The sequence below is a fragment of the Thunnus albacares genome, chromosome 2, assembly GCF_914725855.1.
Source record: "Thunnus albacares chromosome 2, fThuAlb1.1, whole genome shotgun sequence".
Taxonomy (NCBI): domain Eukaryota; kingdom Metazoa; phylum Chordata; class Actinopteri; order Scombriformes; family Scombridae; genus Thunnus; species Thunnus albacares.
The window spans coordinates 16,537,048-16,782,751 of NC_058107.1; the positions used below are offsets into that span (position 1 = coordinate 16,537,048).

At 41.1% G+C, this 245,704-nt stretch overlaps 8 protein-coding genes across 21 annotated transcripts; 5 read left to right on the top strand and 3 right to left on the bottom strand.

The window, feature by feature from the left end:
* The first annotated feature begins 6,009 nt into the window (after positions 1 to 6,009).
* lzts1 (leucine zipper, putative tumor suppressor 1) lies at positions 6,010 to 23,529 on the top strand. 3 transcript variants are annotated; one of them, XM_044368941.1, is made up of 9 exons: positions 6,010 to 6,255; positions 15,055 to 15,387; positions 15,487 to 15,624; positions 16,974 to 17,130; positions 17,234 to 17,625; positions 17,748 to 17,921; positions 18,110 to 18,241; positions 19,432 to 19,626; positions 19,892 to 23,529. In XM_044368941.1, the coding sequence occupies exons 2-9, from the start codon at positions 15,157 to 15,159 to the stop codon at positions 20,438 to 20,440; spliced, it is 1,968 nt and encodes a 655-aa protein (XP_044224876.1). In that variant the 5' UTR covers positions 6,010 to 6,255; positions 15,055 to 15,156; the 3' UTR covers positions 20,441 to 23,529. The 3 variants fall into 3 exon arrangements, with proteins under 3 accessions (XP_044224876.1, XP_044224892.1, XP_044224884.1); XM_044368957.1 differs by lacking the exon at positions 6,010 to 6,255 and adding an exon at positions 13,188 to 13,525; XM_044368949.1 differs by lacking the exon at positions 6,010 to 6,255 and having other exon boundaries at positions 13,538 to 15,387.
* Positions 23,530 to 24,724: 1,195 nt separating this feature from the next.
* Positions 24,725 to 27,444, bottom strand: hspb11 (heat shock protein family B (small) member 11). Its single transcript, XM_044368978.1, has 5 exons — positions 27,168 to 27,444; positions 26,709 to 26,815; positions 25,518 to 25,586; positions 25,386 to 25,429; positions 24,725 to 25,293 (listed from the first exon to the last, which is right to left on the bottom strand). The coding sequence occupies exons 1-5, from the start codon at positions 27,263 to 27,265 to the stop codon at positions 25,201 to 25,203; spliced, it is 411 nt and encodes a 136-aa protein (XP_044224913.1). The 5' UTR covers positions 27,266 to 27,444; the 3' UTR covers positions 24,725 to 25,200.
* Positions 27,403 to 33,251, top strand: smn1 (survival of motor neuron 1, telomeric). Its single transcript, XM_044368970.1, has 8 exons — positions 27,403 to 27,554; positions 28,072 to 28,143; positions 28,242 to 28,361; positions 28,495 to 28,686; positions 29,391 to 29,570; positions 32,323 to 32,397; positions 32,602 to 32,709; positions 32,979 to 33,251. The coding sequence occupies exons 1-8, from the start codon at positions 27,507 to 27,509 to the stop codon at positions 33,033 to 33,035; spliced, it is 852 nt and encodes a 283-aa protein (XP_044224905.1). The 5' UTR covers positions 27,403 to 27,506; the 3' UTR covers positions 33,036 to 33,251.
* A 3,776-nt stretch (positions 33,252 to 37,027) lies between these two features.
* Positions 37,028 to 95,114, top strand: rtkna (rhotekin a). 11 transcript variants are annotated; one of them, XM_044369069.1, is made up of 12 exons: positions 37,040 to 37,544; positions 85,300 to 85,561; positions 86,263 to 86,316; positions 88,089 to 88,206; positions 88,309 to 88,533; positions 88,708 to 88,802; positions 89,416 to 89,522; positions 89,723 to 89,851; positions 90,911 to 91,076; positions 91,241 to 91,345; positions 92,029 to 92,125; positions 92,823 to 92,932. In XM_044369069.1, the coding sequence occupies exons 1-12, from the start codon at positions 37,434 to 37,436 to the stop codon at positions 92,827 to 92,829; spliced, it is 1,476 nt and encodes a 491-aa protein (XP_044225004.1). In that variant the 5' UTR covers positions 37,040 to 37,433; the 3' UTR covers positions 92,830 to 92,932. The 11 variants fall into 11 exon arrangements, with proteins under 11 accessions (XP_044224995.1, XP_044224936.1, XP_044225004.1 ...); XM_044369052.1 differs by having other exon boundaries at positions 37,043 to 37,544; positions 89,720 to 89,851; XM_044369022.1 differs by lacking the exons at positions 37,040 to 37,544; positions 92,029 to 92,125 and adding exons at positions 52,921 to 53,312; positions 54,012 to 54,684 and having other exon boundaries at positions 89,720 to 89,851; positions 92,823 to 95,114.
* A 782-nt stretch (positions 95,115 to 95,896) lies between these two features.
* mblac2 (metallo-beta-lactamase domain containing 2) lies at positions 95,897 to 99,351 on the bottom strand. The gene is made up of 3 exons (XM_044369095.1): positions 98,766 to 99,351; positions 97,155 to 97,369; positions 95,897 to 96,634 (listed from the first exon to the last, which is right to left on the bottom strand). Exons 1-3 carry the CDS (start codon positions 99,205 to 99,207, stop codon positions 96,461 to 96,463), a joined length of 831 nt encoding a protein of 276 aa, XP_044225030.1. The 5' UTR covers positions 99,208 to 99,351; the 3' UTR covers positions 95,897 to 96,460.
* Positions 99,352 to 99,460: 109 nt separating this feature from the next.
* On the top strand, positions 99,461 to 104,502 carry polr3g (polymerase (RNA) III (DNA directed) polypeptide G). Its single transcript, XM_044369107.1, has 8 exons — positions 99,461 to 99,754; positions 99,925 to 100,056; positions 101,828 to 101,957; positions 102,637 to 102,702; positions 102,786 to 102,845; positions 102,928 to 102,992; positions 103,128 to 103,256; positions 103,370 to 104,502. Exons 2-8 carry the CDS (start codon positions 99,946 to 99,948, stop codon positions 103,457 to 103,459), a joined length of 651 nt encoding a protein of 216 aa, XP_044225042.1. The 5' UTR covers positions 99,461 to 99,754; positions 99,925 to 99,945; the 3' UTR covers positions 103,460 to 104,502.
* Positions 103,647 to 107,824, bottom strand: lysmd3 (LysM, putative peptidoglycan-binding, domain containing 3). The gene is made up of 3 exons (XM_044369083.1): positions 107,680 to 107,824; positions 106,156 to 106,431; positions 103,647 to 105,253 (listed from the first exon to the last, which is right to left on the bottom strand). Exons 2-3 carry the CDS (start codon positions 106,420 to 106,422, stop codon positions 104,549 to 104,551), a joined length of 972 nt encoding a protein of 323 aa, XP_044225018.1. The 5' UTR covers positions 106,423 to 106,431; positions 107,680 to 107,824; the 3' UTR covers positions 103,647 to 104,548.
* Positions 107,825 to 108,148: 324 nt separating this feature from the next.
* On the top strand, positions 108,149 to 221,325 carry adgrv1 (adhesion G protein-coupled receptor V1). 2 transcript variants are annotated; one of them, XM_044369112.1, is made up of 96 exons: positions 108,149 to 109,071; positions 120,759 to 120,946; positions 121,717 to 121,866; positions 124,354 to 124,449; positions 125,491 to 125,595; positions 125,849 to 125,962; positions 126,427 to 126,657; positions 126,912 to 127,249; positions 127,354 to 127,624; positions 129,051 to 129,377; positions 129,965 to 130,141; positions 131,347 to 131,570; positions 131,884 to 131,916; positions 132,710 to 132,836; positions 133,016 to 133,201; positions 133,536 to 133,716; positions 134,161 to 134,324; positions 134,413 to 134,536; positions 134,659 to 134,919; positions 136,008 to 136,134; positions 136,357 to 136,580; positions 137,313 to 138,047; positions 139,913 to 140,286; positions 141,025 to 141,204; positions 141,697 to 141,877; positions 142,092 to 142,285; positions 142,432 to 142,561; positions 142,877 to 142,957; positions 144,046 to 144,185; positions 144,301 to 144,666; positions 144,910 to 145,153; positions 145,260 to 145,475; positions 145,567 to 145,782; positions 145,902 to 146,146; positions 146,249 to 146,430; positions 146,554 to 147,052; positions 147,183 to 147,492; positions 147,763 to 147,972; positions 148,497 to 148,627; positions 148,856 to 148,955; positions 149,111 to 149,290; positions 149,455 to 149,618; positions 150,054 to 150,141; positions 151,122 to 151,200; positions 151,299 to 151,437; positions 151,559 to 151,700; positions 152,483 to 152,748; positions 153,039 to 153,214; positions 153,360 to 153,487; positions 153,624 to 153,805; positions 153,941 to 154,087; positions 154,207 to 154,287; positions 154,446 to 154,710; positions 155,416 to 155,538; positions 155,672 to 155,894; positions 156,025 to 156,229; positions 156,393 to 156,539; positions 156,712 to 156,967; positions 157,438 to 157,640; positions 158,459 to 158,635; positions 158,839 to 159,021; positions 159,170 to 159,349; positions 159,596 to 159,760; positions 159,966 to 160,086; positions 160,189 to 160,312; positions 160,439 to 160,577; positions 160,722 to 160,907; positions 160,999 to 161,234; positions 161,448 to 161,596; positions 161,766 to 161,964; positions 162,140 to 162,359; positions 162,462 to 162,701; positions 162,819 to 162,968; positions 163,167 to 163,387; positions 163,488 to 163,767; positions 163,911 to 164,054; positions 164,876 to 165,047; positions 165,175 to 165,316; positions 165,524 to 166,092; positions 166,211 to 166,474; positions 166,929 to 167,046; positions 167,154 to 167,325; positions 167,585 to 167,827; positions 169,292 to 169,699; positions 170,540 to 170,712; positions 170,936 to 171,182; positions 171,377 to 171,516; positions 172,512 to 172,672; positions 172,848 to 172,948; positions 189,840 to 189,956; positions 194,777 to 194,955; positions 200,980 to 201,137; positions 208,027 to 208,148; positions 213,462 to 213,647; positions 216,213 to 216,390; positions 220,822 to 221,325. In XM_044369112.1, the coding sequence occupies exons 2-96, from the start codon at positions 120,761 to 120,763 to the stop codon at positions 220,938 to 220,940; spliced, it is 18,657 nt and encodes a 6,218-aa protein (XP_044225047.1). In that variant the 5' UTR covers positions 108,149 to 109,071; positions 120,759 to 120,760; the 3' UTR covers positions 220,941 to 221,325. The 2 variants fall into 2 exon arrangements, with proteins under 2 accessions (XP_044225047.1, XP_044225055.1); XM_044369120.1 differs by lacking the exon at positions 131,884 to 131,916.
* The last annotated feature ends 24,379 nt before the right edge of the window (positions 221,326 to 245,704 follow it).

Genomic DNA, 245,704 nt, shown 5'->3' on the forward strand with positions numbered 1-245,704 from the left:
TGATATCATCTAGGAGGAAGACAAAATGAAAAATTATGTATGAGGTGACCTGGGCTTATGAAGTGAATGGCAACAGTGCCCCCTTGTGAAGCTGATAAGCAACTTCTCTGCATTCTTTAACGCCACTGCTGAAGATTTGCAATGGCTCCAAAATTTGTCTTTTCTTTCACACATTAAAGAGCTGATTTGTGCGGTTCAGCCTCATACTGTCAATACACCTTGGTTTAGCTATGCTAAAAAAGATAAAGTGATCAGGAAAGATCAGGACTGACAAAATGGCTGAGGAAAATAGGTTGTGTGAAGTGGGGTTATTTTAAGGCACCAGCTCATGAGCAGTTTGTAGCAGAGAATAAAAGACGGATAAAATAACAGTATGAATAAAGTGCAATCACAAGCTGGTATTATGTCTACAGCAGGATTTTTATAAGTGCATTAGTGCAGCAGGGCCTCAGTTTTAATTAGTATGGCAAGTATTAACACATTTGTTTGCTAGTGTTCACAGAGGCTTAATTATATGATAGTGAAGGCCATTTTTCACCAGCCTGCCCTGTTTGTAAAGTAATAACCACTGGCTTACAGACTGCCATATTCATGATTCAACTGAGACACTTGTTGAGCTGGCATGAGGCCCAAAAGTCAGCTATAGGTTAGCCATTATCGTAATTTACATATAGCACACCATCAATCTTTAGAAGGAACTAAAGAAACCAATAAGATTGTCTCATCTCTTGCTAACATCACTAGAGTGTGTTCAGTGGAGCAAACAGATTTTGGAAGGAAGAGGTGTTTGGGGTATTCTACTATTCTGTTCACGCTACCTGACCATGCACCTCTCTGCACTTTATAGCTCAGTTACACTCCATATAATCCCTATTAGCAGATGCTTAAGACTCCTCAAAGCAGTTATCTGTTGTTAGCCTCTGAAGTGTTAACCACAGGGAGAGATGAATGACTTTATTTGTGAAATTTATATCACGCACATAACACCTGGGGGGCAAAACAGCTAGATCAGGGTGACTTTGGCAGTGATCCATCTGCACTGCATATGGGCACAGTCACCCTCTGCCTCTACGCCCCTGCATCAAAAATTTAAATCATCAGCAACAGTTCCTCTATTAACCTCAAGACTTAATAGGATTATGTGCAAATCTAGTCTGAAAGGTAAAATGAGGGTGAAACAGCAGCTGGAAGCTCTCAACAAAGATTCAGTGAGCGCCAGAGGCAACACTGTCCTACCAGTAACCTCCCAGGTATACACATTTTTAAGGGGTCAAGGTGTATATTGATTAGCAAATCTGTACGTGTTTAGCCTTATACTTTTATCTGAAGTCAGTTAATCCTTCTTCATCTATGGAGACAATGATTGTCCTGGTTCTGTGCCCAACACCTTCAACACAGAGAGTGTGTTGATGAATTAAAGCCTCATCACACTGTGGCTTGGCAGAGCTGAGCAAGGTGCATTAAATCAATACTAATAACCCTTGTATGTGTTTGTGTGCGTACGTTAATGACAGCATCAGCATCTAGGTGTGTAATGCCTACTATCCTCTCAAATTGTACCACTCATCAGGTGTTCGGGACAGACGGACAAATTCATTGTCCTCATCTAACCTGACAGGCTGTTACTGTGTGCTCTGACCGCTTGTTGCCAGGCTTATTTATATGCTGCCGGTGAGAGAGATCTTGGGGAGAGCAAATTGCCTTTGCACAGAGAGAGACAGCTATCACTGCTTTGAAGTGTGAGCATCTGTGTGTGTATACGTATGTGTGCAGAGCCTCACTTCATCTCTTGCAATGGGCAGGACAAGTTGTACTACATATTGATGCCGGGGGAAAATGAAAATCTGTGTATGGATTTTACTTATTAATGATGAGTTTATGTCGTTTGTTGTCTGGCAGCCTGTGCTGGAGATTTATCAAGTTCAGCGAGAAGCCGTGTTCTTACAGGTCAGCAAGCAGGTGAATGTCTCTCTTGCTCTCTCTCTGGTTCACACCAGCTCTCAGTGGAGTTGTGATGTACAGGGCTCGGAGGGCTGCCCTGCCCCTGCTGTACAAGCAGTGTAACAGAAGGTCCCTGTAGTGCCTGACTCCCTGACTTGTGTCCCTCTCTGCAGCGGCAGAGGATGAAGCAGCCATACATCATAGGCCAACTGTGTCCTCTGAGGCAGTGACAGACAAAGCCAACAGAATCAATAAAGCCTTAGCTCAAGCCTTACTTCTGTGCACTCAGACCTCGCCTCGGCCTCTTTACCTTCTTTTCTTACTCACAGTCTTTGTCTGTTTTTTCCCCCTCCTCATCCATTTTTTCCTCTCCACTTCTGTCTTTTCCAGGGTGACATCATTTATCTGTGTCTGGCTACAACTTCTGTCAATATTATCTCTATCTGCCCTTCTACTCGGCCCCAGGTGAACATGCTGATACACAGTGGAGCTGTCAGCCTTGACAGAAGATGAAAAAAAAGAAAAGCACTTCAGAAAGAAAGAAAAGACCAAGGCCTGAGGATTACCGAAGGCCATTCAGCTTGTTAGTGCAGCGGCACCTACATCAGACAAATGCATACATAATTTTTTCAGAGGGGTTGAGTGATTCAAGCTCTGGAGGGGTGAATGTTCCCCAAATAGACAGTTTAAATGATGAAGGGCCTTGTGTAGTACCCACAAACCATTTCAGACAGCAGTGGAAATGCTATTAGAGAGATAGAAGGAGCACTGGGGAGTAGTTCACGGTAATTAAACTGGAGCGTCAATGTCACTGCTACCTGTTTACGACCCAGAAGAGTAGAAGTTTCCCGTGGTGAAGAGGTTTGGCTTTCATTTATTACTGTCGATTACCATTATGAAGTTCTCCCATAAATGACTTGGATCTTATTTGCGGGAAATGGAACTTTAATTTCTAATGAAAATATTTCTCCACAAAAATGATTCTTCAGAGATAATAATTATGTTGAAGTTGTAAACTATAGAGGGTTGAAATATAAAATCCTTTTGGAATAATTTTGCTAATTAATATTTTAAAACCACCACTTATTTTGTCTGTGAAATCAAAAATAGAAATTGTGTGTAAGCATGCAAGACGAGTTTAATAGCATGGAGCATTGCTTTGATTTCCGCTGATCATTTTGTAAGAGTAAGCATGTTGTACTCTTTTTTTATCTTATTTGATATGAGATGAAGAAACCCAAACTGATTTTAAAAACTGTGTTACTCTGCTAAATTGTAAAACAACAACTTTAATTTCATGTTTCTGTCCAATAGAGTCTTCATTAGACATTTTCATTTTGGAATGAAACTTCAAATGAGGGTTGTAAATCACACAGTTATTGTCTGTTTGCTCCATATGTGATACTTTTGTGACTTGATATTGTCTATTAAGTCTCCAGTGTAATATTGATTCATATTGGTTTCACGTTCAGCTGCCTACATCCACCAGTGTGCCAAAGAACGCATATGTGCAAACATGGAGCAGGCTTACATAACAAATTGGATTTTGAGATTGGCGGTTTGTGAAAAAGTGTGTGTGTGTGGTTTTCCATATGTGTTAAGGCACTGGTTCAATAAAATCCAGAGGGTCTGAATGTGTGTACATATGTGATAATGTGAATTTAAGGTTATGTGTATATACATGTGTATTTATATATATATATGTTATCTATATATGTGCTTGTAGTGTGTGTGTGTGTGTGTGTGTGTGTGTGTGTGTGTGTGTCTGTGCAGTGCAACCCAGCTGTGTCCAGCCTCTATGTCACCCGGCATTGACAAGGGTGAGTTTCTCAGGCCAGCTGGGTCAACAACATTATGCCTGATCTTTTTATTCAACGAGGTATTGATCTTCCTCCATGTGTTATTTGAGTGTGTGGGTGTATGTGGGGTGGGGGGGGGGGTGGGTGGGGGTGAGGGGATGAGTGAAGATAAGCAGGGAGATGGGGCCAGGCCAAGAAAAGGAGGCACGTTCTGGATGAGCAAATTTGACATAAAATCCAATCACTTGCTGCAGCCCCTTCCCAGTCTGACAGCCTGAGCCGCTCCTACAAGTACGGAAAACACCAAACACAAAACTCACATGAGTAATCACGCTGGTTCATTCTCTTTAGCAGAAAACACAAACATCTTTTAATTGTTTTCCTGTAATGCGATCTTTAGAGACCTGCTAGAAGATTTATATGACGGTGAGTTTGAATATGCAAAGACCAATACACACACACACACACATATACACACACACACACACATACACACACACTCCTGCGCTCACACTCCGACGCTCTCATACACAAATTCACAAAGGGGGCTGAGGTACATGAATAATCAATAACTATTTTTAACAACCCTGCACACCATTATTTATACCTTTAGACTGATGTACGAAAACAGACACTTTCAAAGCACACAGGCTTTTAGATAACCATGAATTACATACACATACACACACACACAATCCCAAATGCACAGTCCTGCCCACACATTGACTCATGCTTATTGAGAGGGTGAGCAGGATACTGGTCAGATTTAGGGCCTTTGAAGATTGAGCACACACTGACACACACTGACTGCTGTACTCTGTCATGACAACACAGTTGTTTTGTCATTTTCACACATACTTACACACACACACACACACAGTCATGCATGCAGGAATAATCTGGGTGTGTTCAGCAGTATGAAAAAGGGGAAAATGATACTGTGAAGTATATCAAATTTAGATCATTCAAATACACCTTGGTGGCAACTAAGATTACAGACTTGAATCAAGCATCCAAACACACAGACATACACATCTTTGGCACCCACTGTGTGAAAAGGCGATGCTCCTGACTGTGTTCCTGGCCGCTGATTACATATCATTATCCAGACTAAAGGGGGAATATCATTTCGAGACAAATTGGCACACCGGGAACACAGAAGGAAGTCTGCAACAGTCATTATATCTCTACCAAACATGCCCAGACAGCAAAGGAATATTGTACTTTCTGCTCCCCGCCAGAAAATTCTTCAAGTAACTCAAAACTTTATTTTATTATATTAATTGTGAGAGAGACAGGAAGTTTTGATACTCCTAATTGTGATGCAGCAGTCATAGAGAGTTTTAGGGGCGAAAGATTAAGAATGAGAAAGGAGGGGAAAACTGCAAAAGAGGAAAGTGAGTAGAAAGAGGAAGATAACAAAAACAAGAGACATGCAGACAGGCAAATGATGGACACAGAGAGACAAAACAGGAGCGGAGAGCTGAGAGATGGGAGAATGCGCTCGCATGTCAAACACATATTCTGCCAAGACTGTGCAGTGGGGTTACAACTTGTGCACTGCCATCCTGATCATTTATTCAACTCATCTGTTACATAAATAAACCAAAACACAACAGATCTGCCCATGGCTTCCTATGAGTGAGAGAGCTACTGGAGTCGTTTGGACCAGTGAAGCAGGTTAAATCTACAGCAGCAAAGTATTATGGGTAACAGCACGGATGAGTCATCAACCCAGCAGCCACTTACTGATTTATGTGCAGGTGCACACATATAGGCTGCACAGTTTCACATGGACATAGTCACACAAATGGACACACTTAATAAAACTAAATAACTGCAAATGTTTTATAACTGACACTTTTTAAGCTGCACACTGAAACCCGGAGATATTTAGACCACTTACATACTGTGTGGCTGAGAAGAGTGGGCAGGGATAATGTTCTGTATGTAGGCATACAGAGGCAGTGAATTGACTTAAGATGAATAGCAGAGCCGTAGGGCATAATGCCAGGAAAAGAGAAGAGTGGGAAAGACTGGTGAAAAGTAAGAAGAGACAGGTAGAGAGAAATGGATGCAGAGAACAAATGATGAAAGAGAGAAGTAAAGAGAAATGTATTTAAGAGATGGACGAGGCAAGCGGCGGAGGGAGGGAGGGAGTGCTGGATGTTCAGAGTAAAGGAGAGAGTGGGAGGGAGTTTAGGAGGGAGGCAACAAGGATACACTGTAAAGAGAGGGAGGGGGAGAGAGAGAGAAAGAGCATGTTTATGGAGGAATGTGACAGTGTTCAGTATATGGGAGATGGGACGGACTGATTGCACCATACGAGGTGGTGAAGAGGGGTGAGAGGGGGACCAGGAAAGAACATCAGCAACAAAAGCAGATATTTCTCTCTGTCCACACCAGCAATGCTAGCTAGTATCAAGCTGAAAGTGGTTTGTCCACAGTGATCCCCACAGCTTTTGGAAGCAGCGGCAGTGACTGTGACAGTGGTGTCAAGCTGACTATAATGGAGGTAAGTCACCTCCAGCCGGACTTGAAGGAAGGTTATGGCTGTTTGATTGGATGTGGCGGGGGCAAATGATGGCACAGAGTCAGTGAGTCGGATTTGTTAAGTGGAGCTGTCTTGATATAGCTTATTTCATGTAGTTTGTTAGCAATGTTTGTACACATAAGAGTGGATTCGTTTTAGTAGCACACAGAAAGTTTGCTTGTCTATGCACATAGTTAAACATTCTATCCGAACTGAAGTTGCTCAGCATGGGAGCCGTCCAAGTAGTCTTTTACTACTTTTAATATGCAGGCTGAATCTCAAAGTAAAATCATCTCTGTGTTTGAGGGCATGCCAACTCCAGATGAAATGTCTGCTTTCAACTTTTTTTTTTTTCTCTAGTTCTTTGCCAATCATGTTCTGTACTTTCAGCACAGCCATTACTGGACAAACTATTGTTTTTAAACAGGTGAAATGATAGGGAGCAGCATGGGGATTTATTTAAATGTCGCACCATACACAGCAATTTCAGGAAATAAATAGCATTGGACACGGAGCCGGTTGTTAAAGGTGTTTTAAGCATGAATTAAGTGGGTCCATCTATATATGTCCCACCCAGTGATTCTATAAAGTAATTGGCCCAACTGTTCTTGAATATCCTCATAATTTTGTCATATAATTAATGGGAACACGAGGAAGAGACCGGCCTGGGGAATAATTCGCCCTTTGCACAACATTGCAGTTCCAGCACTGTCACACCTGTACAGTAATGCATGTGTTGAGACCTGTGGGGGATCATGAATTACATTGTGCTGGTGACAAGGTGAATGGGTAAGTAAAGGGGCACCTGTTCAGGCATGTTCAGCATTGCTCTGTGCTGAAATGTATTGTACAGAGAAAAACACAGGGGTGAAACAAAATCACAAGGACAGGGAGTACAGGATGAGAGTAGCAAAGACAGGTTCCTTGTCTTTTGGAGGCATAGCTGAGTTATTTGTTTTTCTTACTCGCAATACAGAATTCCTTTTGTTGTTGTAAACAGCTCTTTATACTTTTCATATTTTGCATTTTGTTGTGGGAATTAATGCAGCTCAGTTCCATATCTGTAGTGTGTGACAAACCAATGGAGCTGTCATGACCTGCTAAAGAAGACGCTTCTTAAAATAACTGTCCCAGATACCCAAATACAGCATCCTTTCTTGAGTGAAGGCTCTGTATCAGTGGAGTGCAGCATCTCAACAGCTTTGTGAGTTTCATCCCACGACAATCTTACAGACTTTTCAACTTTTCAGTTATGATTTCTGTGTACTGCACCTCTTTAAAAGAATATTACATTCACATGTTACAGGAATAAGCTGAGCATCTGTGCACAGCACGTGAATATCAGCCATGACTCTTGTTAGTTATGACCCCTCAGACTGTCCCTACAATGAACAATTTAGCATTACAAGGTCAGAGGGTTTTTATTTTGGAGCTGAGCACAGGTATCGCCTGCAGCACATATTTCCAGCTGCTTTCAGAATGATACAGACCCCTGAAAGTGAGCTCATTGTATCTTCTCTTACTCCCACATTACACCATCCACACACACAGCCACAGCAGATTAGGAGGATGGGAGGATGGTTATGCTCCAGAATGACAACCTTATCAGTGAGTCTTCAGCTTGCAGGGTCAGTGGGCCCCCGTGCCAGGAAAGGCCTCATTCTTTTCCACCTACCTATGCATGTCATTCCACTGTGATACCGTATCAAACAATAATGTATATGACAGACTTTTGAGAAATGGTGCGCCGACTGTGTGTGTGACATGTCGATTTTATGTAAAGCTCATAATTCACTGTCATTCACTTTAAAAACAACGTCTTTATCTCAAATTTGTGGTTGGGATACAATTTTATGGTCCAGTCTTTATAATGGCTTAAAAAGTGGTAAATATTTTTGACAAACCTGACAAAACAGAGAGTTACAAAACTAAACTGTGTTACTAGTGTACCCTCTACATTTAGACAACAAGCATGCCTTCCTCACTGGAAACTCAATTATCATTTAAGTAATAATCTGACACCACAACAAAGCTTTTATGACAATCCATCAAATTTACATTTCATATTTATAAGGCTGTCATATCATGCATAAATGACACAGCCTGCTAAAAACATGTGATGGGTAATGGAAAAGGTAAATTATTGGTGGGTAATGGATGGGTGATAATTCAAACTGTCTAAAAATACATTCACATGTTACAGTACATTTTCTCTTGCTGTTTTTAGAGTGGGATAAAAGCCTTACAAGTAAATATTTTATGACTATGGAGCGGGCCGGTGATCTAACAGAAGACACATACAACACTTTAAAACCATTTTTGGACAGATTCCAGGGTGCTGCATAAGTTTGAAGCATTACAGAAAAGTGCAGACACATATTGTAGGGTAATATTCAATCTGGTATGGGTGGATGCAGTTCAATAAAGCAATAGAAAAAGGAAAATTCAGATATTTAATTTTAAGACTCCTTAAATTCATGAGCATCAATTCCCCTCCTCATCGCTTCGCGAAAGGTTCCCATTTAGACTCCATTAAAAATACATTTTCCTCTATATTCCAGCTGCCAAGGTTATGCAAATGTCTGTACTATAGGAACAGTGGTTGGCCAGCCATACAAACCCAGTGAGTAGTGCAGACAACCTCCTTATCTATTAATACCCAAGGAGGTGGATTGTTTGGATGACCTAATGTCTCATTTGAATGCACATAATAGCATCTGAATGCAATCTAATTTCAATAGGGGGTCCATCACTAAAAGCTGGTCTCCTGTCAAAGACAAGGCCAAATGACTGCCAATAGAAGACTCCGAAATGGAATTAATGAGCACTAAATGTTTTACTCATATGATTGAAGTGAAAATGCCATTTTAAAAGCTTTCTCTGTATCCAAACCCCTCCAGCCTTGAACAGAGGAGACACTGTTTGACTGCTGGGCAATACAACATTCATCAGTGTATAATGCAATGTTAGCCCCTCAGAATATAAATCTCGCTCACATATACACTCTGTCTTTCCACGTCTGTTTCTTTCTCTTTTGGCCTGTGCCTCTCTCTCCGTGCCTGGTATTCCATCTCCTTACTTTGGGGCGATAATGAGTGTCTGGTATTCTGCTCTTCAGCATTGAAGCCCTATTCATGCTCAATCTCCTTTACAATGCACTAAAAGGATTACCCAATTAGATGCTATTGGATGCCATTGTGTGTGCATGCGTGATGTGTGTGTGTGTGTGTGTGTGTGTGTGTGTGTGTGTGTGTGCGTGTGTGCTTGGTCAGTAGATGGATGTGTTAGCAGAGAAAGTGAAAGATAGATGGCACTCTGTACCCCACATTTCATTCCCAGTTGATGTTCTGCTGGAGGCCACATTACTCATTCCCACAACTCAGCCACAGTGAGTAAGACACAAGACGAGGAAGTAAAAGTGTGTGTGTGTGTTTGTGTTTGTGTGTGTGTGACTGGGTCCCTGACAGGCCACATAGGATGACAGAAAAAGAAACAGAGCATTACTTCTCAATAATTCAACCTATCAGCCTATCGTTCTCTGGAAATGTACTCTCCGCTGCCATATGTGAGCTGTTTCTTCATCCCCTTGCTTTAATTTGTGAGTTCAATTTCCACTGTGTCATGACTGGGATAATGGGGAAATGCCTGCTCTATTACATGTGAGTCATCAGTTACTTTGCAGATCGATTCCAGTTATCTAACGTGTTACATCACACTGGGAGCAATATGTTCCGCGTTTTGCATTTAGGGGATCGAACAGCATAATAAGGATTGATTTAGATTGATGCCTCCTACAGAGTTAAAAGTATAATCTGGGATTCTTTCAGCGTGTAAACTTTGGTTACAGTTCTGTTTTTCTCCTGATTCTCTGGAGAATGCACTGAAACAGCATTTATAACATGCATGTGGGTAGACTCTGGGACACGCTACTGACTTACTAGGATAAGGCTGGTATTATTTTAGCTCATTAATATTAACAACAATTCCCCTAAAAGACTAAAACCAGTGATGATTTTCTACTACTATATTTTTTTCCTGTGTAGCCACAGTCTGATATATCTTGTACAGTATGCCTCAGACCTCTCCTATCATCCAATCTACCTGATCTACCAGGCTGCCACAGCTATTTGGATATTAAAAAATCACAGAGGAGTATTGTTGTGCAAAAACTATTAAAAACATATTGCAATACATAACATAACATTTAGTGATAAATCCTTACATTTTTATCAACACGAGGATGAGCCAACATGGATGATGTGGAAATGATAATGTCAGTTTGATGGTAGTGTGTTGCCTCTCTAAAAATAATATTGTCCTTTCATCCACAGTACATTATCTCACAATGATGAGAATGAACCAAACTTTGACAAAGCAGACCTAGTAAAGTAAGTTTAAGCTTCTTCAAGGTGTTGCACTCACATAAGTCAAAAGTCATGGCTGTCTGTAAAATATGAGAAACAAAGGAAACTGATTTGAAATATCAAGATCAGTTTAGTCATCATGGGGAATATACAGTATGTGGCCTGTGTAAACAGTTATGTAATGACTTATAGAGGGAGCTTCCTATAATATAATATATATATAAGCCTGTTGTCATCAGGGTAGTTTGGACTTTGAGAATTTTTTACAGAAATCCTGTGTTGGAAACTGGGGGCATGGAGATTAAAAGATATTGGCATTTACTGGGTTTAAAGAAAATATGCTTTATATTGAGTTGTATTATGGGAAATGTAGGATCCAGTTTTTATGCAGTTTGACCCATAAAAGGCTCTGCTGCCTTGGTTTTCACCAATGACAAGCTTCCCTCAAAGTTCTCTCTCAACTTTATGTTTAGTTTGCAGAAATTTTGAATCTTAAAATTCAAACTTTATTGTAAGCAACAGATAAAACATGAATGGTCTCTTAGTTTAACTGTTTTATGAAAGGGTTTTTTATTGAAGATTCCACAAAATAAACTTAACAGTTAAACTTTGTGATGATCGTGATGATAAGAGATAAATTGCATAAACCATAACCAGACACACAGTGTTTCCACAGGTTCAAATAAAAAGATACTGTATATAAAATTCCATGTGCACTCTAGACTCTAGACAAAGAACAATAAGCTGTCCAAGACTGACCTAAAAAAACAGACACACTGAACTAGATAGATTATGCATCTGTTAGAAATTAACATATAGACAGTGAGAATTAAAGTGATGCCATCTGGCACCATGGCAGTGCAGAGGTACAGTGAAAACAGAGCAGAGTTTCATGGTTATTGTGAGACAGGTATAAATCCTGGACCTTTATAGCACACTGCTGCCTTCCACTGGCTGTGGTAATGGATTGGCTATGCTCTGCGAGTGTGTGTCTCTGTGTGAGTGTGTCTGTGTTTGGGGGGGTGTACTGTCAGCTGGTCTTGTGCGGGCAGGGCTTTGTGTCAGGCAGGTCAGCTGGGGCTCGAAAGCTAAGACGGCACCCCGCCCATACACACCACCTCCTGCTTACACACAAAGATGACAAATAAGTGCACACACTCTTTTGTGCAGACACTGAAAAACATGCAGCCAATCAAATATCAGATTAGATGCATGCACACCCCCATCCCATCTCACCAAAGGTCTTAAATCACACTGTCTACTCAAAAGCCATGAGGTCAGACTATTTGTACTGCTTATTAAAATTTGCAATGATGGAGGGAGGAATAGAAAGATTTTCAAATGACGTGAACTGATATTGACTAGTTCTCTCTAACAAGTGAAAGGGAACATAAAAGTGAAGCGGTAGGGCCATTGCTCAGACAAACAGTCTTAAGGGGCTGGATGGGACTAACTGAGGAACAATGGAAGTCAACTGAAAGGATAAGTGAGAAGTGCTGCTGAGAAAGATTATCTAAAGAGATACTGTATATTATTTCATAAGTGGGTCAAAATACTTTGAAAACACCCCATGTTTAAAAAGTTAGTTTCAGATAGTATAATGATGTAATATGATGTAAACTTTAGTGCAGTTCTGTCTGCAGATGTTGAAAGATCACATTAGGTCATGCTGCTTCTTGCTGTTTGTTATTAGTTCAATCTTAAAAATATCTGATTTCTTGTATTTTGTGTGATAATATCAATGAATCAGTAGTTTGCTATCTGTAGATACGGTATGTGGTAAAGCTGTCTGTTTTCCTCACGTTAGGAGAAAGCATACATTCACTTGTGACAAAAACGGGATGTAAGATTTACACGTGTTTTGTCAGCAGCAGGGCTTAGGGGCCATATCTTTTCTGTTGTTGTTGTTTGATCTTTTGGTACACAGTACCTTGTGTATTGTCCTGTCACGGTGTGTGATTGTATTTCATCCACAAGGTGTTTTGTCAACAGTGTGTACTCTGTCGGGTGCTGAACACTCAGCTGCCTCAGAGAGACTTGTACACTACCAATGAGACTGTGAAAAGTGTGCATTGTTTGTGTGGCTGTGTAAAGGTGTGTGAGAGAGAGCGAGTCTGTGTGTTATGTCTGAACAAACAGAATAACGGCAGCAGGATGGTGGTAAATCACTATAAAACTGAGGCTCTCCAGCCCTCTCATTGTGGGGACTAGTCATTTATTTAACACTCAAATATGGTCCTGGGCTGTTTGGGGAGAATACATCAACCGGCACACAAGAGTCCACACAAAGAGCGGCACACTTCAACAGACAAAGAGGGAAAAGATAGAGGGCAAGCGCCTTTTTTTCTCCTTCAGATGAAGTGTTGTTTGTTCAGGGTGGGTGCAGGGCACCGAGTGGGACGGATGGATAGAGGGAGGGACTGATAGAAGGAGGGAGGGAGGGAAGGATGAATGGTTATTACACATTTAGTCGATGCAGAAACGGGGGGTGTCTGGGTGATAGTGGGGAATGGAAGGGGGTACGGGGGGGGGTTGTAAAAGATCTTTTGTGAAGGCTGGGAGTTAATCACTTGAGCGGCACACGCCAGTTCTATGGGAGCACATGTTGTACACTGGCCCCCCTGGGGGGGAGCGGGAGGTCCCAAAGCACACACACACACACCCACACAAAGTTGAATTTACATGTCAGTTATAATGCAAAGCTGGAAGACCCACCCCCTCCACGGAGCAGTTAGCAGACGTCCTGGCTGTGGTGATAGTGTGAGGATTGTATTTGCTGCTGGTTCATTCAAGGGCATACACACACAGACGTACACATGTATGCCTGTTCACTTTCTCCAGGACTGGATAGATGACTCTGCAGAGGCCTTGCTAGAGATTGATGCTTAGTAAGTAAAATCTATTGTTTCATTATTTCAGTCCCATGTCAGTGGTGGATGCTAATATCTGAGAGTGATAGTGAAGGCTGGGGTTTAGATTTAGCAGCAGACATCCAGGCACAGCAGAATAGAGGCAGTCACAGATGTGTCAGGGACTGTTTACATCAATGGGAGAGGGGACTGCTTTGTATTTGTGCAGGTACAGATTTAACATCATATACCATTACTCAACAGTTTCAGCTGTTTACTTTGTAGAATATATTTTGAATTATATCCCAAAGGAACAAGAAAATCAAAATTGAAGCCACGCTGGAAGACTTCCAACTAGATGTACAATTTGTTAATGATTAGAAGGCTTCATGCAATTTAGGATTATCTTTCCTTTCCCATTCTCACCTTAAAGGCTGTACCTGTCAGCTTTTTATTTCCTTCTACCGTGAGCCTCTTCCTTCTGTATGCATGCTGCTCTGTCTCACTTGCTGTCTGTCTCTGATGCATCCCATTATCCTCCTCATCATGAAACATCTATTTTGCACATGTCTCATCTTGCTTATAATTGTTTCCTGGGCTATGAAAAGTGACAGGCTTGATCAGTGCTCCCTCCTTCATTCTTGGTTTTTCTCTTCCAACATGCTTATCAAATATCTCAGGAAGAATGACACTGACAGCTATGTGTATCTTACAAATACCACTGTGCAACCAATGATTATGGATTAGCCTCAAGCCAAATGCAATGTACACTAATATGTGACTTATGGTAGGACATTAGTCACATGCTTTTGTTGCTGTGGCTATTATAAACTGCTTAAAGGCTGAGGACCTGGTGTTTAGGGGAGCCCACCGGCCTGATCAGCCAGCATGGAGTAACTAGTGGGAGGAGTTTTCCCCTGAGGGTAAGAGATCATGACTAGTAACATCTGGGGTCTAGTTGCCTTTTAAAGGGAGATTTGGACAATGAATAGAGAGCATCACTAGTACCTCTGTGAATAAACTTCTTTGCTGATTACAAGTAAGAATGTTAACAACAGAAATTCAGCCATGTTTTTGTGCTTCATCCAATCAATCATAATTCCAGCTACTTACATTATTAAAACTTGTATTTCTGTATTGACTGTCTAAATACTTTTCTCAAGTATAATAGTAAATACAAAATGATTGCACAGTGTTATTCAGATGGCACCACCAGCCAAGTGTTGAGTAGGCAGTAAGTAGCCTAATTGCCAGTTTGTTTAGAGGAAGGGAATCCAAAGGGTTATTTGTCAAATTCAATGGCCGAGCCATAAATCTAGACACACAAAGCCAGGCAGAGTGCCAGAGTGCCAAGATGGATTTTTTTTCAGTCTGTTTGTTTTGCAAATGTGAACACACCTGCTTCAACAGTGCATGTCTGGACTGGGCAGGAAACAATGAAGTTAAATAAACAACACTAAAAATTAATTATTTGCATTAGAGAAAACTATGACATGGCTTAGTCCTTTCATGAAAAACACATTTAAACTATATTCTCTGTATTTATTGTCTGTCATCTTGTTTTGCAGATTAGGTTACTGACTATACTTCTCTGGGGTCATGAGTCGAGTCTTCGCTTCACTATTGTGTGACTTGACCACCTGGACTTCCTCACCGATGCCTGCAGGACCATGGGTAGTGTCAGCAGCCTCATCAGCGGCAACAGCCTCGACAGCAAACACTGCAAGGCATCTGAGTTTAGGTTAAAAAGGGGAACAAACCACAATAGAAAGTCTGGAGGCTGCAGCCTTGATGGGTTACTGAAGTGCAGCTTTACTCAGGGCTCCTCTTCATCCACTCATCTCTCTAAAGGCCTGTCACACTCCCGGTCAGGACGAAGTGAAGATTTTTTTTACATCAAGGTCAGCTAACATGCTTTCAAATAACATGTACATAATGTAAGGATATAACAACGTAGACTATTGCACTGCTTTTGGATAAAATGTCCTGTTCCATACAAGGTGGGCCATAAACCGAGGTCGGTGTATCACAGAGGAGGATCAATGGAAGAACATACAGGTCGAAGGAACAGAGATGGAGAATCAGATGGGCATCTACAACCAAAACTGCTGCTCATGTCAGGGAAAATGACTGAGAGGGTTAGCAATTTACCTATTATTACCTTCTATTTCTAACTGGCTGCTGGTAGTAGCTTCATGTTTAGTGTACAGACGTAAAAGTGGTATCAATCAATCTCATCATAACTCTCACAAGAAAGCAAATATCCATATTTCCCGAAGTAAGAATATTAGATTTAGATATTAATGATATTCTGTTTTTCTGTGTTTTAAAACATGGTATACAAACTATTATTATCATCATTATTAATAGCTATTGTCATAGCCTCATAAAATGTACCTTTGCTTGACTGGAACTTTTGCTTAAAACTATTAACAAGTTATAGCCTACTGCATAACTGCTACAGACAGAAAACCTCACAGTGAAGTTCAGGATAAAACATGCACAGCAGGTAGTTTAATAGGTAGCCGCCATTCCTCATAACCTGTGTTGAACCTTCCCAGCTTATTAATCACCCCCTCCCAGATTAGTGACCTAAGAATGCCTTGATCTTCTCAGAGAAGTCATTTCTGTGCCAAGAATACATAGGCAAACTGAGTCTCTTCTTCAATAGTTCTTTATTCTTCAGGGGCAAAAGGGTGGGGGGTAGAGGAATAGGAAGCAGCTTTAAATGAGACAGAGTAGAGAATAAGAGAGAAATAAGAGAGAGATAGAGAGTGAAAGAGAGAGAGAGAGAGAGAGAGAGAGAGAGAGAGGGGCGGGATATCAGGGATAGAAAGAGAGAAAAAAACCAGGGAAAGGCATCCCATATCCCAGTCATGAAGTCAGTGAGAAGGAATGCTGAGTTCACAAGCTTTACCTCTTACACTTCAGCAGTAGCTCATATTATTAATATCACAGAAAAGGGCTATTCATCTTCACTCAGACAGCACATGGGGGAGAGATGTGGGATGCAGAGGGGAGGCGAGGAGGACAGAAAGGAGGGAAGGTATGATACAGCTTGTGACGTTCTTGGACAGCACAGATGGGGCATGTGGAGTATAAGTTCATCTTTGAAATGAGTTTTCTCTCTTATGACAGTGAATTTTACTTGCAACTACTGCTGTGTGGCTTTTAATACTGCCAGCTTGTAGTGAGGCAATTCTACACGCTTCACTGGTTCTATTTCTAATATGAAAAGACATGATTGGAAAAAAAATCTATCCCTTTCATTTGTACAGACTTCCAGCACGTGACAATATTTATCTCCGCCAAAGCCAGTCATGATTTTCAAGTTTTAGAATGTGACTCATCCTCAGCTCTTTGTACTCTCTGTAACAGTACAAGAGGACTTGCTTTTTGCCGGGCTGTCTACTAAGAGGAGCCACTGAATATAAAAACCAAAAATAAGGAATCGCATCCCTGACTGTGTGTCATTTCACTCTTCTAGACCACTGCTGAGAAGTCACTGGTCCGGTCCACTGCCTTCAAGCCTGTGTTTCCCAGGAGTACGACCTCCACAGGGCACAACAGCCTGGACCACATCCTCGGCCCACTGGAGAAAGCAAGGAGTCCAGATAATAGAAATAAGCAAGATACCTTCTCAGGTCTTCATCTATACCATATTGATACACTGTTGCCTTAAAATTGAATTATTTGGGTTGAATGACAAATTACACTTGAGTAATACGTCATCTCTTTTCCTTTCAGGGACTCTCTCTGACTCTGGACGTAACTCTATGTCAAGCCTTCCCACCCACAGCACCAGCGGCAGCCTAAGTGCTTCAGCAGGCCCTGTCAGTCACAGTGATGGCGGCTCGGCTCCCGCAAGCAGCCTCAGCAAGGGACCACAACCCAATTTCCCTCCATGGGTCAGCGGAAATAGTGCTAACCTTGACTGTAGCTACAGGGCTGGTTTAAACAGCGGAGGGTTGGCATCAAAGGCTAATGGAGAGGCTGGCTCCTCACTTTCTGCAGATGAGCCAAGCCCTCTGTCTGAAACTGCAGGTGGGATTCGGTCCCCTATTACTACAGATGAGTCACTGATTGAAAATTTGGAACAAAGACTGCTGGAAAGAGAGACTGAACTGCAGGAGCTACAGGTACCATGCTGTCATATAACTAAAAAAACAGCATGTGCTCTTAATCAACGTTTACTTATCAGTTGTAAGACTGTACATTACTGTTTGAGTATATTTACAGAGATGTCTTCACTTTATAACAGGTGAGTTTTGAGGAAAAGGAAGCAGACACTTGTCAGCTATTTGAGGAGAGGCAAAGGTATTGTGCTGAGGAGATGGAAGGGCTGAAGCAGCGATGCTCCACCAAGTTACGACAAGTGTCTCAGATGGCTGCAAAAACCCAGCAAGCACTGCAGCTGCAGGTCAGCCAGCTCCAGGTCAGCCCACTTCCTTTTTTCCATCATTCCGCCAAGCCTTCTCCTCTTAAAATGAGTCAATTGATGAATCAAATTAAATTCAGCATTTTACCTTAATTTCATTTCAAAACATCAGCAGGTGTATAGATTTACCACACCTTGCAAAATTGCATGAATTAGTGAAATGACACAATGAAACTTTTATACAGGCAGAGAAGGACAGGCTTCAGGAGGACGTCTTGAAGCTAACCCGAGAGAAGGACCTTGTTGAGCTCAGGTTGAGGTCTTACGAGACAGAGAGCACACGACTCGCTCCGACACTCGAGGAAACGCAGTGGGAGGTGAGTTATGAGTCATATGTGTGATACCAGCTTGATTTGAAACACCGTAGTACACAACATAATCTGGCACAACCTTGAAGACTGCTGCTGAGTTGTAGGAACATAATGTTCATCCATCACTGAAGGAAAAACTCACCATTTTTGTTAAAAAAACAAAGAGAAATCTGTCATAAAAGAGTCAGAAATACCAACTTCTCCACTGACATCTGCCTCAGTAGTCTACAGTGTTGCCTTTTTTATGTCAAATCTACGGGTTTTTCTGTCACTGTAACTCTCTCCAAGTACCCACATTTATATTTTGTAGCCAGACCATTTGTTCTAAAGAATTTTATTTTTTTACATTAGCAATGGATCAAATGACAATGTGTAATGTGTGACTGAATGAATGTGTGACAAGGGCCATTCATACTGATGAACCCACAGAGAATTATCACCCAACTCTGTCTGCAGTTCCCCTCAGCTCTTTCATGAGAGCGTTTCTGTACCTTTTAGCTCTTTGTTTTGGTTCAGTCTTGTGGCTCTCATTGGACTTGTTGCCAGCCATAGCTGGCAGCAAAAAAGCTCAAGTAAACTACCAACTACCTGCCCAGCTCCAAACAGTGGACAGACAGAGTTAGGTACTAACTGATGACTAGTTGGAGACCACCACTTCCTGAGCTGTGGTGGAGACCTGACCAGATTTAAGAGGAGAATGAATATTGGACTTACATTTGTCAGGTGGCTTTAAATGAATGCTAATGTTGCTCTGTGTCTGCTGGATTATTGAATTACTAGCTTACTTTTGGCATGGAAATGTGAACGAAGTGTTCCCCATCCATTCCTGATAGAGGAATGTAATTTAATAATTCATGTCCATAACATTTGTTCAGCATTTCGGAGTTTGTATTATTTTCACAAACTTTTATGAGACAGTGTGCAAAACAAAATTCAACAGGCTCACATTCCTTTTCTGGGAACTGTCATTAAGGGAAATGCACAAAATCTATAACTGTAAAAATATATATGAGGCAAAATGGAGAGAAATATATCAAAATGAAAATAACTCTTGAAGAACAATGAAAATTAAAATTAGAAGATATGTGACGGTTTCCAAAGGTGGAGTTTTCCTTTAACTGCCCCATTGGGATAGATATATAAAACACACAATATAAAACTGTTTGATCTTCATAATTCTTTCTGTTCAAATGTAGGTGTGCCAGAAGGCTGGGGAGATCTCACTGTTGAAGCAGCAGCTGAGAGATTGCCAGGCGGACGTCAGCCACAAGCTAAATGAGATAGTCAGCCTCAGGGTGTCACTGAAGGAAATCACAGCAAAGACGGAGATGCTTGAGAAACAGAATAAAGACCACGGGGACAAGCTCCACTCTCGCACCAGAGAGGCTGAGGTTAATCTGTTTATGATTGAATGACAATCCATTGCACAATTGAGTTCAAATACAGACATGAATAAAATGCCCACACAGTGCTTGTAAGATGAAAGATAAAAGGATACCTGCACTCAACTGTGACCTTCAGACTGCTTTCAATGTCCATGTTTTAGCAGACTGAGAGCTTATTTGACACTTCACATGACTAGGCCACAGTAATATCAGTCAAAACACTTCTTCTTAATTGATGCCTATGTCTGAATGTTTTCCATTTTTGATTCAGGTTTGCCAAAATGAACTTCAGCGCAAGAAGAATGAGGCTGATTTGCTGAGAGAGAAAGTGGGCAAACTGGAGAAAGACATCCAGGGAATGAAACAAGATCTGGCCATGGCAAAGGAGCAGAGGCTGCAACACAGTTTGCAACTTGAGGCCCATGCCCAGACTCAGGCCTTGGAAGGACTAATCCAAGGATCAGACTCTCCTATCCAGAGCCAGGAGGAGGAGACCAAGGGACACACCTCCACAGAATCCCTCCAGAAAGAAGTGGAGAGACTGAAGCAGCAGCTCAGGGAGGAGAAGGATGCTCAGGAGAGGCTGGCCAACAGCTTTGAGCAGGAGAGGCAGACGTGGAACAAGGAAAAAGACAGGGTCATCAAATACCAGAAGCAGCTCCAGATCAACTACCTGCAGATGCACAAGAAGAACCAGGACCTGGAGAGGATCCTGAAGGAACTGACCGCTGAACTGGAGAGCCGGACAGAGCTAGGCATGGACATTAACTACAGCTCAGGGTTACAGACATATGACGACGTTATCGCCACAGAGATTTGACGGGAAAACTCACTAACATGCTTGCAGTATAGGAAATACTGGCACTAACTTTTTCACCACAGATATTTACATGTTTGCACGGACCAAGAGACATCACACACTAGCCACTGGAGGTCATTTTCAATGCTAATTATCGTTCTAGTAGGGTTATTTAATAGAATGTGCAACTCTTTTTGTGATTACACTATTTGTTCAAAAGTAAATATTAAGTTATTTAATGTTCAAAAGAGAATATTTTTTATATTTTATTTTTACCATACCGTCTAACAAGATCCCTTTTCATTCAAATCATGCAGTTGAAACACCATTTATTAGTTGTTCATTGATACCGGCCAGACAATAGCTGATTTATATGTTTCATGATAAATGTCTGATGGTAACACATGATAAGCATGATAGTGGCTTAACATCTGTCCCTACCAGCATGGACAATGACAGTGATATATCATCTATTGTTAGTCTGGGTTCCTAAACCTTAATTTACTTGGTCTTGTGTATCCACATTACAGTATGGTCCAAAACTGTCCAATCTTCTTATGGGGTTGTGCATGGAAAAAAAGATGGGGGTTTTTTTGTTTTGTTTTGTTTTTTGTTTTTTTTTTACATTTTTTAAGTCTTATGATGTGAATATTTGTTATATCCACACCAATGAAAAACACATTCCACTTCAAAATACATGTTAAGTGTCAACTGTTATGCATTTTCACCCCTAAATTCAATTCAACACTGGACATGTGATGCAAGTCAAACAGACAATAGTGCAGTCAAAAGACTTTATTGCACTGGCTGTATGTTTTTGTCAGTATTGTGTGAAAATTCAAAGTTTGTGTTACAGACAACATTTCAGAGATCAGTAAATGAATCTTGCAAGGAAATGCCACATGCGTCTCTTCAGGTGATATGTAAGAGTCCTGAGATCACTCATTCAATTTGTATAATTCCACTGAACATATTTCTTTATATGAAACAATTTATTTTCTTTAGGAACGGAAACTTCTGAAATGGGTTGACCGTGGCTCAAGTAGATTGCGGCGATGAGGTCTAGTATTTTTGAGTATTTTTGTACTTTAATTACTAACATTAGGGAGAGAGAAATGCAACAAACATCCCCAGGTGGACTCGAACCAGAGATGTTGTGGCCCTTATGGTTCTAATTATCCAGATTAGTTTACTGTGGTTCCCTCTACATACATGAAAGATGAAAGATTACACTTGAGATTAGATTATAATATCACTGTATTCTTTGAGTGTGTATGAATCTGTGTAAAAGCAAACCTTATGTCTGCATCATGCAAATAATTGAACATTTATTCCACTGCCAATACACCATGATAATGCCTGTTACAGAAATTCAGGCAATATATATTTGAGAACACCTCTGATACAAGCCAAGGGCAAATGCAAATTTTGGGATTCGCTTTGTACTCTGTGTGTGTTTGAGAGAGAGAGAGAGATTAAAGGGGTTCGGATAGTGTACAATAAAAGCAAATATTTTAAGAGGAAAACAAAGAAAAAAAATCGTGATCTCCCTACAACGTCTATCTCTCTCCCTACATTGTTCATCAAACTTCGTTAGAGTTCGCTGGCAATGCTCCACTTGGAGACAAACAACCCTTCCGAGCAGCAGCCCCAGCCATTTGGCTCCACTATTTTGGCGTTATTCCACTTCCCACAAGGGCAAAGTAGTTTGTGAAGCAAAAGTTTAACTACTCCACCCACTCAATACTCAGAGGCTAACATAGACTGTCAGGCAGAAATATGCACACAGTGCGCTGGTCAAGAATGTGTGGCAATCTTTATAATGAGACTGCTTGAGATTGCTCAGCTACCCACCATTACATTACATTACCACAGCAGGTCAGGAGAGATTTGCAGGCAGACAGAGTGGAACTCTAGGATGAGGTGCTGAAACCAACGGCACTCACACTCTAGAGACTGATAAGTGTTTTACAGCCCTGACTCAAGGTCTTAGCACAGAAAAGTGGTCAAATAGGGAAGCAGCAAAAGGACGGTTGATACTGTTGATATGGTAGTGGTAAAAACGCTTTGGGTGCAGCAGTTGAGGATTAAATATACAAACACAAACATAGAAAATCTTACACGCTTTGGGGAAAAAAGCCTCAGGGCTAGGGTGCAAACAGCAAATGTTTGTCATTTGTGCATCAGTACTCATTTAATACTTTTGCCCATTTTTAAATTTTTTTTGTGTATTCTGAAATTCTGTTTATCTAAAAAAAAAAAAAAAAGTTAATGTTACATCTATCTCACCAGACAGACTTTACCAAGACTCTTTGTGCCAAAAGAAGAGAGTGAGGAGGTTTATCAATGTTCTAACATAAACAAATACATTATTGGACATATCTGCATTATGTTTGCTTCGAATGATTACCAAAACTCTCCTTTAATACAAAGAATATGGGTGAATACATCTGATTAAGTAAACCACACCATGATAAACAATATGCTGCAGTTATAAATGTATAGGAGGTATTAGATTTTTTTAAATGTTTATTTTATACTTGGTACTATTTATTACACAACTTCACAAATGCTGGATTTAGACTCAGAAATAAATATGAATGCTGTTGATATATACTCAAAGCTGTCTTCAACTGCACTCTTTGTCAATCCCTTATTATAATTCTCCATTCTTCTTGGATGTAAATAATAAGAAGATTGTTTGCCTTGCCTGTCGAATCATCTAATTTCGGCCTTTTGATAGTGTTTCCTTCCTCACACAGCAGCTCTTCCCAGCTCAGCTTCTGTCATAACTAAGCTGATTGGACCAAATCAAAACTGAAATCAAATTAAGGCCCATTGTCAGAGCATGTGGCTCCGTCATTGACATGAAAGGAGGGCCACACAGAAGAGATAACAAGAAATTCAAAGTCGCTGGTTTGACATGAAAGAAAATAACAGAGGTGGATGGAGGGTGGTGGTGGTGGGGAGGATTTCTTGCTCAAAATAACCATCTAAGAATCATCACCTACACTTGTATACAATAAACGTACAATAGATCCTTGCAGCCACAATGTTTTTATGCACTTAATGTAATAAGTATGCAGCTATTACTAATGTTTTTTTAACGGCAGAATAGTTGAAAAAAATGATATAAACTATGACAATTATAAATCAAATTCCAGCTTTCAATATTTATCTTTTTTATGAAGTCTTCCATTTTCAATTATGTCGTGTAGTAGCAGAAAGGCTGTTTGGGAAGGTAATGGGTTATGATATACATCTCTTTGTGTGAACTGCACACACAGAGTTTTGGTCCAGCAGATGTCTCGGTGATTGGACAGCAGTTAGGCAGCCGTCAGAAGACACTGGGCGATAATTTAGCCCTGCCCTGCAGTGACATGATAATAATGCACTCATATCCTGCTGTGATTGTCCTGCTCGGCTGACAGTCAAGCACAAAAGGGCCTGAATTCATTAGTAATGGGGAGGCGCATTTGCAAACCTGTTCATCATACAAAAAAGGGATGTGTGGTTACATATTCACAGCAAACACATGTAATAAATTCACAATTTCAAGTATGGTAGAAAAAAACCTAATTGTACTCCTACAAAATGGGAGTTTGCACTTCATTTCATGGCCCGACGCTAACCTCTAACATTATAATAAATATTCCATACTGGTAAATAATACATGAGTCAATAACATTCTATCAGTTTCTGCCTTGCCCTCATTACTCATTACATTCACATACTCAAATGTGCTATATCCCAGCTATACCCCTAAGCAATTAGTTGCTCTAAAATATCAGGGGGCTAGTTACTCAGGCATGTATTTCATATTTTTATTGGTTTATGCGGAGCCCTGCATGCAGACCAAGCTATAGCAAACACAGCCTCAGCAAATCCCTAAGCTCCTCCGCAGTCAGCAAAGTAATTGGGGAGGGAGTCCCAAAGGGTCCTCGCACACTGCTGAACCCTTTGCTACCGACAAGTTGAAATGGCAGTGGAGGTACATAGGAGTCGGTATCTGTGTTTGTGTGAGTGTGTGTCTGTATGTGTGGAGGATATAAGTACAGGAGGTGGCTTGAGTACTTTGTGTGAATAGGCCTGCAGTCTTTAGAGACTTGCTGGTTGGCTGGGAAACCATCTGGTTACCCAACCCCCCAGCTGCATCGCCCATGGTTCCCCATTTCTATGGGGATGTCAAATTCTGCTCATTGGGGGGTTGTACGGATGCCAATTTAAGCCCCCACTGCTCAAAATTAGTTAATTAACTCTATCTCTCACACAGAAAGAAATTTCCTTTGTAAGTAATACTATTCATCAGAATCCAATGCTTTTATTCTTAAGCTTTGCCACTATCAGGTTGTGAAATAACCAGGAACAGTTGAATATGGGATAAAAAGCCCCATAAGTAAAACCATAACATTAAATATGCACAAACACAGGAAATGGATCGAAGCAAATTTCAGATTTACATGCCAGATTTAAAACATCACCTTAGCTTTCATCCATGTGCTTTGTCTGCAACTGCAGCTTTGCTGATAAGATTATGACGATTAGACTAATTTTGTTTAGACGCACAGTACATTAATTGATTTTACAAATCAATATTCCTCATATATTCATGGAATATGTGTATCAGATTCCCAATCACTGTTACAACAATCTGCCATGATGGAAGATGTCAATGTGTGTATGTGTGTGTCCCTTATCAAAACAGACTGAGCATATAATGAGGCCATATAGTATATACAAAAATACATCCCGGGGGCTTTACTTAGCGATATTCAATTGTGTTAATTCTGTACACTGACTCTGTGCACTGAGACAAAGTGATCATATCCCGAGGTGATGATAAAACGAAGGTGGGTTGCACTGGTTCCATTTAGCTGAAAAAAAAGTAAAGAAAAAAACCGGTAAGCTAACTTTTAATTCAATACATTCAAAGGTTTTACATGAGAATAGCTGTATTTTAACTTACTGAAATAGCATTTGACTGAAGATGTCCCTCTGTATGTTCAAGCTCTGCAAGGAATTAATTAGTTCATCACAATGTTAATTATCTGACATTGAAAGAAATGTGCAAACAGATAGATGAATATATCATTCTTACCTTTCTCCCCAACAAACTCAAAGTGAGAGGCATTTTGTGAAATATTCTTTTCTATCTTTAGATGCTTGACTGCAAAAAAAGGGGAAAAAAATGTAATTAGTCCTGTCCAACGAATCAATGATGTCAATTATAAATGAAAAAGATGAGACCAATACTGAAATGCAATAAACCATGGTTAGCTTAAGAAAAAGATAACATATCATAGCCTGAGAGAAAATATAATGAATTGTTGTGCACCTTTGTCTCCACGCATCATTGACAGAAATGCACACAAATATACTAGAAGAATTTCTTTGTTTCTCAATTGATCATTAAAAAAATAGTCATCTTTACTCGTATAATCAAAAACACCTGACCTGAAGAGACCATTAACTGACTTAAAAACTAGTTTCTTTGTGTAATAAAGGATTTGGCAATTAAAGGACCAATGTGTAAGATTTAGTGACATCTAGCAGTGAGGTTGCAGACTGCATCCAAATGAATATCCCCCCGCCTCCCCCTCCCCATCCAAATGTGTAGGGGAACCTATGGTGACCGCGAAACTCACGAAAAACGCAAAAGGCCCTCTCTAGAGCCGGTGTTTGGTTTGTCTGTTCTGGGCTACTGTAGAACATGGCGGTGCAACATTGTGGCCTCCGTAGAAGAGGACCCACTCCCTATGTAGATACTAAGGGCACATGCCAAGGTAACAAAAACACAACGATTCTAATTTCCAGGTGATTATACAGTAATTAAAACATACTTATGAATATTATATTCCATTTCTACCAAATCCATTCAGCTAGATGCCACCAAATTATAAACACTGCACCTTTAATAGACCTTCGAAGACAGGCTGCATGTAGCTCCATTCTGAGACACAAAACATATCACAGTAAAATGAAAGTAAGCTTTGATAACTGATCATATTTGTCCTTCTGTTTGGGAATGTTTTCATGTGAGAGCATGCTTTAAAAAATACCATTGTGATGTTTGCATCTTCTCAGAGAATTTATTAATAGCTACAGAGGATCTGGATCCTATGTAGTCCAAAACAGTATGATCAATAGAGCTTTCATTAATCCGTTCACTAAACATGACGCAGCCAGTGCTTACACTGCACAACTTGTGTCATAGCAGCTTTCAATACAGAGAGGGCTAAATGATTTGTTTATTTTCTGATTCATTTTGTTGAAAGACACCATCACATACCATTGAAGCTGTCCACTGTCACTGCAGAAATCATCGTGGGTTCAGCAAAGCCAATGATGAACTCTTGAGGAAACATCCCGGTGGACATCCAAAACGTTTTAGTGTCTCTGGGTGAAAAGGGACAAACAGCAGCTGTTGTCTGGTGAATGCACGCCAAAGATAGATTGAAGAGGAGATGACCAGCACGATAAGCTCCAACCAACGTTTCGACCACTCTTGGTGAAGTGTGGTCGAAACGTCGATTCTTACAATAAATTCAGCTTCGTGTACTTAGTTAGTTTCGTGTACTAAGTTCTTTTGAGTGGAAGTGACAAACGGATCAAATGTTATCATTGATCCGGTGAGTTTAGGAGTCAGTAACAGCCAACTTACTGTTAGTGAACAAGCAACATTAACCTTCACTGCGGAGATATAGTAAGTAAAGTAAGTAAAATACATCATTTCAGAGGAAACACTCACCCGTCAATGATGTTTTCTGGTGGGTGATCCTCATCGCTGGATGCAGCGACAACAACTTTTGCACCCAAAGAATTTAGAGACGAATCGATCATCTTCATCGAGTCATACACCACAGACTATGAATAGTATGTATATTTGTGGCTAATAACAGCAGTTTAGACAAAAATTTGTCGAATACGTGGGTCATGTAGGCAGATAAAGTCGATAACTACCGTCGTTGCCAAGCCAACCGCCGTGTCGCACGACATATACGTCAGCCTTTATAAAGTACGTCACCAGTTCCGACGCACGTTGCTCGTTTGTTGTTTAGCACTTAGCAGTTAAATCTAAACATTTCACATGGCGAATGGATGCAAAGACGTGCTGTTTACACGCGGAGCCGGACAAGTGAGTCATGTAGCAGTGTCTAATATTAGATGACAACAAATGTGTACCTTTCTAGGCCATTGTAGACTTGGTTGAGATGGTGAGCTAGCCAGCTAAGCTACAAACCAACATTGAGTTCGGCTAAGTTGAGTATCAAACAAAGAGGAAATGAACAGCAAGAAGCAAACAGAAGTCCAAAATGTACCCAATTTGTTTTATTAGCCACCTTATTTTAGCACGACGTTTTCCAACAAACATCACATGCATGAACTGTAGCTGCACAAACATGTTGCTCTCACTTTCTGTGGTTGTTAGCATCCTTTCCACAGTGTGGGGGATACAGACGTAAACATGTACATGTCAAAAATCAGGTCACCTGCAAAAATCAGAGGATTAAAATATCAAATCAGCTTCAGGGGTCAGCCTTCCTGTTTTTAATGTATTTTGTCGGTCTTGTTTTGCATTCAATCGGAAAGGCTTGTTAGAAAATGAATCCTCCATCAGCAGAAGCTGTAAATCAGTTTTTCTCTTCTTCCAGAGTGACGATTCGGACATATGGGATGACACAGCATTGATAAAGGCTTATGACAAGGCAGTGGCATCATTCAAGGTAAAACTGGTGCTTTGCAGTGTGCGTTTGTGTGCAACTGTTTTTAAACCTTTTTTAGCTTTTTGTTCATTCTCCTCTCCTCTTGTTTTGTGTGCCAGACTGCCCTCAAGGGTGAAGATGAACCACAAACTTCCAAGAAAAACCACCCAGGAAAAAAACGCAAGAACAATAAAAAGAACCAGAGCAGGAAAAGAACTAATGCACCGCCAGATAAAGAGGTTTGGAAGAATTGAAAAAAACCAACAAAGACTTTGGATTTAGAGTGCTAGTGGTTGTTTCATACCAGAAGACAATATACTGTATATATTATGATCACACCTCGACCTTTTTAACATATACTTTCTGTTGCAGTGGCAGGTTGGAGATTATTGCAATGCTTACTGGTCAGAGGATGGCCAGCTGTACTCAGCCACCATCTCCTCCATAGACAACACGAGGGGCACTTGTGTAGTTGTTTATACAGACTATGGTAACGAGGAGGAGCAGAACCTTGAAGACTTGCTTTTAGAGATTTCTGAGGGTGATGAGGAAACAAATACTAAGGTAAAGTAGTGCAATTATTTTGTTTTTCGATAAAAACATTTGATCCGTTAAGTTAATGGTGATATACTTGCATCTCTTGAGTCCATTTTGTTTAGTGGTGTATTTGTATTTTTCTGTCTTGTAAATGGCCATGTAGAAAATGTGATGTCAGGACTCAGAAGATGTTTTCCCAAACAACAGAATTGTGTTAAAATAGTTTTGGCTCTCTGAAATATTACATGGTAAATGACAGTTTTTTGCTTTTTCTGGGTTTCCTCCGTACATTTTCATCATTGAATGCCCCTTTTACACATAAACTTAAATCTGTAGATACTTCAGTAATTGTACATTTTGGCATTAACCAGGAATAAAAGGCAGTTTTCCATGATAATCATTTTAACAATTAGCCAGTGCATGACCTGGTAATATTTCTGCAACATCTACTTGTGAAGAAAAGCAGCACAGCATTCAATTATAATACTCAATATTTATCAAATATTAGATTGTGATAAGCATAACACATTGATATCTCACAGTGCACTTACATCGTATATGCATTATAAGTTAATTTGGCTGTAGCAAAATGCATATCTTCACATTTTGCACATATCCTTTAATTGCCTCCCAAAACAATTTCAAGGAAATTTGAGAAATGTGTAGTCACAAAGTTATAAAATAAAGGAATTTTTAAAAAGAGACTAAAGCAGTATTTGTCTGCAATTCAGGTAAATGAGGTAGAATCTTCAACAGAGGAGAGTGACCAGTCAACTCCACCAAACCAACACAGGCAGCAGCCAAACAGTAAAACCCAAAAGCCCAAGGCCCACAAAGAACCTCCTCCTACGTGGGCTCCTGGCTTCCCTGGGTTTCCTCCAGGCCCGCCTCCAATGCCAGCTTTCAGACAGGTAAGAGGAAAGACTCCTTACCAACAAAATAACTGGTAATGGACTGTTTTTGTACATATTATTACTTGAAATATGTTAAAACTGAGATTCAACTAGTTTTAAACTTTGTCTAATTGCCATAGCAAATGCATGATGAAACTGAAATATAAACAAAGTATTTACAATGTGAACAATGAAAAAATACAAACAACCTCTCAGAGCTGGCATTTATATTGCATAAGTATTGGTTTGCAATACATTTTACTGGCATTTATGTTCATAGATCTACCCTCTGTATTGATGCAACTACAATACCAGTCAAGTTTGGACACACCTACACATTCAAGTGTTTTCTTCTTTATTTTTACTATTTTCTACATTGCAGAACAATACTATGAAATAACACATATGGAAACATGTAGTAAGCAAAAAAAGTGTTAAACAAATCAAAATGTCTCTCATATTTTAGATTCCCCAAAGTAATCACTGTTAAGTTTGATGACAGCTTTGCACACTATTGGCAATATCTTAACCAGCTTCATGTTTTAGTCACCTGGAATGGTTTTCCAACAGTCTTGAAGGAGTTCCCACATATGCTAAGCACTTGTTGGCTGCTTTTCCTTCATTCTGCAGTTCAACTCATCCAAAATCATCTCAATTGGGTTTAGGTTGGGTGATTGTGGAGGCCAGGTCATCTGATGCATCACTCCATCACTCTCCTTCTTGGCCAAATAGCCCTTACATAGCCTGGAGGTGTGTTTTGGGTCATTGTCCTGTTGAAAAACACATGATGGTCCCACAAAGCACAAACCAGATGGGATAGTGTGTTGCTGCAGAATATTGTGGTAGCCATGCTGGTTAGGCGTGCCTTGAATTCTGAATGAAACGCCAACAGTGTCACCAGCAAAGCCCCCCAACACCATCACACTTCCGGTGGGAACCACACATGCAGATACCATCCGTTCACCTTCTCTGCATCTAACAAAGACATGGTGGTTGGAGCCAAAAATCTCAAATTTAGACTCATCAGACCAAAGTACAGATTTCCACTGGTCTAATGTCCACTCCTTGTGTTTCTTGGCCCAAGCAATTCTCTTCCTCTTTTTGGTCTCCCTCAGTAGTGTTTTCTTTGCAGCAATTTGACCATGAAGGTCTGATTCACGCAGTTTCCTCTGAGCAGTTGATGTTGAGATGTGTCTGATACTTGAACTCTGGGAAGCATTGATGTGGGCTCTAATCTGAGGTGCCATTAATTGGCAATTTCTGAGGCTGGTAACTCTAATGAACTTCTCCTCTGCAGCAGAGGTATCTCTGGGTCTTCCTTTCCTGGGGCAATCCTCATGAGAGCCAGTTTCATCATGGTGTTTAATGGTTTTTGCGACTGCACTTGAAGAAAGTTCTTCAGATTTTCCGCATTGACTGACCTTCATGCCTTAAAGTGATGATGGGCTGTCGTTTCTCTTTACTTAGTTGAGCAGCTCTTGCAATAATATGGGTTACTACAGTAGTCGAATAGAGCTATTTGCTGTATTTTCCAACAAAGAAAAAGAATTAGAGTTTAAACCCCTTGAGATGCACCATCTCATTATTGAGGGCACAAAACATAAATCTTACAACATTTAAGCAAGACAAAATATGTTAACAATAATGATGATAAATTAAACAATACAATGACACAAAACAATCAACACAGTAACATCAACAGGGACATGCACATACTCATAAGAGCTCTCACAGAATCCCAAACCCAACTTGCTACATCTGTTACACGTCATCTGTACAAAGAATGAACAAGAGATAAAATAAATGAATAGATGAAATAACATTATGTCAAACTACTGAGTCTAATTACAAACTAAAATGAGGGTAATTACAATCAAAAACAAGAACAAGTAGATTTAAGGTAAACAAGCCAAGAAGTAATTGATCTGAGTGAATTAGGCAAATTATTCCAGTCTGTTGGTGCTTTAAACTTAAAAGCACGTCTCCCAATTTCTTTAAAGATTCTAGGCACAATAAAAAGGTTGTTGAGTGTGTTAAAATGAATATAATGATCTGAATGGAACTAAAAGCTGTTTTAGGTTTAAAGGATAGTTAAAGTAGATGCATTTGAAAACAAAGAGCAACCAATGAAAATGCGTGCAGTTAAAAATATATATATATGCCACCACTACCTCGGCACAACATAACTGATGGTCTTAAAACACATTAAGAAGGCAAGAAATTCCACCAATTAACTTCTGACAAGGCACATCTGTTAATTGAAATTGAAAACCCTTCCAGGTCACTACCTTACGAAGCTGGTTAAGATACTACCAATAGTGTGCAAAGCTGTCATTTAGGCAAACAGTGGCTACTAAATATGAAACACATTTTGGTTTAATACTTTTTTGTTTACTACATAATTCCATATGGGTTATTTCATAGTTTTTGATGTGTTCAGTATTTTTGTACAATGTATAAAATAGTAAAAAAAATAATTGAAAAACCCTGGAATGAGTAGGTGTGTCCAAACTTTTGACTGGTTCTGGATGTATTAAGTCATAAATAGTAAAAACGTGTTTGAAAAGAATATAATTGGAGATTCTGGATAGCCTTCCTGCAGGTTGTACATGAAAGTTGATGACCCCAGACTGCACTTTATTTTATGTTTCACTAGAATTTATTAAAAAGGTTTAGTTTAACCATTAATCTCTCTTTTATACTATTCAGTATTGAGATCCCAGTGTGATGTTTTCAAGCCTCTTTTTGTCTTTTGTTTGGACTCTACCAGGGTGGAAGCAGGAGATCTGGTGCTCATGGACCTGTACCTCCCTCCTGGCCTCCCATGATGCCCTTTGGTCCACCAGTGAGTTGGAATATATATCTTTACACTAATGACAATTATAAATGTAAACACTGCAGCAGAAACTGTTTGTTCATTGGAGCAATAGGGGTCTGCACTTTATGTGTATAAATGCACATGTTGACAGGTCAAGCTGGCGATTTGAGGGACAAATGTAGATAGAGCTTTCTGATCAGACTTTCTTTTTTGTTGATTTCTCTGCCTCAGATGATCCCTCCACCTCCTCCGATGAGCCCAGACATGGTGGATGATGAGGCGTTGGGCAGTGTGCTCATCTCCTGGTACATGAGTGGATATCACACGGGATACTACTTGGTATGTGTACAGAAGCTAACCACCTTATTATGAATTATAGAATGGAATTACAGCTGTTATTTACACATCAAGAGCAGTGGGAGTATGAGGTTATTTGGAGGTTGTTTTTTTTTCTTTTCAGGAATTTGCTTCATTTTTGCTGTTATGCTTTTTAACAAATAAAACCTTTTTATCGAATACCATCAGCTTAATAACAGGTGGGAGTCCTTGATTCTTAAAAGGAGAGGTATTTTAACATCATATGTTTCTTTTTTTTTTTTTTTTTACAGGGGTTGAAACAAGGACGGAAAGAAGCTGCCAATTGGACGAAACTGCACCACAAATGAAATGATCAGCACAAGATCTCATAGTTTGAGTTACACAGGCTGTCACCTGGAGCAGCAACCACCCTCCCTGTTGTGCCTGATGTGTGTCCTTGTTTCTAAAGGAAATGTAAAGGAAATGTACATGGTGTGAACAGATCAGTCATATGAGTTCAAGGAGGAGAGTTTTGTATTCTTTGTAAATAAATTAAATAAAGGCTATCGGAGCACAGTTATTAACTCGGTTAATACTTTATTTTTATTATACTAGCATAGACACACTATCATAAAATGAATGTTTATTGGACATGATAGATGTTTGTGATGATAGCTGGGGGTTTTTTCACTTGTGCAAAATATTTTTTCTCATTTATTTTACCACTTAGCCAAAAAAAAAGCAATTGTTTACTGGAGATTAGTTTTACAAATGTGTATATGACAGACTCAATGATGTGTGGCTGCAATGGCGAGTATTGTCCAGCAGAAGTCAGACTAGTATAATGTAGTCACATTATAGGCAAATGTGGCATGAATACATAATGGGTTGCTGTTTAAACCTCTAAAGAATTACAGCCATGCAGAGGAAGACTCTCCATTTCTAGCATGTCTACTGTGCACTTGTGTCTCTTGACATGCTAAGAATTTGATTACGAGCCAGACTTGAGTCCTGCCTTAGTCCCTGCGGCGCTTTCCACGTAGTTAATTCAGAGTATCATTCCAGTATATGCCTTGCAATCGAGCTCTCCCTTCTCCCTGAGGTGTTCCCTCATCCACCACCCAATATAGGATCGCATCCATCATAATGTTTTTCAGCTCACATTAGATAGGCACAGGTTTCAGAGTGATATTAGGCAAAGTTTTAACTGCAAATAGTACGACACATCGGGCCAACTGTGCAGAGGAAGATCGATTCTTATGTGTTAAGGTATTAAGATCATTCAAAGATATTTTATCTCAACCATTACACTTAACAAACTCAAATTTGCAAACTTAATGTTGATGAAAGGGCCTTTGGAGGTCAGAGAGAGAACATGGAGGTGATTTATTATTAATACAGACAAATACTAATGTTGCATTCTTTTATATGGTATGCTTGTGAAATGAGAGCCTGAGGTTCATTACGTTCTTGGCTGCTGACCTCTTATTATTATCTTCTCCCTGATCACTCATGAAACTGATCCTGGAATGTTTGAGGTTTAATAATGTAAGAACAGTAAAGGAAGTAGGGCAATGGCTGCAGATACTGTATGCGAGTTTATATTTAGAATATAGAAAACCACGTGTAATTACAGTGGGCTGCTACAGCCACAATCGTTCTGCTGGGCCTGTAGCGCTTTCATTCCATGAAAAGGAAACCAAACAGATTTCCTATATTTCCCATATTGGTGATTTGCTGCCTGCTTACACCCACTCCTCTGGTTCTAAACTGGTGGGCAATTGATCATAAAGCACGTGTTTGTGTGTGTGAGTGTGTGTGTGTGTGTGTGAGAGAGAGAGAGAGAGAGAGAAACAGAATAGTGTTTTGTGGTAGGATGTAACACTATGATTGTCTCCTGTTTTTTATACCATGTGATCATCCTCCAGCTGCTCTAAAGCCATTGCTTTCTGAGTGAAGAGCGATCCCTTTGTTTGTGTGCTGACTGGTCGGCATTTTATAGCCCACTGTGACTGTGTCGTTGTGTGTTGACTGCTACTATTTGATTCTCATGTAGCTGTCACTTCTGTTTTTCCCGTTTTGTATGTATGGGCAAAAGAGAGAAAATGGGACAAGAAACAGGAGCGCAAACAGGAGAAAATGTAGTTTGTGGGATTTACAAATAGAATATGCACTATAAACGAGTGGTGATAAACTAGACCTATCTTCTCCTCCCAGATGGGTTTAAAATCTGCCACGGCAGAGCCTGCACATAAGCCCATTGCTTGCCTGACTCTGCAGCAAACTGAGCTGCCCAAAGGGCTCGTTGGAGCCCAGTGAGGAGTTAAAAGGGGGTCAGACCTAGCTTGGGAAAGCACTGCTCCCCTCTGTGACTGTCTACCCCCTACTGACCAGAGCGGTATGAGGCTTGTAAACATAATCTGCATTTCACATAGTCCCTTCTAGGAAACAGACAGACATCCAAGTAAGATCACATTGCCGCATGAGTTACAGCGCCTTCAGCTATTTACTCAAGCTCCCAACATCAACAAACATCCTGCTTTTAAATAAGAGACTTGGGGGGAGATTAGAGCAAAAGGGGGGGTTCACAAGCCCCCTTTCCTTTCTCTGTAGAAACCAAGCCAAAACCACTCATTGCAGAATACAGTCATCATTACATGTTTAAGATTGTGGCGCAAGCACCTTTAACCCCAGCTGAGGAGAATAAGTGTTTCTGAGACAAGATCAATTTGGACTATTATAAATAGAGTTTGGCTCTGTGCTAAATCACCAAGTTAAAGTGTGTTGGACTTTTTTTTAATAGCGTATAGTGCTACAAACTGTACTTTGGGGAATGCAACACTGTTTACGAATGTTCCAGCGAATATAAACAAATGTTTGCAAACAGACCCCAAATTTAGTTTTTATGATTGGCAGACAGACAGCAGATTGCAGTATTAAGGCTGTTTATGATGCAGACGAAACTGAACAAAACATGCTCACCATCAGGACATGAATACTATATGGTGCCAGAAAGTGGATTTTCAGAGTTAATTACGTACCAATTGTTAATCACAGTGAACAGTGGCTCACAATTACCGACACCTTGACTTTATCTTAATGCAATAATTCCCATCCATGCGTCAATAAAGGCTTTTTAATTTATTGATGTCTTCTGGGTACCTCCTCTCCTTTAATCGCTCACATTTTATTTGAAAAGTATCAGGAAGTATCAGGTGATACAGGTCAGTGTTGGGGTTACATAATGTGTCGATATGCAGCAAATAGGTAACTGAAGTTTTGCTGAAGTTTTGCTTTTTGCCACCTATTTGAATATATTTTAGCATTATCAGTGGGTAGTCCAAGGTATCACCAAAAAGAGGGAGCAGGGTTTTGACATTGAAGCATTTCAAGATGTAAATCTTGGAGACTTCAACTTCTGTCAGCTTGGATGTGGCGTCTGCCTCAGTGAGACTGATCCTCGATGACCTTCTGACCTTTCAGAATTCCACTCACAGCGGGTCCGGTAAAGCCCCTGGTGCAGCTCAGGTATTGTGATTCACATTCCTGCTAGATCTTACTGCTCGTAAATAAAATGTTGCACCATGAAGGCAAAGCCCATATCCCCAGCTTTAAAGCCTCGTAAATGGGCTACATTATTGGTATTAAGGAAATGGAATTCTCACCAGTCAAGCAGTAGCGAATAAGCATTACTGATTTTACAAGCTGATCTATTGACAGCTCATGAAATTGTTTTCTCTGGTATCCTCCTATATGTGACGTGCTACTGAGGCCATGTGATATTAACCTCATCAACTCACTGGTGCTTCCATCATTCAAATGCGTATTACTTGGAGAGTTGCTTAAACCAGCAGTATTACTGGTGAAAACCTCAAAGTTTCCAAAGATATAACAGACATAACATGTCAGATTGAACTCTAAATGCAGATTCTTTTTTTTCCGTTTGTCACTAAAGGTATTTTTTATTTGTTTCATGCATAAGTTATTGTTTCTTAAAAGCACAAAGGTACAATGTAAGTGTGATATACATAAACTCATTTAAGTACAGCAAATACTGTCCTGTAGTATGGAGTTAATTTCTCACTTTGAAACTTCTTAAAGGGATATACAGGCGATTTGTATGTGCAAGGGGTTAATGGTATGTTGCAGTTTGTTTTTTTAATGGATAAAACATATATATACTAATAATATTAAAATAGTAAAGCTCATCCATTGTGACTAATTGAAAGTTCTTCATTCATGGTTAAGGAGTTTGTGCCGTGCGCACATGTTGTGCTTCAACCCGCATGGATAACGTGCATAGACAGGCCTACAACACATCAGGTACTTCAATAGTAAATCTCAGCTCTGGGTGTAAGCCATTCATATCGCCGGTAGAGGTCTCCGGATCCAGGACAGGGCGAAGTTAGGTCTCGGCTGCGCCACATGGGGTGTCACCGTGTCACTGTGGACGCACAAGGGGTAGTGTTAGGAAAAGTGAAAAGTCAGCTGTGAGGGAAGACTCCGTAAATCTGTTTTATTTTTTTTTCACCCAGTAGATTTGTTACAGTCTCAGCTTCCACTTTAGAGGAAAGAAACGTCAGTGTTTGATTCGGACTTGGCTCAAATCTCTTGGGAGTTTCGCCGGTGGGGTCGTTTTGTGCCACCTGGATCTGCGTCTGGCTGTTTGGCAGTTTTCGAAGCGGTTCCTCCCTTTGCGCTCACTTTAAGCTCAGCTAATACGGTCTACACAGGTCTTTCTGTGAAGTTGCCAGAAAGCAGAGACGATGTTTTGCCGCAATCAAACAGCGAGAGCCACCGTTGCCCGCGGCTCCGCTCTTGAAATGGAGATACGGCGAGGGAAGTTCAGAAAGAGCGTTTTTCTGGACACATCACAGGTAGACTCTGATTGTCCGCCAGTTATCATCATCACCGTCTCACCACACACACACACACACACACACACACACACACACACACACACACACACACACACACACACACAAACAGCGTGTGGGGATTTACTGTTTACAACTTTGATCTCTCTCCCTCTACGAACTAACTTGTTTGGCACACTTTTAATCTTGTATTGAAGGCGTTTGAGTGTGTACCCTGCTTTGCTTTTGTGCGATATTTTAATTAAATTGCACTGGAGAGCTGTGCTGCTGCGTTCAGGTCCTCAAATTAAAGCTCTTAATTGCAGCATTTCCAAACTACTTTGCATTTTACTCTAAACATAAAAGCAATAATATTCCTACAGAGACTTGAAAGTGTGCCTGTGGTGTTCAATAGTGGGTTGATAGTAACGTAAATGTGTTTTATGTTGTGTTCCATCGCTCATGATGTATTATTACTACATGGTTTAATATTGTACAGTTTTGAGAGGTTATTGCATGACATTTGTCTTTTATAATGGCAATTTTTAAACGTACAATATCCATTATACTTTTGAATTATGTTCTCGAGAGATTTCTGCTTTGTTTAATCTCCAACACTTTCTTTTAATAGCATTGCAAAATTTCAAAACTGCTCTTCTTCACAGCACATGATTTCAATCTTACTTGTGTGTCCTAACTGCTTTGGACAATCATTCTTAGGGGGGAATAGTCAAAAAAGACTGCACCCACCAAAAGTTGAGAAGTCAAGGCTGTAGCATGTGTGTCCCTCTCAGCTGTTTATCACTGGATTTGAACTACTGCTCTTCATGCATGTTTTCCCCTTCCTCTCTGCAAAGCTCCCATGTCACCATCTGCTTCATATTAGCCACTGTTTGTCGGCAGAGCAGACGGGCTCAGAAGCACTTCCAATCCAATCCTCTAATTACTTTTACTCACGGTCCACTTTAATACTGTTTTGATGGAAAGCCCTACCTTTGTCTATCTCGCCCTCCCTTCCTTTCTCACGAACACACACTTGTCTGTAAGTCGTGAGCAATATTACTTTGGTTTCATTTTAGAGTGCTGCTGTTGGTTTATTCAGCCAGGAACTTGTTCTTGCTTCGTGTGTGTGTGTGTGAGACTGTTAATTTAAAACTAAACCCACATTTTAGATGTATGCTGTGTTGTGTTATGCCAGACAGACGTTAGAAAGAAGGATGTGTGTGTGTGTAAGAGAGTGTGAGGGAGAGAGGGGGTAGACTCAATTGTAAGAGGATACTTAAGGAATGTTAATGGTGCAATACAGCAAATGGAAAAGATAGAATAGCTATTGATTCTGTCTCTCTTCTCTTCTCTCTGAATCTCTCATTTTTTCATCCTTTCCCTGTGTGTGTGTATGTGTGTGTGTGTGTGTGTGTGTGTGTGTGTGTGTGTGTGTGTGTGTGTCTGTCTCAGCACACGTGTGCAGGCGTACACATTGTCTGCTTATGTATATTACTAGTTGTTTATGATTCATGTCACAGGAAAACACCACTAACCTCCTGGAAGCCAGACACACTCCATCGTATTAATCTGCAGTCAGAATTACCCAAGTCTGGTGTTTGAGCAGCATGAGTTCATATCTGACACATAAACTCAGACAGGCCAATCACACAAAACATTTCCTGGAGGTGTAGTGCTGTTAATGTGGTTAAGCCTGTATAGTATCTCTGGCTGGAGTGATTGTTTTTCAGATGGTGTGAGTTGATGATTGTGTCCAGAGCGTACAGTGTAAGCAATGTTCCTTAAAGGCTTTGTGATAAGAGAGATGAACAGTGGCACTTGGTCTTTTTTTGGGGGGTGGGGGCAATGCAGACGTTTCATACTCATCTAAGATAATATTTATTTATGTGTCTTTTGCCCGCAGGGGTCGGATAAGGGTTAGATGAGGAGAGAGCAGAAGTGGAAAGAGGAGGACTCTTCTTCACGTATTTCTGGGAGGAAAAAAAAATTAAATCCAATGAGATGACAAAGGGACTGGTCAGAGTTATACTGAACCATCACATACATCCTTTAACGTAGCTTCATGGATATTCCACGAGAGCTGTGGAAATTAGTTGATTAATTGATTAGTTAACCAACAGAAAATTAATCGACAACTATTTTGATAACTGAATAATCATTTTAGTCTTTTTTTTATGGAAAAATTATAAATATGTTAAGCTTTTTTGTGTCATACATAATAGTAAACTGAATATGTTTGGATTTTTGACAAAACACGACATTCAGAGACGTCACCTTGGGCTCTAAATTATTGCAGAAAATACCACCATTTTCTGACATTTTATAGACAGAATGATTAATCGATAATAAAAATAATCGTTAGTTGCTGCCCTATATTCCCTCCCTCACTCATATTGATTGTTTAGTCTCTGTATTAGTTATTTATCAGGTATTTATTTATCAGGGTAAAGACTTTCTTTCTTTTCACAACAACCATCATTGCTTCTTTAACTCTGTAATCTCATCTCCGTTGGCTCTCATTCAAGATTAATTTGTGTCTCTGGCTTTGTTTTCAATGCTAATGATCCTCTTTCAGATACTGGGACTTTCCCTCAGCTCTGTATCTTTTAGGGCTCTCTTAATACCTCCGTGGAACCAGCCTGTGGCATTTCAATGAAGCAGGCTACCTCGGTGTGAAAGCACCCCCTTTTCACTGTGCCAGGGGAGATCACATGTGTGTGAGCGTGCGTGCGTTTGTGCCAACATTTGAGCCTCTTATGTAAATGCGTGTATGTAAAGGTGGTTTGTCTGGAGTTTCTGTTGGTCAATGACATGCTATCAGTGAATGAAACGCACAATGCTCAAACAGCTGATAAAGACAGAAAAACCTCTACTGCTTTGTTGGACTAAACCCAAAGTGACCACTGCCAACTTTGTTTTGCAGGCTCATTTGCATGTATGTGGGCAATGAAAATGTGTATTTGGTAGAGAAAAGATACTGGTTAGGACTCTCCCACATGCCCCAGAATTCAGCAGCTTGTTGTTGACGGGACACATAAAGTATCTATTGAATGGAGTGAACACTAACAGTCAGTGAGTGTGTATGCATTTTGTCTGTGCTATTTCGCCTAGAGGCTGGAGGCAAATGAAGCCAAGAGCATGATTTTGTCAGACTAAATGTCTGCTATTATTAATCTAGAGACTGCAGAACCAGGCTTTGGGGATTTCTGCGGACTGTGTGCCTAATTACTGTAATCAGTTATGTGAATAAAAGATTAAAAAGTTTAAAATATTGCTAGGAATCCAATTTGACGTTTAGACATATTATCATGTCTAAATATAATAGAAGACGAATAAGAAGTTTTGAGTTATTGCTTCCATGTGAGTATAATTCAATATCAAGAGATGTCCTGACAGTCTGTCTGACTGTGTTCTGACTCCACATCCTCTTGAGGTCCGGTGCTGAATCATTCTGCCGTGTGCGTATCAGAAATTGACAGAGTAATATGTTCAGAGAGTCGAAAGAGGGACAAAGAAACCGAGCAAACGATTACATGCTCATACAGCATTTGTCCAGACATCCATTCTGCAGCCGTCCTGTCGATTCTCTGCCTGCTGCTCTCAGCGGGAGCAGAGAAGACATCTGCTTTCTACATCCCTCCTCTCATCCAAAAGGCCACCAGTGTGTCTCTGCACTCTGCTCTTGTCTCCATCCTCGCCTGCTCTGCTGTTTCAGCTGAAGCCACCCAGGCATGCAGTGGGAGCCCGACTGGTACAGTTATTATTACGGAGGTGGGGATGGAATGTCCTATATTTCAATACTCCTCGACTCAACTTTCTGTTATGTTTAACTCAAGGATGGTTCCCGACTCCCCGCTGGTCCACACCACTGTGGCTACCACCAGCTATGTAGGGCCAGGAAGTGGTTAGATGTGTGTTTGTGATGACACACCCATACACCCACACTCTCTCCCAGCTTGTAGGAGTGTATGGCAGGGTCTGGGAGTCTGCCATGTGTGTTGAGTAAAATCTTTAACAACTTTGGGCTGCGGTTTGGTCGGTTTTGGTGCTCTGCCCTTCTCCACCCTGTAGATCCGCACACTCTCACCAGTACTCTTCCAAACTGAAACTACTAGTGGCTTTAGTGAAAATTTGGATACAATGGGTGTTCCCTTTGCTCAGCGTATATTCGCCCACCTTAAAAGGAATGTGTTGGTCACACTAGAAGTGCAGCAACTCCTATTTTGAGATTGAAGTAATACAGTGTTTCTTTTATGCAAAGTCAGATGCTGAAAAAGAAGAAACTTGTATCAGAGCTTGGTTCAGCTAGAGAAATGTGTAGGTCTACATGTTGTTTAATTTGTCAGGGTATAAGGAATATTTTTGTTTTTATCAGTAGAAACTGATGCTACATAGTGTTATTCCTCCCCAGTCTGAGATATTGTCTGCTGATATGTTTTCTCCAGATGCTTAGATTTATGGTTTATAGTTCACAGAGGCAGACGTTGCCCTGTAAGCAGCCTTATGTTCAGCAGTCTCTCAGTGTGGCTTCTGCTAGTGTTTAATGTGGCCTGGCAGAAACTGTGATGAACTAAGCTTGTTTATGAACGCATATGTTTGCCTCCCCACATACGGAGAGGGAGGGAGGTCATATAGATGTTGCCAGGGCAACACTATAGCCAGCAAAGAGGAAGAACCTCAGACCATTGATAAAAGAGTCGCTTTCAAGGAATGCCAGAACTTCTCCCCCGAGTCTCTCAAGGCAGCTCTGTGTACCCAGAGAACAATAGGCCATCACTGCACTGTAGCCCAAAACTAAGCCTTGTTCTGGGGCATGAAATGCCAGGCAGAGGGACTCAGAGGCCCTGGGGTTCTTAGGAGTGGATGCACTCCACCAGATTTCTTGAACAACTACAGTGCCAAGCTTCTTAAAGACTGGCCTACATGCTCTTCCGTGGGAGAGTTATGATATTGGCTTTTTAGCCCAATCTTCCAAATTAGTGTGGGACTGACCAGAAGTGGTTAAATCTGTTTAAACTCCAAAGTGTGTGTGTGTGTGCACCCCAGGGCGTTCTGGCATGTTGAACACAGCAGGGGGACCGGGGAGATGCCAAGGAAAAGTTTACCCCTTACAAGACCCTTCTTCTCAAACAAAGCTCAACTACTGGGGCTGTATGCTTGGAGGCTTTCTCAGTATGCTAAGGGATATTTTAACTAGCAAATGTTTAACTTTTTTTTATTACACAGGCTTTGTATGTACACCGTTGTGGAACACTGTTCCCACTCAGCCTCTGAGTGCTAGCACAAATGAAAAATTGTTTAATCTCAGTTTCTTCAAGCCACAGCCAAAATTCAGCCAATGTCCCACTATTGTTCCCATGGTAATGACTGGACTGTTTGCCTAATAGGTTTGGTGAAAGACAGAACAAAGGTTTATTGTTCAAATAAGGTTTTCAATAAAGATTGTTATTTATTTCACTGTTGAACCCACATACATGCATTCTTTATCGTTTTATGCAACAAGGCAAGGTTATGTTATAGTTTATTATTTAATACAATAGAACTATTGTTTGTCGGGAGATTTCAAACATCAAACTTATGTAATATCCTTGTTGTAATGCAAGCTTATCTCTTTCAGTCGGTGACTTGTTCATTTTCACGGTGAGCTATCAGAGCAACAGCTGACGATCGTTTGGTACGGTAGATTTGTTAACTTGTTGTTGGGCCTCAAAAGCCCTGTAGAGCTGTTCTTTTTATATTTCATAAGACCCACACGCAGAGTTACACTATGTCCTCATGCACTAACCCTTCACTGGTCCTCTCCAGACAGCACTTTCCTTCACAGCTTTATCTTATCTAAGTACTTCTGGCCGGACATGCTGGACAAACCATTCAATGTTTGGCTTAGAGAGATGGTAGCATTGGCATCAATTTATCATCAAAATTATCAATTTGGATGTTAATTTGAATTGATTTCAGGGCTTTTTTTCGCAATTAATGTCTTCTTTTTCTTATTTGCTGCAGTGGTGGAAGATCGTTTATTTAAAGGTACCTTGTGGAGTTTCTGACTCCCAGTAGTGTTATTGAGCATTTCTAATAAGTGGGTTCCATGGATGTGTTGACAATGCAGGATTTAAAATACTTTGGCTTTGCAAATGTTTTATTAGGAAGGAAATGCGTTCAACACTTTTTGTTAGACCTCAAAGATACACACAATGCACTTTGATGAGTAACACTCAATGTAAACATTTGATAATTTATAAAAAAAACTTCACAGGGCACCTTTAAAGAAAAAGCAGCAATTACTCAAGGTAAAATTAATCCACTGCAAGTAAAAGTCCTGCATTCAAAATCTTACTTAAGTAGACATACTAGAAGTATTAGCAGCAAAATATACTTGTATCAAAATTAAAAGGTCCTCATTAGGCTGCAGAATGACTCCTGCCAGTGTGATATTATATCATGTTTGGTACTTCATTCTATGACAATGCATCATATTTTATAAACTGATCATATATTTGGAATGTAAAACCTGATCTTTAATGTAACTAGAGTTTTCAAATAAAATATAGTGGAGTAAAGAGTACAATAGTTCCCTCTGCAGTATGGTGAAGTAATAAATATAGAGTATCTTAAAATGGAAATACTCTGGTGTGTTAAAGTACAGTAATTGAGTAAATATACTTAGTTACATTGTACCTTTTGGGTGTTCTGATCACATTCAATCATCTGTTTGCAGCTCCTCTTTGCTATAAATGAATACAGACTGAATAAAGCTTGTGGCCTGTGTGTGAGGGCCATGCATGTTTTTAGGTGTACAAGTGTTTTGGCCTTGGAATGTGGTTAGTAGCCTGCGTCTCTATGTGGCAACTGGTGTCAGGGTGCAGTTTAGCAGCTGAGGGTCTGTTGCTACTGCTGCATGTGAACCCCACCCAACTGCAGATCTGTATGCGTGTGCACAGAGCTTTACTCTGAACAAGATGTTACTAGAGGGGCCAAAGATAGATAACTGACGTGTATATACACATACAGACACACACAGGAAGTGAGTCACACATGCTGTCATTATCCAGTTCACACATGTCTGCTTTTCCTAGTTTGTCAGCCTCTGTTTCTCACACACACATGCACACACTCCCTCAGACAATGACTAAGCAGCAGTGTATCCTTGAACAAGGTCCCTTAAATTACCTCAGACATAGACAGGCTTTGTTCACCAGTGTCCTGAGCGAGGCTGTCACTGACAGTGACTCAGTTAACAGACAGACGGAGACATAGATGAAGGTGGCATAATCACTGGATACTTTCCCACTTCCCCAGATGGGAAACTTCCTTCATGCATCATCAAACCTGTCTCATTCAGTTACTACCTTGGTTAGTGAAGTGGATAACCCAGAGGTGTTGCTCTCCGTCTTGTCTTTACTGTGTAGTACCGGGGGAAAAAAACATCACAATGGAAGGATTTGGGTTCAGCCCCTCTTGTAAACGTAAGCTCTCCCAGACAAATGGCAATGAGCCGCAATTAAAGAACTATAAAGGAATCAAGAATTGTGCTTAAATGATGTCATACAGAAAAATGAGAAAATGAAGAAAATGTTTGGAATTAAAGAAACACACTGCAGGTAAAGCTCTGTACCTGCTCACTTGCCTCAGAGCTTTCACGTCCTTCCACTGTTTCATTCTTCCCAATCTATCAACCTCAGCGCCTCCCCTCCCCAGGAGAGCCGTGTTATGTGGGCCACTCCGCTTCTTTGAGGCTCAGGTCCCCTGATGTAGCAAGAAAATGGGTCTTTTTTGTCATGTAGTGTAGTGCTAACCCACTTTCCTGATCCAGATTACACCAAGGAAGTCCTCCTTTGTCTTTACCTCTAGACAGCCATAGAAGATTACTGTTTGTTGTATGTCCCTTTATCTCTCAATCTTCTTTCAAGCTTCATCTCTGTATAAACACCACAGCAGAGACCTTAACCTTAACCTATTGAGCCCTGCGCTAACAGACTGTTAAACAGAACTTGACTGTCTCATGCCAATGGTATCTTCTTCCTGTGAACATAAGACCCCTACTGAATACTGTTCGGTTAAACATTAACAAGAAGACACCCACACACACAGATTCCAATGCGTGGTTTAGTTTACAGTCTACGACACTTGTTGTAAGCCCCCTTTGACATGTCATAGGGGGCTCAGAAACAGACGAGGCTCTGTCTCTATGTGGAAGAATGCCATTCTCTGACAAACATATTATGCTGGACAATTTCAGAAATAGTTACAGATGCTTGCATTGCTGTAACTTTGTGCATTAGGGCTTATGAAACTCAGATTTATTTCTGTTTTTTTTTTCTTGTAAAGATTAATGTGAAAATAAAGGAGACTAGTTTGGTTCTTTTTTACATGCTGGTATCACACCGGTTTAAAAAAAGAAGCTCTGTATGGGGTTTTGTTACATCTTGTGTGGACATGCAAACCAAACAAGTCGACTGTGAACTAAAGCTCAAAGTATTGGTAGCAAAGACTCAAATGGGCAGTGAGAGGAAAAATGGAGTAGTCACTTTGCACTCTATGTAAATCCATTACAACATTGTATTCTCTAAGTTTAGCCTGTAACTTCACCAGGGACAAGCCATTAACCTTCAGTTCTACACAGTCATTAAGGTTGAAGAATATGGGGCATGACTATGTCAACCCACTATGTTACATCTTTTCTACTGTTCTTTCTGTTCCAGTCTCTTCTCTGATTTTTTTTTTTTTTTTCGAACAAAAAGCCTTTCATACCTTAGTCCTATACATCACATCACCACCTGACGCATTGTGAAATAAATGGAGTCAGGGCCTCTCTTTCATACAGAGGAACGCAGTCGATACTGAGGAATGTTTCGGTGTATGTGTATGTGTGGGTGGGGGCTAGGTGTGTTGTACATGCCTCTTCCTGCATTGATTTGATCAATTGTTTTCATTTCATTTTAGCAATTACAAAGTGATGAGTTCAAGCTAAGTTACCTACAGTAGATGAACTGTGAGTAATAACCAACAACTGTAGGTGATTGGTTGATGTATGTGGGTATTGTGTTGCTGTTCTGTCCTCACGCTGCAAACAAAACCCCAAATCACTTAGTGCAGCATTGAGCGTAAATTCCAAACCGTAGCTGAAAGGACTTGTTAATGTGGACATTTTTTGCAGCGCAGCTTCGCTGGGAGATCATTGGATGTTTTTTGTGGAGAGGAGAGGGCAAAGGGGCACACCGCCAATGATGTTGCTCTCTGTGTTGATTATGCCGAGCAGGTGTTTGACTTTATGGGAGCAGATGGGTCTATTATGCATGTCTGCCTTCCCTGCATGCCGCATAGTGTACTAGTCCCTGCCAGCGTGTGTTTTAATGTGTGTGTTGACTGGGCCCGGTGGCAGACGGTGTGTTGTCAGATCTCGTTGTATCGTTGTGTTGTTCCTGCTGTCTCAGCAATTATTTTTATTGTGTCTGTCACCGGTCTTCCATTATCGCCTACGTCAAGAATAAGAACAGCGATCGGCTTGTCTAGATGTTCACTCGGGTGGATTCAGATGCTTAATCATCCATAGTGTAGGGGGGAATGATACTGTGGGTACATCTATGAGCATACCATAAAATATGAGGGGCAGACAAAATAAACTACTATGATGAAGGATTTCAACTTTGAGGTGACAGTCACATTACCAAAAACATCCACAGCAGGTGGATCAAGCATCTAGCAACATTTGTCAGCAGTGAAAGAGGTCTGGCAGTCAGCACTTTAAAATGTGAAGACTCTGAAGAGACCAAATCATCAGGGACCAAAATGTAAGTCAAAAAACTAATGTGAAAAATATATTCAACGTGTAATTGGAAATAATCAATAAAATATCATATGACCCACCTTTTGTAGCAGTGTTTGCCGTGGGGATTTAGTTGCTTCAAATGTAGTCCTTTTTTTAAGTGTCAAACTTGTCCTACATATCACACTGACATGTAATCTAACACGCTGATTCAAAATCTTAACCCTCCAAAATTCTTTGTGTAGTTGAGACTCGCTGGGGGATTCCCCAAAGTTGAGACTAGACAACTGAGATGCGATTGTTACTGCAGACAAAATATTCTGTTGATGTCATTTTTACCAAGTAATAAATGAAACTCAAAAATCTGTCTAAGAAAGCAAGAAAACCGACATAACAATTAACATTTTCATTATGAACACCACATCTAGTATTTGTCAAAAGCATGTGCATTGAATACATTAGAAAGGGGTGAATTTCAAATATTTAAACATAATCAAACACCAAAATTACCATCATGTGTGGTAGCTTGTTTAATCAATTGCCTTCCTCCTTGTGAGCAAAAACTCAGGAACCTCTAAAGATGTTATTCTTGTCAGTTTGAGATATGGTCTCCCCAGTGTCTTTCCTACAGATGTTTAGATTCCTATATTATCTTTGCAGATGTTTAGATTAGTGGGATCTGTTTTAGGTTTTACCCAGACAGACCTTTACTACAAACAGAAGCCTCTGGGTGAGAGCTCTACAAAAACATTTGTTATGGTCTGGCAGGAGTGACCTCATGGCAAATAAAAGTGTGGAATTCTGTCTTTTTTTAAGTCCGACTATTTACACATGGAACAATGAGTTTTGCTCTGTCTCTCCTTGTCTTGGTCTCGCTCTTTATTGCTCTCTTTCATGTCCTTGGAGCTCATCTTTCTCATGTCTGGTTTAAAATGGAAACAAATACAAGCGCATAACCTTTTTGAACATTTGTTCTCTGTCTCTTTTCATTTGAATTATTCAAGCGTGAGACTAACAAAATTATGTGTTATTATTATTTAGTGAAGTACTGTGCATCCTCGCTGAGTGTTAAATCGTATCACATGGTGGCACATCTGGTTGTGTTGCTGCTGCTGTTCTGCAGAGGGAGCCATTGCTCCATTTCAGATTCTTCAGAGGCCCCGCGAGCGGCTAAGGCGCCGCTCTCTCTCCTCATTATTCGCCTTTCCTTCACATTCATCACATGACATTCACTTAACATTCACCTTACAGTCACTACTAGTAATTTCAGAAGAGAATGCACATTTGCAAATACTAAATGAATTGCCTTTGTATACTTATCCTCTCAAATCCACACGTAGCGACTCTGATGAAGTGCAGCCTGCACCCTGAGGGTAGAAATCGATGGAGATGAATTGCCTAACGAGTTAATTTCTCTTTCACTGAGCTGCCTGCTTCTTCAGAGTGATGAGATGCTGCAGTCTCTAGTGACTGGCGGAGGTAGCGTTCCTTAAAGTCAGCAATGATTCTGGGAGGCAGCCAGAGTGCTCTGCCTAGTCCTGACATGTTGCTGAACTGTCTCTATAGGTATGTGTGTGTGTGTGTGTCTCTCTCTTTCTCTATGTGTGTGTGTGTTTCCTTCACAGATAACAGCACAAGGGGCCATGTTGAGAAATAAGATGGGCCCTCAAACCAGGTGCAAAAACACTCCCTGTTCTGTTATTGCTGTATCTGCGATTAGGCAGGCTACTCCCCCAGCTCTCCCAAGCTTGCCCACAGATTGTGAAACATACATCCTTTTTTTCATACAGGATAACCTTTTAATTTCCAACATTACTCCAGTTTTGATCATGATCGTCATAACATCCCTTTTATCTAATCTTGAAGTAGAAGTGAAATCACTTAGAATTTACAGACTGAAACTGATACATCTAATAACAAGGTAGAGTGTCGGTGAGATTTACAATGTCATTACACCGTCTCTGTGCCTGAGTTATGACTGTGTAGCTGTCAGCGCAGGTTTTTCATGCTCTGTAACGGCGAACTGACCTCCGGGGGGATTTCTCTATGATACGTCTGGTTTCACAGCTCGTCACACACTACTGTCATCAAGTTGAGCAGATGTGACCCAGTGCCTGCCGTAACACAGCCATGTAATTGAAGTCCTGTAATATTCAAATCTGTTGAGTCTGATTTTTTTTTTTTTCGAGTAGACTGAAACCGTTGCTAGTTTCTGTGTATCCATTTGAACACTGATCAGAACATTTTTCTCTCTGTGACTTTGCGCAGTCACCGAAGGTTTCAACTTATCTGTCGGCTGCACAGTCTGTTTTATGTAGATGTCTCTCTGTCTTTTCTCTGTCCTTGTCCAATCAACTGTCTAACAGTGTAAAAATACACTGAGCAAAAGCTCTGAATAATTCTGTCCTATTATACTTCTTTGCCCTCTGTGTAAAACAACAGGGAGGACAGTTGCTTGGCAGGCCATATTCAGACAGATGAACCTTGATCAGCTGCATTTATTTAATCTTTTGAGTTTTTATTGTGTGTGTGTGTGTGTGTGTGTGTCTGTGTGCGCCCGCTATGTGCACATGGTTCATAGAGTGTTTATTTATGTTTATTCCTGGGTGTGTATGTAAGTGTAGGTTTCTGTCTGTGTACATACAGTATGTCTCAGTCAGTGAGTGGGAGTCGTGGTGCGGGTGGGGTTCAGTTTTCAGATTGGGTCTAGATGATAGTCAGGGTTCTTTGTTGTGGTTTGGGGCCCGGCTGGCCTGGGGCCCTCTTTTGTGTCTCCCTGCCACACTGTGTGTTAGACTGGAGACAGTTTTTAACCTTTAGCATGGATTCTGAAGATAAAAGGTGACGTTGTTATCTGAGGCAATAAGATTTTGCTGATTAGAGGTTGAAAATGACATTTTTTTTATGATAAACATCAGTCTCTTTGCTTTCTTAACTCTCTCTAGAGTATCAGATGGGTCTCCTTAAGTTTATTTATTTTTTCTGTGGTAGACTGCCTGTCTGAACAATGCGCATACTCTTTATTTCGAAGCATTAGGAGTCTGATGATATCAATGGATAATTGCAGTTTATTCCAATGAGGGTTTTATTTTCATACCTTTGACCTTTATTTCTTTAACAATAACATTCAATCCACCAAACTAATTGCTTTGATCTGGAAAAGCACCAACATCTCTTAAAAAGAAGTCTAATAGGGCAGGAAACCTGATCATACAGGTTTTAAACAAACCCCCAGCGTAGACAAACTTATTTGGAAGTGAAAATGAAGGCAAAATTATTACTCAAACTTTCCTTTGTAAATATCCATCACAGTTTACAGACCGACTTCGAGGTTCAGTTTTGACCTTTGTTGCACTTGCCCACATACAGTTTTTCTGTGCAATGAGAGAATCTTACCGACATTTCAGGTGCTCTCACTTTCAGTTTTACTTCCAGATAAAATGGTGTAGAACATCTGGAAAATCTGTCTGGCTGTCAACAACCTGATGACAACCTGTCTGACTGTCTGAATGTTTGTTTTCTTGCCTCATCAGACGTGCTCAATCATGTCTCCAGATCTTAGCGATTACTTTGGTAGCTGATAGAAAATGATGGCCAAAACTATAAAAATAAGACCTAAGTTGTAACAAAGAGGAATTGTCCCTCGACATTTTGAACATTTTCAATGAGGAAAAAATGTTTTGTTTACTCTTTTACTTTAATTTATCATTGACTTTATGCCACAAATTTTCTGGAGTCTATTTGTCTTGACAGCCTTTCCTCCCTTGCTGACTTCAGTGCCCAAAACTGATTTTTTTTAAGAATGAAAGTATAAATCAGTCTTAAAATTAATACCCTTTCTTTACTGCACTGCAAACACTACACATATAACACCTGTCTGTCTGCCTCTTTGGCACACCATCACAAGCTGACAGAGTGACCCTCAACTCTGAGTCCAGCGTGTTTCCTCCAGCTGATTAGGTAAAGGGAAAGGAAGTCTTCCATATTCCTCCACACATCCGTTCAGAAACAAGAAATGCACCGGGTATTGTTTTGAAAGAAGTCCAACCCTTTCGGAACCTCTTATGCAAGGGTCAGCGGGAGGGATTTTTATCCTAATTTTGTAATCTTTTCATGGAACAAGTGATTCTGTCTGTGCTGTGTTTGCTTAATCCCCCCTCTCTTGATCAAACCTCAGAGTTGGTCTTGGATTAACTGATTGTGTAATGTATTGGTTTCTCTCCTCCCACGTGGCAGCCAATTTGTTCATCTGGCCCTGCTACTATCAGACCAAGCTGATAATTCACCACCTGATCAATAGGCAATCACCATTTCACAACGCAAAATCCCAGTCCGGTCTAAATCTGTGGGGCCTCTCCACTAATCTACTGTCTCTGAATACCTGAGTTTGCCTCATCCCTGGTGGCTTCTGGCCAAGAGGCAGCGATGCTCTGTGTTTGAGCTAGTTCCCTGCCTGCCTGCCTGCCACTGTGCCCTGTCATTGAGATAATAGCTGTTTTTTGTGTTGTTTTTGTTCAGCCTTTAGGCTTTTGTCATAAGGTGTCAGTATATGTTTTACTGTAGGGAGATTTACCTGCAGCATGTTTTACTTCAAGGACCTGCTGCTGGTGTAATAGAGAGATTCAAGAAAGAATAAATGGATTAAGTGAGGTTCGAAAAATAAATAGTTCAGCTCCTTGTTCATTCCTTAAGAAACATACACATTCATCTATAAACAAGTGCTGTGCCTCTGGAAAAGAATAACAGAGAAAACGGTATCACTTCATTAGGAGTTAACCCTGTTTTTACACCATTCAGTATGGTGTGCAGAGCAGAATTGTTTGAAGGCTTGTTAAGTGAATATTTTTCCAGTTCAGCAGCATGCCAGATTGCCTTTCAAAGGAGATTGACTGGATATGAATCTGCACACAGCAAATTTTGACTCCAGCGCATGCACACACGCACTCATACATGAGTCCCAGAATGGTTTTGTGAGGACCCATAACTCTCCCTCTGTGCATTCACCTCAACTATTTCTCTTTCCACCTCAGGAACAATAAATCTCTTTTCTTACCATGTGTATGTTGGTGTCTGCGAAAGATTAGCCGGGTGATTTAAACTCTGAGGGTGGAGGCGTTTCTCGGGGAAATGACCTGGCTTGCTACTGGCACCCCTGGTTCCTCTCCTGTGAGGTGAAAGAGCTTTTACAGCTCCTTTGTTTTCATTAGTTTGCCTGTGTTAAAGAGTTTAGAGGACGTGCTTCAGTGTGATGGAGTGCCATATGGACGTGTGTGTGTGTGTGTGGAGAGGGTGGTCACAAATGTCAGGTCAAAGTGAAGATAATGTTTCAAACTTTCCTTTCTTCTAAGGAGTGACCCTTTTCCTCGTGGTGAGCTCTTGACATCAGCCAGTGATCTTCTGAAAGGTCCTGGTCCACTCCCTTTGTGTGTGTGTGTGTGTGTGTGTGTGTGTGTGTGTGTGTGTGAATAGGAGATGGATGTGTGTGTCGGTGCGCAATGTGACGCCGGTTTCCTGTTGAGGGGTCGGCTTGTGGTTTGCGCATGCTTGGTTTCACCCACCTCACAAGGAAGGATACACACATGCACTTTCTCTCTCTCTCTCTCACACACACACACGCAACATCTGTATCAGGTTCAGGATTCAACGCGCTGGAAAAGTGAACTGGATGAACGCTTGGTTCTCTGCGCTCCTACTTCTCGTGTATGTTCTTAAGAGCAAATGCAGATGAGCTATAAACCACTTTTCCCAGAGGACTGAAGCGGAAACTTCAGAGGGCTTTACAGCTGAAAGTCACATGAAGTCAACTTTGGGATGTTCTTGTTTTTGAGGACAGAGGGAACTGTCCACCAAACAGCGCGACTGATGGGAAAGGAGACTGGCCTTGCCCTGGCGTGACGTAGACTGTGGTGTGGAGATATTTCTTCATTTAATAACAACTTTCTGACATTTTTATCTCTAATTTTTACACTTAATGCGAAACCGGCGCGTCATTTGGGGAACCGATGTTTTTGTTGGATATGGTAAGAATTGCCACGAGAGACTTAAATTAATATTTAAAGGGACACGCGATAAAAGATTGAAATCGTCTCTGACACTAGTGTTCTGTGCTATGAAATATGTATTAGATTTGGCCAAATGCTTGTGACCCTGTGACCCACTAAAGTGTTTATTTTCCTGATATTCTCCACATTTCTGTTCTTTCAGTTTATCAGTTCGTAACAGCAGCACACACATCTGGCTGAGTCTTTTCAATTATGTTACAAAAACAAACCTTTTATTTAAAAAATGAAAAAAAATTATTGGGTGCCATAATATCACTGTTTCACTTATTTCATTGTGTTACAACTCCCGGTGGCACAAGCAGGCTGGAAAAACAAATTAACAGACTTAACAAGTGAAATCAAGTCACAGCAGCTGTGTTAATTTTAAAGTAGTACAGTAGTTAAAATGTTGAATATGAATCAAATTCACTGCTCAGAATAAGCATATCTATACCCCACATTGTAAGATTGCATCTCTGAGTGTTCTTTTTCAGTCTTGCCTCCCATCAGCACCCGCTGACACGGTTATAATTTCTCCATTTATTAAAAAGAACAAAGCCCCCCACCCCGCTATGCTTGTGTGGTGGTGCGGTATTTGCTATTTGTTTATTTAAAGGGGCGTGGAAGCTGCTACAGTAATCACTCTCTCCCCTTTCCCTCTTTCTTCTTTTTTTAAAGTTCATTACCATCACCAGAGACGCGTCGTAGGGGTTAAATTAGCGCGGAGTTGGGGCGCGTCAGGGCGCACACAGTGGACTAGTTGTGCCGATCACTCCCGCAGAGGCGATGCCCTTTTGTGGAGAGGTCTCTTGTCACACAGAGGACAGACGGCATTCACAATCGGGACGCAGGGACACAAAGAGAAGAACTGCGTTTTAAAAGAGTCCATTCTTCCCCCGCTGTCGCTGGGTGTTGACTGTGGGTGTTTGAGAGGATCTTTGTTGCCCGGAGAAAAGTAGAGAAGAAGAATACGCGCCGTGAACGAGTTGGGGGGATTTTTATGGACAGGGTTACTACAGCAAAGCTCATGTTGTCATCCACTCCACCTCTGTCTGCTTTCCCGGAGCGACTGGTCTTGTTTTGGACGAGGAGCGGAACTTTTCTGCATTGTTTTGCGCACTGATTGTACTACAAGACGCGAGCGCAAGGAACACTATCATAATGAACTTTCTCTCCCCGGTGCCAGCGAGGTAGCAGTTTGATCTCGATAATTAACTTTTTAAGAAGAGGTAATTTGTGGATATCTCCCTAAAGGATGCCAGTTGATAAATTCGCAATCATGGAGGACAAACTGTGGATATTGGAGGACCTCAATATGATGTACATTCGTCAGATTGCTCTCAGTTTACAGGTAAACGTTTCTTTCCACTTCTTGTTGACCATCACTTCTCTCTAATCTTCTGCACGTTTTGTTGCTCTTGTTTTGGCTGCTGTCACCAGTTTTGGACAGTCTTGAAGTTGTGGGATGTGTCAATGAAGTATCACCCAAGAAATAAGTATGTGTGTCTCAGACTTTTACCTTCTTTCTCTTGATTGATAGACTGTACCTAAGTATAAGCAGGCTCGCTAACAACTGAAATCTATTTCCAGTCATGTTTGTCCTCCCAGAGTATACAGTGCATCACTGTGTTAGCCGGCTGAGACTGCAGCTGCGCCTCGGCGTGCTGTAAAGTTTACAGAGGGGCTGTGTTGAAGAATCTTTCTGTGTGACAAACAAGTCGAGCTGACACTGGTGTGGTCTCTCCCTTTACAGATGGCTAAGCTCTCACCGACAGCAAACAGAAAACAACACTGCATGCCATCCATCTCTCCTTGTCTCTCCCCTTCCAACTGGGGTTCACACACAGTCCACAGCTGCACATATGGGCCTCATAAGTCCCAGTGGGAGTGTGCATGCACATGTGTGTGCAGGCTAGTATTGTGTTCTGAGAGACACAGAGAAACACGACAACACTTTACATTAATCCAACATCCCACCACCTCGGCTGCAAATTTGCACAATCTCTGTTCCTTTAACAGTTATAGAGAAAATAGCTGAAGAGTATCTCAGTCTTAACAGAGCCAAATGGAAGAAGAGACACAAAGCCATTGGAAATGTTACAGGAATTTCCAAGGGGAATTCTACTATATTTGAATTTCTGGCTCCATAATCTGAAGATATATTGGCTGTCTGAGCTGCAGTTGTTTATAGGCGTAAGGAGCTTGCTCATTGGCAACTGAAATCTAGTCCAATAGGCCCTCAGCTGTGTGACAGAGGTGTATCTTACCAGTGCCAAGTGCCACGGAGCCTGCCAAGTGGTGTCTTTGGCTTTTTATCACATAAGAGGAGATTTGTGACTATGAAATGACACACACACACCTACCAACTTAAGTTGGTGTTTAGGTTAGTCTACCCTCATTCCGAGATGTTAGGATCTGTTAATGAAACTCTCACCAAACGTACGAGCCACTTGTGCAACAAGGATAGCATAAAAGTGACTTCTTTGAAGCTTTAATAGCGCCTGTAGTCTGAAATGCACTGTGACAAACCAGCAATCACGAGGTATTTTCTTTACCAACAATTTGATTGTGCACTAATCAACTTATTAGTTCCTGACACAGGACCTCCTTTGATGAATCAACTTGTTTTGCTCGGACATGAAATGGGTACTTTGTCTGAATATTGAATCTAGGGCATTATGTTGGAATGTAGATAACAGCCATTTCTGTTTAAAATCTTTGCAAATTTAAGAAATTTTGTTGTCTCAGTTCCATTTTTGTTTCTGTTAATGCAATTGCAAGGACAAGAATGTGTGGTAGCAAGATGATGAGCTCTTCTTTAGCCCTGTGGGAAGACGCTCTTGTCACTTCTCCTGCGCAGAGAGCTGAGAGTTCGGGGTCAGTTGCAGAGCAGCATTATCCTCCAATAGATAGAGATTTTTGTTGGATATAAAGTTGTGCTCATCTTCAACTCAAATAAGTAATTTTTTTCTGGTTAATACTCACTCAGTCACTCACTTGTTTGCTCACATGCTCATTCTTGCTCCCTCCCCCCATGTCTCCTCTGCCTGGGTGGGTTTATGAGACAGGGATTCTTTGTATGTGCCTGAGCTGCACGGCCCACAGTCTAACTGTAATTTCAGCTAGCTATGGATGTTTTTTTTGCTCCAGGGTCTTTCATAAACGTCCACAACACAACTTGCAGTTATTACAGTGTAAACCTTTTCCTCCTCCTTCTTGTTTTTCCCTGCGGCAACATATATCTGAAAGCCGCTCCTACCCCATGCACACACACATATACCTTTATAACATCCACCAAAGTACACCGTGTTGGTTACTTTTTTTATGTGTGTGTCATCTCAGAAGATATGAACGCCTGTCACCTAAAAAGAAAATGAAAAACTAAGAAAATCATGTGTGTCTTGAGCGCTGAGGTTCCAGCATTTCTCAGGCGTGTATAATTGCTGTGTCAGGAGGAGAGATGGCAGCCATTGTGTTATTTTCAAGCTCAGTAGGATGTAACTTTTCTGCTCTTCAGGTTTTAACAAGCCTGTTATAATAGGAATGACTGCATTCTTGGCTTTGGTGCACTGTTATCTTTCTTCTTCCCTTCCTTTCTTATGAGGCCCAGAGGACAGTCACTGCAGTGCTTCTTCTTCAGTCACGTGCAAAGTGTAAAGCCTTTCGCTCACAGCATGCAGGATTCCCCTCAAAAGGAGAAATGACTGATGGGAAACAGGAAGGAAATTGGTCTTGTGTAATTACTGTTTCCCACCGGGAGTGACAACATGATGTCATTGAACTCACTGCCATTAATAGATGTATACACACCATTTCCTGTCACCACAGACCCGGATACACACATACTTTTTCCTTATTTGCTTATTTACGTCCCCCTGTTTTTCCTGTCCTCCTGTCCTCAACAAACTCTGTCCCCCTTTCCTGTCCCCTTCTCCCCATTAACAGCCCGAGGGCCGTAGATGGACACTTTCTCCCTGGTCTAATTTTAGCTTGTTGACTAGCCTTGAATACATATCATGGCATTGCCAGAGTTAAATGAGGACATGAGCTTTCTGAAGTCATGTATTTTTGCTCTTGTTATAAAAGCGGGATTTGTCTCAAGCATTTCATTCTCTAAGTAAGTCATTGTTTGTCAAAGTACAATACTTTCTCTATGTGTGGGTGTGTTGACCTCACTGGGTCAGAGTAGCCCTGCTATGCCCAGAAGGGGTGCAACCTAGGGCATTTAGCTGCTCCAGCTCCAGATCATAGCAATGTTATCATCTGATGAAAGATTGGAGGCACTCCTGATTCCTTTTCTGGGTTCTGCTGCAGTTGTTGTGTGTATCGAGGTATTAGGAAACAGAACTGACCCATCACTATTTTTTGAACCTGTGTAAAACACAAACTGAGAAGCGGAGACAACTGAAAACATGTTATGGAGCAACTGTGGTTGGAAAGTCTCAAAGTAATCTGCTGAAGAGTAAGACTGAAACACTTTTTCAACCTGTTAGCTGTTTTCCACTAATCTATTTACACAGATTTCAGATAGCATTAACAACCCAAAGCATTTTTAAGTGTTCAGTCCCTTTTTACAACATTTCCTTTAATGCTTTATAGTCCCACCAACATGAAGCTAATCATCAGGCTGATAAATGACAACATTAACTTGACAAGTTCTGTTGAAGTCCTTAAGCAAATAGAGACTGACACATTGATCCTAACATGTTATAGTCACGGTAGCTGATCCTCTGACCCTGCTTGACTATGAGCTCACGTGGGGGTCAGGTGGGAGTTTCTTGCTACCTCACTCAGGGCTCATTTTTGACCTCTCACACGCCCCCAAACCCTAAACTTAGCTGTGGCCATGCCTTGGATAGTTCTGAAGATTCTAGACACCACAGGACTCAAATATCCGTTGGCTGGTATTCATGTAGCGTCTCTTCTTCTGATCTCAGATCACTGGTCAAGCTGCCTTGACCATTTGATTGAGAAGGCAACGTCTGTCCACCCAGATCAATGCATCATCTGGAACCATTTGAAACTTCACTGTGATAAGAGATAAAGTTTGTCACCTTATAAATTGACCGTCTGTTGTCGTATGCATGTATTTGAAGTCATAAGTATGGCTGTTTTACCAGTATCAGCCCTGGTAACTGATATTTCTCAGCTCTAGTCCCTTTAGATGTCCAGAGCTCCAGGCTTTCTAAATGTAGGCAGGTCCTGGAGGGCCAAAGGCCAAATTGACAGCAGTTAATCCCTGTCTGCAGTGGGACAGTAAACCAGGATCTTTGTGTGCAGTCTGGCTAGACTGAATCTCTACCTGATGATGAATTTGTAGTAAGAGCAAAGGTTAATCTTATTCATTCTGGAACAGCAAAACAGTGCATGTAAGGTCTAGCTGCAGTCACCTGCCTCAGACTTTTAGATGCATTTCATTTTTCTTTTTTTCTATTCCTCTAAATTCCCTTCCTCTTGTATCATTGTCACCATTAATTTGTTGATCCTTTTTTGCGATTGCACTTTTTCCTTTCTTTTAATAAATGAATCTTATCAGTAATGAGTTCAACTTCAACATATTTCTTCTTAAAGACAAAGTCAGCAGTTGAAATGTGTGTGTGTGTGCATGCATGTGTGTGTATGTATATAGTATGTTAGTTCAGCTGTGAGGTTGTTTAGGTAGCCTAAGTTACACCAGACCTGCCTGCTTCAGTGGAAGGTGTGCTAAAGCTAACAGTGTGATACAGGATACACAGTCGTGTCTGAGCCAAAACACATTCCTCCACAACGGACCACTTCATAGTACACAGCTCCCTGCTGAGCCTGTCTGTGTGTGCCTGTGTGCTTGTGAGTGTGTGTGTGTGTGTGTGTGTAAATATTTGCAAAGAGTAATAAGTCAATACTATAAGCTACATAATCAAGCAGAGTGCTTTGATTTAATTAGGAACAAGAGGTTTGTCACCCTGGATTTCTCTGTAATTGTAGGTTTTAAATCTTTTTGCATTTGTTTTCATCTGCATGAAGGAGTTTCCTACTTGAGTGCGAAGGCTTGACAGTTTAACTGTGCTGGCGAAATGAATGGAAATCATTAGATTTGCTTGCTCTTGAGTGTTATGTACATATTAGTCTGTTTGCTGTGTGTGTGTGCTTTGTGTGTCTGCAAGTGTATCTTTGGCATCCGTAGCATGGATAGCTACAGTAGGTTCCAGTTCTTCCAACGCTCTATGCCAAAAGCAGGCATGGTGTGTGTGTGTGAGGTAGAGGAGAAAGGGGGCTTTGTATCACATACACACACACCCATCACTCCCTACCAAGGCCCTCCTCCCCACCGTGGAACCACAAATCTAGCTCCTAACCCTCAGCCATCTCTCCTAAGCCTTCCTCCCTCCCCGCCAACCTCAGGTCTACTGACTCCAAAACATCTGGCTCCCCATCTCACGTCTGCACCCCAACATTCCCCCTAACCCCTGGATTTTTACAACAGTGCCGTGACCCCCTTACACCTCGGTCCTCACCCCATCCATCGCCCATGCAGCAGTTAAGAGGAGGCAGCGCAGGTCTGAATAGGCATTCTGTGTGAGCAGGAACCAGTTAGATGGTGCGGCCTGAGCCAGTTTCCTTTTGAAAAACAGCAAGCGTGAGCCAGGAGAGTGAGAAGGAGAAAATACCAAGCCAAACTGTGAGGTGCTGTTATTGGAACATCAACCTGACTCCCTACACTTTCCCAATTTGATTCTTTTTTTGTCATTCGCTTCCCTCTCCGCGCTATCTCTGCCTGAAACTACTTGATAAATTCCCTCTGCTGTTCTCCTGTCTCTCTGCCTCTATCTCCGCTTTCAGCACTTATTTCCACACTCTTTTATCTCAGCCTTCAGCGTCACCTTTTGTTAATCTTCTCCACTCTTTCTACTTTCACCTGCGCACACACAAAGACACTTTGGTTTTAGCAGTTTATGCAGATTTTCTTTTCCTTTTTTTTTTTTTTTTTGCAACTGCAAGGAAAATTGGAGCCACTTAAGCCATTTGAACTGAGACTGCAGGCGTAATTCAAATCAGCCCAGATTGGATTAAAGCTGTGTTTGAGCTGTGGTGTCAACAAGCTCACAAGTCACAGTTTTCAAGTGGAGATATAAATTTTGTATTTCTTTGTAAAACGTAATTAAAAAACATCTGAACGTGTTCTGGAGATGCAGCTGGTAGTGCAGGCTGTTTAATCAGATGGTTGTCTTTGAAACTGTGTGCGAACGCACATTGGGTTGAAACGAGCATTTGGTAATTTGTTTAATTGAGCCCGTAGAAGTTGCTTTTGTGTTTGTCCATATGGATGCAGTTTATGCTCATGTCTTTTTGATCTACTTGTGTGCTCTCCAGCTTGTGAGATAAAGTCTGCACAGTGTACATGACTGTGTGCAAGTTTACGGTTCATGCAGTGACTTTATTGATTTGTGTGTCTTTGATGAGGTCTATATACAGTACGTGTGGGAGATTAATGTGTGCATGAATAAATTCTGTCTATTTCTGTGTGTTTATCTCACTCCCTCTGATTTTCTACATCTCTTTATTATCCCTACCGACACCATGCCAAGCGAGTGCCCTGGAACAGAGAGTAGGTGGAAGTCAGAGAGGCAGAGGACAAGTACGAAGCAAGAGCTGTCTAAACAAACAATTACAGCCATTAAAACATTCCCTAGCGCACATTCCCATGAAGTGGATAGCATCACTAGCATTGCAGTGACCCTGAGGATTATGTCTTTTGGGGCAGTGTTTGCAATGTGCGTGTCAGCAACGCACCAAAGTGTCTTATTGAATCACTGCACGCTGCGGGATCCTTGGCCACTGAGTTCCTGGGTGTATGTGTGTGTGTGTGTGTCACTGGTGAGTGTGTGTTTAGCAGGTGGACTCCGTCAGCATTTGGAGGGCTGCCGTCTGACCATCTTAGGGTCCGTTCTGCTTTCATCAAGGGCAAGAGAGAATCTCACCTCCCTTTGAGACATGATGTAATGACGCTATTATTGTCTCTGTCTCCATGTGTCTGTGAGAGACGCAGTAACATCACAGAATTGATTGTTTTAATGTTGATTCATACGAAACTGATCAAGCTGAACAGGTGGCCTCACACTGTCAGTAGTAGGCTTTGAGTACAGGAAGGCAGGACTAGGACTAAGTTACTTCTGTTGGTGAAGGCTTAGCCTTGAGAAGATGGATGACTGTGCTGTTAAGGAAAGTCTAAATGCCAAAGGCGAACTGTCAAAAGGGGGGAATTCCAGAGTTTGTAGGCAGGTCAGCAGGAGCTGGAGCTTAAGGCTGAGGTAGGTCTGAGGGCCAAGGCTGCTGAAAGGGGCCTCTTGTTGTGGTGCGAGGTGTTGAGAGGCATGACTGAGCTGTTCCATCCCCAAACAACACCCCTTCCTCAAAAAAAAAAACAGACACTGTCTCACCATGATGAGATCAGTGGAACAAACTCTCCAGCTAGATGATGTCATGTTTGGGACTTAGGGGTCAAGAGCTCAGGGTCACATTAGGAGAAGCTGTATGTGTGTCTGTGTGAGAAGCAGTGTGTGCTACACCCTTTTTTGCACACTGAACTTGACTGTTAATGTGCGAATGTATTGTAGTGGTACCATCTTTTGTTCTCTCTGCTGTCTCATTGCACACACACACACACCTTTGACTGTGTTACCCTCTGTATCCTCCTGCCCCCCCCCCCCCCCTTCCATTAGTGAAGCTATTAAAAAAAAGCTTGTAAATCCTCCTCAGGTTGACTACACCTTCTCAGAGTTGACGGGTGTCCATATGTTAGAATGTGTTTCTAATCTTGTCTTCACTAGGAGATGAAAAGGTTAATCCATCTTATCTTTGTTTGGATGGACTAAGGAAACTAGACAGGGATTTCTATTGGTCCCGAGGAGAAGCATGCCTCAATATGATTGGCTGAGACAGATAGCTAACCGGCCTGAAGACCCCCGTTAACCCCTGCTACACCAAGCACCCCTGAAACAGTGTGTCATTGGTCAGTATGTCACAGCATGGACACAGCATGTCTGTTAGTTGTTATGTAACTACACGTGTAAGTTTATTGAGGCACTATTTTAGGACCACATAAAGACACACAAACAGCTCATGCACTCACAGTTGGCGACCACAGCTGTTACTGAGATCCATCGAGATTGACAGTCAGGATATATATAGCTTCGCATATGATTGCTGTTGATTTGACTTGCATAATACTGTGGTATAGGTTGCAATACCTGCATAACACTGGTGACAGCAGTGTCTCATGATTTTGTTCATTAGGTTTTTCATGTTTCAGCCGTTGATATCGTTATTGTGATAGTGAATGAAGATAAGGTATCCTACACACAGTTTTTGTAACTATACTTGCAGGCCAGTTAAGGAGCATGCTTCTACTAAGTATGTAAACCACACTGCCACTCCTAATTCAAGGTGTGTCCCCTTTTATATGTTAAAAGCTTTAATCAGTTTGTGATGCTGATGTCATGTCTGTTTGGTGACAGTCCCTGGCTCACTCACTGCATACTTGTGGTTAGACAATAGTCAGGTCGTTGGCCTTTTGGCAGCACCTCAGGCTGCTTTAGGACACTGGGAGGGAAGCAGGTCATTACATGTCTCTTGCATAAGACAAAAGCGTATAATAACATGGACACAGTCCAGCAATGACAATGAGGAGAGAGAAGTTAATGATCCTGTTTCATTGTGTATGTAGATGTTGCTATGCCCCCTAATGGCCATTAGGGGGTTGAGGGTGTCTCTTTGCAGGATAAGTTCACTATTCCTCAAGTCTTTCTTAAAACAATGATCAAGTTGCTATATCAACATTGAAACAGGTTTTGCCCCCTGTAACCATTCCTCCTGTTCATACTGACTGTTAGATGATCCCCTCCACAAGTAATGAGAGACAAAATCAGTAGTCCTCGTTTTTTCAAAACATGGATTGTGTCTGAGTTAGTCAAATAAATCTTCCGAAGTTAGTCTTTTTAGTAAAAAAAAAAAAAAAAATCCCTCTTTGTCTAGATGGACAGTGTTTTCTTGATCAGCTGCAGTGGATCATAATGCACATTCAAAGTGCATTATGAAGGGATCTCTTAATGGCCATGTATGAACAGGAGGAATGAACCTATCCTTTAATAGTAGTGATTAAAAAGTAAGAAATAAGATAATTAAATAATACATTGACGCACAATATGGCTGCACAATTTAAAAAATGATTGCAGTAAAATCATTGTAGCAGTGGGTGGCCTAAATTGACTTAATATTTAATTCCTATAATTTTCTGTTATTGATACCACTTTCTGGCCTATCAATTAGATGCACACTGTTAATTCAAACAGTGCCAATTTTGACCAACATGTTATTTTTTTATTTTAAAGTGTCTGTACACTTCAGTATATTGCTATTCCCTCATACGGCACTGTTTAGCTAGATAATTTCAGAGTTTGTCAATATCATGCAGCCATAACAGGACGAATGTTCTAAAAATATCATCCAAAAGAGAACAAAGTTATCACACTTTTATTTTTTGACTGTTATTCTCTGCATCTCACAGTAAAGCAGTTTCAGCTTATCCATGTGCTCCAGTGCTTCCTCTGGGTCAGTCCATGTGAAATTGCCCAGGGACCGTTATTAAAACAAAGGGCTGTGGAAAAAAAGTGAGTAAAATATATGAACGAGAGCCTGTCTCTCAACAACTACTGTCAACAAAGGCGCCTAATTCAAATCTGCACAACCAAGAAATGTGAATTTTTGGTAAGCTTATTTACTGCTTAGTTACTCCTCCAGGCCACGCTAGGAGTTAAGATTTCATCCTTATTCTTACAAATTGAACAGAAATGGTACGGAAAGATGTTCTGCGATAAGAAACATGGCTGCAAACAGCGTTTATATCTACAGTAGGAAGGAAGAGGTCTTGAGGATGTGTAGTGTAGCAACAGTAGCAGCAGAAGAGGAAGAGAAATGCCTGTTTAGGAACAGCACTCTTGTCAGTGAGTCAATAGGAAGTGCTCGAGACTCCGAGGGAGAGGGCTGAGTAGGTTAGTCTGACTGGAGGAATGTCCTCTCTTCCTGTGAAATGCAGTGTAATGACACTGAATGATGATATCATTCATTCAGCTGGACCCTCTGACTCATTCATCATGGGAAAACTGAAGCTAATTCTGTGTGTCTTTTTTTTCCCAGATGCCTTAAATATTCATAAAATCAGTATGTTGTTTGGTCATATTCCTATTTAACAGGTAGATTGTTTAATTCAGTGCCGTTTTGCCTGTTTATGCCTCTGTTAGCATTGTCTCTCACATGTGTTGTTCTCTGAAGTGAACTGTGAGTGCAAATGTGTCTCTTGACAGCACTTCTCTGGCCGGCTCCCTGGCGCAGCTACTTGCTGATGAAACCTTAATCTGATTAACTGTAGGATATTTACAGCTCCAAGTCCTGTGTTATCAAGGCTCATCTTGTTTTTGCTGCACACGTCTATTCACCCAGAGAGATGAGCAAAGACAGAGAGATTTGTGTAAGAGGGTTGAAGGCAATTTTTAAATACCCTATGACTTTGCTAACATTCTTGCCGGTGTTTGAAGCGTCCGCCCTCTGCCCCCGCAGCGAAGTGAGTGCCATGATGAAGCTTCCCCTCCCGTGTTCATGCGGCGAGATGCACAGATGTATTAGTGCACCGTTGAAACGGACTGTGTCGCTCTGTTGCTTTTAGCCAAGGCTGCCCACAGACTGACTTTCTCCTCCTCCATCTTGATCCTCCTACATGTCATCTGCTGCCTCTCTGGACTGTATATTCTCAACTCACCCACAAACAACACACAACAAAACAAGTGTTGTTGTTTTTGTCTTCCGTCACTGAGATTCTATCCATTTTGCTCTGCTGACATTTAGGAAAATGCTAAAACATTAAGAAAAAAAAGGGTGGAACATTGTTTAATGTTTTACAGTTATTTCCTGCAGAGGTATATTTTCATAACGTTCTCCTTGTGTTTGAAAAATATGTCCTGGACTGTCCATTATTAGTTTTCCAGTGCGGATTTCCTGGAGCCCAACTCTCAAGACAGCTGATTCCCTCTAACCCCTGTTTATTCACACACTTAATTCTAGCCAGGCTCATCTGTGTTTTCCGTTTCCACCTGCCCACAAATCACTCTCATACATCACCATTTGACAAGGCGACAGGCTCCGCTGCACAACAACTTGCCAGTGCACTCACATGGGCCAAGCAGAGGCAGGCACAGAGGGAGACAAATGAAGATTTATATTTTGCCTTGAATGATAAGTTGTTCTGTTAGTAGAATTACATAAATATGTATCAACTTGAGGCTGCTGGTCAATATTATTTTGTGGTGTCTTGATATTGAAACATATTTTCTCCTCTTTTGAGTATGTTTTACGTAAATTGAGAGTATAATTATGATTATGCAGCTGCAGGTAAATTAACTTTAAGTATGCTGGTGGTATAGTGCCACCATATTGCACTCATTGCCTTTTTCTTTTATAGAATCACTTACTTATCCCTGTGCTAATCTTATAGGGACTTCAAATATGCCACGCATGCAGTAGAGGGTTCATAGAGATCTATAAGTCCTCTGTGGGATCAGTAGGAAGATGTCTCACCATTACTTGCAGCTGCATCTCAACAGCAGGTTTTGCTGCTTCTAAAATTGGCGCACAAAGAACACTTCACACTCTCTGTGTACTCAATAATACTATGCATCTTTTCTATATTTACAAATGCAATGAAATAACGGTTTTCTTAGACATACTGTATTTCAACAGCTTATTTGAATCTTAGCAGCAAATAGAAACATGTGGGGGGGGGGGGAAGGGATGTTTTGCCTGTTACTGCTCAGTGCACAGCAACATATTGACTGGTGGCTTGTGAAAAAAGTTGAGTCATAACTTAAAAAAAGAAAAAAAACATCTTTTTCCACTGTGGGCGGTGTAGGCACAGGCCTCCCATTTTACTGACACACTTGCAGCCCACTTCAAACTGGCCAAACTCTGGGTTGCCAAATGCTTCTTATGCCAATTTCTCCCAAATAGCTTTAGACGGTGCGTCCCCATTTTGTACGTTTTTTTGGAGGGATCTCGGGAACCCATGGGACAGTGAGGCAGTGAATGTGTCTGAGTACTGCAGGGGACTGAGAGAGAAGAAACCACTGAGTAAAACATCATCATCCTTTCATAATATGACAGTAAGATGAGACTCTTCCTAAAATTGCTGCCAACGCCCCTAGGATGCTCTTTAAGGACCCCTGGAGGTCCTTGAACACCGCTTTGAGAGTCACAGTCTTAAATGACAATTCACTCTCCTCTGCTTGTGCGCAGATTAGGCACACACGCATACGCACCCGCCTCCTCAGAAACGGCTCTCGGTTGGTCCATCACTCGGTCAGTCTCTATCCTCCCTTGTGCTGCTGGTGTGCGTGTGTATGTGTGTGTATATGTGTGTGTGAGTCCGGACTGGAGCTCTGGAGCTACTAGGACGACGACAATCACGATGATGATGATAAAGACAACACAGAGAGAGCTTCAAGCACATGATCGCTATCGTCCCCAAATTGCCAAGTGCCGGGTTTGTGTTTTCTGCGCGGACCGCAGAGATCCTTAACAACTTCTGAGGTCAATCACGGCAGATGTTTTCTGTGGATATGTCATTTTACCCATAAATGGAGTCGCCTCAAATGGAAATCTGAGTAAAGGTATATCACGCTGTGTGGGGGACGTTGTGCGGACTCTGGTGTTGCGTAAAGCGCCCGTGCTGCCAGTTTTGGAGAGTTGGGGAGCGGAGTCCTGCTCTGTCAACATGATGAACAACTCAAACAATCAAAGGGTAAGGTTTGTTTTTGTGTCCAAACGATTATTTCCCGAAAGATTTAGAGCACTTTTAAGTTTGAGCCGAAACGGAAAATGTCAGTCAGCTGTAATAGGCTACGCGCCATACTCAAGGTTAATTCGTCACCGTCAAGTCACGTAGACTTCCTACGATCCTCCAATGAGCCACAGTTCAGCAGCTTTGGTGACATGTCCCATTGGGACCGCTATTGACTGAAACGAAGCTTCTCTGATCATGGGTTGTTAACTCTGTTTGGAGACACGCAACGCTAGTATTGTAAAACCTGGCATTTTAAAGTTGCCTTGCTTTAAAATGCCTCTTAAATGCCTGCCTTGCATTCCTGGTGTAACATAATCAGGAGCTATATTGCATCAGTAAGGAAGGCCTATTTATTAGAAGTATCAAATTTTAACTTTTAGAGTTGGTTCGTGCTGCTCTTTACCCCACTATGTTTATTTTTAAGTGGAAGAAGATTGATAGTAGATGAACAAGTTCTAAAAGATTCATTTACCAGAGTAAATTGTTTAATCGGTGTATGAAATGATTTGTCAGATAATTTACCCCATGCCCTGCAAGTTAGTAACTTGTCCTAATAATCACGAAATGTTTAAATTGCTAGATTTTGAGAGGAGTTTGGTTGTAATATATCCCTAATTGTGCTTAATCGATACATTAATTACATTTCTGTAGGCATAACAACCCATTCAATAATAATGGCAACTAATTTATTTTGTTCATCAATAAATAACACTCTTTATGGCTCTCTCTGTGCTGCACATGTGGGTCGCAGAGGTAAACGGTGACATTAATAGGGGGTAGTAACTCTTCAATCTCATGTTGTCTGACAGCACTGTGGCGTATCAGCCAGCCTCTCAGAGTGGGAACAATGTGACAACTGTGGGATATTACTGCAGTAATGACTTACATCTCCCAGTCATCAACCTCTCCCCTCTCTTGTGAATAAATCTTTCCTAAACGCCTTGAGTTGGCAGCACAGGAATAGCCATACTGAATTGAACTCTGGAATATGAAAAAAACATGTCAGAATATTTTGATTTTCATCACTTTTCCCAGAGCAATAAAAAGAAATTAAAACCCCATGGTTTTCACATGAAAGCTGTTTGGCCCTCTGGATAGCAGTCCACAAAACAGAGAAATGTGTAGCATGCATTCATGTGTCTATTTCCGGAAGCAGTTCACCATGCTCTCCACTGAAGCAGCATGGCCAAACCTCATAAAAGTGTTGAAAAGAAAGGACAGCTACCAAAGAATGTTTTCTTCACCATGCTATCCCCCTTAGAGCAGTGGCTGGAGAGCTTGAGCATGTGTGACAGGCAGTCATTCTGGTTTCTTACTTTGAGTACGTTTGACCAACAGACTGGTAGCTCTGACCACCTCCTATAATCAACTTTCCTATGGTTCACTGAAAATCTATCCACGCACAGATTAACCAGACAACTGGCTGCACCTCTGTCTGTTGATTTTCTTTACTCTACTTAATGACAGGCTGCTTCCTGATGCACGACAGAGACTGGGAGTTACAATTCTTGTCTCATGTTGATTTAAAAGGTCACCTGCATCAGCATCGGTCAGGAATTGAAAGAGCAAGACAGATGTGATCTTTCTATTCCTGGAATACAGCCTGTGCATGTGTGTGTGTATGTGTGTGTGTCTGTATCCGTGTGTGTGTGTGTGTATACAGTGCAGAGAAAGCTCAAAGCATGTGGTGTGTGTTCATTTTTTTCCCTACTACTGTTACAACCACAGCCATCTTTGATCATTAGTGGTTAAAAGGTCACTGATGTGCTAGAGCATCCCCTCTGTGTTAACACACAGCATCCAGTCTACAATGACACAGTGCTGCTTGCTGCATACTTTAAGTCCCATTTTGTTCATTGCATGCTGCAGCTAAATGGACTTGCTTGCTGTTAAATGCATTCCTACTGGGGCTTTTCTGTGCGTTTGCAATTCTACAAGCAGGCAAAAAAAAAGTCAGCATCCTGTGTCAGTTCATTGGTCATGGAATCCTCCGGCCCTTGTCTTACAATCAATAACCACTTACTGCAGAGAAGCTGCAGCCAAGTCTCTGTCTGTCCACCCAGCTTTCTGTCTCTCCTCTGCTTGTATCTTTCTCTCTCTTCCCCTTCTCTCTCTTCCTTCCCCAGCCTTCATTCACCTCTGCAGTCACGTGCATGTGTTATTTTTTTTCCCTCTGCCCGTGCTCTGTGCTGCTGAGTGTCTGCAGTAGAGGTCATTCTGCTTCCTCTGCTGATATTGTCCATTGCTTTTTCCCAGAAGGAGGCTGCTGGGACTGAGATAGGTAGGACTTCCTTAGCCAGAGAAACACAGGGGGAAACTGCAACGCATTACTCTACATACTGTATGACATGACAGCAGCTATGCAGGAGGAGGGGGCGGGGGTTGAATTGGACTTTGTTTTGTGTGTCTCCTTGAGCCAGTTGTCTAAGGAAAAGTGTGAAAAATGAGCCACTTATGTACTGCTCCTCCACAATATTGCTTCTCCGCCCACCCAATTATAGATGTTTTAACTGCAACTTATTCATGAACTCTCCTTTTCTCCTTTTCTCTGGGGTTTCTTACTTTCTCATAGTGTCTCTTTCCAGCTCCTCCAAGCTTTGGATTCTGGCCTCATGACTCAAACACATGCTAAACTAAGCCAGTTCAAAAACGTCCCTGACATACTATGGCAGAACTCTCTTAGCAATGTTCTGTCCTTTTCCCCCCTCTCCTTTTAGAAGCAAGTGTTGTGGCAGGCGGAGGGGAAGAGTTCTCAATGGCTTTGTCCTGACGTGAGCACCTCAACATGAAAGGAAGAGAGAGTGAGAGACTGACATGGGGCGATAGGACAGATAGGGTAGATGCAGGAGGACATATCTGTGTATGATGTACAGGATACAGTGATGGTCTGGCTTGATGACGCTGATGAAGTAGATCGGGATCGGAGTGATGGACAGAACAAAGACAGGCGGATAAACAGACAGACAGACAATTAGAGAGGAGTGATGACCTGGTGATGCACAAGGAGATTGCGAAGGGATTGATGGTCATGAAGGAGAGAGCTCAGTCCCACAGACAGATAATCAGACAAGCAGCTAATGCCAAGCTGCTGCCAGCGGATCACAATCAGACCCAGTCCACGTCTAGCTGTCATGTGTATCTGTGGAAGCAGATGCTGAGCTGTCAGAAATTTATACAGGGTTGTTTGACAGGCTGCCTAATACCTGCTACCTGTTGTATATGTGTGTGTGTGCGCATGTGTTTACCTTCATTTTACGCTGCATCTGCGCTGCCAGTCCATGATTAGGTTATGTTTGTTTAGCAGAATTGTTCATATCCAATATAAGCGAAGCTACAAAAATCATGTTCAGACACATACACACACTTGATCTGTGGAAATGTAACATCATGGATAATCCATCTAGGCTACCCTTTATCCTGCTCCCGTGCCCTTCTGATGAAATGCTGGCATGGCCGTATTGAATCGATAATAATGATATCAAAGACACAGCTTTACAATCCCTCAAATACACGCACACATTCTCTGCACACATCATGCTGCTCACATGATACATCGGTGTGGAAGGGGGATAGATTACGAAGACAGAAAGGGTTGTGGGTGTACAGCATGTGTGACAGAGGATACAAAATAGCTTGTGGATTTGCTTGGCAAGAGAATGTTTAAGGGGTGTGGTGCATACTGACTCCTTTGCAATTTGCTGCTGTCACAATGAAACATGTTTACCCACATTTATTTATCTCTTCTGTGTGTGCATGTGTGTCTGTTCATTTGGTGGCTGACTGCAGTAGAGCCTTCATAAATACCACTACAGTGTATAGTCACTGTCCGTGTGACCTTTGTTCTGCATTTGCTTCACAGTGGAAAAACTTGATTGGTATAGGTCAGTTTTGATATTTTTAGACTAACGTGGCTAGTAACAAAAAAATTTTAAAGCATATTTATCCTCTTGAAATTAGAATTTTCAGAGGCAAAAATTATGTTTACTCTGTTGCGCTACCTGTTACATTTCTGGGTGGAAAAGCTCTTTGAAACAGAATTTAAACCCACAAGGGAGAGTGAGCCTCTCTCCTTTCAAAGAGAATAACACTTTTTGCTGCTTTTACTGGCTGTAGTTGTGACCATGGAGGAGCCATCATCACTATTGCGTGCAGATTAGATGACTGCAGGCAAAAACAAGCATTTGATATTTAATAAAAGGCCAGTATTGGTTCAATATATTGATCTCACCTTAATGAAAACATGCTAGAATATTGTCTGTGTAAAGGGTTTATATGTTTGTTGTGTCCCTTGTTTATCTATCTTATGTTTATTGATGCTTTTTACTAATTTCCTCACAATCTGACCATGTGAGACCCAGACTAGCACTGCATGTCTGCCTGCCTATGCTGCGTTTATATGTCTGCAGATAGAGGCTGCGCACTGTCTCTGTTCTGTTGTGGGTAAATAAATATTATGTTGAACTAGTTGTACTTCCATAAAATTTCCTGTTTGCACAGCCGCTCCCAAGTAACAGCAAGTATAATAAACTCCTATCTTAATTTAGGCATCTTCCTCACAGTTTTCAAGACTTAAATGGTAAAACCTCTCATCAAGGAATCCAATCTAGATTACTCAAAGCTAAACAATTACAACCCAATTTCTAATCTACCTTTCCTGAGAAAATTGTTTTTAATCAATTACTTGTTCATCTAGTCAACAGTGGCATTTTAGAAAAGCTCCAATCTGGTTATTTAGCAAACCACAGCACAGAGACAGCCCTACTGAATGTTGTAAATGACCTGAGAATTATTTTGGATGCAAACAATGTGGCTGTCCTTCTCTTAGAACTCAGTGCAGCATTTATACAGTCAACCACGAAATTTTAATTGACAGACTTGATAAATGGGCGGGTCTCTCTGACAGTGTTTTTAGCTTGGTTTCAGTCTTGTTTAACTGACAGTTTTTTGTCACCCTGGGTGCTTATGTATCAGAGACTGATGTATTGAATATGGTATTCCTCAAAGAAGCATTCTCAGCTCAATTTTGTTTTCAGTATGTATGCTCCCACTTGGAAACATTCATAACCATCACCGTGTCAATTACCATTTTTATGCTGATGACACACAATTGTACATCGGTCTCGCCAAATGACCCCAATTCACTGCATGCTCTCATTGCCTGTCGCACTGACATTAATGTATGGATGGGTAAAAACTTTTTAAAACTAAATGAGGAAAAAACTGATATTCTTTTAAAAGGACCCAAAGCAGCAAGAGATAAAATGCACTCAACGCTCGTTGGTCTTAGCAAACAGATTAAAACACATATTACAAACTTGGAAGTGATTTTAGACTCAGATTTAAATTTTAATTCTCATTAAAACATCCTTTTTTCATCTTAGAAATATTGCCAAAGTCAGACCTTTTTTAACTCAGAGAGATGCTGAAATGCTCGTTCATGCTTATATTACTAGCCATTTTGACTATTGTAATTCCCTTTTTACCGGATTACCTAAAAAGTCTATGAGAAAAGTACAGCTAGTTCAGAATGCTGTGTCCACAATCTTAACTAAAACAAAGAATATGGATAATATCACCCCACCGCTTAAGACACTGCACTGGCTACCTGCATCTTTCAGGATTTCAGATTTTAAAGTTCTTTTACTTGCCTATAAAGCTTTAAATAACCCTGCTCCTCCCTGCATTAGAGATCTTCTTTCATTTTATTTTTTGTCTGTATTGTTTTAAGCGTGCTATGTGAAGCACTTCGGGCTGCGTGTTTGTACGAAGGGTGCTAGCTAAGTTGAGTTGTGCAGTATGTGTGTGTGCAGTGTTGTTGTGTAGACAAGCGTTGGAATAAATGAGTGTATGAGTTTGAAGTTTTACCCTAGTTTGCGTGCATTTATGTAAATGCAATGTCGGTTGGATCCCCCAATCTGTTAAAGATGTTCTGGAGGGCAGAGATAAGAACCGTACAAACACACACATACACACACACACGCGCGCGTGCTTATTACGATTAATTATATTCTCTCTCTTGTTCTTCTCGCCTCTCAATCTCAGCTGCCCTTATCCGCCTCCTCGCCTCCCCCAACTCATTTTCTCACTGTCTCTCATTGAACTGACACACATGCTTTTGCACGCACAACAAACACACACAAAGACTCCAAGGGTTAATGTGGGCCATTAGTAACCAGAGCAGGCTGTAAGTGCTGTAAAGTGGCAGAAGGGTGAAACCAAAGTGACAGATTTAGGGACTGTGAGTGGATCTCACCTTACATGTGTTCCCCATGACATTAATATGACCATCATTAATCAAGACAGTGAAACAAAAACTGTTTTTACTATCTTATGATAGCAACATTCCTCACATTAACTCTTGATTCATGGTGATTATTAATTAATAGCATACCGCAGGGCTGTAAAGCTATCCTTCAGAGTAATGCACTGTGCAGTTTTTTCAGTTTGTGGTAAATACAAATATTGTATTTTCTAAAATCTTTTTTTTTTTCTTTTTAAATAGCAAAATAATTGGTTTTCATCAGCATATATAACATGCGCACACACACACACCCTCCAGCAATGCCTCATCTGTCCCTTTCTTTTTCATTTCACCCTGAGGGCAGTGCTGAGGGTCAGTTTAGTGATATTCAGATTTGCTTAAACTCTGCTCTGAAGTCCTGCAGCTTCATGAATATTATAATAAACCGCATTCACTTCAGGGCTCCTGCTGGTCGATAGTGATTCAAGGACACACATACATACACAGACACGCACATCTTCACCACAACATATCTGCTGCACAGGCATTGCCATCTTTCTGTGTTTCTCTGGCTTATAGACCCTCGTGTCAGACAAAAGCCTTACTGCCCCTCCGACAAATCTCACGTGGGGGCACCACATGTGGTTATATATACACATGTAGCCATATAGTCTAAATAAGGCAACAGTAGCAACAGTGATGAATAATAGAGAGTGATAAAAGCAGCTACAACTACAGAGCCCTTGGTTAGAAATGGAGAGAGAGCACACAGAATGAAAGATGGAGACGGACAGAGGAAATGACTACATTTACATGGATCACTATTGATTAGAGGCTGTATACAACATTGTCTGATTACTTTGACATCTAGAAGCCCAAATTGGAATACGCATCGGTGAATTGTGGAGTATCACAACTTCAGTGAAGAGAGAATAGTCAACAAAAACAGCACAGATATATTGTATAATGATGGACCATCTGTGTACTTTTAGGGTATAATACCTTGCTAGTGATGCTGCCAGTCAGATTACTGTTGACATCACTGCAAATTAGATGTTTTTATTCAGTTTAAATAAAAATAAGTTGGATATAGGTGGAAATATATATATGATGAATGATGTATACCTTTTTTTTTAATGTTTAGTCGCCAAAACAACCACAACAATATCTTCCTTTTTCATCCTCTATTCATTTAATGGAAGTTGGGAAAACAACAAAGTGTTTATTTGCCACCACCATCTGGTAAACAGAGTGCTTGGATGTGTAAGATTGTTTATGGAAAGTTTGTCACAGCTCTGTTTGGCCCATCTGTGCAAGACAAGTGTTTAGAGTGTGCTTCTGAATGTGGATAGAGAGCTAAAGCTGAGGAGAAATATGTATTTTCAGATTTATCCGCATTCAAACTGTATGGTGTTTGGATTGAACTGAACCCTCTCTCTGTATCTGTAGTGTAGAGAGGAAAGCTGAGGTGAAATACAACAGGGAGGAGAGTTTGGCAGGCTTAAATGCTAGTTAGGCCGGCTGAGCTAGTTAGCCCCGATTTCCTCATCCTGATTTCAGACAAGGAGGAAAGCCTGGGATTACTGAGAAGAGCACTGTGTGTGTATGTGTTGCAGAAATGGTGTCAGGCTGTTGAAACTGTTAATCAGCAGGGGGGAGTGGGTGCGCTTATTTGCAAAAGTCAACTAATTAGACCTCTATAAATGTGTTACAGTGTGTCGCACAGTATGTGTTCGGATGAGCTTGTGTGAGTGAGATAGCTGGCCACCCCTCACCCCGCTATATACGGCAGAGAAGGAGCTTAATGCTACGGGACTCAGCAGGGATGTCACTCTCTTTCAGGAAAACAGTGACACTGTGACCTCTTGCACTCCACGCCCTCTCTTTGTCGCTTTAGCTATTCCTCATCTGCCATTTGTCCCTATTCTCCCACTCCAGTTACACTACAGTCTATCACACCAGATCCCATAGACCATACATACTTTCTATACATCTTATTGCCTGATTGAAAGGTCATTTAATACCACATTTAAAGAGGAAATCTATTAAAGTGCTTCTTCTGTAGAGGTTCAACCTGATTTTGTTTTTGGTGCAGGGCGATTGTTGATACTGATGCAATATGCTCCACATGAATTTGGCATTTTTGCAAAGAAATGGGTGCTGTGAGCACATGCTAGTGTAGTTATTTCAACTCAGGATCTGTGTATTTTTCATTCATCCATGCTATATCGAGGTGCCTGCAAGTCACACATGGAAAAAACTGAAAACATGCAGTCCAAACACAACACACTACACCAACAAAAACACATGATGTTTTGATACAGGCAAAGATGCGAATAAGATGGAGAATATTTTTTGAAAAATTCGACCTGGCAGCCTGGAGACACTGCAGAGATCGAAGCCAGGGCTTGTCATTGTGTCCTACTTCCCTCGCTGCCTCCCCCCTTGCTGTCCCTGATGTTTACCCGAGGTGTGAGGCAACTTGTCACACTGAGAGCCGTCAGTCACTGTGACATTTCCACACACACTGAGTTTGTTTGGAGAAATTAGATTCTTTTTTTGTTCTTTTTTTTTCTTTTGAGAAAGTTTTTTTTTTTTTAACTTTAGAATGTGTGGTGCCACATATTCCCCTCACAGCCATATCATCTTAAGCGATAAGTGACGCGGCCAACTTCCGTTCACAGCCTAACGCCTCTCTTCAAACAGTAATTTGATGTGTTAGAAAAAGAACATGCTGTAACGACATGAAAAATTCCAGCACAGAGTGGATTACAATGTCACATCAGTACTTTTTAGCCTCATGTGTATCTTTTAATGTGATTAAATCCCCTTCACTTAGGGATGTACTAGCAGAGTGCTCTCATTTAGAGAGATCACAGCAGTGTTTGATCAGTGGCTTAGAAAGACCTGCTTCATACCCGTTCCTTTTCTAAACCTTTCACTCCTTTCTCTGTATGGGCCTCTGGCTTACAGAAAACGCTGGCTAATCAGTTAATAATACAGTATCAACTTGTATAATAGTCAGTAGCTGTTTTCCAGCCTGCAGGGCACAACACTTTCTGTGCCAGTAAAGTTCACTGATGAGGTTGCAGCATTGCTGTGTGTGTGTTTCTTAATTCATGAATTGCCTCTCACAGCCCCCAGACGGTCCGGTCTGCCAATTACTCTCGTTAGGGTTTCTCCATTACCGTTTGATTGGAAGAGGAAGCTGCTTGGCAGCAGGTTTGGTTCTCTGTCAGTCCCTTACATTCTTAGAAGCTGTACAGACTGCTATCTTCACTTTAAAGCTGTGAAACATCCAACGATACAGCAGAACTGCTCAAGGATAGAATTATTACCATCACATTTCTTGCAAATAGGTTTTGTGAGCATTCGGATTTACTACTTCTGTTTACAAGTTTGAAAACTACAATACATTTTGCTTTTACCTTTTTTAGATTCAGCTCTACCACTCCGACAGGATTTATAACCCAGTTTACATCTGAACATAGCATTATTTTGTTCCCCTCTGGTCCTCTTAGATGTGAGATGGAAGAAGAACATGAGGGGGTCCTGCTGTTATTAGTGTTTTTGTGCTGTTGTTACTCATAATAAACTGCCCTGCAGGTTGAACCTATACCTCTTTTCCAGCCCACAGTTATTTATGAGTCTGCTCTGGAACTTGCACCCAGAGTTTCATAAATCTATACTCTGCAGGTCTGGTGTTGCTTAAAATGCTTTGAGACCACACACAGTTATTGATGTATTAACACACACACAGGTAAACTCATACTTCCTGGTATTATTATCTATACATCGCCTTCAAATGAGTCTGCAGTTTGGTTTGCCTGCCTGCTGCTTCTCCCGGCTCCCGCTGTGCTACTATATGATAATGCAGGCATAGTGTATTAGGTTGAGTGTTCACAGCCGTGTAAGAGCCATCAAGCTTTAGTGTGCCTATAAATTGTTGAAGTGATCACTGCTTGGCAGACTCTAAGCTCCCTGTGCTCTCTTGTAGCTCTAAACAAATTTGTTTTATAGTTTGAAATTCACTCCACTGTTGCTCTCCTTAGGGCCAGCAGCCAAAAAATGCACTTGCAAGTATAAGTGCACACACAGAATAAATATGCACTGATTCGCTTGCATGCACTTGTTTGCATACGAGGCATACTCAGTCGCTTCCTGCCTGTACATAAAACATGATTTAGGACACAACACATATGCATATTCTTTCTTTAGCGTTTTCTGCTATGACTCCACCTCCTGTGTGCTGGGCCCCAGCTGCATTGAAACACTCTGCCTTTGTGTGAGAACAGCTGGCTGAAAAGTCATTTGGACGCACACATAAGCACGATGTGGACGAGCACTCGCGCAGATACACACATAGTTTTCCATGCACGCAGAGCTGAAACAGTCTCTATTGTCAGCGAATAATTGAATGCATAAGCTGTCGGGAGAGGGGGAGAGTTCACAGTGTTCCAGCTATAAGAGCAAGCAGGTCCAATGTTGAAAATCTATACCGATCGCGCCAATGATGACGTCAGCACGTTGGCACCTATAGACTGGGGCACACAGGTGCATTTTGCCATGTGAGAGGGCCCTGGGTGTGTGTGTGTGTGTGTGTTTGTGAAGTGTGCGCTGGCACTGAACAGGCTTAGACTGCTATGTGGCCAGCTATGCTGTCGTAAAAGGCAAATGCAAACACTCCACCCAGTTACTGTTTCTCTGCCCCCCACCCTCCTCCCACCCTCCCTGTCTTCCATGACCAGTACCAAACCAGTTCCCTCCACTGTTTTCTGTTCTGTGTCCTGCTGGCATTCCAGCAGCATCTGCAGTCTGAAACACTGAAGGGACGTTGTTGGATGAATTGAATCATTGTTTTTGAGTGGTTTTGGTTTTTTTTTTTGTTGTCTGTTTTTTGTTTTCTCCAAATCTGACTTCAGGCTCTGTCTTCTGTAAATCATTATGCATTTTTGTAACGTGTATACGTGTATTTGTGCATGATGGTGACATGTGTTGTCACTTACAGTCTGTTAAAACGCCTTTTTCTCGGAGATCCTAGCAGTTCAGTCACCCTCCCTTTCATCCATAATCTGCCCACTCTTTCTTTCTCCATCATTCTTCCCTTTCACCCAATATTCTACCTCTATCTTCATTCTCATTTTCCTCTTCTCTCATTCTCCACTCTTCTATCAGCTAATTTGTAATAGATTTTTTTCCCCTTCTTCATTCCTCTCTCACTCTTTTTTGCACTCTCAACTCCTCCCTACTGTACATCTTTAACTGCAAGTGTGCTCTGGGTGGGGGAGAGGAAGAGGGTGAACAAGAGGGAAAGTAGCGGAAGAGGGTGGAGAGGAAGGCGAGGCGCATAGTTGTGGCTAGTTAATTGAAAGCCAGCAGTTTGGCCAGTAAAGTCCCCACGTATGGGAGTGGTCAAGAATTTGCAATTCTTGGTTGCAAATGTGTGTTTGTGAAAAAGAGACAGGGCACATTTGCGTCAATCTTCATGTCTCTAGCCATGAAGATTGACAGATAATGTGTGAGCATGCTTGTGTATTTTTTCTACTTGTCTGCTTTATGTGAACGAGTGAGCAAGACTTTTGCCTTTTTGTCTGAGTGTGTTTCAGTCCTGCTGTCATTATTCTTCACCGTTGTCCTCTCACCTCTTGCTTTTCTACCAGCCTCTTTCACTCTGTATGTCTGACCAACTCTTTTGGTTGTTCAGTCAGTTATGACATCTTGTCGGTTCAAAAAGAAAACCACCCGCAGAGAAGACGAGGTGGGATGTATACTGGATTAGGAGAACCAGCCTTTAACTTGAGAATGCAGGTACTTTGAGGACAATTCTGAATCCTCTCCTGCTGCTCTGCAGATAACTCTGACCTCTGACCTCCTTATGGAGGAGGACCATCAGAAGGACAATTTCTATTGGTATGAATATTAATGTTAGCTGTCTGGTGTGTGTACATGTGTCTGATCGTGCAGGACGTATATAGTTGGACATATATAGTTGAGATTTTTTAAATATAGGGATAATGGTGCACATTTTCAGGCAGTCTCTCCTGTAAAGCATTCATAGTGTTGCACTTAGTTGTTCACATTAGAAGTGACAGAAATAGTTGTGAAAACTGAAAAAACCCTGACTCCTTTCTCACCTCCACACAGCCATCCAATTGCTGCATGAAGTGCGTATGAATGTCGGATTGTTGATTTCAGAAAGTTACATAAAAAAATGGACACAGCTGCTTCCTAACTCCAGTGCTGCAAAGATGTGGGAGACGATTCATTCTCTGGGAACCTGAATGCCTGTACAAAATGTCATGGCAATCCATCCAGTAGTTTTTGAGATATTTCAATGTGGAGCAAAGTGGCTGAAAACCCAAAAACTTGACCTCTGAACTAATTTGAAAATGGTGCAAATATGCCCTCTGTTTCAGCTTTATTAATATAAATAATTTTGTTGAGTAAATTAAACACTAGTATAATAACTGCTGTTTCTCCCCTCTGTGACTTCCATTCCCAATTGTTTTTAATTAATATGGTTCTGCTGTACAAAGCAAATTACAACATGTTATTTCTTGAGGTTTTTAATACTCATTCTGTGTTAAACCTAACCCCGTGGACTAACCCCATGTTATAACCGCAGCCGTCTGGTATGGTCAGGGATAGAGGTCAGAGGTCAAGGGTCAGTGATCTGAACAGGAAAGCCTATTCATGCAGAACAACACATCGTAAACAAACCATTACACACCATCTGCAGCGGCGTCAAATCCCCAACCAGCGCGTGTGTGTTAGTGTCTCTGTGATCACACCCACAGACACACAAGTGAGGATCAACACACACACGGCCAGACGGGACACAGAGGTGACAGAGGAAGTGACCATCTGGCATCTACTGAGGCATCAAATTACCTGCTGAAAGGTTACAGTAGCATTATGCATACGCTGTTTGCGTCATACAGTGAGCCTTTCAAAATATATTGCCAGACGCAAATCTTCATTTATTATTGAAGTGTTTATTGAAACATTTATTTGTAACCTGATGGAATATTTGGACAGAGATCAAACTACCAACCCTGCAATTAATGGCCAAGCTGCTCTACAATCTTTATGATTTAACACAGAAGCTTATGGAGTAACTGTCCTGCAACTGTACAGATGCAAAAGTATTCACTTCATGTAAATTCTGTTACAACTCTCTCAAAGTAAATTGCTGACATACCGTTTTGAAGTTTCCTGTCTTAAGCCATTAGTATAACTGTCAAGTTTTGGAGAGACACACTTGTCTCTATATGCCCTCAGTTTGTTCCCTCCCAGAAAAAAAGACTCTTTCTCTCCCAATTATTTCCATGCCTGCTCATTTACAGAGCGTTATGCTTCATTACCTTGGGAGGAAATTTGCTCATAAAGAACCCTCTGCTGCCTTTCTTCTTTTTGCAGAATCTGTTTCTTCATTGCCTGATTGCCACCTCTCTTTTGCCATCCCTTTTCGTTGTTTTTCATCATACGTCATCATTCCATCATTCATGTCTTTTCTTGCAAGCCTAACACCTCTTCCTCGTCTTCTTCCCCATTCCTCTCTCGCTCCATTTCCCCCCCACTCTGTACTCTCTTTCAGTTCCCTTTTTCTTTTGTTCTCTACAGTTTCCTCTCTCTTTCTCTGCAACTGCTTTGCACGCTCCACCCAGACCTTTTCACCTTTTCAACCCATATCTCCTCCTTTCTTCTCTCTCCCCCCTCCCCCTTCTCCTCTCGTCAAGTCTCCCCCCCCACTTGTTTTCTTTGACAGCACCCCCCTCCCACCCCCTTCTGTGTCTCTGCTTGATACCCTACATGCGCTGCATCACTGTCGCCCATCCACCCTTCCTTCACCCTCTATCTGGCTGCTGTCCACACTGCCACCATCACAGACAGGCAGCCTCTCTGGCACCGCTCACTGGTTTAACACCTGCCACTCCTAAGACACTGTGTGTGTTTTGTGTGTGTGTGTGTGTGTGTGTGTGTGTAGGTTACATTTATCTCTCTTTTATGAAAGATTACAAGAAGAAAATTAGTTAATTGTCCCTAGACATTTTGTCCTGCCTGTTGTTGTCTGTGTGTAAACTGTGTTATTTGATGGGTTTACCTCTTAATTCCCTGACTGCTTATATCAGGTTGTTGTACTCGGTTAGCCTGACATACACCCAGACACATAGATTAGAGTTGGATCTAGGCTGCTTGTCTTCTATTCTGAGATCCCCAGAAGGAGAAGTCTGTTAATTTAGTTGCTATAAATACAGGACCTCCTCCTAGCAGGTCACTCTAAGACCTGCTGTATAGAACTGGACTGTGGTGTCTTTGTATGTGTGTGTGTGTGTGTGTGTGTGTGTAAATATATATATAAACTGTATGTGTGTGCATTCCTTTAAAGCTGGCTTGCCAGCCTCGGACTCAGTGATGCATGGAGCGTGGTTTGTGGTGCCACAATTGACAAGGACATTTGGACACAGCCTGAGCTGGGCTTTCTCTCTTTTCTCTCTACATCTTATGTTCAATTTTTTATCTCCTTTATTTATCTTTATCGCTTACAACTAAGGATTTTGTGCGTATTGAATAATATATAATTTTGTAAAAAAAACTGATTTATTGCTCGATATATAAAATGTCAATAACAATGAAACATTTCAAATTTTAAGCAGAGAGTCCAAATTGGGTTTATTTTTTTTGTCCAAAGTCAATTTACAATGATATAAAAGAGAGAAAAACATCAGATCTTCATACTTGAGGAGCCTTTTTTTTTTTTTTTTTTTACAAATGTAACACAATTAACAACTTTATGAATTGCTTCAACAATTAATCGATGATCAAAGTTGTCATCGATCAAGTAATCAATGTATCAAATAATTGTTTCAGTGCTGAATCTTGTCTGTCTTCCTCAGAGGCACTAAGACTTATGCATTAAAGATGTAGATTCTACAAACAGAGAAACATTTTTATGCCTCTGCACTGGTGGCAGCCGTGGCCAGAGGCATTATGTTTTCAGGTTTTCAGGTCTGTCTGTCCCATTCTGGTGAAAGCGATATCTCAGGAACGCCTTGAGAGAATTTCTTCAAATTTGGCACAAATGTCCAATCGGACTCAAGGATGAACTGATTAAAATTTGATGGTCAAAGGTCAAGGTAACTGTGCATACGCTATGACAAAGTTGTGTTTATACTGTTGCTGTAAATTCCTGTCTTTTGCAGTCAAGAATACTGTAGTTGTTTCTCAGTCAGTCAAAGTGTTTATTCAATGATAAGTTTATTTGTGTAGCTACAGTACATTTTGCCAAACATCCACAGTGAGTGTTGACTCTGCAAGCTCTGATTATTATCTTCATTAATATAAATACACTTAATCATGCTGTGTCTGATAATTATTCACTTGGGCAGAGTTTGTGAGGAGTAATCTGCAAATAATCACCTCTGTCCTTTTATTGTTATAGCCTGTTATTGTAGCTGGTGATACTGTAATGCATGTCAGACAGGGTTTTAATGTTCTAGTGGTTTGGTAGAGGGACTATATTTTGATCTTATGTGTGATTTACAGCTGTTAGTGTAGCTTTCACCACTATGCAGAACCAGTGTGGTTGTATCCTAAGAAGCGAGTTAGTTTTTCCAATACAGCGGTTAATCGAGAACTACATGAAACCACATTTTGTGAAGGGCACTGCATCCAAGCAAGAGTCTGTGTCCAAATGTGGATTTTTGTGTCCAAACCACATTCATTCCTCTCCCACTGAACCGCTGTTGAACATAGTGTGGGGCTCATGCAAAGAGAGAGACAGGTAGAAAGGAGGAAGGGGTGTGAAGAAGAAAGAAAAGCCGATTGAGGACAGTGAAGTGGAACGGAGTGTGAGCAAAGGCGGAAGAAAATGAGCAGTGAAAGTATAAAAGCTTAAATCAAAAGAATAAAAAATTCATAAGAATCAGGCAGAGAGAGAGAGAGAGAGAGAGAAGATAAATGAGAAATATCAGAGTAGGGCAGGGGAAGGTGCATTTATCAGGCAGGGAGCGGGGTGGGGGAAGAAGGGCAAAGGGAGCATTAGAGACTATTTGTGGGTAGAGTATGAGCTCGCTAATGTATCACTGTAGAGGACAAGCAGACACACATGTCCGCAAACACATACACCAGCAGATAGCCAGATGATTTGCACCGTTTGTTTGTTCGTTCATTCATTTCAAACACCAGTGCTTTCCTAATTTGTTTAACCAGTTCTTTAAAGACAACTTTACTGATCATTATTCCTGCGATCAATAAGTAATTGATGTGCAAATGCATGATTCAGAGGTGTTGTAGTTTGAAACAGAGCACTGCCACCAACACTCAAGGTCAGCCCGGCTTTGCTTTTGCTTGATTCCCGGATTCCTTTGAATTTTCTTTCATCCCTCTCAGCTTATATGTTAGTTCCTTCCCCTTTTTGTCTACTGTTTTAAGTTCAGGCATCCAGTATTTCTGTTTTGCTGACAGAGAGAGGTGGGACTTTAGGGATTTGTTTTAATTCTGGACAGCTTCACCTCTCCCACAGGAGGAGCCAGACAGTTTGGGATTCAGGAACCTTTACTGTCTGCGCGTATTTATGTGTATGTATTCATGCATGCATACGTGAGTGTACAGGGTGTTTTTAATCACAGGCAGGATGGCTGTCTTACTGTCTTATTTAGTTTTTCTATTGTCTATTTGTCTGTCTGGTTCAGGTTAGAGCTAGGGATTGCAAATGCATTATGTCAACAAAGGTCCTCATAACTATAACTTTATAGGCTAGTGGGGAAAAAAGGTAAAAACTAATTTGTGATTCTTGACTTGACAAGCTTTATGTTGTTCAAAACCAATTTATACATATCAAATAATATAAAATATTGTATGTTATGTACATTTAATATAAATATTATATATTATTGTGTCCCGATCCAAAGAAATTTTGTGTCAATGTCACAATGTTTAAATACCAGCAAAATGGCTTTGAAAGGTTGTTTTCTTTTTTTTAATGTTTTTTTTTTATTTTTTTTATATGGGATGCAATGGAAATGAGTTCCCATGGCCATAACCACATAATAGATGTATTAAAACAGCAGTGCTTGACAAATAAGTATTCAAGAGTGTGTGTAAAGACTAGCCTCACAAAAAGCAAGTCCCCATGACGTAAATCATTAAATTTTAGGGTGATGACTTGGCTTAAGATTAAGGCAAGGTTAGGGTAATGTTAGGGTAAGGTTTGGGCAAGTTAGGCAAGTAGTAGTATTGTGTGTGTGTGTGTGTGTACAATTGTGTATCTGGGGTTTCTCAGTCAAGCTACAGATGTTCAATGTTTGACAGCTTCATTCTTTATTCTCTCACTTGAGATGTGTTGCTCCCTCTGTGAGTGTGTGTGTGGTGAGTAAGTTTGCACTAAATGATTCAGCATCTACGTGTCTGCTCAGTGGGGGGTGGTCTCAGTGGTGAGAGGGCATAAGGCCATGTGCTTGAATATTGTCTGTGCCAACACTCACACACACACCAATGAACACTTCAGAGTGCTTTCAGAGACACGCCTCACTAATGTATCCACAAGAGAGCTGAAATCTACAGCAGACGTACGCTCTCTCGTTTAATCTCACTTCCATCTTTGCATTTCTTCTCTAAAAGTCTTTTCTATATTTCACCTGTTCTTGCCAAAATTTCCCCTCTTTGTATGACTATCAGAGAAGTCATGCCTATTATCTACCTCACTCTCAATTCCCCCTTTTAATAATGTCTCCCACTATTTGCCAAAAGACAAAATTCTTTCAGATGTTTCATTATCTGTCACTGAAGCTCCTGCCTGATTTCCTGTCTCACGCCCTCTCTTTTTTTCTCTCTCTTTCTCCACCATCCCCTTGCAGGACAGTGACATCCAGAAAAAAATCGACCATGAGATCCGGATGCGCGATGGGGCCTGCAAACTGCTGGCTGCCTGCTCACAGAGAGACCAGGCCTTGGAGGCAGCGAAGAGCCTGCAAACCTGCAGCACCCGTATCATGGCCTATATGTCAGAGCTGCAGAGGATGAAAGAGGCTCAGGTCATGCAGAAGGTCACGCGGAGATCGTCGGATGCAGGGCCGATGGACGACAGACTCCCGTGTAAAGGAAAGGTGGCCATCTCAGGCAAGTAACAAATGACAATATGTATTTACGAAAAGAAGATAAATTGAGGAATTTGTGAAAAGCAAAAGTTCATGTATATCTTATATTTGAAATGTGGTACTCTGGTGAGCAAAAGACTGCAAGAAGGAAGAGAAATGGAGAGAGTCTTTGCCATCCCTTTAGTGTTCTAATTGAATGCAGAGCTTGTCAGGCACAGGCTGAGATCCAGCTTCCTCTCTCTCTCTATTAGAGGATGTTTCATTCTCTGTTTATTGACCGCAGTGAACGTGGTGGCTTGCAGATGCTGCCCATCGCAAAATGACGGAGGGCAGTCAGATTAATGACTATCACGGACACACTACAGAGATAATTCACACCAGGGAGCATGACAATAGGGTGCCCAGTTATTGTTGTCATTTTATTTGGTTTTTCAATGTGATGAGAAAGTAAAGAAAGGAATATTAATGAGTTGTGGGGCTGGGATGGGTGTGTTTGTGGGTTCAGGTTCATGGGGTCATTTTCTGCAAGCCATGGTACCCAGCTGGAGATCACTCAAAACGCACCCATACGCAATCAGTAATTAGCTGTGGATAGTTTAGCCATTGACTGAAAGCAGCATGAGCAAAAGGACACACACACACACTCAGAAAACCACATATCAGTTGGACAGTAACGGTGATTAACATTTTTGTGGTCTAATCTCCTGCCTGTTGTCGTTACAGATCTTCGTATCCCTCTCATGTGGAAAGACACAGAGTACTTCAAGAACAAAGGAGGTGAGGAGCCACCTCTGTATGCGTGTGAAGAATTTCATCAGTGGTTTATTAATGATTTATATCCGTAGTATTTATTAATGAGGTAGTGGTACGTGGTTATCAAATGTGTAATTCAAAGATCTGAATTTGTGTGAAAGCCTTGTATAATCACAGGAATGAGTAAAGGATTCCTCCTGACTACAGAACAGAATCACTTTTTATCATTGGCCGAAGGGTGAAACACAGATGCTAGACTTTTAGTTACATATTTTAAAAATATGCTGACCAAAGAAACTCAGTGAACTCTACAGACAGACCATACAGCATGACATTTTTATACAGGGTCCATAGCACAGTTCCTGGAGCTGATCATTACAATCTGTTGCAGCTTCCCAGATTTCTCCATATTTTACAGGAACTGAATTTTTTTTTAGATGTGAGAAACTCCTGGCAGCACAACCTGACCCACTGCTCAGTCCTTTTGGCTTTGCCTCTTGCCTCTGCAAAGCAGCAGCACACAGGCGCTGAACTGGGTCATTATTAGTAGGACAAAGAATACTGTAAGGGAAAGCAAACGAACTCTGTGCATTTTAAGGAACTCCCCTAGTATTTTCTCTTGTGAACTAGGTCATTTTTAAATATTTTCATGGCATTTCAGAATCCAACAGTGCACTGATTATACAACAGAGTATAATCTTTATATTGACTTTTTGCTGTCCCGCCTCCTCTTGATGGAGTCAATGTGGGTTAACTCCCATGCACTCATTATAACAGTCTCAGGGCTCATTCTCTCCCTTGGCAACTTGAATGGTATTAATCTGCATGACCTGTGCATATAAATGAACTCAGGAGACAGGTAGTAGACTCTTAACAAAGCATAATGAGGCTGTTAGTCAAGGTCATTAAGCACACTGAGACGTAAAACTGAGCCCAAGAGGCATGGAGGAGGTAAAGCATGTTCCTCTCTCTCATGTCCAGTCATATTTTCAAGTGGAGTGTTGAGCCCATACTTGGAATAATAAGTTTGAATATTAAGTGTCAATGCAATGTGAGGTTGATGGGGAAGCGCACAATCAGGAACAGACCTCATCTCTCAGCCTTGTCGGTTGTAACCTTGAATTTTTATGCGAAGTGGCAAAATGATCACCTGAATTTTGTTATCCTTTTCGCTTACAAGAGAAGAAAAAGTAGTCGACCAATAATACCCATGATGCTATTTCATACTTACATTTCTTCCTTATGGATATGATGGTGTTGCCTCTTGACACAAGGATTTGCCAAATTGCTCATATTAATTTAAGAAGAATTCCTCCTAAAGGGTGTTATAGCTTCCATACAATGCATGTTTTTTTACAATACCTATAGGAGCCAAAGGATTGTTATACAGCTCTCATTGGCTGCTGCAACATTAAAGATCATTCTGCTTCAGTTTCAACCACAAAAAAAAGCCAACAATGCTTCAGAGGAATTCTTGGCACGGCTGGCCATTGAGATTCCTGAACTGAAACCAACAACAGTAGAAGTGCTCGTCAGCCAGGTGAAAGAGCTGATTTTCTTTAAACTCTAACTGCTCAAGTCATATGCCCTCTCTAGCCCCTGGCATCAACACTCTGTTATTACAGTCACCTGCAGTATATCATGAAGGATGAACTGCTTTGAAGATGAAAAAGAGTTTCAAAGTAATGTGGCAGAATGAAAGCTGATGTGGTGTTTCACAGATATTGTTTTTCTTTGTCACACTAAATCTCTCCTTTTTTTCCCCTTGTTCCTCTTTTTTTGCCCTGCCTTTGTAGAGTTACATCGATGTGCAGTGTTCTGCCTTCTGCAGCTGGGAGGAGAGATCTTTGACACAGACATGGTGATAGTGGACCGGACACTCACCGATATTTGCTTTGATAACACCATCGTATTGTAAGTCGCCTCTATAACCATACAGCGACATAATCTCTCATTGTCAAAGAAAACACTCACGTGCTTGTGACTGATAGTCATCATTTGTGTATCTTTTCATAGTAGTGAAGCCAGCCCAGGTTTTGAGTTGCGTGTTGAGCTGTACAGCTGCTGCTCAGAGGATGACTACTCAGCAGGGAGCACTCCCAGGAAGCTAGCCAGCAAGCTGAGCTCCTCACTGGGTCGATCAGCTGGGAAGAAACTCCGCGCAGCCATGGAGCCGGGGCCGTGTAGTCCTGTGAGCAATGGAGGGGCTGCTCCTCTCCTGCTGCCAGTTCCCTCTGTACCGTGAGTTTGCTCTGAAATATGAACTAGTTTACATTTTATGCCAGATAGATATTGAACAGAGGGAGAACAGACAGAAAAATACTTTGTTTCAGAGAAAACACAATTTTCACTGTAAACATGCATACTAAAAAAAACATCAAATACATTTCTGTCCATTCTCTTATATGTTTGCAGGGGCCCCAAGTACCACCTCTTAGCTCATACCACCCTGTCACTGTCACACGTCCAGGACAGCTTTCGCACACATGACCTCACCATCTCAGGCAACGGTGAGTGGCAGCCTCCATCAATCTGTCCCCTCACCATCTTTCTCTTTTCTCTGCCAAAACAGCCATCTGTCTGTTTTTTTTTCTTTTTGGCCTTCTCTCACTTATCACTTCTCGTCTTGCTTCTCCTTCCTGCATTCTAATAATTTCCCTTAAACCACCTCCTTACCCCGCCCCTTCCTACTCCTCCTCCTTCGCCTTCCCCTTCCTCTCTTTCCACCCATGTTCTCTGACAGACAGCTATTGTCAAGGTCACAGTAATAAAGGCTGTGCTAGTGAGGTGACTGCTGTGTAAAGCTGTAATGATGTGGGCTAACAAGGGCCCAGACCCTCAGACAGACAGGCCCCTAGTGTTTTATTCATTGACCCTTCAGACTGCTGTAAAGTTTCATTGCTGCACTTCATGACAGTCCCTGCAGCTGCCAGTCTCTTACACCCCAGTGCCTTGTGGTGTGTGTTAAAGGGGGGGTACTGTAATGTTAGGATGAAGTGTGTGTGTGTGTGTGTGTGTATAGATTCATTAGTACACATGTTTGTGTGTGAGTTTTGAATGCTTTATGGGAATATCTTTATTTATTCATGTTGTTTATTTTTGCCCATCCATCTCTCCTTATAGAAGAGTGTTCGTACTGGCTGCCGCTCTATGGCAGTATGTGTTGCCGCCTTGCAGCTCAGCCTCACTGTATGACCCAACAGATGATGAGTGGATGTTTGAAAGTCAAGGTAAGTTGGAGATTTGTGTGTGTATGTAGCAATGATGGGGGACTACTTCTGTCAATATTTCTTTGGCTTTTGTCCTGATTTATTTCTGTGCTTTTCTCCTCCTCCACTTTTCCTTCCCTATTTACGTTGCCAACTCTTTTTGTGTTTTTCTGCATTGTTCTCTCCTTGCTCAACTGATCTCTCATTCTCCCTCACAGCAGCTGGGAGGTGACCCTCAGAGTTGGACAAAAGTGTACGCTGTTCTGAAAGGAACAAGCCTTTTCTGTTACCACGGGCAAGAAGATGTGGAGGCTAACGTTGAGCCAGCTTTCACCATTGCCATCAACAAGGTCAGCAAAGGAGTCATGTGAAAATAGAAACCCTATCTGAAATGAGCTTTGAAGAACCCATACAGTTGTGTATTTTTTGGTAACACCTAAGGCATCCGCAGCCTAGACAGTAAGGAACTGACCTTGTGGATTGCTGCCAGTTTGAATCTTAAGCCAACTAGTAGATTCTGAGCCAAAAGAAGTAAATAAGACATGACTTCTCCTAGTAACTACTATCAGTGTGCCCGTTAGCAAGACACTTTGCCCTCAGTTGCCTTAGTAGAGCTTCTCAGTAGCAAAGACAAGAAAACTGTGATTGTGCTCCTCAGCTTTCAGGTGCAACAGTGTAAATGTTCAGCAAGGCTGAAAAGGAGCATGTATGGATAAAAAGCTTAAAAGATTTAAAAACTGAATCTGTTCAGTATCTTCTCGAGTCTTTGCAAACACAATAAGACACAGCAGTCTGCCCCCCATCCAATCAGGAACCAGATATCTCTCATCCTCCTATTTTTCCAGGCACAAAAGTGAAGTGAAGAGAAGTCAGTCAGCCAGTCAGGTTCTCAATCATCTTATTTCCTGTGTCTGTGTCTGTCAGTTGATGCCTAAGGGGCTTCTCATTCTTTCCGTAGTGACTCATTCAGTCTTTTGTAGCCTCTGACCCTGAGCACACAGCTGATCTAGAGTCATCTAACTCATTCAGATCAGGCCTGTATGACCCTTTGTCAGCTGTCTGGATCTCCCAAAGAGGAAGGAGGAGGGAGAGCAGTGTGATGAATGGAACAACACTGCCATCTAGTGGTTGTGAACAGACTTAGACACATTTGGAGTAGAGCAAGGAGGTGGGAATAGGGAGTCTGCACCTTTTGTTGGATAATTGCTGAAGGGAAATGGTTTGGAAGAGGACTAATTAGTGGCTTTATTAGCGAGGGCTTATTGTCAGTGGGGACTTACAATTACAATTGCTGTAATGATCACTTGTTGCAGCACATAATTTTGTTCATTCAGGAGTATTGGCATTCATCCCTGATTGCAGTCATTTTGTGGCAGATGATTGTATTCTTTGTCGCTCTCGTGTTTCAGGAGACCAGAATACGCGCTGCAGAGAAAGACCCTCACAGTAAAGTTCAGAATATCTGTATCAGTAATCAGTATGGAGGTGAGGAGGTCACACACACGCTGACAACAGACAGTCGTGAGGACACACACCGGTGGATGGAGGCCTTTTGGCAACATTTCTATGACATGAGTAAGTACTTGTTATGCTATATCACAGGAAATTTGTGTGATGTACACCCGCTACATACTCATAAATCATCATAGCTAAGAAAGGGACTCCATCTCAAGGGCATGTAGTACATTGTAGTATATGGCTTGGTTCGTTGAAGATGACAGTTTGTCTCCAACATACAGGCCAGTGGAAGCAGTGCTGTGATGACTTAATGAAAATTGAACTGCCATCGCCAAGGAAACCAGCCCCTGTCACACCAAAACAGGGTTCCCTTTACCATGAAATGGGTAAGACATCTCTCTGATTATACCACTGGATATAATAATGCATACATAATTTTAAAAAGACATTTGAGTTGTGAGGAAAAAATAAAAGCAATGGTCAGGGAAATCAGGGAAAGAAAGCCAAAGACATTTCTTGCATCGCATGTGACTGTTTGCAGCTTTGATTCCTTGGGTCTATGTGCATGACAGATGCTGTCACAATTAAAATTTCCTCTCCAATATTTCAAACTCACACTCTGCTTTACTTCTCTGCACGGTAGATAGAATGGGTCTTATCTCTGACACGCTGACTCACTCTCTGTCTTCTTTCTCCTTTTCAATTTTCCTTGTGTGTCCCAAATCCATCACTCCTTGCCTTTGCCTCTTTTGTCCTTCTTTATTATTTCCTTGTATCCCCTTACATTATTCATGATCATCACTACATTTTTCATCAACTTTCACTTTTAAATTATAATGGGTGAATCATCTTTACCCTTGAATGAGTCTTTTTTGTACTCTCATCATGCCTCAATATTAATTTCCTTAATAAACACCCATACACCCATACACATAAATCCTCAATTCTTATCATGCCCATCAATACATAAAAAAACTGCACTCCACCTGTTGCACACCTCCTATCCACTCCATCTTTCTTGTCTTGCCAACCTCCTTCTTGGTTTTCCTAACTCCCCCGCCTCTGGCAGCCCCCCTTGCCACTCCCTCCTGTGAGGGTCTTCTGCTGCAGGATAACGCTGTGTCTGCTGAGATTCGTGCTCTGCTCTCATCCTATTACAACGACAGGTGAAGTAACAGGAGTAGGGCCTATATATATATATATATATGTTATGTTGTGGTAAATGTTACAGTCCAGGATTTATTGCATGTCCGGGATCAGTCTCATCTGGTTAATAGTGAGTAGAATCAGCAAAACATTATAAGACAGAATCATTTTGTTTCGTCATCGTTCATCATTAATAAATAATCAACATTAAGACACATTCAGATTTGAAGTCTTTAAACACTAAATCTCTTTGACTACTGCATGTTGCAATATGTTGTAAGAAGATGTGCAGGATCAAAACATACTAAATACAGTTTGTATTTTACTCTTATTTATTATTCTGCACAAGTGTGCAATATATTACAATGCTAAAGACAAATTACAAAGCCTCCTTGGAGGGCAACAAAAAATCAGTTCATTTTTTACAGCTTCATTTAATGAGCTGCAAATATCTCTAAATCCATCCAGAATACACACTTGCACTGTAATCAATATATTCCCTAATTACTGTCTTAGTAATTTGAATAACTCATAAGAATTTAAGGTTTAAATTAATTTGAAATCAAAACTGGATTGCCAAATTATATTCAGAATAGTAAGAAAATCATTACCTGTTCTAAAAAACAGGTAGTGATTGAATCCAAACCAATCATTTATAATGGGTTGAAATCCTTTTATCAAAACTGAGCTCAAGCTTTTAATGCCTCTCTCCTGCAGTTATTGAGTCATCAGATGATCTCAGCAGCACTGTATCAGACATCCTGGCTCGGAGGATGCAGGAGCTGGAGCTCCGCAGCCAGCTGGGCACCTCTCCCACCTGGATGTCTGTGTTTGAGGAGAATAACCCCAAAAGCGCTGGTCGCCCTCATCCCTGTACTTCTCGCCTGTCTGGCCACAGTCCCTGCACCCCTCATCGACTGCCCCGGAGCCCTGTGAGCACTCACCGCTGCCCACAGCCGGGTCTGCTGTCCTCAGATGCAAGTCTGACCTCAGACAGCGACAGCCACTGCAGCACCAGTCCCTGCTCTCACCACCACGGCTGGCCCGAGCCCTCTTCAAACTTCTCTCTCTTATCATCTTCCCCCTCCCGCCTACGGCCACGCACTCTGTCGCTGGATGCTAAACTCAGCACCCTTCGAGGGAGGGGTTACGGAGGAGGAGGGACCTACCAGTGCCCCTGCCAGCCTCCTCCCTCCTCGCTGCTCACCCCACTTCCCATCTCCTCTCGTTCACCTCTGTCACAGCGCAGCACGCAGACCACGCTCTCTTGCTCTAGCTCCACCTCCAGCAACAGCTCCAGCACCAGTGAGGGCAGCCACAGCCCCGAGTCCTCTGAGGGGGCTCCCTTCTCAAGGCCCTCCCCGGCTCGACGTAGCCTCAGGAACCTCAGGGCCAGACTTGATCCTCGCAACTGGCTCCAAAGCCAGGTGTGAACTTGTTTTCTGAAAGACAAATTACACCGCCCAACAGTGGCAACAGTGCTCATTAAACCATGGTTTAACTGGCTTAACATAATGTGAACCAACCTCAGGCAATCTGCTAGGCCACATGCACGGCCCTGAGGAGGATAAGATGCCTCTAGCCTGTTGGAGGATGGATCATGGAAGACCCCCTTGGGGCAAACTGGAATGTCTTCTAACATAAAAGACAGGTGACAATCACTGCAGGCTACTCTATTCTTTGCAGGGTTGCCCCGATGTAGAAGACAGTCCAAAACTAAATAGGAGGTACTCAGCTTGCTTTGGGAACTGATGGGTCATGCTGCTTGGGAGACAGTGATGCTAAGAACTATGGACTTGCTCCAATAAACAAACCACACTAGGCCTATTCTCTGTCTTTGGAATCGAATTCTGCAACTGGAAACGTTTTTATTTGTCCTCTGCGTCAGCCATCCTGGCTTTGCAAACATTGTTTCAAGGTCATCTCTATTAATGCACTAGCAGGTTTTTGACTGGATGTATTTTATAAGCAAAGGTTTGCAGTGTTTATGCTATGAAAGCCAGAGAGCATGTGGCCAGACGGACATGCAAGATGTGATGTAATCAGTCAAAAGTATTTTCAAATGTTAAAAACTGTTGAGTGCGGAGGGAAGGGTTGTTGTATTTTGCCTGTACTGTGATATCTATTTCAGTGTACTTATCATCTAATATCCACACGAAATATGATTTTTGTGGTTCTCCTAAAATTACTATGCACCATTTTGTTTATTGTTTGTTTTTTTTTTGTTTTGTTTTTTTGCATGATTTGACTTACAGTTAAGATGTTGAACTACTTGAGATTATTTCAACAATGAATCTGGTGAAAGCTTAACTTAATGCAAGTGCTCATACTTACTGTACTGGTTATTACTGTGATCTCTTCAGGGTAAAAATCTGTGCTCTGGTCTTTATATTTACACGTTTATCTGCACACTATCGACAGGATATCACCACAATTGGGTGGCAAATGCTGACATGCTCAGAACCCTAGAACAAACTGAATCAAACCAAAGCTTGTGTATTACTGAAAGCCCAAGCCATACTTACAGTATGATTCTGCTACACCGCCTCACTGCTTTTGGAAAGTCCAATAAAATGTGAAACATCCATCAATCTAATGTGTGTTATGCAACACAGAAACATTTCATTTTATGGTGGCTGTATTTTAGGCAACTTTCTATGAAATTGAGTTCTACTTTAATCAATCATTAGGTCATGATGGTAAGAGAAAAATGGTTTGTTTACACTGCCACCTGGTTATAATTTGGGAAGTTATTGCCATTTAGACAGCATGTGAAAACAAATCTTACAGGAAAGTCGGTGTTCCTTGTCAGTGCAGTAAAGCCTCCTCTTCTCTGTCTGTTGTTTACTGTGGACTTTACTATGGTAACAGTTTCTCTGTTGGGGCTCAGAACTCGGGCAACCATTTCTACTAAGAATTAAAACTGTCAAATGCTTGAAAACGGCATTTGTTACTGTAATTTAATTTTTATAAGTTAACAAATAAACCTCCTCTCTTTGTCTTTTGTTACATTATTGATTTTGTTATAAATGCAGCTATGATTATTATATTGTTAACAGATGATGTGCAGATCTTTAACTATAGATAACATTGAATGTTATAACCTTGCAAGAGTTTCCCGTGTTAGCAGGCTTTGTGTTCTGCATGTACGCCGTCCCAAAAGGCGAACATAATATGAGAAATATGGAAATCTCATGTTTAAATAATATAACATTAATTATAATAAATGTTTTATCATTTAAAACTGCCTCTGTTTCTACGCACGTCTACATTAGTCTTGTTTACATGAAATACAATCTTCAGAAATCTGCTATAAATAGTTCACACCAGATGGTTTCATTAAAAGGTAGGTCTGTCAATGGCAAGATCTATCAGGTTGAAATCATTTAAAAAGCTCCAAAGTCATTAATTCCAACTGCGTATCTTACATTTTCATGGATATATGAAGACATTCCACTTATATAACACCTTAATGCAAAGTTGTACTGCTTTTGTATTATAATTCTGTATAGTAGACTAGAAAAGTTGGCTCAGGGAAACTCTCTTTCTCCTCCACCATGTACACTTTTGCCTGCAGAGGGAGAGCTTTCTGTCAGATCAGTTGAATAACTTAAAGGGCTCGACACTTGATGGATCATACTGTATTCTATGCAATTCTGTTCTGCTTCTCTTTTTCCTTCCTGCAACAAATCCCATATAGGAGATGTCATCATATGTGAACGACAACAGATACAATTCTACATACAGTGGAAGATGCAGCAGTCTCTGTTATACAAGCACCACCAAAGGCAGGTAGATCAGAGGCTTTATTGTCAATGTTTCGATAGCAAAGCCATAGATTAGTCAATTGTACAAAGCACTGTTACAAACATAGGAGGTAGTGGATGCTGAGTCTTCACTGAGCTGTGTAATATGCATAGAGAAATACTATGGCCATATTGACTCTGTTTCAAATGTCGGAGAACCCAAAGCTCCCTGTTTTCTGTTTGCAGTGCAGAGTTGTACCATTTGTTGTGCTATTGGAACTTCACAACTGCTTAAAGTATAAAAAACATACATCTAATCATATTAAACCCAAGAAATACATATTCATCAGTATATAACAGAATCCACTAATAAATATTTTATATTTTACGCTTCATATGATACTGATTATTGACTCATGTAACCCAATAGGGGCATTTTACAGAAAGTTTGGCAATTATATGATTTCTGTTGGATTACATAAGTAAATGAATAAAGTTACATCGAGATACAGATAAATTAGGGCCTCCTCACCCTTCATCATGTCCTCCATAATCATACAATTTGTTTTTGTGCACTTGTGCTTCCTCCAGCTCCTTGATCCCCTCTCATTAGCAGGCACTCCGTGGATTAGATGCCCGCAACGCAACCCCAGCCAGAGTACTCCAGGCGAATGTAGAGAACTTTGCAGGGCAGGTTCCAGCTCTGCTGATATATGTGGATGCAATCCGATGGAGCCGTTTGGCACCAAAGGTGTTGTAGTGTCCTGGGAGGACTTGATCAACCTGTTGATTTGACAGTTAATCGACTTTTCAAATGATGCACCTATAGTACATGCAACATGCACTTTTCACATTGCATAAAATTATCAATTTTGAGACACTCAAGTAGCATTTCTGTAGATGAATTCAAATCTGCATTGACCTGTAGATGGTATATAGCTCTGATTTAGAGGGTAGAGAGGCTAGCAACAACTGAAAAACAAATTTTCATCTTTCACTTTACACGGTAAATGATGACCCTTATCCATTCTTTTCTTTTTTCTCTATTCATTCTTTTCATTCTTATTTTTCAGAAAAACACTGTCTACTTTTAGTAAACAGTAGAATCCCCCTATCACTGGGGTGATTTATAAAAGTTACTTAACCTAAACTGTACAGTTGACACTTGAAGTTGTATTTACAATCAAATATTTTAGCATTATAGCATCAGATATCTTGTGCCATCAAAGCTCAGTCAATCTGACCAAAGAATGTGGATCTGTTGATGAGTTTAAGGCCTCACTTTGGTGTGTTTTAGTGTTACCTGTTCGCTGTCCACCAGCCCCACCAGACGCTCACAGCTGCTGATGTAGTCACTGACGTGGCTGTATGGCAGCCAGTCGATCATGGCGCCGTCGTACACAACATCTCCACTGAAAAGCATCTTATTGTCACGGTCGTGGAGGCAGATGCTGCCCCGAGAGTGACCGGGCATGTGAAGCACTGTGAGCTGTCTGTCACCCAGGTTAATGACGTCACCTAGACAGGAGGGAGACAGAGATAGTACCACAATTAAATTCACACATACAAAAAAGTTATGTCTTGCACCCCCATTACAAGACATAGATACACATCCTAGATCCTTATTTTCCTTATAATTTGGCAAGCTGGAATCAAGCCAGGGTTATATTTGTGTTTCCCACACGTCACATCAAATCCACGTGAGTTTCAAAGACTTGGACATTCTATTTATAATCAATACTTTGGTCAAGACCAGGTATGAGTCGGACAGTGACAAGGGGGTGAAAGTGACACACCAAGCAATGAGATATTCCAACTGCACTGCAGCAGTAGCCCTGACACAGCAGAACAAGTCTGTGTATTGAGCGACTGTGCAGAAATTACACTCTGCAAGAATACAAAATCTTCTGGAGTTTTGGTCCATTCTCCAGAAGCCAAAGCTGCTCATCCCATACTGACTCTGAGAAAAATGCAACATCATTTGTAACATAAGCTTAGTGTCCTAGTTATCATGAAACGAACAAGAAATGTAATAGTGCCGAATGTGAGTTTAATCTGTTAGTGATTGATAATTGTGTGTGTATCTGCTGACAGCATAAGTGATGGATAAATCAATGCTATGAGGTTATTAATACTCCATGTGATGCTTTCCATAAGTACATAGTCAGTCTCTGTGTTCTCGTCTCTTTTGTTCTTTTGTTTTCTTGAAAGCCACAGAATGCATCAAAGCCATCAGCACACTGGTTTATAGAGCAGCTCTGCATGTACAGATAACAAAAGAGTAAAGCTTCCAACAAGACAAATGATTTCTTACTTTTCACATATTGTTACACAAACTATCAATACAGTGTGTTTAGGGTGGCCCACCCCCCCAACAAATGACCTGTTCCTACAGCGTTAGCATAGCTCTCCTTATGTAGTAAGGCCTTTACACATGTGTAAGCATTAACTCATATCTCACACATGTCAAATATGAGTTAATGTTAATGTTATATCCATATAACATTAACATATAAGCTTTGTGCAAACCCATCATGAAATTGATGATACTACATATTGTGTCATATGTTTGTGTGTGTGTGTGTGTGTGTGTGTGTGTGTGTGCGTGCGTGTGTGTGAGCGTGGGTGTGTATTCATTTAGCAAGTCATTTTTGGTCTTCTGCCAAATTTATTGTGCGGTAAAATCCTCTTGAGGGCACAGAAAGGATTCTGTACGGAGCATAATGTGCAAACTGCAGCTACTGAGTCCAGGCGCATCCATTAAATATCGTCTAATAGCACTGGTATCGACCGTGATGCATATCCATAGTTATATGCATTTAGACCATGATTTAGACCTTACGACCCGGTCTTTGATCACAGACCCACTCCCCCTTGTATAGATCATATCTGCAAAGGCTGCCTCTACACCTACCCTCCTGCAGTATGTGTGTGGGCTGTACAGCCTTGACTTTGTAGTGCCTTGCCCTCCATCCTGGACTGGGAGCCTCGGCTATCTCCCTGTCGCTGAGCCAGGTGACCGTCTCGAAGTTGTCTCCGTTGGCCAGGGCATCGACCTCGGCGCTGTGGACGCCCACCTGTTGGAACTGATGCAGCCCGCCCGAGTGGTCGAAGTGGGCGTGGGTGGCGATGGCCAGCAGCGGGTTCTTCCTCTGCGGATCCTCGCCGAGCAGCCTTTTAGCGTCGATGTAGTCAGGTAAGCTCCTCAAGCCCAGACCCGTGTCTATCACCACGTCCTGGTGTGTGCCGCGTAGCAGCCAGATGTTGGCCCGGTTCTCCGACTGGTAAAATCGCTCCTGGATCCAGAAGAGTCCGTCTCCGAGCGATTTGTGAGCGTACCAGTCGGCTGCAGACATCCCAGTTCATGTACTTATCGACGTCAGCTGATGCGGGTGTCGCGCTGCTGTCAGGCGGTTTTGCGGCGAAGCTGTTAGCTGCAGGTGATATGTTTTCATTGAGGTTAACGCGATGGTGGCCGACGACACACCCTTGTAGGAGGAGAGCGTTGTCATTGGTCGAACCGGTGGATGACGAAAGCCTGAAAGCGTGCTACTATTGGTTGTTTATACGTCATGCCTTCTCCGACGTCACACGGGGCGGGGAGAGTTAAAGCCACATTTACGCATGCTGGGTGGTGTAGTGTGTTCACAGGTCTCCACGCCGGTGTTAGCACAGCTTTCCTAATCTCCATGAGGTTTAGTCGTGAATTTAATGATTTCAGGAGTTTGTTTACGAGCCGAACAGTAGACAGAACTGAGTAGTTGAATGTTAATGACAAGTAAACTCGAAAAGTGACAATATGGAGGCTCAGTAAAGGCTAAATGCTGCTGAGCAGCCCTGAAGTACACAGACTTTTAGGATTTTACGTCTCCACTTTAGGAGCAATTAATCTAAAGTCCCCTAGTGAGTATTATTGTCAGCTTCTTGTATGTGGTGATGTGAATCTGATGTAATATGTCAGGGTCAACCAACGCTGCATAGTAGGCAAAGTCAAACGATCAAAGCTATGGTACATTAACTTGTGTCTACACGTGTTTGACACTGACTGAAGTCGTGTGGACTCTGTGCTGCAGGTGCAGTGGAGGCTTGCAGCCATGGCGGGTAAGGGCCGTGGAGTAGCTGCCTTTACCTTCAACATTGAGGCTCTGGGCATCGGCAGGGGCAGCATGCCAGAAGCCAGGGTGGGGCCCAGTCCGCTGTTTCCAGTAAGTACCGACCACACATACACTGTCTCTCTCTCTGTCTCACACACACACACATACACACACACACATCACATTGCAGTATATTAAACTCGCCCTTAAGCCATGAAAGTGTCAGAGAGAAAGAATTCAGACCTGATAAAGCAGAAAGGCAGATGAAATTTGCATGGAATTTCAAAAGTAGACATGTATTTGTAAACCAAGATATGAAATGTGATGTTGTAGACCTATTTTTATTTTGGCATAAATGAATTAATAAAAAGGTAAAAGTACTTATTATGACCATAATGGTACTTATGGTCATGTGAAAAGCCTGCACTTTTTTTAAAAGCAGGGTCTCGTTGAGTGCCTCTTCCTAGAGCATCCTCTTATAATACACAGTATCATTTGCTGTAGGATGTTTCTATTATTTGTTGTGTGATGCAGTAAATAGAGGAGACCCTGGGGCTAAAATGACACTCAGCCCCCTATTTATTCCACTTTCTCCTATACTCTGTGTATTGTGTATGTGTCCTGTTACCATTGAATGCTCATAATGTTTAATGCACACAGCAGACTACACATGACAGCTTAAGTCCCCCTCCAGTCAAAAAGTTTTTTTCCTTTACCTGGATGTTTGAGCTTCACCGTGCAGAATGATATATGTGCAGAGTTTGACACTTTAAGGTTGTTTTCTCATTCATCTGCTGAAGAGGGAAAGTTTCTCTGTGCTGTCCCAAAATCCCAGTTTAACACATGTACCGACAAGCATGATTAGTGACATCACAACTAGTTTAGAGCCAGTAGTGGTCCAGTAAGTTACAAGTTATTTACAAGTTTGATGTGATGTGATGTGGAAACTTGAAGCCCCCAGTGGACACACACTTAGAACGGACTTTTCAGTGAAGTAGGAGACATCAAATGTTGGGCATTTAAACTTTTGAAAATAAAAACATTTGCATATTCATAGATTCTGGATTTTTCTATGAGGGATGTATAGCAATGTCATTTTAAGAATGTTTTAACTAGTTAACTGAACTTTTTTGTGTAAAAAAAACAAAACAAAACAAAAACCTGACACACAAAGTATTATTCCAAGCATTATTACTTTATGTGTTAAAATATGTCTGGAGGGGATCTTTAAATATATTTTGTGTTAAGCCTTTAAGTATCCTTCACTTGTGCTTGGCTGAGAGTTTGCACGTTGTATGTCCCCCTGATAATGGATGCACCAATTTTTATTACTTTTACATTCACTGATTGAATTTGAATTTTTATTTTATTTGATAAGGACGTTGCAATTTTATATAGTTCCAATACAGTGCATGAAACTGATGTGCTGCAGAATTTATAGCGTTTGCTAATTTTCAACTCTTGTCCCTAGTTGGGCTTTACATGTACAGTGTAATTAAAATATACAGCTTTCATTGTTATAAAACCCAGTATTGTCCAGTACCATGAGCTGTTATTTCTAATTTATACCAAAAGGCTGTGTATTATTATAACTATGTGCACCATTACATGGCAGGCTGGAATCAAGTCTGGGCTGCATTTTAATTGTCCTCATACAATCTCATTCAGTTCAAGTTAAGGGTTAATTTGGTATTGTGTGGTACTATTTTATCACAGCATTTTACTTCAAATTATTTAATTTCACTCATCAATTAAAATGTAAAAAAAACTGGAGCCTTTAGACTGCCTCATTCAAAGCTTTTCAAATCTGCCTTTTGAAAAAGAAACATAACTGTCGTACATAATTGATATCGTTTCCCTTCCATAATCAATCTTCCTCCAGAACACAGACTTTAAGCCAGTTCCGCTGAAAGCTGGGGAGGATGAGGACTACATGCTGGCTTTGAAACAGGAGATGAGGGGAACGATGCAACGTCTACCACACAACATCAAGCCTCTGTCCAAAAAGGCAGGTGAGGCGGAGAGTAGTGCATTAGAAACCTGACGTCTAATAGAAATGCTATGGCAAGACAATTGGCTTCTGTAAGGGAAGATAATACAGCACTTAGGAGCTGAGACATTTAATTAGGGTCCAATCTGGGAAAAGGAGTGAAAGGCAGATTTATGGCAGAATATTGAGTTACAGCTGCTGCTTCATCTGGCAGTTTTAATATGATTACTATAGTCTGGCCTAACAGGCCTTTACAGTTGCCTTAGTCAGCAATGAGCTGAATATGTCCGTAACTAGTGGAAGATCTTATCTTGTCATAAATGTTTTCAGATGTAGTTTAGGTGCTTTGAAATTATAACATAACATATAACATAACTCTCATTACAATAACCTGAGCCTTAATAGACCGTATCCTTTACAATCACTAAGCTTGTTTTGGGATGAACAGGATGGTATGTGTTACTGGTATCTATTATCTATATTTTATATATTGATTGCTCTCGCTATAGTCAAAACCTGTTAGTTGCATTTGTGAGGACACATTGTAGCAAAGAATTAGGAGCAGCATCCAGTGGTTTATGTTCATACTGTATATGTATGGTTCTGATGAATTGCTCGATGTGATGTGAGCGTGAATGGGGACTTGTTTTGAGAGAGAGGAATGTACTGAAACAGGACTTTCTCTTATTTACATGAAACAGAGGTAGAGCGATACACGGAGAGATATCTGAAGCAATGGCAGATGGAGGATGACGAATGGACTCCAGGTACTGGTATAACATACTGTCATGGGATTAGAGCAAATTGAGGGGGGAAAAAAGGAAAATAATGTATATTCTTAATATTTTAGACTGGAGCCTCTTCCCAAAAGAATTGATGCCACAGAAGAAAAAACCTCGTGTTAAAGCAGGTATTTAAAATATATTAAATCCACTTGGAAATAATGAAGTTTAATTATGTAAAAATGAAGATTAAATGATTAAATCCAACAGGCACAAAGAAGAAAACTGTGAAGACAACAAACAAAGACACAAAGGATGTGCTGAGTAAATTAGATGTAAGTGGCTTAATGTGGTTCATGTGATTTATCAAGTCATTGATGAACGTGCCAAGTACACCAAGAACTAAGCATGTCCTTCTGAGCCAGCTAATGTTTCATATAAACAACTTAATGTTAATGTCAATATTTTAGGAACTGGAAAAGAAAGATGATGGGAATCCTGAGAAATCTGACGATGAGAGCAAAAAGAAAACAGGGAACGAGGAAGAGGAGGAGGAGGAAATTGAAGCGGAAGAGTATGACGAAGAGGACATTGAAGAGGTTAGATAACAAATGAACCTCATTTTGAAATGTTTTATCACAAACTTGCTGTGGTCAATGTGTAAGAACCAACATTAATATTCTCCTTTTATCCATGTTTCTTTTCTTTATAGGGCAACGACTACATTGAAAGCTATTTTGACAACGGTGAAGACTTCGCTGCAGACAGTGATGACAATATGGACGGCGAAGCGACATACTGAGACTCTCACCTCAATCATGTACTGTTCAACTGAACAATCATGTGATCGTTACTGTTGGTTAAATATTGTAGATAAGTTTGCTAAGCAGAGTGATAGTTTTGTTTTCCTTGTTTTGTGATCTTGAAAACCAAGATTTCCTTAAAGACTTGTGTAAATAAGAAATGCCAAACTATGTGCACACTGGCAATAATTTATTCAAAATAGATTTATTTATTCTTCAGCCTGTAGCACTTTTCCACAGGTTGAAAGGCACATACTGTCAACAACACGTAATGCTTTTTCATAAAATATCAAGTGAACACAGTGATAAAATAAAAGGGCTATATAACAAAGTCTAAAATTTCACATAATTTACAAGTATGAGTCACTGTGGGAATACTGTGAATTTCCCGATTTTCTCACCATGCTCTTGGGTTAGAAATGAAATGCAGTTCTCTCCAGGCGAGTTAAAAGGAAAATTCACGCAACTTTCAAGGAAATTCAGAATTATAATTCAACTTTTAACCCCCAATACTGATAGTGTAAGTAAAGACTAAAGTATGATAGAAATAAATTAATTTTATATTCAACACAATGGCAGCAATCATACATTTCCAACAGATGGCGTTGAAAAATACACTATTACAAACATGGCAAAAAATTGGACCAATCTCAGTAAAAGCTGCTTTAAAACTAAATCCCCACAATTAATGTTTCTCTTAGGGTGTGGCCAATGACCTGACACTGAGTGTTGCTGAACACCTTGGTTTGTTTTTGAACTCCTTGGACAAAATTTACTCATTTTCTGGGAATGCAGCAGCATGAATGATAACAAAACTATTGCAAAAACAAGATGAGGAAAACTCCTTGTTTTAAAACCAAACAAACCTAAATTTGTCAGTCACAGGAAATTAATGTGGTCACACCCTTGCTCATAGTATCTCAACCCTATAAAAATTACTGTTCCCACTACAAAGTGACTTTCCCTGTCAGACAGATTGCATTGATGTACCAAGTCAATAAAAACTACTAAAAAATGGGAACATCCTCCCAGTTTTATTATGTCTCTGAGTTAGCAACAAAGTTGTATGTAAAGTTTATAATCCCTTGCTATGTTTTCTCATTCGCTCCTTGTTGAACATCTCCTGCTTTATTCGCACCGGAATCCTGCTGCTCTCCATTAGCTCCATTTCCAGCTTGTTGTCCAGGTCCAGCCCCTACATGACTGTCTTCTCTGACAAGATTGCTATTCTGATGTCCAGGAGGCATGTTGCCATTAGCTTGCGTAGGGGCGCCATGATGGCTTACATCAGCTTTCATGAGAACCTCATAGTACAGCAGATAAAACACAGGCGTAACAATGCCAACAACCAGCATGATAGCCACAGCCGTCCACCATCTCATGCCCCAGTCAGCGCCATAATAAGGGTCCTTTCTCTGTACTGGTTTATACTCAACCTCTCCCAGCAGTGGCTGCTGTTGCTGGAGCGTTAAGGAGGACACAACCTCATTCAGGCTGCTCCGAGATGGGCCTGTGGATTTCACCAGCCGCTCGATGTCCTTGTCCTTCTCCTGGAGGAACCCTTCCACACTGTCCGTGGAAGAGGATGAGTCTGTGGAGCACTCTGAGGGAAGGGCGGTAACGGGGGAGATCTGGGGCAAGCGCCTGGATTCTGAAGGGGAGGCAGATTTGAGAGGTCCAGTGCTATGAGTTTCAGTGAGGACACTGAAGCGCTTCACAGGAATCTTGACAGACCGCAGAGCAAAGAAATCCTGCTCTGTCAAGAGGTTGTTAGCACGTTTAATATCAGCCACCTAGGAAACACAGAAGAAATGTGAATTTATTTTACTGCTTAAAAACACAAATTTCTATGTTTTTGAATATCAGTCAACCACTAAACTAGAATGGTTCTTGGAGCAAAAACTAACTGCAGTCAACCCTCTAAAAAAAACACTATGTTGGAAATGATTCAAATGAAAATACAAGAAACAACAAAACCCAAGTCAACATAAATTAAGAGTGTTGTCAGCATGATTATGGTGGGATTATAAAAATGGTTTGGGATGACAGTTCAACAAATTTTTATAAGAAACGTTGCCATGTTATTAAGGAGCTGACCTCTATATGACCTCTCTGACTCAAATCAAATAACTTGAATATGTTCTAAAAGTAAGTGTTTTGTGTCATGCCACTATACCAGTCATAAACAGATTTATTTTAATTAGTACAGAAGTATTATTTGGTGGCCAAAAACAGCCTGATGAGTATGGATTTATTTTACGTTTGATTTGGGAACACTATTAGATATTTGTGCAAATGAATTAACTTTATTTACTACACCCTTTATTTAAATATGCAACATTTTGTGACCTGAAAATAACCACCTTCTCCTTTGTTCTCACTAGAGAATAGTTTAAGCTTATAAAGACCAGGGATCAAAGCATGGGTGAAGACATGAAGATTCTGGTTATTGGACAATACTTGTTACTGATGTAGGGAGGAGGTGGATTCATTTTGAGACAGATCAGATTTGATAAAAATAATTGTTACTTACAGCCCTAACTGTTTTGAGGGCCAAGCATGTTTATGTATGAGTTGTAATGTAAGGAAAGAAAAAAGATAGTCTACTTCAAAATGGAAATGGAAAGAGTTTGAGTGGGTACTCCCCAGAGAGATGAAGAAAGAGAGACACATTGACTGATTGTCTGACACGTACCGAACAATGGTACTGCAGGGAAATACTGTTCAGGGTGTCACCCTCCTGGATATCTCTGGTCAGGTAGACAATATCGTCTAGCCTCTCTCTGGAGGTGCTCCTCCGCAGCCTCTCTCTGCCACGTGGCCGCAACTCGTAGCTCTCACCATCCTCCTCTGACAGGTCATTCTCCGAACCGTTGTTTCCAAACAGGTAGGCATGGCCGCCATTAGCAGGCTGCACCATGGTGGCTGACTGGAAACCATAGTGCTGGCTTCTACTGGACATTTTTTTTCACTGTATTGGAGAGAGCAGAAATAGGCTTGAGTACAAAACTTGTACAGTCTATTCTTTGGCAATATCAACAAGGTACACTTTAAGTGACTGCTGCTTCACTGCTTGGAAAAAATGTGGATGTACATGTAGATGACCATTAAGTAATTGCTTTCACCAGCCTAGTGTCCACCAGTGTTGGATGTGTTCATAACTATATCCTAGTATAATTTCAGCTGTCATTGTAATCCCAAATGTGACCACTGTGTCAGATAGCACTTAAATATAATCTTAAAGTTTTTACATATCAAATGAAATTAGAGTATGAATGGAAGCTGATCTGTGTGAACTTAATGACAGCATACAAGCACACACATGCATATCTTTCTCTGACACCTACAATTAACTGGTGTTTGTAGCGGTGAAGTTCATTTATTACTTTCTTATTACACGTTTCTGGTAACTCGAACGAGCATGTTCAGCATATTGAAAAACAAATCTAAAGTCCATCTCTGGCAGACCTGGCCATGCAAGTTGGAGTACAACCAGATAAGACTCACTAAGATAAGTGACGACAAAGGCAGCAACGTTACATTCAATCACCGAGATAAGAGGGTGCTGTGTTTATGTAACGCTTTCTCAATACACCACCAACTAATGTGACACCCTGTCAGATACGTTAACCTACCTATTCCCCTTGTCATTATTTACCGGTATGAGCTCAGCGATCTATAGATTATTCTTGTGCGCCAGATTCCTGCCTGACATAAGGTGATAAAGAGAACTAGCAGCTAGCTGGCGACTTTCACCACAAGCACCCCAACTACCTCCTTTTTTAGCAAGTAGGCAGGGATACGATGAACTATCTGAGCTTGCAAAGAGTAACTGTGGCAAAAATCCCATATAAGTTAAGTTAGCTACTTGACTATTTCACCTCACCTAACTAACGCAAAGCAATTACAAAATAACACAGCTAAAGCTAACGTGTACCTCAGTCGATGCCGTTGTCCTGTAACTTTAGAAATACGTCTGTGTAAGCCACCAGATCAGTGTCTAAAATGAAATGTCAGGTTGCGTTTGTGTTGACAGAAGTGTAATGTAGCAGCAGCACATCCACAGTTAGGCTAGGTTAGCAGACTAAGAACCACATAGGCTAGTGCTAACTAGCGTCCACCTATGTTATGTGGCGAGTAACGTTTGTACATTTCAATCGGTCAGGACACGGTTGATGAATGATATGATTTGGAGGAAGTCGTCAACACCTGCCGTTACCTGAAAAAGATGAGCAGTGATCGATCAGTTGTCCTGAATAATATCCATACTTCCACGGGTTTGTCTTCGGTCTCACTGTGGCGTTGGTTAGCGCTTAGATACTTAAGCCTGCTAGCTACTGTTAAAATGCAACCTCTCACGCCACGTCAACAGAATATTTACGTAATGACGTTACCACAGACACTTCCAAAGCGCACAGTTTTTTTAAATCACGAGATGGCGCTAGATATCAGGACAATTAATTGCACTTCAGGAACAACTACCGAGATTTTAGGTTAAAGTTATGATTAGATTCTGAATTATATGTTCAGATATGCATATTGTTATTAACCAACGTTTCAGCATCCACCTATTTCAGTTTTCTGTTAAGTAAAATACAAGCTAATGTAAATGTAACATAACGGCTAGTTAGCGCAATAGTTGTTTTTTTTAGGGTAGTGACATTTTTAATTTGTTTTTTAATTAGCTTTTTAACCTACCTATTTGTAATTTTTGGCAAATTCCATACAGAATGCAATGAACCAATAGAAACCAACTTTATCTTATTTCTACTTGATATTGAGATCCACTACAAAGTTAGCTAAAAAGTTGATCTACCTTTTATAATGAGTGTTACGTTAAACATCATAGTAGGTGGTATCACGTGTGTTATGGCGATAGCTGAGAACGTATTTTCGCTTTTGTTGCTTGTATTTATAGAACAATATGTGCCCCTGCTTGGGTGGGGATGCAAAAGACTTTTTCTCTTTTTTTCTTTTTCTTTCTTTCTTTTTTTGTATACAACTGTATCTGTTTGGGCCACTACAGATTATCTTGTACGCAAGTACAAATTTACAAAGTTTATGTGGAGTGACAGCAGTGGGGAGATGGACAGCAGCTCTATGCCTGATCAGCTCACAGGGTGGAGCTGTCCGCCACCACACTGAGCACCCTTGAGAGACAAATGGGATTAAAACATCTTGTCTCATTAGGCTCAGCGACAGGGAGACATACGAGCTGGAGCCCTTGTGGAACAGCAAACTAAGCTTTGTGTCGGGACAGTGAACAGTGTATATGCAGTAGCGGTGGCTCTCACATGGCTGCAGGAGCCCGGAGCTGTGTGTAGACAGAGGAGAAGGTCCTCCGTCTCTTGTTATTTCTCCTGCCGGCTTCAGTCCCGTTAGATGACATTCGCGCTTTATCCCATGTTGTTTACCGGGAACCCGAATTTGCTGCCGAAGGAGCAAGCGATCTCAGTAGGTTTCTTATAAACAACACTTAATGATGCAGTTATTGGCAGCTGCTTGAGAAGAGAAGGAGCTGCGGACCCCGGGAGCGCTTATCGATGTTATCCTCAGCTATACAAATATTGTAGTCATTTATCTTGGACAGAGAGGCCAAGCAAGGTGTCAGGTAAGCTGGAATTATTTATTTTATGTTTTTCTAGAAAAATATCTTGTTTGCCTGTGTGACTATAGACTAAAAATAAGGATGTGTGACGACCAGGCAAAAGTTTGCTGGATTCATTTCATAGACAAGACTTGAGGATGGGAGATGATATCGCTTTGTGACACACGGTTAGATTGTCTCCTAGACAATGCAAACGTCTTAGATTTATTTTTCAGTAAGTGAGTCAGTAGCTTAATGATTGGTGACTCCAGGCGCTGTTGCCAGTGGTAGATTAATAGGGCAGAGACTAGAGGAAACAAATGAGTAGTAGATACTCCTCATCAATTATGCCAGACAGCTCAAGCAGACATATTGTATAACACTATAAGAAAACAATTAAAAGTGGTTGGCCGCTGCTAATTTCTTTTTACACGGTGCCAAAAATCCCCCTCGGAGCAGCTAATAAAATTGAAAAGCCTAAATATTGATTCAGCGCAATCAGTAAATGAATGGCCGGGTAGCCCATTGAGGACGGAGACAAACGCTTCCATGGTTACATCCAGGATCTCCAGTGTGATTACTGCGCTTTGTGTGGCTCCTCTCTCCCACTGAAATAAAACAAGAATTCAGAGGGAACTGCCACACATGGTGAGCCGCGGACCCGCTCATAAAGGCTCCGTTGACTAATCTATAGGCTTTACTCGGGCCATAAGTAATCTTGGCACACTTTGAGTTGCGCACATGTGCTGCTACTGTTAAATAAACGAGTGGTGCCTGTAGCCTCATTGTGTTTGCTGTTTGTGGCGCAGATGTCCGGGGCTTCATAATTTACACCAGTTGATGGGGTGGGGTTTTAAATGCTTGAATAATTGAATATGTCCACCTTATCTCTAATTGATTTGACATGATGTCATCTCGGTGCGTCCCTTGTAAATCTCTTTTGTTGCCTCCTCTGTGGTGCCTCAGCAGAGTTAAATCCTTTTTCTCACTGGGGAGGAAGGGAGGGAGCTGCTTCTGTATCCATTCAGCACTTACACCTGCTCTCCCCCCAGCGCCAGCCTTCACTGTTTCCTGCTTCTGCAATGTATCTTTGTATAAAAGGGGTGAAATTATGAAATCAGATGAGGAATTGCGGTCTGCCCCCTTTTTGTTTGCAAAGAAGCAGCAAAACTTGCCATGAAATGTTCTCTATTTTAACACCTGAAACCTGCATTTATATTTCCATGATCACAAACCCACATGTTACAGTCAGCCAGTTTGTGTAGATTTGGGATCCTCTGAGATCCTCACTTGCTCAGAGCTCAGGTCCTTTGTTTGTCAGTGTTTATGTCATCGCCTGGCAGGGGTCAGCCCCCAGTCGGCTGTGTGAGGGTCTGAATGTGATTCACTGGGCGGAAACTGTTTTACTGCCTGCTTCTCTCTCCTTCTGTCTCACCCCCCTAATGGCTACACAGTACAAAAGGGGACAGTGCCATAAAGAGAGCCTGTTTCATTGATGAGAGGTGCTGAAGTGTTGCACATAGGAGACAGGACGAGATTGATGTTTGCCAGGGATGAGAGGGCTTACATTCCCACTGTGTGGGGATAGAGGGGGAAATAGTAGATGAGGGCACAGCTCTAGATACACTTTACCGCCCTGCAACAGGCTGTCCGCCATGGATCACAGTTGGGGGCAAGAGTTGTAAAGAATGTCTTTATCTGTTGAATGAAGGATATTTGCAAAGTTGAATGGGAACTTATATACAGTAATAACAATCCTATTATTGATCTGCAGTAGTTCACCATTACTCCTTCAATGTTCTGCACTATATACATTGAAACCTAAGTTATTTGGTTGTTTTCTTAGGTGTTTTCCACACCTTACCATATATCTAAATATGCAGTATGTAAACCTTATATATCCACTGAAAACTCAGGCCCAGGAAATAATGTTTCCCTCTCCAGGAAATATAACAAATGCCTTGAAAAGAATTATTAATTTATATTGTGCATGTACTGTATGTGCATTAAATGTCTGTTTCTATGATGATAGAGAAGGAGCTGGGAGTGACTGCTCTCCAATGTATCCCCAGGAGGAAATCGAATTTTCTATTTGTGAATAAGTAGACCTGATGTATCTTTTGTCTTCTCCTTAGTGAATGATCTGGTGTTCTGTATTAATGTTTTTCATAATGTGGGAGGAAAAAAAAAACGGCAGACCTACGCACACCTCTTTTTAGTTATGGTCTGGTTTTCATTTCCACACCTTGAGAGGATAAAATGTTGCACCTACCTTCCCATTTCTCTCTCAAATTACCATTACCCTCAGAAGTACCACGCAGTAGAACAATTCATAATCCTTTGGTGCATGACAGTCCAGATGTGTACCTTAAACCTGCAGTAGCACTATGGTGGGAGTTGACTGGGTTCACTGAATGCTTATTTGAGTTTATGAACCATAGGTGTTAACATTTTTGAACGGCAAACCAAAGACATTTTTTTGTAGCCTCAGATTCTCAGCCATACATTGGTGCATGTGCCATACAGCACATACTTTTTAAACACAGATCAAGATGCTCTTTCTTTTAAAAAGAAAAATCACAGAAAAGAAAACATGAGGCGAGCTGGGACCAAGGACAATAGTGTTTACACAAGCACTTGACATTAAGTTGTTTCCTGTAGCCGTATATGCTGTGCAGAGTGACTGGATTTGATTTTAACTAGTGGAATTGATTCTAGCTATCTCATTCATTGTTTGGTGCATAGTGTTTTGCCTCCTGATATTTGGCCCATGTGGTTAAAAAGGCACTGCTGTGGGCAGAGAGACCATGAGGAACAAGTGTACTATAAGGTCAAAGAAGAAATCTTCCAAAATCTTTGTAACAAGAGACAAAAGAAGACAAAAGAATATGACCTACACCACTCATGAAACTGAAAATAATTAGTTTTTATTGTTCCTGCAGGTCTCCTGTTGTTTAACTTGACTAGGATCATGAGGTCTGATGCCACCATGTCTGGAAACCCTGATACACTTTCTTCTAGATTTAGTGAATAGACAAATTCAAGTCATAAATACGTCTCGTATAACCTACTCTGGGGTTTAAATAGCTTGTTTTGAAAAATTATTTGATAGCTCATGCTTACGCAGAAGAGACAGTATCGTGTTTTAGTAGTTGTTGTCCTTGGAGCAGAGGGACAGGAAAGTGGTGGGCCCTCAGCGATGGCCAACAATCCTGAGGTCTCTTTAGTGGGCCTGACCAACCACATATTGTTCCCGGTGAGAGGATTCTAGTACGGTTGCTGCAGCGAACCCTCGGCCATGACCTTGCTGTCAACTCTCATAATCACACACTCATACATACACATGTACTCTTACACACAAGCTTTTTGTTATATCTTGCGCTCCGTAGGGGCGACGAGGAGCCCTCCCACAGCTGCCCAGTATCTCCATTCAAGTATTAAACTTGACCCCTGACCTCTTGTGATGTTAGTAAAGCTGGTGGTCTCAGAGAGGTCAGCCTCAGAGCCTTTCCTACCTGCTGTGCTGAATATAATGCATGACCAGTCTCTCTACTATGTTCATAAACACTCAAACAAAAATTTAATTTCTAATATTTTTACAATATTTCCACTTTATTCGATGCTAATTACAATCGCGTTAAACCGAAGCAGCTATTTTTCATCTCAACTTGCAAACTTCATGGAAAATCAGTGCAGGAAGCACAGAGAGTAACATCCTTTTCTCAGATGTCAAAACATAATGAAAAGTAAGAACATTTAGGAAGGCTGTTTTTCTGGTTCCCATTTTCTTGGCTAGACTCTACATTGATTGTTAAATTTAGTTTCAAGGACTGCTGAAAGCATATTTTCTTTTTTTTCTTTTTTTTGATCAATGAACAACTTACTATCCCAAAGCCATGAACGTTTTTCAAAGCCTCATTTGATGAATGAACACACTCTTTGGTTGCCCTTCACTGATCCTATTCTTTAAACGCGCAGACCCCCACATGGGTCCCGCCGTACAGCCATAAATTCCCATGGGTTATACCCCTCGCCTGGATGTTTTTTTGGGGAGCCACGTGGAGCAAATCCCATGGTGCCCCCTGCTTCCTGTACTAATTTAGACAGGTTGGGTTGAGTGGGTCACACTCTGAGTTCGGCTGGAAGGACTTCATGGCTATCCATCCCTAGACCCTTCCTCGTTTGTTAATACCCCTCTGTGAGTGTGTGTGTGTGTGTGTGTGTGAGAGACAGAGAGAGAGAGAGAGTGAGCGGTAGAGAAAAAAAGGGTCAGGACGCTTATTTAAAACATAAACCTGTTCTGTTGATGTAGGTCACTGACTCTTAGATCAATCTTAGTTCTCTCCATAACCTTTCAACCTTATTTATCCACCATCACCCCGTGTATGTATGACTCATTCTGTTTTCATCCGCACACATTCATCCCTGCCCCCCTCCCACCAGCCCTGTTCTTTACACCAGGCCTTTCTTTCTTTCTTTCTTTTCTTGTCTTTCTCTGTTTATCTCTCACTTCCCTCATTGTACTGTAGTTGGTCATGGCAGAGGAATTCCTCGAGTAGGTGGGGGTAGTGATTTGGGGGGTGGTTGATTCGAGAATGGCTGAGATGTGGCGGAGTGTGATGTATTCATCCACTTTCTCTGGATGCCTGTCATTATAGATTATAGCTTTGTGAGTAAAACATCTCAAGATCACAATCTTTCGGTAATAAACAGACACGGATCTCTGTGTTTTTCACCGTATGATCTGTGAAGCACTGCAGAAGAAGAATGTTTGACATAAGTTAAAGATGCTTATTAGTTGAAGGTAATATACTGCTGAGTTTGATTAGAGTGTATGAAAGGATCCTTTAACAAATGTATGTCATATAAATACTGCACACACCTGTAAGTGCTCCCTTACATTCACGGTTACATAACATACTTTCGTGTGAATAACTAGTTCCGAATCAGTAAGGTAGATTACAAAAAAAATAGTTTTTATTATTTTTATTTATGATAATTAGGATGTGAGGACAGCACTTGTTTAGGGATTTACTCCCTCCGGCTTCAGTGCTGCCATCTGGCCCTTAGGTTTTCATTGCTTCCAAGGCCTGAAAGAGGGGCTCCCCCACACCTACTGTACCGTGGCTGTGTGTGCAGCCGTGTCCTTGTTTAGGAGTGATAGAGTAGAGCAGAGAAAAAAAAAAAAGAGGGAGTCTGAATAGGATGGTTTGGATTCTGTTCGAGAGTAGGCCTGCATGCCAAAAAGTGGGAGAAACAAAAGAATAGAGAACTGTGGCAATGTTAGAAATGCACACAAAACACAAAAAGGAGCATGAGCGAACAAAAGCCCGCTCCTTAAAATTGTGTGCTGGTCAGTGAATCGTAAAGTCCCGCTTCTTCTCCAATGAAAATACACCCCCGTTCTGGGTTGCCTCTCTGTTTTGGGAACTCTTTTGAAATGCAATTAGCATTTCATCCAGGCCCAACTGGTTACATGCAATGAAGTAATACCCTTTCTAATTTGGCCCATTGGTCTGGGAGGCTGTGGAGAGCACAACCTTGTTTAATCCCCTGAAAGTGCTTTTCTGTCTGCCTCCATCACCGTGTGTCATACAGGCTAATCAGTCAGCCAATGCTTAAACTGGAAAATGCTCTAAATTGCTCACGCACTAGTTCCTACTCAATTGGAACTACTTTCCTTTTTCTATATTCCTTCCCACTGTTTCCTAAGTAGGAGAAAAAAAACTCTTGTTTTTAGTTATAGGGACGCGAGATGCCATTGGCACAACATAAGAGCAGCCGACCACAGCCGTGTGGACAATACCTCAGGAAAACTCTCCCTCTCTCTGTTTCTTTTTCACAGTGAAATGCACACTTGATTGGCAGCCTCTTGCCCCTGAAGTAGAAATGCCTGGTTTGAAAAGTATCTTCTGACAATAGCTGGAAGGCTGACCTCATGCATTTTTGTTCCTTAGAGAGGCATTCATTCAAGTGTTTTCTAGGTCCCCTTATGTGGAATGGCATAATTTGGCTGCAATTCAGCACATTGCCATACTCATTTCCCAAAAATCTCTCTCCCCCTTCTTGTTGGACTAATGGTAGGTTTTCTGTTTTTCCCCTCTAAATAAATAGAAATCTGTTTTTTGGGGGTTGAGCTCTCCAAAATAAGCCCAGTGAGTAACACAGAGTTTTTGTCAGATTTAATGATGTATGTTTTAGCTCTACTCGCTTATTAAGTTTCTTAATTTCTTCTCCCCAACTTCTCTGCATGGCGAGAACATTCACTGATCTAAAAATACCAAAGGGAGAAACTACATGTGAAGTGCAATTATGGGCTCGTGAGTTGACCGGGTATGGCAGTCGTGGCTACGCCGGGCTGAGAACGGACGGTGGGTGGTTTCTGAGGTAGGGCCCGAACACATTGGGGTGGTGGCATCGCTTAGAGAGTGCAGCTCAAACAGAAAACAATCCAATAAACAGAGTCAAGGAGGCACCGTGGTTTTGGGCCAAGCACATAGCCTGAGACTTATAAATACAAACTGTTCTAATATACTGTAGCAGCCTTTCTATTACGAGAGAAAAAAACTGTTTACACGCAAGTGACACAGTGGTATTATTATTATGTTTTGTGTTTAAGGTACTGAGGGCCTTAATGGACATTTTTTTGTGAGATATTTTAAGCAACACTATTGGTAGCCACTGCCTTCCCAAATTAGGCACTTTTCCTATTTAGTTTGAACTCTGAATAACAATCCGGCGGTTCGACCACAGGATATGTCCATTTTCCAATGTTTACAGCCCTAAAGCACTGGCATAGCAGTCACCCCTTACATGAGGCATAAATACAGATTGACAGATATGGAGGCTTATTATCACCTCTTTCTGTTTTGTTTACTTATCTGCTTATATTTGCCAGTATCAGTCATACTGTCTATTTGTTTGCGTGGTTGGTTTTTAGTGTGAATTTGTGCTGAGGAAACACACAAATGTTCCAGGAACACTGTTATATTAGTTGATGTTAATGACAGAGCAGTTTCTTTTTGTGGCCAGACTGACTCCAGATCACCGACCAAAGCTGTAAGATTGATGAATGAGATCCCACTCTTGGCCTCCCAGTGTCAGACAACTGGAGATTGTGTGTGTGTGTGTGTGTGTGTGTGTGTGTTACTAACTTCCAGATATAACCACAAACTCTTCACCAAGGGCGTCTCAAAACCAGGGAAGCCTCAGGGCAGGCATGCTGCATGGGAAAGCCCTTGATTAAGACTCTGCAGACTGTTATACCACACACCCTTGACCAAAAAGGAAGTTAAAGTATTTCTTTCCTCTTTTAAACCTTCCAATACCAGGTATTTTCAGTGAAATATAGGGGAAAGGCAAAGTCTTTAATATGATTATAGAGGCTGGTACATTACCACGAGAAGATCCCAGGGAGCTTAAGTGGTGAAAAGAGATGACACATGCTGAATTTAATGAGACTGTTAACTTTAGCATACTTTTTTGGTTAAAGCTAAATTTACGTCACTCACTGTCAAACATGCACACAGCACGTTCCATACAGAGGATCCTGCAGTGTCACGCTTACTACGATCCTCCGACTGTGAAGTCTTAGGCTTGCAGTGAATAATTGATGCTAAAGATTACGACACGCAGACCACTGTCAGGAGAAACCCTAGAGGCATCGGCGCCGTGCGCTGACCCCAGGAGCAGCCCTGCAACCAGACACCTCCTCAGCACCTCTGACAGGGATATCCAGTAGATCAGTGAGTGAGTGTGTGTCTGTGTGTGTGCAAGTGATCCAGTGTTACAGTGTTTTTGTGAACCAGACTCCTAACACTGTTAGCTGCTGTAAGAAGGGCTTACAGGTGATGGGGTCAAACCACCGCCGACCAGCATTGATGTTATCACTGTGACTGCTGATTGTGCTTATCAGCTTGGAGCCTGCTGAGAAGGCTTTCTGGTGGAGAGCCATCCATCACAGAGATATGGGAAAATGAGTTGGAAGTGATAGGGGGACAATCAGAAGATAGAGAGGAGTGAGTGATTGCAAGGGGATACTAAAGGGATACCCCATAGATAGTATATGCAGGTTGTGGGTACATGTGCATGTGTGTGTTGCCATTGTTCCCTTTAGCTTTGATCTGAGCTTAGCCGGTGAAACGAGCGGACTTCATGACACTCGTTTAGCTCAATGGCCAATACTAAGAAACTTTCCTGGCAAGCACAATGCCTGCTTGTGCAAGAGGACCGTAATTCTAAATGACTCAGCATATTGAAAAGATGAAAGAAGTTAGCTGGAAGTATTATGTGCAGGAGAAAAATGGTTATGGTGAAAGCAGGTTCAAGGTCAAGGTTTAATGAGATAAGACTTGACCTTCATGAATTTGTACTTAATTGTTTGTGAAGAATGATTCAGGATTGTTCCAGAAACATTCATGAGCATCCTTACTTATTTAAGAGTACATTTGTCAAGTTTATGGGAATGTTTTTCATGCATTATGTTGTTCTCCTCTGGATGGATATAATATCGTGCATCACAGATTTAGCCAAAACTATATATAGTGAGCAATAAATATTTATTGGACACAATGTGTGTTCCAGGTAATAAAGTTAAACAATATAAAAAAAAAATAAGTCAGCTGACTGAAGTCACAGTCACAGAATAAGTCAAAAGCAATTGTGGATGTTCAGAATGTGAAGTCTCTTTAGTTGTGGTGTTGTCCGTGGCTTGTTAGAGCGCCAGGTCCCAGAGTCTTGGCCCCAGCCATAATTTTCTGTTCCTTTGGCCCAGGATATTTGTGATGGACAGTGTGTTTTCATGCATTATGAAGCTCTCTAGTGTCTTGGCCTATCACCCTGCTGTCTGCTTGAGCATTGAGACCTTGCATTTTGGATGTGTATGCTGCTTGCGGCATCTCTGGCAAATGCATCTATGTATGCATACGCATATCTGTGCACGCGTGTGACTGTCTGTCACACATTTTTGAGTGTGTCTCTGCGCACCTCTCTATATGGACTCTGACTCCCAGCCTTATCAATGTCAGAGGTCTGTGCCAAACACTCCATGCCGCCTTTTGCTGTGACAGACAGATCCTTGGTCCCCATGTAACCCCTGGGGTCAGGGTTGGCACAACACACGATGCCAGCACAAAACTGCCCTGCCGCTTATAAGACAGACCTGTGCCATGCACACAGCATCTGTTTTGTATTAGGCCCTTTGAAGGGAGCGCAGCATCTGGGTGAGTGGATGTGAAATGGACCACTCCTCTGTTTTGGAGTGGAGGTTTAGGAGGTTAGAGGGTTGGATGCTCGCTACCATCCATCTGAAAGATTGTGGTCTAAGTGATGTTAGGCAGTCATTTGGAAGTGAGGTTTTTAGGCACAAAGGTTAACCGAAGAAAAAGCCCATTGGAACCAAGACCTTTTGTTCCAACAACAGAGAACAGAGATGACATAGAAAGAGTGAGCTTAAATGAAAAATAATTTGTTCTTTATTATAGAGTTGTGGTGATTTTTAGTGAAGATGTGGTTGATGAGGGATTGCCATGGCCAAAAAGGCATTTGGTGCTATAACCCTCCAACATAACTAAATTAGTTAGGCAAGTGGGTATACACAAGGATGTGTCTATATGCCTAGAGACTGCACACATCCTTAGGTGCACTATTAGCCCTTAGAATTTACTAATAATGTGTAAGGCAGTTCCATGGACATGGTGCAAGAAAGAGGGGATTTCTCAGTCAGTGGTGCAGGAAGTTCCTGACCCCAGGAGAGAGAGAGTAGGGTGAATAACAGGATTTATTCAGCCCAGGCCTCTCTTTGTCCGGCGACACACTCACCTCTCTTCCCCCCTTAGCCTCACCCTCTGTTCCCCACTGTCCAACCTTGCTACCCACCAGCTCTAAATCCCTTTTTGATGGATTTCCCAGCAATCTTTCCACTGCTGGCATGTGTCTAACACATGCACACACACACACACACGTGCCCCCTTAACACCAAACCCATCACACAGACAGTCACACACGTGCTTATGCTCTCTCTCTCTCTCTCTTTGTCACACACAATAACATTCACACACATAATGTCTGCATCTATTGATTCTGGCTCAATCAGTCAACCAGCAGCTCGTAATGCTGCTACAGTGTCTTGTTCTCCTCTCTAAGCTGACAAACTGATTGATGGATAGCTGCTATTTAAACACCAGCCAATACTGAGAATAACTCAGATTGATATAACAGTAATGGAACATGTGAAAAATGGGATATTTTCAATGTCCAACTTTCCTAAACGATTTCTGCTTATGAAAAAAGGGAGCAAACAGCATGACTTCATCCACCGTAGCTGCTGATGTTCTTTTTCAACCTTGTAATTAAGAGCAAACATTTTTTTTTAAAGACCTTACGTGTTCATTCTGTTGGCAAGGCTGTGTGGTGCAGATTATGAATGGGATGGGTAAAAGGCAGCAGGGAGGGGGAAATACAGGACTGAGTGGCCGCAATTTAGCTTTCAGCTGGCTCCACCCCACTTGTCATGCTGTGTTGTTTTGTTGTGTTAACCATGACAACTGTCTCAGTGGCTCCATCCAGCTTTAGGATTATTCTGGGTGAGAGAGTTGAGCAGAAGAGGAGAGGAGAGGAGAAGAGGAGAAGAGGAGAGGAGAGGAGAAGAGAGGAGTGGAGAGGAGAGGGGAGGAAAGGAGAGGAGAGGGGAGGATGTGAGAAGTGGAGAGCAGAGAGGAGTAGAAGAGACAAACTAAGAAGTGAGGATGATTGGAGGAAGCAGAAGAGCAGAAAAGATAATTAGGACGAGAGGAGAGTGCTGGCAGCACAAAATTGCACGGCAAGCTTCATGCTAAATTACTGAAAATACTGATCTGATCAGATTTATTTTGGCATGGCACAACAAATTCATGTGGTCAAGAAGAATAACCTCAACAACAAGTGCTTTAACAGTTATGACAACATGAGGACAACAGCCATTGTAATTATGGAATAATGTTATGAATCATTTATATGACTATGACCATCAAGTCTGCCAGCCGGCCGGGCATATTTTCATAAGCCAGTCTTTCTGAACATCTGGCCCCTCGATACTGCCTGTATTTGGATCATATTAGTTTTAATATATACTGACTGTACATTTGTTCACTTTGATATCAAAATCCATCGTTAAAATAATGAATGAGTGAATAAATTATTCATCGTAGACAAAGTCTTGTAATTTCTGTAATTGTGTCTTGGATCTCTTGTCTGCGTTCTCCCATTGTCCTCATCTCCGGGTTGACTTTTAGTTCTCTTCTGCGCTCCTGAGGAGAGACATCCTACATCTTTATTCTTAAAACTGTACCCTGAAGGTCTCTAAATTTTATATTTAAGTTTTATGTGAGCTTTTCTGTATAGTTTGAATTTTATTTCTGCAGTTTCAATTGCCTCTCTATTCTTAAACGGCTAATGCTTTCTTAAACTAACCCTCCTTGAAGCACCTTGTTTCTTTGTTATTTGTACGGCTTTGTATCACACATTGCCATTGCCATACATGAAGTGGTGTTACATTCATTAAATGGTGAAAGATCTGTCAAACACATCCAATGAACTTAAAATGAACTTCTCCAGCTTTCTATATTTGTAAAACTCTTTAAAATTTACTTCTTTTGTAATTCAATATATGCACTGTGTCTGTCTCTCCTGCATTTTCAAAAACATTTCCGCCATGTGTTTCCCTCTTTTCATAGGAATGCTCCCTGTCCTCCTGCTAGCTGGGTTGATTCTGGCTCTGTCCATCCCTGGCACTACGTCTGAGTCAGCCACACTGCGGTTCCTAGGGCAGACAGACTTTGTTGTCAACGAGAGCAGCACAGCTGTGGTCCGGCTGGTCGTGGAGAGAGTGGGAGACCCGGTCAATGTGACAGCTTTGGTTCTGGTAGGACATGGGACAAGCTTTAATATAGTATAATAACATCATATCAATATATTATCCTGCACAAGAAACCCCTCAACCCATAACACCATCTATTCAATTCTTTCTGTGTACAAAGCCACCCAAAACAGAAGTGCAGTAGCACTGTCTCTTTGCTCTGTTGCTGGGCTGTCACCTTTATGTCCAGTGAATGAAAAAGTAACTTTTCATTTATTGCAGACAGTGGTGGTGACATCCAAGGCCTAGTGTGTCTGCAGAAACTGTCTTGGAAATCACAGAATAGGTTTTGGCTTTCTGTCCTCAACATAGGGGCTAGTGTCAGCTGCTCACAGCTGGTGTCTGGCAAGGCGAGCTGGCCATGCAGTGGAGTGTGGTTGGGGGGTTTCCTATGCCTCTTGATGTCTTAACCATATTTCTTCTTACATTAACTATTATACCTGACTGCCATTACCTTATTATTTAATGAAATCCTGCATAATACCAGACTTCCTGTCAGGAAACTAACAGAGACAGAAACAAACTGGTGCCTTTATCTAGCAGATAAAGGCACCATTGGAGAGGAAGTAAAGTGACAGGAACACTGTCTCTGTCACTGGAAAGAGCTGAAACAAACAAAAACATTTAGCCAGGGGCATCCTATTGGCACAGTTGTGTAAGGCACTAATCATGTACCTGCAGCATCCTTGTTTCTCTCCATATTACATTTTCAGATAAAGCATAAAACGCAATATTACTTTGAGTGATACCATTTTGTGTTTGTTTGTTTTACCCAGCTAGAGGGAGTTGACACAGGGGACTTTGAAGCCATCAATGCTGCAGCCTTTCTATTGTCCACCGAGTCCAGTAAGACCATCTTTATTGCTGTGAAAGATGATGACTTGCCTGAAGCTGATGAGACATTTACCTTCAATCTCGCACTACAGGTAAAAGTCCATTGTTTCTCTCAAAGTTTGCGTGAACATGTATGTCAACCTTTCCTTTGCCGGCTTGCATTTATGTGCCAAATGTTTCTGGATGGATGACAAATCCCTCTTGCTCCTTCTCTCTCCTCTGTGGAGCTACAAGCTTTCTTTCCACAAAGTCCCACTGTTCTAATTCTGCCCCTGACCGTCTTAAACCCTAACCCCAGCTACTAAGCAATGGGGAGTGGGGGCGTCAACCACAGTAAGCCCTGAGAGGCTCAGAGCTTCAGGGTCTTTGATGTGTGCGCTCTATAGGACTTTTCCGTGGCTGGCCTGGGTGGGGCTACATGTTGTGAGCGTCGCTGAGGTTCAACACTAAAAGACACCTTTGTGAGATGAAACTAACTTTGACAGCCACAACCTTACCACACATTAGATTAAAGTGATTCTCTAATTCTCTGCTCCCATTGACTTCGATGGGCATGTCCGTTCCGTGGATTTCATTTCTATGTAAGTTATGTGTTCAGCATTCCAATTGACACACTATTTTTGCTGACACTATTAAACAGCATATTATCAAAACTTGCAACTCACCACTATTCTAGACTAGATGAAAGAAATAGAATGGACAGATGGTGTGCAGTTACTGTTTTTTTATTGTCTTTTGCTATTGTACATAGTCTTATATAGGACAGCTATAGATTTTTGCAAGTTTGAAAATATTTTAGGGGTAGACATTGTAAATCCTTCTCAAAAGAATTACCATCACATTCAAGATGCCTTACACCCAGAGGCTATCTCCATGGTTTCATTTAGCCTTTAGCTGTCAAGTTTGATTGATGAGTTAGGGGGTGCTGCTCTTGCTGTCTGACTGTCTTATCCCTCACTAAAAGACCTAAAACAAAGGTTGTCAATTGTGAATCATTGATTGTCATCTCTGTGCATTCACAAAACTCTCAACAGCTGTCAACAAGAGTGACTTTCCTCACAACATTGTTAATTTGATGCTGCATTTTTGTGACATCTGGTTAAAATCCAGTAGCGCAAGCCCGTATTTAGCCTGCCACTAGAGTGAAAGACCAGATGAGGCCCACTTAGCCCTTCTGTTTACACTACAGCGAAGACAAAGCTTTGACCAAATGCTACCCTATCAGCTTACTGAAAGACTGTCTGGAAGATGGATGTGCATTACCAGAGGTGTCACACATCAAGCACAAGAAAGAAACAAAGGATTTATCAGGAAACATTTATCATTTCCAACAATCTGTTACAATAGAAAATATAGTGCTACCTTATTAGAAAGGGCGAATATGACAAAACGTTATATAGAAATAGTGTAGAATTGTTGTAAACCAGAGCAGGTGCAGCCAATACCAGCCAATACCAGCATTAACTGGGGGAGGCAGCATTTTTTGTAGCATTACATACAGTGCATATGACAAGGCTGGCTTTAAAGAAGCCAATGTTTGTGTTTGTGTGTCGCTGCATATTTGGGTATGTGAATGTCTATGTCTGTGTCTAATGTCTACGTCTATGTTGGGCATACGTGTGTGTGTATGTGTGTGAGCAGACTCCTGGCTCACTCAGTGGCTTGGCTTCGTTAAACTGTTTGGAATCTGTGTCTGTGAGTTGACCGTTACAAGAGCTCAGCAGCGAAAAGAAAGCTCTGTTACAGCTGGGAAAAGCCCTGTTTGAATAGAGGAGTGAATGCAGAAGGCCTAAGCACTTACTTGTTTTTCATTTTCTCTTTTGTTTGTTGTCACCCTAACATGCGCGCACACGCACACACACACATGCACACACACACATGCACACACACGGTGGTTTTGTAAAGGACTTTCAACAGGAGTGTCTTCTGTTTCTGGTTATTATAATTTGTCATGACTCTCATAGTCGATGATATTACCGTGAATGCCTGCACATGCACAAATTAGCCTGTATCCAGATGTTTGTATGCTGCAAAGGGAAAGCCCGTGCACTCGAGCTGAGACATGGTGGTAAGCAGCATAGTTAGTATTGGAGATGCTTATGAAAACATTGGTAAGCTCACAAATGGAAACCTTGGAAAGCAACACAAAATAACAAGTCTAACAGGGTTCAGAAAAAGGGAAACTTTGCTTGTACAGATCACAGGTTATGGTCCTATTTGTCAAGTTAAAAACTCACAGTCTAAGCCTCGTGAAGTCATTGTTTGATGTTAAGCACACTGAAATTTGGAGTTTGTCAGGTCTTAGTGCCGAGTCACAGAGCACAGCACAAGTCCTGAAGAGGTATCCCACAGAGAGGGAACCTGACAAATCAACTGGGCTGAGACCAGTACTTCCTGTCTTTGTACCTTCTCACCAGGGCCTCTCAGTGGGAGCACAAGAATGAAGTGAAGACAGTGGATAAGGCAGGCGCTCTGGTTTTTCACACGGGTGTCAGGGTTAGCTGATGAGGTGTGTTAAGGTACATATTGTATATTTGGCCTCGTTTTATCTAACCATTTCAATTCTTTCTACTGTCTAGAGCTCCTCCAATGGCGTGAAACTGGGAACACCAAGCAAGGCAACCATCACCATCCTGTCCAATGACAACGCCTTTGGAATCATTGCCTTCAACTCTGTAAGAAACCCTGTCATGCATCTTGTCTTCATTTGTTTATTCACTTTGGTCCTGTATACAATAAACTTAAGAGCATAAATTATGTGATAATATCAAATTTAGATTCTATGATTAATTCAGTCTACAATAATATGGAATATAGTCAGAGAAAAACTATTTGGTACCATATTGGCAGTTGTGTAGTCACACAAATTCCAAAATGTAACTGGCCACACCAATGTGCATTTGCACCATGAGCATGCACTTGCATTGCGACCACTTTTATAAAAGTTGATTCCGCAGACATTACTTACCAGTAGAAAGAAAAGGGTCAGAGGTGGAGTAATGTGGGTCTATTACAGCAGAGAATGGTCCAATCATACCAGTATTGTGGTTGTGGGCGATGTAACCATCTAGTGGTTGCGGGTTTCCAGGGGCAAATAAAACCACAACACTCCCTGGATTAACTTATCAGTGGGAGTTTATAGCGTTTCCATGGTAGCTGTGGTATATTGGGAACTGTTTGCCCTAACACCTCCAGATGGTCTCATATGCTGGATAATGATTTGGCTTGCTTAGAATCTATAAAGGCCTCTTGGCCTTGGTGGATGCATTTATGTATTTATTTATGTATTTAGGATACTAAACTAATTCTTGTGCAGCATTTCTTTGCTTTCCTTTCTCCTTCTTTTTTGCATACTCCTGAATTTTTTTGGTCATGACAAATGAACCTAGAATTACATAGAAAAACAAATCTACTTTCCAAATGTTAAGTCAATGATAATGACTCTAAATACAGTGAGACTGAATGTAATTTTTACTCCATGTTATGATGGAATATATTTGTTAGCGCTCAATCACATTTATTTACTGAAACAGAATACGAAACAATTTTGTTTAACTTGCCACTGCTTTATCCCTGCTCTCATTATAATATAATATAGTATAACTTGGTTTATTCTAATTGTGAATAAGAAACTCTGTTGAAATTGATTAAATTTAATTGATTGGGGCTCTATTTCTGTCTGTTTCTTCTTGTCTACTTCACCTTCCTCATCTCAGACTGAAGAGGTCATAGTCGACGAACCGAGAGGAAGGAACCATTATGTGCCTTTCACCCTGATTAGAGAAAAGGGAACATATGGGACTGTGACTGTGAACTTTGAGGTGAGAGGACAATATACATAAAACTAGCAGAACTAAGATACTGTATTTATATCTGCTTATATGTTATTGATATGTATCTGACAAACTGGCTTGTTTTTAACTTGATGAAGACGCGTTTGTAAGTTTTTCCCTATTGGTTAAAACAAGACTTGTCAATCCAAGAGCTTGGAGAATTTTGACCTAAAGAGGAACATGTAATTCTCTCGTTACACATACTGAAGTGTAAACATCACTGTGACTCCTTGGTGTTTAGATCTCTGGAGGTCCCAATCCTGCCATTGAGGACCTCAGTCCAGACAGAGGGAACATCACCATCCCTGTAGGACAGGCTGTAGTTCACTTCAATATTTTCATCCAGGATGACCAGGTACTGAACAAGCTCCCCATTCAAACCACCATGTCACAGATATGGATTAGCTTGTGACGATCTGTCCGTCCATCTGTCTCTCTATCATTCTCTTAGATTTTGCTTGACAAAATTACCCAGATTACCCAGATTGCTCTGATGTGTGTTGTTGCTATTTTAAAGGTCAAAGTTCAAAGTTTGATAGGACAAACCCCTATACTATACAATATGTTTGACTGATACAAAACTAACCACACACATCCTGCTATCTGTACAAATTGGCCTAACTGATGATTAAAGGTTAACATTTCTAAAGACCCCTTCATGAGAGGCCACATGTGCATCATTCGTCTGAACATAAAATTTGAATTATTTTGACTTTAAAATGTTCAAAGTTACATGTTCAGACTTTTAAAAACAGCTGCATAAAATGTACCATGTACTGTGTGTAACTGTGAATGTGCTTCCCTTTCTCTGTGGACCAGATCCCAGAGGATGATGAGGTTTTTTCGGTCAGACTAACGGGTGTGGCAGGTGGAGCACTCCTCAGGTCCAACGCCAGCAGTGTCCAGCTGAGAATCCGGCGTAATGACAGCCCGCTGAGGTTCTCCTACCCTATCCTGGCAGTACCAGAGTCTGCTGGAGTCATTGCCCTCAATGTGACCCGCGGTCATTTGACTGAGGATGGGCCACTCATCGGCTCTGTTGACACTGAGGTACATTTCTAAGATACAGTTTTTTGTTTGTTGTTCAAAAGCTAGCAATATTCATGACCTATTGACCTTATCAACTTGGAGAATTGTGCATGTTAACTTCTGCAGTGTGTAAAATTCTGGCTGATGAAGAATAGGGCTCAACCTTTTAATTACAAACATGCAGTACAGTATATACAGTATATATATACAGCATATTGCAGCATAAAAAAACATTAGATACATTCATATAAAACATCTGGACATACTGTCTTTAGGTCTCTGTAGATTACATGGTGGTGAGCGGTGAAGGACTGGGCAGTGCCACACCAGCTGTGGATTTCCTTGACCTACAGCAAGTCAGAACGATTACATTCCCTCCGTTTGTCTACACGACCAGCCTGCAGTTTAACATCAACGATGACAAAGTGCCAGAAATCGCAGAATCCTTCCACGTGGTCCTGCTAGAGGAGACAGTCAGAGGAGATGCTGTGCTAGTATCACCCAATGCTGTCCAAGTGACCATCGAGCCCAACGACAAGCCTCACGGCGTCCTGTCAATCAGCAGCAGTGCAGTCATTCAGCCAATCAGCATCAATGAAGACCTGACACAGAGGTGGAAAACTTACAAATAATAGCTATAATGTATGTCTAAATCTAAGTGTAAAAGCATCATAATAAAAAGTTGACAACTTGTGTTTTCTTCTATCATTCCCCTAGATTCGATGGCATTATTATTGTAAGAAATGGAGGCAGCTACGGTGATGTGTCTGCCAATTGGACCATCAGTAGAAACTCCAGTGACCGCTCCCCAGTGTCAGATGACTTGAGGCCTGCAGCGGGGACAGTGAAATTCTCTGCCGGTCAGGTGACAGCTGTGATTCCAATAAACATCGTGGCAGATGAGCTACCTGAAGAGGCAGAGGCCTTTGTTCTCAAGCTGCTGCCCAATACTGTAACTGGAAATGCTGAGGTTGACGAACCCATGGAGGTCAGTTCATAGAAGATCTTTGATTGGCCAGTATTTATGTATTTATTTACAGCTTCTGTTTGATGCTATGATGTGTTTGCAACAGAGAACGAACAGAGAGGGAAGGGTGCACTTGTTAGGGAACATATCCTCCAGATGTTGTACATGTGTTTTGCATGGGTGTGTGTTTGTGTGTGATTTACTGTAAGGTACAGTGGCAAACTTGGCACATTCTGCAAAAATCGACCCTTTAGTCTGTCACGTTGCTCTGTGGGTGTTCCCTTAATGTGGCTGAATCAAAACAAAGCAGAAACAGCAGGCGCACTCTGTGTGTGGTGTCTGTCTGTGTGTTTTTTTTAGAAAGCATGGGTGAAGTGGTGACAGGTTTTTTTATAGCTTCCATCTTTGTCCAAGCCTCTTGGCTATGTGCGAAAGCAGTGGGCGCATCTAGGTCTTGTTTATGTTTAAGGCATGAGATGAGGTGCATACAAACTCTGCTTTGTTCACACACAAACACACATAAGCACAGCACCTCGGGTTGTGAGGTTACAGGGCCTGTTTGCCATCTGTGTAGAGCGAGTATGCTCAGCAGAAATCCCTTTAAGAATTAACAGATGACTTTAATAGTTGGGACAAGTGAATCACTGTTAAGTTTCATTAATGTTACACATGATAAATCGCACAAACCAACACACATTACATAGAACTGATTTGTGAACATGCCAGGCAATGCATGAGACAAGTGTAGGTTTCAGGGAAATGAATGAGCCACAGTTAAAATGCTCATGAAAACTACTCTAGCAGTCTTAGCAGAGTTAATTAAAGAGGATGCCTCTCTAAAGTTAGCTCAGGGCTCTGTTTTACTACTTTCAGTCCCACTTGTTTTCTTTCCTCTCTGTTCCTTACCTCTCCTTATTTCCTTCAATTTTCAAGGTTTAATTTTAGTAACTGAAAAACAGGATATACAACAAAATTCCAACAAGGTATTGATGAGGAACCTTGAGCTCAGTGCAATTACCCCCTTACACTCTAAAGATCAGTCACCTCACTCCACACTGAGCATGGGACTGAAACCAGTTTGGAGTTGCTGCCTCCGAGGCCCATGTGTCAAACATGTGAAATCCCTTTTCTTTTCCAAGACAAAGTGTATAAAAATAAATTCACGGAATTCAAATGTGGTCAGCAGAAAACAATATCTTGCACTATTGAAAAAGTACCTCAGTTCTCAGTTTTCTCCTCATGCTTCAGTCTCTCTTCTTTTTTTCTCACTGTATCTGCAAACAAGGCTCCAAAAGCAAGTTCTATGTGTTCTTTGAAATATGGAGAATGTATATTTAATCATGTTGTCTTCAGTCAAAATGCAAAATCTGCGTACTTCTCCTTTCTTTTGCTAATTTGTCAATTTTACTCCTATTCTTTCCATGGTCTTCCTCCACTCTTTCCCCAGATGGTGTTCTACATCCAGGACAGTGACGATGTCTATGGGATGTTTCGGTTTAACCTGGAAAAAGAGCAAAGCATCCAGAGCCAACCTGAGGGCCGTTTCCTGTCTCTAAACTTCCTGCGCGACGGTGGCACTCTGGGTGATGTGTCTATGACTCTCACAGCCCTCTACATTCCTGCAGGTCCAATAGACCCAGCGTTGGCCCGTGACCAGGTTTTGAATGTTAGCAGATCCATTAATGTGGTGTTCTCCAATGAGCGGGCGGTCCACCTCATACTGCCAATCAGGAATGATGCCTTTCTGCAGAACGGGGCTCATTTCTTAATACAGGTAACAATTCTGGGAACAAGTTAAAGTGCAACACATGAGTGACACATGTTTGGATGAAATGTGATATTTTTTTCCATTTTAGTGATATAATGGTTTTGTAAAGTTGTAATCCAGGAAACATTTTGCTCACACGTCTAAATATATACACTTTCCGTTCGTGTTTGTTTTTCAGGCCACATCAGTTACATCCTCATTTGAATTTGTGAATCGTTTGACATTTGGCACTCAAATCTGGCATGTTGCTATGGGAATTGCCTAACTGTCCAAACTAACAACATCACCCAGCTCTTAAAGCAAGCAAAAAAAAGTACTAGAAAAGCCTTCTTCACATTCAAAACTATAATCACACCACACACTTAAATTCAGGCCTTTCAACATTTACATGCACCAACATAAAAGCTGTGAATGGAGCACTGAGGGGTAATTCAACCGTTCTTGAAATGTGACAGAATAGAAATAATGAGATGTAGTTACAGCTGTATTCTTTATTGATGACTGATTATAGAAACATGCTTTATTTTTAAAAAAGTTTTCATCTAAATATCTATCCCTAGTTTGAGTCTTGGTGTTTTTTCTCTTTCTCCTAGTTGAATGCACTGGAGCTGGTAGATATCAATCCCCCAATTCCCTCAAACAGCCCAAGGTTTGGGGGACCTCTCAACCTAAACCTGACAGTCACCCCAGACATTGCCAACGGGGAAATTGGTTTTACCAGTAATACCACGGTGGTGGTTTATGAACCAGAGGACAGCAATACCAGCATGGTAAGATATAACCCCCATTTTAGCGGTGGTACATACAAATAGTATAATTTCTGTGTTCAGGATCTTTATTTTTTTATTTTATTAAAAAGAATGTACCGGGAAGCAAAAATGAACCATTAATGAACTATTAAATATAAATGATCCTGTCAGGGAGTCACAAAACAATTTTTAGCTAAGATCTTAAGTTACCTGACAGCCTTTAATCTACCTTGTTTTTTATATTACCATATCAATGACTTTGTGAGAAAAAGTGTCATGTTTAATTATTGATGAACATCTGTGAAAAGGTTGCTCCTCTCCCTTTTCACTGGGACTTGGTTCCCAACATTCTTAGTGTTTTTGCGTTAAATCACTAATTCAAGTTCAATGTTTTTGTTAATTTACCAGTCATGTTACACAAATAGTGGAATACAGGTTTCATTCAAGTAGTTGGTGTTTCGTAATTTTATATTTTGTCGAAGGGCTTCAGCCCTCTTATTCTTTTTGAGAGTTTGGTGATGGTAGGGCAGATCATCTGCTTACTCAGTAATAGTAACAACAAGTGTACATCATTAGCTGCACTAAGCACTGAGTCATTAGGCACTGTCAAGTTGAGGTAAGAAGGATAAAACTGTTCTGTACTAAATGACATTCTGTATGATTTGGTGCACTCATAGCTGTGTGTGTGACCATAGAAAATTGTGATAGCAATAACAAATAAATTCTACATCAGTGTTGTTCTGTATGTTTTGAAGGCTTGTTATCAGTCTAGCTCACCCTGTGGTAACCTGAGTAGATGGTACGTTCCAGTTCGGTGAGGCTGCAGATTTTATTTGTTTGTTCTTTGCTTCAGCTTAGGTTATTTTTGTTGAATTTCACAGGGTTCATTTTTGCCTCGGTTTCATTTATATTTCTGTTAATAAATATCACCTTTTAGTGCACACACTTCAGTCTGCTGACCTGCTTTGTTCAACATCCCTTCAAAGGTTTCCAGTGCCAAATACGATCTTCTTCCTTTTGTATGAGGTGGTGGCACTACAAGATCATATTTTGGTTTTGTTTGTCATACCCTCATACACAGTGTTAAATTAACAAAACTCCATGCTTCTAGTCAGGAAAGCCCCCCCCCCCTGTCTTTGCCAACTCCAATCTGTGTTCATAAAGCAAGTCTTCTGTGTGTACATATATAAATGTACTGTAATTCATTTTCGCAATGTTTGTTGCAGGTGAACCTCCCTCTGCGGCGTGATGGGACAGATGGTCAGGCTGTAGTGTTCTGGAGTCTCCATCCAATAGGGGCCAATCCTGAAGACGTAACAGTGAATGATCTGGAGCCTTTAAGTGGTTCTGTTATCTTCCTCTCTGGGCAGAGCGATGCCTCCATCAATCTCACTGTCTTGGCTGACAATATACCAGAAGTCAATGAGACCTTACTGCTCACTCTGGATAGGTATGGAGAGATATTGAACACAGTAATTTTGTTAAGAATTTTCAAGGTTTATTAGAACCTTATGTCCACAAACATAATTATGATAAAATACATTTGAGGGGTTTAGAGTGTAAATATTATGTAACTATGAGTGAGTCCAGTGGGATCGGAAAACAGAGTGGATGTGATCTCATCCCCTACCTCCCTTGGTTCTCTGTAAATATGTGTGTGTGTGTGTGTGTGTTTGTGGTGGTGGTTTGGGGATGGGTTCATCTGTTAGTCTATGCTCTGATGAGAACGGCAGCTTTGCTTCCCTCCCACTCCTCCCCTGCAGGGTGGAGACTGCACGCTTTATAGTGTACTTCGGGTAAGTGGAGAGTGGAGTGAACCTGGGCCTTTTGTGTGGTGTGAATCAGGACCTTGTTTCTCAGAGAAGGGCCTACTTCAGGATTTCAGGGGTCTATGGTTGATTTGGGGATGAGGGGCTTTGAGATGGGGTGGGGGGATTCTGCGATGGTGTGAAAAAAAGGGAATCCAAAAGAAAGTGGTTGTGAGGAGTAAACAGAGTATCTTCTTTATGTGTTTCGCTCTAATTTAACCAGGCTTGATTGTATACCCTTTTAAAGATGTCAGTGTTTGTATGCATGCAGTGCCTTGGCTGTGACTGTTTGTTTGGAGTACTTCATTCTGTCATGTCTTTGTCTCTAATTTACCCATTATGTGATGCTTACTTGGCTCCAATTTTCTCAACGCACACACACATACACACACCCATCTAGAGCAATAAAGATGCAGGCACGGTGTTGATTGACATTGTTAATAAGAGTTGTCTTAACAGCATACGGAACAAATAATGAATGAGCATTACACAATACAGGGAATGTTCAAATTAAAGCTCAGCTGTTTTGTCGTGATATTTTGCATAATGTTGTAGAAGCACAAAACACAACAGAAGCAAACACACAAACACTTTTCATCGACTGCAATGTAGGGGGCATTTATGTGCCTTCTTTGCTTTCTACAATCCCTCATTAAGGAAGGCATAATAACTAATATTTAGCCAAATACAATCTCTTGCAATCTATTTTTTGCTATGTTTTAGTAATGCTTGCTAACTATTATGATGATACTTATACTGTTTTTGCATGTATGTATCCCAGGAGTAATGTGGAGAATCAGATCCTGAAGGCTGGCTTCACCAGCAGGGAGATTGTCATCTTGGAGAACGATGATCCCGGGGGAGTCTTTGAGTTCTCTCCATTCTCCAGAGGTCCGTGGGTCATCAATGTAAGTCTAAGATTTATACTGCGGTTTCAAACTATAAGACTAAATTTGTTTGTGTAGTTTGTATCTAACTAGCTACAAACAGTGTGAATTGATAATTACAGTAATTAAATAAAGTTATTTTCTCTGTTGTCTCTGGATGTGGTGACATTACATCATAAACTTTAAACTTACTCACCTAGGAGGGTGAGGCTGTGGAGCTGCATGTGGTCAGAGCCCAGGGACAGCTGCTCAAACAGCTGGTACGATATGCTGTCATGCCTTCAGGCAACACCGAATTCTATGGTGCCACGGGCATCTTGGAGTTTAAACCAGGGGAGAGAGAGGTGGTGGTGGCACTGGTGGCTAGGCCTGATGGGGTGCCTGAGGTAAGAATATGACCTTTGAAGTTTATATAACATTAATTTCCATCATGACAAAATAATGTCCATCTAACTAGCTTAAAATCTTATTTAAGATAATTTAACAAGTCACCCATCATTTGATTCAAGATTTTTGCAAGTGTGTCTCATGAAATAAGGCAAAAATAAGTCACCTGGTTTTCATCTGTCCTACATACTGCTGTAATGTATCTCAAATTTAATTTTTGCAAGATAGTTATAGTTATATAACAGATTGTAAAAATTACGCTGTTTTTGATGCATGAAAACCTGTGTGTGTGTGTGTCTGTGTGTTTTTATGTGCGTATGTGTGTGCATGCAGCTGGACGAAACTTTCTCTGTGGTACTTAGCAGCCACAGCACTCCACCCAGTCGCCTTGGCAACCACAAGGAGGTCAACATCACAGTGCGGAGGAATGACGACCCCTTTGGGGTCATTGAGTTTGTCCAATCAGGACTGACAATGGCCATCAATGAAAGCAAAGGGAACGAGATGCACAAAGGTACATTGGAGTGGCACTCTTTTAGATAATAGTGATACTTTTCCATGTCAAGTGATATCTCACTGACACTTAAAATTAATCTAATTGGATGAATCACAGCACGTTTGTCTACATGTAGGATGAGCTGGACTGTGATAAAAGTTTGTATTTTACTGTAAATGAACTTTTATGTGCTAGTTAATTAAAAACTGAACAATTAGAGTTTATGTAGTAAATAAAATTTGTTTGTAGCAGAAAGTTCACGCAGGTTAACTAGTGCTTTGTTCAACTTGTGGAGCCGGCAGGCAAAAAATGTGAATTTAAAACATAAAAAGTTAAGCTGGGCACCAGAAGAATACATGATCATTATGTTCTATACCAAGAGTAATAGGACCACATTTGATGACTTGAGGGAAAGTTGATTGACTAAACAGATTGTCTCTGTCTATTCTGACTCTCTCACAGCGATGTACCCTGTAGTCAGGAACAGGGGTCACTTTGGAGAGGTGTCTGTTTCATGGGTTCTGGAGCCAGCCCTGTCCGGAGACGTTAGCCCCCTCCAGGGAAACATCACCTTCAAGGAGGGGGAGTACCTGAAAAACCTCACTCTCTTCTCCGTACCTGATGAGGTAAAACAATTAACTACACTCAACAATGCATGCCAACCCAATTAGAGTTATATTCCTTGTTTGAATTTTTATTTATTTTTTATTTAAGATCCCAGAGGACATGGAGAATTTCACCATCACGCTGTTAAATGCTACAGGTGGAGCAAGAATGGGAAACATCCTCAATGCCAGTTTACAGATTAATAAGAACGATGATCCCATTTACTTTTCTGGTAAGAAATTTACTGTATATGAAGGATCTTCTGAAAGACTATAATGATATATTCATATATTATTACTACAGCCACTCACTCCTCTCCCCTGTCTCCGGTCATCTCTCTTGCCTCATCTTAAGAACCTGTTGTCGCACAGCTTCGGGAAGGCAGCGTGGCCAACTTCACTGTTCTGAGGGCGGGACGTGCAGACTTCCTTGCCACAGTGATGTATCGTGTGGAATACGGTGATGCATTGCCAGATGACCTCACCTTGCTGAGTAATGACACGCTGCTGGTGTATGAGGTGGGTGAATGGATGAAGAACATCTCCGTGGCTGTGGAAGATGACAACATACCAGAGACTGATGAACCCTTCTATATTGTTCTGTACAACGCCACAGGTGAGTATATTCTTCCTTTTAAACAAGTGGTTAGTTCAGCGGTGTATTGTATATTATAAGGATATTGTTTGTGAATCAGTGCTTATGTCATGTAATATAGTGCATGTGTCGAAACTTCATATGCATATATTGATCCCTCTAAAAGAATGTAACCAATAACTGAAAGTTAGTTACACATCTCACCTCCATATAACTACCCTTTCCCTTCCCTTTATCCTTTCTTGTCTTAATGCCAGTTGTATATGTACACAGAGGAGTAGCTGGGTTTATTTAGCATTGTCTGTGGTAACACTGAAAGCTCTTCTAATCCCAGTATTGTCTGTCAGGGATGGGAATGAAAGACTGGTGGGCCCCAACAGGACCTTAATTACCAGACTCCAGACTTTCTAAGACACAAAGACTGACTACTCCACTGGCCTCTTTCTTTTTACTTAATGACATGGAGTAGAGTAGAGTAAGGGTTAGGCTCTGGTTTATGCCAGGGGATTGTCCTTTATATAGGGATTGCGTTAAAAGTCAATGACCCTCATGTTGGAGTCAATCAAACTCATACTGGGACACTGACACTCTTTACCTTGTCTTTTTAATTATGAGCAGATTTGCATTCCTATTTCAGTGTTCTTGTAGTCTGGCAACTTGAAGTATCTGCTTGTGGGAGGTTACTGCACTTGTGTGAATGCTATTTCTGCTAAATATTCTTTAGTAGTTCTTATTCCTTCCTTAATTTTATACAAAAAAAGCTTAAAAGTTTATTGAGGCTCTATCTTTGACTTTATTCATTTTAACTCCTTTACTGAGAGAAGCCCTTACTCTTGGACTCTCGTTTTTTCATGAGTAAGAAGCCCTTTCCTTCTTGTCTTGGTTGCCATAGTTATGGTGTGCTATGTTATTGGACAGCCTCCCCGTATTGCATGAAATTTAGCATGACAATAACAATATGGCCAGTGAAATCCATGTTAGTCTCTCTTGCGCCTATCTATACATCTATTTAAGCAAAGCATCTTTCATCTCTTTGAGGATACAGACTGACATAAAATCATTATGTAGGTCCTGATCTAACCTGATTATATGTGTGTGTGTGTACACAGGTGATGCTGTTGTGTATGGAGCAGATACGGCTACTGTGGTGATTGAGGCCAATGATGATGCCAATGGGATTTTCTCCCTGGAGCCAACAGAAAAAAGTGTTGAAGAGGGCAAAACCAATAACTTCTAGTAAGGAACAGTTCTTCAATAGATGCTTATCTTGTGCAAAACATCTTACAATAATTTAAAATATTGGTGGTTGTCATATTAATTGAACATTTTTTTTGAAGAATGGCTTCAAATGATTTTTTTTTTTTTTTACCTCTAATGCATTGACAACATTCTGTGAAAATTGCCATTTTTGAGATGAAGTTTTCACTGTTGTTAAAATTATTCTCTCATCTGTGCCAGTGTCCTGCGTGCAAGGGGTCATTTTGGTAATGTTACAGTCTTCTGGCAGCTTTATGCCAATGACTCAATAACTCCACTGGATGAAAACCAGGAGTTTACCAACACATCTGGCTCCATTACCTTCACCACTGGGGAAGAGTCCAAGCCCATTGTCCTGGAGGCGATCTCAGATAAGCTTCCAGAGTTCAATGAGTTCTTTGTCCTTAGGCTGGTTAATATCACAGGTGAGTTCAAGAGAAAAGTGATAGATTTAACAGATAATGTAAACATGTAAAAAGTCACCATTTGAGATGTGGCAGCTACCATAACGAATGATTACTGATACTGAGGAAATATAACTTTAGTCATCAGCTTAGGCTTTCAGTATTGAGAATATCTTATTCCACTGTTTGACAGAGCTCTGTTGTTGTCCAAAAACTATTAAAAACGTATCAAAGAGCCATACTGCTGCACTAGGTGACATGTTCCTTTGTCCCTGATGACAGTGGTACAGTGACATTACCATAGCTTGTTTAGACACGGCACCAAAGAGTAAAAATAGTGATATGACAGTAACCTGCCACTGTGCATGCACAGTAACACAGTGGCGTCTGCTGTACTAGGAGCCTCACTTCTGAGGGTTACTATATCTTATTGCTATTTTTACTCTTTGGTGCTATTTCTAAACAAGCTACGGTAACCACTGCCTTCAGGGATGAAGGAACATGTCACCCAATGTGGTGATGTGGCTCATTGATGTGTTTTTAATAGTTTTTGGACAACAACAGAGGTCTATGGCAGACAGTAACACGATTTATCAGACTTTGGATACAGCCACAATACTTGTGAGTTCATTGTCGGTTTTGCTCTGCACATGAGATTTATCGACAGTAAGAAAAATATAGAAAATTGCCAGCCAAACCCTTTAAATTATATTTTGTTTCAAAAACCCTTCAGCTCTTGTCTAATTTTTTAAGGTGGTTACCCAGGGGAGGGTGGACGACTGGCTGAGACTTCTCTGAATGCCTCGCTTGTCATCCCTTTCAATGACGACCCATTCGGTGTCTTTGCCATCGCTGACAGCAACCTGGATCAAGAAGTAGCTGAAGATGTACTCTCAATGGATGATATGGCTGATGTCACTTCCTTCACCATCCTCCGACAGCAGGGTATTTTTGGTGATGTGCAGGTTGCCTGGGAGATTGTCTCTGGCCGCTTCCCAAACGGCCTTCCACTGATGGATGACCTGCTCCTTGTAGCTTCCTTCCCAGACGAGGTTGAGCTCAGGCCTCATGCCAGAAGACACCACTCAGCCACAGACACATGGTTTTTCTCTGGCCTTCCAGGAGCCTATGGGACCATCTCCCCTGAAGATGGGCCCGCTGCCCTGGGCAACTTTACCTTTTCTGCATGGCTAGTGCCTAGACCAAATACAGATGGCTTCGTAGTCTCCAAAGGCATCAGGAACGGGACCTTGTATTATGGAGTGAAGGTCCACACCAACGAGTCTCATGTCACAGTGATGCTGTACTATACAGTGATAGGATCAAACAATACCCAAGTGGCCAGGGCCACTGCTGAGAAGTTTGTGGAGGATAATACATGGTTACATTTGATCATTACAGTCGATGATGGGATTATTGAGTTCTTCCTGGATGGAAACCCCATTCCTGGAGGGTTGAAGAGCATCAAAGGAGAGGGAATCACTGATGGTGAGCTATTTTACAGTATTAGAGATGTATTAAACATAACATACTGACATGAATCAGGTTGTATGTAGATTGTCTGACATATCCCTGTTGGTTACTTTCAACTTGTGTCTGTTGTTCTTTCTTGTAAATACAGTTTATTTATGTTTACGATATGTTGTCATGACCTTTTAGCTTGTTCCCCTTGACATCTACTTGGGCATAAAAGATTGGGCCCCAGTGCATCACTGTTAGTTGCCTCACTCATGTTGCTTTGAAAACTCTATACCAAAGTACTGATACCAGATCACATTCACAGATGAAATGTTTTGATGACAAATTGAGTGTTTAAATTATTTTGTCTGAAAGTCTTTTTTACATTAACATTCAATTTATTATGCCAAATTGTAACCCAAAGGACAAAATCTACTCAGGCCAAATTGTGACTTTGACTTTTCTCGCCCTGTAAATCCAGGTTATTATGTTTACTGCTGTTTCAGCACCATGGTCAGTGTCAGAGAGGCACAAATATCATGCTCATGTCTCTGTAATTATGATGTGATTGGCAGCCTATGTGTGAGTTTTTGAATCAGCTAGTATTATTTTGTGTGTGTGTGTGTGTCTGTTAGTGTGTTTGTGCATGGCATACTGTATGTGTGACTGTATGGGGGGGCCGTCCAAGCTTCTTTCTTTTCTCTTCTCATTGTTCACATATGGAAAGAAAACAAGTCTTCTTGCAAACATATAGATGCATGCACCCTCACACACATTAATGCACATTCACGTGCACACACACACACACACACACACACAGTTGCTTCCTCATTGTTCAGAACTACTGGGACTCTGCGATGCTTGAGTGACCGCTTTGCCTCAGCACTACTGGATATTGTTACTGCGAAAGGGAATCAGTCAGCATTTTCTTTTCTTCCTTTTCTCTCTAATTAATGGAGACAATAGTGACAGCCTGTATTGAACCAAAAGCTCCCAGAGGCGAAATATCCTGATGGCTCTTTGGCTAACTTCAATCACCATAGATATATACATAATCAGTAGTCATGTCATGTGTTATTGTCTGCTACTGGCAACTCAACCTGCAGATGGACCACGTTGTGTCAGGGCATTGTACTTGCTCACTGTGGCAGATTTCCTGCATTTGTCCCTTTTTGTACAAGAACAGAAAACGATAGCCATGTGAGGTGTAAGTATATAAATGAGTAATGAGAAAGGGCTAGACCTTAACAGCATTTGGTGCCTTAATCAAGATTCTGTTTTTGGTCTTAATACACCAACCATAGCAACCAAAGTAGTTCCACCATTAACAATAATATGATTATTATTATTGTAATAGTACAGGTCTCCCTCTGGGTCAAAAAAAGTCATATTCATCCATGTGAAAATTATGCAGTTCATACTATGTTGCTATGATTACACCAGATCTCAAACCAATTTATGAATTCATAGATAAATATTAAATCACAGAATCCCAGGAGAATGTAAATTAAATAATAGCAAATGTACTGGTGTTATTTGTCAGCCTGTGACTTTTAGAGCATCCAAACAATTCAAGAATTAGAATTATGTAAGTTATTTTCAAAAATGGGTACATCCTTTCTTAAGTGTGTGTGTGTGCGCGCATGTGTTTGTATGTGGGTCCTCCAGGAGAATTATACAACACACATACACACACACACACAAAAATTGCGAAACACTTCGAGTTAATGTAGCAGTTTGTGACCCACTCAGCACCACATTAATCTACGACTAAATGTCAGTGTTTCCTTTATTTTGGCAGTCATATCATCTGTGATTTCATATGCTACGTATGCTATGTCCAGCTGCTGGTTGTATAAAATATTGTGCACTGTTTTTGGATATGTCTACTCCAGGACCCGCTTCAGTGTTTATTGGATCAGATCCTGAGGGTGAACAGCGGTACACAGGCCTTCTCCAGGATGTTCGGTTGTACAGGACGAAACTGAACCGCAGCCACATCCACGAGCTTCACACCCAGCCTGCTAAAACAGACATGCGAAACATCTCAGGTTACTTACGGTACCGGCAGGAGGAGAGGCAGAAGTCATTTGTGGTGGAAGTCAGGGATGATAATGAGGAAGAGGGAGAGGAGGTGTTCTATCTTCAGCTGGTGGCAGTGCATGGTGGAGCCCGCCTCCCCCTCCCCAGACCCACTGCCATATTACGAATCATGAAGAGTGACAATGCCAATGGACTTTTCGGATTCACCGGTGCCTGCATACCTGATGTAAGTGCACAGTATTTAGTGAGTGGTTTTTAGTGGAACATACTTGCTGCTTTAAGCATATCTAAGCACCTCACAAACACTGAAGTTCAAACTGAATTTTTAAAATTGTAAATCAGACTGTTAATCAAGGTTAAATTAGGTATCTTTTGAATGAGTCTGAGTCTACATGACCACCATTATAGTAGCATTTGTCAGTGTCATCACTCAGTTGTGTTTACAGAGAAAACGTATGCATAGAAACACATGTAATGGGAACCCACTGGTTTGTCAGTCCCTGTCCTGCTGCATATTTCATCAGTCTTCATGCTTGGCTGCAGCAAGAGTGTGCTCTCTCTTTTTAGTTGGATTGGATGGATGGTAGGTAGAGGTAGAGCGACAGCTGGTATGGCTGCAGTAGGTCTACCAGTTCGGGCATTCCTGTAGAAGTAGATCAGGAGTTCCAGCACTGGAAACAGGAGATCTAGTTCCTCATTTCCATCAGCACAACAGGTGGCAGGGCTGGCGATGGCATTCCATCAGAACTCCTCTTTATATACAAGACCCTTTGGGGATAAAAAAGACGCACAGGCATGTGGGCTATCAGGTGCCCACTCTCTAAATCACATTATTACTGTGCAGGAATTAGATAGAGCCATTAACAGTTAAGCATAACTATAGTAAATTACTGTAGTAAAATGCATTCAGTATTGATCACTTCCTCCAATATTGTCATTTTTATTCTCTTGTTTGTCCTCTTAGACCACTGAGGAGGGTTCCACCATTTCTTGTGTGATTGAGCGTATGCGAGGATCTCTGGACCACGTTTATATTAACTACACTGTTACCCAACTGGATATCTCGGACAGCGGGACGCCAGCCCATGAGGATTTTGTTAATGCCACTGGAGCTGTGCTCTTTGTGCCTGGACAGCGCTCTGAGGTGTGGGTACTGTGTGTGAGAGTGACTCAACTGTTGGACATGAATTAATGTGACCTTATATGAGCTGAGGAAAACCCCTCTGAGTTAATCCAGGTTCACGTAGAAAACGGTCACATTGTAGGTAAAACAAGTGTGATGCACCTATCATGCACTGTATTTACACATCAGCTAATTGATTTCAAATAAACACTATATGTCCAGTTTAACAGCAGTATTTTACAGTCACCTAATTGCATTGTTACTTGACAACCAGCCCCACCTAGTGGTTGCTTGTTTGGCATTTACTGATGAGTCAACAGGTGTCAGCTGATGATTAAGCTTAGTCTTTAAGCCTGCAGCACACAACACACACACCATGAACACATTGTACAAAAATAATGTACTTTCTGTGAGACTTAGTTATGACAAATCAAGCATTTAATGGCGACTGATTGATGTACAGCCTGGAGTCAAACATAACACAAATGTACTGTATGTGCATCTTTCTGTTAGGTGCTGAACCTGTTGGTGTTGGATGACAACCTCCCAGAGCTGGCAGAATCCTTTCAGATCACACTGGTGTCAGCAGAGTCCGGTGATGGGAAGCCAGGCTCCACCCCCACCAGCGGAGCAAGCATTGACCCCAGCAACTCTGTTAACACTGTCACTGTCACAGCCAGCGACCACCCCTATGGTACTCACTCACACATCTAAAAAACAGTGTTGCGATTATTAGCAGTATGTTGTGATAAGTGGCTTATTCGGTCAGCTGAACATAAGTACAACTTTCTCTCTACTTCTCCCTGCTGTGTGAATTATTCCCCCCTCCTTCTTCATGCGTCACATTTTTCTCCCCCATCTCCTTTGTTCTGATCATCACTATAACTCACAAACACATTTTCTTCCAGGACTGCTGCAGTTTCAGCCTAGCCCTCCAGGGGAGGGGTTGATTGCTCCAGCATTAGAACCTGCCCACGTCACTGTTAATGAGGAAGATGGACAAGTCCGTCTGCCTGTGGCCAGGGCCCAAGGCCTTTTGGGAAGGGTCATGGTAGGATACAGGACCACCCCCTTCACAGCATCCAGTCCTGAAGACTATGAGGTCAGTTTTCCCTCAAGTCTTCTATCTTACTGATGCCATTCTGATGACTTATTGATAAATGTAGAGATTTTAACTTTTGGCCCCAGTTTTCAACTTTCTGCCGTGCAGCTTCGATTGATTCCTGTTTTTCTGTATTTCATTGTCAGGACTCAGAGGGCATGCTGGACTTTCTTCCAGGGGAGAGGTTGAAGTTCATTACTGTCACCATCATAGACAATCCTGTCCCTGAACTGGACAAGATTTTTAGAGTAGAGCTCTACAATGCTGATGGAGGAGGTGAGAAATTCAACATAGTGTTTTAATAGATAGTGTGTTTTAGAACTACTTTATCTGCACTTTTTCTTTAATTCACTATATTTTTATTAGAAGCCTTCCATTTTCTATCCTCTGATTTAGAGTTGAAGTGAACCTGTATTCTGCCTTTCTGTTTTTGTGTGTTTTGTGATTTGTGTGTTTGTGTGCTGTGCTCCTGCGTGCTTCCCACATACCTACCTACCAACCATCCTTCCTATTTGCCCTTTGATACCTACTCCTCTGGTCTGATTCTAACCTGGTGTGACACCTGTGTGATCCTGGTGTGTGATACATCAGTGGATCAGTTTCTGCATGGTGAAGGAAGTGGTAGTGGGGAGAGTGACTCTGACTTCCTACTTCCATCCTATCAACACCATGGTAAGTCTCCCCTTCCCTAAATCCCTGAACTCCTCGTCTGTATTACGTCAACTCCCACACCGACATAATTTCTCACTCCCCAAGGTTGTATATCTAAAAGTCAAGTTCTATCATGGAACCAAGTGATGTGTGGCTGCTGACAAATACTGTTTGGATCTGATGTTTAAATCTGACCTCTAAACTTAGATAAGAATGATCAATATGAACATTTGGGCCATAAAAGCTGGGGAAGTCTCCTCTGAAACCTATATTAATGAAATTTGTGGGTGAATTGGACAACCAATCTTGAAGCTGTTGAGTGAAATATTCCCAAACCACTGTATTGATTTCTCTGGTCAGCCATGTGAAATAAGTGATACTGATAAGATGATAATAAACATATTGTATACACTGACCATGGGCAGAGATAAAACCATGATCATGTTGTTAGTATGCCACTGACCAACTCTCAAATATATTATCAACACAGTATATTGGCAAACTAATACACTGGTCTTCCATTAATTTAGATACAAATTGGCTCAAACATGGTGCACAAAAATCACCACCAACATCATAGTTAGTATCTACCAGTGCAGTCTTAAGTGCATATACATTCACACACAGCTGTGAATGTGTATGTGCACATGCATGTGTGTGTTTGATAGTGTGTGCTATTTACATTGTACTATGACCCTTGTGAGAGGTACCCAAAGAGAGTGATATGGGAAAAGCAAATAGCCTTTCAGCAGTGGTAGTAGTGGTAAGTGGTTCACATGACGTGTTGCAAACCCAAGTGCTTTACACTAAATTGGGCACTCTGAAATAACCTCCACATACACACTTCAGTCTGATGCACATGAACATAATATCACTTTATGTAGTGGTAAGAAAGTGTGTATTTTTATTATTATTTTTGTTATTATTAATATTATTAAGCTTTCTTGTTCAAAATCAGCAGCTTGATTTGATTGAAAGATGTGTCACATTTCCATTCCCTCTTCTCTAGCCGTTGGGTACTTTTCATTTACTTCACTCTTAAAAATGCAAATCCAAACTATATCTCTTAACAGTAACGCAGGATTGTATCTTGTATTGTGTGTGTGTAGCCAGCTTGGGAGCTGCTTCCCACATTACAGTGACCATCGCTGCTTCTGATGATGCCCACGGAGTGTTCCAGTTCAGTCCTGATTCCCTGTCTGTTAACGGGACAGAACCTGAGGATGGACGTAGCTCTGTGGTCCTACAGGTCAGTAGTCAAGATGTTGATACTGCTCTGAGAACAAAGTTAGTTACTATTTTTAAATGCAGCATAACATACAGTAATGTTCATCATCATACAAAATCTTTTTTTCCTCTCCCAGGTGGATCGGTCCTTTGGTGACCTTTCCAATGTAACTTTGTTCTGGGAGGCTGATCCCAGCTCCGAGGGGGAACTCGTCAGCAGGTTTGGTAACATCACCTTTGGTGTAGGTCAGACATCAGAGAACATCACCATCAGAGTTGCCCAGGATGAAATCCCTGAACTGGACAAGAGTTTCACCGTGTCCTTGGTTAACGTCTCCCACGGTCGCCTGGGTGTCCAGACTTCTGCTACTCTGACTGTGCTCGCCAATGACGATCCTTATGGTGTTTTTGTATTTTCTAATGTCACGACGCCCGTCCCACTTCCTGAAGCAGACTCAACCGTCACCCTTACCATCCTGCGACAGAGAGGCCTGATGGGACGGGTGTGTCCCACTATAGAAGATTTATGAACTGAATAGGTGTAGAAGTATAGAAATTACTGCCAATTCTGTGACTGGCAGCATTCTTTAATAAAATAATGTGATATGTTTTATTGAGGTGAATTTTAAGATGATGATTCTGTGTCTTTGACTTGGAATAAATAATTAAACCAAATTGATAGATGCTCACTTGTTATGGATTAATTATATAATATAATTATATTTTTGCAATATTCATTTACCCAGGTGCGAGTCACGTACGTGACACTAAAAGAGGCCGATCCGGCACCTTACATGACCCCCGATGTGGGCCGAGCCTCTGAGGGGCGGGACTTTGTTCCTCTCCTGGATTCCGTCGTGTTCTTTGCCAATCAGAGTGAAGCAAACATCACCCTCAGAATTCTGGATGATGAGGATCCAGAAAGAGACGAGTCAGTGTTTGTGAAGTTGATCGGTGTTCAACTCATCAAAGGAGAGCAGGAGAGGCTCAGTAAGCTACTGACACAGATTTTACCTGAAAAAGTAATTTTAAATGTAATGATACTTCAACCATACTACACTACACTGATAAAATATCCTCTTACTGTCCCTTACAGTTTCCAGTTCCCCTTCTCTGGGCCCCAAGACAGACATTGTAGCCCAGGTGATAGTGGAGGCCAGTGACGATGCTTTTGGAATCCTTCAACTGTCAGCTTCTGCCGTCAGTGTGGCTGAGCACTATGTTGGTCCCATAATAAACGTCACACGTGTAGGGGGGATTTTTGCTGACGTATCTGTCAAGTTCAGAGCCGTGCCTTTGACCGCCAGAGTCAGTAAGTGTTGGGCAGTGTAAATTGTCTCTACAGTTTGTGTGTATAGAGGTTTGCCATGTTCATACATGTGTGCATATGTGTCATCCTGTAGGTGAGGACTACAGCGTAGCCTCCACTGATGTGGTCCTTCTTGAGGGGGAGTCCAGTAAATCTGTACCCATCTATGTCATCAATGACCTGATCCCTGAGCTGGAGGAGACCTTTCTTATTGAACTGCTCAACCAGACCACTGGAGGAGCTCTGCTGGGAGAGCTCACACGTGCCATTATCACCATACTGCCTTCTGATGACCCTTTTGGTGCCTTTGGTTAGTTTCAGTCTTTTCATCTTGTATGCACAATTATACTGTTTTCAGTATTATGGTTTGATTTCAATAAGTTACAGGGTCCTTCAGCAAGTTCTTGACTTTGTTTTATTTCTACTTAGTCTTCCAGGCTGTCCCAGTCACCATAGAGGAACCAGGATCTAGCTCCATTGAGGTCACGCTGCCTATAGTCCGTAATGCTGGTACTATTGGAACAGTGGTAGTTCAATGGCAGGCCACTGTCAATGGTAAACTAGCTGTGGGGGACATCCGACCCACATCAGGAGAAGTGAGGTTTGCTCCTGGAGAGACCATGAAGACACTTCGAGTGGAGGTCTTAGCTGATGATGTTCCTGAAATCACTGAGGTAAGGAACTGAGACTGAACATAACAATATGAATGGTCTAAATTAGGACATTTACTGTATTTACAGGTCGCAGTGTATATAAACTCTTTCTGTCTTTTCTAGATAATTAAGGTAGAGCTTACTGGTGCCAGTAATGGGGGAAACCTTGGAGCTGACACATCTGTTAACATTATAGTGCCTGCCAATGACAACCCCTATGGGACAGTCTTCTTTGAACAGTCTGTTTACCGCATTCAGGAGCCATTGGAAGGAGTGTATAGAGCCAATATTAGTGTCCACAGGAGGTACTTTTGATGATTTTTTTTTTTCTGCAAAAATAGTTTTTTTGCTGTTTTTTACTACTTACACTAACCCCCCTTTTCCTATCATCTGTCTTTTTTCCATCATCACCATTGCTTTCGTTTCAGAGGGGGTCACTTTGGTCGCTTAAAGATCCTGTACAGCACCTCCGAGATTGATGTTGTTGGCTCAGCTCAGGCCGAGGGCCAGAACCTGCTTATGTACTATGAACCCCCAAAACCAGGCGTTCCATCCACAGCCCCCCATAGGACAATAAACATCACTGGTCAGAGAGACCCCCTGGCTGCATGTGCTGCTGCATGTCTGAGAGAGCATGCCTGCCAGGCCTTCTCTCTTTCATCAGCCGTGACCCCACCATCCTGCACTTGGGTAACTTCAGGGGCAGACCAGCTGACCACAAAATCCCAGGTTATGACTTACGTAAAAAATGTCACTGCAGCCGCAGTCCTGTTCAGTGCCCAGGCTGTGGCAGGGAGTGATTACACCCCTGTGACAGCTCAAAGTGCCTTCATGGAGGATGGTTCAGGGGTCGCCAACCTCACAGTCCAAATTTTGACTGATAAATTCCCTGAAATGGCCGAGAGTTTCTCCATAAAGATCTTAAAGGTAAAATCCAATAATATGTACAGTGTATTGCTCAATATTAATGGTTTCTTACACACATTCTATTCAAGTTTATTCAAGGTTACAGCAAATTGTATAACAAATAAAACATATAACCATGTGTTGTTTGAAGGTCGAGCTGATGAATCTGACGGTGGCACAGAAGAACCTGCCCTCGATTGGCCAGCCAGACAAAGCTGTGGTGACTATAGGGATGAATGGCGATGCATTTGGCATATTTTTGATATACAGCCTCAGCTCCAACGCCACTAACGAGGGGCTCTATCTAGAGGTTCGAGAAGAACCTATGGTTGTGGTGCCCCTGGTTGTAGAAAGGAGGGGAGGAAATGTAGGGGCTGTCACTGTAGAGTGGAGGTTTGTTGGAGGGAAAGCCACACCGGATGCTGACTTCACAGGGACTGGAGGGACTCTGGTTTTTAATGGTAGGTGGATCACTCACTGATGAGCAAAAGCATGCACTTTTATAATTCTCTATGAAGAATTATATTTAAAAAAATGCATTTCAACTCCTTAGAAGTAGTTACTTGGGACAATGTCCTAATTAAACCTTCACCATTGGTCCATGTATCTTGGAATTCTTCACATGACATTTAAATGTGTTTGCTTTCATTTATCTAATAGTCAGGAGAATTGAAAGATCCTAGCATGTACTCTTAACCATGTTCCACATACTTTATCCTCTGTGTCTACAGGTGATCTGAAGAAGACAATAGAGATAGTAATCAGAGATGATATTGAACCAGAGGACAACGAGAGCCTCATGATTGGTCTTGTCAATACGGAGGGAGGAAGTCGAATCCTGCCCAGCTCTGATACTGTAACCATAGTGATACTGGCTAATGATAATGTGGCTGGGATAGTAGGACTCCATCCATCCTCACGTTCTGTCATCGCCAGAGAGGGTGCGTAGTTATTTTTGATGCTTTGTAAGTTTGTTTGGATGTACAATATACATCATGTATGTCCATTATCACACCCATACATTGTATTTCAAACCTTTTTCCATTGTCACTAGAGATGTGTCCTAATTATGTGTGAGTGCAAAGGTAAGGGAATACACTCATAGCAATGGCAGCTTGCAGCAACAGGTGGTCCCTGTGGCTGTCTGTCATTATCAGGAAATTATGTATGCATGAGCAGTTGACGTCTCACTGAGTATAATCCATACAATTAGAGACCCTCAACTGTCTTTACCTGGATCTATAAGAAAACCTTTTTACATTATCTTCACTTATAATTTAAACTCATAAAATGAGTATCTGCAAAGCTTTGGGAGTTAAAGCTTTGGAAAGGCTTCTCATGTACTGCACTATCCTATTCTGATTATGCATAAATTTCACTCACAGTTAATGAAAAGGAGAAAAGAAGACCACTCCTGGTTTTGCATCGAACGTTGGGGCTGACTGTGTCATATTTTGTATTACAGGTGAGAAGCTGTCCTTGTTAGTTTTGAGGACAGCTCCAGGTCTGGGTAATGTCACTGTGGACTGGACTATACAAGGGTCCCTGGTAGACCGGACTTTCACCAAAACCTCAGGGAGGCTTTTCTTTGCTGAGGTAAAATACTGGATGGAGATCATTTTACAGTTTGTTGTGACAGCACGGTTACAGAAATGTGTACAAAGGGCCAGTTCAGTTGTGCACTGTAGCAATGCAGACAATGGCATATACCAGCATGTTGTCATTGTTGTTGATTGTTGATCATTGTTCGTAATTTAAATTGTTATAAACTGTGGTTTGGTATCTACAGCAGGAACTATGTATTTTATTATGTATCTCCTACAGGGAAAGCTGAATGACACCATTGACCTACAGCTTCTTGATGATGCCACACCAGAGGACAAAGACGAATACAAAGTTTCCTTGTCCAACATACAAACTTTTGGTAACACATCTGCTCTTAGTACCTCTGTGGTTGATAATCATGCATTAGCTTATTGTATTATGATACACATGAGCTATATTTTCTAATAAAACCACAAGTACCTCAAAATAACCCTAATCAGAATTCTTACACAGATTGACATTTTCCTGACACAGGTGTTGCGGTGACCGGCCATGCTGTCCTTGATGTTCAGGGCAGAGAGGCAGTGCTTACTGTTGACACCAGCGATGTACCCTATGGGATACTGAGCATTGCCCCATCATCCCTCAGGGTGTCCACAGAAGAACAGGACCGAACTATTAACATCTACATCAACAGGGAGTTTGGAGCTTCAGGTCAGTGGGCTGAGTGTAAAGACAAAAATGTGTAGTAGGAATGAATAAGTTCCCTGTGAATTAGATTTATTCCATTTAACTGCTAATCACTAATTTGTTGATTATATACATATTTGAATCCTTGGCTTTTTTAGCTGATATTATGCCTAAATGTTTTCATCCAGGAGCTGTGAATATCACCTATGAGGTTATCAGAGGTTCTCTACAGGACTTATCCCAGGTAGAGGGTGCTCTCGCTGACCCGGGACAAGACTTTGTCTCTGGAACTGGTTTTGTGATCCTTCAGGATGGACAGACTTCTGTTGCCATTCCTGTCACCATACTGGAGGTAAAGACTGTGACCGTCTTCTATTTATTCTATTCTTTAATTGGTCTGTCCATCAAACTTGTTAGCTAAGGTGATATATGAGAAAAGATGGATTTTTAACATACCATTGTGGCATGATTTATCTTTCCACTATACTTCATCATTTACAATTCTTTATTGCTTTGCTTATTGAGGGGAAAGCAGTAGGGGAAAGCATCATCAATCAAGAAGCAGCAAATTTTAACCATTGCTCCACCATCAGTCTGATATTAAGAAAACATTGAGACATGGCATTTTTGTGCTGACTGCTATTAGTGTTACCTGCATTGTTTGTGGGGTTGGAAATGATTTGATCTCTGCCAAGATAAGCTCTTATGTTATGCAAGCTCTACTCAGTTGAAGCAGATTTGTTTGAATGTTGAATTTTAAGCTTTTCATTTCCCTTTGTTTTACCAGGACGACATTCCAGAGTTGCAGGAGTTCTTCCTGGTCAACATTACATCAGCAGTACTCATCACAACCCTTGCCACTGTTCCCCAACTAGGTATAGAGCAGTTAAGCAGCTTAAATCTGATCTGTACTGATTATTGAATTACTTTGTGCCATTACTGCAGCAAATTACGAGTAAAGATCTTAATAGATTATCCTCATTGTCTCTCCCTGTTAGTTTTATTTTTCTGATGTATTCAGCATCTTCTTTAGTTCTCTAGTGAAATTTGTGAATTTACTTTCTTCCTTTTCTTCCTATAATTTATCCCAATTCTACATCACTTTGCTCTGTTTGATGAGTAGAGGTAGTGTATTGCACATTGCCAGGTAAAATACACTTTCATATGCTCACAAGCTTTGCCTAAAATGCCATGTAGCCTGATGTACAATAGTCTTGTATTGTACATTGAATTACAACATTGTAGTTGACTGTCAAAGTGCGCCATGACAGAGCTTTGGTAGTTACTGCTACTGTTTTTGCATAATGCAAACCACAGTCCAATTTATGAATGAGTAACTTTAGAAAGTGATGAGTAGACAGAATACTATGGGCTGAGCAGGACTTGGAGACTCCCAGAATACTATCGGCCTTCTGCCTGGAGACGCACAGTAAACACACGGCCGTTCTTTTGGCAGCAGTCATTATGTGGCTTGGATGGTGAGATTGATGCTTTCCATGATTGAGGAAGCCTGGGGATTTGGTGGGAGCCGAGTAGCACTGTGTGGTGAGGTGAGAGAAAGCCAAACTAAACCCATAGCTGGCCTCCCAGTACCTTGGCCATAGAGTGAATGGGAGAAGACTATTCAGGGGGTCATAAATCAGTCCACCCAAAAGACTTGGCTGCTCAACCTCCCAAGCCACTTACAGAAGACGCTTCTTAGCTGTAATCCTTTGCTCAAATGTGGCATGAGAAAAATTAGATCCTCTAGAGTTTGATCTTGCACAACTTGCTGTTGGAGCTTGCACTGCAGCTATAGCCCTAAAGTCAGTGCCAGTGCCGTTGCTAGTGCTAAGTGTTTTTTTTTTTCCCCTAGACACTCAGGGTTTGGTGGCAGAGGTCAGCATTGCTGCTAATGATGGAATTAGAGGAGTCATTGAATGGACAAACACCATGTAAGAAAGCACCTATGATTAACAGATTTCTTATATTGATTTACACATGCTGTAATTAGAATGTTTTTTTCCCATACAAATATGTTTGTGGTTTCCAGGTTTGAAGTGAATGAATCGATAGGGGTGCTGACTCTAGTGGCCTACAGGAACAAAGGGACATATGGAAATGTCTCTCTTTTCTTCTACGCTCAGAACCTCGAGGCTCAGCAAGGACTGGACTACAACACCAGCGAAATGGTCAGCCATTCACACACACAATCAGAGACCCACACTTACACACTAACATGGAATATCATGCACTGTGTAATATTTGTAGTAGTATGATTTTTTTCAACTGAAAATCCTTCTGTCCACCCAGATGCTTCATTTTGTTGATGGCGAAAGGCATAAGTTTGTAGAAGTGCAGATCATTGATGACGACATTCCAGAGGGAGCTGAAAGATTCCAGCTGATCATGTCCGAGCCTTCCCCTGGGCTGCAATTGGGCACCAATACTACAGGTAAATAGAGCAGAATAGAATAGAATAGAATTTGGGAAATTTTCAGTGCAGTAGAATCAAGAAGCACAAGACTTTCGAAAAAAACTGTATATTTGGTCAAAATCTACAAAATGTGCAATTCATGGTGAAGAATTAGTGGAGATTTTCGTTAAGAGGGTTAGGAATTTGATAAATTAACATGTGAGATAAAAGAGGTGTTATACCAAGGCCAAAGAAAATACTTGTTTCTGACTGAATGGGAGGCTTTATAGGATTTGTAGGATTTTTAAAGTTCTTTATCATTCTCACATTGTTCCAATTAACAGTTTAATCACTGGTCTACATCACAGGGCAAAGTAAATTAAACAGTGGGTAACCACAGCAACTGTACATCTTCTTCGTGTTGTTCCTAACCATGAGTTCGACTGACCACTAACAAACTAAAAAAAAAATATTAATGTAAACACAACGCAACTTTTTTCTTTATGGTAAGCGGTAAAATAAACACAGTACCACACAATGTGGTGAAATGGTTTATGAAAACAGACTCTGTGGAGGCCACCATTCAATCAGTTATTTGCATCACGGCATATCAGGTTAAATACCTTATCGTGTACTCTTAAACTGGACAGGACATGAAATGAGGCATTATACATGATTGCTTAACACTAAAAAAGTATTTAAAAGATATTAAATTAATGTCAAGTTTACAAGAATTGATAATATATAAGAATTTATTCTCATGTAACCATATGTAACTTTGATATTATTCTCCTTAAATACGTCTCTCTATTTACTTACAGCAACCGTGAATATCCTGGCCAGTGACGATGGACATGGTGTCATCTCCTTTAACACCAGCGAGCATTTCTTATTGAAGGAGCCCACATCTGTGTCGGTGCTGAGTGAAAGTGTGGCCACCCTGTACGTGGTACGGAACCCTGAGAAAGGCACATTTGGCACCATAACCGTTCAGTTTTCCATCACAGATGCCAATGGCAGCCTAGCAGAGGGCGACCTGATGCCAGCACAAGGGTTTGTGGTACTGGAGGATGGAGTCAGGTTTAAGGTGAGAGAAAATAGATTTACAGCATTTAAACATGAGAAGTCATGTACATTATAAAAGACTGATATTTCTTTTTCACTCAAAGCTTTGAAATTTTACTGTATAATACATATTAGTAGTCAGTATTTAGTTACTTCAAATATCAGTTTCAGATTTTATGTTTACTGTTTTTGTAATGTAAAATGGATTTTATGTTTTGAGCCTTCATTCTTCTGCCTATAACATACAGAAAAGCATTTTGCCAGTTATGTTTATTTGGCTAGTGAGTTATTGTTTTATCTGTGTTGTTTCAGATGCTGGAGATCTGGGCAGTGCTGGATGCTGAGCCTGAAGTGAATGAAACTTTCACAGTGACCCTGTCAGACCCAACAGGAGGTGCACGGCTGGGTGACCGACTCCACACTCTTATCACCGTCCTGGAGAACCTTGCTCCTTCTGGCTTGTTCCGCATCAGACCTGCTCTCAACAGGTCTGGATCGAATTGCACTAAGAAGGCCCTCAAACTTAAGAAAACATAAACCCTTGTTGAAAATGTGTACAAATACATAAGCATGTACACACATGTAAAACATGTAAATGTAGTTTTATCAATTGTATATGCATTTTCTGGACAGATCTAACACAGAAGTGGTGATTAATGAAGGTGGTGGAGCAGTCTTCCTCATCGTGTCTCGCAGCAATGGTCTGGAGTCAGCTGTCAGTGTGGAATGGGAGACACAGTCTGTCACAGCTTTTGCCTCTGGTGAGACCAATAAATGTTTGTATTCAAAGTCTCAAGCTCCTGTAATCTCCTCTTTTCTTCTGTCGCTCCTTTTATCCCCCTTCTCTTCTAATAATCAATGTCATTATAATTCCTTTTTCTTACTTGTTTCCTCCAGAGGGTCATCTCCCAGTGATGGGTGTGTACCAGAGCTTTGAGGACAACCCCACTTCTGCTTGGTGCTCCCTCCCTGAAGGGCCTGCTTTCCTTGCTATGAGGCTGGATAAGAGTCCCACTGTTGGATCCTCCCACACTTTGGCCACTCTCTATCGATGGCAGGGTGTTTTTGTGCCAGTAGAGGTAGGATAACTACAGTATTGTTCCTCTCAACCAGCACCTGATCCTCCTACTGCAAACACATATGCTCACAGAACTAATTTATAACTATTTACATTATAATCATAAAAAAAATCGTAATCTTTTTTGTCATTCCAGTCTGTCAGGATTCAGGACCCAAGCTCTTGTATCGGGTTTGCAGTTAATAACTCTACCTACATAGCCATCACACATAGTGGCCCTCCCTTTTCCCCTGCTGCCAACCTCAGCATCTTTAAACTACAAATGGACCTCAATGTCACATTGGTAAGTATCATCCCAATTGTGGTACTCGTTGCTTACATCAAGTTTTTGTACATTGGCACAGTTTCATTCCCTTGTTTTGTGTTGCCTTCATATGAATTAGTGCAATCTGATTTCTTTAGGCACAAACCTTAGGTGTTGAAGCTTTGGATGTGAAACACTTTTCCACTGAAGGCAGAGATTATCTGATCGCATCAAGCCAGGTGAGGCTTACTGTTCCACTGTCTAGACTTTAAGTGAGGCTTGAACTCAATAACACAGATTTTTATGTGTTTTCAGGTGTGTCAAGATCATTAAAACGGGTAAAATTCCTCATTGGAGTAATTTCAAGTCCTGTTATTTTGTTTTTTTTGTGCTATAGATTTTTGTTTGGAGTGGAGGCTCCTTCACCCTTCTCCAGACCCTTGACTTTGAACAGGACATCCTCAGTGTGACTCCATTCACTCGTGCAGCTGTTCCTTACTTGGTGGTGTGCGTAGACAAACAGACTCTCAGCTGCCTCCTGCTTCAGTGGATGAGCGGAAGGTTTCTGAATCCAGAGCCGCTCCCACTCAACGGCAGAGCCAGTCTGGTGGAGGCAATCCACACAAGAGCAGATGACACTCTTCTGTTGGTTGTTATTGAGGGTAATTGTCTTACTTTGACTTCCCATAACATTAATAAATTGTCTTTTTATTTTGCACATTTAAACAACCACTGCCAGTCTCGTCTTGAATTATGAGAGCATCAATGAGCAGATGTGACAAGCAAAATTTGTAAATTTAAAATGTATGTGTTAGTTGACTGTATTGCAGAGACTACATATTTAGAAATGGCTCAGAATGGAAGTTAAATGCACTTAATCTATGCTATGTTAAGAGGATAGTTGTGTTTTTACAATAATGAGATGCTATTTTCTGCGGTTCACTGTACTTTTTAGTGGATTGGGTGGTGGTTAGATGCTGGTTAGGATAGCACAAACAAATCGGTGATACTTTAGAAGGGACACAGAAACTATGTGTCTATTACAGACAAAATAGCCTTGTACAGTTGTCTCAACTAACATGACAAAATGCACAAGGTAGTGCCAGATCATATATTTATACTACACTCTGTATATTTTGATGAGACATAATCTCTCTGAGTCTGCAAAAGTGGTGAGTTTCCCTGTCTCAGACCTGTTGTGGGTTTACTGGAAAGGCCTCAGTGCGGAGGAGAGCAGAGCCACAGAGGGACACAGAGGTTGTAATTTGTCAGTCTTGGGTGTGTCAGTAAGACCAGTCCTTACTTTACATAAACGTGTTATTCTAGTGTGAAAGAATGTAAATGTGTGTTCATGTATCTTTCTTCAGGTCTCTCTCCATCCTGTGAGGTGTTATGGTGGGGCTCAGGGCAGCGTTTACCTCAGCTGTATCAATCCATTCCTCACCCAGGCCTCACCTCTATTCATCCCTTTACTGCTCCTTCTGGAGTCAGTAAGTACATATGTTATCGGATAAAGTGCTTTGTTTGTAAAGATAGCTTTCATCATTTTAATCCAGTTGCACTATTGAAATCCTTTCATTGGACATCTTGATTAAATCAATTAAATCTCATCTCCTCTCACAGCTTATTTCCTGCTAGCTGGTAGAAATAGCTCATCGCTCTACTCTTGGAGGTCTGATGTCAACCTGTTCACCATGATGCTGAGGGCCCCTCCAGCCATTAGCTTCCTCTCTTTCATGGTCCCGTCCCTCAACACCACCAAGATCCTCTTGGCTTCCACTGAGGAGAACAGTTCCACAGTTTATGAATTCACTTCTGTCTCCAATCAATCTGATTTCATACCCAGGTATCCAAATAGTTTTTTCTAAGTCTGGAATGTGCTAGTGTTTGCTCATGAAGGCAAATCCTGCTCAAGGACAAGTAAGACAAAAAAGACAAACTAATTTATGTCGTTTTCTTCATTTCCTCACATTCAGTTATGGCGAGTTGCACTTTTTACCAGGCGATAGTGAACTGCAGATAGCAGTGAATGTCATAGATGATGACATCCCTGAGAAGCAGGAGAGCTTTCAGGTTAGCCTGAAGAATCCAAAGGGTGGGGCTGAGATTGGATTTGGTGGTCAAGTGACTGTCATTGTCCCGACCAACGATGATGCCCATGGAGTCATTGGCTTTGCTCAGGTTAGCAGATAAACCTTTTGATGTAAGATAGCCTGTGCCATAGTAGTCTTCATATTACAGCAATTGTGTTAAAAGCCACTTAAAGTTAGGTAAACCACATCAGAATCATTTGAAGGTCATTTTTAAGCATCATATTCATCACATTATCATTACCTCTCTGCAGAATTCTCTATCTATGGAAGTGGAGGAACTGGAACAAAATAATCAAATTTCTCTGAGTGTTCAGAGGAGAAGAGGGACTTTTGGCAGACTGACTGTTCATTGGACTGCTAATGGCAGTCTGGCAGACATTTATCCCACTTCAGGAGTGGTGAGTTAACCTCCTATTATACTTACTTATCATAATAAAACAGACACATTACTGTATCTATTGACAACATGTTTGAATATGCAATGTTATCAAAGTTTAAAAGTGGCATAATAATAATAAAGTAATGTCACTGATTTGTGAAATGAAGTTAACATTTTGTTTTCCATAATAGGTAACGTTTTCAGAGGGCCAATCGGTAGCGATCATCTCACTGACTGTGATAGCAGATGGTGTGCCAGAACTGAGAGAGAGTGTCACTATCACCCTCATGGATGTCACCACTGTGGGGCTTCAGGACCTACAGCAGGCTGCAGTCGTTGACAAGCAGCGGGCACAAGCTCTACTCACCATCCTACCAAATGGTTCTCCCTACGGGGTGATTGGATGGCATCTGGACTCACAGTTTACACTAACACAAGAACCACAGAGTAAGAATTTCTGTTGCAAGAGATGAATGAACGAGTGATGATTAGTCACTAAATGTTTATTTCACAGCGCATTGCAGTTACATATTGAAAGATAATCCTCTCTAATAGAGTTAAGCTGGTTGCTGAATACCAGTCATTCATTTTATTTTTGAATAAGGATTCTTAAGGAGCTATTACGGTAATCACGCTTTGAGATTTACTGTAAAGGAGATCTGCAGCGGTTTCCAGGATTTGAAGTAATTTAGGATTTGTCTTAATCTGTGTTTTGGAGGTTAGCCGAGATGTAAGAGTAGTCTGTGTGGTACAGTAACATACCTCTGTCCTTCAAATATTATTTAACCTACATGTATGGGATTTTTACAGTTTCAAGTTGTTGTTGCCATCTTCCTTAACATGACACATCTTGGAAATAATAATTTTCATGCTGTTTTTTTAACATTGTGTAACCTCCCTTTTCTTCCAACCTGCAGGGGTTCCAGTCAATGTGACCCTGTCCATAGTGAGGGAGCAGGGCTCCTCAGGTGAGGTGGCAATCCATTACCAGACCAGACCAGCCCTATACCAGCCCCCATCCAACCAGGCCACCGCAGGACGGGACTACACCACCAAAGACGACACCATCATCATGATTGATGGTGCTACTGTGGCCCTTGTTACTATCACAGTCCTACCGGTAAGTATGGACTGTTGTGTAATAGAGCTGATTAAATCTATCTGAATGAAGAAAAATAAATTAGGAATATGACAGTGTTATGATAATGCTCTTCTTAAAATGCACTGTCTCCCATCATCTTTTGGAATGAGGTATAATAGATTTTCTTGCTCAATCTTTGTCACAATTTTAATCTTCCTTTCTAAGTTTTCCTTCATCTCACACCTCCCACACTTATGCCCATTCAGACTGGTGTGTGTGTAGATTGGGGTCTGTTTCTTCCCTTCAGGATAAAACTAACCAAGCAGCCCTGCTGACTATCAGACTAGCCTTAAAATGCCACGTGTAGTCAATCAAAAGAGGGAAAATGCAGCTCTGTCCCTTCCTTTCTGCATTCCATTCAAATACTCCCTCTATACCCATTCACTTTTCATCAACTTTTCCTTTCCTTGTATCTATGGTTACTGTCTATCTCTTCTCTTTGCTTTTTTTGCTTTTTCTCTCCCAGATACATTTCTGGGCCCTATAATGTCCATTTCAACCTCCCACTAATGGGATTTTATGATTATTTTGTGTGTTTATACTAGAGGTTGAAGTAAATGATGTGAGACACAGTTTGCCAGTCTTTTGTGACTGCAAGGCTTCATTAATACTTTTATGAGGATAAGTTGTATAAATCTCTTAAAATGTTGCGCTATCCAAGATGATTCCTGTTTGCACCATTAACTGCAGTTGTGTAACCACAAAGCTAAATTTAGTGACAAAGCTTATGACTTTGAGAGAGAGTAAGAGCATCTGTTCATGCATATGTGTGTTTGCCTAAATGTGTGTTTTCTAAGGATGACATCCCAGAGCTGGCAGAGAGTTTCCTGGTAAATATCACCAGTGTGGAGCTAGTTAGAGGGTCAGTTGGAGCAGGCCAGCCCAGTGTAAAGAGACCTGGTATGGAAGTGGCGGAAGTAACCATCCAGGAGAACGATGACCCTCGAGGGATTCTGCAGTTTAATGTGTCTGAGGTGAGAGCAGGATCATCTCTGTGACTATGACTTTGAAATTACCATGTTAAAGAGTTTCAGTCCTCTTCAACAACCTCTGAACTGATGCATAATGACACAACCAAAAGACTAAATGAATAATGTAATGTAATAATGTAATAGATATTTAAATCCTAAATTGTATTCTTCAAAAATTAGATATTATTTCTAAACCTCTTCTCCAGGATTTCCCTGGAAGCATGCTGGCCTATGAGATACCACCACCAGACAACATCCTCCATCTGTCAGTAGTGCGACTTGCTGGTACAACTGGAAGACTGGTCATCTACTGGGAGGCTCAGCCCCTCACTGCTGATTTGAATGATTTCAGCCCTACATCTGGGAACATCACCTTTCAAGATGAGCAGGTAAATGGTTAGATTATCCATATTTAGAATGAACTTGTATTAAATATCATTGAGCCACAAGTAGAGACTGTCCACAACCACAGACGATACAGGTGTCATTATCTTGAAATCCTCAGTGTTAGATTTTGTTTCCTATCATTGTTCTTAGAGTGAAGCCATTATTGCCATCACCATCTTGGACGATGAACAAGTAGAGACTTCAGAAACCTTCAGAGTAAATTTACTGCGTGTGATTGGTGGTGCTCGACTCGGAGACGTGACTTCTGTAACTATCAGCATTCCACCTAATGACTCACCTCTCGGACGATTTGGATTTCGGGAACTGGAGGTGAGTCTAAATTAGTCATACTTATGTACACCTCCTCCATAAGCAGATTTGTGGATCACCTAGACTTAAATACACCTACATACTTTGATACCTTCTCATTCCTCCACTGCGACAAAATAAAGCACCAACACCATCTCAGATCCTTCAAATATCATCACAGTGATCCTCAACTCTGGTATAACTGGTGATGCATGTGATTTTATTGTTAGTGTCATTATATAATCACCTTACTCTGTCCTCTCTCAGGTTACTGTCAGTGAGCCAGATTTTGTGGATGATCCCGCTGCTGTGGCGACACTAGCAGTGCTGCGTAGTGAAGGAGGAGAGGGGGTGGTGACACTTGTGTGGCAGCTGGAAGGCCAGGCTAAAGATGACCTCTCACCTTTCAATGGAACACTTGTCTTCACTGAGGTACAATATAAAAGGGGTGGTGTCATTGTCCCACCACACAGTACAGTATTATTTCTATGTAACAATTTAGTCTGCGTGTAATAATATGCAACATCACTCACGACATTTTGTTGTTCTTTTTGTATTTATAAAGGTCAATACATAGGTATGATGCAAGTTTCTTCATGATGTCTGCTATACAGTGATAGTGTTTTAAACCTTCCAGACTGAGTCAATAAAGACGTTTGTGATAAGAGCCCTCACTGACACTGTGCTGGAAGGAGATGAGCACTTCACTGTCCAACTGTTTCCTGCTGAGAGTGGCACTGTCATTGACCCCCTAAATGGTCAGTATTTAGGAAAAAAAAGTTGCATGGCTACTGCATCAATTTATTATTTATTGTCTTTCATTGATATGTGCTCCCTTCACTGGTCATGCACTCCTCCAGGCTTGGCCACCATCACTATCAGGGCAGACAAAGCTGCCCTGGGGATTATTGGAATAGCAGAGTCATCCAGGAACATCATCATTGGAGAACCTCAGGGAGATTACAATGGCAGTGCTGTGGTCAGGTGAGATAAACATCACTGGAAGATATATGAGAGCTTTAATTTTCAGTGCCTCCTTTGTTTGGTTAAGAATTGAATGTGAAAATCCTTTGGTGTATGTATCATTTTCTATATGTGTGTGTCTCCCAGCCTTGTGCGAGGGCCAGGTGTTTTTGGGGAGGTCCAGGTTTACTGGAATATCACCCCAGCTGTGGTTTCGGAGTTCAAAGAGATCTCTGGCATTGTGATTATGAGAGACAGACAGTCTGTTGCCACCATCATTCTGAAGGTACTGAGTAATATGGATTGTGGTGTTCATTGAAAAATTAGGAGATTGTCTGCAGAATACACATATGTAGATAAAAATGCATCATAATAATGACCTTCTGCGTGCTTTCCATAAGTAACCTTGTCATATCCATCATGATACCAGGCCCTGGATGATGATTTCCCTGAGGAACGACGTGAGTACAGGCTTACACTCATGTCTGCCACCCCAGGACTGGAAATCAGTCCCATAGCGCAGCATGCCAGAGTTATTATGGCAGCCAGCGACAACCCCCATGGCCTGTTCTCCTTCACCCAGCACCAGATCAGGGCGACTGAGGAGGAGGGAATGGTGAGTACAGAGTCATGTACAGAAAACATATAGACTACATCTGATATACTATAGTCAAAAACCTAACCCACAGCTACATGCTTTTCCCCAGGTGAATGTGACAGTTAATCGCTCTTTAGGCAGTCAAGGTAGTGTGCGGGTCACCTATCAGACCTCCAGCGACACAGCAGTCAGCGGAGTTGACTTCACTCCAGCTTCAGGAAGACTACTTTTCACCCCAGGCCAGAACTCACAACAAATCTCACTGCGTATCTATGATGACAGTCTTCCAGAGGGGCCTGAGGTGTTCTTCCTCAACATCACCGCAGTGGAGCTAGTCAATGTCAGGTACAGTAAAATTAGTTGGGTAAAGGCCACAAATGGTTGGTCATAATGTTTATAGTAATTTCAGAAATTATGTTGCAGGTGGGACTGGAAAGTCCTCGTCATTCACATCACAGACACTGCAGAGCCTTAATTTAGTCAAAATATTGTGTTGATATGACTTTCAAAGACTTCTTGTCAGTCACTCTTCATTCTGTGTCTCCCTCTGGTGGTCAGTGCTGTGGACTACGCAGTGAGAGAGTCAGGTCTCCAGCTGGACCAGCCTCCAGCTATAGGCAACATCTCTTCTCTTACTGTGGTCATACAGACAAATGACAATGCTGAGGGTATCCTGGAGTTTAGGCAGGACTACATCAGCATTACAAGTAAGTCAAAACAAAGGCACATTGAAAAGTAGCTGTTTAATTCTAACTTATGTGCAATGTTCAAGTGAGGCAAACACACAAATATAAATCAGCTGCCATGCAAAGTTTGCAATAACACTGTGTGTTACAGAGAATAAATCCCTGTTTCCTCCTGGCTTCTTTCTTTCAGTTGAGGAGGATGCGGGCACTTTATTGATCCCAGTGGTGAGGAGAGTGGGTTCATATGGACAGGTCTCAGCTCAGTTCATTTCAAAAGGCCTGAGTGCAACTCCTGACCTCGACTACATCCTGAATAATGGCTCAGTTGTGTTCAACCATGGCCAGAATACCAGCTACATTAATGTTACTATCATAGATGACCAGGACAGGTGAGAGGAGAAATTAAGAAAACATTTTAGGTTGATTATTTAAAGTATACTGTATATTTAGGATAAAATATCAGTGCTGACTTGTACATAAATCATCAAATTTGTTTTGAAATTCTCATACAATTTATAAAGATATTCTTTTATTATAATTCAAAGTTGAAATTGTCTTCCCCAGTGAATATGCTGAGATATTTGAAGTCCTGCTGGTTGGAGCTACGGGGGGAGCAGTCCTAGGCTCTCAAAATGTTGCCAGGGTCACCATCACCAAAAATGACTCTCCAAACGGGGTGTTGCGTTTCCTCAACGAGAGCCTAATCACCTTGGTCAACCCAAACTCCACTCTAAAGCTCAACCTTGTCTTGGAGAGAGCAGGCGGTCTAGTGGGCAATGCAACGGTATCAGACAGAGAAAATTACATCACTTCAGCTCTCTCAGTCCTTGTTGCTTCCAAATTACTGTCAGATCTTAGCTTTTTAAACTTGTTTACCCTTTGACAGGTTGGCTGGATCATCCTTGGCCCTAACAGCAGAAAGGTCCTTCCTCCATTCAATACAGACATTAGAGACCCTGTGAACGGGTCCTTCTTCTTCAGGGATGGAGAGGAAGGTACACGTACCATAGAGCTGCTTATTCTCCCCCATGGTGAAGTGGAGGTGGAGGAGACATTTGTTGTAGAGCTCAACATCCTGTCTGGGGACATGGATATAGATCCTCAGGCTGGCTCTGTAACACTGAAGGTACTTCATTGATTAATGTCTGCAAGGTTGATTTCACTATGATGAATTAGAACACCTTTTGCAGAAGGAAATCTAATAGCGGGCTTCAGCATCTCTCAATGTGTTTTTGTCTCCCAGATTGAGAAGTTTGGTGACCCAAATGGTATAGTCCAGTTTACTGAGAATGCTCTTCGAGAACGTGTCTACAATGAATCCACAGAAGCAGAGGGCCCATTCAACGTTTCCCTATATATTACACGCAGAGAGGGTGTCATGGGTAACATCACGGTAAGATTACATGAACATCAGATTACATCAATGTGTATTTATATGCATTAGGTAGTACATGCCCCCTCTGTCACCAACAAGCAGCAGAAAAACAAAATAACTGGAACAATAAGGAAATGTGTCAGTTATCAGTCAAATCCTTTGTCCTTTCCTCAATCTCTCACTGAAACACACACATACATTTCTCCAACACCTTAGGTCCACTGGCAGATACAGAGTGACTCTGATATGGCAGGTGACTTCCTAGCCTTATCTGGCTCAGTGATGATCCTGGAGGGCCAAAGGGAAGCAGAAATTGTTCTGAGCCTGATGCCCGATACAGTGCCAGAGCTGGAGGAGCTCTACACTGTCCAGCTCACATCTGTGGAGGGTGGTGCCACCCTAGATGCCAACCCAAACCTCATCAGCACCCGCATTAGGTTTGTCGTGATGGTTCTGTTATACTCACTCACATATATGAAAAGTTAAAAAGTCAAAGATTTAATTAACTCAAAATTTGCCTCCCTCTCTCATCCTTAGGGTGCGAGCTAATGATGAGCCCCATGGCGTGTTTTCCCTGAACCCTGAGCGACAGTCTATAGTGGTAGTGGGGTCAGGGTCAGAGGTCAGCAGAGTTCTGGTTATGAACGTGACACGGCTCGCAGGGCTGTTTGGCAATGCTAGTGTGGGCTATAGGATCAGTGGAGTGATAGATGAAGTGATGGACATTGAGGAGATACTGGGAGGACGAGCTGAAGGGAGGCTGTTGTTGAGAGAAGGAGAGGCCTTCATCACTGTCACTTTGCCCATCAGCAGCCAGGTAAGGATGAGGATACTTAATAACAATTAAGACTTGAAAATTCTGTGAATGATTAAAAGGACCCTATTTAAGTTTTTAAGTAGTTTGTTGGTTTTTAAGCACCCATACAGCACTTGTTTGTTTTTCTACTCTTTTCTCTGTAGGTGTTTTTGGCAGTGGGTGAGAGCTTCATAGCAGAGCTGACTGATGTTAAACTAGTCGGTCCTATTCTCGGCTCTCCGCCTCATCTCCTTTATGAGGCCAGCATTGCTACGGTGACTGTGCCTGAAGAAGCTGCCAGCTCAGAGGTGAGTTGTGGATTTGGGTTTTTTTGTTTGTTTGTTGATATATGACCTCGCAAAGATAACTTCCTTTATATCGCCCTCTTTCAGGGCACTCAGAATTGTAAAAAGTGGAAGGGCCTCACAGCCTTGCTCAAGGACATTTTGTCAGGGTGGATTTGTCTTCTGGTGATATACTTACTGTGTTACTTTGCAGTTTTTTGCTTAGGAATAATTCCTTAGTTGAATATTAGGTTCCCACATAAACAACATGGACATAATGCATCTGTTTTCTTTCGTTAAGGTAGAGTAATTTACACTTACAGAAAATTAATCAATAAACATCAGTTTGTTTAATTATTTCTCAGCCACCAGAGGACAAACTTTGACGCACTGCACCATACCCCTCTGAAATCTCTCCCCACAGACTTTAATATCATGTAAAACTCACTTAAAGCCTTTATAACTGAGTTAGTGCTGAGTCCTTGACAGCTCTGTGAACACTGAACTGTTCCTTGTCCAACCTTTTGAAAGGTCCATGTAACACAACAGAGCTAATGCATTTAGCTCGCTGCTAACAATGAAATTTACAGTACATGACAAACCTTGTGGACACCACAAAAAGACATTTTACAACAAATAACTGGCTACAGCTACCCACAGAACATTCTACTGTGTATTTTTAATCCAATCCAATCTAATCTAATCCAATTCTAGCTCAGTGCTGTGAAATACAGAATAATTATAAGAGACAACAGTGCACTTATATTGTTTTTTGCTGGTTAATAATAAAGGAGACAACAAGATAACAACATTAGTAATTGTCCTCTCTCACTTATGTTGTGCAGGTTGGTTTTGCCTCCCTGGCTCTGCAGGTTTCAAATGTAGAAACTGGGAAATGTGAAGCAAAAGTGACGCGAGCGGGGCTGTTTGGAGACATCAGGGTGCAGTGGAGAGCAGGGTATCCTTCAGGACAGGCTCCTCCTGGCTTCAGACTTGGAGCTATCCTGCCAAGTTCAGGTAAGATACCCAGTAAGAAAATAAACCCTGAAATACTGAATGATAGCAGCGCAGATTCTGACATTTCACTGAACTTGCATTATTTATGTCAGTTGATTTTGATAATGTTCTCCTTCCTCATATTCAGGCTCACTAAACCTGGCCCATGGAGAGAAGACTAAAGCCATATCTCTGACAGCTATTGATGACGCACTTGAGCCGGCTACCTATGCTATACACCTTACTGCTGCCACCTCCAGCACTGTTGCAACCAGAAGTGTCAAGCTCAGGTAATGCTTTCACAGTGGACTGAAGTTGTAGTACAGTCAGTATGGAGATTTAGAAGTCTGCTGCATAAAACATAAAGACAAAAAAAATCATTATAGTTTAGGTAAAAATTATTTATAAAGTCATTATGGAACAATATTTTATAAAAAAAAATAGGGTTAGGGTTAGCAAAGATTTACTTAATCAAATGAATCTGTCTCCCTGCACAGGTCAGGATATACTGTGGCAGAAGTGGAGCCACTGGGAATCTACCAGTTTGCTCCTGAATCCCGGCAGCTGGTTATCGCAGAAGACATCCAGACCATAACACTTTATGTTCAGAGACTCTACGGTTCTCGTAGCAACAGCACCCGCCTGTCCTATTCAACAATAGCAGGCAGCGCAGCAGCAGGAGAGGACTTTATTGCAGTGCCAGACGGCCGCTTGGTCTTTGACTCCCCTCGCCAAACCAACTCTTCTCTCCGCCTTTCAGTACTTGACGACTCCCTTTCAGAGCCTGATGAATACTTTCAAATCAACCTAACAGATGTTCAAGTCCTTACTCAAGTCTCAGCATTGGCAAATACTTCTCCTCGTCTCAACCCTCAGCACAGTTTGGCCACTGTCACCATCCTGGCTAGTGATGTGACTGGCGGTGTGCTGAGTATTGGCCCTGGACTGGTCCAAGTACCAGAGGACAGGGATGAGGAGACCCAGCTGGAGCAGAAGGTGGTTCTAAGGGTGCGCAGGTCTAACGGTGTGGCAGGGCCTGTGAGAGTCCGGGTACAAGCATATGGAGGTGTGTTTGTTTTATAGCACTTCGCTATTGCTCAATTACAATATAGTTAATTATATTTGAATTTACTGTGATGTTTACAGTTTTGCTTTAGTTTGTGTTGCTATGTGATTTAATCCAGATGGAAGCACAACACCTCTCCCCTTCGCTGTGGAGCCTGTTGAGACCTTAGCAAAGGAGAATCAGGACTTCCACTTGGAGTCCACTATAGTGTCCCTGCAGGCTGGTCAAAATGAAGCCGAGGTTATTCTCCTCATCCTGGATGACTCTGAGCCTGAGGGACAGGAAGTATTCTTCATCTACCTCAGTGATCCCGAGGGAGGGGCGCAGATCACAGACAGTCCAGACCAGGGCTTTGGGGCTTTTGCCAAGATCACCATCCTTGGTAAAATAACGAAGAAAGACCTTTCTTTGACTCCACTATCAAGATTAAGTAGTATTTATTACTAGTTCTTTTCTAGTTCTGCAAATTTATTAGCAAATAAAAATGTTCCAACATATTCATTTCTTGCTATGTTTTCTAAACTATGTTCCTCTGATTATAGCACTAAATTAATTCCAAGTGTGTCCTTGGGGTCTAATCAAAAAACCTGCAGACATGTGTTTGTTATTTGAAAGAGTGATTCAGTGTCCTCCTCCAGTTTCAGTAATGCTATTTGATTTGCATTAGGTCACTGTTACATTAGTATCCTGCGGCTATTTTGGGCCTTCTGGCATTACTTCTCACATAATCACTGCAGTGGGCAGATTATTATGATTGATTACAAAGTACATAATTATGTGGTTGTCTGGTTATGATGAAATTAATTTGTACCATTAATCTGTACTACCCATACCAGGGAGCGACTTCCACAATGGTATTGTGGGCTTCAGTCTTAATTCTCTGATGGGCCAAGTTCTGGATGAGGATTCAGAGAACAGAACCACTCGTCTCTACCTGCAGAGACAGGAAAACAGGTAATAAAACTGCTTTTTTTTACCCATTTGGTAAAAATTAAGCTTAATATGATATTGCCTCAAAGAAACTGTTTTAATTTTTTGTATGGTCTTTTCTCTCTGTTCAGAGCCTTTGAGGATGTGCAGGTCTTCTGGAGAGCTACCTTCAACAAGACAACTTTAACTCTTGTCAGTAATGGAGTCAACCTAACCAAACAGCTGGTGCAAACCTCAGGAACTGTGCTGTGTAGGAGAGGAGAGATAATCTGTGCTCTCACTGTGGAGGTCCAGGATGATGAGGTAATAGAAGAGGGAGAAGCCCCTGGTGCATCCAGCAACAGGGCATGTTGGTATCTTCCTGACCTTTAAATACACTTTATGCAAGATTTACATATGCTTCAGTGTGCTATAATGCAGCTGATTGTTCCACGCTATAAGAATTGATTATACAGTTTATAAGCCAACATATTTGGGGGAATAATGATTTACTTTATACATGTAATCATAAGAAATGCTGTGGGGCACAAAATAAAACAACCACTCGTCTGTGTTGCTGTAGGAACCAGAGTACCAAGCGTGGTTCTTAGTGGAGATTTATCAGGTGGGTGCAGGCGCCACCATTAATGCAACAACCCGTTTTGCCAACATCACCTTGGTTGAGAGCGACAATCCACTAGGCATCGTGTACTTTGCTGTGGGCCACAGACTGCCCATCGCCACCCTGATGACCACAAGGCTCAGTCTCCAGGTCTACAGACAAGCAATCACAACTTCCACCATGTCTGTACAATATCGCACACTGGTAGGTTACACACACATATCTGTAGTTACTAAGCACAAACATACATTATTGCATACGCATGCACACATAAAGTACTATAAATACAATTGGGCACGCAAACAAACATCATGCACATATCTTGATACAGTATTTACAGTTGCTTCTATTTGACTTTGACTTTTGTGTGAAACAAATAGGACCAGTTTTTGTCCGTTCGCCTTTGTCTTGGAGGTGTTATTCTGGATAGTAGGAAATCCCATTTTCAATCTAGGCCAATATGATTCCAGCCATTTACCAGGCCAAATAGGATTTTCCCCAATCGTTGAAATCATAACACCTGAACAACGTTTATTTGTCTCCAACTGACCTGGTTTTGTTGACCCTATCACATATCTAAAGTATACTGATCTAATTTGGCTCTTTTATAACACTGTCATTATATAAGCCAGTTAGAAAAACATGATCATTTTATTATGTCACATTTTACCTGCTACAACCGAGGTATGTACAGTGGTTTTGTCACAGATTTTCCCTTATTTCACAATACTGGAAAATTGGAAGCATTCTTTTTCAGGAGCATGATTATTTACAGCTGTTGTTGTTTTCTCATTTTGGACACTTCCTCAGATCAATTTAGAGAAAAATAGAGTCATAGTTGAATTCTGTATCCTAATGCTAGAAAGATACCAAATGCCACCAACTTTGCATGATATAGTCCTTAATTTATGTAGGTATTTTAAAATGGAATGCAAATAACAGGACTGCATCTAGTAGTTATTTTACATTTCACTTGATGGTTGTCCCTGGAAGATTTCACTCTCTCCCTCAACTATATGGACATAGTGGTCATGGTTTATTGATACTTATAAAGTTCAAAGAGACCAGTGTTCCCTCCTCTCCTCACATCTTTTATCTCATTGCCACCCTTTCTGTGTCTGAGGAATAATGATTAGAGATATCTTGGCTAGACCCAGCTCAGGGGCATAAAGTCTCTACTGGCACTCACAGTATTTGATATTAGAGATGAAAGGTAGAGAGTGTCTAGTGCACTCAACAAAATTGAAAAGCCTCACTGAGACACATGGCCAGGTCATCTGCTTTCATCTCTCAGAACTGAAGCATGTCGTGACATATAAGCTTTTATACATAACAAAAGCCTAATCTCTCATTTACATTAAGCTTTCATCCCAACTTTCACAACATGGTCAACTTCACTCATCTACATGTGCTGCAATTGGATTGTGGACCATGTGGATGCTGTGCACCAAAAGAGAACTGAGCCTTTTTAATAGAGTAGCCTGAGGTACAGTTGTTTTTGTTGAGTGTTTTCAGGTAGTAAGTTTTTGTCATTGTGTCATTGTTCTTACATTTTGCAGGTATATCTCAAACAAGGCAATTGTGGCACTGTTGGTTTATTTTGCAGAGTAATGCTGGTTAATCTGACTCCATGAAACATCACACATCTGTGTTTTTTTTCTCCCCTAGGAACTTCCCAGGGATGAGATGGTGGGAACCTCTATAATCCGGCCTGCTAAAGCAGGAATGGATTTTCCTAAACAGGAGGGTAGGCTAACCTTTGATGCGGGCCACCATAACACATCTTTGGAAATTTACCTGACACCTGACCTTGCTTCGTCCTTGCCCACACCGAAGCGCTTCCAAGTTGAGCTCTACAATGCTACAGGAGGCACCAGAGTGCACCCTGAGTATGGGATCGCCAATGTGACTCTAGTGTCAAATGCAGCAAGTGAAGCTGTGTGGGTCTTACTGGACCAATTACACCAGCCTCTTGACACAACTATATTGAACCAGGTGCTGCAAAGACTGATCAATAAGGTCACTACACCTCTCACGCGTGAGCAGATGGCTGCTGTGCTTGAAGCTGTGGGAAAGGTAAGAGGGTTGGAGAGAGATTTTGTTAAAGCATACATTACTTTTTTTTACTAATTGCACTATGATTTTCATGTTTAATATCCTCTGAAACCAAAAGTAAATCTCCCCAGAATGTCAACACATTGTCAAAATGATGAAGCTAACTCTGGTCTCAACAGAAACGACAGAATGGCGTTTTACAGTTTATTTTCACTCACATCAGATTTTTAAAACAGTATGATTAATGAGTCTATGATGAGGGGAACACTTTCTTGCTTCTAAATGTTCTTCTGATTAAATTTTTTCACCAGTTGAAGCCTGAGAGTCAGTATAGTAGTTGTGTCAGACAGCTCTGCGCTAAAGGGCACACGTCATCTCCACTGCACTATTCTGACAACTCTAAGAACCACTTGAAAAGGTCTCACTTGTCATTCTACATGAGCGCTGTTATTACTACTGCTCTGATGTTCAAGTCTACAATATTGCGCGTGCTCAGCCTCCAGACAAGCAAAGACACCGCTTTAATATGACGGAGTGTGTGGGGGGACGGAAGAGAGAAAGCAAAGACAGCAGAAATGCCAGCATGAGGATACGTGGGAGCAGAGAGAGAGTGAGGAGGAGATGAAACACTGCAGACGAAAATGACATTAACTCACTTTAAAAGAGTTATAAGTGCTGCATAATATCGAGGCCTAAACCACAAAAGTGACAGTGCCAGAGCCAGAAGTGTTGGAAAAGAGAAATATTGCACCCTAAAGTTTACTCAAATACAGATCACATGCATATCAGTGACAGATGGATGCAATAATACCTGGAATTCTCAATGCATTTTTGTTTCTCTCTCTGTTTTTCCTGAGCCAGGTGCTTGCAGTGGCAGAGAGGACTCCTTTACAGGAAAGCAGCCGGAATTTGACCTATGACCTGCTGTGTGCATTGGCCAATCCCAGCAGAGTTGACACACGGGGCCTTAGCCACCTTGCTGAGGTGGCTGAGCGATTTGCGTTCTCCCTCCTTACACACAGCCAATGTGAAATGTGAGTGTCCCTGTGAAAAAAAGAGTGAAGAGTGAGGAATGCTATTAAATCTACAGAAGACTTTTTGGGTTGTTGGTCTTTTAAGATTTGGGAGATATCTTGCTTTGAAATTTTGAGATGTTGAACATGTTGTGCACACTGAGGTTTTTTTTTCTCTTAAATATTATTAGCACAGTTTTCATGCTTGGTATTATAAATGTGTATTTTTGTGTGATTTCTCCAGAGGGGGAACCATCCTGGACAAATGTCCATATATGTCCATCTCTGCCTTCCAATGGTACCCCACACAGATCAATGGACACAAATTCAGGGGCCGTAATGCAGACTTCTTCCAGCTCCCAGATACCTTGCTGGCAGTGCCAGCAGCCTTGACTCCCGACTGTGGCAACCTCAGTCGGATTCAGCTGACCGAGTTTAGAACTGAACACTGGTTTCTCACCAATGATACAACCACTGCTCTCAATGGGAAGGTAGGGAAGCTCATGTAGTTTTACTTAGTTTACTGTAAATAACAAAGGAAGTTAATGATTTTTTTTTTACTGCTGGGAAAATTATTTGATTGAAACAGCAGGTGGCAGTATTGCCCCAAAATAAACTAGCCATACCTTTTCTAGTTCACTCCACAGCTTAAGTCCCCTCTTCTGTTGCCTCTGTTGATATGTAGGTATTCTCAGCAAGCCTCCAGGACAGAGGGTCACGACCCCTAGGAGACGGTAATGAGGTGGTATATCGTATCCACACACCTGGTCAGCGAGTTAAACCTGGCCGGTCTCTGTGCCTTCTCTGGAACCAGACCACTGCAAGGTAATCCACCACAGACAGACATATGCAGGTTCATGCTCAGCTTCTAAATAGGCTTAAGACAGCTACTTGACACCTACAATATATATTAACTTCCATTGCTAGTCAGTGTGAGTGGTTTAGGTGGTTTGTATTGTATTCCAACGTATGCCTGATAAAAATACAGTACCAGTTAAAAGTTTGTACACACCTTCCCATTCCCATTCATTTTGTGTATCCAAACTTTTGACTGGTACTGTATACATTTTTTTCTTTTATGAATTGTTATTTGTCTCAACTACATCCTTTACAGCCTCTCTTTGATGCTTGATATATTTATACTATTTGAATAGTTCGTCATCCCCACACTTATTGCGTGTGTAAGGTCAGTTTGTTAAGTGGAGCCTCTCTGTGACCGTGGGTGAAGTCACATTGCTTTCTGTTTAAAATCTGCGCACTCTGAATCCTCCCACTCGCCCTCAGTTTGTTGAGGACATTCCTGGGGCTTGGAGTGGGACTTGGCTGGAACACAGTGTTACAAGTTAAGAATTGGCAGGTTTGGTTTGGCCGGAACAGCGACTTGAACGATGTATTCCAGATAACAAAACTGATGAGAGAACTGATAGGGAAAGAGAGCAAAAGGTGGAGAGAGAAGCAAAGTCACAGACAGGGAAAGGACACTGTTACAGCAAGACTCTCCTGCTGTGATTGGCAGGTCAAAATTAAAATGTCACTGAGGATGTTTTTTGCTTTTGAGAAACGGCTCAAAAACCTGTCTGTTCATTCAATGTTTGTGCCATTGAATCCGGCACAAATTATAATGTTCTTGTTTGTCACAGAATCTTTGAAGGGTAAATGTGACAGCAAATAACAATAACAGAAGCCAAAATACCAGAGAGCAGATGCCTTGTCCCTGTTTTTTCACAATTTGTAGTAAGGGTAGTGTCTTAACTTGTCTTTTCCTTGTTTTTTCTCACCTTTTTCCACATTGTTTCTCCACCTCCTCTCCTCACCTCTAGCTGGTCATCAGATGGTCAGTACTGCAGGGTTGTGAAAGAGAGTGGGAACTATGTGGAATGTGCCTGCTCCCACTTGTCTATCTACACGGCCTACGCAGAGTTTACAACTCTTGCATCTTACAACGAGGCCTTCTATGCTTCCGGATTTATCTGCATCTCAGGTACAAAATAACATCTTCCCATATCTTCTCTTCAGCATTTCTTACCTTGTTTTCCTGTGTTTTTATGTCTGCCCAATACCTGCCCACCTCCCTATTTAGCTTCCTCTCTTCCATATTCATCCCAATAGTCATTAATTTCTAATAAATATTGGTTCCATTTTTTTCCCCTCCTCAGGCTTTGCATTGGCCATTATATCCCACGTGCTGTGCTCCCGTTTCCCCATGTTTGCTGCCAAACTTCTCACTCACATGATGGTGAGCTGCCTTGGAACCCAGGTAATACTATTCTGCTAAGATCCTCTTGTGTAGTACTGCAACACTTTTTCTATACAGGCCACAGTATCAACACCCTCAATTGACTGCTTATGAAAGCTGAGACCTTCACTCCCACACCATCTGTATTATCTGTTTCTTTGGCATTTTCATCTGTTCGCATCTACTGATTTTCTATATGGCTAGAAATTTAGATGGATGGGGAACTTGTAGAGGTTGTTATAGACACATTTATCTCTATTTGCTCTATGGATCATTAGCACACATACATTAACACAGCTGTAATGTGTCTGTCGTGCAACACACACCTTCACAAGCGCATGTCCAAATACTGACTCAAAAACAGAAGAAAATACACATGCATGTACTCTTTTTTTTATAAAAATCTTTTACATGTGCTCTCACACACACACACACACACACACACACACACACACACACACACACACACACATATATGCGCTGCCACCTTCTCTCACTGGCCACCACACATGACACAGGTTTTTTCTTGGAAATGTGCATAGACATGAAAAAACATCATCAAATGTCATTGGTTGCGTAGTTTGCGGGCCGATGCGTCCTGACAACGCAACCATGCCCCCCGCACTCTCGCCCATTAAAAACGCAAGCTGTCACATAAGCAGTGAGCGAGATAGATATGCGGCTGCAGGTTAGTCTCTCAGCTGGTCCTAACCGTGTGTGTGTGTGTGTGTGTGCGTGAGTGAGTGCGGGACTGGTAATTTTCCACTGGTCCCCCCTCTCTTTGGTTGACAAACATGAGCCCCTACTAAAGCAGACTGTCGTTGGGGGCTAACCACCTCGGGCTCGACCTGTTTATGGCCCAGAGAGAGCCCCTGAACCTAAAAGGGTTTTGGATGGAAAATTCCGTCCTGTTCTGTTTCTTTGTTGATACTGTACTGTATGTTAAGGCCTTCTTCCTTGGATGTGCACATGTCTGAGATGGTGCTATAGTTTATAAAATACATGCGTGTTTTTCTGTGGCCTTCTGGTCGAGGCCAGTTGACGAAGGCCTGGTTGAATTCCAGACTGTCAAACTGAAGGCCTAACTGAATGTGCACTCTGGTATTAAGATATTCCTTCTAAGTAGTTGTCCAGTTCTGTTGGGAGTATTTTTGAGGTAATGATGGGCTCACAGTGCAGGATGTGCTGAATTAAAATAGACCAGTTGACGTCATTGTCCTCACTTAACTATGCACTTTATCTTGGATCTGGACTGGCTAGCTAGAAACACACAGAACATAACCTCCCTTTTATGTTAACCTCTAGGAGCATATTTGTTTGTGTGCTCTAGTTCTTCCCTAGTCTCTTCTTTGTGTCCAACACGTCAACTATCCAGTGTTCTTACTGACAAACCAATGAGATGGTCAAATGGATCATCAAATGGACTGAATATGCCTTATTGATTGACTTCCATTGTTAAAACATGTATGCACATGTATGCAGTGGACATGAGGCTAAAACATGTGACAAATTGACAAAACAATATCACCACAAGGTCTATTTAGTAACTGTTCTGACATTTTTGTTTTTACCATTTGGTTTTGTGTTTGGTTAACTGCCTTGATCCCTCAGAAGGGCGTTCCGCATTTCATTCAGGATGAGCTATATTCCTGTATTGTAGACGGGATTATTTTAGGTTTTAGTTTCTGACTTCCTTCTGCAGTTCCAGTGAAGTAGGCTTTCCTAATCTTGTTTGTTTTCCCCAATTGCAGTTCCAGTGAAGTAGGCTCTCCTAATCTTGTTTGTTTTTCCCCAATTGTTGTATAAGCACACTAATAAAACTAAGTAATTCTGTCATGCTAAAACTTATATACTGGAGTCAGTCTGCATCTATTAAATGGAGCAAAGCAGGCACACTTATATCCAGTGGATTTAGAGGTTTTTGGTGGAAGGATAGGTCAAATTCAATCAATCCTCAGCCTTTTTTCAGAAAAAAATCCTATCATATAAATAAATAATTAAAGTAAACTAAATTCATTTTGCCCTCTGGCTTGTGACTAACAATATTTATTTTCATTTCTTTTCATCTGTGAGCAGTACTTAGTAAGAGCATCACTGTAGAGATCAATTTGTATTTTTTACAGTGCAGCGCACAGTATCTGCCTGTTTTTTGATGCACCTTTACTATATGATGCGTCTATGACAGTAAGGATTCATCTGAATCCACATCTTGGTAAAACTGAGACCGTAACTGTTGCTGCTACAACACTACATGATCAGACACATGACGTGCCACCGGTAGATCAAAGTCAGTCCTCTGTTGTTTTTTCAAGTCTTGCATCGTTTTGAATCTGTAATGCTCTGCGGTATTATATTTACAGTCAAGGCTAGGCATTATGAAGTGATTCGTGTTAAATCTCTGTATTAAGAAGTCCAAGGATCTTGCATCTTTGATAGAAGAGATGCAATTAGGGTGACAGAAACGTCTCCTGAACGTGTGGGTCTCAGCCTTGCTCGTGTCTCACCATTGATTTGAACTGTCAGGACCAGCTCCAACCACCTCTGACAGAAAGGACTCTCCATCTGTGGTGGCTGGGCTGTAATTAGTCACTGACGCTGCCCTCTGTGGGCAGAAAATTAAAGCTGCCGGTTTGATTTATTTCTCTCTGCAACAGCTACAGTCAGCAAGAAAGAACTAGAATAATATCCCACTCCTCAACTCAGGAAAAGCAGGAAATGTACTTCAGATGTCTTCAAACTGCCATTGCGACATATCCCCGGTGTTTTCTATCTAATGTGTGTCCAGAAGTCTAATATCCTTAAAGCCTTAAAGTCTTAATCTTCAAGATTTTCATTTTAATGATGGGTAAATACTGTAACTCTGATTGTACAGTATTCGATACATTCTGCAGACTTACATATTTTTTTCCAACGTTATTTCAGTCATAGAAGCAGGTTGTTGAAGGTGTCAGGAGGTCAAATAGACTGGAACTGATCTGTGTTGGTATCAAGACACACACGGGGCGACAGAGAGCTGACAACGATACAGACGTCAGACCACCTACTGAGAGAAAATAATGATTTGTCCTGTCCACCACTTCCAGGGAGAGTCGTCTCACTTTAAACGATCGTGGTTTATGTGTGTCTGTGTGTGTGCGCGCCACTTTGTCACATCAGAGGTAGTGCGTTGACAGGCTCTGGCCAGCAGTTTGCCCTCCGCTCAGCAAGACAACTGAAGATTGTCTGTGTAGAGTGGAAATTTACCCAGTGCATATGTACTGTGTAAGTGAACCTCACCTGTACGTGTGTGTACGTGTGTGTGTGTGTGCATTGGATTTTGTGTGTGCCAATCATGTAAGAGCTCATCAATCTACCAGCAATTTCTCTTTGACTTGAACTACAGTAGTATGTAGTCCCAGTACACCCACATGTGGTTTTACATTGCTGGCGTAATTTTGCATTCATTTTTACCAAAACATAAAATGGTGACAGCAGAGACAGGTCATAAATTTGATGGACATTTTTGGGTAGATACCTCAATTTAAACACAACTAGATGACTGATGGTCCCATAATCTTTTCCTATAATTTGGCTCCTCAAGCACTTTCTCATCTCATCATTCAGATTCATCCATTTCCCACTAATTTTAAAGAAAGTGGTCAATGTTTGCCTTCAGGCCATGGCCTTAAAGATATCCCCATAGTTGTAAAAAGATAGAGAACTGTCAAAGAACTTATAGTTCTCCTATAGTACTGTATACTGTAGCTAGAGTGTCACTGAAGAAACTGTAAACTTACAGCTTCTTATTTATTAAATACATATTATTGACAGAACTTTAATATTTCATATAAAGTATGTAAGCCCAGTCAAGATCGCGTGTGTTCTCAGAAACATGTATTCAAGTGCCAGTGTGAGAAAGGAAAATCTAATCTCCCTCTCGACTGCAAACAAAACACAATTTAATTTCTCATCCATTGTGATTTAACAGCCTTCCACGACTCAGACAGCCATTCCCACATGCTCAGATAAGTGTTTACCCCAGTGCTTTATTCCAGTATTTGGGAGGTGTTTAGGTGACTCTTAGTTCTGGTTATAAAGGATTTCCTGGTAGCTCTGGGACCGGCTCCAGCATTCAGAACTACTACTACTCAGTCCACAAGCACATACAGCACGCTAACCCGACACCACACCCACCACCCTCACTTCCCGTCTTTCAGCAGAATAAAGAAACTGTCTAATTGCTGCAGGGATACCTAAAAGTTCGTGTCTGTCGTCAGTGTGTACGCATATGTGGGGGCGGTGCAGTTTTTGAGAAGCGTGCATGCAGTTTCTCAGCTCTCCAGGAAAGGGGGAGAATTGCGTAATCCAAGACCTTACCGTGTCCTTGTCTGTAGAACGTAAGATCAACACAAGTCTTTGTAAACAATGTGAGTGACTGTTTTTCCTGAGGAAGTTCCCATCATAGCCAATCAATCATTAAATCAATAAACAGAGAGTGGGTTTTTGTGTGTCTACTCCTCTGATTGACGTCAGACAATATGCATATCTTATCCTATTCAGTGCTTTATGCCCACAAGTGTTTGGACACAGAATGAGAAAGCTAAAGGAGGGACAGAATGAGAGGAAAACATGCTGTTTTTCATGTTTTCTTCTTACTTCTCATGTCGATTCTCAGTCAATAGATTCGTCCAGTATATTTTTCTCAGCTATAATAAAGAAAAGGGTCCTTAACGCTTTGACAAAAATGTTCTTTACAGTGAGATTTCCTTACTCTCCAGTCTTATATAAAGTATATATCTTGATTTTAATGCAAGTCTAAGCTTTTTACTGTCTGTCAGCCTGAGCTAATGGCAGACAAGTGCTGGAAGGGTATAAAGTATCAGCAGTTACTGTGTGTGTGAGTGTGTGTGTGTATGGACAGGACAGTGGAGAGGTGAAGACGGCCTCTTGGGAGACTCACATTACACTCCACTGGCTGGTCCAACACCTTGCGCATAGTGTTTGCCCTGACTCACCTCCTCCTCATCTGACCCGTCTCTGCTCGACACAGGAGGATCTTTCTTTTATACAACACTCAGTGTTCATTGTGCCCTTCTTGACGTCCCTGTGTCTATTGTCTGACACTGAAAAACAACGATAAACCACACAAAGTAAAAACTATAATTTTTCTCTCATAAAGTTATTTCCATGTCTTCATCTTCCCGTTTCACTTTCACCTTGTCCTTGTGGCTTCTTCTTTCTCCTCTCACCGTGGCTTTATTTCTCAAAATGATGACTGATGTGCCTATTTCTATTCTCTGTCCCCTTTATCATTCTGGCTGCTGCTGGGCTTAGCTGGGAGCTCTGACATTATGAGCCACAAAAAGACTGTCTCACTCTGTCTCAGCCTCTCCCTCTGTCGTTATCCCTGTGGAAGTGGCCGGGCACGTCCTGTGTGACTCATCAGTTTTGATGTTGCTTTTCCCTAAACTGGTTACAGACAGTCCACTGACTCTGAGAGACCAAACATAGGGATGTCTGCCAGGACCGTTTTCGTCATGTTTTAATATCATCAACAGTGGCCTTACTGCTAGTCCCTAAAGGCACCCCGTGGAGTTCTTGTTTGTTTACATTTGGTGTTTCTCACAAGGACACGTTGTGCGTATCCTTGAGGCATAACAAATGTGCTGAATGCATTTTTTCCCGCATAAAACATTTTCAAATCAGATTTTTGTATATATTTTGAAACCTGCATTTTTTTACATCCGTGTTTACATTGACTCATATTTTTCTTGGATCACAACTGTCCATCACTTGGATTGCATAAAAACAACAGACTTCATATAGCGTGCATGCACTACACATTTGCATTAGTGCCCTCTGCAGTCGGCAGAAATGTGTATCTCGTCACCCACATGCTATTAATTGTCCTCACAGTAATGCATAAGATGCCTTGCCCCATAGTGCAACTAGTGGTGAAAGTACTGCGTTATTTACATGTTTTATATCCTTACTTCTTTTTGTAAGGTTACAGTAATACATTGCTTAAAGTAATCAACTAATTTTTGTCATCAAATCTGAAATCCTTTTTCTGAAACACTACATACATTCTTTAAATCTTACATGTGCGACATCATCAATTTAATTTGTGTTGTGATAGAAATGTAACCTCCTCTGTAGCTGTCAACTACATACCGTCACACAAATACAGAACCTTAAAGGCAGCAACTACTCATGAATCGGTCTAGTTATTTATCTACCAGCGTGGTCAGACAGTCTTATCTGGATTACATCATGGGGCAGCCATTAGGATGTAGCACACACACACACCCACACACACACATGCAATCTTCCAGTAATGCAGGTCATCCTTGTATGTCCAGTACACATTTTCGTGGTAAACTATTGATCGGTCATATTAAACTGATTCAGCAGTGTAGTATTTGCAGCATTAATCATTTCAGTTTACTGTGCATACGTTGCAAGAAATTGTGGTCACCTGTCTGCACCTCTGATTTTTGATTTGTTCATGAGAAAGAGCAATTTAAGCTGGATTAATCAAACTGATTTCCTAATGATCCCCTGTGCTGCGCCAGACTCTGCCCTTTTTGGACTATGGAAGTTACACTCTCATTTTTGCCAAATGTGTGTTGTCCTAAGAACTGGTGACCCTAGAAACACTACCATGAACTTTCCTCTATTTCCAGAAAAAGCACAGTAAACAGCAACAGGAGGCCACAGTAGCCTCTCACCTTTATCAGGATTCAACCGTTAGCTCCTGCCTTGTCTTGGAGCTGTGAGACACAAGACAGCACATATCCAAGAGCAAATTATACAAGCTGTCAATTCCTTGGGCGGTTATTTCTGGGGTGACAGGATATTTCAGTTATACACACCCTTTGACAATATAACAAGTCACTGTGTTGAGTGCATCAAAGAAAATAGCAATGTTCAGTACACTTGGAGCAGATCAGATCCTTCACAGTACAACTTATAAAAGTATTGATAAATATGGGTGTTCAGCTACAATATACTGTATGTATGAAAACTCCCTGTGCAGTAGGAATTAATTAATTAATTAATCTATCTATTCAACATATATGACCTATTACTTCCCTTGAGCTGTACACATTGACTTCCCATTAATTACCTGCTTCAGTAGATAAAGATAATACAATCAACAGATGATATCTGAGAGCAAAATTACTCAAGGCAAGTCAAGTCAGGGGCTCTATCGTATATCAGTTGCTGGTATCCCTGTAATCTTATGCCATTATGAAGGAGTAATAATTTAAAAGGCCAGTGGGTAGTAAATGTATTAGCATGTAGAAAATCTGTTGAAAAACTAACAGCTGTCATTGTTGGCCTGCTATACTTTCTAAACTCTGTAGCAGCAGGCACCTTTACCTGATTCAGCGGGGTCATTCTGTTTGCCATGAAGGACTTTATCAAACAGGGCTGCTGACACCATGAATGATAAACAAAGTGGGGCCCTCAGAAGTCTGCAGTATCCTGCTCTATTTTTGGAGTTTGACAGCTTGTCTTGGCAGACCTTTATGTGTAGAGTGGAGTGAACTTTGGAGGTTTAGAGGAGTGAAAACCCGATTTACCCTGAAACTATTGAACTCAGTGGTGTTGCCATCCTAGATAGATAATTCCAGTGGTTTTCTAGGTTAGGTTGTATAGGAAGTTTCCCAGTTGCTGTAACATATGACACAGCATATTACTGTAGCATTAATGTTGTCTGTGTTTAGCTACATTGTGCAATTAATATTTACTGAATATTTATATGTACCCATTAATTATGAAGATTCTTTTGTTGAAACCATTTGAGGATTTCTTGTGCTGGGAAAACATGAGAGAGAATGATGGAGTAAGCTGTGTGATGCCAGCTTAATGGCCTGAAATAGAAAATGAGTCGCCGAACTTCCTCGAAGAATCAGGAAATGTTGAATGGAGGAAGGAAATGGCGAATGGTCTAATCAAATTGAACTGTATCTATAAAAAGATCTTTTGTTCTCGGTTTATCAGCACATTGTAAACAGTCCACTTTGTCAGTTTGTTTCTAGCTTGAATCCTCAATCTCAGTCTCATCTTGAACGTGATTTAATAATTGGAGTGACGCGATGACAACAGCAGGCAAGCCGCTGATTACGAGTGCATTAGCTCACAAACATATCTTAACGACAAACACATTAAACACATACACCGATGAACACATACATACACATATTCCACCAAGTGCGTGGGAATATGCTCATGTACACCCAACATACAAAAACATATGCAAATGTTGTTCACACTGTTTTTCAAGTACCACAGCCAGCTCCTCAATGTGGTAGTTATGCAACACATGCATATGCTTGTATTAATGGATGCACAAACATATATAAGCATGTCCAGATGGCTTGGTGAACAAATATCCACTCTAACCAATACACACATACACAGAGAGGCAAATAACATCACACAAGTTCACTCAGCCTTCAGCTATTGACCTGTAGAGGTCTCTGTAGCTCCACAGCCAGAGCCAAGTTCAACAGCAGATGTGATTGAGGTGCCTAATCAATGACTCCCCAGACTTACTCTTACTTATTTACTTACTCTTACTCATTTTTATGACTAGACCTTTTTGGAGCACACTATGATGTTGCTGCACTGTTCTTAGGATGAATTCGCTTTTACTCATATCTAAACTGTAAACAACTTCCCCCTTACGGAATCTGAACAGCCAAACGATTGCTCATCTATTGCTGATTCATCTAAGTATATATATACAAATTACAAAACAGTTTAATGTTGCATTACAACTATAACAGTAAGCCAAAGTCTTCAAAAGATTGTGCTAATTTAGTCTAGTTTGGATATGGTAGTTGAATGGAGGCATTATACAGCACATGATAATATAGACGTGAATAGCAAAGAACATTGTACTGTATAGCAGAGTGTGTGTGCAGAAGCAGCATGAATGAAGCATAAAGTATTTATCTCGATCAGACTCTTCACAAATTGATTGCCTTTACAGTCTCTCAATGATAGACACTGAGAGCTGCTGTGGATCAACCACTTTGCACAGAAGAGATCGTTCCTAGATCGATGGCCTCTTGGACTGTAGTGGATGAGGCTGTTTTAGTGGGTCAATGTAGGATTCTGTAGGCTTTCCGATCAATATGATTAGACTTGCACTCATCCTACTGATAACTAGCTGAAGCATGACAGTACTACAGATCTGGAAGTGATGCAACAGGTCACCATAAAAGAAGAAATCTGTGTGTGCTTTCTTTCAGACAGCTTAATTGTTTCATGCTTACTTGAGTTGTAAACCACATGGCACTGTCAAATTGAGCATACTTGTGCATATATCAGTAAGACATGTCACATCCATTGCACTATTCATTACATTTTGTTTATCGAATTGAGGCTACAAAGCCTTGGCAGCCATACAACAAAGAAATATCTTTCTGTGCTGCTGTAGTTTCTCTTTGAAGTAAACCTGCAAATGAAAGGCGCCTGGTACCACCACCACAACAGGGCCCTAAGTCGCTAGCCAGACTCTTCTCTTTTGTAGTTCCCTGGTAGTGGAATGAGTTACCAAACTCCATCCGATCTGCAGAGGCCCTCTCAATATTTAAGTAAAAACTCAAGACCCAGCTCTTTCACAATAACCTCCAAACTTGATAGACCATACTTCTATGCGTTCTATGCATTGCCTCTGTGCACTGCCTATTGGCACCTATGTCCTGTCTGACCCGAACTTAGCTTTATGGCACTTAATCGTGTTGTTCTCTCCTGACTAGGTCCCTGCTTACGTTGTATCAACTCTCAGATGTACGTCACTTTGGATAAAAGCACCTGCTAAAAAAAATTGTGAAAGATTGTAAAAAAAGATTTGTGAATTTGAAAAAAGATGGCCATGTTTTCATGATGTTTTGCTATATGGCATTTTGTCTGCTGACTTAGAATAGCTTAAAGAAAACATGTATAATAGTCACACCATGCCAGTAGAATTCTATTTGTGGGTTGGTGCACACCCACATCATGTATTCACATAAGTATGCGTGCGCAAACACAGTTGTGGTAGAGAGAAGAAGACCCATTGAGTATGTGTGTTTAGGGAGCTGACCTTGAGCAGCTGGTCGCAGTGTTTTTATAGCTATGTGTATGCACGTGCATCCATGTGTGCATGTGTCTAGTGTCCTGCAGCCCAAAGAGTTCACTGTCTGATCTCCAGACTGGCTCCCACCAGATGTTGAGGAAGGAAATTCAAGAGGCGTCTTGAAAGTAGCCCTGTTCGAAAGCAGCTGCAAGTTTCCAGCAGCAGACTCCCTTTGACTCAAATGTGAATGGGAGAAAGAAGAGAAGGCCTGCTGGAATGCAGCTAAATGTGCTTCATGTGGGTGGTACTGCTGAGATTCTCTGTAAGGAGGATTTAGCACGAGTATTGATAGGACATGCAGCAACAGCAAGAAATAACATTGAAAATAGTTTCTATCTACATGTGCTGTAACTAAATAGGAACTAATTATAATGAGTCATTGCCATTAGATTTAGTTTGCACAGGTCTCTACAGCTCTACAGAGAAAATGGCAATTAAAACAATCACAGTTTAAGATGCTTTTAAAAAAAATGTACACTGATTTGGTGCATAGACCTTTGGAATGTGACACAGCAGAAATACATACAGTACAGATTATATTATTACATTTAGCTTTTTTCTTCAAATGATCACACTCCACAAAAACAAGCCTGGGATGCTCCTTGGTTTCCGCATTCCCTAGACTTGAAACAGCGACGCTAATGACACTGTAAACTTCAAAGTGCTGACAGTCCCCTATTGTTGTGTCACACAGGATCACACTTGGAAGTCCAAAACCTGCAGACTCTAAGGTTATCATTTCTTCTGGGAATATATCACTCATTGTCAGCGTGGTAGTGGCTCCCGATTATGTCCCTTCCTGTTTCACACAGGCACATAGACAGGTATTACTGTATCGCAGTGTGTGCTCACGTAAGCAAATGTAGATGCAGTGTTGTGGTTGTTTGGATGTGAAACAGACCAAAAGGGAGTGGGTGTTTATTTGCCAACAGCTGGCTCAGCAAGTAAGCCTCAGCCTGAGGTTCAACCCAAAACACCTGTGAACTTTACTTCTACACTATGACCTTAAGCAACTGGACATGCTTAAAAAAAACACTTACTGTAAGATAGCTCATTAGCACGCATACAGGCTATGTTGTTTTGAACTATCCAGTGAGGCTCAAAATATAAAAGACATGACAGCAGTAGCTATGTCTTGGACGGTGCTCTCAAAATGTTACATTAGACACTCGACACGGGTCAGATATAATATTTCCTGCTCAGCTGTGATGCATGCAGCTCTCGTTGGGCTCATCTGTTTTTGTTTTCTCTTTTTATTTTAACAACCTCACCCATCTTGTCAGCAAATGTTAAATCACCTCACTTATATCACCTCCTTCTCCACACACACTGGCCCACTAACCCAGCTATCAGCCATCCCCGTGTGACCCGCTTCTTGCAACTGCCTGTCCTGTGCACCTTTAGCACATAAACAACACGCTTGCATGAAGTGAGAGGCTGCAGCACGTGAGGAGACTGGTGATGCCTGCACATACAGTAAGGCAAAAAAAGAAATGGCATTCTCATTAACACACAGTCAGTAGCACTGAAATCAATACTGTTGGCCAGTCACATTGCTCACTTTAAAGCAGCCGTAATTGTACCTTATACATAAACGTGTAGTTCTACATATCAGAGCTGGCTTTGCTTTGGTTTTTAAAATAGAATCGCTCCACTGTGGAGGAGGAGAGTTGGTGTGATAGTGATGTTGCTTGATAGGAAGGCATTGCTCCAGTTAGAAAATGAAAAGCGTGAGGGTGGAATGGTAATCTTATATTTCTCTTTTTCCTTTTCTTTTGCTTTATCTCTTTCTGAACAAAGGCTTAAGAGGAAACACCCAGGGTGCAGGCTGAGGCTGGAACCAGCTAGATCAGACCGGTAGCTGTTAGAGAGAAGGGGGAGGTGAAGGAGAGAGGAGGGGGAGGAGGAGGAGGGGGGAAGAGGGGGAGATGAGATGCAGGGTGTAGCAGAGGATGGAGATGGAGTTGGGAGTAGAAGAATAGGATGGCATGACTGGAGGAGGGAAGAGGTGGAGGTTAAGTGTTTTGGACACGAGTCTAGATGGATCGTCTGGCAGGCGGACAGCTAAGGCCCCATTCCCTCAGTGATGTAATGCATCAGGCAGATGCTATTTTTAGCCACTCTGGTACACAGCTTCCTTAGCGTCAGCACACAGGGTTATCGATCAGCAATGAAACCCACTGAGAGGACGAGAGCTGCAGCCACCAGCCACACAAAGTAGTTGCATTATTTTTCATCTGTGCAGCTTGTTGTTGCAGCATTTCTCTAATCTCCTTTGTTGGGTTTTACAAGTAAATAGGCTGGTGTTATTTGATGTGCAGTGCATAACTTTATTTTGTTTTGTACGGTATGGTAAAAATAATGCGTCTTTTAATTTTTTTTAGGAGGCATTTTTGCGTTGTGCCAGTTTGCTGTCAAGTTCTGTATCATTTCCCTCTGTTGAGCTAAGATTGGAAAAAAGGCATTTTGTTTATGTCAGACATGCTTATCATATCAAAATGAGTTTAAATCGTGTCTGCAGAAAAACAAAATCATTCTCAAAGCAGCAATAGATCTGGAGCAAAAACAACAACAGTGAACTGACAGTGTCTGCTGTGCTTAAGGGCCACAAAATAAAGGGGAGCTCTCTGATTGGACATTTAGCCTATAGGAGATGGACCAATAGATCAGGCTAAAGATCTGGGGCGAGACAAGGACACAAAAGCATTCTGTAATAGAAGAGCGGCTTTATTTTTCTACTTTTTTAGATTTATTCTCAAAGGCCTCTTCAAGGCCTCTTTCTATATACTGTATGTCTATCTCACTCTCATTTGCTGTCTCTGGCAGTTTCCTGGGTGTTGTGAACAGAGCGAGACAGCACCTTGATATGTAATCTTTGTACAATAGGGTAATAAATTAGTAGGCATTCAGTTAGTTGTGTGTGTGCTGTGGTGGTTCCTGTTTTACCAGACAAAAGAGCACACAAGCACACACATAACACAATCTGCACTGACATGACTTGTACTTAGCGTTCCTACAACACCTCCCATTCTTTGCTATGAATAAGTCTGTAGCCTGAGGGTCTAGACAGGTCGACTCCTGGTGTCTTACATAAAAGTGAGGGAGACCTGGGGACAAAGGGCAGAGCGGTAGATAGGCTCTGATAAACCCTACATCCGCACCTGTCACCTCCCCACCCTGCTAACCTATTCCCTCTGGCAGGTCATCATTACTGCAGTGCTGACATATACCTGTGTTACTTTCGCAATGGAATGAATAATGGCCACAGTTGTAACCATGACCTCCATACCTACTTAGCTAACCTCAGATAATAGGCCTCCACAAAGTCCATATCCATATATAATCCTGGCCCTGTAGCATAGAGTAGCATATCTTTTCAAAACCGCAGAGCTTGACCTGGACACAGACTTCCCTCAGTGGCTCAAATGATAGCAAATCTCTTTACTGTGTTGTTTCTTCAACAAAACTCAAGCAACAGGTGAAAGGAGCTATGCCATCCCAGAATTAATGGCTATAGTTTAGATTTGTCCAAGGATACTTGCTTTATCCTCACAGGTGACTGTTTAATGAGAGGCAGTTACATAATTATACCTTCACAGTTAATTAGTTCATGTGCTTTGCATGTCAGTACTGATGATGTGTACAGTCATTAATGAATGCCTCAAGAATCAGTCCACTTTGTCATAAAACCTGATTGACTCCCCTTTGCTAACCTCCCCCCTCTTCTGTTTTAGTGTTCAGTTAGTGCTGTGTGTGTTGTGACATTTAGCTAGTGTTAGACATTCAGTTTGTTTGTCCTAAGTGTAATTAGCTACAGGGCGGGTGGATACCTCCCTTATCTCTCTTACACCCAATTTCTCACTTTAGTTTCAGAATAGAGAGTCCTCACTGCTGTGGTTTCATTAACAGGTTCCAGTTTATTCCACACTCAGATTACAGGATATTTAGGCTTCCGAAATCCTGTCCTTTTAACCTCTTTTGGGAACACAAATCAACACAGAATATCTGTTAATTTAAGCAGTTTACAGCTAAAATCTGATTGCTCCTTTCAACTGCCACAGTGCTGCTGCTGCCGCTGCTGCCAATGGCAACAGCAGTCTTACATGTATATTTATATAGAACTCGTAAATCATGATTATAGTTTGGTTTGATTTTAACTGCACTTGGGCTTGCGTACATTACAAGCCTCTTCCCCAATCTCATATGTAAAAAACTGTAAATCCCAAATAACTTTGTAATATTTTAGGTTTATGTATAGTTTCATGTCCTTCACTTTATTTTAGCCATATGATATGAAGTGTGATATAATAACTAGACCCTGAAGGTGACAATAGAGTATTATGCAATAAGGACAAAGCAATAAAAAGTCCCGTCAAGTTCCTGTCAGAGTGCAGTTTTATGTGTGTACCTGTCTGTGTGATTGCTTATCTTAGGGCCTTTTGAAAAGGCAGATGGCCACCAAACAGTCTCTAATCAAATAAAACCTTCATGGAGTCCCCCTGTCACCTGCTGACTCACCCAACCTGGTTCACTATACCTGTTTACCTGGTTTCTATCCTTGACCTGAGCCAGGTAGTTGGAAGCTCAGGGCCATGGAGGACACAAACACACACAGAGATACATGCACATCTGGAGGGCAACTACCTGTTAAAGAGTCTACTCAAACCACAACACACACACACACACACACACTCACTTAAGCCCTTTGCTCTCCTTTCCCGACAAGGCGATTTCTCTCTAGCAGTTATGTCATTGTGTCACCACAGGTCAGTAGTTTCAATTATTTGATACTTGTCCCTGTGGCTATTAGGATTTGCCATGAAAGGTTATAGTAATTTTGTGTGGATGCATTGCACAAAGCTGTGCCATGTAAGTGTGCTGCCACCCCCATTGTGCCTGGCAGACTTGACCGGGCTCGGTGCCCTGTGCTTGAATTCATGGAATCAGAGCCCTTAGTGTTACACAAACATGCGCGTATGCATGTTTGCTTATGATTATGTGCATAGCGTCCTGCAGTTTATTTAGCATTTCTCACTTGGTACTTTCCTCATTGTTTCGCTTTTGAGAGGGTAGATGGTGTGCCACGCTGTGCCTTTGGCCAAATGAGGCTACCCTCTGCCAAAAACACACAGACCTGCAGCTTGATCTTTGCTCTCATAAGCTACCTGAACAGCTTTTCCGCTCAGGCCCAATTCCAGGCAGTTCAGGCACAAGTTTCCTTCCTGTGCCATCCCTCCCACTCACACCCTGCAGGGCTTGGAGCATGGATGGGAAACTGACTCATGATTCTTATTTTTCTTTAAAGGCCTTGACTTTTCCACTTACTCGACAGGGTTAGTAAGTGCTGGAAAATCCAGAAATGGTCATTTAGGGTTTTTCCTGCTAAGTTTCCAAAATGTGAAAAGGGGGAAAAAAATTACAAGGAAGGGAAGAGGAAGACAGAGAGACAGAAATTGCAATGAAACAGAATGAACAAATTGAGAAAGCATGTAGAGAGGAGACATTTGAGGAGCAAGGAGGCTGACATCACCTCACTCAAATAGGTAAGATTTCTGGTATCATCTGAAGGGCATGTCACTTAACATCAACCTTTATGCGGCGTAACCACAACACAAGTCATACAAACAGAAGCCGTGTATGCTTGTATATAAATGTGGAAAACAGGTAATCTCACAGCTCACCATGCCTATTTACTTGGTTACTATAGAGACAGTCTTGTTATATAAATTAGGTGAATGGGTGGTGCCAACAGTATACACTAGCTTTTATGGAGATGTTCAGAGCTCATATCGTCTTCCTTCATAACCATTTTCTTGGCTCTGTTATGTAAAACGAAACCTTCCTTCTTTACCTGAAGCTGTGTCTGCTACTGTATGTCCCTGGCAGCTGAGTGTAATGAAAGCAATTTAAGTAACATTTGACACCAAGTTGTCATTCACCCCACATCCCTCTACTCCTTAGTCTTTCTGGTCTATGGCGCTGGCAGCTTGCCAACAGGCTGCAGGTTATGCAACGGTCGCCCGGCTGCGTTGGCACCACACTTTCTCAGTGCCGGAGGTTAATGAAGCTCTCTGATGGACAGCAGAGCAGCAGTATTTTCTGCTGCCCTCATGGGTTTCCAGTGTTACAAATTGAATCTTGGCCCTGATACGTTCCCGCCTACAAATCTCTCTCTCTCTCCCTTTCTCTTCTGCTATCTCTCCCACTCTCTCCTTCACTGATACAAACACACACACACACACACACATGCTGTTTTCTGCAGTGAGATTCTGCTGTGCCCTTTATTCTGTTATTTGGAGAAGTGCAACACCCACACATTTGTACAAATCTTTGTACATGTGGGATAATATGAAAGGAGTCAGTGTTGTTTATGTTGTTGATGTCTTTATTTTTGTTCCAGCCTGCATATTGTAGCTTGCTGCATGGTGATGTAACAGGTCTGCAGGATAGGATGTCTCTCTTTGGGAGGGGGCTATCTGAATCCTGCTGTCCTTCTTTAAAAATGCATAGACTATAAAGCTGGCAATAAAAGGCTTCATGCTCAATATGACCCGCTGACAAGGAAAGGAGTACTGCACCTGTGTACATATGTGTGCCAACTAGTCATAAAAAATGTCAACATGTTCTCTAAAAAGAGAAAATTGTGTACATACAGTAATTGCCATAAGAATGAAAAAAAAATACACACAATGGTAAATGAGCAGTGAATAGCATAATCTATTGTACTTGTTTATACCATATAGTTGCTTATACCATATATTTTAAATTTGTTTTTTTTCTCTATCTCTTTCTTTACAGATCTGTTTCCTGGTGTCAGCTTTCCGTGGTCGAATGTTTTCAGAGGACAGCTGTGCTGCTCTGGCGCTCTTCTCTCACTATTTCCACCTCAGTCAATTCTTTTGGATGCTTATACAGGTAATAAATGTATCAGGAAACACTAGACAGTCTACATGGTAACTAAAAACTTGTGCTCCTTATAGCATTAAATATTTGGACATAAACACTATTATTCCCTTTAGATTTCTGCAGGAACAGTAATAATAGTCCTGGACATACCCCTAGGAGAGAGTGCCCAGTCAATAAATGTTTCTGTTATAATTGTTGCCATTGTCCCATGCAGCTAGACTATTACAGATAATAATTTTAGCAGAGATGGGCAAAATGTTCCATTTGTGCTCATTCACCTGGAAAAATAGATGAGGAGGAGACTGGTTAACCCCTTTACCAGCATCACATTGTCACATTGTGTCTGTCCAGTCTGAAAACCTCAACAATAATGTCCATACACCAGGATTTCAATCAGACAATGAGCCACAGTGTTGATAAGAAACATGAGAGGCTCAATGAAGTCAGTTTGTTGATCAAAGATAAAGATATCGATCAGAGATCTATAGTACAACAGATTAAGTGTCCTTATATGCCATGTTAAGATCAGGTTATTTCTTCACTGTAGTTTCCTGTAGTTAATGACACAGGTGTGTTTTAAGAGAGGTATGGGTTTTCTGTAAGAACAGGAAATATGATTTTTACTGAAGCGCACCTGTTTTTAAAATTTCCTTTCCTGCTTATTTTCCCCATGACTTGGCAGAAACAGGGTTCCCATTCTTCCTTTTGTTCTTTATGTGAAGCATGTGTTTTTTTAAACATATTAAGAAGTGAAACTCCATTCCTACACCATGTGGGCTTAGGTAGGTTTTCATTAGAGGGTGAGATGAAGGTACCAGGATGCTGCATAACATGACCTATGACCCTAGACTGGTACCACTTAGTAACACCTCACCCCAGACCACAGCGTCTAACCCCCCCTTCTTGACCATCCGGCCTCTATTTCTTTTTGGTCTCTCTTTTGTGACGTAACTGCCAAGAACAAAGCCAACCAGTCAAAGTCCTTACACGTAGGTTTACATGCCCACATGAAGAAGATATTAAAGCTTCATATACTCTGGCAGCCTCTGGGAGTCTAACTGACATCAGAAATGTGAAAATGATCTTTTCTTTAATGATTAAACACCAAAATGTGACACTTATTTTTATCTTTTCATTGTTAATACATCTATATAAAATATATCAGATTTATGCCACACACAAAGCCAAAGAAAAGAATATGATTTTCAGCTAGCAGTGTAAATCTTACCTAAGCCAATTTTAATCCTTCAGAGAGACTATGGATGACTTGTGACCTGCTGAGAGAGCACAGGAATGTGGTGAATGTGGCCCGGAGTACTTCATGAGCCGCTCTAGAGAGGAACGCTGCCCTAGGGATAGACCCTTTACCTCAGCTGATCCTCCTCCTCCAAATCCTGTCTCGTAGTAAAATAGACTGATTTCCTGTTGATTTGTTTAGGATTAAAACATATGTATTATAGCCTGGTTAAACAGGTTCCATAGAGGTTTGGAAACACCTCTATAAAGGAGAGAAATTAAGAAATTCCATCAGAAATAATCTGCTGATCTGTGCTAGGAAGGCAATTTAATGTTTTATTGGGGTTTTTAAAATGCTGGTGGCACTTAGAAATGACTGCAAACTACCTGACAAACTAGATTCACCAGTTGATGAAATAGTAATGAACGCTTATAGGTCCAAATAATATGTCACATTTTGCAGTGATCCATTATCATAACCCATTATCTCTTAAAACCGTTCTGTGACTGACTCGACCATGAATCAGACCCAAACTGAGGTAAAAAAGTTAGAGTTCTACCAGATAAACACAGGCCACACATTTCAGCAGTATGTACTGTACTAGACCAGTATCCCAAGGAGACCTGTCCCTAAATGAACTTCCTCATCTCCCCCCTTTTTTCCTCTCGTTGTCCTCCTCTTGCGTAAGCAGCTGACTATTGCTTTGTTTCCATCACTCCTCAGTCTTTTTACAACGTGTGACGTTTGTAAGTGAACATAATAATTGTTTATGTAGTGGATATAATCTCTTCTGGCACATACGTTATTATTGGTGGAGTATTATAAGATTAGCCCTTTGAATAAGCTAATGAAGATTGACCACAACAGGGTTATACTGGGACAGAGCTCTGCTGAATGTATGCAGGCTAGGTTTCTTCTTTTTTTTTTCCATATCAGAATGTTTACCAGATGACCTCTGAGATATCTTCAAAGATGATGGATTAGCCCAAAGGCTTTCATGTTGCTTAAGAAGTGTTAGAATTTGGATCAAGAGAATTGGCAGTGAGATTAAATGTGTTTTGACGTTAAAAAAAAAAAAAAAAAGCGGATTTAGACACACATGGTAGTGGTTAGAATAGTAGCAGAGCTGATATGATCTAGTGGAACTAGATCTAAAACGAAACTAGGACTAAACTATAATTCACCCCAGAGGGAGTTCAAATCTAAGGAAAAAAGTACACTTTTTATCATACACAGAGATTTACTTTTTCTCGTACTGCTCTTGTTCTGTAACACCACTGCCAGCAATCATCTCTAGTCATTTCTTTACTGTCAGCAACTGTAGTAGTTGACAATGAAAATATTGCTGCCACTCTGGCTTTCATTGATGTGTGGCACTAAAACCCCTTTGTCCTCACAGACGTCTCCGTATTGACCTCGGTGATGTCTCACCGCTCATTTTTCCCTCCTATCAGGTAGCTGCTTCCAGCTAAGTGGCTGATATGAGTGGGCGCCAGCAACCCATCTCAGACCACAAAGAAGAGTTAAATCAATAGCTGCAGTGTGTGTGTGTGTGTGTGTGTATGTGTGTGTGTGTGTGTGGATGTGAACGTCCAATAGATGATCAGGGGAATATGCGCTGACATAATGCCAGAAAATGGCCAATAATTAAATCACTATCCAGACCAGATTTTTCTTGACTGCAGAGGCTCGCCAACATCAGCTTACTGAGAGGCTGCATAATATTACATAACAATACAGTTCTTACAGTCGAGAGAGACCTGCCAAAGCCTTAGCAGTGGCCTACTGTGTGTTTCTGCCCTGTTTCACTGCACTAGTTAACCAGACAGCCAAACAAACAAGCAAACAAACCAAACAGCCAGCTAGGTTGTCAATTTCACAGCTCTTCAGTTAGACAAAACCTGCCAGTGTTTTGCTAATTATGTGTCTGTAGATGTAGTAATTGATTAAGTGGTCAGTGGTCAGACAAACAGCTTTCCAACAGTGCTACAGTACTGCTTCAATCATGGTTAAAGAGCCAGTTCACCCAAATTACAAAAAAGTACTTACCTTTATTGGTATTCATCATCTGTAGATAGTTTTTTTGAGATTCTGTCTCTCTGCTGCTCCCCTAAATACAATCTGGATAATCCACTGTTTGGGAGTATTTATTCATCAGAAAGTAGGTCTAATGAAAACTGTGGATTATTCAGAGTATCTAAGATATTATTTCTGAATAGACACATTTTCAATGCTGTGAAACTATTATCAAAATTCCATTCATCTCCATTGTATCACATATATCAAAACCAGGACAAATAAAAACAAAACTATCTGCATGGCTCAATACCGAATGAGAAAATATGTTATTTAGGCATATTGGCCTTTTAAACAACCAGCATGACCAAAGCATAGCCAATCGTCAGGCTAACCAGTCAGCGAGCATATTGACCTGTATTCCTGCCTTTTCTTATAACTGCAGTAGCAACAGTCAGTGAGAGAAGCAGCTGCTGCAGAGGAAAAAGTTCAGCACAAAGTTACCCATAATCCATTTACTGTATCTCAGTGGATCCAGCCTGCTCACAGGAAAGTGAAGGCTTTTCTTGAATCTGATGGATATTGTGCTATTGTGCAGTGCAGTCAAGCTGTTATACAACTGTAGTGTGGTTTCGCATGCTGCATATGTGTTAATGTGTGTTCATTGTTGTGGGTTTGTGCAGCGATGTTTGTTGTGTCAGTGGTTATACAATATGGTTATGGTTATGGGGGAGACAGAGGTTATCTGAGGAAGAGGTCAGCATCTGCTTAACCTCCTGCCATTAGTTGCATCACAGTGCCCTCTGTGCAAATGTCCTACTTAAGTGTTCACAGACTTAAGTGTTGCATAAATGTTTATCACCATGAACAAAAGAAGGAACTTTTAATTGCTTAAGTCATAATGCCTAAATCTTTTTTGTCCTTTTTGGTTTCCTTTATTTCCTTGAATTCTTATGCTTTAAAAGTCTTAGCCTTAGCGAGGCTAGACAGGATCAAGGTCATCAACTTTAACCCCACCCCGAGAGAGTAGGCTTGCAAAATGAGGAACTGCTTCATTTTGCCCTTGAGCTCACCTTTTAAACTTAAAATAAACTTTGCCCTTTGCTCTTCTGCAGTGCATTTGCTCAAATCTGTGTTAGAAAGCTACACTCTTATCTGTTGAAGTCTTCACGCAGGGATAAGACATTGTGTCTGTGTTTTAACCAACAGGTGTTCAGAAAAGCCTCTTATGTAACAATGAAGGGCTCGGTGTATCAGACGGATGAGAATATCAAAGCCTGTTAGATTACAAAGCAAACACAGCTATTGTGGGTGTGATATTAAGTGTGTGCGTGTGTTTGTTTTCAAACTTCAGTAACTATGTGGATCAAATGTCCTCATAAGCATAGAAAGATGAAAAAAATCCCCCAAAGTGACGATGTTTTGTCTTCACTGACCACAGTAAGAGGCTGATATAGGGTTAAGGGAATGTATGTAGTCAGTGAAGGTCTTGCTTTTGTTGGCACGTGTCTGTTTTTTTTTTTTTTTCTGCTCACAGTCTTATACACAAGATGTTTATGTCAAACTGTGTCCCCAGGCGGTGAACTTCTGGCAAGTGCTGGTGATGAATGACGAACATACAGAGCGTCGATACCTGCTGTACTTCCTGTTGGGCTGGGGGCTTCCTGCTCTAGTCATCATCATCCTGGTTATCGTCTTACTTGGAGGCTTCGGATGGACCATACACACTGTTTATGGACTGGTGCAAGGGGATGTGTAAGTGTATACAAATATGTAAAAAAGGGTGTATGTGTTTGTTTCTTTACAACAGTTGAAAGGGAGATGTAATAGACCCAACGCCAACGTCATCTGTTTTCATAGTTGTGTGTTTTTTAAACCGGTCCGAGTCAGTCATGGTGACCTCAGTTTCTTTTTTTAGGCTTAGGTAAATTCCACTGCACACTAGAGTAGAGCAAACAGAAAACACCTGAGCCAGTGACATCATGTGAGGAGGTGGCTTACCCAATCAACTGAATGAATAAATGAATGAGGTTCAGTGTTTGCACACGTCTCCCCACATAGAAACTCTTTACCTTGGAGGTGGAGGCTTTCACACAGCGGGAGTGTAGTGAGAAGGGGGGAAACCTGGAATAACCTATATATTGTATAGCTCTGTGTGTGTGTGTGTGTGTGTGTTTTATGTGTGAGGTATAAATAACCAGTTTCTGTCTATATTTAGAGAGCACCTCAATCCTAAAACACTACAAATGAGGTCACTTTGAAAAAAACTTGCACAATGGTCCCTAGAGATGTGACCATGTTTTAGTGTGTGTGGGTGTCTATGTAGTGCTTAGTGTGAAGCAAACTTTTTTACTTTGCAACATGTGTGTCTTTCTTCTGAGTGGCTGTCTTTCATGTGTGTCCATGATGGGCGAAGTCAAACACTGATTAAGTTAGAACCCTTAAATCACATCTAAAATTAGCCAGTGGTCTTAGGTGTGGCTGTTATCCTTGGTATCGAGTGTGTATGCGTGCTTCCTGTGGGTGGGAGGATGTGAGACAGTGAGTGTATACCAGTGGCGGCTGGTGAGGGAAGGACAGGAAGAAAACCAACATGGGATCTTACAACTAACCGCCTCAAACTATATCATTGTCCCACCTGATGAAATCGGAGGGGTGGGGGGCAATTTTATATGCCAATAAAACAATTTGCTTGAGTGGTGTAAAGGCTGCTTCTTTAAAGACATTTAGCATATATATATTGTCTCTAAACATATAAGTGCTTATTTTAGCCATGGAGTGGATCAAATGTGTCATTTTACCAACAAAGTGAAATTCAAATTTATAGTATTGTTCTATTGTGACAACAAATTTATGTTCTCATCAAAAACAGACAAGATATCACATGATTTACACATGTTTCCTATGTATTTTCTTAGTATACAGAAATATATAAAGTAGCACAAAGCTTATAATGTGATACAGGTTCAGATCAGTGCTGAATACTAGAAAGATTGAACACTAAAAACATTCACAGATCTAAAAGTGTAGGTTCACATCAGAAAGTATTAATGCATGTATCAAATACATGACTTACACACTCTTATCTATATGTACGATATACAAAATATAGTCTACAAAGCTGATATGTTAACACTAAGGGTGCTAACATGAACACAAAACTCACGGTTCGGATCATATCACGGATTTGAGTTACGGATCAGATCATTATTAGGATCAGCGAAAAAAAGGGGGGAGACAAATAAAACTTTGTTTTCCATTTACTCTGTAACACACTTTCAGCCAGAAACAGCAGCGAACTTTGGCCCATGGTCTTGAATGAAAACAACATTTAAGATGTCCAATGTTTAAATAAAATAAAATAAAATAAAATGTATAAAATATTCAGTGCTCAGTTATTGCAATATGAGGCACGAAACCTTCCTCTTTTAAACAGTGAATGAAACAGCCTCTGTCCACATCATCAAAACTTGATGATAACAAACATTCACCGCTAACATCAGTTAGCAGCTAGATACTAATTAGCTGCTCAGCTGCAGCACATTAAACAGCGGGTAAACATAACTCAAATGTCACATTGGACCCGTTAGATGCTGGTTTGATCGTTGCTCTTCAAAATCCCTGTTAACGTTAGCGACATGCTGTCTGTCCATGACTTGTACTTAGAGCAGTTTGTTTACGTTGTCTTAAATGAGACATTAAATTTTGCAATTAATCCGCAGTTCATATGCCTGCTGAACCGTGGGGGGTAGTTGATCCGTGATCTGTACGATCCGTACAGATCACGGATCAACTACAATCAGTTACACCACTAGTTAACACTTGTTATTCTAGTTACTTTAAGCTTATTGCTCAATATACGGCTCAGCTTAATAACGAACTAAAGAAACTGTCAGAAGCAAGCAGCCAGACCTCCTGCACACTAATCATACAACATCAACAGGTGTCTGAACAACCACTCAATTAAAAACGAATGAATGAGTGAGTCCAGACAGCTCACTGTAACTTCAACAAGCAAACTAACGTTACCCACAACACATTATATGATCTCTGCTGCATTCTTGTTAGGGAGATAAAAAAACACAAAAAAGCCACACAGAGACATTTGACCATCAGAGATGAAATTAGCGACCAAAGAGACAGAGAGAGAGAAGCTGTATCTGACTCACGTTATGTAGTATTCATGTCATAACGTCCATTTGTAGCTGTTGGTCATCTTGTTTGTTAGTTAACAGAACTTTGTGGCTGCTGGTTAACCAGTCTGATATCATTAGCAACAATGACAAACAAGCTAACTCTCCTGGTTGTTTCTCCAGTTGCTTCTCTCTCCAGCCTCCCCGGCAGCGTCCTGCTGCTGCTGCACTGCACAGACCAGATAATTTCTCCCACTAGCTTAACAACAGTCCTTAACAGTCCTTCCATGGATGTATAAGAGTCCTTCAGGCTGCTACAACAAGCTAACTGTTGCGTTGGCTAACGCAAGGAGCTATCTACTGCTGCTACTCTGCCTTACAGTGGAGAGAATTGAAGATGAAATCTGGAAACTATCATTGAATCAACTTGATGTCAATATTGCATTCTGGTTGTTGATTGGTTAGGGAGGACGTCCTCCTTTGGAGTGTCATTTTACATGTCATGGCCAATCACAGATTAGCATGAAAAAAAATGAAATACATTAAGTCCAATGTAAGAGATCCCGCCCTGCGGAGGACAGCAGGCACCCGTCCTCCTCTGTCCCCCACTCTCCACCAATCGCGCGCCCACCCCCACCACTTCACACACTTCCCTTTCTCCTCCCGCCCTGCAGGTGTCGCTGTTGAAGCATTTTAAACAGAATTTCAGTAATGGATTTTTTTCCAAAGAGGAGAGAAAAAATACTTTATAAATAATACTGAGATTTGGTAATGGTTTATTTCAACCAAATATTCTTTTTTATATTTTGATCTCCCTTTTGCCTCTCAAAAAATAGAGGAGGATCAACCTCCTCTGCCTCTATGGACCAGCAGCCTCCACTGGTGTATACATGTGAGATTCAAGGATACCGAGGGGTATTCAGTTTCCTGGGAAGCTTACCTTCCTCTTTGAGGCAATGAGGCAGCCTTCGACTTTGACCTCTCTCTCTCTCTCTCTCTCTCTCTCTCTTCATCAGTGTAAACAGGTAGCTTCTTGTTTTCTGAAGTTGTTTTCAGCCTGCCTGCGTACAAAAAGGTGTCAGGCTCAGACCTTGCGTCATTAGGCGTTTTTGTAAATTGTATTATTGTAAAACCGTTTTGTTTTTCATTAGTGAAACACCTTTTTTATAGTACTTGATACTACATACATGTAGAAGTATAATGAGATAAGAACATAATAGGGAAAGGCACTACTGAATGATACTTTTTTCTCTGTATTTGTATCCTGTATTTGTCATAATATCACATTCCTTTAATTGTCAACCCTCCTGTCATGAGCTCATGCTGATACCCTGTCTTCCATATAGTAAGTAATTACACAGAGTGCCTAAAGGTTTTCCTTTATCGAGCTAGGTCTCAGTTTGTGTGGTTGAGAGCTTGGACCTCATTTAATTTTTACTGCGGTTTTGGTAGGTTGTACATCTTTTAATTAAATTGAGGCCCCTCTTAAATTTAATGCATCTTTAGATTAAAGTGTGGATAAAACTTTCTCTAATGCAGTACATCTCATAACCATAATTTTGATTAGATTTAGATTTGTACAAAATACAACTTAAATACAGTTATAGTATCTTGCTACTGTAACTCTTGTTTAAGTCCAGCATGATGAACTGTGTTACCTGGACACACTGAGTCACGGTTAGTGTGGCTACTTTATTGCCTTGCTGTCAGTAATTTCCTGTAGAGACAAGATATATTTGATTCATATCAATAAATGTATATAAACCATTACTTCACACTGTAAATGTGCTGTATGTATAAAACAAAACCCCACAGCATCCATAAGAAAATTCCCCTCAAAGTGCTTTATAAAATAACAAAAAAATAAAAGAGAAGATATACAATCAGTCAATACACTGAAAAAGAGGAAGGAAGTAAAATAGTCAATGTCTTTTGTTAACAGTTGCTTAAAAGATTCAAAGGCAGATTTTTCCACAGTTTGGGTACAGAACTACAGAAAGCAGCTTCACCATAGGTTTTTGTTTTTTATGCCTTTAGTAGCAGAGAATCTGTGAAGCTAAGGGATCTATCAGGGGCATTGCATCATATAAACTAAGTAGCCAGGGGCAAGTCCATAAATATCTTTATATACAAGAACAAGAATATTAAAATTTATCCCTAAACTAACTGAAAACCAGTGCAGAGACTTTAAAACAGGAGCGATATGAACTCTGGCAGCAGCGTTCTGAATGGGCTGTCACTGTTTTTTAAACTTTTTAGGGAGACCTGTGAATGGTGCATTGCAGTAGTCAAGCCTACTTGTGAAAAAAGTATGCACAAGCCTCTGTGCATCTCTGAGAGGAAAAACAAAGGTCCAACCTCGGTTATATTCTTCAAATGATAGAACATTGCTCATTTCATTTGTGCTCTCACTAACCACCCTGAAGTCAGGAAAAGAGACCTCTGGGTAATGTTTCTTTTTTCATCCACTGCAAGAATCCCTGAGATTTCACTTTCTTGTGAGACTTTGAGTACAGTAGGATCTCATCCCCCCACAAGGCCACAACAGTACAAATATCCATATTACAGTGTGTTTACACTCTCACAGTCTGGCTGTCTTGCTGGGACAGTGTGATGCAATGCTTTATTTGGCATACTTCGTGTCATGTTATGGCTAGCATTGTGCCAAATATTTCTCTGGGATTACTCAAGCCTGTGGTGAGGTCCTATCTGTATTTTGCGCTCCCACCAAACCGGGAGCTGAGCTTGTCTTGTGAAAAGGACAAAGTCACGAGTGTTTTGATTGAGTTGTTTGGCTGTTACAGTTTACATGAGGATGTTGATTTTCCCAGAGACAAATATTTTGCTCAGTTTTCTTAAATGAAGAAAAAATGCATCTGACTGGACAGAATCTTGGGAAAGACTCCTGAGATTTCCCAGAAAAATGAGAAAGACAGTGAAAAATAACTGAAACATACTGACACACACCAATAAAAAAAAACAGTAGAAACCGAAAGAGCAATAAGTTAAGATAATGAAGGAATAAATTTCACTTTTTGCCAGCTTCCTTTCGACCTTTTGTATCAAGACTGAAATTCAGTTTGTCCTCAATGAGCGTTAAACATTGCTCCTTTGGCAGGATCAGCAGATGAACTCGCATAACTATTCCTCATTCATCTCCTTCTCAAAGCAGACAAATGTATCTTGTTGTTTGTTCTTGCAAATGTTCTTTCATCTTTAAAATAGAAAAAACACTTTTAAGCGTCTTTGGCCTCAGATATTATCCAACTGTAGCTGCAGGGTGACCTGGTTGTTGAGAAGATTTAAAAACATGCTTATTTTGCTACTGAAGGCGAAGGCTGCTGTTGAGCAAGAATGCTGTGAGTCTTAGGCAGGCTCAGAGGTCTCACCAAACAGATCCTGTTTGTGAAACTTGAGAAAACAAGGTTTTAACTGGAGTAAATATAGAGCAATAAAGACATGTAATGCGGTTCTGTTTTCTAGAGCTTATCCTTGAGCTGGGCGCACTCTTAACATCGTGCTTTTTAGCTTGACTTCCCCCTCTCTCGCCCTCCCTTTCCCCTTCTTTTCTCTCTTTGTTCTGCCCTTTTCTACATACACTAAGACAAAAACCAATCACTCACATCTCTGTCCGTCCCTCCTCTAGGTGCTTTATCCCGAACATCTACGCAGCACTGTGCACAGCAGTGCTGGTGCCTCTCATCTGTCTGGTTGCAGTGCTGGTGGTATTCATCCACGCCTACCAGGTCACTCAGCAGTGGAAGGCCTATGATGACATTTATCGTGGACGCACTAACAGCACAGGTACCCAACACACCAGCAAATAAGTACACAAACACACTTACATCTTTATACATGAGCATGACTTTGAGAATGTTCCAATTATAGATATTATATATTGCACTTTAGGAGGGAAAAGGTACACAAAACGATAAAAACTCAAGATAAAAGTGCCTACGTGTGCAATCACACAATCTCATTTTGTATCTCTCTCATGCACAAACACAAACGCCACAGAAACAAGTAGCCTGCTGCCAAGATGCCCTCAGGAACCGGACTGCATCCACCCCTATTTTTGGCTATAGGTTTCGGCCCCTATTTTGCTCAGCTACAGACTCTGTCTCTGTCTGCTGTGTGTACCCAAGAGATCCGTAATATGCATTTACAGGAGCTCAAAAGGGACAATGCATCACCAATACCTGCTTGACTGATGATTTAATGCTATAACAGTCTCGCCTTTATTCAGCCATTTTACTTCTTTGACTTAATGAAATGATTTGCAGAACTTGACACAGTTTTAAGAAAGATGTATGCAGCTGTTACAGATTGTAGTAGAAGTGTGGGATGTGCTTGTGGTACACACTGCAACTCCAAAACCTCTACCACATCTGATCTGTTTTAATTGCATATTTAACTTCATTTAAAGCACTAAATACATTAAATGCAGTGTAGTAAGACAATAACTAGTATGCACACGACCTCAAAGTTGTTTTTTCTGTGGCGTTCTTCTTTGCTGGGAAACAACCATCGTAGAGTTATGGTTAGTATGAATCAGTTGAAATTATTCAGTGCAGTCGATCATTCCACCCCGCACATGGGAATTCTTGCCAAAGCACTTTAGTCCCACAGTGTCATGGCCTAAGCTTGTTTTGCTCAGTCTTGGTCCTCCAATGACAAAGCAAAGCCTGAATTAGTGCCACTCCTTTGGCTGGCGAGCAGTTTGCCCTACACGCTGTGTGTGGCCTCTGAAGTAGGGTAGGAAACCAAAACAGTGCTTTGTTGAGCTGCAGTTAAGTGTGCATTACTTAACAAGAGAGCAATACTTTCTCATATACACCACCAGACTGAGGCTAAATCTGATCATGTAAGATTTTTTACCTAACAGGAGCGTTTTACTTTGAGGGATAGCAAAGGGACATGCAGGAAAAGGAGAGGCAGAGATCAGGAGTAGACAGGATAGGTTTGGGGTGGGTTGAGGAATAAGAATACGGTACTGTGTTGTATATTGAATGAGGAAAGCAGAGATGAAGCAGTCAGCACAGCAAAGAAGGTTACAGCAGCCTCTAAAACTCAGTGTTTACTCTGAGAGAGAGAGAGAGAGAGCGTAAATGAGGGGAAAGGTAGGTACCTCACATACACTATTCAAAGCAGCAGCAGTGACTGTGTGAGGAGTGTGTGAGCACAGACAGGACAGCCCTTGAGGTGTGTATCTATGTGTTCAATTTTGTGTAAAACAGCTTCACTGTGAAAAGGCTGCTGGTGAATGGGAATTCAAATTCATTCAAAAACAGACAATTAAACAACTACATTCTTGGTAAAAAGTTCATGCAATGAGGGATCAGTGTTTGTTGAGGCTGTAGTGTTTTTTATCTTGACACATAGTGACACATGACACATATATAAAACTATGAACACAGCATGCACACAAACAGTATGGACTACATTTTGTCTCGGTTTTCTTTCCTTAACATTTTCTTTATTGTTGGTTTTGGTTTCAGGCACAGTGTATGATTCTCTGTATTAAATATCAGCATCTGCTTTGTCTCAACATGTTCAGAGTCCAAAGGGGAATAAAACATATTTGAGGGAAAGGATTTTCATATTCTATTGTTCTAATCACAGGCTGTGTGTCTGCTAATTCCCTCGACTTACTGACGTATCTGCAATGTATCAGAGAAGATTTCAAAACCACATGCACTGCTGCAAAACAGAAGTACAGTAAAAACAACATGAAAACATCCTTTGATTAGATTGATTTTTCAACCTGACAGGTTTTGCAGGTACTTTTTACAGTTAGACAGAATATATATAGGTCACCAACATTTCCAAATTCCTTACTACAATAAAGAAGTGAGGAGATAAGGTGAGGGTTAATCTGTGTGTGTGCGTGAGTGTGAGAAGCCCACATGTAAAACTCACAGGGCCATGTGAGATAGAGCAGGACCTCTGACGTCAGTGAAATCAAGCATGTGTGCCTGCATATTTGTCCCAACCTGCAGACATGTACCTGTACCTCAGCATAGATTGGAACTCTGCCGCTGTGCCTTATGTAAGACTCGCCAGCAAAAAACAAAACATCAGCTTAACCAACCATACACAGCGGTGTCAATTCTAATCACATCAGTGAGTACTTATGACACCCCCCCCCCCCCACCCACAAGGTGTGTTTTCAAGACATGATGTTCTTTTGATGCAGTAGTGAGCAGACTCTCAGTTTTCAGCAGAGCAGAGTTGAATGAATAACTGTTATTGTTCTATTTTATGGCTCTGAGTGCTCCCTCAATGCACTTTGATCATTGATTGGTCAGGAATGTGGAAACAAATAAATGTGATGGGTGAGGTTTGATTGCACAGTGCTGCATTATGTACTTGTTGTGTTTGAGGCGGTGCTATTGCTATATCTGGATGCCAGACACGTGTTTATGTTTTGCTGTCACAGCATCATGATCAATTGCCTTGAAATGCAAAACCATATGTAAATGTTGTTCACAATGGATTAGGACTGGATTAGTTTTCTCATACCTGGTTTAACAGATGTATTAGTAATGGCTCCATTATCCACATACCAAGATGTCAACTTGATACTGAGATTATTTGGTATAAACACCTTTCCTGTTTGTAACTATAATTGAGATGAATGTAAATACTAAAACAGCAAAGCCTCAATGTGCTTGTGTATTCTAATGTAAATAAGATTTGTAATTCAAGACCACTGCTTCCTGTTTTCTGTTTTCTGGAGGACGGAACGGATATTAGTAACATAATTCCAAACTGCACAGTTATAAAGTTAGAGCTGAGTTTATATTAGGGGGGTGCCATTTTTCCTGAAGGAAACATTCACACTCATTCAGTGTTTTTCTGCTGGCGTAAAAGTATACAAGAAAACATGACTGTGAAACTGTAGTGCTCAGTCAGCCTGTCAGTAGTCTAATAGTGTCATTACTCTTAACGGAATATTCACAGCAATTAAGCAACGTTTACAAAAAAACATAGCGTTACTATGTATGTATGTTCATACTTAGTGCACACACATTACTTGTGTATATGTGTTCATGCATGCTCAACACATGCTTATTACAGCTGCTTGTTATTACAGCTGCTGACCTCTGTGACAGCAATGTCAGCACCATCTTAAGTTTGTGTCTGTCTGTTTTTGTTGAACCAACACTCCCCTCTCAGTTTGTCTTCTCATACCAGGAACCCACTCTGATCAAATGTAAACTGTCCACCTGTGGAGAAAAGTAGGTCCCTTGTGTCTAGCAAAAATGCCTAGGAGTAGTTTAGCGCAAAAGTTGCACCACTAGGGGATTATTATGTTTGTTTATTTTAGATCTCCCAGACAGAAAGATGCCCATGACATCACTCTCAGCTTCATTGTCTGTCTGGCAGAGAGTTGAAGATGCATTCATGCATGTTTACACAAATGTTAACTGCACACACGCATAACTAATGAAAACTTTTGCCTGCTCAGCTTCTTTCTGCCTCTTCGTAGTGGTTTGAAGCCAGTCAGTCAGTCAGTCAGTCAGTCAGCATTTTGCAGTCCATCTCCATTTGGTTCTGGGAACCTGTTCTTACTGTGGGAGCGCTGCCCTGTCCACAGGCTGGAATGTGCTTACATGGTTGGAAAAATAATACCAGGGCGGGAGGAGATGGAGACAGATGTGCAAGAAAGAAGAGAGAGAGATAGAAAAAGTCTATGCTGCTCTAACTGGAAGGAGTAGGAAGTTTGAGAGGACAGATAAAGCAGCAGATGAAATGGCTTATTAGGCAGATTTATTGACTCTGAGAAAATATTCACCAAAGTGAGACAGAATGTCCAGACTGGGCATAAGGCATGAGGAGACTGGGCGTGAAATAATAATAGTGAAGCAGTGGAAAACAATGCGCAAATAAAGACTTATAGGGAAAAAAAGTCTAAAGAGAGAGGGAGAGGCATGGAAAAGAAGAAAAAGAGAAGACGGCTTTAATAAAGGGGAAGGGAGAGAGCCAAAGGAAAGTTGCAGTGAGATAAGGAGCAGAACCTGGAGCAGAGAGGAGCTGACAGGGTGGTGGAAGTAGCACCTACGTGAGGGCTTTTCGTGCAAACTTGGGCCCTGTGCCCTGTGTTTCCATCCTACTTGTGAGGTGAACTGTACAGTCTGTCCTGAATAACACCAGCTAGCAGAGTGCAGCTAGAGTGACTCAACAGCACAATTTTGAATTTGTATGTTTGCTCTTTGAGATTAGAAGGTCAGTTTGAAATCAGCATTTAAGCCCATCTGGGGTACGTTTGAGTTCAGTTATTGAAGGTGTTGTCTTGGAATCTTGTTTATGTAAGATTCAGGTTATGGTGTGTTCTTATGGTCTGTTTGTTAAAGTGTGCTCCATATGGTCATGGCAAATATGACAAAATGAAGCATGAATGAATGTTATCAATGGTACATCATGCTCTCAGCCACACGGGATTGTCACTAATGGAGACATGCTGCTGCATATTCCAGCCCGCTACACCCCATCACACATACACACACCCAAATACATACACTACAGTACTTTCTATATATTTCAAAGGCATATCTAAAGTAAAGCACTCATTGTTAAAGCACTTTTTAGATATTTGATTAACATCTGTGGTCTTAACTTCCTCTTGAGCTAACAACAAATAATGATCATAATCTTGGGTCATTTTTACATTCTCAGTTCTCACACTCTGTTTCAATCCCTCTTCTATCTTCACTTTTTCCATTTGGTCCTTTTCAGTCCTAATATTCTGCCATGTAAAAGCTTTATTATATCAGCTGTTCAGTATATATCTCAGACCAAGGCCTCTAATTTCATGGCAGTGGCCAATAACTGCATCATTTGGAACCTCATGTTTTTACAACACTTAACCACTGCATTGGATGTGGTTTTCCTGCTGACAGTGTTGTAATTTGACCTGTATACCTGTGGCAGCGAAGTGGCAAAAAAATCTCTTTATTTCTCGGTGAAGAAACTGAACAAGCAGGCCATAAAATTTATTCATCGAGTGCAGCCTTTTTAAAAAATTTTCAAAATGTTGCACAGAATTTGTAAGGACAAGATTATTTTGTTTTCTTGTTTCTACAGCTGCTACCTTCATGTTCTGTTCATTATTTTCAAAGAATACATGCTGCTTAGTAATGAGCTGTTTTATTTATCAGGCCTCCCACTCTCTCTCTCTCTCTCTTCTCTCTCTCTCTCTCTCTCTCTCTCTCTCTCTCTCTCTCTCTCTCTCTCTCTCTCTCTCTCGAGTTCGAGTGAGAACGGGTTGCTCTCTGATGTGATGACTCATTTTGCCAGTTTAGTCAGTCCGCTCCTGATTGGCAGACCTCATTTTGTTTGTCCTCTAATTAGCTGTTCCAATAATAGGTGAAGGAGTGATTTTTCAAGCTGTGAGGAACACCGTGATCTGATATAGATGAGGGTGCAGGGATACCTCAGTGGGCTTTCTTCAGTCTTCACTTCGATGTGAGACTCAGGTCGTTCCCTTGAACTCTTACGCTATGAATTATGAATAGACTGGAACGGTCAGTGGTTAACAGGGAATATAAATTTACAGCTAGAGTCTGGAGCCCAGTATTCAACTTGGCCTGTGCATGTCTGAAAGCAGTGTATTAGCCCTGACAGAAAAGTGGGTTAAGACTGACACCTGTTACTATAGTACAGCTCACGTGCAGAAAGACTTCCTTAAATCTAGGAAGGCTATCCGTTACACTGCTGGATAAAGTAGAACACCAGCTCTACAAATAAACTTGATTTGATTTGATTAACCATTGATCTTTATATTAAAATAATTTTGCTTCAAATCTTGCTCTGGCCTCTTCTTTAAGTTTATATTCAACATAATATCTTATTATCTCAATGAAAGAAACAAATGTATATGTGACACAAAAAGGCAATTTATTATTTTTCCCTAGAGAGGTGAGGTGTGCCAAAGACTAGAGATGAAGGCTTGCCGCAAGGTTTGTCAAAACTGGAATAGCATGTCTCTGGAGGTTCATTTTTAGTTCTTTAAACATTTTAAATATCAATATTAGTCTTATTATACTAAGGAATATCATTAGATAATTCATGGTGCATTTTACTCTCATTCTTGAACATTTGGAAGCAATAGATTATCAAATAGATGATCAGCCACCCAGCCATGTCTTAAACCCAGCCATGGATTTCTTGTTGTAAGAACTGTTCGACCTCTGGGTGATGCATACCAGACACATTTTCACACCTAGTTTAGTCATTTGGTCAGAGCGATCATTTCTGTCATGTTGATAATCTACTCCGTTTGGTATTTTACAGTAAATTATACATAAATGTGACTAAACATGCAAATTTTCTCCGTTCCACTCAAACATAATGATTTTGCACACTTCACTACTTCTTGTGCATGTTTACATGTGTGTTTGTTTACTGGCATATGTGATAGTCTGTGTGTGTGTGTGTGTGTGTGTGTGTGTGTGTGTGTGTGTGTGTGTGTGTGTATGTGTGTGTGTGTGTATGTGTGTGTGTGTGTTCTCCAGTAACGCACTCAAAAGCTTTTACTCATCTAAGGTACTATAAAAAAGATAAAACTTATCAGCTGGATTTTACAGTAGTCATAAGATGAATCAAAATCTGATATGCATATTGTTTAGTTATTGATATACTTTATGTAATATTGTTTTCGATGCCTCTCTGTTGTTATCGTGTGTTCCAGAGGTGCCGCTGGTCCTCTACCTGTTCCTGCTCATCTCTCTGGTCTGGCTGTGGGCAGGACTCCATATGGGCTACAGGTACCTGTGGATGCTCATCCTCTACGTCATCTTTAACTGCCTGCTGGTGAGCTCATTGCTTTATTTATCCATTTGTTTGCTAGCTTACTTATTTTTTTGTTCATTTATGCAATTATTTTTCCAACACACTTATGAAAAAAAGCAGCATCTCCTGGCTTGTATCTCAAAGTTTGTTGTATTGCATTCCCCTCTCGATTAAACACCGTACCAATGAGATTAATGGACTGATTTGCTGTTCATCATCATCTTTAATCTCATCATTAGTGTTGTCATTTTCACTGGTGCCATCAACATACATTTTAGTTGTCATCTTTGCTAATGTAGAGTTATGAAGTGAAACTGACATAAAAGATGTTTTGATGTGCACCTCCAAGCTTGAAATGTGTTGGAGTTTGTTTGCCAAGCATTCCCTTTTTCAAGTTTGATTTTAGTTGACATCATTAAAGCTTCACTCCTTTATTTTGTTATAAAGCTCCCACGGCTCTCCCAAATCTCAAAATTTACCTCCCAGCCAAATGTTTTTGTTCTGAAACTCAGCTATGAGATGTGCACACTACGCCAGGGGAACATGTGGGGATTTGAGGGTGCTACGGGGCACATTAATAATATCAGGAAATGTATTTTTGGATTACAGTAACTCTTTTTTTCTTCTGTGTGGTCATTTCTCAGTGTGTTTGCATTTCACGATGTGTGTTGATGCTTTGTTGACTTGAGGAGCAAGGGAGTGATGAAGGCTACTTCATCCCACTTTGAAGCTCTGCTTTGAAGTGTTGGGAGGCAGAGCAAGAGGAGTGCCTCAGGAGTGGAGAGAGAGAAGGGCTATCATCTCAGTGAAGCCTCTAACCACCATCTCACTCGGTCTCCACTCACCATTTGTGTGTCACTCCGTTTGTTGTCTCTGTGTTTGCCTCTCTCTCTCTTGCTGCTCCCTCCCTTTATTCTGACTCTGTGCTCCAAGTATCAGTGGGGATAAAGAGGACGTTAACGAGACACAAAATAACTCTATCACCAAATATCTCCTCCAAGCTGGATGGGATGTAGTTGAGTGGAAATGTCTTGCTTCTAGCGCAACAGAACAATGTGTCTTTACAAAGATATCCAGGAAGCTCTCCTGACCACACCCCGCTCTTTTTGGTACAAAAGGACCTTTTCTTCCTTGTGTGGTCTATAAATGTTTGCGGTCTCCTCTGTCATCGCCTTACAGACATCATCTGTCTGTAAAGTGTGCCATAAGAGGTCTGTGGTAACCTAGAGTGATATGTGGCATCCACATGCCAAAGACAACAGTGTTGCACCAAAGTAAACTTCTTCTATTGGTAGACTGACTGATGAAGAGAAATGATGTCAATGCCAACGGTTGCACTTAGCACTTGTTTATGAGCTCCAGTATTGTTTGTCCTCTGTGACATCATGTGGTCAGTTTCTTCAGTTGACCAATAGTATGATGGTGCTCTTTAAAGTATAAACACATTTATATATTGGAGGACAACTTGATAGATGTCAGTTTTTTGAGCAACATCACAGTCTTTTGTGCTTTTCTTATTATCTTACACACACACACACACACACACACACACACAAACAAACACAGACACACACACACACACAGACAAACACACTGATTTCCATTGCGTCCAGTTTGCCCTTTGCTTCAGGAGGGGACATATTCTGGTAACAAGTTTGCACCCACAGTCAACTTTTCAAACTCTGACTTCTCTTTTTTTTTTTTTAAAAAAAGGTATTTTTAAAAAAGAAGTATGGCAATTGATTTCCAGTCCTTCCTCCCACATTGCAATCTCAGAGCTCAGACTAAAACAGGAGCCTCTGGGTTTCAGTCTGCATCTGCAGCAGGAATGAGGAAGGATTCATCAGAGTGGAACAGACAGGTAGAGAGCCCCAAAGCCAAAGTCCGAAAACATTGATTAGCAGTAAACAAACCCATCTGACCTAGTTTTTACAGTTTTTTTTTTAGCTGCTTAGGAAACAGACTAGATAGAGTATCGATAGAGATGCTGTTGCCATCTACCAAGCATGGTTGCAATTAGATTTGTGTGTGTGTGCGTGCGTGCGTGCATGCATATAAGGGAAAAAAAAAAAAGTTTTATGGAAAAAAGGTTTTTTTTAGCTGTGAAGGGGAAAAAGTTGCTGTTACAAGTCTGACATTTTATGCTATTGTGAGACTTCCATTAGAGACTGAATGAGAGTTTAATGAAACAAATGTGAACAAACACACCTTGTTTGTCATGATTCACAACAGATGCATAAGTTGTAAAGTCGAACAAATTTAGCCTCATCTAGTTCTGCACACAATGTGGAAAAGCTTAAATTAACAGAAGAAAGAAAAAAGCCCTTGCGGTTAACAAACTTTGTACTTAACAACATATTGTACAGGCTAAGGTGCTGCATAAAGTATTCCACTAGCTGTTTATTTAAACATGCTCTTTTATCCTTTATTTATGTCTTTAATGTATTATTTTCCCTTTTGTTCCATTGCCTTAAGGTTACATGCTATGATACTGTAGGTCTCTACTGCAAAGAATAGTAGTCTTGTTTTTGTTGCGTTCGTGCCGTGAATTTTCCATTAGGAGAATTTTCCATGTTTACCTTGGTGTTGTTGATGTGGTTGTGTGGCCCACTTCCCAACAGCTGATTACTGAACACCATTAAACAGCTGCAGATGTTACAGCTGTGCACAACTGTGTTTGTGTTGCAGGGCAGATATTACTCTTTCGTCTCTGAGCGCTGTTTGTAGAAAGCGACCTTTAGTCTCCGGCAGGAAATTCAATAGAACCAAACTGTGAAAGCGTTCATCTTTGCATCAGTAATGAGGAAATTAAGACTATTTTGATGCACAGATTACTATTTTCATTCTTTTTCTCTCCCTTTTCCTTCCATCCCCCATTTTCCATCATGCCACGTGGTTAGTCTGGATCCACATCTGTGCCACATCAGGCTGAACCAGGAGACAATAATCAAATCATGACAGCACTACCCCTCATTATCTCCTCCTGTGGCGGCCCTGCTGCCGGTAAACCTTACCTTATTGTATCATCACAGTTAGAATCATCCATAACCGTGAAGCAGCACCATGCTCCATTAAAATTCAATTCCACCCCCGCTTCCTCGTTCAACCTTTGTACTCGCTTAAAAATAGGGCACAGCATATCTGTGTGTTATTATGGAAAAGAAGACCCACGCATGTCCACACTCACGCAATCAGCTGTGCGAAGCCTTCAAAGAATTAGGATTCATGGCAAAGAGATCTGTTGCTTTTATAAGCACCAGAAAATGTGTTGCACACAACACACAACACTTTTCTGTGTTAGGAATGAAGGGAATATTGCATCAATTATTCAGCTGAAAACAAGAATTACACTGTCAGCAACACTGTCACGCTGACATGAGTCAGTCCAGGAGAAGACAACAATATGTCTCTGAGAGCTTTACATCTTCGGAGGCAGAGATTTGTCTTTTGAATGACCCCTACTTTTTTTGTAAACAACTTTTTTTGTTCCTCTTCCCCCTTACATGCCTCTTGTGCTCTCTCCTTTATTCCTCATTTCTCTCTCTTGACCTCAGCTCTGCCCCCCCCCCCCAACTACCTTCCACCTTCCCTGTCCTTCCTGCTCTCCTTAGGTCTGCGCTTTCCATCTCTAAAGACGTGACCTCTCCACTGATCAGGGAACACTTACATAACAAGCCTATGGTAGTAAAGCCTGTTCCTCAGGCTGCTAATGATCTGTGCTAATCACCCACAGCGCTGTTATGATGGAGCTGCAATCATGGACGGCAACACGCACACCCAGATGTGATAGACACACCTGTTTGCTTTTGTTCGGTGTTTTAAGTGATTATTTCTTTAACTTCATCAGAAGAACATGCAAACAAAAAGTCCCAACTATACAAATCACCTAAAACAACACTAAACTGAGCTCCTAACTCTGAAGTGTCCCATTTCTTAAGTGACATGGTATAAATTTCTTAAATAGAAGCTCAGTCACACTTACCTGTCCTCAAAGGTACGTACGTAAACGTACGGCACTCACAGACACTGTGTAACTCAGGCTAAAAAGCACAGCTAATGACCTGTTAGGTGTTCCATGTGTGTTATCTACTTTCAGGGCTTTTTTTCCCTTCTTACGAGCTGGATTTTCCTGTTTTAAAGCACAACCATAAACACACAGTTTCCAGTTACGTCCCCTGTTGACTTTCTCATAATGTTGATTGCAGCCATCAGCACTGTTTATAACCCCATTTCTTTGTCAATATCCCCCGGGTGCATGGGTAATGATGATCGCTTCACTATATATACTGTAGGAGCGTGCCTGTGGTTTGCTAACATGCAGCTTTATAGTTCCAATATGCAACAAAACTGCATGTTGCATAGTGAGATGTCGTGAAATATTTATGACATTTGGGACATTCGTACCCACTGGGACTTGTTGAAAACTAATTTGTTACTTTGCTTACCAGACAGAGGGAAATTTGTCTTTTTGCTTTAAGTGTAGTGACCATAAACAAAGCTACTGAGGAAATCTGGATTTATCAATTTAACAATTGGCATAACAGATGATTCTGAATGTCTGCATGTCTGGTGCTCTTTAAACCATGTCGTCACATGAAATTAGACCAAACCACCGTCATTTCTAAACATGCTAAAGTGTTTCTATGTGTGCAGAATGGGTCGTGTATGTGTACAGGATGTGCACCTGTATGCACACACATTCACAAACTGGTGCCCGGCCCTCTTGTGCGTTCCATCTCTGTCTGCGGCTGCCGTCATCACCCGGTGATGGGTGTTGTGAAATACAGGAGGGCCCTGTGGTATTTGACACTCCGGTGTTTTGGGGTAATTCGCAGCCCGGTGCCGTTGACCAAGAGGATTTGGTAATGACAAGGAAGTGGAGAGAGGAGAAGTACCAGGGTGCCGATGATGTCATGGCCCAAAGATGAAGTAATTGTCCATTCATCATGCTTGAACAGACGCTGCTGCTGCTGCTGATAATGATGTGCAAGGATTTTCACCTCATTTTTTATTATATTCTTAATAATAATGAAACCTATAATATAATTTTCAGTTGTCTTTTGCAAGTTGAAAATCTATACACTAAACATTTACCTCACTGTCTCACCCAATAGGGCACAATGAGTATAACAGAATACATTTAACTCCTTCAATCACCAGCATTACAAGCAACCATAAAACCTGCCCGCGTCAAAGAGATTTTATGAAGCCAGTAATCTTACAGATTCTGTGTCTGACACAAGCTTAAGCTCTGCAAAAGGACTGTGGACAATGTAGAACTTATATGCTAATGCTGAATCCCCCCTTTCTCTCTCTCTCTTTCTCTCTTTACAGGGCTTGTATGTGTTCGCAGTGTACTTTGTCATGCACAACCAGCTGTGTTGGCCGACTAAAGCCAGTTACACAGTGGAGATGAGCGGCCATGACAGTCCAGACTCTACTTACCAGGGAGGGGGACCCACCACTGTTGGGGGTGACATCAGTAAATCAACTCAGAACCTCATCAGCGCCATGGAGGAGGTATGACACAAACATACACACACAGATCTTAGAGGGCTGTCAGATAGATAGACACATTTATAATCAAAGGTAGACATTTAGTACATAGTAAATTATATAGATTAACAGTATTTGTTGCCCATATTCTCCATACTCGTCTGTTCTAATACATATCATTTTTATTTTAGCTACAGTGTACTTCATTGTCAACTCTTAATTATAATTTCTTCTCATAACTGAAAGGAAAATGATGTCTTTTATTATCTGGGTCATATGTATTGGTTATGAAAACATTTTGTCCATCAACTTCTTTGCTGAGATCTGCAAATGCAACAACCAGTCCAAAATTCACTTCCTGGTTCCACTTTAACATAATGTACCTGCTGCAGTTGAGTAAGCATGCAGTTTTTCTGTGCAACGAGGACAAATCGGATGCACTCACATTTGATTTCACCTCTAATAGTGGTTGAGATAATATGGACAAATTTACAACCCTTACAGCAGTTGTCTGAGTGCTCATGTTCCTTCTAACAAAAGGGTAGGGATGTTCCTGTGTCTCCAGATCTAAGCTATTAACTTCATTAGTAAAATTTTATTATAACTGTTAGGAATGATGACCAGAACTATGAAAATAAGACGTAGGATATAAAAAAAAAAAAAAAGTAATTTTCCTGTAAATACTGATTGACTGATGTAAAGCTGACTTTCCTCCTCCTCCTCCTATTTTTCCCATGCCCTCATTCCCATGGCTCTATTTGCCCATTCCTGCTCCTCCTTCACACATTTCTCACATCAGCTGAGCGTGACTCTAGAGGGAACATTCATACTCACTCACACTCGTTTGCTCTGGCCGCTTCAGACTGATTCCCGTTATGTAACATCAGTGTGAAATTGTGCATGTGTAAACGGTCAGTCTTCATAACTCCTTCATAACAGCCACATCAACTCCTCTTGTGGCCTGTCTCCTCAAGCCCCTGTCAGACCGGCACATCGCATGCAAGCAAACACTGAAAACATAATGTACACACACATACACAGACACACACACACACACTACTACTATAGTCACTCAGTCTCCTCAGCAACTTTTTCCCTCGAGAATACCCTATAAGGAGTGAGCTGGTGAGAGGGAGAGAAAAGAAGGAGAAAAAAAGGAGGCCGGTTTAGCTTCATTACTCCTGGGAACTCTCCCCTCCCTCTTTCTTTCTCGATCTCTCTCCCCACGTAGCAATCCAGTAATCTTGTTTTATTCATGAGAGCACACTCCTGCCTTTCTGATATTTGGCTGCAGCCCAGTAAGAAAAATAAGAGGCAGAGCACAGACAAGAGACTAAGAGCTAAGAAGAGCGACGTGGGTGTTGGATGAGTGATGATTTGTGGAGAGGATTGGTTTAAAAGAAATTGGAGTGAGATTAGAATAAGGATAGAAACATGTAATTTTAGGGTTGAATTGCTTATTGAAAGGTTGGAATCATCCAGTCACTGCTCTCCTCAAAGTGGATCTGAGGTGCCTGGTGGTGCTTAATTCACCTCACTGGGAGGCTCTGTACCTGTTACAACCCAGCAAGCATCATAAGCTGGTAGAACACACAGGCACACACAAATTTATGCATGTACATGAACAGATGAGGCATTCATAATAAATGAACACTGAAGAAAACAAGAGATAATGGATTGCGTTTTTTTATGCAGATAAATAAAAGGGGAAACACACACATACAGTGATATGCTTGTGTAGAGAGAAAAAAACAGAATCTCAGTTTCCTCTTTTTAATTCCATCTCTGCCATCATCTCTTTTTTTTTATCCCATCACTCCTTTCTTTCGCCTCACGGATGCATAAATAGAGCGTTTTATCTTTCCCCAAATTGACAGTTTTAGACTCTGTGTCATCTTTCTGACTGTGCTGGCAGCATCGTTTGTATGATTTTAGGCTAATTAAATATGAAACCCGAAACCCAAAACCCACTGACCTCACTCTCACCCCATGAACCCGAAGTGACCCTTTGGGCTGGCCTTAACCCTTTGGGGTGCTTGGACAACATGCACTCTGCCTGACCCTAACTCATCACAGACATGATTACACGGCTGACAGACACAGCCATTCTCTGTATCAAGCATGCATGTGTGTGTATGTGTGAGTGTATTGACGAGATGAAAAGTTGACCCAATTTTGCCCTGCATTAATGTCAAGTTAAGGTTTTGGGGCGTTGAACTTATCATAGTCTACAATTCGTGAAGACTGTTACTTGTACCTAAAGAAGGGACTGTTGAAAACCTCTAAAATGTTTTCTGTGATAAATTAAGGTACTAAATTAAAATTAAGTATTATATAAATAAAGTTAATATTTGTATTATTTTGCAACTATCAAGCAAAAACATCATATGTCACAAATGCAGTACAGTAAAATTAAATACCAGGATTATTAACATATTGTTTTGTTTTTATTCAATGTGGTTTAGAAGGAATTAAGGTTAAATCATAAAATCAAGGTTCAATCCAGGTTCTTGGCCAACAATGACTGTAATACATCGGTATGGCACTTCATTAACTGTATGTGTATGTATACGTGTGTGTGTGTGTCAGGTGTCAGCAGACTGGGAGCGAGCGTCGCTGCGGCCCAGCAGTCAGCCCAGCAGTGTGTTTAAGCCCAGTCCTGTGATGGGGACATACACCACCGAGGGAGGCTTCATCAACACCAACCTGGTCACTGCAGACGAGGAGTCGCAGGAGTTTGACGACCTCATATTTGCCTTAAAAACTGGTGAGGATCCTACCAACACACATAAGCAGCACACAAAAAACATGTTTCCTGCAGATTACACAGCAGTAAGAAACTAATGGCAGAAAAACAATAGAATTCCAAGAGTTTCTAGTTCACATTCTGGTAATTGTTAATCAAACACAGTGATATACTAATGATTTTACCTTTGGTCCCATCATTTTTTATATGAAAAAGCACTTACGAAGATTAATTTGTTACATTTTGTGTTAATCTGTAACGTATTCCAAGCAGATAGAGCAGAACACACGTAAACTACCTGTTTCCCAATCCTAACCGAAAGCATAAAAACATCCTATGAGTAAGTCTGTCTAGTACTTTTCCATGAAATATAAAAATACAGGCACTGTGTACTGTGCAGAAGGTCACCACAATCCAACACAATGTGGTGGCTATTCTTTTTTAAACATTACAAGAAAAACACAACCTGCTTCCAAAATATGACCTTAATTTCTGCCTCTTTTTAACCAGGCGTGGCACATGTGGCTTAAAGCACAAACACAAAAAAGATATTATGAGTTTATACTGTGGTGATTGAATGCCAAAATGAGTGTGTACATGTGTGTGTGTGTGGTGTGTGTATCTGATTATTCCATAGTGTACATACATATCCATTGCATCCATGAGCCTCAGCCCTGTGCAGTCATTCCTCTGCTGACCTTAAATCTCTCTGCTGCCATGGAAACCATTCTTCCTCAATTGCCATCAATGTTTAATGAGCTGAGGGCCCAAACTGCTCACTGATATATCACCAGTCCAGCACACACAGTCCTCTCTTCACTCTTTCAAATCACTGAGTAATTGCTTCACAGTGTCTGTATAAGAATCAGGCCCAGCTGGACAAGAGCCAAAAGGAGCCTCAGTACACCAGGACACTCCTCTGCTGTTAATGTGAGACATTACCAGAAAGAGAAGGACTCCACTCGAGTAACTGTCACCACTGCTGAAAAACAACCAATCTGATGATGTCATGGTCTTACACTCTTACAGAGGCAGCTGTCCTACCTAAAGTGTTACAATATAAATAAGCAATGATCCACAACTTTAAAATAAGCACAAGAAACACCAAATAAATTATTCATAAATATAATTTCTATATCTATATCTCATTTAGTCAGCAAATTAATGAAATAATCTCCCCTCAACAGGTAAGAACTATTTTTCTAAACTTTGAGGATTGTGAGCAAGTCGTGAGCTTCAGTTGTGCTGGTGTAGATCTAATTTGCAGACATGAAATCAGTAATAATCAGTTTTAGAGTCACATTGCAAAATTTAGGCACCGAACCAGCTGAGGCATTCAGCAGTAGCATTGTAATGTGGCAACGAAGAGTCTTTTCTGTTATGAATCATGAAAATCTACATGATTGTTCTTGTTATGGCTTCAGCTCAGGAAATGAATCCATCTGTGGTGCCTTACAGCTACAGGAAGTTGAACTTGAAATTGTCTTATGACAAATCTTGTGGAAAAACACAAGTGAAAGTATCGACTTTCTTGTAATTAAAAAAAGTATATTGATTGTTTTTAGATCACGTACAGTTTGGAAATGAATTAACAAGTTGTAAATTCATGGGATCAACTATTTTATGGTTATCAGAGATAACTGTCTGTCCCTGTTACTCTGCAGCAGTAGTGAGTGCTCCTACTGATGGACAGCTAACCATTTGATCTTCAAATATATCCCCGTCAGCTTTTATCTCACGTCATAGAAAGAGCAAGAGTCTGATCCGCCAAATGGTGGCTGCCTCGGGAGAGATAAGAGATATGTAGTGAAGATAGACAGAGTGACATAACTGAGCCTGATAAGAACTTGAAGTTAATGGGGCTGAGTCAGGTCACACTGAATTTCTCAGGATTATTCTTAGAATTATTGAAGGCTTTGGTCAAAATACTTTCAAGGAGACAAAATTAATCATTAACAATTATTGAGCAACTCCAAGCTCCTGATGGCTTTCAGCCCAGTAAAAGCTGCACGCCTGGGGTTTGATTTGACTTTGACATCAGGTTTTTATCTCGAAACAATCATCAAACTTCACTCTGTTTGTTCAGGTACTTAATAGTGAAGAGCATAGGCCTCTAGGATGCAGCACTGGAGACCTGTTAGCGTGCATCCAAGAAAAACAAAACTTGTCACCAAGGAGATAGCCAAATTTATAGTCCTGCTAGCAGCTGTGACTTCGAGAGACTTAGGGGTGTTAATAAATGTGGATTAGGCTGAGAGGATAGCATTACACTAAGCGAAAAACATGAACAGAGATAGCCTCTCACCCTCTTATTGATTGTGTGGTGACAAAGTGAACCAGAGCCAGAGTTGTGTTGTTTGTACACGTACATGTGTCAGGCTGCATCTCAAATAAACAGACAGTTGTAGCAGCAGGACAGTTGTCTCTGCTCTGCTCTTATCTTGAACCCTTCCCGCTGTCCTGAGTCGGTATGGTGCTCAACCTTAAATAGTCTTGGGGCTGCAGCACACAAGCCGGGGGAATTTATTGGTGCCCTTAGCTGCAAACTCAGCAGTATGAAGTAATCATTCATATTATTCAGTGTAGCAAAGAGGCAAGTTTGCAAGATTTAATTAATTCAAAGCAGTTGGCTCCTCACAGGTCTCTGGCATGGCCTCAGGTAAAAAGTAAAAGGGAAAACTTGATTTTTGCTGTGTTAAAAAATAGAAACTTTTTTGTCTGATTTTAGTAAAACAGTAAAAATCAGCTAATTAACGCGATTTAATGTGTTTTTTACACTTGTTACTTAACCAGTCTCAAGGTCTTCTATAAACCACCAGCACAGTCTTCACACTTTCCCTGCTCACCTCTGACCTTCTCTTCGTCCATACACGTTACACTGAATTTATAACCTGGTTTAATCTCAACCAGTCAGTCAGCAATAAAGATAATTCGTTAATCAGTATTACATAATAGGGCACCGCCTGACGGGGTCAGTAAGTAGCGCTGTAATGAGGGTCTTCACACTTCATTTGGTAGTGAACCATTAACACGCACACGCTGAGGTACACGTAGCGTCAGCACATGTACTCTACGTAGTACTACTGAGGGCTGATCATTAACATGTCAGTTTGACAGTGAAAGGGCAGCTTTTTCTTATCATACATGGCAAAAGGAACCTTGACATACCTGAAAGCATGAAGCATTATGGGTCAGGAGTCAGAACGCAAGTCAGGATGCTTAATATATAAATAAAAGTTTGCTAATTGTGATGTTATATGATCCTGATAACGTCCAGTTTGGAGTCAGTGTCATCCATCAAGCAGCCTCGTTGGACAAAGACAGCATGTATTGACAACATTTTAATATATTTATATAATAAAACATCAGACTTTGTCAGGGATAGAATGATTAAGTCCTGGACTTTAGGTTTGGACACACCTTCCCATTCACTTGAATGAGAAAGTGTGTCCAAACTTTTGACTGGTACTGTGCATAGTTCCATCAGTGTCCCTGATTTACACAGGTCACCATCCTTTATCAAGACAGAGACCACATTCAAAGTCAGACATTTAGAAATAGCATGTAATAAGAAATTTAACACTAGACTCAATAATCATATGAATTTTAATACTAAAAGCTGTTTAGTTATTTTTAATCTTTATCTAGATCAGGATTTTCTTCAAAATACATCTTGTGATTTTTTGTGTATTGTATTAAATAAGTGCAGAAGTTCATGTAAAAATAGTGAAATACCCTATCCCACAATATGAAGAAATCTTTGCAACAGTTTCTGAATCTACACAAAGAAATATCTCTTGTGTCTTGGCCCATTGCCTAACCTTCCACCAAAATATATTGAACCCTGGAAGCTCTCAAGTTATCCTGCAAATAAACAATGCAGTATATATCTAGTAACCTCCTCGGTGGAGTTAACTACTGTCTTGCTGAGCATAAACAGTAGATAGCACATATGCCTTGGTGACTGTTATATAAAGTCTGTAGCAGTAGTAATATTTCAACATATGGAAATGTGATTTTGCGTACTTACTGTATAGCATTACTGAGCATGTGTTTACTATACATTACTATACATACAGTGCCACAGTTTTACCAACAGGCCTTCTGTACGATTTATCCTTCGACTTCTGAGGTACTTTGTTTCATTGCCGAATTCCACTCTTGCATCACAGTCTGTAGGTCTGCTCCTTGTCCAACCAATTACCATGCCTGATCAGATACAGTACAGTACAAAGATTATTAATTACATAATGACATGTTTGCGCTAGCAGGGCAAATGTGACAGATAATCAGCATTGCAAATGACTAGCTGTGCAGATTTGTTGTAATGTATACAGCTAATAGATATTTAAAAACACATGTGTTTGTACATATTCTGCACAAACACATAATACAAAGACATGAATCATGTTTTGTGACTGAAGTGTAAGGTGTCATTTCTGTCTGTTTTAGGGACCGGCCTTAATGTCAGCGATAACGAGTCCATCCCTGGAAGCCACGACGGAGGGAGCGTAACCAACTCCCAAATCGTTGAGCTGAGACGAATCCCCATCGCCGACACACACCTCTAACCTTTTCCTCTCACACAGATCCCACGTCCTCTACTCTTCATATCAGACAGAGAAATTACAACACAGTATTTTTATATTATAAAATGCTTTTGCACTAAAACAGTTTTTTGAATAGAACATTTTCATATAGATGTTTGATATGAAACCTTGTGATTTTTACTGTACATCTGTTTTTTATATATATGTATGAACCTATACATAAATGTTTTACTAAATTAATTTTTTTAAAGTCCTTGATGGAATTGTTTTCTGAATGTATATTTGGATCTTTTTTTTCTGTAGAGACCTAGCAAATGAGATAGCCGGATGTGCCCACAGCACAACTACTGCTGCTAGGGATGGAAATTGTGTAACATTGTTAATAAATCATTTACTCTATATTTTACATCTAGCTGTGCTGATTCCATTTTTACTGATCATTCAAAATTGCCAAAAATCAAAAATGTCAAACTGTAAAGACGCAGCTTATGACTGGGTGGGGGCAGTGGGGGGGGGGTTCTCTGACAGTTATGTAAGTGAGTCTCTACAGAGGTCAAGGGTCACGCCCTCACGAAAGATGGTTTGTGTGAATGATCGCTGCCTCAAAGGAATTTCACAAACTGGTTCTGCATCATCTGAGAGCTGAGAGACGAGGAGAGGTCTGACTGCTGTGCTGTTGTCTGCAGAAGATACGCACCCTGGCAGAGAGCAATGAATGAGTCAGAAAATTTTAAAAAAAAATGTAATCAATGCAAAGCAGAGGAATGTGGAGTAAGCTCTAAATACTTTAAAAATTGCATTATGTTAGCTTTTCAGTCATATTTAATTCAGTTTCACTTAATGTCATACATTTTTTAAAGCAAAGTCTGGTCTTTGATCTGCTGCTGTGAAGAAGTTGTGAATGTATAAGCGAATATTCCCCTTTCAACTTTGACAGCAGCTTTGATCCTCCTGGAATCCACCGTCTACTTGACACTTGCACCGACCTTTAACCTCTGTCCTCCATCAACTCGACTTCTGAACTTGGTTACTGGTTTGCACGGGAGGCTGTTACTTTTACTGTTCAAGAAAGAGCAAGAATGTGAAATTTGCAAATGTAAAAAGGAAACAGAAACAGACTGAACAGAAGCAGAAACATCCAGCTGTCTATTTGTTGCGAGAAACACCGTACTTTGCTCATTACAGCTACCCTTCCAGACGTAGGCTGGATGCTTGAGGTCATTTTGCCAACAGATAATGAGAGAGCAGCAGCAGCAGGAGATGAGTGTGCTACTTGAAGATATTTCAACAGTGAGGAACCAGCTAGATATAAAATGTTGCCTTTAGATATACAGTACCTCCCTCCCACTGGCTAATGACTTCATTCTCCCTCCCACAGCAAATAGAGGTGAGAAAGTGGAGGGAAGAATAAAAGGAGAGAAAAAAAGATGATTTTTTTTCCCCTTTACCCATGAAGTAGTTTATTTTTATTTAGGAAGTGACTCAGAGCCACTATTTTCTCACACAGAAATCTATAAAACTTATTGATCCTCCTCTCCCCACTCTCAAGCGTGGCTGGAAGTGCAGGACTTTTCTTTTCCCCTGTTTTTATTTTTCTGTCCACCTCTCAGGCCTTTGTCCACCCCCTGAGGGAGAAGCAGCGGGTGAACTTTTGGATTTGTCGTCAATGGAGGGTGGAGAAGACACCTCTACCCTGAAAGAAATCATATCAATTCCCAAAACACAACAATGTTCAGTCTGCATGTCCTCTCTGTTTCCTGCAATATGATTACATCGCTTTCAGACCCATCCTTTAACTGTCAGTAGGAGCCTGTCCTCGGGGATTTGAAGAAAAACATTGCTGTAATGAGCAAAGGAGAGCAAAGAGGTCATTACTTCATTTAACAAAATAACACTCCAATGTTTGATGGCAGCAGCTTCCGGGTTTGTTTTTTTCCAGCAGCAAATGAGCTCATAATAGTGCAGTAAGAACTTTTGATTGTCATGTAGCATTTCCAAGGGGCCTGTTTCATTGTTCACCTCCTAAGAAAAGCATTTAAGACACAAGCAATTAATTTTCATGCATTGCAGTCAGCCATCACGATAGCATTACAAACTCCACATATATTTCCATTACGTATCCATTAGGGTAAACTGCAATGTCTGTAGGCTACATTATGTCATCATTGTTAATGAGACATTAACATGAACAACAGCTGTCATCAGTAACCTATTAAGCTTTAGGGATACAAGGACAATGGATCTGCTGAAAAACAGCAAGACTTCCTGCCCTTTAGTCAAACCTGCTGATCTCAATTAACTGCTGCATAAAAAACTGCTGACTGCAAGTTAGACCAGTGCACATGACGTATTTTATAGTATACTGTAGTTATGTAATTAACTGTGGTGTACAGTCTTGCCATAATTTAGTTTTATCCTGTAGGTCAAGTGTTTCATTAGGGACCAAGCTTAGATCAGTTTATGAACACTAAGATATGGATCTGTCTAGTCTTCAGTAAAGTGCATCAGCAGGTGTCAAAAAGACAACTATAGCTGACAATGAAAAAAATAGATGTTTAATATCATCTTATTGTGTTTTTATATTTATGGATAGATGGTAATGATGTCATACACCATATGATCTAGTCTCCTGCTCTCGGGGGGGTCTTGTCTTTTTGGTATACCAGCAGAGATCTTAAAGGGGACATATAATGTTTTTTCGATTTTTTTGAAATCAAAAGCCCACTTGCATATTCCAGATCAAATTTAGGCTCGAACATATATGTCTGTATTTGAGAAGTTTATATTTTGAGTAAAGAATGGGAGGAAAAAAGTTAGATCTGATTAATATTGGTTGTTTACATAGTTTACGCTAACCAATCAGAACAGAGTTGGCTCATAGGGAGGGGGGCCTTAAAGAGACAGGACCTTAAATGGCCTGTTTCACACAGAGGCTTAATTGAGGGGCTGCAGTTTAAGATAAATAAGGAACTGTAAATCATGCAAATGCCAGAATGAAAATATAGACCTTGAAATATGTATGATATGTCCTCTTTTAGGTGTTGATTGGTTGTAGTAAGTGCTGACTCCCGATGACTTGAAAACTCTTACTAGATGTTCTGACAACCCAGCCACATAAAGAATCTCCATGATAACTGAACATCAGCTGTCGAAGCCCATGAGATATGATTAAAAGGTCCAGATAAACCAAGTAAGTGGCGTCTGTTAAGAATGACCCCTCAGGCCCGAGGACTAAAGGGGATTTAAATATTGTGCGACTGTGGAATTGGTTCTTCCTGATTAAAAGTACTCAGTCGGCTGAATGTAGGGTTTCTCAAAGAGGCATTTTGAGATTTGTGAGGTGCTGATTTGGTTGCTGATATAAAAGTAATAAAACTTTTCTGCCAGCACTTCACAGAGTCTCAGATGAGATGCTGAGAGCATCAATAAAAGTGTTCAAATTATCTAAATTGTCTCTCTCAGCCATAGGGGGAAAGCAATTAAACAGCCACAGCAAACAGCTCAATGTCCCAACCCACCAGCCGCGGTCCCAGAGCCACCAGACTGGAGGCAAACATGTTTATGTTGAAGTCCTTGGTCTTCTTGCCTGCGTGCCCTCTCTATCTGTCTGTGCCCAGAGGGAACAACAGAGATAACACTTTAGACATCCAGGCAACAGCTGATTCATGCTGGCTCACAGTCCGCCTGTATAGATACTCTCTCTCTCACACACACAGATGATGACTCTGCATTTATAGCTCTCAGTGAATCACCACATCCTCAAAGCAAGGTTGTCTGACAATATAAAGGAGGGGAAACAGCAAACACACGGTGATGAAAAGAGGACTGCTTCTTATCAGTCACATCCCATCAGTGATTGCTCTCTTTTAACACCTCGCTTGGGAGCGAGGGTGGGGGGTGGGTTCCTGTGGAAAAATGAATGCATTTGTTTTTCCAGAAAAGCCATAGGAAATTAAGGTAGACCCTCAAAGGAAAACAATGTCATTGTGTTTTCTTCATCTGAAGTCTATTATGACAACAAAATCTCTATGGATTATATCATTTCTTTAAATTCAATGGAGGGGTGTGAATTTCCGAAACATGATAATGCCATCGTTCGACTGTTTTCGCTTTCTCTTTTCTTCACAATATAATGAATGTAAGAAAACCCGTCTTTAATTCTTGAGGCTCTGAATGAGTGTGCAGTTTGGGTGAGAATATAAATAAGTGTAACCTTTTAATGGATGCAACACCTCATCTCAGACTACAAAAGAGTGACCCAGTTCCACATATAAAGCCTGGCGGCAACAGTCTTCATCTGTTAAATCAATACAGCCAGACAGTGAGTCAGGAACCACTGATGCTGATGAATGGGTAAAACAAGAAGCAGAATAACAACAAAAGAGGCTAATTAATTACATACTTCCTGTTCACATCTTCAAAATAGTCTGTGTTGCATAACATTCAGCCTTGTTGTGGAGACAAGGTACATGTTATTGCAGTTCATGTACGTCTTGTGCACTTCAAGTCTCACATACGTCAATACTAGTGGCTTAGTAGTATACGTGTAATTTAATCAACCAATCAGCTCCCTGTTACGTGATAATCATTAACTTGCTTAAAGGTAATTTGAACAGTACAGAAGACGATTTTACAGGTTTAAGTCACAATAGAGATTGCCATTAGCCATTCAAGATAAGATCAAATTGAGAACTGCTAATACATCCAATACAGATGTACGGTTCACAACACACTCTCATGTATGCATACCTTCCTAACTAACTTACCTAACAGACAACATAACTTTTGTACAAGTGCATGTTTGACACACAACTGAAACAGTTCTCTGTATCCTACAGAGACCACTGAGTAAGCACTACCGTCTTCGTCCAAGACCAAAGAATTCGGTTGAGTTCAAGTACAGATGATTTGCACCTTTGGTAAGCATTTGTGAATCTGTGTATTACGCACATGGAGCTACAACTCCCAGTACATTCCCCATGCTCATGTCGGTTTTCCCTGAAACACACCACAGAGCAAAAAAAGTCAGGTAGGACACCAAGTCAGCAGAAACTTAATTTGCAGGCGCTCTGATGTTGCACAAAGTTGCAAAATGTGAGGAGAGAGAACAGAATGACCCATAGACGGTTCAAAGTAGACCTGATAAATGAAGGAATTTGTGTGTTTGCATATGTTAAAGTTATCATCTCATCTTCCCGTCCATGGGAGGATGCTCTGTTAACTCAAGATGCTGAAGTCTTATATTAGCTTTGGCTGAATTTTGAAACTTTTGCACAGAATGACAAGTAGATTTTGTCCCCCATCACTTACATGGGAATTGTTTTAGAATCTCTTCTCTTCTAGTGTGAACAGAGGGAACACTTACAACAACCAACAACTTTTTCAAGATACATCAGGACATGTCTTAATTGTTTTATGACGGACTTGAAAAATGTGAACCTATCCTTTAAGACCTAACGCTGGGCAGTGTAAGATGCACCCTTTGCAAGTCTGGAAGGTTAAAGATATGAATAAGCATCAGAGAAGCATATAAATAACTGTAAAAGGAAGAATTAGCTAATATCCCCAATAATATTTTAGCAGTTTTTCTTCAACCTGTCTTGCTTTCACTATCAGTAAACACTAATTGAAACCGAAGCTGAGCCTCACTGTCAACCTCTATTAAAGATGTTTTCAATGAATGCTAAATCAAGTGGCACCCTCTAATTTCAAAAGGTTGCTTGTACTGTCTTTCCAGACAGCTGCAGTATACTGTGACTTCATGGAGTATGACAATCCAAATGTTTATCAGGGCTGCTGCTATGAGTTCGTTTTTGAGTCATCTTAGTGGTCACACACTCCCCTTATGAAGCTTTAAGGGGTTTAGCCTCCAACAAAGCTGAATGGTCAAAAGTTGAAGGTCCCACCCTCCTTTTACAAAGCTCAGTGTACAGAACATGACTGTAACATGTGCAACATGCAGTAAGCATGTCAAAAGTCTGTGTGCATGCACATACACTCCTGTGTGAGTGTTTTTGCCTCGCAGGTCATGAATACTTGCTTGCAGGCCCGTGACTGATGCACAAACTGGCAAAACTGAGTTTGCATTCAGTCACCGAAATGTTCAGCCTGCAAGTGTGCAGCAAGCTTGCAGCACAGAATTTACAGTTACAAACATAAATGTACAAGTTTAGAAAACTAAAAAACAAAATCCTGTTTTCAAGTACACATTTTTGAATAATATTCCATACAATAATATCCCCATAATTTTCAGTCTGTGCAGATGGATCACCCAAATGTTAAATAAGAGCAGGAAACATCCATGCTACTTTATACTGCTACTCCACTACACACTACATTTCAGGGGGAACTATTGTACTTTCTACTCCACCACATTTATTTTACAGCTTTAGTTACTTTTCAGATGAAGATTTGAGACAATGGATAATATAACAAGCTGTTAAAATACAACACATTGTTAAAGATGAAACGTCTTACAAAAAGCAGTGTGTAGTCGGGGTCACATTTCAGATGTCTATGAGTTAATAACAGCTGCACCAAATAATGATTTTTCCCTCTAAACTTCTCACATGGTTTCATTTCAATAAATGTTCAAATGATCCAATATTTCACCAAAAATCAAATATTAGAGAAAAAGTCCAAAAACTGAAAACAGATTTGTGTATCAGAACTTTGTTTTTTCTTCTTTTCTCTCCCACTAATCATCTCACAACCTCTCAGATTTATCTGGTGATCCTTTGGAGGGGCCCGACCCCTAGGTTGGGAACCACTGGACTAAACTAGATAACTGTATATAAAGTAGTTCAAACTAGCTCCACCTCCAGCAGCTACAACAGTAACATGCTGTTTACACACTGATGCTTCAGTATTAATAATCTGTCATAAATAATATCAGTCAGAGGGACCAAACCACTACTTTTACTACAATACTTCAACTACATTTTACTGCTGATACTTGTGTACTTTTACGTAAGTAGATTTTTAGCAGAGTTTTCTAAACTGAGCCATAATTACCAGTGAGGACACCAAGTCATGTGTTTGGTATTTTCTCTGGAAAATCTGAGGTTTTAGAAAGCTGAGGGGAGTTTGTGTTCTCTACTTACAATGTTTCAAACATTTAAAGAGTGATTCCAGTCTTTTTAGAATCAAAAATTAATTTTGAACACTGTTAAGGCCACAAAATTCAAAATACTTTATTCCATTAAATAAAACTTACACAAACATAACTGAAAACACCTTAATATTAAAATAAAATTTAAATGGAGACTCTGTGTTGGGGTGTAAATCCTGCTTACAGCCCTGTGTCTCTGGGGCATATGGATATTTAACTTTTGATATCATATATTGTTAAAATCTGTTAAGGCTTTTATTAAATTAGAATTTAATCTCATTTGGTTATGGAAATAAACTCTTTATTTCCTCTAAGAGCCACATGACAGTTAAAATAAAGATGAACTACTAAGCTATTTTATTTATGACATAAATCATGTAAAAAAGGAGCAATTAACCCCAATAAGTTCCACAATTAAAACCATTTATTATGTGTTGAAATGTCAGCTGGAATGTCAACTCATAGAGAAAAGAAACTCTTAGATCTCATGAAAGGATAGGTTCGCAATTTTTCAAGTGTGTCTTAAAACAGTCAGGTGTCCATATGAACACTAAAAAGAGGTTTTCCTCGCTGTAATCATTCCTCCTGTTCATACTGACTATTTAAAGATCCCCTTCAAATGTGCCTTCAATGTAAGTAAAGGGGGCCAAAATCCAGTGTGTCCACACAGTCATTTTGTGCAAAAATGCATTTAAAAGTTTATCTGAAGCTTATATGAGGCTTCAGCAGTCTGAGTTAGTCATATCAAGTGGATATCTGACACATTTACAGTCTTTTTAGCATCAAATTCCCTCTTTGTGTTTCCGCGGACAGTCTTTCCCATTCTATTATGACTGAGTGATATGTTCAGGGAAAATATTTTTAAATTAAATTTAAATGTAGTATAGTGTATAATTAAATTCATGTTTAATATTTGAAAACACCATTTGAAGTCAATGAACAGTAACAGACTTAACCAGACTAATTTACACTGACAAATGACAGGGAACAAGAGACGGCCATGAGAGAAAGATAATTCTCCAAAAATTAAAATTAAGTAAATTAAGTATATAAAATAAGTTTTTAAATCATCAATATTCCTGTTACAATGGTGACTCTCATCTCTCAATAATCACCATGAAACTGGTTTTTGGACACTCAGTTAAAACAAAAATATTACTGATATTTCAGCTGGTTTAAAGATGCATTTTTTCAGTGTTCGGTCTGTAAGTGTGAAACCCAAAGAGAGGATCAGATTTGGTAGCGGAAAAGCAGCAGCAGAAACTGGATGATGAGAGCTGATAACGACAGTTCAGGTCACACTGAACTTTGCTGTAATTTGATATGAATGGGACAGAATGAAGCTCCTGAAAGCATAATAGGGTCTTTATCCATTCCCTTCTTGACATGATCTGACACTCCAGTCACAGAGCTCTCATCTGTCTTGAGATCGTTGCCCTGAATCAGGACGCCGTCAGCAGGGAGGTGGTCACTTGGAACACCAACACACACACACGTACACGGTAAAAACAGTTCACCCTTATCAGGTCATTATGTTACATCATCATTACAGCATCTGTCTGTCACACCACAACAGCCGAAGAAAATAACAAATGCAGCAGCGGAGGGGTGGGAATATTTTTATTATGTGTTATCTAATGATTATGAAATAGTGATGTTGTGACACCAACAGAGCGAAATTGGCTCTTTATCATTAACAACTATTCTGCTATGGTTTTCAACCTTATGACATGATTTAACTACCTACCTATAGGACTATTTAATTATCCCCACAAGGTAGTTAGGTTTGTGTTGAAATGACAAGATTATTCTGTCATCATGAAAACATTTCATGACAATGACATACATTTCATATGCAGTCTTCTGGACTGAAATTTTGATCTGTCCTAATGATCTGCTAACAGTGGGCTCTGTGGATAAGCCAGAGGAACAAGGGCACTGTCTCTGGAAGGACTCCCTGCAGTTCAGATTTTCAAATGGAATTTTTAAAAATGTTTCGAGGACCACAATTAAATTTTATTCACTTCCATCGTTTTGTGGTGCCAGCGTGGTCTCCAAAGACAGATATCTTAAAAGCTTGTCACACAAAACTGAGACTATCTGCATCACTAAACACAACTGAGGCTGGGTATGATTGGATTTTTTTCAATACTGGTGCAGATAGGATACATGAATTTCATTACATTACATGACATTCACTTACAATAAGTGGATTCAAACCCAAAAGGAACAAGAGATAGATATCATCACGAATTGGAAGTGCAACATTTTATTGTGATTTATGTTTTGTTTTTATGTTTTTATTTACATGTTTGAAATAAAATTGACTGAGTTGATTAACAACCTTCTCAAGCAAACAACTAGAGGTATGTTTGGACAGCTATGTTTTTTTTTTTAAATCAGTATGGTCTATCATGGTCCCTCTAGGGTGTATTGTTAAAAGGTGGATTCAGCTGCTGGAAGATGGACGCTCTGCTGTCCTGTGTACTGGGGGGAGTTCATTCCACCACTGTGTGACCAGAACTTCAGCATTGATACTAAAACATTACTTCTTTTGATATCTCACTTTGAGAAATAAATGTAAACATGTTTCTCTACAAAAAAAACCTTTTTTTTTATTGAACACAACATTCAAAAGTTGTCAAAACTGGCAAAATGATTATTTAAATTGATAACTATCTGATCAAAGAAAAAGTCAACAAGATAATGAATCTGACAGGACTTTTGATGTCAACTTTATGATCCTTAGTGCTGTGGACATATTTCAGTCAGTACCAGAAAGTATTGACTTTTGACACCCTGCTCTAGGGCTGGGTGATAAAATGACAACAATAATTATCTTGATATAATTTTCCTTGATAGAAATACAACAAATGTTCGAAGTAATTAAACTGAGAGGGAGAGAGAGAAGCCATCACAGGAGCTACACTGAGTTCTCACCATAATGAATAGTTTAAAACCACAATTAACCATCTAGTTTCTTTAACTGTTACTCAGGAGCAGAAATCAGCCTTTAAACTGGAAAGAAAGAATGATTTGACATTTATCGAGATAAGTAACGATAGACTGATATGAAGATTTTTATTGTGATAACATTTTTGGATATATCGCCCCGTCCTACCCTGCTCTAAACATCACCTGGGGTAAAACTGGTAAACTCAGGTGAACTGACCTTACCGATCAGTGCATGCATGCTCTCATCATATTTCACTTGTATAAATGTCACTGGCGATGATCTCGGACACTTTGATCTGAATAACCTACCCCCTCGGACCACGGTGAACTTCAGGTCCTGCTCAATCCTGAGGCTACAGTGCCGCTTCTCTCCGATCAATCCTTTCAAGATCATTACTACGACCACCCAACCCATCGATAGCAGAAAAATAGCACCTTCAATCCGGCCGGCCTCCACCTCACCCTCCCCCTCCACACCACCAGCGGTCTCAACATAGACAACACAGCACAAGTTTTTCTCATATTGCAAGTAAGACATATTGATAATAAACATCAGTAATAATATGAAGTAAATTTAAAGATGAATTAATGTGTGTAGATGAGAAGCAGTAGCTCAGCTGCTTAGCGTGTGAACATGATTTTTAGGAACAAGTGTTATCACATGTACTGCTGATATGACAGGAAGCGCGACAGGAAGTACATTGAGTCCCAAACCTCCCCGCTGACTGAAACCTGATAATGAGACAACAGAAAATATTTAAACAAACAGAGTGACTGTTTGACAATTTAAAACAAAAAGATAAACTCACGCTGTCTCGCAGCGTCTACCCGTACATAAATGCCTACTAAAATGATTGCAACCAAGTGCAGGGTGTTGAATTTGTTCTGCAGGGCTTTCTACACACACTGCACAAAGGTTTTGGGCTTTTTTAGGAAGGGTGACATTCTGTCCGAACTCCCGTTTCCTTCTGTCGATGCCCTCTGAGTTTCCATCTAAATCTGCAGTGGGAGACACATCACTCTACATGTCCTGATCCTGGCTTACTCTATTAAAATGAGTTTACACTTAATCTAACATCTGTTGGTCCAACATTATACAGTATATAACCTCTATTTAATCAGGTAATCTCTTTGAAATCAAGATCTATTTTGTGGGAGAAACCTGAGTACAGTAGAGAGAAAGAAAACAAGCATATCCTGGCATAACAAAATGACAAACAGCACCAGAAACAATCAAAGACATCTCTAAGTAGACTGAACCCATAAAAAGAGTTGCTGGCCATGTCTCCTTCCTCTGGGATTTGACAGAGGCCTTCCTGAAAAACACAAACTCATTGGTCAGAGGTGTAGATCTGGTCTGACAGGGACTTTGTGACTGTAGGGATACAGGAAGATCAGATCATTTAAAAGGCCTTATGGGAAAACAAGTAAACAACTCTGGGGAAACAAGTGCAGAAATATTACCTCACAAAGGGCATCACTGGGTGCAGGGCACCGAGGTCATGTCCTCTGTGTTGTTTCTGGGATTATGGGGGTTTATTACACCAGTTACACATGAGGGTCTTTTTAAAGACTGATTCTGATATTTTTAATTACTCAACAAATTTAACAAATCATGTGAATATTCAGGAAAACACCTTAAGATGTGCAGTCAGTGTTTTAAACCACCATCATCTGGGACTTTCAGAAAACTGATGCTGATGAAAATACTATACGTTTGCTTCCCACAGGAAATGACCATAGCGACTCCCGTGGGGTGGTCATGTACATTTATTAAAACCCTGCACAGGTTATTCGTGACGTCCTTCACCAACATGGCAGACTGGAACAGAGGTAGCTATTTGTTTTTTGACAAGTTTTCAAGTCCATATATTCAGCAATTAACCACTAGCAGCTGTGTGATGACAGGTCACATCAGCAGTGTGTTTGGCATCTGGATCTGTGAACTGGAAACAAGCCTGAAGCTGAGCTACCAGGCTAACTAGCTGAGGAGTTTAGATGTTTACTACTAATAGCAGTCCCATTATCAAACAAAAATAAGCAATGGTGTCTTAGTTTGAAGTTTTACAAACTGTGTAGGCCACTAAATATATTTGACTAATACTCCAAAGTGCATGGACAGTAATGTTATTTCTGGCTGTGCAGTTGTAACAGCTCCAGCAACATTTCATTTCAAAGTATAACTGCAGGTTACTGTTGGTGGTTGGGCCACTTCTACAGAAATAGTGTCAAATTTCTCATATGACGCTAGCTGCTCTGCTAATCTATATTTTTTCACACATAAAAACTAACTTTAAGAAAGGTGAATGCTTCTTGTTGGTGAAACAATTTAATTTACATAACGTAAGACAACAAGGACCAGACAAATATATATTGAACATTCAATTTAAGAGAATTTAAGGCTTTTCGGAGGACAGCTATGTGTTATCATCCTGCACACTTTCAGTGAAAGAATCATGCAGCGGTTGCGCCACAGCACATGGTGGACGGAGCTTCGAACAAGCACTAGCGTTAACATAACTAAGCAACTAAGCTGAATCTCTGCCTCTGTCCTGAATCATCATAATTATTCCTCTGGTTGGTAAAAACGTTAATATACCGGGGGGGTCCACCGGATCTACTGTGTGCTAATTCTTTACTCTGGCTTAAAAAACACACATATGACAAACAGCTAATGCTAGTTAAGTTAAGTCACAAGGTAAAATAATACACATTGTCAGATCGAAAACCTTGTCGATCAGTTAGATAACAAATCTGATTTCATTACTCTACTGCTACTCTATTACTACTAATTGTCAATCCTACATGGCTGTGCAATGAAGTTCAAGTTCAAATCAAAATTTCAGAGTAATTTCCTGTGTAACGTCCACATCTGCACTGATTTCACTGTAACGTTCAGAGTACAGTATTATATGGTGAAATATTACAGTTAAAGTCTGTAAAGTGATAATAGTGTAATTGATTGTCAAATAGTACAGTTAAAACTTGTTAAATCCCGGAAATAATTTACAGTTTACATCACATGCGTGTGTGTGTGTGTGTGTGTGTGTGTGTGTGTGTGTGTGTGTGTGTGTGTGTGTGTGTGTGTGTGTGTGTGTGTGTGTGTGTAAGCATATGCACACATTATATTGTCCCTCATTAAGATGGCAAATGATGACCTTTTCTATAATGAGATCAGAGCAGAGCTTTTCTTACTTTACTTCAACAAGCCAAAGTGACTTATACCATCATGGTCAATTACATCGCACTCATCACAGAAACACTGGTGTGTCTGACATGACCAACCAGTCCAAGAGGGTATCCGGTGGCTTCAGCAGTCCCAGTGGTGTCACTGCTTGAAAACTCTGAGTATGTGTTTATTCTTGGGTCATTAGATGAAGACTTTGGCCTTCTCCAGCCAAATATGGAAGTATATAGAACTGGGCACCACTTTCTCATAAGGCTTAGTTTAAAAATGGTTTATAAATTGTAAATAATTGTTTTTATTGGTTAAATGCTTCATTGATCAGTCCATAAATACCCAAAGGAATAGTAGAAATACGCTCACTGTCTTGGAACTGTAGTGTCTAAGTAGCCTACCTTTCATATACAAAGAGAGGTAAACTCAATCAACAATGTCATTCACTTTACATGCGTGAGAACACACATTCCACACACATGAAATGTGTTTCAGTGGGACTGTACAAACTAATTTATTAAAAGAGATGAGATACACTCGGTTAGTGGGATGACGTTCGTATTCCCACATTCGCTCCGTTTTTATTTGAAGCTGCTGACACTCAGGTCAGATAACATGACCTTTTGGCTCTTTCCGTCCACTGACTCCAAAGGTCAGGCAGATTAGAAGGGAGCCTTGTGGAGATGTAGCCAGGAACACCGGAGCGAACGGACCGTCTTGAGCCATAGACATAGACATCATAGATCATGCAGCATGTTTATTGAAATGAGCTGGTTTATTGATTGAAGTTGACAGCGGCGTGTAGCAGAGCAGCCCGGACAGACTTCTCTTTTGAGAGGCTTCTAAAATGTTTCTTTGATGCCTTTTGTTGTCTCTTTGCTACATTACTGTGGACACAGTGTGCTGTAACTGCAGGCTGTTGCTGCTCTATGAAATGAGATTCTGCAAAGTGAAAGGCAACACTGTCCATGGCAGCCTTGCCAACATGCCTGACCGGGGAAGGGGGTTGGGGCTAGACATTTCATGTCTGCAAATGACACTCTATCTTGTTCTCACTATGTGGTCTGGTTGGCAGGATTACTAGATTGTCCCCTCTATAGCATGTGCTTGCTTGCTTATATGTTTGTATTTTAATATATGTCCATGCATGTGTTGTTTTTTTTTGTGTGTTTTTGAGTGCATGCATGTGTTAATGCATGCAAATATGTGAGCAAACAACTTTGCCCTCAGTGTATGCATGCCTGAGTGTTGATACTGTACATACTGTACGCTTCCATGTGCTTGAAAATTGACACTGGAAGCTACAGGCTGATATATATTTGGAACCCCTCCAGCAACCTGAAATAGACGTCACGTTTGGGCAGATAAGTTGTTTTGCTGGAAACACAGACCTTATTGAGAACCACAAAGCATCAGAGTCAGGTCTGAAACTCATCCAGCTTCCCTTTTATCCCAAGTGGGCTTTTGTGTGTCAAAGCTTTATTCAATCAAAGCGTTTGAAGCATAAAAGGTTTGCCTTACATTTAGATTGATAAAGTGTCTTTATTATAGTGATATGTATTGAAATAACCTTTTGTCTGCTTGTTGTAAACAGGGTCAAAGTGTTCCAGTGCAGGTCAAGTCAACAGGACTGGTCTATGTAAGCTGCGCTGTCATCATCACCACTGCCACACCCATTTGTGCTTGAGTGTGCACATGCGAGAATGTTTGTAGGGCCATATGTGCCTCATGAATGTATGCGTGTGCAGATTACAAGCAGAGCCTTGATAATGTATTTCAAAGTCAGCAGCTAACTGTGGCAAGGAGTGAAGTCAGTCACAAACTCTCTCTAGCTCTTTTCACTCTCACTGTCCTTCTCTGACTCTCTAACTCCAGCTCACATTGATTTCTCACTCAAACAGGCTGAGACCAGTTCTTGCTTATCACCCGCAAGTCGCTTTTGCTGTGGCAACTTAAGACATGTGAGAGAGCGATAGCTGCCCTCCTGTCATCCTGTGTGGAACATGGCTGTTTATTGTGACCACCACATTCACTATCATGACTGTAGTCACCAGTATCATCATCATTATCATTGTCATAGTTTTCTAATTTGTCATCATCAACAGCAGCAGCATCTGTGTGGTAAATTCTGTCTTTGATTGACATAAATGAAGAAAAGAGATGACTAAATAATGATAAATATGAACTCACTATGCTTCATTTCCTAATTTTAGTTTGATTCAGTCTTGTTTTCTTCAGTTCAGTATAAAACTGGACACTCATATGAGTAAATGTTGCTTGTCTGGATGGAACAGCACTTTCTGACCTCAGTGGTGAGGATGCACTCTATAAATACCACAATCTGAACACAATGAGTGGAAATGTGGGCTATCTCGCTGTCAGATATCACAGCATTTCTATTCGCATCTACAAGCACACCTAACAGATAACAGACCACTAGAAAAGGATACCAACTAAGCAAACGAGGAAGGAAGTAAGGAGAAAGTTGCTGGAGTGGAGCAATGCAGAGGGAAACCACTGGTGACCTCAGTGGAGAGACGTGTGACCTTTCCAAACCAATGGAAATGACACATCAGAGAGAGAGAAAGTCATCGTGTCACAGTGGTTCCTCTGTGTGTGTGAGCTCAGCCAGACTCAGCTGGTTTGATCCAGCAGTTTGTCTACACCAACAGCAGCCGCAGCAGCAGCAGCAGCAGCAACAACATGGCATGAGACAGAGTAACCGGCCCGATCAGGCTCTGGCTGCATACGAGAACAATATCAGTTATTGTTGTGTGTCCGTGATGAAATGTAAAATGCAAGGCAGTCAGTGCAGGACCTGAGGGTTGGTGGTGGGGTAGCAGACTGACCAACTCAGAACAATGGAGTTACTGTGATGAGGGGAAAAAGACCAGATCAGAGCAGAGGAACAAGTACACTTTTCATCAGGATAATGAAAGGTTAATGAAGTTTTATATCTGTTATGTCTGTTCTCATCCACCATTCCCATGACTTCCCCTCAGCCACATGCTCTGAGAGTCCACAATCTGCGTCCAAGAACTGAGGACAAAAATTAGGTCAAAGAACAAGAATAGAGATGCTTAATTTATTCTTAAATTGTTGTCTAGTACAGTAATCCCTTTCCCATGCAGATCTCTTACCTTGAGTGTTCATGGTACCTTGAATATCTTTACTGGGAAGCGTTTATTCAGAGTTAATGTGATCTTTAAAATGCTGCATGCTTCATAGGTCAAACTGTTTGTCGTCTCCCACCTGTTGTTTCATATTGCCAAGCATGGAGAACAAAAGAGGGAACCGCTTGCAGTGTACTCTTACTAGCATTACAGTTAGCTGTGTGGGTGTTGAAGTATTTTAACCGACCACAGTTCTTCATTGTAATCAATGAGTAAATCATACTTCATTAACTTCTGGATTTTTGTCGAACTGTACTATGGATTTAATTCCTGTCTGACGATGACTCAATTCTGCTTTCGTTATCAGTATCTTAAGTTATTTGTATCAATGTTATTTTCCTGCCCAAAATTAGTCAAATATCAACTTTGATGAGAGATGTGCAAGACGGGCCCTCAGCTGACACTGCTGCACTTTTTTAGAGCAAACAGTCTTGAAACTGTCACGCCCCGGCTGGATAGTTGAGTTGCCTTTTGTTTCTCCCAGTGTTCTTTGTTTTGTACTTCCTGTTTTTTTTATTTTGATACTCACCTCTTGTCTCATTTCAGGTCCTTTACTTCCTGCCTTCATGTGTCTCCCTCCTGTGTGATTACCTGCCCTGCCCTAATGTGTTGCACCTGTGTGTCATTGTGCATTTCTGGGGTGCCCAGACAGCCTACTGGTTAAGACAAAGTTCATAGTTTGATTCCAGCAGCCGACCCTTGTTGTATGTCTCTTTCCCCTTGTTACCGGTCATCTCTCTGCTGTTGTCATCAGGTTTGAGGCTGGTACCATCCAAGGTACCAGCCTTAAACCTGCATTCTTTCTAATGGCCAGCAGTGGGAAACTCCAGAAATCTGATTGTATAGAAGTCTATGAGAAATTGACTACTCACTTGATTTATTACCGCAGTAAACATTTTCCCACTGAGTTTATGGTCTCAATTGCTATTTTCAATTCTTCTTCAATACAGCATGATGTTCATGTTGTAAATTATGATCCCGTTTAGAGTAAAATAGATGATAAAGCAGGGTATGCTTTAGGGCGTGGCTACCTTGTGATTGACAAGTCACTACCATGGCGACAACGATGGTTACGTATGTTACATATTGTAACCCCAGATTAAAATAGGAGTAAGATATAGGTGTAGCTCTTGCTATTTTAGTGTGTTTTCAGTTTGTGAAAGTTAATTTTAACTTTTTGGTTGCATAAAAAAGTCTTGTTCAGCGTTTGGTTGTACTAAGAGGTGCTCTTAAGAATCAGCTGTTCAGTTTTTCAGGTAAGTAAGTTACATTTTGTTTTAAGCCTGTTTTTCGCCAGCCAAAATTAGCATTTGCATTAGCATTATCACAGTTAACCATAGACTGTAAATACGTGATTCTAACCAAGCTAGCAACTAGCAGCGAGTGTTAGGTCCAGGTCCACCCTCTCGTCCAAATATGGTCACTTCTGGCTCCAAAAATCCAACATCGTGACAGTCAAAATGTCGAACTTGAGGGTTCAAAACGGGAGTCCACAAACCAATGGGTGGCGTCATGGTGGCTACGCCCATTATTTTTTTTTACAGTTTATGTTACCATCACAAAACATGTTCAGAGCTAGTTTTTTAGTGCAAGATGTAAAAAAATCATCTTACTGTAGTTAGGTGTTTAAAAAGGCGGACAGCAACTATAACGTAATATATAATGCTAAAATGTCCTTAACATTCACCTTATAAAACATCCATGTCAAAATTTTCTTGATCCAGTTTGCTGTGAAAAGAAGCGGGAACCAGTGAGCAGCTGAGCACATGGTGAGAAGAGAGTGAACTGGTCAGAAGACGATTGCACTGATATGTGTCACACATTCCTCTCTGTCTGCTCAGCTCACAGTGACGACGAACGTAGCTCTTAGAGGCACTCACTGCTCCAGCTCCCCTCATTTGGAGGGAAAAGAGACCGGCTGCCAAAAACTGACTCAGTTGGATGAAATGAGAGAGGCCTTTTAGTCTCTTTTTTTTCATCAGGCAGCCGCTCCAAATGATTAAAATGAGTCACAGAACTGGAGCAGACCGGACCGGGCTGCCCTTGTCCTAAAGTGACTCTGGTGTGAACGTCTCTTCTGTAAAATGATAAAAATAGCTGGGGACAGAGAACACAAACCAGACTATTGTGTGAATTATATCCTGACTTCAAGCATCATAGAAGATAAAGAGCAAAAGGAGCAAAAAAAAATGACAAAGTCACTGAAAAGATGCAGTGTGATTTTAAATAGAATATGAAAAATGTGTACAACAGAATTAGAGAATTCACTTGATAGTACAGAAAAAACACTCAGTACGCTTTTGGTGATACCACGTGGAAGTGTGTGTGTGTGTGTGTGTGTGTGTGTGTGTGTAGTCATATGTTGGAGTAGGAAGAAGCAGGGGTGGATCTAGTAGGGGTGTGATTCATCCCCTTTTTCCTATTGGCCGATTCTGGTCAGCTGAAGTAGTTAGCCCACAGCCCAGGACCCTCCTGATGCAGTGGTGATTCATTGCTCAGGGAAGAGGGGAGGTGAGGAGAGGAGAGGAGAGGAGAGGAGAGAAGAGGATTAGTGAAAGTCAGGAACTGCAGCAGAGTTTTCAACAAAGAGAGGAATCAAGGAGGGGAAAAACAAACAAAAACTGAAACAATTTAAAGAAGCGGAGCTGGTGTGATTGAGAAAAGATTGAAAGAGAAAGTAAATAGCTGGGACGTTCCACTATCAAGAATTGTCAGATTATAGGAAAAATAAAAATATGAATATGAAGCTCAGAAAGTTCCAGAAAGTAGTTAAACCCCTTCCTAAGCAAATTCTTCTCACATCCCTCTGCCTCCACTGGCTAACAATCTTTGCCAAAACTCACAGACCCGACAGAAGATTCAGCCGCGCTCCAAATCTTCTCATGTCATTTCGGATGATAATGAGCATGAGAGTGAAGCAGCAATGTCACTGTCCTTGATATATCTTGTGGAGAAAATGTATTGTGTCAATACATCTCAAACACCGCGTACACAAGTGTGCGTTTGTGCATGAGCAACAACTCAGAGAAGGTTTTATAATGACGCATCTTCAGAATTGGTGCAGGTCATTTATCTGTTGTGTAACGCAGCTCTGTTATGTACGTTCTCTGCTGTCTCAGAGCCAATCACATCAACATTTCAGCAGCTCTTACTTTGTTATGATTAATATCTTTTGTGGCTTTCATCAAATTGTCATTTGGCCACAACTAAGAGTGTTGCCAGGGGACAATTTGGACACACAACTCAGGCTTATAATGACTCATGCTTGTGTGCATGTGTGTGTTTAGTCCTGACTGTGCATGTATGTGTGCCTGCATCTTGTTTAGCCACCTGGTCATTCCTATCCATTCTACTGGATTCAGCTTTACAGGCACCAGCTGGGCTGACTGGCCATGTTGTTTACATATCAGTCTAACCCAAGAAGCAAAGTCAGACTCGGGGAAATGCCCACCGGTCCAGGCAAGTCTAGACGGATGGAAAAATCTGGAACATGATATGGAGTCTCGGGATATCTGGCAACAAATATAAGGACGAGAAATTTAAGTCTTGTCAGCAGTGAGCCACGCTACACCTGACATGTTGATAAAATGTTGGATTGTAAAGTGTTTTTTGATATTGTGCTCCATTAATAACTGAACTCTCGTGTGAAACAGTATTACTGAGTTTAACTTTACATCTTGTTTCCTGCAAAAATGTCTTTCTAGAAGATTATACCTTTCAACATACTACTTGGAGCTGGTAAATAACTGATCAGGCAGAGAAGACACAATAATGATTAACCCCTGGACATCAAATTAGTGATTTTTTTTCCCTTTTCACTATAACGTCAGAGCGAAAGGGAACAATTGATTTACAGAAAACTCAAGAGTTTTTTCAACTGTTTACAATTGAGCCGCTGCTTCAGGGTCGTTTTTTAATGTCAGCTCAGACTAATCAACAGCAAGTGTCCTAGTCCTATTTTGAGCAAGGCCAAAGAGAAATTTTTTAAAAGGTCTCTTCACCATAAAGATGGCTTAAGTTTTTAACAGTGCAACATCAGATCTAAAGGCAAAGCATGAGTGTAAATTCAAAATAGCAAGGCAATGTTCTACCTCAAGGCCAATCAACAGACATCCTTATAAACATTTATTCAGCGGCTTTAATGTAGTTGCATTGCATGCAGTTTTTTGTGGACTGTAAAATGGAGTTCTGCGTAGAGTGTATTTTATCTTATCTCGTAGGAGATAAGATAAACTACATTGTTTTGCTGTAGATTTATTTTACTGCTGTTCCACAGTTGAAATAATTGGAACTAACCACAACTAACCCGCCAACAAAATCCCCCTTTACACCTGTGAACATTTTTACTTTCCCCTCTAAAGCTGTATTGTACAACTTGCCCCATTTTACTTTGTGTATGAGGCCATCATACAATTTTGGAAGTCACTGGGCTAGAGGGTATCTGACACAGGGATCTGGGTTAGAGAGTGAAGAACATGTGATGTTTGGAACCTGTCGCGTGCACCAGTGATGGCCTAGAAACCATATATGCTGCATACAAAGAGCAACTTGTTGACCCACAAAACAGTCTGCTGTTGCCGGTGTTTGAGAATGTGAAGATTGTGACAGTACACAAATTGTGAGTAACAAAACATCTGCATCACGCACCTACCTGTATGAGGTGTAGTTGCAGTATGCATGGTGTTTTTCAAATACTGAGTGGTGTGGCATACAGTACAGAGAGAGGTAAAGACAGAGAAAAGGGGTTGCAAAGAAAGACAGAGTTGGAGGGAAGAGCGAGACTGTATCAGACACTAAAATTAATCCGTCTGTTTTGAAACAGAAGGTCATGTTTGTGGTAAACTCCATGCTGTGCAGGCGAGATCATAGAGGACAGAATATAATTTGCCTGGAAAGAATGTGCATCTAGTTAGTAGGAGAGTGGCAGGCGTTTGAGATTAGAGGAGCTGAGTAGTGGAAGAGGTGGAACAAGTACAGAGATAGAGGTGGAGGGGTGAGGGGGGGGGGAGTGGGGATGGAGGGGGGCAGACATGGGGTAAAAGGGTTTAGCGAGATTGGGTGAAGGATGGGGAAGAGGTGACAGATTGGAAGTTTGGAGGCAGAGAGGGTAAAATAACAGTGAGAAGTGACTGGAAGGCTTGGATGCGCTGCCAACCAGACAGCCCGCCCTCTGCAGGCCCCGCTGCACCTGTTGTTTTTCAGGAGCGAGACAGAGGGTGGGGGGTGGTGGGGTTGAGGGTGGGGGGTGGGGGTGGGGGTGGGGGGTCAGAATGGGAAGAGCAAAGAGAGGAGGGGTGAGGAAAGGGGTGCCTTTGCTCCCTGTGACTCAGGAGAATCTGAGCAGGCACAGAAAGGGAGCTGAGGGGGGATGGGAGCTATGCAATGAGTCAGCCGTGGCTAAAAAAGGAAAGTGAGCAACTACCACTGGGGACCAGCGAGGTAAAATAAGATAAGTGGTGAAACAGCACTCCTCAGCCTCTTATCCCCTTGAACAGGAACTTAAGGTGACCAAGGACTTTGGGGAGCTAGTTGCATAAAAAGCATGTCAAGTTTCACCTCGCATAATCATGCTTGGCTTGGTGGCTCGCCATTAGATATCATATTTTATACCACACACAAACAGACTTAATAACACTTAATAACAAACATGAAAAGGGACTTTAAAGTAACCACATCACCTGCCATCACCTCTTCCATGAGGCGCTGACATGATTTTGTCTAGCCGTCTGCAGCTGTGCTCTCAGATACAGCTTCTTGTCGTACTGAATGAATTAGTGAAGGAGATTATAGATACTATATCAAGACTCTTTAGACACACACAGCTATTCATGCAGACATATAATCAAATTACAACTGAACAAGGTATTAACTGCAGCATCTCTGCGGTTTATAGAGAGAGCATCTCAATCTTTTTTTAGGGTTACAACAGAATTTCACCCACTTGTACTTTCTCAAATTCTCTGTGACATAACAGGGGAGGTAGGGTGTCACTGGTGAAGGAGGTATCTCCCATTCCTCCTCTCGAGCTCTAAAAATACAGCAGAGCACCAAGCATCTGAGTTGCATGGTATACTGCTTCGCTTTACGTTGTGTGGTACATTTTGAACACAGTGAAGGGTGTCAGTAATGTCAAGCTGACTTTGTTTTTCTCCTTGGATTCATGTCATGAGTCCCCAAAGTCATCCGTCTTTCTAATATGGTTATGATAAGGAAGAGATGTGCGGCCATAGCCATCAGAGCAGCTTTGGCTTCTGTAAAGTTTTTCAAACACCTCATTAAGAGAGAAACTTTAGGTGAGAAAGTAAGCTTGGTGGATGCTCCGAGATGCTGCAGATGACAAATAGTGGAAAAGAGAGAGAGAGAGAGAGAGCGCAAGAAAGGCATTTGCCCAAATGCAACGAGTCACATCAAAAATGAACTCCAGGTGACTTTTCCTAGTGGCCTGGCTCTGACATGATTCTAGAGAATTATAATCAGGCCTGACAAAGCCTTCTGTTTGCCTCCTCTGGCTGGGAGGGTGGAACCTACCTACGCAACAGTAAAGCTGTAGGCTTTTTAATCCCCGAGCAGCCTGCATAACAGAAATCAAAGTGACGTCATTCTCCGCTGTGCATTGAGCTCCTTGTTTTTGCATGACTCTGTTTTCTCTCTTACAGCAGTCACTTTATCGCTGGATTCTCTCAACGTCTCATCTTATATCTCATAAGTCAATTTAGGGATCAAGATGACGCAGTTCGGTACAGTATTTCTCCTTGGATAATTAAAATGACACCTAATATTAACTTTAGTACCTTGAACTTGACCTCTTTCTTTAACTTTGTCTATTTTGACCATTGCCAGTTCTGCAGTGGGAGCAAAAATAGGTGCAGACTGTGCAGGGCTTCACCCAACAGTAGTAGCACTAAGGTCTTGAACTTTTGGTGCTGCGTAAGAGTTGCAAACACGCCAGTGCAGTGTGTGTGTTTGTATGTGTGTGTGTGTGTGTGTGTGTGTGTGTGTTTGTGTGTGTGTGAAGGAGGGTTGGAGGTGGAATTCTGACCATGCTGGGACTTTGGTATGGCGGGGATGGGAGTCCTGGCATGGGAACATTGCACAGTGTCACTCTGGCTATCAGGTTCCTGTCCTACTAAACATGGAGGGCCACAATACCCCCCAAAGAGCTCCACTGAGGATATTTAAAAGGATTTTCAATTAGCACCATCATCATAAATCACACTCAGTCTGGGTATCAAGGCCATAATCACTGTTAGCCCAAGGGCAGACAATGTCTACGCTTTCTTTAAAACCAAGAATTTGATTTTCATACAATACAGACACAACAGAAAATATGACACATCAGTGAGGTGAAGACAGACCCTGAGGACTTGAGGCTGAGATTAGAAGAGGAATCTGACATCTATCTTTCACGGAGGGACCAACTTAGAGTCACGCACTCTAAAAACTGACAAGTGACAGATACTGTTTATGTGCTGCAGCTGCTGTTGACATGCATGCACTGTATTAATGTTCATTTGAAATGTTTTTGCAGTGAAAAGGCATGTGCACGCATGCATAGACAGTGACAAAATGAAGGGACAAAAGGTCGGCACGAGGTTCCTCTTAATGTATGTTCCCTCTCTGCTTAACTAATATCACAACAGGGTGAATAAAGTAAGCAATGTCCTGCTTTGCGTCATGGTAAGTTATTCTCTTGTTCAGCAGTGCGACACGGTGTATTCGGTGAAGGTAAACAACCTCCTGGCAAGGTCGAAAATCAGTGACAAAAAAGCAGCAGTCTCTGCTGTCAGCGTCCTCGTGCAGAAGTGCTTCAAACTGGAATGAACCAGCTGCCGAGGAAGATCATGAAGAAAAGCCCTTGAAAAAAAAAGAACATTGCTCCCCCCTCCTAGCCTCCTCCGCCTCCGTTCAGTCTATCCAAGCTCGTTCTGTTTCTTTCTTTGTGCCCGGCAAGAAAAAAGGAGTATAGTCTGTACAACACAGGGCAGATGGAGAGCTGCTGCTGCTGCTGCTGATGTTTGTGTGTATGTGTGTGTGAGTACAAGATGATGAAAATGACTAGTGACTTCCCAGACGTACTTTTACACAGGATGTATTAAATAAATAAATCCAAACACAGACTTATTAAAAGCCCATCTTTATCATTCTTGAAGTAATAAATCAAAATAAAGACCCATAAATGAGCCATAAACTTTCTTTGGTCAGTGAGGTTGATGTTGACATACAAGAAATAATAAAGAATAATTTACTTATATGGTCATTGATCCATGACACAAGATAATTTGATATAAACCTTGCCATATTAACCGAGTTACTGACTGAAGAAGACAAACTGTGACCTTTGATGTCTCAGCACACAGAAAGACTTGAT

Coding starts and splice junctions, on each gene's coding strand:
- lzts1 (XM_044368941.1), top strand. CDS start 15,157: ATGGGTAGTGTCAGCAGCCTCATCAGCGGCAACAGCCTCGACAGCAAA. Junction 15,625..16,973: donor CAGGGAAAATGACTGAGAGG/GTTAGCAATTTA, acceptor TCACTCTTCTAG/ACCACTGCTGAGAAGTCACT. Junction 19,627..19,891: donor CTCGCACCAGAGAGGCTGAG/GTTAATCTGTTT, acceptor TTTTTGATTCAG/GTTTGCCAAAATGAACTTCA.
- hspb11 (XM_044368978.1), bottom strand. CDS start 27,265: ATGAAGATGATCGATTCGTCTCTAAATTCTTTGGGTGCAAAAGTTGTT. Junction 25,587..26,708: donor GACAGTGGACAGCTTCAATG/GTATGTGATGGT, acceptor CTTTTTTTGCAG/TCAAGCATCTAAAGATAGAA. Junction 25,430..25,517: donor TGAGTTTGTTGGGGAGAAAG/GTAAGAATGATA, acceptor AATTCCTTGCAG/AGCTTGAACATACAGAGGGA.
- smn1 (XM_044368970.1), top strand. CDS start 27,507: ATGGCGAATGGATGCAAAGACGTGCTGTTTACACGCGGAGCCGGACAA. Junction 27,555..28,071: donor TTACACGCGGAGCCGGACAA/GTGAGTCATGTA, acceptor CTCTTCTTCCAG/AGTGACGATTCGGACATATG. Junction 28,687..29,390: donor ATGAGGAAACAAATACTAAG/GTAAAGTAGTGC, acceptor TCTGCAATTCAG/GTAAATGAGGTAGAATCTTC.
- rtkna (XM_044368987.1), top strand. CDS start 37,434: ATGTTTTGCCGCAATCAAACAGCGAGAGCCACCGTTGCCCGCGGCTCC. Junction 88,207..88,308: donor TTTGATAACACCATCGTATT/GTAAGTCGCCTC, acceptor ATCTTTTCATAG/TAGTGAAGCCAGCCCAGGTT. Junction 91,077..91,240: donor GCAACATTTCTATGACATGA/GTAAGTACTTGT, acceptor TCCAACATACAG/GCCAGTGGAAGCAGTGCTGT.
- mblac2 (XM_044369095.1), bottom strand. CDS start 99,207: ATGTCTGCAGCCGACTGGTACGCTCACAAATCGCTCGGAGACGGACTC. Junction 97,370..98,765: donor CACACACATACTGCAGGAGG/GTAGGTGTAGAG, acceptor CCTCCTGTCTAG/GTGACGTCATTAACCTGGGT. Junction 96,635..97,154: donor GGCTGGTGGACAGCGAACAG/GTAACACTAAAA, acceptor TCAAATCAACAG/GTTGATCAAGTCCTCCCAGG.
- polr3g (XM_044369107.1), top strand. CDS start 99,946: ATGGCGGGTAAGGGCCGTGGAGTAGCTGCCTTTACCTTCAACATTGAG. Junction 102,703..102,785: donor GGATGACGAATGGACTCCAG/GTACTGGTATAA, acceptor TTAATATTTTAG/ACTGGAGCCTCTTCCCAAAA. Junction 103,257..103,369: donor ACGAAGAGGACATTGAAGAG/GTTAGATAACAA, acceptor TTTTCTTTATAG/GGCAACGACTACATTGAAAG.
- lysmd3 (XM_044369083.1), bottom strand. CDS start 106,422: ATGTCCAGTAGAAGCCAGCACTATGGTTTCCAGTCAGCCACCATGGTG. Junction 105,254..106,155: donor CCCTGCAGTACCATTGTTCG/GTACGTGTCAGA, acceptor TGTGTTTCCTAG/GTGGCTGATATTAAACGTGC.
- adgrv1 (XM_044369112.1), top strand. CDS start 120,761: ATGCTCCCTGTCCTCCTGCTAGCTGGGTTGATTCTGGCTCTGTCCATC. Junction 145,476..145,566: donor GCCTTTGACCGCCAGAGTCA/GTAAGTGTTGGG, acceptor GTCATCCTGTAG/GTGAGGACTACAGCGTAGCC. Junction 156,540..156,711: donor TTTATCCCACTTCAGGAGTG/GTGAGTTAACCT, acceptor TTTCCATAATAG/GTAACGTTTTCAGAGGGCCA.